This window comes from Xyrauchen texanus, chromosome 28 (genome assembly GCF_025860055.1).
Source record: "Xyrauchen texanus isolate HMW12.3.18 chromosome 28, RBS_HiC_50CHRs, whole genome shotgun sequence".
NCBI lineage: Eukaryota > Metazoa > Chordata > Actinopteri > Cypriniformes > Catostomidae > Xyrauchen > Xyrauchen texanus.
This window is the reverse complement of record NC_068303.1, coordinates 19,817,472-20,054,843: the sequence shown is the minus strand read 5'-3', so window position 1 is coordinate 20,054,843 and position 237,372 is coordinate 19,817,472. Positions and strand designations below refer to the sequence as shown.

At 38.4% G+C, this 237,372-nt stretch overlaps 4 protein-coding genes across 6 annotated transcripts; 2 read left to right on the top strand and 2 right to left on the bottom strand.

The window, feature by feature from the left end:
• Window positions 1-18,660: 18,660 nt before the first annotated feature.
• LOC127622487 (nesprin-1-like) lies at window positions 18,661-192,188 on the top strand. The gene is given in 147 exon segments (XM_052096589.1): window positions 18,661-18,763; window positions 21,295-21,356; window positions 32,245-32,340; window positions 32,847-32,930; window positions 35,332-35,352; window positions 35,522-35,614; window positions 37,783-37,961; window positions 38,087-38,283; window positions 40,037-40,146; window positions 40,388-40,426; window positions 41,757-41,835; window positions 41,838-41,863; window positions 43,770-43,907; window positions 44,051-44,215; window positions 44,358-44,470; window positions 44,611-44,779; window positions 44,997-45,093; window positions 46,584-46,780; window positions 46,874-47,038; window positions 47,284-47,433; window positions 47,595-47,738; window positions 48,928-49,077; window positions 49,218-49,376; window positions 50,078-50,242; window positions 50,329-50,463; window positions 50,738-50,896; window positions 51,047-51,255; window positions 54,635-54,707; window positions 54,836-55,000; window positions 57,547-57,726; window positions 57,951-58,046; window positions 58,794-58,934; window positions 59,022-59,182; window positions 60,443-60,593; window positions 60,709-60,936; window positions 61,056-61,154; window positions 61,334-61,521; window positions 62,637-62,760; window positions 62,940-63,106; window positions 63,255-63,408; window positions 63,500-64,125; window positions 65,975-66,154; window positions 66,611-66,761; window positions 66,861-67,025; window positions 68,484-68,666; window positions 68,818-68,919; window positions 69,026-69,229; window positions 69,498-69,705; window positions 70,429-70,541; window positions 70,963-71,165; window positions 72,464-72,625; window positions 72,819-73,095; window positions 74,922-75,094; window positions 75,894-76,203; window positions 76,309-76,473; window positions 80,407-80,766; window positions 81,991-82,127; window positions 87,919-88,096; window positions 89,829-90,011; window positions 90,354-90,497; window positions 92,397-92,552; window positions 93,200-93,364; window positions 93,591-93,763; window positions 93,897-94,050; window positions 94,318-94,461; window positions 94,633-94,797; window positions 94,964-95,281; window positions 95,440-95,595; window positions 98,761-98,931; window positions 102,351-102,677; window positions 102,877-103,029; window positions 103,289-103,453; window positions 105,684-105,860; window positions 108,028-108,174; window positions 109,980-110,105; window positions 110,392-110,568; window positions 111,136-111,401; window positions 111,537-113,694; window positions 113,787-114,112; window positions 114,312-114,456; window positions 115,547-115,756; window positions 117,055-117,326; window positions 117,509-117,674; window positions 117,820-117,975; window positions 118,088-118,240; window positions 118,395-118,577; window positions 118,680-118,817; window positions 118,946-119,131; window positions 121,033-121,155; window positions 122,244-122,426; window positions 122,670-122,813; window positions 124,702-124,902; window positions 127,087-127,221; window positions 128,542-128,664; window positions 129,005-129,166; window positions 132,219-132,419; window positions 136,889-137,062; window positions 138,271-138,462; window positions 139,433-139,564; window positions 139,961-140,061; window positions 140,215-140,362; window positions 141,535-141,654; window positions 141,773-141,931; window positions 142,284-142,499; window positions 142,617-142,718; window positions 142,897-143,016; window positions 143,157-143,357; window positions 145,716-145,889; window positions 146,027-146,158; window positions 146,499-146,695; window positions 151,738-151,870; window positions 152,022-152,204; window positions 152,382-152,531; window positions 153,076-153,252; window positions 153,355-153,510; window positions 153,670-153,825; window positions 155,317-155,487; window positions 155,662-155,795; window positions 155,913-156,096; window positions 156,292-156,474; window positions 156,628-156,774; window positions 156,876-157,030; window positions 157,139-157,286; window positions 157,411-157,505; window positions 157,609-157,843; window positions 161,779-161,973; window positions 163,732-163,857; window positions 164,709-164,864; window positions 165,316-165,474; window positions 165,679-165,845; window positions 167,329-167,491; window positions 169,900-170,087; window positions 170,410-170,560; window positions 171,044-171,226; window positions 171,370-171,507; window positions 175,612-175,803; window positions 175,991-176,294; window positions 176,467-176,535; window positions 177,890-177,993; window positions 178,123-178,249; window positions 178,787-178,998; window positions 183,699-183,899; window positions 183,993-184,121; window positions 184,852-185,064; window positions 185,429-185,521; window positions 186,083-186,141; window positions 191,275-192,188. Coding segments are annotated over 147 exon segments (26,226 nt in total). The 3' UTR covers window positions 191,537-192,188.
• A 1,791-nt stretch (window positions 192,189-193,979) lies between these two features.
• Window positions 193,980-215,051, bottom strand: LOC127621903 (estrogen receptor-like). The gene is made up of 8 exons (XM_052095693.1): window positions 214,585-215,051; window positions 211,089-211,297; window positions 207,957-208,073; window positions 206,950-207,285; window positions 204,961-205,099; window positions 202,135-202,268; window positions 197,335-197,518; window positions 193,980-194,462 (listed from the first exon to the last, which is right to left on the bottom strand). The coding sequence occupies exons 1-8, from the start codon at window positions 215,043-215,045 to the stop codon at window positions 194,228-194,230; spliced, it is 1,815 nt and encodes a 604-aa protein (XP_051951653.1). The 5' UTR covers window positions 215,046-215,051; the 3' UTR covers window positions 193,980-194,227.
• A 3,591-nt stretch (window positions 215,052-218,642) lies between these two features.
• On the bottom strand, window positions 218,643-223,783 carry LOC127622145 (damage-control phosphatase ARMT1). 2 transcript variants are annotated; one of them, XM_052096103.1, is made up of 5 exons: window positions 223,663-223,783; window positions 222,619-222,724; window positions 222,178-222,419; window positions 221,449-221,614; window positions 218,643-220,348 (listed from the first exon to the last, which is right to left on the bottom strand). In XM_052096103.1, the coding sequence occupies exons 3-5, from the start codon at window positions 222,291-222,293 to the stop codon at window positions 219,569-219,571; spliced, it is 1,062 nt and encodes a 353-aa protein (XP_051952063.1). In that variant the 5' UTR covers window positions 222,294-222,419; window positions 222,619-222,724; window positions 223,663-223,783; the 3' UTR covers window positions 218,643-219,568. The 2 variants fall into 2 exon arrangements, with proteins under 2 accessions (XP_051952063.1, XP_051952062.1); XM_052096102.1 differs by lacking the exon at window positions 223,663-223,783 and adding an exon at window positions 223,111-223,348.
• Window positions 223,784-226,921: 3,138 nt separating this feature from the next.
• LOC127621691 (zinc finger and BTB domain-containing protein 2-like) lies at window positions 226,922-236,538 on the top strand. 2 transcript variants are annotated; one of them, XM_052095407.1, is made up of 4 exons: window positions 226,922-227,311; window positions 230,658-230,838; window positions 231,356-231,385; window positions 232,929-236,538. In XM_052095407.1, exons 2-4 carry the CDS (start codon window positions 230,666-230,668, stop codon window positions 234,367-234,369), a joined length of 1,644 nt encoding a protein of 547 aa, XP_051951367.1. In that variant the 5' UTR covers window positions 226,922-227,311; window positions 230,658-230,665; the 3' UTR covers window positions 234,370-236,538. The 2 variants fall into 2 exon arrangements, with proteins under 2 accessions (XP_051951367.1, XP_051951368.1); XM_052095408.1 differs by lacking the exon at window positions 231,356-231,385 and having other exon boundaries at window positions 226,926-227,311; window positions 232,929-236,536.
• Window positions 236,539-237,372: the final 834 nt, after the last annotated feature.

Here is a 237,372-nt window from a genome sequence, read left to right as displayed (position 1 = left end):
TGCGTAAATCGTAAATATAAATCGTGAACAAATATAAATGTTCTTTTTTTGGACCGGGAAGGAAGTTTTGAGTTCTGAAATGGACAGTATGTTTTTATAGTACAATTACCTCTTATATGTCTAAATATCAAGGAAAATTTGATTCTCCATTTCATGACCCATTTAGTGTGAATTTTCATAAAATTTCATAATTTTCGTTCATACATTTTAGTTATTATTATTAAAGTTCTATCATAAGGGGGGCCTGAGTAGCTCTGCAACACTGACTACCACCCCACGAGTCGGTCTCCCGCGAGTTGTGCATGGATGCCACGAGAATAGCGTGAAGCCTCCACACGTGCTAGTTCTCCACAGTAATGTGCTCAACAAGATTCGTCCTCCACCACCCGGATTGAGGTGAGTCACTACACCACCAGGAGGACTTTGGGAATTGGGCATTCCAAATTGGGGAGAAAAAAAAAAGTTCTATCATAAATAAATGCTGATGTTTCTTAAAAGTTCAGTTAATATGCTTTCTTTCAAATTATATAACATATTCTTAAAAACAAAATATTCTAAAAAAAAATATTTATAATTCTTTAAAACCGTTTTGTTGTGAAGAGAGGCTTATTTAGAATGTTCCTACGCCCCTGCCTAAATCTAACCCTCACAGAAACCTTTTTGCATTTAAGATGTATGTTAAAACATTATTTAGTATGTTTATTAAACTGTTTGCCTTGTAATTGTCTGGTCCCCATAATGCAGGTGATATCAAGTATTATTATTCTTGTGGGGATATTTGGTCTCCACAATGAATGCAAATCCTGATCCGAACGCACTCACATAGCTGTGACAGATTTGATCCAGGCCTCACCATTGGTCAAGAGGCCGCACTTAAGATCTGCACTCTGATTGGACACCAGGTGGCAGTGAAAAGTAATGCTGATACCTACTGTAGTGTCTATGAAGCAGAGAGAGGGAAAGAGAGAGAGAGAGAGAGAGAGAGAGAGAGAGAGAGAGTGAGAGGCTGTTTCCTGCAGAAGGCACAGAACTTCAAGTGGGGAAAGAAAGCATTTGTTTGCATGGCATGCAGTGATCTGAAGCTTTCACCCTCCTTAAATGTAGACATCAGCTGATCCAAGATCATCTCTGGTGGAGCCAGAATCCACTGACCTGCATCAGCACCCAACTGACTTGAAATCAGTCGAATGGCATCTGCTCGGCACTATGGCCGTTCAGACAGGGAGATTGCCAATGAGATGCAGAGGCTGCAGGGTAAGTGCTTACGCATGCTTTCTCTTAAAGGTGACCTCGCTGCTGTGTAGGATGACACAGCATATATGTACAGAGATGTCACTAGAGCTATTTTAAGGATGAAATGACTTATGTATAACTTGAATGGATTTTAACATGAAAGAGATGATTTTGTGATGAATTTGCATGTTTTGTTTTAAGACTGCACCAATGAATTATGAAGTCCCTGCTGCTGTTATATAGCTGCACTGTGTGAATGCATCTCTTTGTAGCTGTACTGTATGTTCTGAGATAAGTGATGCAAATAACCAGAAGTGTACCATCTGCAAGCATGAAAAGTTTAAGGTTTGCTTGCAGATGATGCTTGACAGTTCTTATGACATCTGTTGCAAAATGTGTTTTTATGTGTTTCACACACACACACACACACACACACACACACACACACATACGGTCACATTCATTTGTTCATCACAACTCCAGGGTTTGTTCACAAACACAGTCGGAAATGGGTGTATTGGAGCATCTTTGGCCAGTGTCTTATTGACTGGCATTATTGTTCTGAAGTGTGCCCTTTGTGTGGACCACGGTTAAGATTGAATCAGAGAGGCAGAGGAGAGTGTGTGAATGAATGTAGAAATTAGATTAGGATGAAGGATTGCTTAGAGAGAGAGGGCTTACAGAAGAAGAGCTGACTCTGGAGGTCTGTATTTCCTTCTGCAATAAACAGAATTAAAGTGTGCCACCTCTAAATCTTGGTAAATGATATGGATACTATCACCCCAATGACTCTGTATCTTTTACACAGCAAAAAAACCCCAAAACAATATTATTAACTTGTTTTCCAGTATAGGAATCTAGACATCCTAGAAAGATACATTTTCTTGAGATATATTAAAATAAATAAAAATATTAGATAATATTAAAATAAATAAAATTAAAATTAAATGATAATAAATTAAGTTATTTTTCTTTCCCCATTGACATATGTTATAAATATAAATCTAACAAAACTTATCAATGTTCATTCCTAAAACTAGACTAAAAATGTTAACCCACCCGTACCTCAACCTCAGTAGCAGCAAATGTGAATCTTGTGAGAATTTTGCAGACAACATGTAGTTACCCTTTAAGTACATTGTATGCATTTTAATGTTAGTACATAGTAGTTAAAGACACCTACTATAAAGTGGGACCAATTATTCTCTGAAAACTAGTCCTTTTATCCTACAAATTATATGCTTCTCAAGTAAATGTATCTAGTTTAAAGGATGTTTAGATATTATTACTGGACCTTTTGAGCCTACTATAGTTTGGACTGTCACTGCTATTATGATATAGAGACCTGCTATTTAAACTGCATGGGCACAACACTTTGTTCTGTAGGTAACATGCTGAAGGACTGGGCTTTGGCCGCCCTAGAAACCAGAAGTAGAGCACTGTGAGTGTCACACCAGATTGATGGTGTGTAAATATGCTTGTGGGGAAATTAATCATGTGTTACTACTATGTATGTGATTCATTATGATATTGCTCTCTTATGCCTCATTGGTTGGAAAATTAAGGCAGAGCAGGAAATACAGCCATAATGGTGTAGTTATGTAAACATGTTCATGCTTAAATTGAAACAGCAGTGGATAAGCTGTCATATCTTGATACTACTTATAAAAGAATAATGTTAAGAAAAATAAACCTATCAACACTAAATGATTCAAAGCAATACTTTAGGTCACTGCAACAAAGGATACTGTCAAACATGCATTCAATGTATTTTAAAGGAATAGTTCCACACACACACACACACACACACACACAAAATAAATCTGTCGTCATTTACTCACCCTTATGTTGTTCCAAACCCTAATGACATTCTTTTTTCTGTGCAACACTAAAGGAGAAGTTTAGCAGAATGTCTGAGCTGCTGTTTATCATTTCATGAAAGTGGATGGGGACCATAGGCTGACAACCTCTAATAAGAATATAAAAGCTCCATAAAACATCATATAGGTAGCCCATACAACTTATTCTTATTGTAAGACTTTTGAAGCCATATAATAGTTTCTGTGAGAAACAGATTGAAATTTAAGTCATTATTCACTGAAAATTTTGTTTGACAACTGTGATTACATTCACTTTAATTTTATGGAACAGAGCAGCTTGGACATTTTGCTATAAACAATTCATTTTTGTTCAGGTGAAGACAGAAAGTCATACGATTATGAAATTTGGCTGATGATTAGTTGTCAAACAAATAATTACAAATTACTATTAATTGTCTTTTTTAGGGCTTTTACGATTATAAAGATTAATAGTCATAGAAATTATCATACTTCTTAGGTGTAAGTGTGCTTCATATGCCAAAAAATCTCATTTATTCATACTTAACTTGGAATCATATTATAAAATGCACCTCTCAGCTTTAAAATCAAATCTAATACATACATAATCAAACCTTTATTGTGTTCTGTGTTCTTTATTGTGTTCTATGTCATATGTCAGTACATCAATGTAACATTTAACACAAATTAGAATTCAGTCCACTCAGTGTTCCTTCTTCATTGAGCTGAGTTTTTACTGTCGCCTGAGTGAGCAGATTAGAGTTGCTAATCAGACCAATTTGATCCCCTGCTTTGATAAGATTAGATTACCATTTCTGTGTGTGACAGTGAGAGCTTCCCTTCCTGCCCTAATCAAAGTGCTCATCAGCAGCAATATTCATTGGGATCAAAATATTTAAACCATAATTTAAATGTCCTGTTTTATTGCTGGAAACAGAGAGGGAAGTCTTGCTAATGAGCAGCTGTCTCTTCTGTTTTCGAAATGGGAGAGCCTGCATACACTGAACAAGGCTCGCACTCACACATACACAAATGTCCTTCCTCAGCTGTCTAACAGATCCTGCTAATTCCTGTTAATCTGTATTCATTCTTATCAATGAACTATGGCATTGATGCATTTTGTTAGATCAGAATATACTGCCAATGCAGCACCTAATAAAACTGACACCTTTCAATAAGGTTGTATAGGTTAAGATTGGTTAATGCAATAATTAACATGAACTAACAAAGTACAATGTACAATACGTTTACAATATTTATAAATCTTGATTAATGTTCATTTCTACATATGCTAATCCATTTTTAACATTAAAAGCCATACTAACGATGAACAAGGGCTGCTGATTTAAATTACCGCAATTTATCGTGTCCCCGGACCATAACATGGAACATTCCTACCACCAGAGCAATTTAAGCTTGCAGTACCACCTGTTTTCAGCAGGGTGCAGTTAGCGAAACTCCAGCTGCATAGGCAACATGCAGCTGTACAGGGAACAAACCACAGTCATGCTGCTTCGTGATTCGGCTACAACATTAAAACCACCTGCTAATATTGTGTGGGTCCCCCTTGTGCTGCCAAAACAGCGCCAACACACATCTCAAAAAAGCATTCTGAGATGATATTCTTCTCATCACAAATGTACTGAGTGGTTTTCTAATTTACTGTAGACTTCAGTAAATTAGTGTTAGTTCGAACCAATCTGTCCATTCTCTGTTGTCCTCTCTCATCAACAAGGCATTTCCGTCCACAGAATTGCGCTCACTTAAAGTTATTTGTTTTGGGCACAATTCTGAGTTAATTCTAGAGACTGTTGTGTGAGAAAGTCCCAGGTGATCAGCTGTTATAGAAATACGCAAACCAGCCCGTCTGGCACCAACAATTATCCATGCGATTATCTAATCAGCCAATCATGTGGCAGCAGTTCTGTGCATAAATTCATGCAGATACAGGTCAGGAGTTTCAGTTATTGTTTACATCAACCATCAGAATGGGGAAAATTTTTGATCTCAATCATTTGGTCCGTGGCATAATTGTTGGTGCCAGATGGGCTGGTTTGAGTATTTCTGTAACTGCTGATCTGCTGGGATTTTCATACACAACAGTCTCTAGAATTGACTCAGAATGGTGCCACAAACATCCAGTGAGAGACAGTTCTGAGGATGGAAATGCCTTGTTAATTATAGAGGTCAACTGAGATTGGCCAGATTGGTTTGAACTGGCAAAGTCTATGGTAACTCAGATAACCAATCTGTACAATTGTTGGCACTGTTTTAGCGGTGCGAGGGGACCTATGCAATATTAGGCAGGTGGTTTTAATGTTGTGGCAGATACTTAAAGTATCTACTTTTTTGGTTTTGGAAAAGGAAAACATTTTGAGTGTGTAGCAAAAGAGTGTGAGAGTATAGAGAAATGCTATCTTTTCATAAAATTGCTTCTTAAAACCACAGACCCCTTGGTCGCATGGTTAAGTGCACCCTGTCACCTTACACTGACCTGTCAATCATCCTTTTACTGTCATGGGTGTTTTGTGTGCAATCTACTATCGTTATCTTCATTGAATGTGTGAAATTCACAGTGCGTTGCAAGTGAAATATAACACATACTCTGTAACCGCAAATAAACATTTTTGATCATGTTAACAATATTATCTTATGAGTCAAGAAAAAAATATTATTAATCAATCAAACCCATTTATGTTCACTGTGTAAATGGAGCAGCATATAATTAGCAAATTAATAAATCAATAAAACATTAAGTTAATCACTGGAGTCTGTATGGATTACTTCTATGCTGATTGTCTGTGCTTTATGGAGCTTTAAAGTGCTGTCCACCATTCACTTGCATTGTGAGGACCTACAGAGTTGATATATTTTTATAAAAATCTTCATTTGTGTTCTGCAGAAGAAATAAAGTAATTTTAAGAACTGATGAAGCACCATTGTTCTCATTGCCATAATTGTAGTTTTCACGGTTCACAATTGTAGCTCTGAAGTGAACCTTTTTTTGAGCAAGGGATTGAGGGCAATATTAGCCGAAAAAGCATGCATGGATCAACACTTCGAAAATCTACTGAACTACTGAATCTACTGAATCCATCTGGGCAACTTTGGCATACCTTTTTAAACATACTGTGATCTGAGACACACTAATTCTCATCTCACATATTATTTAGAGTGGAAATTATGCACATTGAAACACAGGATCAGGCTTGCTTGACACAAGCGACAGCACAGTGTGAGAATGCATTCAAACAGTTGGACGGAGTGCATTTCCAAATTCAGGGATACCGAGATATGTTTCAAACTATGTATAACTTAACAGAGCGACCTAAAACACTATGTTTATGATGCAACGCAACCAAAGTGAGACACTGCAGAAAAGCCCTTATAATAAATGCTTTCACTGAGCACTTTATTAGGAACACCTGTACACCTACTTATTCATGCGATTACCTAATTTGCCAATCATCTGGCAGCAATGCAATGCATAAAATCATGCAGAATATTTGTATTTTTAATATTATATTCAACGTTCTCAGATAATAATAATTTCTTCTGCAGTATAGTTGCTAAAGAAAATCTACATGTTTGAAAGGTGTTTTACATATTTATTTAGTGAAACAAGCCAAAACAAAAAAAATATTTCGTTGCCGTGTATAATGGGGCGAAGACTTCCCTCTCTCACCTTTCTGTTCATGTCAATCCATCTTTATCTCACAAAAAATTCAAACTAATAAAGCTGCATATTGGCAATTTTCTTCACGATAAGAAATGCACAATGACATATATATTATGATTCAATATGTCGTGAGCCATCACGTTATAATCTAGCTGCAGCAAGCGTGCTTGCTCGAGGGACGAGCGTCCCCGTGACAGAGTGTGCATCAGCCAGGTGCAGTTTCAATCTCTCCCCCTTAGATCGGGACATTCACGCAACTCATAGAAGAGGCGCTGACCACACAGAGAAATGCCTGTTTCTGAGTTTGTAATTATTTACATGATTTGCTTCCATATTATTTGAAATTTAATAAAGCTATAACACATTAAATATAACTGCATTTAAGATGTGATTCCGGGGCACTTCCTTTAAAGGCACTCGACACGCAAGTTTTGCTTCAGCATAGCGTAGCGGCAGTTCATATTTTGCGATCTACATTACCTGAAGCTGTTTGGACTGTGAGCTGTGTAATTCTTCCTCTCTTAAGTCAGGTGCGAGCTGCAGTGCTGCTCTTATCATTAAAGTTTAAAGTGATCTCATGTTACTTTAAATTAGATCAAACGATTATTCGACAACTAAAATTTTTGTAGACAACTTTTTATTGTCGATAACGTCAGCTAATCATTTCAGCCCTACTCGGAAATGAACTAATATTTATATTAGCTGGCCATCAGTTACTCTCGGCAGTGTTAAATGTTGGTTAACTTCAAGCATTTCAAGATTTTCAGTGATAAATTGATAAGTTAAGCCTACTGATCTCTCTTTATGCACTTTGGCATTGTCAGAGGCAGATTTGAAAGCATCAGGGGCTGAGGCCAAAACTATCTACTATCCAACTATTCTATTTAATGCTATCCAAATTTCTATTTAAACACCTGCAATTCCAAACAAAAACATTCGGGCTGTACCAAAATAATTCAGGGCTCGAACCCTGAATGTTTTGACCTAGTGACGCGCCATTGTTATCTTCATTTTAATGCCCTGTTTTTAATATTCCATCTTCCTTTTTCTGTTCTGCGCCCCAGGCCGGAACACATTCCCCCTCTGACCATTTTTGTCATAGTAAGAGCAGCATCTGTAGACATAGGGTGAGCAGTGAAATAAAATAAAATGAAAAAATAAAAATGCATATTTGAACCCATTAAAAATGCTAAGACAATTTTAAGTTAAATAAAATAAAATAAAAGTTTATTTAAATAAAATACTTCCTTATATTGTTTATAATTTTTGCTTTTGGTTATTTGTAAGGTATTATAGTAGATTCAAACAATTTGATTTTATTCGATGCATGTGTTGCAAACCCCATTTTTGCACCCCTGGAATCCACAACACGGAGGCGGATGGGCTGCAACAGCAGAAGACCATGTCAGGCACTTTATTAGGACCATAGTGTTCTAAATAAAGTTCTCAGTGAATGAATATGTGTGTGTGTATATATATATATGTTAGTGTATATTGCCTTCTAAAGCCACTTTTTGTATTATCTTATCAATGATTTACTCGTCTACCACAATATTGTAATGCAGTGGTTCTCAGCCTTTTTGACTCCCAAGGCTCACCACTGTCCAAGACAGTATTTGAAGGCCCCCTTGCCCGAAACTAGAAGTGTCTGAAGAAAATAATTAATCATGGATAATTTTTTATTCTAGAAGGTTCAGAAAGAGTTTATAATTTGTAGGCTTCCATCTAAAAGTATTTTTTAGCATTTTAATTAAGTTGTATTATTTTAATATTTCTTATTTTAAATTAATTTTAAGTCATCTTGAGGCCCCCTTGGAAGAGTGCTGAGGCCCCCTAGTGGGTCCCACCACCTGGTTGAGAACAACTGATGTAATGCATTTTAACAGAATTAATATAAATTATTATTTTTATAATATATATTATATATTATATTTGGAATTGTTTAAATATTTTAGATTTGCAATTAATTTGATTAATAAATATCATGTTATTAATTTGAATAAAAAATGTAATCGATTGACAGCCCTAATTTCCCTAACTTCAACCAAGATTAAACGCTATATGAAAATATAGTTTATTGTCAATTCATGATACCTACTGTATTGCATTAACTAATACAAAAATATAAAAAAAATATTGTAAAGTGTTACGAAATTAATATTTATCAATCATCTCACATGTATCATAAAACATGAGACATTAGACATTTATATCTATTTCAATTAAAATATGCGCATATGTAACAGTAGCAGGCACACAAAATCTCAATGCCCTGTTTTCTCCTTTGTCCTCTTTTTGGGTACCTCACATCCAAACAGTGACAGGTTGTAAAAAAAAAACCACAGCAATTAGTGGCACCATATGGCAGAAAATGGCAAGTCTGCTTTGAAGCCCTCCCAGGCTAAAAAAAACTTAGGAATTTTGCTATTTATTTTCTATAATCATCTAGACAGAAATCCCACTCCTCTGCATGCTTTCTACATTTCACTGGTCGTTTGTGTAGGTGGCCATTATAAGACCACTTCTCTACCTACAGTCTGGTTGGCTGGGAAATGTGTATCATTCATGTTCTCATCTCTTTTTTCTCTACATTTGATATGTGTGAGTGTGTGCTTGTGTTACTTTGCTGCTCTTCTCTTGTGTCTTTGTTTGCTACTATTCAGTCTGATTTATGCAAAAGTCACACACAAAGGTCAAAGTCCAGTTCTGCTTTTGTATGCAAGTGGCACTGCAATTAATTCCTTTTTGTGTCACCCTGCACCTGTTTTATTTTAGGAGCACCTATGGTGGTCTTGGAGCACTTGGTGCCCTATATAGTAAAGATGAGACATGACAAAAGAAAAAAAAGAACAAAATACACCACATACCTACCAGTGCTAAAAATGTACATAGGAAATATAATAAACAAATAATAATTTAATGATTATATTAAAAGCTGGCCATAATTTGATAGTCTAGTGGTAAATTTGTTGTTTAGCATGTGAGGGGACTTGGGTTCAAACCCCAGCTTGTAAAATGTCAATAAACCAAGCAAAATTACAACTCAACGTGGAAGCCAGTGATCATCATAGACTTTTGTTATATTCAAAGAAGTAGGACATTTTGATAAGGTAAGATGTGCTTTTTATTTAAGAGATTATATTTTTGCATTCACAATATGCACAAAGAAACACAGAAAGAAACAGAGAGGCGCATAGAGGTCATGCCTTATGCTTAAGCACTTTCTCTTTAAGGCCACTCACAACAAAACTGGCACAATGCCACAGAGATGGCGGTAGAGCAGGAGAGAGAGAGAGAGAGAGAGAGAGAGAGAGAGAGAGAGAGAGAGAGAGAGAGAGAAATGGGTTAGTTCTGGCATTCTGCCGCAATGGCTGTGTAATGATGTGCCAGATATGGCAGAGATCAGCAGACCCATTCTCTACTGACCAGCTCAAGCACAGACGGTCACCTTGAACGCTGTGGAGTTGTGAACTCCCATGGTTGCGGTCCTCCTTCATCAGTGTGGTGTCTTAGATATTTCTCTCTCCATTACACAACACAGACTCGGCACTCTGTTTCAACTGCAAACTGCACAAAGAAGTAATACAATAGAGGTGCGCATGCAAAGCAACGTGCTGTAGGTCAGCAAAGACGAGAATGGGTGCTGTTTTCTATAAGATGAGGTGTGATTAATACTGTTATACAACAGTTCCAGTCTTCTAATCTGATTGGAGATGCAATGTTCCAAGAGTACTGATATTTAATATAACATCATTTTGACGCTTCATTTCTTTCTTCACGCTAATATAAAATATTACAGTTACAATACAAAAACATTACAATAAATGCCATTACTTTATCGACATACACGCCATAAATGGCTTAAGATCGACACTGGTAGATTTTTTCCCATTGTGCCAATTTCACTTGCCATGTAAACACGTTACCCGGTGATCTTACTGGCTCATCCAATGTGCACACATGTTGAGTGCATGCTAGGGATGTGCTGAACGACAAATTTCACTGAAGTTTATGCCTCCTACACACTATACGACTTTCAAAGACATCAGATTGCGGTACCGTTCATATTACACAACTGTCTGTCTTGTCATGGAAGTCGTAGCGTTTTAAAATTACATGAGGAATCGGCGATAGGGGTGAACACATTACAAAACATTTCACTATTGACGAATCCCCGACGGCCTTGCCTGGACTCCAAATTATGTTTCACAACAGAGTACACGTGAGAAGTGATACGAGATAGGAAAACAAATGCCTGATCATATGTTATGCATTTCAGAATATGATGTGTATGTTTTAAATAATATATTTGATTGGTTACAATATGAAAAAATACCTCCTACTGAAAAATTGACCTATTTGCTTTAAGAGAATTGGCAATTTCTCTCCTACTCTTCTCTTTCTCCACTCGGTTCTGGCACAGTTCAGAGGAAACATCACTGTTGCTCCAGCAAATGTTCCACTAAATGTTCCTCCATTTCTTCGGTCCAATGAGACTTTCTTGATACCGCAGCCGTGCAGTTGATGTTCTGTTGCAGGTAGCCTACCTCAGGACTCCTCCCACTGAAACTTCCTGTGTCCCGTTTCTTGCTCTCTCATTGGCTGTAGGTCAACGCTGCAATTGTATTCAGTCAAAACACATTTCACATTGTGCAATTTGGAGTCACAGACAGGTCCAGATATTTAACATCCTAGATATCTCGCTGACATCGGCAATGCATCGTCACTTCTCTCAGATCATGTCTTTGATAATTCATACATAGCGTTTGTTGCTTACAGGAGCGAGCTCAGATTTGCCTATGATTTCGGGCTTTTGACAGCGATCTCCACAAAACTATTGGCGAGTGAAAATCGGGCCTAAAATCATGTAGTAGGCCTATAAACTCGGCATTAAAGGGTAACTAAACCCTAAACCAACTTGTTTTAGTTAATGATCTGTAAGCATGGGGCTTTATTAGTACTGGTCATTGATTCAAGTAATTTTTTTGACATTTGTGTATAAAGTGTTTTAATTCTACAATATATGGTGTAAAAACGTCTGAGTGCTGCCCTCTGAAGGTTGAACGGTGGCTACTGCAGTTGAATTTTCCTATTGGCTGTTGCGGTACTTCGTGACGTAAGCGGTGACAGCTGACGTAAGCAGGTTCCAGCTCACCACGCCAGATTCATGTACATGTTGTCTTGTGACCGTGTGAGGAATAATAATAACATAGAGTCTGACAGCAGCTGTCAATTAATCCGTCACTACGAGTCTCAGGTACCCCAACCCCCCCCGCTCAGCCCCGCGCTCGGTTCGTTCCCTCTATCCCCGCCGGGGTCTGCCCACTTTTCCTGCATTTTCAAATATTTCTAGTGGGTGGAGTCAGACTCTGAGCAGGTGTTTAGTTACCCTTTAAACAGACATTTTGAAGTCGACTAGTCTAAAGGAAATCAACATTTATAAAACAGTAAAAAAAAAATTGTTTTTAATGTGACCCATTTAAAATACTTCATTTATTCCAAATCCAAAACTAAAATTCCACTAAAAAGGGGCCTTTATCTGCGACATGCTCACCTTGCATTATGATTGTTGTACATTAAATATAGAACATGACATGCATTCACTGAATCAATGTTAGAGAATATTTAACATATTTATATCAACATGTTCTAAACGGAATTCACCATGTTAAAGTTACTTAACATAGGCTATTAAAACAGTCAGGACATTGTTGAAAATAATTAACAGGTAGACAAAGCCATATCTACAAGAGCGAAAAAAATGCACTGAAAAGTTGCGCTTACTTCGCGACGTGCAGTCGTGCATTAGCTCTTGATATCGGATACCGCAAATCGGACCACTCTTCCATTCTGCTTCTGCCCATTTACAGACAGAAACTGAAACAGGAAGCACCAGCCCTCAGAACGATCCAGTGCTGGTTGGACCAATCAGATTCTATGCTACAAGACTGTTTTGATCACGCGGAGATGTTCCGGTTGTCATGTTGCGAATGTTCGTTGGAACAATGGTTTCGGGAAACATCAAATCGTTGAACTTTGTTGCTAACGATGGAACTTGCGACCGTAGTTGGTTAACAATGCTTTTGGGAAACGCACCGCAGATTGATGTGGTTTTGGCAAAAATGTCATAGAAGCACCACAAAATGAGGTGGTTGGTTCAACAGTTGCATTTTTCATCTCTTATTGCTTTCATGACACTAACAGTTTAGGTTTAAGGTTTAGGGTAGGGAGGTAGATTTTGTTGATTTAAAACTCAATACAGCATTAACCTTAAAAACCTCACCTGTTTTTCATCTCACATATGCTTTCATCACGTTATCGGTTAGGTTTAGGTGTAAGGTTTAGGGTTGATTGGTAGGTTTTGGTGATTTAATACTCGATAGGCATTAACTTTAAAGGTATAGTTCACCCAAAAAAGAAAATTCTCTCGTCACATACCCTCATGCCATTCCAGATATGCATGACTTTCTCTGTTCTGCACAACACAAAAAACGATTTTTAGACAAATATCTCAGCTCTGTAGGTCCATACAATTCAAGTGAATTGTGGCCAAAACTTTTATTGCCCAAAAAAGCATATTAAGGCAGCATAATAGTAATCCTTAAGACTCCGGTGGTTAAATCCATGTCTTTAGAAGAAGTTTGGGTGCGAAACAGATCAATATACAAGTAAATTTTATTTTAAATCTACTTTCACATTCTTCTTCTTTTGTTTTTGGAAATTTGCATTCATTTGCACCTACTTGGCGGGAAGGACAATTTATAGTAAAAAAGGACTTAAATATCTATATTTTCCTCACTCACTTATCATATAGTTTCTGAATATATGGATTTAACCTCTGGAGTCATATGGATTACTTTTATGCTGCCTTATTGTGCTTTTTGGATCTTCAAAGTTTTGGTTGCCATTCACTTGCTTTGTATAATCCTAATTTTCATGAGAGATATAGAGGTTTTCAAACTTTTGGTCTAACAACGTTCTCTCACAGTAAGCTGTTGTTATCAATGAGATACTAATCTTAACTCAGCTGCCAGTCAGAGTGCTATATCAAGATCACTGGGGCATCAACCACACAATACAGGGGGTGTTTCCTTTAGACATGAGCCCTTGATTATACACTTGTGCACTGCTAAATCAAAGAAACAGCCTTTCTGGAGCCAGACCCTTATTTTAAGGTGAAGTGTGAATTGAAATAAAGAGAATCGCAGATTAGCTAATTTTGATGTATTGTGCTGCCAGTGAGATGACCTGATGTAGTCGTTCCTTTTCAGCTTTTGTGCTTTCTAAATCACTGTGTGTTAATGCAGGTAATGTTTCTTTAGGAGGATGAACAAAATATTTTTTCCTCAGAGCTGTTTTTGAATCAAACTTCATGAAAACGTATATTTTCCTTTTAAGATACTATTCTTTGGGCTAATATGGAAAAAGAGCCACATCAGCATTCATATTTTATTTGAAAATCCAGTCCACAGCACCAAACCAAATAGGGTGTCTCTGAAGAAAATAACTATTGCATTGTATTGCATTTCCAGTTTGACCGACACACACATTAACTGATAAGATAGATAGCTGGATTGTGTTTAACTTCTCTTTTAGTCTTTAAAAACACCCATGACCTTTAGAGTGCCCTGCAGATAGAGTAAGACTCCTCATAATATAATTCTGTCTTATCTTTCAGAAGCAGGTTGACCTTTTTTTTTTTTTACTCGACCTACAACTGAACATTTTGGGGAACTGGTCAATAAGCTAAAAGCCAATGTTGCACCTTGCCTCTAGCAAACATTGCAAAACACTGAAGGTCAGTGGGGCATCTTTTCACCTTCTAATGTTTTGTGGTTGAGCCAGCATGTAATTCCACCTTTGATTGTTTTATCAAGACAGAATGTGGGGTCTTTCAATAAACTGAATATGCAAATTCTGAGCCAGTATGCTTAATAAATGGTCAGCGTTATGTTGTCATCGTCCAGTGAGACAGATACTACCTTTTTGTGTTAGAGTGACTGTATTCCACATGATGTGGGCAGTATTTGTGGGCTTGGTTCAAAAATTCTTAAAGTGGATGAAAAGCTTAGTTTGTCTGACCTACTTCTGCCCTGACCCTGACCACAACATCATTTCATTACTCAAACCAATGGGAGGTCTTTTAATACTCTTCAGATGCCATGATTGTCATCCGTTGTGAGCTAGTGGTCACATCTTTCTCTTTCTTTCTTTCTTTCTTTCTTTCTTTCTTTCTTTCTTTCTTTCTTGTCCTTTCTGTCTGTCTGTCTGTCTATCTATCTATCTATCTATCTTTTTTCTTTCAGTCATGTCCCTTTCTTTCTTTCTTGTTCAGTTCTATCTATCTATCTATCTATCTATCTATCTATCTATCTATCTATCTATCTATCTATCTATCTATCTATCTATCTATCTATATATCTATCTTTTTTCTTCCATTCATGTCCCTTTCTTTCTTTCCTTCTTGTCCTTTATTGTCTGTCTGTCTTTCTTTCTTTCTTTCTTTCTTTCTTGTCCTTTATTGTCTGTCTATCTATCTATCTATCTATCTATCTATCTATCTATCTATCTATCTATCTATCTATCTATCTATCTATCTATCAATCTATCTTCAGTCATGTCCCTTTCTTTCTTTCTTTCTTTCTTTCTTTCTTTCTTGTCCTGTTCTATCTAATCTATCTATCTATCTATCTATCTATCTATCTATCTATCTATCTATCTATCTATCTATCTATCTATCTATCTATCTATCTATCTATCTATCTTTCTTTCTTATTTCTTTCATGTCCTGTTATTTTTATCTTTCTTTTCCTTTTTTCTTTTTTATATTTTGTTTACATGTTAGACTGTTTTTTATATTTTCTTGAACATTCACATTTGACCAAACTCTTCACTTTCCTTGTTGATTTAAATTGCTCTGCCCAAATAAACTAAGCTAGCTAAGCTATGACTCAATTAAATGATTGACAGTGCTGTGCAGAATGACTCAAATTTTTTCTACCATTTTATATTTGCCCATTTATTTAGCAGAATATGTCTAGACACCCTCCAAATTTGAGATGTATTGTGAGAGCATCTGTTCCGATAAGCGCTTAAATAGTCTGAAACCACAGCAGGAAGTTCTCATTGTAGTAATCATCCTGAGTTATTCATAAAATCATTTGTGGCTTTGGACTGTAATTAGTAATGCTAATTTGGCAGCATAAGGGATTGGCGCCAGTGCAGAATTATTCGCATTTGAAAGGTTCACATGTTTGAGCGGAAAAGTGCAGGAGGGGAGACACTCTCAAGCTCTCTAAGACTTCCGTTATCTGCAAGGGTGAAGTGCTAAGAGCCGCACTCACTGGCCAGGGATATAAATAGTCTTCTATGTGTAGAAAGAGTTGTTGCTATAGTGATGGACGAAATTGAGCAATAATGGAAAAGTGTCTTGTTTCACTAGACTTATGATGGCCATTTTTCTGACGAGGTACAAAGAAAATGTAGTAAAGACGTGAGGATGGTGCTCACTTATAAAATCTACATAAAGGGACTAAATAAAGCTTTATTTCAAATCTAAATGCCAATGATTTTGGATTAGGAGGAGGTTAGTGTTAGTTTGTGGTAACTGTAAAAAGCTTAATTTAAGAACAATTAAAGTCAAAAGGAGGTCTGCACAGGCAGGCTGTATACTAAAATCCTGTATGTGTGTGGTAGAGAAGGAGTCTTCTCAACTTTTTCAAGCTCTTGTTTTTGGTTGTGATTGCTGGATCATTACAATTTTTGTGGATTGTCAAACAAAAATTATTCCCTTGGGAAATCACCAGGTACAGCAAGTGCATACATATCCCAGGAATATATGGCAGTGGGGCTGGACTTTTAACCCAGAAAGCTTTGTCTAGACTCTAAACACACACCTCCATGAATATCATTCCTTAAATCTAATGGCATTGTAGACCCACATTTCAGCTTAATGGCTTTGAGTACAATTTGATTTCCTAAGCATTCTGTACCACTAGGTGGTGTACTGTACTTGGTGCTGTAATTGTCTCTTTCTTTTTTTCTAACCTTTCTTTCTTTGTGCCTTGTAGACCTTTTGGTACTGGTGAACACTGGCTTAAATAGAGCATTACAAAGGGGAGTTGGATAGCCTCAGGTATCAGGCACAGTAACCCAGCATCTGTTTTTACTTTAACCACTACAGATCCCTAGTCTAGAATAGACCTTAGCCTCCACACAAGGTGCTTCTTTTAGTTACACAATACCCCCTGTTTAAAATCAAATTAAATGAGAATGAATGCTTTTCCAAAATGCTATCTCTTTTTTCAGTCTTTTTCTCATTGTTCTCTACACTAAAGTTGCTCCTATCTCCTGAATATATAAAAATAGACAAAGGCTTTATATAATATAAAAATAGCTAAATAGATTTTATATTCTCAGTTTTTCATTATTAAAAAAATTACTTTTTAGTTTAAATTATTTGCTCAATGCACTACGCAGCAAAATGACCTCAGTTCAGGACCATGGACAGAGACTAGATACTTTCATAGCAAAGCATTGATGGCTGATCACTTCTGCTGTCACTTATCTGACAATAGAGAACATTAGCCACCAGAAATGTAAAGTAGATATCATTGTTTGCTGTCTTTGCATGGCTGTTCAATCTAACAGTGATCAATCATCACAGTTTTTTGCCAGATTCACACAAAGACTTAAACTCAGATACTCATTTTTCTTTCACAAAAACACATACATGCATGCATACATACAGACAGACAGACAGACAAAGACATACATATATGCATGCACACACCTGTCAAAGAGTGATTTTCATTCAAGCTTGTGCAGAAGGAATTCCAGGCTTGAGAAGTTATTTGAAGATAACTGATAGCATATGACAGGAGCCATTTGATATTAATGACTTTCATGGTTAAAAACCATTTTGGGTGGAGATGAATAAAGGAGAAACTTATACCCATGATTAATGAAACTATCATAATTTTAGAGATAATTTTCATTCTCCCCAGGCTTTTAATTTTCTCATATCTTTATTTTTTAAATCTGCAATAATGATTTGTGGTTAAATCCCTCTATTCTTCTCCAGTGTAGAATATTAATGTAAAATTGTATATATAGTAAACCAGTGTTACAGCCTGTTTGTTTATAGCACTGGGACAAAAAGCCCTCATCTCATCTCAATTATGCATGTAGTTGTAAAGGGCTATTTGTTTTGCTAGACTGTTGAAGGAGGTTTATAAAGCCTTTGGGATCTGTAAATCAGTTTGAGCAATGTTTTCAGGCAAAGTTAATAAGCTCAGCCCAGTGGCTTTTCCTAAAACCATGGAATCCAATACATAATATAGGAGGGGAAAGCAATGAATTCAGCTGATCTTTGGGAATTTCAGTGCCTAATAAGTCCTGTCCGGTTTGGTCTTTAAAGAGTGGGTGTGCTGGCTATGTGACTCACAACACATACACGCACACCCACACACTCACACCAATCCCCCTCCAGTTTACAAGCTGAGATCTGTGAAGACATCACACATTCCCACACAAACCGATAGGCTGGAGGCACAAGGGGAATGGATTGTTCCTGCTGTTGTACTGCTTGAGATAGAGATGCTGAGACTGGCATTACACACATGCACATATTCCCTCATAATCTCTCAATTACAGCAGACAGTATAGGAAGAACATGGGCAACTGAACTCAGTTTTTACTGTGTGGTTACTTATGTTGGATGGTGAGAATGAAACAGGCACCCAAAAAAGAGAGCAACGAGCAACAGATCAGTCCTGGGAGGACTCTGAACATTTAGAGAGGAGAAAAAGATAGCAAATAAACTACCACGAGGAGAGAGCAAAGGTAGTTTACCCTGGCCAAGACCTCTCACCATCATAGGTGGATGTCCTCTCCATGGACTTTGCTGGAATGGAAGTCAAGGGCAAGGTGGCAAGACAGTGGGAGTATATAGCTGCCAAGAAGTCTGGCACATCCCTCAACTTAGTGCCAGGGGTTTCTCGGCACCTGCGTGGTAAGGGATTGGCATACTTGATTATAAATATGTTTACCATTGAATATCAGTCATCTCCTGCTATGATGAACATATGCTTTTAAGTAGATTCCACATGAGCAATACTTTGTGACAGATTTGCATTTTTTTATGCTTTACTTTGGTTCTATACTGATGTAAGATATTATGTGTGAGTAAACTGTTTGTGTGTGCGGTTTACGAATACATTTATTTAGGTTACAAACTGGTAATTACCAGGGTATTATGCTATAAATGTGGTTTATAAGGACATTTCTAGTGTCCCCATAATTTAAATATCTTGAAAAACATATTAAACGATGTTTTATTGAAAAAGTTAAAATGCAGAAAGTTTTTTGTGAGGGTTAGGTTTAGGGGTTGTGTTAGGTTTAGGGGACAGAATCTATAGTTTGTACAGTATAAAAATTATGTCTATGGAAAGTCCTCATAATGATAGGTATACCAACGTGTGTGTGTGTGTGTGTGTGTGTGTGTGTGTGTGTGTGTGTGTGTGTGTGTGTGTGTGTGCTTTCCGAAATTCTAACAACTTCCCCCAGTGGCCAAAACTGGAAGTGGTGTTGAACACATGAGCTCCAGTTTCGTGGTGAAATGTCCACAGAGGGGTGCCAAAAGGGAGTTGTTAAGCGAGTTGTTTTTGGTTTTAAGAGATGTTATACAGTCAGCAGAAATGCATATTTTATTAACCTAATGCCCTAACCCAAACCCCAACTATAAACCTTACAGTCAGTGGTGTAAAATGTATTCTTAGAGGGAAAATGCAACCTCTGAATATGTGAATGCGATTACCTCCTGGTTTCTGTGGGCCCACCAGAACCTTTGGTGAGTCGGTAGAAATGCAGGAAACACATTTGAATTGATGCAAAGATTGCCCTTGTCAGTATCTTGGCAGAACAGGGTTATTGTCAGGGTAGTGGTACATTCGGTATCAACATGACGAGTTTGTGTGTGATCGATATCGTTCTGGGAATAACGGGGTCATCTGTATGGCATCCTGCGCACATATGTACAAAATGTTGAGAAAGCATCGTAGGTTCTTGGATGGACTGAAGATACTTCACTGGTAGTATATGAGTGTGACAGTGTGCAACTAAGATAGAGACAGAAAATAAAGTGTTGATTAAACATGGTGGATATTTTAGAAAGGATTTAATTAGCAATTTAAAAAAGGGGCAGACTCCTGGATATAGCAGTGGAGATGCATTTGGGACATTTTGTGCATATATGACTCTATAGCTGAATAATATGTGAGAACTGTGTTTATTATGTGAGTTTGCATCTGTGTTTCCATTCAAAGTCACCCTGTCTTTATGATGATGGTCTGGGCACACACATACACACTGATACTCTAATACACACCAATGCAGCAGCAAATCATTTCTGTTGTAATCTATCATACTCCTCTTCTCATCAATATTTGAGTACTTAAGCTCTGATTCAGAATCAGTCAAACTATTAATTCATAAAATACTAAATTTTTAGCACATGTGATAAAGGTGCATGTCGTCTTCATTATGCATGAGCCAGTTCGTCCTCCTAACGCACACATGCACAAAGACGATGTGTGACACAGTTACTAGCTTCAATGTAATCCATCAGACATTAGTTTCATTAAAGATGCTGGGTCTGCGTCAGTTGTCATCTCTTGCTGATATAACAGTTAGGAAAAAGAATATTACTGTCTCACTGCAGTCAACTATTAAGATTCTAATAAGGCAGAATCTATTGTTTGGGGAACAACACATTTATCCTACAATCAACTACATGCTTTAGACTGTACAACTGGAAAATCACTATTTCTAGTGTAAATAATGAGCTTGTATCGAATAAAAGCTTTTCAATATTACCTCAAAGATAAAACAAAACTATTGTGTTCTGTTTAAAATATTTAAAGGAATAATTCACCCCAAATGTATAATTCATTTAATCAACCTATGTTGTCTCAAACTCGTATGACTTTCTTTCTTCTGCGTAACACAAACAAAGATATTTGAATGGAGATATGATATCTGTTTTTCCATACAATGCAAGTCAATGGTGATTGATTTTTCAAACTCCAAAAAGCACATAAAGGCAGCATAAAAGTAATATTCTGACATGAACAGACCAGAGTGTAACTACTTTTCGCTGCACGTCTTGCCATTGCAGTCTCTAGACACAATCATGATTTCAAGCTCAATTACACTTCCTAGCGATTGATGCATGTGTATGCGCATGTTATTGTTGGAGCTTGAAAATTTGGTCAACATTGACTTGCATTGTATTGACAAACAGACATCATATCTCTATTAAAATATCTTTATTTGTGTTCCATGGAAGCAAGAAAGTCATACATGATTGAGTTAATTTAAGGGTAAGTAAATTATGAGAGAATTATAATTTTTGGGTGAACTTTTACTTTAGAATAAAACTAATGCTTTATTAATGTCTTATATTCTGTTTTATTTAAGATATGGTCTTTATTGCATGCCCATTTCATGATTAATTAGGAATGTGTTTGTGTTTCTTTTCTATAGATGAGCAAGAAGCTGTGCAGAAGAGAACTTTTACCAAATGGATAAACGCTCATCTGGCTAAGGTAAGCGGAGTCATGTGTGTGATTTCTGAACAAACATACATCCATGCATGTGTACAAGCCACATCTCTTTTGCAGAATTAATCTGTCACAAGATTTGTGGCAGCAGTCCAGGTCCAGCATACACTGTGCATACACTCTAATCTGCTCTATAGATTACTGTGCCTTATTTTGCCAGAGTACAGATAACCTGCTAACAGGAATTACTTACAGACAGCTGTGTAACAGTTCAACATTTCTTCAAATAAATCTTTGTGAACTAAGATGGCTCTGTGGCACTGTCAAATCATTGCTCTGTTTGTTTGAGCATCCTGACCAGCCCAACACAGCAACATTGGCTCAACCAGTGGTGTGAATGTGGGGAAGGACTATCTGTTTGAATTAGAGGTCGACCGATATTGTTTTTTTCAGGCCGATGCCGATCTTTTGAAATCCGGGTCGGTCGATGGCCGATTAATGCTGCCGATTTATTTTGGCCGATATTTGGCCGATATGTGCTTGTTTTTAACCTCTTATTTGAACCTTTTATTTGAAAGATAAAATGTAACACAAATTATTACTTAAGATAGACAACATTTCTCAACAAATACATTTATTGACCAATCTGCACTTGTACACTTAAAATTAAAAATGTATAATGTAAAAACATATTGTATAAATAATGTATAACAAATATATTAAATAAACAAAGCAGGTGTTACTGAACTGCTCCGAGACACGAAGGTTGAGATCCAAATGCAGCTTTAATTAAGGGGCAGTCCAGACACGTAATCCAATATTCAGAGCATCCAAGAGAAGCACAGGCATAACTAGGGATGGGTATCGTTAAGGTTTTAATGGTATTACTACTCTTATCGATACTGCTTATCGATCCGGTACTTCAACTGTATTCTTAACGGTTCTTTTTGTTTTATATATATATATATATATATATATATATATATATATATATATTACACAAATATAAATGTTATATAGGCACAGTGATTTAATTTCAGGAAGGTCTACTAACATTACTGTTCAGGTGTGGTCTAAAAAGAAATCTAATAAAGTAATCAATTGTAAAATAACACTGCATAGTTTATCATAGATAGATTAATGCTTATTAATGCAGAAGTTATTCATTCAAGAGCTGTATGTGATTTTCTCTTTGCCTTTTGTTGTTTGATTCGCAGTAATGGCTCAATCGTCAGCATGTTTATTAGGATGCTTCCCCTTTAAGACCTGATGCAGCATATTTTCTCCCAACTATTTCCATAACTACGTCCATTTAAGACATAAACTGTGTTTAAGTGAATCTCCAAGCCGGTCGTTTTGACATATTTTTGTGTATAGTTGATCGTTTAGACGCATGAAACCCAAAGTAGCCTATACGTTGCTTGTCTCTTTGCGGTGTGTTTCGGAGCGCGCGCCGCCTTGGGAACGGTATCTCTTGCGCTCTTTTTGGCCCAGTAGTGCACAACACAACGAAATTCAAAAAGCAAACATAAGTTCACAACACAACGGAAACAAGCCACAACACAACGCAAAAAAGCCGCAACACAACGGAAACAAGCCACAACACAACGGAATAGCCACAACACAACGGAATAGCCACAACACAACGGAAATGCTCCCGACCACTAGGGGGACAGGTGGTCTCCGTTTGACTCAGCTCACTGAAAAGAGCCGGCTCTTTTGGCTCACAATCGGCTCTTTAAAAAAAAAAATTTTTCTCTATGATAGGTGTGAAAACAATTCTAATTCAATTATTAAATGTAATCATACTCGCAATGTCTCACAATTTCTTTAAAAATGCATTGATTTGTTATGAAAAAATAATACTATTAAGCATTTGCATTAGAACTTTTTAATGTATAGAAACAACATTCAAAACAAATACAATCTGAACATAATAGAACCCATATTAAAGAAAAAGCTGTTTCTCAAAGCTCCGCTAGCTTCACAGTTGGGTGCACAGTTCGCATATGCCGGTGTAGGTTGTGCGTAGAACCGGCTTTATGCGATATTTTTTTTTGGCAAATTCTACACTGTGCTTTAACATTGTCCACATCATTAAAGTGGTTCCAATGCTGCTGTGCTTCCGACTCATTTTCCTGCTTTTGCTTTGTTTTCACGTGTTTTTCCTCTCCTCTCCTCCGAGTTTGACGCTGTGTGTGTGTGTGTGTGTGTGTGTGTGTGTGTGTGTGTGTGTGTGTGTGAAATATCGGCTTTTTAGTGCCGACGCTGTCCCCTAGTGGTCGGGATCATTTCCGTTGTGTTGTGGCTATTCCGTTGTGTTGTGGCTATTTTGTTGTGTTGTGGCTATTTCGTTGTGTTGTGGCTTGTTTCCGTTGTGTTGCGGCTTTTTTGCGTTGTGTTGTGGCTTGTTTCCGTTGTGTTGTGAACTTATGTTTGCTTTTTGAATTTCGTTGTGTTGTGCACTACTGGGCCACCGTACGCGTCCCGCAATTTAGCAACAGTAGCTAGACTGCATTTTACAACAATCACCGATCGTGCTGATTCTGACGTTAAGTTTGAGTTTTAGGGAGAAATGTCAGTGCACCGCTGTGAAGGGAAGGAAGTTGTGCTAGACAGAATGTGGCTTATGTATAAATATTCTTTTTATAATCTTTGGAAGGCGAAATCTAAAATAAAATCAGACTAATAATCACATATCTAAACCAGGCTATGTTTGAATGTTTAGTTCTGTCACTCATTGAGCAGGGCTCGTTTTGTGCTCGCTGTGGCACCGCGTGAGCGAGTCTCTCTCTCTCTCTCTCTCTCTCTCTCTCTCTGACTGCGAATAGCTAAATTGCATCACAGACAAATGGTTTCATATTATTATACATAGAAATGGCTGGCGAGATGAAATAACTTTCTCTTTATAGCAATAAAGAATGTATTTTCTTAATTTCTCCAGTACCGACAGCAGAACCGATAACGTCCGAGCTTACCAAAGCCAGTCCTTCAATAGCCTATACTGTGTTGGTATATTTTTATTACTTATTTATCTGCATTGAGTGACAACCCTCTCAAATATAAGACACACAAACAGAACAAATAAAAGTCTCAGATTCACTGTCTGTAATTGCAAAATTCTTGCTTCCTTATTGTGACATGATAGCAACCCTTCTGCTGTGATAATGCAAATTCAACTACGCTATCAATATCCAAAGTAGCCGAACGTCATGTCAGCTATCGCGTTTGTCACGTTTTTTCTTGAAGTTGGCAGTAACATATCAAAAGTTTTTAATTAAATCTAAAGAAGTTATACAAATGTAATCCTTACTGTTTTCTCCAAGGAACTTAACTCCTTCCTTAGGCACTGGATGAGGTCTGCTCACTCTGCTGGAAAATGACTCTAGGGGCAGCGTGCGTCGAACACGTGTTCCACAACAACACTAGGCTGCCCACAGATGCGCCTGCCTAATATTCGGCTTGATATGCGTGGATATTGGCCGATGCCGATTATGTAAAAAATGCAAAAAATCGGCCGATTAATCGGTCGACCTCTAGTTTGAATGACCAATGAAAGACAAAGGGTGTGTTTAGGAAAGGGTGTGTTTATTTTTGCATCTTTTTTATTGCCACTAGAGGCATGGAAATTACATACTTCACCCTTTAAGCACAGTCTTTTTAAAATCTTTGATTTACCTACCATAATGAGATAGATAACAGCTGACAGCTTTAGCTTGAAGAATTTAAATACAATACAATAATTAATGTATTAATACAATCTATTAAAGGTGCACTCAGTAACTTTTGACTTTGTGTCATTTTGAACTTACACTGACACTTAGTGGCTTTGAGGTAGCATAATTTAAATTATATTTCAGAACTCAAAACTTAATCCCCAATGCAATAAAATAATTTATTGAAGCCAAGCTGCAAAAATGCTTCGTTTTCTACTTCCGCAACTTCCCTTCATCATTTGGGGGCTTATTAATTCATAACTAATTATGTTTCGTTCATGAACGATTCTGTCTTTTTGAACAAATTATTCTTGTTCACCTCCATACACTGTGTTATATTTCTCGTTCACTGACGTCTCTCCCTTTCGAAGCCAGTGAGCTCTACTGCTTTTCATTCCTGTAAAGACTGACTTTATATATGTTTTTGTTGTCATCTGGGGGGAAATCTTATTATGCTTAAACACTCTGCAATGAAGTCTCTTAGTAGAATTGTAGACACTTCAATTTGAATTAAGGATAGTTAGACGTGTTCTGCCGTGAATGAATGCTTTTGGTTCAATGCAATTTATAAAAAAATGGTAATTTGGCTCCATCTACAGGTGCAAAGGCATAACTTACAGAAATTGTCAATGAATGAATCAGTTGAGGAATCTGAATGGATATTTTTGGTGAACATAATCAAATAAATCGAGTCATTGAAATTAATCAAAATCACTACCACTATTCATAACTGCCTTTACAGTGAAAAAACTGTTCATAAACTGAAAGAGAGAAAGACAGACAGGCCTAGTTTGGCTAACTATTCCTGAACACCCAAGGGGACACATCTGGAATATTTTGAATAATTTTTGTATATAAACATGTACTATGTCTTTGACTGCTGTTATGTATCTGGCATTGCTTTTAAAAGACATAGTGTCAAGTTACAACTATGAAAAGATGTCATTCTCTTTCATGCAGCTGCTCTGTCTTTTGCTGTTTTGAGTACAAACATGTCATGGACTCCTTCTTTCACTCATCTGCGCTATTTTTAATTGTTGTTGTGCGTAAACATCCACTAAATAGAAGTCTTTGACCTTTTTGATGCATTTCTGGCAATGCTACAGTATGTGTGTGTGTCTTGTTTCCTCGTACTTTGGACTAGGTACGTGCGTTTTTTTTCTCATATCAGTGTGAATTGTTTGTGAACCAATCTTAATGAAATTAAAACTTTGCAAAGGAACTGTTATTGAAGGATGGTGCAGTTAAAAACACTTAGAAAACTTAAGTAAACTATTTAATTCATGAATATTTTAAATGTCATGACTGTTCAATATTTTATGGTGCCGCTGTGCTTGAGAGAACAGTTTAATATATTCAAATGCAATGTGATGTATGTGCATTATGTGTAAACCCTGAAATGTAGTTTTATATTGTTGTGGAACTTGTTCATTCTCTTCCAACTGAGTTCCAAATATGGCTGTATTTTATGGGCTGCACAATGTTAGACAATCAGAACAGTGGCAGTTTTAAGGAGGTGCTGAGGCTAAAACCAAGCATTTCAGACAGAGGGTCAGAGTGGGAAATTATCATATATTACAAAATTATGAAAGTTTTGGTGCAAAAAAAAAAAAGACTTACATCATCAGTGGACTCAGGGAAGATAATAAAACTATTTTTAAAAAAAAAAGACAATTTCAAGACCCCTTTAAATCCTTTCCACATAATTCTCCTAAATAGGTGCAGAAAATTCCTTTGGGCCTAAAAGGATTTTAGCTGTGTGTAGTTTCTGTTTACATTGTTTAGCCCTCCATCAGCTTTTACTATTCAAATAAGCCTGCATATCTTGCAAAAATTATAATTATTTGTTCTGTGTCATGAGTTAGAGTTAATTAAAGGGATACAGATAGAGCTCAGATCAGTCTTAGGAAGTAAGTCTTCATTATTTAATTCAATAAACTGTACTGGGAATATATTATTTTGGACTTCAAATTATATTGTGTGACAGAGATATTGCATGATCCGATTGCTTCAAAACACACAAAACAAGACACATTATTCGTTAAATGTGTGTGCAGAAAGAGAACTATTTCAGCGTACTCTACAAGCGTCAGTCTCAATTATCTTCACTATATCTTATAAATCCAAATTATTTGTTCAGTATCTAAAAACCAACATACAATCCCAGACACCCGCTGTTCCCACTTCTTTGCTGGTGTCCTTTAACCTCATTCCACTGCTGAATGACGTTGCCTTGGTGACAGCACTCTGAAGTATTTGCAGGAGAACTTTGAGAATGCATGTGGCAAATAGCATGAAATGTGACTATTCTGATTGTTCACTGAACACTTTTATTCATGCATCTGTTTCTGAAGGGATTCCTACTGATTTAACTAATAAACTGGAGAGAAACATTGTGTGCTATTTTAGTGAGCTCTGTTTCAAGAATGTTTCGTTTTCAAGTTTTATTTCTGATCATATTGTCTGTCTCTAGCCTCCACTGAACTTCTAATGCAAATCATCTCCTGTGATTTTCCAGTTACCTAATTCATAGCCTAAAGACACATGATTCATTCTTAACATTGGTGAAAAGAGAAAGATCTTGGTTCAACCCAATAATCAGTTGCAACAGTATTGATCAGTATTGCATAAAGAGATTTAACAGAATCCTCATACTCCAAACCATTCATTAAATGATACCAGCACAGGATGCACAGTGCCTCAGGCTTCTTTGCTTATGCATGTGCTTGCAAATTTGAAAGACATCAGAGAGGCAGGACTGAAGGACTAATCTGCCTAAGAGCTTCAACTTGATTACCCACTAGAGAGAGTAGGGGAAGAGAGAGGGAGATGAGGAGTGCGTTCTAATGAAAGAGAGGCCACCCTCCATTTCAATTTTGACAAATCCTCTCAGACAGGGTTAGGGCTTAATTATGGCTTGCCCAGTATTGAGGATGAGCTAATTTCTCATGTATTTGATAGATAGCATGGGCGAGCAGCACACAGCAGTCACCCGGACACTCTGATGCTTCTTACCTGATTTGTTACTAGACATGTATCAACAACTCAACAGATTTCACTGAATTGTGAGTCTAATGACAGACATCATGTCAACAGCAATGGGAAGACTAGAGGTTAAAACCTTCATAATGTAATTTGTAAACTGTATCCTCAATTTAGCAATCAGTCGGCCTACTCGCTCATTTGTAATTTTTGAAATTGAAATTTTTACCCATGAATTCATACACTGCACTGCAATTTGTAGACCGTTCCTTCAATTAATAGTTCACCCAAAAATGAAAATTCTCTCATCTCATTACTCACCCTTATTGTTATTTCAAACTTGTATGACTTTCTTTATTCCATGGAACACAAACAAAGATATTTTGATGAAGATATGGATTAAACAACTGGAGTCTTATGGATTACCTTTATGCAGGCTTTATGTGCTTTTTGGACCTTAAAATATGTGGTCACCATTCACTTGTATTGTATGGACACACTGACATCATATCTCCATTCAAATATTTTCGTCTGTGTTCCACAGAAGAAAGAAAGTTATACGAATTTTAGATGACATAAAGGTGAGTAAATAATAAAGAGAATGATAATTTTGGGTGAACTATTCCTTAAATGAATCGGTTCCATTTTTGTTTGTTTTTTTTATGGAAATTCTCCTTAGTGGACATGTATCACATGGCAGGCTACTGAACGTAACTTCATAAATAAAGTAAAATGTATTTCTGCAAATACTACAGTGATTAACAATACATTATAAAATGAAAAGCAGATTTTTATAGTTCCAGAATGTAAAGTGTGTCAAGTTTATATAATTTAATAATATAAATGATAATGAACCATAAAATATACAGGTATCAGAATTACATCCTGTAAAGCCTGAAACATGGTCACTGTATTTTTTACGGTAAAGGTTTGGGAGCCAGAGCTGCCTGTAATTTTCTGTAAATTGTACTGGTTTTATTTTTTACAGTGTAGTTAAGGTGTGTTTGATTAGGGTTGGATCTAAACTCTGTGGGAAGATAGGTCTCCAGGAACAAGGTTGCTACCTCTGATATACAGTAGGTAATAGGTAAAATTAATATTGCGATATTCATTTAGTTCAGTTATATAGCATATAGATGTGGATGGTAAATTTAATGCAGGACATTAAATACAACATCTGTTAGGACGTTGGAAATATATAATAAATATATTGCACAGAGATTTGGTGCACAAACTGCAGTTGCTCTATGTAAGAATATTCAGTATTTAGCCATGTCCTTCTCTCTACCTTAACTGAACTCGTTCCTGGCCTATAACAGTTTCTCTCTTGTTCACATGAACTTTGATTGGGTTACCCAAATAACACACCAACCAGTGATGAATGCTGACAGTCAGTTGAATACATCACCAGCACCTGCCATGACAATCTATTACCATCAGTAATAAACAGACACAGATAATTCGTTTGTTAAGCCCTGCTGCTTGTGCCTTTGTGATTTTTTTCTCTTATTTTTCATTAGTCGCATAATTGCCTCGTTTTAATGTAATATCCTATAAAGTGATTTTATCCAATTAGCTTTTGATTTATTTAGAGCTAATTGGAATGTCTTAGTGATTCATCCCTCTACTCTCTAAAAAATGCTTTAAGAATTTATCTTTTAAAACATCTCTCACATTCTCTGTCTAACCCATCCTCACTGTTGTTTCCTCTTGACATTGTTCGCTTTCACTTTTCCAAATGTTTTTTTTTTACTCCCTATATCGTACCATTCTTTGTAATTTAAGTTCACACCCCCTCTACATTTCTCTCTCTCTTTATCTCTTTCTCTCACTTTCACTGTTTCATATTAATCTCCTCATGAATGACTTTGCCACCCGGCTGCTTTCCACTCCAAATCCCAGTCATGTGACTGCTGTCTTAAGAGAAATCCTGGATGTCTCATCTGGGTAAAGAGAGGCTGTTTGGATGGATTAGTGGAGGGACTTCATCAGGTCAGACAGTCTGTGTTGTCGCTAGAATCAGCACTTTTTACTCAGGCTTTTTGAATACGTCTTAAGCTCAGGACTGTCACAGCGTGCCAAATCCAAACTGGCTTTTGCTTCAAGCTCTCTTATCTGTCAAAGCTTTGATCAATCAATTCATACACCCCAAATTTGATTTGATCTTCAACTAAATCACAACAACAGATTTACACAGTCTGCTTAAGCAAATACAAAATAAAAATGACAAGTTTTCATGATTATATTAAACACGTCATTTAATTATTCATAGCACTGGGTGGAAAAGGATGTGCAGAATGGCTTCAACAGAGGAAAATATGCCTTCTGGGGTGGCTTAACCCGATTGAGAGGGCGATTCACACCAGAGTGCCCGAGAATATTGCTGAACTGAAAGAGTTTTGTAAAGAGGAATGCTGCAGAATTCACATAGTGAAAGGGTTCACAAAGTTTTTCCATCCAGCATCATTGTTTGAGTTACTTAAGCAGACTGTATTGATCTATTGTTGTGACTTAGTTGAAGATCAGGTCAAATTTTATGAGGAATTTGTACAGAAATCCAATGTAAATCACGTACTTTTCCCTGAACCTGTAAATAGCTTTACAGTGGCAAGTAAAAGTATGTGAACCCTTTGAAATTACCTGCATTTAAGTATAAATTTGTCTTAAAATCTTGTTTGATCTACATCTAAATTACAATAATGAACAAACACAATCTGTTTTAACTAATAACACACATCATTGTATTGTTCTTGTACATATTAAACACATCATGCAAACATTTACAGTGCAGGTTGGATAAAGTATGTGAACCCCTAGGCTAATCAACAAAATCAAATTAGTCAGGAGAGTCAGGAGTTGGCAAACATGGCATGCAATTCATGTAATGAGTTTGCAGGTTTTGTTTAGAACTACTTTGACTTATAAGAAGAACTTAAACATTTTGACATTGCTATACACAAAAAGCATCTGCTGATGTGGACCATGCCTCACAACAAAGAGATCTCAGAAGTCCTACAATCAAGAATTGTTGTTTAGCATGAAGCTGGAAAGGGAAAGTGTTACAAAGTTATCTCGAACAGCTTAGATATTCATCTGTTCATAGTTAGCCAAATTGTCAATAACATAGACGATTTAGTGCTGTGGCTACTCTCCCTAGAAGTGGCCGTCCAGCCAAGATAGCTCAAAAAAGGGCACACTGCAAAATGCTCAATGAGGTAAAAAAACAAGCCTAGAGTAACAGCTAAAGACTTGAAGGAATCCTTGGAAATGGTTAAAATATATGTTTTTCAGTCTAGTTTATGGAAAACATACAGGCATGATGTCCATGGCCCGGATACCCATGAAGGAAGCCACTGCTTTCTGACAAAAACATTGCAGCACACCTGATGCTTGCCAAAGACTACCTTGACACTCCAGAATGCTACTGAGAAAAGGTTTTGTGTGAAACTAATGATGAATTGTTTGGGAAGAACAGCCAACAATACATATGGCGTAAAAAGGGCACTGCATACCAACATGAAAACGTCATCTTAACGGTGAAGTGCGGTGGAGGGAGCATCATGGTTTTTGGCTTCTTTGCTGTTTCAGGGCCTGGTCCTCTTGCCATCATTGAGGTAATAATTAATTCCCAAGTTAATCAAGATATCCTACGGATTAATATCAGGGTGACTGTGTGCCAGCTGAAGCTCAGTTGAAATTGGGTGATGCAGCAGGAAAATGATCATAAACATCGAAGTGAATCCACAGATTGAGTGGCCCAGTCAGAGCCCTGACCTTAATCCAATAGTGATGCTGTGGAAAGACCTCAAGAGAGCCGTTCACACCAGACATCCTTAGAATATGGCTGAGCTGAAGCAGCTCTGTAAGGATTAATGGTCCAAAATTCACTTCTGAACGTTGTGCAGGTCTAATCCGCAGCTAGGTTGTAACAATGCTTGGTTGAGGTTATTGCTGCCAAAGGAGGATCGAAAAGTTATTAAATCCAAGGGTTAACTTACTTTTTCCAAAGTACTGTGAATATTTTATGGAATGTGTTCAATAATGGCATGAAATATTATAATTGTTTGTGTGTTTTAAGCTTAATCACATTGAGTTTGTCTATACTTGTGACTTTGATGAAGATGAGATCACATTTCATAATGAATAATGCAGAAAACCAGCTAGTTCCAAAGGATTCACATATTTGTTCTTGCCACTGTAAGTAAATTAAATATCATTTGTTTTTCCCTCCCTAGCGTAATCCTCCCTTGGTGGTCTCAGATCTTTTTGAAGACATTAAAGATGGGGTGAAGTTGTTAGCTCTTCTTGAAATCCTGTCTGGACACAAACTGGTAAGCACCATGTAGTTTGGGAAATTAGTCCCTCTGTACATTCAATATATTTTTTCTGTTTTGTATTTATACATATATTTAACAGCTGTACAAATTACTGTTTATATATTCATCACACATTATTTGCACTTGCACGCTCACACACATGAATACCCATACTCAGAAAGAACAGTCCCATAAGGCTAGTGATGCCTCAGGTCTTTACAGTGCTGTTACAATCAATATACTGAGGAGCAAATGGTACTTTGATAAGTGTATTTGTTTTTTTCTTTACTTTTCTCTCTTGCTATCTTTTTGATGTGTCATCATGTATTTTTTATTATTTACTTTTGCCTTTCTCTCTATACTGAATATAACCATCATTCTCATTTACTTTCTTGCTTTCTCTTTCTGCATTTCTGTTTGCTTTATCCCTTCTCCCCTTCTTCGCCGGCAATTTGCATTTTCCTCTGTCTATCATCACCTTTTTCCTTTTGTCTGCTGTACTATCCTCTCCCATCTGACAGCCATGTGAGCAAGGCCGCAAGCTGAGGAAGATCCATTGGGTTGCTAACGTGGGAAGAGCGCTCAAGTTTCTGGAGGGCAGGAGGGTAAGCAGCCCATTCCCTGTGCTTTGCTCAGGTGTATAGCTCCAGGTCTTAACCATTCAGTCTGACCTACATGACCTCTTCCCTTCTGCATCCCCTAGTCTCTGCTCTGTTATTGCTCCCTAACTTTACAATGCTGTCTCATGAGGGACAGAAAAAGTAGGAAAACCGAGTTATATTTACTAAATTCTGTTTACAGTGCTCCTGAATATATTTAGCTTCACAGTGCCTCACACTAATAGACAAAAAATAAATTAAATAATGAATTGTGCCCACTTAGGGTGTTGTTTTAGCACCCTATTTACTAAAGAAGTTATGCAAATCAGGTAACATCACAAACATGCTGAAAAATGTAGTGCTAGGTTGGTTCTGAGTGCTAGGTTTTGGAGAATGCAGCAGAATAACATGATCTGCCACACGTTACTGAGACTGTACAGTATCTCTTAACCACCGAAATCCTGGCACTTGAATCAGATTTTTGAAATGCTGAAAGGGTGCTTGACTAAAGTAAACCATGCATCTGGATATATTCCCGGATGTAATGGTCTTCTCCATCATTTGATGAATTACTGCTGCCTTCATCACTAGAAAATGTACACAAATATCTCTTAGTGTCTCTTACAAAATAAATGTAATTTCACAAGGCAAAAAGGCGCAATCTGTAACTAGCCTAATTTATATAGAAAGGAGGGGTGTTCGACCTGAAAAGAATGACAGTGATTTAGTTTAACTACGCCACAGCACTATTTCGGTGGATTTAGTGGCTGGTTACACTGGAATGTGGGTGATTAGTGAATAAGATGCAGGTTTTTGCTTTTTGCTCAGAAATACCACACACAAAAGTGCCAATGTTTAGTGAATTCGCCCCTGACTGTTTCAGACATGTCACCAACAAATGAAAGACTTATGGATTAATGATAACTTACGAGATAGAATATGACAGGCTCTAGAGCTTATAAGGATAAATCAGCATAGATTTATGAGGTAATGTTGACACCTAAGGCTGAAATCATTGTCATTATTAAGGTGGGGATGATGGGTTTACATGGGATGATGAGCAGTTGTGGTTCTAGCTTGTATGCCCCCCCAACTCCCCCCTCCACAAGATGCCGCCCTGGGAAGCTGCCCATGTGCCCATGCCTAAATCCGGCAATGATGATGAGCCTTCGTTATGGGGTCTTTCTCTCTGTCTGTGGCTGCCAAGTCCATTTTTATGTAATTTTGTTAAAAGTAGATTAAAGGAAGACATTTTTATTGTCTTTCCAGGTCTATCATTACTTAATACACAAATGAGTTTTGAAATGTGCCTATTTTTTTATTGTATAAACAGGATATTTTTATATTATCTCCCTGGGGAGAAGGGAATAAATATTTCATTTTGACATGCAGTGTAGTAGAGCCTCAGACTGTAACTATACGCCCTGTCAGTGAATAAAGCTAAGTTAAGCTTCCCACTCCTGAGGTGGTCTGTCTGCCTACACATCTGATCTCTTGAGGAGCTGAAGCTACAATCTCTCAGATTTTTTTCACCATCTTATCTCTCTCTGTCATCCCTGTCTCATCTTGCTCCTTTCCCCATGGAGCACAGTGGGGGAAACCAGAGTAGAGAACCGTTTTGAATTATGTATTTGTATTAAACTGCGCTTTTCATCAATTGTCTGTCTGCTCAGAGTGTTTTAGGTAAATAGCTGTTTTGATTGAGCATGTTTTATTGTGCATGAGCAAAAATAAGATGTGAATTTAAGTATGTAAGCTTGTCATTTATGTATCCCCTTGTGTGTTGTCTTGCAGTGTTGGGGAGTAGCTACAAGCTACTCATTATTTAAAGCAACTCTTACAAAAGCTTGAAGCTAGTGTGTGTGTGTGTGTGTGTGTGTTGGGGGAGGTTCACAAAATAATTCACGAGATCGCATTGGATAATTACTTCTGTCCGTTTAGCTATAAAGCTGCTTGTGGAATAAAAATATTTCAGGAAGCTAAACTGATACTGAAAATGAAGTTGGTAGTGTCTCTGCAGGTACTTTAGTTACTCCCAAAAACTTGTGTCTTGTACATTATGTGTGACTGGCTGTTAATGTGTGTGCCTTGGTGTGTTTTAGAGTATGGCACTCATGAAAATGTTTTATTTAGTAGCTTAACTTTTTATTTAGTTACTCTCAACACTGTTGTCTTGTACTGGATGTGTTTGGTTCTTAATGTATATGCCTTAGTATGTGTGTGTGTGTGCAATGCACACTATCACTGGTTTTGTGTTGTCTCAAAAGGTGGGGGTCCTTATCAACTGTCCTTCCGTTGGTGGGAAACACACACATTCAGTCATAGCCTGCTTTTGTTAACAGCATGTATTCACCTCTGTTCTTCTCCTCTCTTTCTATCTCTCTCTTTTGTTTTGTCAAAATTTCAGTCAGCCTACAGAGGATCTCCAGTGAGTTTGACCTTTTATGTGACCGTCTATAATGTCTGTGATTGACACTATCACTGTTTCAATCAGGATCACTCTAAATGTAGCTGTGAATTTGATAAAATAATAATAATACAGTGCTAGCAATATCAGTGTTCTAAAAGTTACATACAGTATGCTGACTGCTTGACAGATCAAACTAGTTAACATCAACACAACAGATGTGGTAGATGGAAGACCATCTATTGTGCTGGGGTTGATATGGACCATCATCTTATATTTCCAGGTATATTTTCATTATGAATTCAACCAGTCTTCCAAAATAATTTCTTTAGGGTCTCTTTCTAACAATAATTTGGGATCTCACTATGGAAATCATTACAGATCTTTAGCCTTGGCCATAAGGGCCCTTAACTTGACCTCGCTCCTCAAAGCATATTATGCTGACCTGATGGAGGAGATTGGGAGGCAAATTGATGCGGGGGGTGCCGGACACGGCTTTGTGGGAAGAGATCTGCTTCATTGCGGATATCAACCTGTGCACATCGAGAGGGGCAGTCCAGTGCGGTGAGTGAATGGGCTCTTAGGCTGGGTCTATCTGGCCTGTCTGAGAGGGAGAAAACAGACTTCCTAGATGCCCCAGTGGAAAGCCCTTTTCAGGGCTACAGGGTCCACAATTCGGCAGCAGTGTGACTTCAGAATAAAAGGATGGGGACGTTTTTAAAACCTGCCTTCCCCGAAAGTTTACTGCTCGAGCCCCTCAGCCAGCACATTCTGTTCTCATTGGTGGACAGTCTGTGTTTAGAATCCTCTCCACCCCTGGAGTCAGAACAACATTTCTGTGTCCATCCAAGCAGTGGGATGAGGGCACAGTAATGTGTGAAAATAAACGCAAAAACCCACAAAAACCCGTCCAATCCCCAGCTCATGCAGAGGGCTGGCGCACATGTGCAGTTCATCCCTGGTTTCTAATCATTATAGAATGGGTTTATCGGCTGCAATTCACTGTCAAACCACCTCATTTCAACTGTATGTTAATGTTAGCTTGAATTCTGGAGGAAGAAATAGCCTTTTTGCTGGGCAAAATAGCAATACTGGTCGTGCCACTGGAGGACAGCAATCAAGGTTTTTACTCCAGGAAATTCGTCATCCCCAAGAGATGGAGAGGTCTCAGATTTGTGGAACCTCAACAAACACCTAAGAAAATACCATTTAAATATGCTTGGTATCCGAACACTTTTTGAATGTATCCATCTCGGAACAGGTTTAAGTCAGTCGATCTGAAGGACACATATTTCCACAAAGGCATTTATCCATCACACATAAATCTTCTGAGGTACATCCTCTGGGTGTAGTCTACGAATGTTTGACAGTTCCTAAACCTGGTATCACACTTGGAGAGCCTGGGTTTAAAAATAAACAAGGTAAAGATCTTTCTGTTGCTCTGACAGGAAATAATATATCCAATCTCTATCATACATTTCTGTCAGTGGGGTGTATCGGATCAATTCTCGTTTTTTTGTCCCTTTTTCAGAGAGGTGCACAAGTCCCCTTCAGGCTGTATCTATGCCTACTGGGATTGATGAACTCGACGGTTTGAATGAGATAGTTTCAGCACTGGAAAGCTGCGCAGTACTTCTCGAACCTCGAACGCACAGTCTGAGTCTAATAATTCCAACTCTAAGAAGATTAGTGAATACGGAAAACGTGGCTGACAGAGATAATGCAACTCTTGTACAGCCAGTCCTGGCTCATACCACAAGCACCCCCTCCCACTTGGACCGTGAGAGACTAAATTTGACACAGGCACATTTTTGCATTTTTAAGGACGCTTGCAGATGTCTTGTGTTTTCTTCAGGAACGTTTTGATGATGGCAGAGCCTTTTCTTCCATCAAGGATCTCGCAGCCATATTGATATGTCATGTGCGAATTGACTTGAACAGGATGTGTCAACACCCTCTTGTTTTCACAAAAACACAGTGAAAGCACAAATGTGTTCTTTGTTTATCCCATCCATTCTTTGAGAATTTGATTGGGTTTCTGGTATATTGAACAGCATATCTGCAATATGGAAGTTGAATATCCTAATCCTTTAGTGAGATACCGAATTAATGGTAGAAAGAGAACTTTAGGCTCTCATGTAACCCTGGTTCTCTAATGACATGAGTGAGGTATCTCAACACATTTCCCTCCTGCAGTTGCACTGAGAATAGATATGCGCAGAATGAGGAAGGAACCTATGGCAGTGACTTATTTGCGGGAGGTGGGACTCCCTTGCCACTGCTGTGATTGGTAAATGACAGATGTGTTGACACCCAAATCGATTTCCATAGTGAGATACCTCACTCTTGTAATCAGAGAACCAAGTTTACGAGAGTAACCTAAAGTTTATATAATTTTTTTAAAACGTAGCTATACAGCTAAATACTAAAATGTTCAAATGTCCAAATCAGATAGAGGAGTTAACTAGTCATCTACCAGCCCTGCAGCCTCAGTCTAGCAGCAACTCTTCAGTGGACAGCTCCAACAGCACCGAGACCAGCAGCCCACCTGTCAAGCGCAAGCCCCGCCTTTCTTTCCAGAGTGGGGCTAAAAGAGCCCTGCTCAAGTGGGTGCAGACCACAGCAACAAAGTAAGAATTGTAATGGGAATGCATATTCATTCATGAATTAATATATGGTTAATTTGTCTTGTAATCCTGTTTCCCTAAGAGTATATCTCTATTCTGTTTGTACACATTAACACATGGATTAACAGGAGATTGGGTCTGGATGTGAAGGACTTCGGCCCAAGCTGGCGAACAGGGGTGGCATTTCATGCTGTCATCTTTGCTTTGCGACCCCACCTGGTTAATATGGAGTGTGTTTGGAGGAGACCCAACCTGGATAATCTAGAGGAGGCTTTCTCCTTGGCAGAGAGAGAACTGGGTATTCCAAGGCTTATTGACCCTGAAGGTGATGCCAATCATACAGAAATTATTTTAACTAGGGTGTATATAGTACTTACCGTTGGTTTTACAATTTTTGCTTTCTTGATAAATATTCATTCCAATTAATGACTTAGAATGTTATGCATACAGAGGCTCCCTTTACACCTTACATTAATGTGTTTTATGTCCGGATAGTATCTGAATATGCATTAGCTAAATGCATTTACACCTTGCATTCCAACACATCCCCAGTGTGATCGGAATGCGATAGAGATTGGATAGAGAGAAAGTAATTTAAAAGTCTAATGGAATAATTCAGGGAATATTTTACATTAAATATGGTGACAAGATCGCAAGACAACAGTATCTGTTGTGTTCTTCACATTGCAATAGCAGAATAAATAGAAAAAGCCAAGAGCCTGCAACACCACACTTTAACAATGGATGACCGTAGCACATCCTAATTACATAATTACATGCATAGTTATATACGGATAATGAAACCACCACCGGGACTGACAACAAAACGATCGACGTTGCCCCCCCAAACATACAAGTGCCCCACAAAAGATTGCATCCTTGGACCGGCCTAGTTAAATGGTCCTGTTGTGTGACAAATGAATTAAATTTTGTCTCTAATATTCTCTACTCATAATGAGCTCATAATATGAGCTCGTAAAAGCTGCATACATTATAACTAGAAGAATTAGCACACCGTTGTTTAAAATAGTTTAAGATGGAGTATAAAATGTCACAATACAAGACATGTCAACCCAAAGTATTTCATGTTAGCTACACATGTATTGTATATATTTTAAAAGAAAAGTCTGTAAAAGGACACATTCAGAGAGATCATTAATTTTTTGGCTGTGTACATTTTGACTGGGTAGTTGTGTTGTATGAGGCTCTAAGTGCTAAATTCTTAAATTGTAATTAGCACCATGCCACTCACAGAGGGTGTGATTGATGAACGTTTAATAGAGGGGTTCAGTCTCAGACCTCCTAGACACCATCTGAGCTTCCTCATGCTTTCAACCAGGAGGCTGACAAATGAAATTTGACATTTAAACAATTAGTGGCTTATTAGCCATGGTAAATCTGACTGAACAAATAGTAATCAAATGGTAAATCAAGGGACATATTTTGTGTAGGGAACCATCAGTTGAGCCTATGCCACACGTCTAGAATTTATATCTCTGATAGCTATTGTACTGTTAATGCATTTTCTCTTAGGGCCATTAAGGTTGATTTATAACATCATGTATGTGTATGGAAAGTGTAAACATGTATATGATTACTGCTGAAGTATTAAGGTATTGCTTGTTACTCCATTGATAATGACAGTGTACCTCCATTATCTAAAGTTGCAATTACAGGCAGGGAAAATATCACACAAAACATATTGTGATTTATGAATTCTGAGTTGGTAATTTCATGGTGTGTTAAAGCTAAACGACAATGCATAGATATAAAGAAACCAGGAGACATGAGGTGCAGCAAAAAGGAAATGACAGATGCATGCCAAAAATTTTAGAGCAGGATATAAACCTTTCAATAGAGTTCAGTTTACTAAGCATATACTGTAAGCGCCAGTCTTGATTAGTTTTGGGCCTCATATGAAACAGATGGTTGGAGAAGAGAACCAACTTCTTTCTTTCTTCTGGCACCATACAAGTCATGGCTAAACCTACCAGTGAACAGAAAGAAAATAGAAGAGATTTTATTTTAGTTGAACATTTTAAATGTATTGTAAATGTTGATCTTCTGACGTGATTTAGATGTGGATGTGGATAACCCAGATGAGAAGTCCATCATGACATATGTTGCACAGTTCCTGAAACATCAGCCAGACTCCCACGAGACAGAAACTGGTCAGCAACAAGAGGAGGTAGAGCTCTCTCATCCTACAACCACACTTTTACCAGCTCTCCATTCATTGTATATATCATGGTGTGATGGCTTGACTCTTGACTCTGTTTTATAAATGACCTCTGTCTTGTTTGTGGAGTGCAGTCGACATTTTCTGCTCATCATTTTCTTGCACTATATTACTTTCTGTATTCTCTTCCTTTTCTTGTATCCACTAATGTCTTGTTGTTTAAGTGCATCCCTTTTGTCTTTGTCTCAAGTTTTATCTTGCTCCTCAAGCCATTGAAGAAATGTTAGAGGTATGTTGGCTTGTACAAAAACACTTTATGCCTGCTTTGACAGCTCCATCAGATGATAATTCCACCAGCTGCTACTGCATTGTGTAGTTTGAAACCCTTTCAAAGGTATTTTGCTTTTAGAGGCTAATATAATCGACTATGTTCCCTTTTCATCATGTGCAGAGCATATACTTTGTGGATTAGGTTTAATATTCAAGAACATCTTCTGTATAATTTCACTCCCTTTACTATTACATTTGCATTAGACCTGGGGCTTTGGGTGACATTTACATGACAATAACGGCCTTTGGCTTTTTTCAGTTTTTCATTGATAATAATAGCCTGATGATTAGTATTAGCAATGGTGTTTAGATAATGGTTCAAAAACAGTTTGTGGTGAATTGATTCTGACACAACCTGGTGCTTTTGTAGAAACTCTTTTTTTCTGTCATGCGACCTTTTGGTGCTCCTTTTGTGTAACTGTAACTGTTTTCACCTCTTTGTTATACATTTAAAGAGATAGTTCACCCAAAAATTTTTATTATGTCATAATTTACTCACAATTATGTTATTCCAAACCCGTATGACTTTCTTGTATTACATGGAAAACTAAAGGAGATATTAGGCAAAATGTAATCCTCAGTCACCATTCACTTTTATTGCATTTTTTTTTTCTATACAAGAATGGTTTTCAGTCTCAATCATTCTTCCTATGGATGAAAGAATTCATACAGGTTTTAAAAACACAAATTTTTTGGGTGAACTATTCCTTTTAAACTAGTTAGGTTTTAATATTTCAGGGCATTGTATGCCTGTGACAGTTTTTGTTACTGGGAGGCAGAGAGGAGAACACTCAGTAGAATTTGGCAAGGTCAGGATATCATCATGTTGATGACCCAAAGGCATTGCCTCATTGAGGTTGCTAACATGTAAAATGGGTTCCGGAAGAATAGGCTTAATTTTGTTAGAATTAGCTGAACACTGCTCTCACTTTCTCGCTCTTATTCCTAATTCATAATAGGGAGGGTAAAAGTGTATAACATGATTAGTTTCTTTCCCACAAAGCTGATTTCTGGCTCCCCTACAGAGAGGTTTTGGGGCAGATTAATACAATAGAGAAGAGGAACTCAGCAAACAGCAGGGGCACATAGTCTATGTTGGCTTTATAAATGTGCCATTAGTGATGCATGTTTGAACTGCAAAATTGTATTAAGTCACGGGTTTAAAGTGCATTAAATTGGTTTTAAGTGAGGAAATTACGAGGTTTGAGTGGCCCAAGGGCTTTAAATCTGTGCAAATGTTTGCATTTTTCTTATTTCTATAATCCTCGCTCTCTCTCTTTTTCTCTTAGCAAGAGCAGCGTAAGTCACTGAGGGAGCTGAAAGCGTGGGCTGATCAATTAAAGAGAGACTGTACTCAAGCACAGAGGGATGGGGAAGTCTTGGTGTGCAGTACCAGGTGAGCTGAGGGTGCCTACATTAATAACCCTTTAAAGGGATAGTTCACCCAAAAATGAAAATTTACTCACAAATTACTCACAAATTTATTCATAATTTACTCACCTTATGCCACACCGGATTTGTATGACTTTCTTTGCATTCCAAAAAAATTCTCCCCAATTTGGAATGCCTAATACCCAATATGCCCTAAGTCCTCGTGGTGGCGTAGTGACTCGCCTCAATCAAGGTGGCAGAGGACGAATCTCAGTTGCGTCTGAGACCGCCAATCTATGGATCTTATCACGTGGCTTGTTGAGCATGTTACCACGGAGACCTAGCACGTGTGGAGGCTTCACGCCATCCACCGCAGCATCCACGCCCTGCTTAGAACAAACCATTTTATAGCAACCATGAGGACTCTACCCTCCCTAGCAACTGGGCCAATTTGGTTGCTTAGGAGACTTGGCTGGAGTCACTGAGCACATCCTGGGATTCAAATTTGCGACTCCAGGGGTGGTAGTGCATATGCGTCTTTTCTTATTTTTTTATTTGAAAATATATAGCTCAGGGTGCAAGTAAGGTAGCTCTGAAAAACAGTTTTTTTTTTTCGTTTTGTTGCCAATCACATGTAACTGAGTCAAATTTTGTGTTGATACAACAAATCAATCAAAAGTTATAGCATTACAAAAAATGTATGCTAGTATCCAAAAACATCTCCAAGTGTCAATCAAACTGGAACACTTCTAATTTGTCTGCAAATTTCAAAGTACTTGTTCAGTTTTGGTCATTATGCCTACATGCCATCTAAAGTACAGTTATAATTGTTTTGTGTTGGTCAAGACTGTCCAATCTGTCTTAAAGGGTTAAAACGCACTAATCCCAGTTGAAGATTCAACACAAATAACAATTTAATTCTGTAAAATTTAAAAACAAAAGAAATGTTTAGGATTTTTAAAACTGTTCAGTAATTTGAATAAGAAACATTTAAGATACAGCACTGTTTCTAAATCACTAATGTAATAAGCAAATTTATGACATTGACCATGCTCAGTCCTCTGTACAAAATGTCAGATTTCCTTGCTTCCTTTAAAGCAAATACAATTCTCATTGAAAAAATGTCAAATCCTGTTGGGATTACATGAATCATCAAGTTTTACACAAACTTGCGGACTACAGAGTCCATGCCATCTTGAGAGCATGCTGTCAATAAATAGAAGCACGGAACAATAGAATGCAAATAAGAAACATTTTCACTATTGATCTCACACTTTTGGTCCCCGTTATATATATACTGATACAAGGGGAATCTATAATTTCTGTAAATCAGCCAAGTGGGCTCAGTGACCAATTATGAGTCAATGCATCAGCCTGAATGTTGTATCTGTCAATAAGCATACGGAATGTGTACAAATCTATGCAAACAAAATGGAAAAACTGAGTAAAAGCATTTGCTCAAAGTATTTGCTACAAAAACTTTGCAACACACACACACACGGCGTTCACATGCACACAAAAAAAATATGCATTAGAGTTGACAGCACTCATTGCTGTCATAATCATGGGCACTACACATCAGTGAACTGATGTCTGTTGCTGTCTGTAGCATCCACGGATGTGTTACATATGCACAAGAGTCAGCAGGGAACGCATGGGTAAAGAGAAAGTGGTAAATTGCAGTCCATTATTGCATAAATACATGAATGTGAGATTTGACTTTGTATGTATAGTATGTTTTGCTATTTTATTTGTGTCTCTCTTTGTCTCTTGTTCTGTTAATCTTTGGACAGACAGTGTTATCTTGCTGTCACTCTCCTATTAACATTACATTGAGCATTATTTGAATATTCAAAACACATTTTAAACATATCAGTCTCTTTTAATTTCCTGTAGTTCTCTCTTTCACTTACTGTCTCTGGTGTTCTCAGATCTTCAAGCGTTATCGTGTACAGTATGAGGTGCAGAGAAGACAAGTGGAGACTTGCATTCAATCTACTCAGAAGGATGGCAAGTTGACTGCAGATCAGGCTCTAGTCAAACAGGCCTGGGAGAGACTGTCTGCAAGTGTAAGATACACACACAAGTTTACCTATTGGGAATTTATCTTATTCCAGTTTAATGTTCAGATACAACTATGACACATGCTTCGACATGCTGTGATACATAATGAGAAGTGTGAAAATCCATACAATGAATTTTCTTGCTGCAGCTTTTGGATTGGCATTTAAAGCTGGATAGTGGCTTACCAGATCCTCTTGGTGAGTTTGGTGTGTGGCTGCATCAGGCAGAGAAGATCCTACGAGACGAGCTGGTCCTTCAGCAAACACATGATGAGACGGCCAAAGCCATTCATGAAAAACGCCTACATGACCAGGTAGAACAGAATGACAATTTGTGTGTTTGTCTTGATGAATGTGTGCTAGCAGAGTTGGAGTATAGATGAAGGAGTCTTAGCAAGAATAGCAAAACTGTGACTTTCTCCTGGATCTTACACTTTTTTACTTCTGGTTATGCAGGAGATCTTAAGGCTTCTTGAAGGGCACAAGCAGACTGTGCAGTTATTACACAGAGAAAGATGTGTCAATAATGTCCCAATTCCCATGGAACAACTGCAAGATATGTCAGAGAGGTAAACATCATAACAGATAATCTCATAGATAAATAAATGGATTCAATTTTAAATTTACTTTTACAAAAATAAAAAAATAAACTATAATACTACCAGATTTTAAATAGGTAGTAACTCTTTTTTTATTTAACTGCTCTGAGGTTGAACTACATATCTGCCTTCTCACACGTTCACCTGAGTAAAGTTGAATTCTGGGAGAAGAAATATCGAATGCTGGCATTTTTGACACTTGCCGAGTCCAAGCTCAAATCCTGGATCATTAAATATGGCCGACAGGAGTCAATGGAGCTTCTGCTACAAAGCTACGGTGTAAGATTACAAGCGAACAGCACTTTGTGAATAATAAAAAAATAAATCATTTTCTCGGCTCTTCTGTTGTCATTCTTGAGCCCATTGCCATCAAATTCAGCATAGCCTAACATATCCTAACATCTGTAACATAAATGAAACTTATTACTTTGATATTTGATGTTTGGATTGCACAATTAAACTTACTAATTTACCTCATTGTCACTCTCTGCTCTAGACATTTGTGGAGGGACAACAATTCTTTGAGAAATATGAATCCAGCCACCAAGCTCTCATACAAGCTGCTGAGCTTTACATCAAAGCAGATAGTTCAGGTATGCTCCATATATCTATAAGACTGCTACAGGGAAGTGATAATAGCACAGTCACTTTATAGTGAATTGATGGTCTGTTTTCATCTGATGCTGGTATGCTGGTGTCACTACCAGGCTTCTTAGCTTTCTTAAAGAACGTGAAACCATATTTTGGGTGAACTATCCCTTTAACCAATAACTAGACCAGCACAACACCAGAAATAACCAGAATAAACCAGTTTGGACAAGCAGGGAAATTAATTCTGGTCTAAGATAGTCTTTTTTTCTCTGATCTGATCTCTTTAATTGTTAGGTGAGGCTATGCGTTTTAAAAATCTGAGATATATTTGTAATGTAGAAACAACATCATGGCAGGACAGATAAAAGCACTGACTTTTTTATTGAGCAGATCCTTCACATTTCACCATCTCAGTGTCCAGAGGGCAGTTTGATAGTCTCTACTTCACCTCATTTCTCCCTCTGTGAGTTTAATCCTTGTGGGCGCAGTAGTCTATCAGTCTGTGCCTGTAGCGTCTGCCTGTTGTCTATGTTTTTTCTCTCTCTGTTTCACTCTTGCTCTATTTCTTCAGCTTTTTTCCCTCTGCCTCTACGCTCATTGCTCTCTCCCCGGGCTACTGGTAAATTAGGTTTTCCCAGGCACAGAATTCAAAAGGGAATTCCAGTCCATTAGTGCTTATACTATATTCTAATTGGGTTTCTCTGGCCAATAGACTGTCAACACGTTGCTTTCTCCATGCCAAAGGCAACCTCAACACAGAGGTGGGCTTTGTGTTTATCTCAAATGTTATTGGAAGATCACAAAATAGATCTCCAGCAAGCCAATGACATCTTATCATGGTGGTTTAATGCATTAATGCATTTTTCAACTGGTTGGTTGCACGTCTGTTCTGATTTTTCTTTTTATTTATTTATTTGTCATAGACAATACACATTAATCAATCATCTTATTTATATAAATGTGTCAGATTTAGCCAATGGCTAATTTTCATCTACTGTCTCTGGACAGTGGACAGTAGGGAAAAATAGTACTAAATGCAAATAAAATGCAACTAACCATAAAGATTTACATACAAAGGTTAGGATAGCAAAATAAATAGGCTTATCAACTTTTAAAAAGGGAGGAGGCAATGCTAACCATGTCTTTTGTCATTTGGTAGAAGTCAGCCAAATTAGGCAGATTCCAATATGGACAACATGCCCTCGTCCTCAAAATCCAAGAACAATATTATATAGAGTAAAATAAATTAAACCCAGGCCTTATAAAAAACATATTACGTTTGGTATCATGTTGGGTTTCCACTTGATGTTTCAATGAAATATCTGGGTCCTAAAGTAACACCAGTTGAGAAACACTAAGTTCTCAGTTTTTCATTAAGTGATATTTAAAAACTGTTTTAAGCTTTAATTTAGTGCATATTGTACACGTGTATTTATTACTACATTTCTGGTAATTCTCTTCTCTGCCTTTTGTGTGTGTTTTGCCTTTGTAGTTGAGGAAGGGATAAAGCTCTTCCTGCGAGAGGTGTCTGATCAGTGGAGGAGTCTGTCAGTGGAGGTGCGGAGTGTAAGGTCCATGCTGGAGGAAGTGCAGTGTAACTGGCTGAGATACAACAGCAGCGTGCCCTCATTGCAGGCCTGGCTAGAAGATGCCCAGGGAGCTCTCAGACAACCTGAGAACACCAAACGAGTGAGATCCAGACAGACATTACTCTGAAAATAACTGGAGCAGACATTTATACTAACAGGCATTCGGGTTCACTGTCCTCCTCTCTCTCCCCAGGAGTTTTTTCATAATCTTCAACACTGGATAGACCATCATGCTGCTATGAACGATGCAGGAAACTTTCTCATCGAGACCTGTGATGAAACGGTGACACGGGATATAAAACATCAGCTTTTGCTTCTCAATGGACGATGGAGGGAACTGTTTCTAAAGGTCAAACAGGTAAACAAATGAAAATTAATGATGGAGCTGTACTGACCCACATTAAACGTCGAAGATTATGCTAAATTTGTACATTTGGCTAATTATTGTCAAGAATGACTTAAAACATTGAGCATGGTTGGATAGTTTCCATGTGAATTCCCAACAGGCGCTGTTGATCAGTGACACTGTGTGTAATTTTCTTGATGTTAAAATACCTTCACCTGCAGTGCATACATTGTACACTCTCGTGTCTCTCTTCACAGTATGCCCGTCTTCCTGATACTCATAATGTGAGGGAGCACCAAGACTTCAGCTCAGCCTTACAAGAGTTTCTGGACACCTCTATGAGTAAACTCACCTCACCACTGCAAGTGTCATTGCTGGATGTCAAAGACTTTATGCAGGATGTTGAGGTAAAAAGGTCAAAAATATTTAATGGATTTAAAGTGTGTTGTTAACTTTTGGGGGGAGGTAATGCTGGTTATTCAGAAATTATAAATGGAAGATGTTGGTGCCAGTTCCCCTAGTTATGTCTAAGCCTTTTTTTTTTATTATAATTTCACATGAACCTTAGGATATCAAGCACAGGCTGCCCTCTCTGGAAGCACAATATAAGGTGGCTGCTCACTCTGTCCGGCTTCTGGCCAAAGACTCTGTTCATGGTGGTGGAACTAAAGCACTCTCTACTATAACGACAATCGAAACACAGCTCCATCAGGTTTGGGCAATGTTTGCTCAATTATTAAATATATTATTTGCATATCTGGATTTGCAGATATCCAGATTTTTTTATTATTTTAATATGTTCCTTGAGGTTCAGTTATTATATAAATAGTTTTTGCACAAAAAACAAGCATACAGTATATTTTTAAAACATGAACATTTTCCACCCTCATTCTGACCCTCTGTCAGAAATGCTCAGTTTTGGTGCTGTTTCTCCTTTAAGACTTGACAGTACGCACCCACTGTTATGATTGGCTCTCTGCTCTTGACTGACATGCTGTCTCCTCGTCATCTCACTGCTCGCCACTGCTGGGTGGGCTGTGAAAGTGATTAGGTAAAGTAGCCGTTAATGTGTTGTTTTGGAGGTGTTCAGATGCAGTTGTCTACCATAGTGTGACATCACAATGTGTAGTTAGAAAAGAGTCATTTTAGCAGCTTGGTTTCAACAAATGCTCTTTTTGCAGTGAGGAGGAAGTTTTGAGTTCTGAAACTTAGTAATTTGACATATAAAAGGTCCTTGTACTACAGTATAAAAGCATACTGTAAGTTTCAGAACTCAAAACTTCTTTCTCACTGCAAAATGGGCATGCTGCCAATCCAAGCTGCCAAAACGACTCGTTCACTACTTTCTCAATATTTTGACGTCACTCGGTTGTAGACATTTGCGTTTGACTGCCTCCACAACAACATATCAATGCCTAATTTACCTTATCACTTCCGTAGCCTACCCAGTAGTAGGTGAGCAGTGAGATGGCTAGAAGTGGGCAGGTCAGTCAAGAGCAGAGTCAATCATTACAGTGGGCATTTACTGTCAAGTCTTAAAGGAGAATCAGCACCAAAACCATGTGTTTTTTACAGAGGGTGAAACATTATAGTGTTTTACATATATATGACTGTTTTTTGTGCAAACAAAGTTACATTATACAGTAAGTGAACCTTAAGAAATATATTAAAATAATAAAAAGGCATGTCATGACCCCTTTGAATCAACAATGCGAAATTCCAAATACTAAGGAATTTATAAATTCATGTTATTATTTTTTAAATTCAGCTCTTCTCTCAAATGTTTTTATTCTTACAATATTATTTGTAATGAACACTAGAAGCATTATCATTTGTGGTCTGTCTGGACACCTAATGTCTAGGAAGACATTATTTGTGTGTTTATGTTTGTATCTTCACAGCTGAAAGAGAAGTGCCCTTTAATCCTGAGGGAGTGCCAGGCTCTGTTTCCTTTGTTAGAGGAGCTAGAGAAGCAAATCTCAGCTTTCTATCAGACAGCAGAGCACGCTGGACACATCATCACACAGCAACACAACCACGAAATGTGCAAGGTCAGAAAGACAACTGGGAGTAAAAGAGTATTAGACCATTTAGGATACTGTGGATTAAAACACTAGCTTTCTGTATCTGTGTTAACTAGTTTTTTTAATCTTACTCTGTTTATTTTTGTGGTTTTATAATTTTATGGCAGGAGCTACAGACCCAGCAGCAGAAGTGTAAGCATTGTGTGTGCGCTTTGGAGCGCAGTTACCTGTCCCTTCAGAGGGCGTTGTGCTGTTCGAAATCATTACACAATTTTGATGCATCTCTTCTGCAGAACAGAGTAACAGAGATTCAGACCACAGCACAGGTCAGACTGTACTAAAGTTTCTAGAGAAATAGAGGAAATGCCAAATTACAATGCTGGTTTGAGATATGCAGATGTTCTTATGATTGATGCGATTAGAAGTTTCTTGTAGTTTTTAGATTTTTAGCACTTTTACATTTTTATTTTTGCACTTTAACACTTAAATAGTTTTTGTGCAGTATTTGATAGCAGGGATAAATCTTGACTTGAGAAATAAGAGAAAAAAATCTCATCAGTGTTGCATCAGTGTTTCTTGTTTATTTAATTGATTTCCTAGAGGTCCAATTATAATATTAGTAAAATGTTTCTAACTGTCAGATTTCAGTTTCGCTCTCTGGTCTTTAATTAAACTGTCCATCTATCCAGATTTCTCCTTATAACTGTTACTGGGCGAGCCAATTTTCTAATAAAACTATAGGCATCACTGACATGCAAACGTGGACTTGTTCTTCTATGTGATGCCACCAATTTGTGAAAAATATAGGAGTGTTTTTTTCAGCCTATTTTCATAAATCCTCTTTTTGATCTCAAGAGGATGTTTTGAGTTCTAAAAGATACAATATGTTGTTATAGTACATCAAGCACTTTTATCTCAAAAGATTATGAAAATGTATAGCTTCTGATATGACCGCTTTAAGAGATCTGGTTAGAAATTGTCCCTCACCAAAACAGGGGAAGACTAAGTGAATGTGCTCTAAATGCAGGCTCTGATGCAGGAGGCTTTAGAATGGAGGCAGGTGGCAGAGATTAACTGCAATCTCATGCGGCGGTTTGAGGAGTCTCGCACTGATCTGGAGAAGGCTCTGCGGGTGGGCCAGGCCTGTCTAATGGAAAGTGGAGACCCCGATGAGCTGTTCCTCAAACATAAAGTATGTCAATAATGTTTTATAATCAAAAGTTCAACTTCAAACATATTAAACTTGTCTTCTAATTGAATGAGTCATTATTTTCTCAGGAGTTCTTTGGGCGACTGGATCAACACATTTTGAGTGCTTATTTAAAGGCGTGTGATGATCTCACTGACATCATCTCTGAGGAAGACCAGCAGGGTCTGCAAGAGACAGTCAGAAGACTGCACAAACAGTGGAAGGTCAGTTTTAATTTCTTAGCAGAATCTTGAGCACATAAATGTCATCTAAAAAAACAGTTATTACTCCTACATAACAACATTGCCTCAACCAGTGGTGATATTTGGGATAGGACCATCTGTACTATCTGATTGGACTGTTTGTCCAATCAATGGCAGTGAGGAAGATCATTTGGAAAATCAGTTTGAAAGCAGTCATTATTTTTGCAGTTTTATTATGCATAAATGACACGCTTCATCTTAGGGTTCATTGCTATAATGTATTTTTCCTTACAAGGACATCCAAGCTGAGGCCCCCTCCCACCTGCTCAGACTCCGAGTGGAAATAGAGAGGCGTTTAGTGATGACTACATTACAGGACTGCAGGGCAGAACTGAAAAGAGAGGACAAGGCCTTGCTCACAGCTGGCACTGAAAGAGTGATCAAAGAACACAGGGTGAGACAGAAAGACAAGGAATAGATAAATATAAGAAAAAACATACAGTAAATGAAAGTATAAAAAGATTATAAAGGGTCACATGTAATAACTTTGCAGTATACAGATTGCTATTGAATAAGTATGTTACATTTATTTATGTTCATCTAGACCTTTTTCAGACAGAGAAATCCCCTCTCTGCATGTGAGAAGAGACTAAAGACAATGCGGCAGCTCTGTCAAGATCTTCCAGAAAATGACCCAGGCCATCAAACTCTAGAGGAGACCAGAGATCATCATTCAGAAGTCAGCAGTTTAGTGGCAAGAACACATGTGAGATTACAACAGCACCCTGACAAATGGAAAGAGTGGTATGACAGGTGAGGTGGAATTATTGAATGCCATAGTGAGATACATTAGTGAGAGGACATTTACTCTCAATGCAGCTCTGAAATACACTCACTGAGCACTTTATTAGTATATAGTGTTCCTAATATAATGCCCGGCATGGTTTCTGCTGTTGTAGCTCATCTGCCTCAAGTCTCGACATGCATTCTGAGATAATATTCTGCTCACTCCAATTTTATAGATTGGTTATTTGAGTTACCATAACTTTTCTGTCAGCACGAATCAGTCTGACAATTCTTTTGTCTCATCAACAAAATTTTTTTTGTTTTTAGCACCATTCTGAGTAAACTCTAGAGACTATTGTGCCTGAAAATTGTTAGGTTACTTTCTTAACCCCGGTTCTTTGATAACAGAAGTGAGGTATCTCACTATGGGAATGCCTCAGATCTGATCGATTGAGGAAGCACCATTTGACGTCTGTCTCGCTGCTGTGCCATTCTCAGCATTTCTCTTCACCGTGCCTGTCTGCAAGGAGGGTGGTGAGGTGAGATACCTCGCTTCTGTTATCAGAAAACTGAAGTTATGGAAGTAACCTAATGTTCTCTTTCTCGGTATCTCACTAAGGGATATAGACAACTCCCATATTGCAGATATGCAGTACAAGACTGAATAATAAAAAGTAAATAAAAAAATAAGAGTTGCTATCTACCGTTGTTGTACACATAAAATGTATTCCCATTATTTCAGTGAGATCTTATTCCCTTATTCAGTCCCCTGTGTGTAAATGCTCACAGCGAATCACACACTGCTCCTACACCAAGAACTGTATTGGCCAGTGATGGCTCAGTCACTTCCAGCCTGTAGTATCTCATAAATATGTGCAGAGATGCCCAGCTCTCTGCAGCGTATGTGCCTTGAACCGAAATACCTTAAAACAAAGCCCAGGAAGTGGTCATACCCCTAGTGGAGTGGGCTTGTAGTCCTGGCGTGAGTTGAAAATTCACAGTAAAGTCTTCTTAAGAAAAAGAAGCTTTAAGTCGACACACTCTAATGGTTCAAAAGGAGGCTGTGAAAGTATGTCTAAAACCACTGATAAATCCCAAGATGGGACCAGTCATTTAGAAACCTGGCGTAACTGTCACGCACCTCTCATAAACCGTCATATAAGTGGGTGCTGACCCATTGTTCCCGAGTTTAGCCCCACATGACATGCCGAAATAGCTGTCAAGTAAACTTTTACAGTGGAAATTTCTCTGCCCTTATCTAACAAATTATGAAGAAAACAGAACGTAATTCACTGAACACAGAAATGGAATGACTTGTCTGTGTGCACACCATCGTTCAAACACTCCCCATTTGTGATCATACAAAGAGCACGTTGAGGCCAACGTCGTGCTTTGAATCGTCTCGATAGGAGGTAACCCGGTGGCATTTAGATTCAACCTCTCAAGGGCCAGGCCCAGAGAGACATCCTGTGTGGGGAGGGGTGAAATATTTCCCCATGTGCTTGAGTATTCCCTCACCCTCTGTAATGTTGTCCCATTGAGGCTCAGCGGGGGAGCGCATCCAGTAACACTTCTGGCCATGGATGCCACAGAGCATCCACACCCAATGGTACATTTTCGTCCTGCAGGGAAATGAACAGGGGACATTGTTTTTGCGTGAAGAGAAGAGATCTATGGCAGCCTGACTGTATTTCCACCACACTTGATTCACCACCTGAGGGTGAAGTGTCAATTTCCTGTACATGAGATTTCCCTTGGACAACAGATCCGCAACTGTGTTAATTATCCCTGGGACATGGGTCGCGCGTAATGCTCCACACAATCAGCCTCTTCGCCAGACTGTTATGTTTTCGTGAACAAACACCTCCTTGCCGGTTTATATATGCTACTACCATAGTGTTGTCTTTTCTGACTAACACATGGTGGTCCTGGAATGACCGTGCAAAATGTCTCAGAGCTAAAAGCACTGTTAATAGCTCAAGATAATTTATGTGTTTTTCCATGAAGAACGGAGACTGCACACCTCGCACTGTTTTGCCCCATCCCGTGAGTGACGCATCCATCCTCACAACCTTTCTTAGAATAACTGGACTAGACAGGGTCCCTTTTCTGAGAAAATTCTTAAATCCCTATTCTGTGACTGAGCCAGTGTCCAAAGCGTGTTGTGTCGCTATCCAGTACTGAAATTCCCACATTTGCAAACATCTCCAGGGGAATCACCACTACTGTTGATGCCATTAAACCCAGTAACCCCAGACACATCCTGAGAGCAACAGATCTCTCTCTGAAAAAAGTGTGTGAAATTGTGAAATGATTCGATGTGTTCCTGACAGGAATGCACAAAACACAACTGAGTTCAACCTGAGACCCAGAGTTTATTTCTTGGACAGGAACCAGACAGCTCTTCATTTGGTTTATTCTTAAACCCAAATTCATCAGATGTAAAACCAGTGGCCCTTGGTCCACCTGCTGGGGGATGGCCAGTCTACAGAGAGTAGCTCTACGGCAAACTTCCATAATATCCAAATCGAATGGGGTGGGGGAGGGTGGTTCCCCGCTCTGCTGGTTTGTGTCCAAGATGACTTCAGAGTGGAGAATGGCATCATCCTCCTCCTCCTCGTCATCTTTGAGGAGATGGGGGGGGGCAACTCTTCATCATCCTCATCCTCTCCAGCATCGCGATGGGGGAAGTTTGGGGGACATCCTGTCCATCATGTCACTCCAGCTGCAGGACTCTTGTGGTTCGTTTGCCATATCCTCATTGGACTGAGAGGAGAGGCATGGGTCTTTGTTACCCACAACCGCAACATGAAGCCTCATTTCCTTGGTTTTGTAAACTGTTGAGCAATAATTCTAATAATGCATCTGATGTTTGCAGTTTCCACAAATGAATGGGGAAGAAAGCGAGAATGGCACAGCAGCGAGCTGCAGTGGTCTATATACAAGGGAGGCGTGACTCCCTCATCGCTACAGTGATTGGTCTATCACTCTGACAGACGCTGTCAGTTGGTGCTTCCTCAATCGGTCACACCTGAGGCATTCCCTTAGTGAGATACCGAACGAATGAACACAGGAGTTTAGCAGTTACAGAAACACTTAAACCAGCCTATTTGGCACCAACAATCATGCCACAGACTAAATCACTGAGATCAAATTTTTTCGCATTCTGATGGATGTTGCAAAAATTAACTGAAGCTCCTGAACCCTGTTTGCATGATTTTATGCAATGCACTGCTGCTACACGACTGGCTGATTCGATAATCACATGCTTAAGTAGGCGTACAGGTCTTCTTAAAAAAAAATGGTCAGTGAGTATAAATAAGGAACAAATAATTATAACTGTTTTTTAAAGAATTTTGAACTTCTCATTTCTTTTTTCTTTTTTTTGTTTGTTGCTGTACTACAGATTCAGAGAGCTGTCTGGATGGCTTCTCTCCCAGCAGACAAGTCAGAGCGGTGCTGAAATCTCCACTGTCCATGTGAGCAGACTGCTAGCTGAATGATATCTGCTTCAGTACAATTTTCTATATGATATCTACTATTCAAAAAGGCAGAAGTCTGGCTCCACTCACAATTTTACCTACTCTCTCTCTCCCTCTCTCTGCAGACGCAGCATCGGGCGGTAAAGGCTCAGGGTGAGACTCTGGGCTGGCTTAGAGCTCGTCTCAGTGTTCTGGAGGAGATAAGTCTTGATAGTGAAGTTCACGCACAGAGAGCTGCTCTTGATAAACTCTCACAACAGTTTTCGGAACTGCTGCTCTCTCTATCTGAGGTAAAGTGTGCTTTTCATGCAATCTGCTAGTCCTTGTTTTTAATGTGGGGTCAGGGCTAGACTGGGAAGAGAAATCGGCCCGGGATTTTACATGGCAACTGGCCCAAAACTTGTTGGGGGGTGGGGGTGTTCGCTGTCTTTTTCTGCATATCGCGGTGCCGTTTTGTGGTCCGTTCTGCATAACGCAGCGGCTTATCACGGCCCATTCGGTGCGTTTCATGGCCGACACAGGGGCACGATCAGTTCTCTAGATGGCCAGACCGCCCCTGATCAGCCCCAAAGTGTGTCGGCCCACCGGGAAAATGCCCGGTATGCCAGATTACCATTCCAGCACTGTGTGGGGTGGTGTATTTTAACAGTGTGTCTTATACAGTATATGCTTGGATCACCTTTCTTCTACATTACCAAGAAGAAGCATTTATGAACTCTACATTCTGTATTATGTTTTTGTTGCTTCGTTTAGACTTTGTCCGAGTCAATGCTTAAAATGGGAAGTGTAAGTTATGCGCCACAAGCGGAATCGACTGGAATTACAAAATGATTACTGTTGCAAACAAGCGTCAGGTATTTGGTTTAAACCAAATACAGGTAGTTTTACCCCAACCTCATGCTAATGTTGCTGTGTTTGGCTGCTTAAATTACAAAGGATGGTAATGGCCTGGAGATAGCTGTGATTTAGCATTTCCATTCATCTCAAAAGGAGTTACTCGGCTGGCGCATGATCCCCTAAAATTTGCCATTTTTTCTCATGGCCACTCGGATAGATATTTGTGAGAAAAAAAAATATATTTCTTCAGAATATAAGAACCAAACTAGTATTGTAGAATGAATGTTACTATAACTAAATTTTTGCAAAAATTTTTTAGCTGCTGCTTTCTACATTTTGCTGCAGTTAATTGGTGAAATGAACACTAGAGGCGCTAAAACAACTGTGCGTATATTAAATAATCAAGTATGTTATGGCTGTTTAGGACTTTAAAGCTCTATCACTCACACCCTGCTATGTTATTATATCAAAATACATCATTTGAAAAATGTTTCATTTTAATGCTTTTATTACCCCCACAGATTCCCAGAGTCACTGTGTTTACACTCTTCGGAAAGTCAATTTGCGAATGTCTTACTTATAGTTGTTTTTGCACATTAAGCTGGGATAGGAGAAATCAATTTAATATGGAAAACTGTGTACACATTACCTTTAAATTCAGTTATACAGCCTTCTGAGGTGCTTCAGTTTGCAAAGAAAATTTCTCTGAAGAAAAATCATGCAGATCTTAATGAATGCCCATGTGCATATTTGCTATTCATTTGCAGGAACTTTTTATTGTACAGATATCTATGGGCTGGTTGTAGGGTTTATGACATTTGGTTTAATGATATGTTGAAGGACATCACTGGACCCTTTCTAGATCCCCTTCAATTTGCTAATCGAACAAACAGGTCTGTGGATGATGCAGTCAACATGGATTGCATCATATCCTGCAACATATGGACAGACCAGGGACGACATATGCAAGGATCCTTTTTGTGGACTTCAGTTCGGCTTTCAACACCATCATCCCATCTATACTCCGGACTAAATTACACCAACTCTCTGTTCCCATGTCTATCTGTCAGTGGATTACCAGCTTTCTGATGGAGAGAAAGCAGTTAGTGAGACTGGAGAAATTCACTTCCAGCATATGAACAATCAGCACTCCAGGGATGTTTGCTCTCCCCACTAGGAGGAACATTATGACTTTAGGAGAAACATCCTAACATTGACCCTACTCACCATTCTAAACAGCACTGTGGCAGCAGTGGAGTCATTCAGGTTCCTGGGCACTACCATCTCACAGGACCTGAAGTGGGAGATCCACTTTGACTCTATTGTGAAAAAGGCCCATCAGAGGTTGTACTTCCTTCGCCAGCTGAGGAAGTTCAATCTGCCACAGGCACTGCTAATACAGTTCTACTCAGCAGTCATTGAGTCTGTCCTCTGCACTTCAGTAATTGTCTGGTTTGGTGCAGCTATGAAATCTGACATCAGAAGAATACAAAGGACAGTTCGAACTGCTGAGAGGATTATCGATTGCCCCTTGCCCTCCCTTCAAGAACTGTACAAATCCAGAGTTTTGAAAAAGGCTGTAAAAATCACTTTGGATCCCAATCACCCTGCCCACTACCTTTTTGAACTGTTACCTTCTTGATGGCGCTTCAGAGCTCTGAGCACCAGAACTGTCAGGCACAGGAACAGTTTTTTCCCTCAGGCTATCCATCTCATGAACAATTTAAACTGCCCCACTGAGCAATAATTATGTGCAATATACATCTTAGTCTAGATATATTTATCCAACATACCATACCTCTTCTGCCATACATTCCCTTGCATCTGTATATAACAGATTTGTATATTGTACATACAGATATACAATATATATATATATATTATCTCTGTCTTGTTGCTGTATTGTTTGTGCACTGGAAGCTTCTGTCACCAAGACAAATTCCTTGTATGTGTAAGCATACTTGGCAATAAAACTCATTCTCATTCTGATATTGCATAGTTAAAGTCTGCTCTCACACTGTATTCTCATGTTGCCCCTGTTGCACTGAATCAGGAGAGGAGTGGAGAGGAAGAGCAAGAGAAGGCTTATGAGGAGGAGATGATCGAGACAGAGAAGCACAGGAGAATACTGAATGTGGAGACTGTAACAGAGGCCAAACAACTGCTCTTTATTTACCAGGTTAGAAGTGTGAATGTCATTGTGGTGGCATGTAATTCAATAAAAATGATGCATCTCTGTATTCATCAGTTGTGTTTGCTAATCTGATTTGTACGATTAAGTGATTATCAAATGGTTTTCCAGAAAGAAGTGTGCCTCCTGGGTCATTTGGATTTTTTTCTTTTCTTTTCCCTTATATGTCTTCTTTCTCTCTTTGTCTTTTTCACCCTTTCATTTACTCACAGCAAAATCTAAAGACCCAACAAGCAAATGAGACTGATGAGAGATCTGAGAGCCAGTTCTGGAAAGAAGACTGGGCAGTTCAGGAGAAACACCTGCAGGTGACCTTGAAACCAAATATATATACTTGTACACATGCCTTATTGTACTCTGGTACTGTATATTACACCTAACGTTTCTGTAAGAATTGTACAGAAAGCGATCTGCTTCTTTATACACATATTGGCAGGATTCAGGACTTAAAGGGTAACTAAACACCTGCTCAGAGTCTGACTCCACCCACTAGAAATATTTGAAATGAGACTCGTAGTGACGGATTAATTGACAGCTGCTGTCAGACTCTATGTTATTATTATTCCTCACACGGTCGCAAGACAACATGAATCTGGCGTGGTGAGCTGGAACCTGCTTACGTCAGCTGTCACCGCTTACGTCACGAAGTACCGCAACAGCCAATAGGAAAATTCAACTGCAGTAGCCACCGTTCAACCTTCAGAGGGCAGCACTCAGACGTTTTTACACCATATATTGTAGAATTAAAACACTTTATACACAAATGTCAAAAAAATTACTTGAATCAATGACCGGTACTAATAAAGCCCCATGCTTACAGATCATTAACTAAAAAAAGTTGGTTTAGGGTTTAGTTACCCTTTAAAGGATAAAAAAACAAATTTGAATTCCATACTCAAGTTTGTGTCCAACTGTCAATCATTTTTCAAACTTGAATACATTATACAAATAGAAATGTAATTTCTCCAGTGACACTTGCAGTTCAGGCTTTGACCTTCTAAGTTGTTACATTTTATAGTAAAACCCAATCCAAATTTTTCCTCAATGCTCATTAGGTCACTGTGAGTGCATGGCAGGAAATTGAACTGGAGAGAGAGGCCATCTGGCAGTTTGTGTGTCATATCAGTCCAGTCCTGCAGAGGGTGTACATCTTTAACAGCCTGGAGAGCCTTACTGCAGAACTGAAGAATTTTATAGTGAGCGCGAAGTCATAAAATACATTATTTATATATTGGATAACCTTTGGAATGAGTATAATATTCATATCTGTGTTTGTTTTTTAGGGGCTTTATGAGCAGAGTAATGCATTTGCTGCGCGGTGTGAGTCCTTGGTAAAGAAGACAGCAGAAATTAAACTTGGCACTGAGAATCAGTCCATTCTGCAGGATCAGGCCCAGTCCATAAGAGAGAGAGTACAGGAGATACAAGGCAGCCTCATGAAAATGTAAGATGGGTTTAAAGGTTAAGTGTGCATTTTCTGTTCCACTAGTGGCACAAAAAGTAATTGCAAAAATAATTACTGTTTTCAATAAGGTTTCCTGAACACTCCCCTGTCTTTCAGTAGTTGGCGAACAGATAGTCCTGCCCTAATCATTATTCATGCAATTGGTTGATCAAAGTTTTATATGTCGGCCTGGTCTGGATCCTCAAACAAATAGAGCAGGGTTTTTATAGTGCCACAGTAACAGTGTTGCATTTAACAGTGTTAACTGTTACTTTTCGGGAGAAGAAACCCTACTTATGTCTTACTTATAGTAATCTCTGCTTGCTAAGCTAGGATATAGGAACTTTTTCAAACATAGAACAAATAACACACTTCACAATCAATATGCCTGAATCTTCCACTGATATTTTGTACAGTACTCTTTACATGACCCAAATTATTTCTTGTACTACTATATTTGCAGGCATAGAGATATATCCAGACAATTAATTCAAGATCATTTTCAATTACATTTTAGCTGATTTGTATTTTAAAGGAATATTCTGGGTTCAATACAAGTTAAGCTCAATCTACAGCATTTGTGGCATAATGTTGATTACCACAAAAATTATTTCGAATCGTCCCATTGTTTCTTTAAAAAAAAAGCACAAATCTGGGTTACAGTGAGCCACTTATAATAAAAGAGAATGGGACCAATCTGTAAACATTAAAATACTCACTGTTTCATAAGTATTTGCACAAAATGTAAACAATAGGAATGTTAACATGATTTTTGCACGATAATATAGCTTACTAGACTTTCTTTTTTGTTGGCATGACGACGTAACGTTGTAAACACCAAAACCCTAAAATAACTGTAAAAACGATGATTTAAACAATTTAACAGCTAAAAAAAAAAATGTAAGAGAAGAATTAATGAAAGTGCTTTTATAAAATTATAAGCTTCAAATTTATGCCTTTTAAACCTTCCAAAAATATGCCCCATTCACTTCCATTGTAAGTGCCTCACTGTAACCTCAAGTTTTGCTTCTTTCTTTTTTAAACAAAAAAGAGATACATGTTGAAATACATTTGTGTTGTTATCAACATTATGCCACAAATCCTGTTGACTAAGCTTAACTTGTATTGTACCCGACATATTCCTTCAATATCTTTAAGTAGATCCAGTAGATGTAAATGTAAAGTAGATGTAATGTAGATGTTTTAGGTTGTAAGAGCCATCACTCTGACTTTCTCTCCTTTTTCTCTCTGTTCCAATAGCGTGTCAGATCTGGAGATGATGCACAGATGGTGGCAAAGTTTCAGCCATGAGTCTGAGGCTTTTTTTAGCTGGGTCTGTGAAAGTAAGAGGGAGCTTGAAGCCGTCAGCAGATCCTCTGCCAACCTGGATGAGCAGATCCGCACTGTGGAGGTGACCCGAATCAGAAGACTTTAACTTCATTAACATAATCAAATTAACCAGACAACATGAGTGGTTTAATTTGGTGCTCAGTAAATTAAGTCTGTATTTTTTTGCTCCTTCTTAGTTGTTGAAAGAGGGCTTAGTGGAGAAGATGGAGGTCTTTAGACGACTGGAGACAGAGTTTCAGACTTTAATCCATTTCATCACGCCGATTGAGGCAGGGCGAATTAAAGCACGTCTGATGCAGATTTTGAGGTACCGGGACGAGTTTAAGAACAGTGTGGAGCAACGAGTGGCTGAGCTTCAGTCTAGCTTGAGAAATACAAAACAATTTACCCAAGATCTCAATCAGGTAACACTGCAAACAAGGCCTGTCCACTCCTCTGTCCTAAGATCTCTCTCTTTTTTTAATAAAAATATTATTTAAATTATTTAATTTGGGCATGTGTTTAATGTTTTCATGTATGTTAGGTGGTCGGTATGCTGAAAGGACTACAGGAAAAACTGAACATGCCAATTAATTCCTGCACATCAGCATCAAGAACATATAAAACTCTACATGAACATATGGTTAGTATTACGTGTCTCTAGGAATGGCCAACTTTGATAAAGCCAAAATAATCTAATATACAGTACATATATAATATCTAGACCATATACTAGACTTTGTTGATTTAAATAATTTTTAATATCTAAAGGTCTTTGAATCCATTAGAATACCATGATTGCTATGTTTCCTCCATTCTCAGGATTTAGTGCAGCGTTTACAGCAGCTGGGGCCAAGACTAATGTCTTTAAGTCTGGGTTTGAAGAGGCTGTCTGGTAGAGGCCAGCTGGAGAAAGATGTAGCTGAACTTCAGCAAGCTCACACAGTACATACCCAGCAAGCCACTGACAAACAATCAAAACTCGAAAACCTGTTGACTCTGTGGCAGAGGCATGTGTTTCCATGTTAAATTTGTTATTTAATGTGTGTTAAAGATATAGTTCACCCAAAAATGAAAATTCTCTCATAATTTACTCACACTTAATGCCACCTCAGATGTGTATTACTTTTTTTCTTCTACTGAAGACAAATATTTTTGGAGGAACATTTCAGCTCTGTAGGTCCTAACAATGCAAGTGAATGGTACCAAAATTTTGAAGCTTCAAAATGCACTTAAATGCAGTAAACAGAGTCTCCTAGCCACATATAAGTAATCCCTAACAATCAAGTGGTTAAATCTATAACTTCAGAACCGTTATGATAGGTGTAGTTGAGAAACAGATCAATATTTAAGTCCGTTTTTACCATAAGTTCTCCTCCCTGCCCAGTTGGTGGCAATATACACAAAGAATGTGATTCACCAAAAACAAAAGAAGAAGAATGTGAAAGCAAAAGTGGAAATTTGATAGTAAAAAAGGACATAAATATTGATTGGTTTCTCACCCAAACCTATCATATAATTTCTATCAGGAAGATTCGCTGATTTGAGTGAAATTTAAGATGACATTTATTTGATGAATATAAAACAGAAATGTAATGTCTCTCTTTGGCTTTGGATTCTTCTGGCGGTCCGAAGAATTTGTATTCGAAGCTGTCATATCCTGTCGGAGATAGAGGGCAGCGGAGAGGAGCCCACCGCCATGCTGGACGGGACTCAACTGGTGATGGTGGGGTAGTGGAGGTTGCCGTGTTAGCACACTGAAACAGCAGTGTGATATTGTGAGAAGACTTATAAAGCATTGGCTTACATGTGATTGGCTAGGTGTTACCTAGCTAATGGTTCGATGATGTACAGCTGCTACTGTTCCAACTAGAAGTACGCTGCGCATACATATCTAAAGATATGGATTTAACAACTAAAGTCATATGGATTACTTTTATGCTGCCTTTATGTCATTTTGTAGCTTTGAAATGTTGGTACCCATTCGGTATAGCATAAGGGTGAGTAAATGATGATAGAATTTTGGTGTACGTTCCTTTTACCTACAGTGAAAATGTCTCTGTTACCTAAATTAAAAACAAATGGAATCATAAAAACATCAATGTTTTTGCCCTCTTATCTTTAGATATGAGAGAGATCTCTCACTTCTGCAGTCCTGGTTGAACAGGTGTGAAACTCTATGCAGTTTAGATTCTCCGTACCTAACTACAGACATAGCAAAGCTACACAGCCAGCTTCAGACACTGCAGGTGAGTCAAAATTGTGAAAACAAATATTTTTTTTAGAGAGTGAGGATTTAATACTTCATATTTGAAAAGCTATTAGCTAAATGTCATTTTTATTCATTCAAAACTCATAAGATTTAGGCCATAGCCAATACTGTATCTTGCATGTCTAATCAATCCATGCGTTTCTTATGATTTACCAGGACATGCAGTCAGAAGTTCCCTCTCAGGAATCTTTGTTGGAAAGTATGGAGACCAGGGCAGAGTCTCTGTACTCTACAGCTTCAGAAGAAAGAGCTGCAGAGCTTAGAGATCATCACTGCAACCTGGAGGAGAGGTGGTGTTCTCTAAGTACTATCATACCACACAGGTGAACACTACTGTCATGTCATAAATGAAAAAGACTATGAAAATACACACCAAGTCGGCACATGGTTTATCCCAAATCAATGTAATAAACCCATTAAGAGACAAAAACGTGACATTTCGAGTTACATGCTCTTCTTTTTTTTTTTCAGGATTCAAGAACTTCAGTCCCATCTTGCTAAGTTGGAGCAGTTCAGTCAGGCCTTGCTTGCTCTGACTCAATGGAGTGAGGACTTCCTCAGGCACATTCAAAGCACCTGCAAAGTCAGCATCACTGATCTAAAGTCTGCTGATGCTAAAATCAAGGTACATTATGTCTTTACTTTTTATCATCCAATCATCAGCCTTTCATTAATGTTAATATCAATTAATATCCATTTTCTCTGATCATCTAAAGGAGGACATGGCCTCCTTAAAGACCCAGGAGAGGTTACTGGAGGCCTTACAGCCACAAATAGATGCTCTTTGCCCATTTTCAGCTCCAAAAGACCTGAATCATCTCCAGACAAGGAAGGAGGGCTGCCTTCATAACTTCAGTAAAGCTCAGAGCTTAGTACAGCATCGAGAAGAAGCCCTACTCAAACTCAGAGTCTTCTATGAGACCTATAATAATGGCAAAACCTCTCTACAGACATTCCAGGAAGTGGCTGAAAGAAAAGGTATCTGGGATCACTCTGAAGTCATGGGCATAAATCAGGAACTGGGAGACCTAGCCAAGGAGGTGGCGTCTTTGGAGATGCAAGCCATTAGCTTGGATATCATCCTCAACAAGGCACACTTGCATCTACAGAGGGCGGAAGGGGAAAGAACATCATGCAGAGGACTGGTGGATGATGTTGCATTGAGTGTGCAGGCACTACAGAGGAGTATTGGAACAAAGCAGAGTGAGGCAGAGGCACTAGCAACAATGTGGAGTTCCTTTAGGGGACAAAAGGAGCTGTTGCTTAGGAGTCTGGCTGAGCTGGAGGACAGAGCCAATATACCATGGCCTACAGAAACCTGCACACAGGAATTTCAGCAGAGGTACACTGGCTCTGTACCTGTACTTTAACAGTATTTAAGGCCTACAAAAATATTTTTTCAGTATATTTGTCTTGTCCTGTAAAATATCTTACACCCTTAAAACAAGATACATTTACCTGAGAATAAAAAGGACTTGTTTCCATGAGAATATATATTGAAAAAGGTTTATTTTCCATACTCCATTAGCATGTCTTTCTTGTTTTAAGCATAAACATTGTTAACAATTTGCCAATGGGGTCGCAAGTAAAATAAACTTCAAAAGATATGTCAAAATAAGTCCTGGACCCACTTTATATTAGGTGCCTTAAACTACTACCAAATTGTGTACCATAGCTATGCAGACGACACCCAGATTTATGTAGCCCTATTGCCAAATGACTATAGCCCTATAGACACTCTGTACACATCCATTGATGAAATTAACAGTTGGATGTGCCAAAACTTCCTTAAGTTAAACAACGACAAGACAGAGGTCATTCTATTTGGCAACAAAGGCGAAATTCCTAATGTATACTTGGGAATTTGACTCCAGGGGTCTTAAGACAAAATCAATTAAGGAATCTTGGTGTCATTTTGGATACCTAAATCAGCCTACTATCATCAAAAAAATATAGCGAGAATTAGGTGGTTTGTATCCATTCAAGACTTGTTCATGCATTCATCACCAGTAGGATGGACTACTGCAATGGACTTCTTACCAACCTTCCTAAAAAGGCCATTAGTCAGCAGCGGCTCATTCAGAATGCTGCTTCCAGGATTCTTACCTGAACCAAACGAATCTGAGCATATTACTCCAGTCCTCATGTCTTTACACTGGCTTTCAGTTACATTAAAATTTATTTTAAAATACTGTTACTCGTTTATAAATCACTCAATAGCCTAGGACCTAAATACATTTCAGATATGCTTGTTGAATATGAACCTAACAGACCCCTTTTATCATTAGGTTCAAGTAAGTTAGAAATACCAAGGTGAGACAGCGTTTAGCTATTATGCCACCCACAGCTGGAACCAGCTTACAGGAGAGATCAGGTTTGCTCCAGCAGTAGCCACATTCAAATCCAGACTGAAAACACATCTGTTCAGCTGTGCATTTATTCACTGAGCACTGTGCTGCACTTATTGATTGCACTGCATGATTATTTCTGTATTATTTTTCTTTTTTATTCATTTTAATAACTTTTTCTTTTTTGTATTTATATTATTCTTATTTGTTGTTCTTATTTAATTTAAAAATTATTTTTATGTATCTTTTATTTTCTTTATATGCACTTTGTATTGCCATTGTGCATGAAGTGTGCTATATAAATAAACTTGCCTTGCCTACTATGTACTTAAGCATTTGATTCAATGTACTTGTAATGTACATATGTGTTGTTGGATTGCACTTGAATTTAAAGTACCTGCATTTAATTACATCTGTAGTTACATTGTCAACCTTACCCTTAATTCTAAATTGAACTCTACCCCAATCCTAAACCCCTATCATAATCCCTAACCCTAAACCTACAACTAAAATAGTAGCAGCAAATGTGAATCTTGTGAGAATTTTGCAGAACAACAAGTAGTTACACAACAAGTACACTGTATTGTATGTATTTTAATGTTAGTACATATTAGTTAAAGACACCTAATATAAAGTGTGAACTAAGTCTTAATGTCTAATGCTATTTTGCTTCTCAAGTAAATTGAACTTGTTTAAATAATGTTTAGATAATTTTACGGTTAAATTGACAGCCCTTGTAAAAATGTATGATTTCTGTAATATTGCTACTATTATAATGCCATACCTACTGTATACAGGTAGGTTGTGCTACACTGTTCTGATAGTACTCTTTGTGATTGTCAGGTTATGGATGCTCAATCAGCTGGAGGAAGAGCTACAGGCCCTACAGCACAGTCAGCTATGGTTGGGAGAAAGAGGAGAACAACTGGCCCATAGAGACTCAGAGCTGGCTGGGGAAGCTCAAGAGGATGTAGCCTTGGTCCAATCCACCTGGGAGAGAATTATGGGGATTATTGTGGAGAAGTGAGTATATTAGGATCCAGGTCTTAATACACCAAGTTCTCACTGAAACTCTCTGTGTTTGGATGGATGAATGGCTTATAAAATTGAACTTGATATGGTTGACTAATGGGAGGGGAGGCAGAATTGGGCCAGCGGCTTAATGGATGGATTTTTTGACAGGTTGCGGCTGTTGCTGTTTTTAAATGTTTTAAATGTGTGTGTGTGTGTGTGTGTGTGTGTGTGTGTGTGTGTGTGTGTGTGTGTGTGTGTTTCTTATGGATATGTGGGTGAATCTCTGAATGGATTATGCATTGGTTTTAAGAAACTGGTGGAAAATGCTTCTTATACTTTTAAAGTTTTCTTTACTCAATATATTGTACGTAGTGTATTTAATTTAAAAGTATTCAATTAATTCACTTTGGATTGCACTTGGATTGCACTTCGATCTACTAAAAACCTGTCTGTGTTGATCTCCAGCCATGAACTGTGTGCAATACTGCTGGAACTCTGTAGGGAATACCAGACCCTAAGAACCAAAATCAGCTCTGTCATAGAGAGAGCTCATGCGATCATTGTGGCTCAGTCAGACCCACACAACCCAGAGGACATCCGTAGATCTCTGTCACGGGTTAGTGTCTTTTTGGATCTCAGTGGTGCTGTTCATTTATTGAATGACAGGTTATGATTATAAGTACACTGGTCATACTGATATCTCTTGTTTGCTCAGCTGGAGGTGGTGAGGCCAGACTTGGCGTCCACTCAGGAGGACCTGAATAAGCTCATTGGTACAGGCAAACGCTTTACCAGTGTGTTGAGGAAGCTGCCAGAGGAAAGCTCCCAAAGTGAAAATGTCACCACAGAAATGAATGCCATTGTTGATCAGTGGCTGGATGTGAGTGCATACACTGTATTTGATTACCAGGAAACACACAAAATGGTAACATTTATACCTTGAATGCAATCCATTTGGATAAAAGCATCTGCCAAATATATAAATGTAAATGAGATGTCATTCTGACCTAAACTGTATAAATTCTGATGCTAAAATGAATGTATCAACTCTCTCAACAGGGGTCTTAATATTTACACCATAATATGTATAGTCGGGCCTGAAAGTCCACATTGAAAATCTGGGATTCAGAATCAAATTGAACCTTTGCTAAGCTCCGCCCCCAATGGTTACCATTGCTAGCTCTGTTAAGCTTTCCAGAACTTCCCATAGGAATGAATGGTGGATTGCTGTGAACATGGTTTTTGGCAAAATATGTCATTGAAATTAACAATACTCTTACGTGGGCTGGAAGGAAGAGCATATTTAAAGCATATTTATCTGACATTTTTTGTCAAAGAAATTGTTAAATTACACAGTAATTTTATTGAAAACTGGAGACTATGAATCAGAATCGAGGCAAACGATTATTACAGTCACTTTAAAAGAGAAAACATAATTTGATGGTGATTACACACCTGATAACATTAGTGGAAGTGAACAGAACTGCTTATAACGTCTCATAACACACTCACTATGATGCTGTGAACTCTCTATTTAATATAGCATTTACTAAGATCTTAATAACTTAATGTTAAGTTAATAGCTTTAATTGACTTTGGAGCAAATTAAGTGTCCTTTTTGATGTTATACATGTTCATTTGGGAATGGGGAATGACACATTTTAATCCATAGTATGTTCTTCTCGAGATTTATTTAAAAATGTAAAAAAAGAAACAGAAAACACAGCACGTTTCCTCTCTAGGTACCTTGTGACACTTACAAATGGTCCAGCAACAAGTTTTTTTTTTTGTTTTTTTTTATATATATATATATTATTATTTCTAACTGCTCAAACACACATTGCTCCTGTAGACTCTCATTGGATAAAAGCAAGCGCTTATCAGAGAAATGGCTCACGGCAAAATTGCTAAAATAGGATTGGTCAGAAACGCTTTTAGGGTGGGTCTTATGGTAAATTTACACCTGGAAATAAACAGATGTTTAAGGATTTTGAATAAATTTGTCATTAAAGCAAATGGGAGACAATCTAAATACTAAGACATTTTCAAATTCATGTAAATTGTTCAGTTCAACTTGTATTTAGCTGATAATTAATGAAATAAACATTTTATTAAATTTGACAAAGACCAGTTTAACCAACATGCAATTCCCATGCTAGTCTAGGCTTGTTTATGCTGGTTAGTGCTTGTTTGGTGCTGGTCTAGCTGGTGGACCAGGAAAGCCATGCTTTTAACTCAAAAAACCTTGCTGGTGTTCAGCAGTGCTAGTGGCCTCAGACTTTTGTACCACACTGTGCAGTATATGATGCATTTATGACCAATGTTTGTCATTGTCCAGATCTCTGAGAGGATGGAGGCAGACATCAGTCTACTGACTCGTTCCCTTGAGCTGTGGAATGAGATTAATAAAATGGCTAATGACATAGTGTGTTGGAGTGCCATCTCTGTTAGTGAGCTTAGTGAGGGAACCACCAGTCTCCTATCCACTTATAACATGGAGGAGTGCCTTGCTAAGATTAAGGTGAGGTCCATTTAGTCAACCAAAACTAAATGCATTGTTTGGTTAACTTAAGGTTAAATTTAAGTTCTAACATTTCAAAGGAAACATAAGATAGCATAACCCAGAAAAGTGTTCATTAAGAAAGACCACTATCATTTTTGTCTGTGTACAGCTGGAGTTGGACAGTAAGAATGAGGAGCTAAAGACCTTGCAGGAGAAGATGACTGAGCTACAGGAAATTATTAATACCCAACACATGCACAATGAATTGGAGGTAATCTTCTTACAATTACAGCATAAAGACTTAATATCTACCATACAGTATAAAGGCAATGGTTAAACCCAACATATGTCTTGGATGTTTTTGTTTTTGTTTTGAGGTGATGGCTGCAGATCTGCGAAAGCAGATTTCCCATGCTGCAGAAGTGTATGAACAGACCAGAGCCATGTATGAAGACTTCAACTCCCAGAGGCAGCAGCTCCAAGACTTAATTTCCCAGATTTCAGAGCAGCTGAAGACCTTAGAGGACTCACTGTCAGAGTTTTCAACATCATCTAATCCAGAGAATTTTGTTAAGATTAAAGTAAGTGAATTTCATATAATATTATTTAAATGTTGATGCTGGATTCTGCATTTACCTCCCATTCTCAGCATCAGATAAACTTAACCAATACTAGCTGTCTATCTCATTCCCCAGTAGGCTAAGCAAGTGTAAATATTGTGTAATGGTGTGCATTCTGATACAGCCACGTATCATGAAATTCCCTTTGAGTTATCCAACCCACTTAGTAAATCAGTTCATTTAAGCAAGGGTCTTGATGTATACTGTATATCACTCCCTGTTCTTGTAGGAGATTGAGAGGGTGCAGAAAGAATTGGAGGTCAGTCTTGACATTGCAGGTGAGTCTCTCAGGGCATTGTGTAGAACGTACCCATCTCAGCACCTGACCCTGTTGGGTGATGCCATCTCTCACATGGTCAAGAGGAATGAGGATGTGACGCAACGCCGCAGTCAGATCCTGGGGTCACTTCAGGACACTGTAATGCAGGACTTTAATGGTGAGCGATCTTTAGTTATACACAGTATATCTACTGCATATGGGTGTTTCTTTAACTGTGGGCACTTTTGGCCCTGTAGACTTTTAGAAAATAAACTCCTTTAAAACATACTCTTTGGCTACTTTTTACATGGCTACTAATAATGTCTAAAAAATACAATAGCTTTAATAGAAGAATTAATGTTAGTGCTTCCATAACATTATAAGCTTCCCATTTCTGCCGTTAAACCCTCCAAAAATGGGCCCTATTCACTTCTATTGAAAGTGCATCACTGTAACCTTGATTTTTGCTTCTTTTTTTTTTTAAAGGAGGGATGAGTCAAAATTCATTTTGCGGCAATCAACATTATGCCACAAATGCAGTCGAATTGAGCTTAACTTGTATTGAACCCAGAATATTTCATTAAAGCCACTTACCGTTAAAGTGGTTCATGAATAGTTGATAATAGGTTTTGTATTATTTATGTTTGTTTGAAATGATTCCGCACAGCACTCCCTAAAAGCATGACTGCCACACACCTGTGCCTCAGATGCTACTTCTCCCACTGACATTATGATAAATCCCAGTGGAATTGGATGAGGCTGGTTACTAAGAGAACAGAGTCGTTCCATCCGTACACACCTACACGGTCCATCTGGCCACATAATGTACAACAACAGCTCACATATTCTATGTCTTCTTATGGACTGTCATTCTCCCTATGTTTTCTTTTTACTTTTGCAGAGAAAGCACAAGCCTTTCATTGCTTGCTTTCTGAGCTGAAGGCAGGAATTAAGGACTGCTTTGAGCAAACAGGAGATGTTCTTGCCATTTCATCCAAGCAACAGCAGCTCAAGGTAGCATTAAACTAAATATGACAAAGCCATGTAATTAAATATTGAACCAGAGAAAAGCAATAAGGCAACTTGTTCAAATCAGTAGTTTAAAGGAGAATTTCACCCAAAAATGAAATTTTTTTATTTACCCACCTTCGTGTGTTTCAAATCCTGTGGAACACAAGACACGATGAAAGTGAGTGGTGACCGCAGTTGTCAAGCAAAATTTTCAAGGCACGATTTTCAGTGAATGACGACTAAAAATTTTTAGTGAACTAACTTTTTAACAATAAAGCGCTTGGTCAGTTATGTATATACTGTATGTCAATATACAAACTCCATTCAATGGGGTTTTATTCTGGATTTGAAATTTGGGATTAACAATGGTTCATTGCTGTATTTCCCAAATGAAATGTGATTACTTTATCCCTTCTTTCTTTAGATTGCACTAGAGGAAGTGGTGGAGGTCGAGGATCGCTTGGCCAGGGTGTGTGAGGACGGAGAAATAATCTTGTTGCATTTGAATAAATGTGACATTGGCATACAGGAGAAAATGGACTCTTGTCAACATGCCTTGGATATATTTGTTGGGGACTGTAGACAGCGGCTACTGTCTCTGGAAGAAAGTGCCAACCTATTAAATGGGTAAGAAACCACTGATGGGAAAAATGAGTGTTATCTATGTGTTTGCTGAACATTAAATCTCAAAACTAAACATTGATTTGGTCTTTGCTGATAGTTTTCACTAAAATAATATACAAAAATATTTCAGGGATTATCTCCCTATAAGACACAAAAGGATCAGTGTTAAGTGGGGTTCTGGCATTAGCTCTGAGAATAATTGTAATCTGTACATAATTTTTTATGGTGTAAGGTTTGTGCACAGGGGCATTGTCATGCTAAAACAGAAACAGGCACTCCCCAAACATTTGCCACAAAGCTGGAAGCACACAAACTGTAGAATGTCTCTGGATGTCGCAGCATTACATTGATATTTGTCTTCACTGGAATTAGAATATGGTGTCCACATACTTTTACGTGTTGTGTATATTTTAGGGATGTGCTGAATGACAAATTTTTACTGACGTTTAAACTGAAATTTTGAAGCCGACTAATCTAGAAGAAACCAACCTTCAGAAAACAATAAAAAAAAAATGTTTATGCAACCCATTTAAAATACTTAATCTATTCCAAATCCGAAGTTAAATTCCACTGAAAAGGGGCATTTATCTGTGACGTGCTGGCTTGCATTATGATCATTGTGCATTAATTATAGAACATGGCACACATTCACTGAGTCAATGTTAGCGATTATTGAATCAATTGAATGAGTAGTGCAGGACCAATAGAGCAACCATCTCTGCTCAACGGAATTCACCTTGTTAAAGTTACTTAACATAGGCTATTAATACAGTCAGAACATTGTTGAAAATAATTAAAAGGTAGACTAAGCCAAATCTACAAGAGCGAAAGAAATGCATTGAAAAGTTGTGCGTATTTCACGACGTGCAGTCGTGCATTAGCCAGTGATCTAATATGACAGCTGTTTGGTAAAGAATGTTAACCAATAACAGTTATGATGTAAAAAAAAAAACATGCCTGTGATGTAGCCCACAATAAACCGAATATATTCTAAACATGACATATAATTAATTAGAACATTAAAAAAATATACTTTCAAAAAACAAGACATATTTGTATTTTTAATTCTATTTAAAGTATGTAACATTATTATGACAGTAATTTAATCACAGCCTCTGTAAAAATATAAAGCCAAACTTAAATGTGTAAATAGGGGAAATATTAGCTGACTAGTAATTCCAGTGTCGACAAGCCACATCAGAACCATTTAGTCAACCAGTCTTGCACATCCCTATTATATTTGAATGAAATTGAAATACATTTAATTGAACTTAAATATGTGTTCCCTCTCTCTTCTTGAGGTATGAAACATGTGTGGTAGAGCTGAGAGACTGGCTGCAGCAGCTGGAGGCAAGACTGAAGACAGATGCTCCTCTGTGGGGTGAGAGTGAGTCAGAAGCCCCTCACTGTTCTGAAGAGCTGAAAAGAGTAGAGGAAATCCACAGAGAGCTGCTGATGAGGAGGTACATATGGACAATCTGCCTGCATGTTAATATGACAACATATGTAACAGTATGTGAGAATGTTCAGAATATAAGGTGATTATGAGTTGGCACATGTATGTACTTTGTCAGCATGTGTTTGTATCACTTTACATCGAACAATCACCAGCCTTTATAAACTGAATATCGGCCTGTTGTATCTTCTCTTTCAAAGAGCGTCTCTTGAACGTCTGTGTCAGTCCTCTCTCACCCTGAAAAAAGGAAGATCTGGATCGGATCAGAACAGTGTGGCATCAGAGTTGCTCTCAAACTATGAGGCTGTACTTCAGAGTGCCAGAGGTCAGCTCCGTAGCCTGCAGGAGTACCAGATGTTTGAAGAGGCGCTAAAGGCAGTGGAAGCCTGGCTAGAAGATGTTGAGGGAAAGTTGGAGAAACTGGAGAACACAGAGGGGAATAAAAAGGAGGTGGAAAAGAAACTGGAACAAGCACAGGTACATGCAGAAAGATGAAACCTCTTAGGAAAATCTGAAAACTGGTGGAATGTTGTGTTTTGATGTCATTAGGGTGCCAGAGATTAAGATATTTTGATGCAGTAATGTGGACTAACAATATTACTTTTGTAGTATCTTAGAATTGATACTCTACATAAAAAAGATACAGTACTGTGCAAAAGTTTTAGGCACTTGTGAAAAATGTTGCATGGTGAGGATTTCTTCAAAAAATAGTGCCATAATTAGTTTTCATTTTTCAATTAACATCATCCAAAGTCTAGTAAACTTAAAAAAGCTAAATCAATATTTGGTGTGACCAACTTTGCTTTCAAAACAACACCAATTCTCCTAGGTACACCTGGACACAGTTTTTTTTGGTTGTTGGCAGATAGGATGCCACCGATCTTCTATCTATTTAGGCAGTCTCAATTGCTTCTGTCTCTTCAGTTAATCTCAGACTGAATCAGTGGGGGTCTGTGTGGGGCCATGCCATCTCTTGCAGGGCTTCATGATCTATCTATCTATCTATCTATCTATCTATCTATCTATCTATCTATCTGTCTGTCTGTCTGTCTGTCTGTCTGTCTGTCTGTCTGTCTGTCTGTCTGTCTGTCTGTCTGTCTGTCTGTCTGTCTGTCTGTCTGTCATAATATCTATCATAACATTTAAATAAAGCAATACGATTTTTGACTGATGGCTTCTACAAAATGGCTGCAACAACAATATGATAAAAGTCACTAATATTCAATAAATTATTAAAGCGATAGATCTCCCAAAAATAAAACCACCCTCATGTGTATGACAACACCCTAGATGTGTATGACTTTCTTTTTTCTGCAGAACACAAACAATGATTTTTAGAAGAATACCTCTGTTGGGCCTTACAATGCAAGTGAATGGTGACTAGACATTTGAAGCTCCAAAAATCATATAAAGGCAGCATAAAAGTAATACATATGACTCCAGTGGTTTAATCCATGTCTTCAGAAGTGATATATTAGGTGTGAGTGAGAAACAGATCAATATTTAAGTCCTTTTTTATCATAAATCTCCACTTTCACTTTCAGAATGTGAAAGTGAAAATGGAGATTCAAACCAGTCTGGCCATTCTCTGTTGACCTCTCTCATCAGCAAGGCATTTCAGTCCACAGAACTGCCGCTCACTGGATGTTTTATTGTTTTTGGCACCATTCTCTACACTCTAGAGACTGTTGTGCATGGAGATCAGCAGTTACAGGATTATCTAACCAGACCATCTGGCTCCAGATCACTGAGATCACATTTTTCCCCCATTCTGATGGTTTATGTGAACATTAACTTAAGCTCCTGACCTGTATTTGCATGATTTTATGCATTGCACTACTGCCACAGAATTGGCTGATTAGATAATTGCATGGATGTTGGTGCCAGATGGGCAGGTTTGAGTATTTCTGTAGCTATCCTTTTAATATTTATAATCATAACTAACAATTTTTAAGCCAAGATTCAATTAATAATCTTAACTTTAAACTGTTTACAATTGCCAAGCGCTGTTGTACCTGTAGCTACTTTGCACATAAATATAGAATTTGTGGTCAGTTTTGCATTTATCAGCATTTTACAATGGCTTCAAATGCACCTTAACCAATCAGAACTTAGAAACATAACTATCTGTTTTATAAACTGAATTTAATATTTTTGGCCAATAGACAACACTAAGCCAATGAATGTGGTTTATATGTAACATTCCACTTACATTCCTCCAGTACTGTTAAAGTGATATTTTTAGAATGGTTCGTCAGTATTTATGCAGTAGCTGTCACTTGTCTTTGCTTCCTCTTATCCAGGACATCCTGCTTATGAAGGGAGAGGGCGAGGTGAAGCTCAACATGGCGGCTGGGAAGGCAGAGCTGGTCATCAGGAGCAATGGAGAGGTGGAACGAGGAGTGATCTGCTCTAAGCTCCAGGAAGCTGAAGATGCATGGGCGGCACTGCTTTTGAGGGCCATGAGTTGCCACAGGTGCTGTGACTATGTGACATGTTGACCTCAATTAACTCAGTGACTTGATTATAAGAACTTGGCATACTAAATGACAATCGGTGTAGAATTGACGGTGTAATTTTTCAGTCGAATTAGAATGGAAATGAACATGTCCATGGGAAACAGCAATAGTAATATAATTACTAGGGCCATTTGAGGTATTTTGGGTCAAGAGAGATAGGAAAGCGAGCATGGTGGTATGTTTTTAAATTGGCAAGTGTGCTTGACTGCAGGTGCCAGCCAGCTGGGCTTTTATTTAGTTAAACCCATCATCACTATGGCAACCATTTTAATATCCGGCACTATCAGTTTCAATTAACACCAAGGGTGTAATGATGGAGCTGTTTTTTTCTAATTATCTGCCAAATAATTTGGTCATGGTTTGATGGTGAGGTTCATATTATTTCGTTAAAAAAGTGTGTTCAAGGGTACATAGAGGTCATTGATATATACCATGACATGTAAAATCTGGGATCAAACCTGGTAATAAACAGAACATTTTAGGATTTTGAAATGTTAATTTTTTTTTATAGTGTATTTTTATTCTAGGCCCCTAATCAAATAACTAATTTGTTTCATTGACCATGTCTACTCCTTTGTATGAAAGTTCAGATGCATAGAAGCATTTTCACAAGTGGTCTCTGACTTTTGGACCCCACCCTATATACTGTACATAAAACATATGACATATAAAGGATATGTAGGATTCTAGGTATATGATGCTATAATCCTATAAACACATTTAAATAACAATATATGTGTCTGTCTCTGTATTTAGTCGATTGGAGTGGACCGTTAATCAGTGGGATTTGTTTGTGGAGTCTCGAGCACAGCTGCAGAGATGGCTGGAGGGTGTCGGGCTGGAGGTTAAAGGTCCTCTTGAGCCCCAACTTGGACTCAGGGAGAAACGAAAGCAACTGGAGAGATTGCACTTGCTGTCATCAGATGTGGAGGACCACCAAGGAGCGCTCTGCTATCTGGAGGAGAGTGCGGCTGAACTTTATAAACGGACTGAAGACCCCGTCTTTAAGGAGGAAGAAATGGTTCTCCTTAGGGCACAATTTGAGGATGTCAAAGCTGCAGCAGAGGTGTATTGTAAATGCCTATTAGATGGTTAAGGTGTAATAGTGAGTTAATGACTTAGTTGTTATATTAAAATTTAAATGAGTTAATTAATATTTTGTCCTATTTAGGAGAGAGTCAGACTCTCAGAGGATGTTGTCCTTGAGCATAAGAAGTACATGGAAACAATAAGGGAGCTCACTGATTGGCTCATGGTGGTGGGGGAGGAGCTTCAGCAATGCTCTGACCCATCTGGTGACTCTCCCACCTTAAGTCAGAAGTTGACTGAAATCTGGGTAAGAAAATTCAATTATCGACTTATGTTTATATATAAAAAAATGTTTGTTTTTTATGGTAATTAGATTAAATTAATTTTTTTATATTGTGTTTAATGAAGTCCACATCTGCCTAAAATAGTCTTCCAAATCTTTATGAACTTGAAAAATGAGGGCTGTAATTATAATATATTTTATTGAATTTCATAACTTGCAAACAAAGTTATTGCACATTAATTAAATGTACTATTTATTGTGAACAAGCTTGTCTTCTCTCAAAGGGCTTCTTGACAACCTATGTGGAAAATAATTGAGAGCAACTGTGTATTCTTTTTTTTTTCCACATTCATAAAAAGAAAATATATATCTTTCAATATAGGAGGGAAATGAATAAGAACAAATTTTTCTTTGTGACACTCTGTGTGTGAGTGTGTGCATTTATGTATGCATGCATGTGTGTGTGCATGCATGCATGTATGTGTGTATGTGTGTGTGTTGTGTGTGTGTGTGTGTGTGTGTGTGTGTGTGTGTGTGTGTGGGTGGGTGGGTGGGTGGGTGTGTGAATGTATGAAGTCTTATGTGGGTGGGGGAAGAGTATGGTGTACATTTAATTCCAAGGTCATACTTTTTGCATTGTTTGCTCTCACTGGACTATAGATCAATGGATGGATGCAGGTTCTTAGTTTTTACTCGTTTTATGAAAGTGCAGTATTTCTGTGCTGATTGGCTTGTTACACCTTTTGCTTATCCACTTAACACTTTGTTGGGATAAGAGGAGTGTTTTAGATGAGAACGAAAATGAGAGTGAGAAAGAAGGGAATGGAGGCACTGAGTGAGCAATAAGAGGCATTAAGAAAAGGGGAGAAAGGATAAATGCTGGATTTTCTATGAAATTTCTATGCTTTTTGCACCTTTCTCCCAGGATAATCAATGACAGCCAGAGAGAATGGGATAATGGTAGACAGTAGAATAACACTGAAGGAGCACTTATTCAAATAAATGCTTTTAATCGCTCTTCAATATTTTAATCAGCTTAACCCTTAAATGCATGGGTGTTTCACCAAACATTATTGCATCCTCAGGTCTTTAGAGACCCGGACACATATATTGTATATCTTAGATGGATCTACAAAATACCCAGATAGTGTCAAATTTTCAAAAAAATTTAAAAACAATTAGAAAATAAAAGAATAGAATATATTCTGAAATATTTTGATGTTTTATTTTTCATATAGATATATAAATATAGAACAGGATTCAAACTTTTTGAGTCTAAATAGATGCACAACTTACATAATTTCAATAGTACACAAAATTACAATAGTCATATCTTTTCATGTGTTACACTTGCTATAGTTTACTTCCACGTTGCCTCTTCATCAAATAGCAATGTCAAATGTTAATTAAGTCAATCACCAAGTCATTAGCACCACCATGAGTAAGAAATAACATGTATAATACTGTATGTATGTGTACAAAATAGAATACTGATAGTTCACCATTGTCACGTACAATCAATCTGATATAGCCATTTGTATGAACATATTACTAATTTGTCTAATAGTCAAAGAAATATATATCCTGTGATAGTAAACTTATATAGATATGAAATAATCATAAAAATATGATTTATTGAAGCACAAAAAAAGAAACAAGAAAAAAGACACTATTACATACAGGTGAAACTCGAAAAATTAGAATATCGTGCAAAAGTTCATTAATTTCAGTAATTCAACTTAAAAGGTGAAACTAATATATTATATAGACTCATTACAAGCAAAGTAAGATATTTCAAGCCTTTATTTGATATAATTTTGATGATTATGGCTTACAGCTTATGAAAACCCCAAATTCAGAATCTCAGAAAATTAGAATATTACATGAAATCAATAAAAAAAAAGGATTTTAAATACAGAAATGTCGGTCCTCTGAAAAGTATAATCATGCATATGTACTCAGTACTTGGTTTGGGCCCCTTTTGCATTAATTACTGCCTCAATGCATCGTGGCAGGGATGCTATCAGCCTGTGGCACTGCTGAGGTGTTATGGAAGACCAAGATGCTTCAATAGCGGCCTTCAGCTCTTCTGCATTGTTTGGTCTCATGTCTCTCATCTTTCTCTTGGCAATGCCCCATAGATTCTCTATGGGGTTCAGGTCAGGCGAGTTTGCTGGCCAATCAAGCACAGTAATACCATGGTCATTGAACCAGGTTTTGGTACTTTTGGCAGTGTGGGCAGGTGCCAAGTCCTGCTGGAAAATGAAGTCAGCATCTCCATAAAGCTTGTCTGCTGAAGGAAGCATGAAGTGCTCTAAAATGTCCCGGTAGACGGCTGCGTTTACTCTGGACTTAATAAAGCACAGTGGACCAACACCAGCCGATGACATGGCTCCCCAAACCAACACAGACTGTGGAAACTTCACACTGGACTTCAAGCATCTTGGATTGTGTGCCTCTCCATTCTTCCTCCAGACTCTGGGACCTTGGTTTCCAAATGAGATGCAAAATTTGCTCTCATCAGAAAAGAGGACTTTGGACCACTGAGCAACAGACCAGTTCTTTTTTTCTTTAGCCCAGGTAAGACGTTTGACATTTGAAGCCCATGTCCAGGACCCGTCTGTGTGTGGTGGCTCTTGATGCAGTAACTCCAGCCTCAGTCCACTCCATGTGAAGCTCCCCACACATTTGAATGGCCTTTTCCTGACAATCCTCTCCAGGCTACGGTCATCCCTGCTGCTTGTGCACCTTTTTCTTCCACACTTTTCCCTTCCACTTAACTTTCTATTAATGTGCTTTGATACAGCACTTTCAGAACATCCAACTTCTTTTGCAATTACCTTTTGAGGCTTTCCCTCCTTGTGGAGGGTGTCAATGATGGTTTTCTGCACAACTGTCAGGTCAGCAGTCTTCCCCATGATTGTGAATTCAACTGAACCAGACTGAGAGACCATTTAAAGGCTCAGGAACCCTTTGCAGGTGTTTAGCTGATTAGAGTGTGACACTTTGAGCCTACAATACTGAACCTTTTCACAATATTCTAATTTTCTGAGATTCTGAATTTGGGGTTTTCATAAGCTGTAAGCCATAATCATCAAAATTATATCAAATAAAGGCTTGAAATATCTTACTTTGCTTGTAATGAGTCTATATAATATATTAGTTTCACCTTTTAAGTTGAATTACTGAAATTAATGAACTTTTGCACGATATTCGAATTTTTCGAGTTTCACCTGTACACTTTTGGTAATTATGCTGTTATATATATTATTTTTTTCTTTGTTTTACACTATTCAGAAGAGAAGGGTTGAGGAAAACTAAAGAGGTGTGGGCATAATTCCAAAAAATGGATTAGGTATAGGGTATGGAATGATGTCCCGGGTCACTAAAGTCCCAAGGTATGCATTGATTAAAGGGTGTAAATGGCATCTGTTTAATATAGAAAAGAGCTACTGCACATAGTTATTATTAAAATATTCAGGACTTTGTATAGAGAACTATTTACTTTTACTGTTTTTTTTTTTTTGTTTGTTTGTTTTTTTGCGTTTTATTATCATATTTTTGTATGCTTGGTGACCAATTTGTATGATTGGTGAAATAAATAATAATACAACATTATTATTAATAATAATAATGAATGAATGATAAATAAATTAATAAATTAATTCTTAAAATTGGGATGTGAAAAAATTACACTGAGGTGGAGAAAGTAGAGAGTCATGTATGACAACTTTAAGAGATATTTAAATGAGAGAGAGAGACAGGTGAAGAGGAGCGTTAATTCTCTTAAGAGTGAGAAACCTGGAGCCGATGTGAGGAAGGACGGAGTTTTGCCGCTTAACAGACCGCCGTGAGAATCACGAGCGGCGACAGGCAGCGACTGATGCCGCAGTTTCCGTAGCAACTTACCCTCCCTCTCTCCTTCTCACTCACGCGTTCCCTCCCTTCCTCCTTCAGGAGCTATTGGAGCGCGGCGCGTGCGAGGGGCGCGAGCGGCTGCGGCGCGTGCGGCTGAGCGCGGAGAGAGCTGGAAGGCACACGGCGGCGGCGGGCTGCGAGCTGATGGATGGAGAGGTGGCGGCTCTGGCTCGAGCCCTGCACCAGTGGGAGGGAGCATCGCTACGAGCTCGCGACGCGCTGGAGACGGCTGTGGCCGCGGCGACAGGGGTCGAGCGTGAGCGCACGCGACTGACAGCGCAGCTAGAGGGAGAAATGGAGAAGCTGGAGGTACAACTGAAGGAGTGCAGCGAAGGACTGAGCAGCGCGGAGCGGAGGAATAGCGGAGCTGCGGCGGTTGAGGGATGGACGCTCGCCAAGGTAATGAGAGATAAGAGCACGGGAAGGAGGGGGTGTATAAGGTAAAAGGTATTTAATTAGAGTATATGACGAATTATGTTTATGTAAGCTCTAACTCAAACACATGCATCTGTAAATTCAACAGCACAAACATTTACCTATTCTTACTCATGTAGGCCTAACACAGTTCATCCGTTTCTCATTCCTAACGCACGCTCATTTACAAGGTTATATCCATTAAAGGGCACAGAATGGCCTATAAACGTGTGTACAATGTAGAAAGGACAGTTACAGCTCTATTTCTGGTTTCCTTGTTTTCTCTCTATCTGGCTCTCCCACTTTCTCATAAACTGCTGTATAAGTGAGTCGTGAAACAATATGCTTTCCTGCTGCTGAGATTGTTTTTACTCCCATTTTCCTTTTGCTGCTTAGATAATTGAAAGAGGAGTGCAATTTTTTTCCCCTTTTTCTTTCTTTTTAATGGTGGTCATTCTCAAGCCCCTCACAGTTTCCCTCGTTTTTACTTTCTCTCATCCCTTGTTTCCGGTGTCCGGACTTGTTTGTGTTATACGCTCGTTTGCGCGGCTCAGGCTCCTCAACATCTGACAGCTGACTCACACCGGGAGGGAGAGGAGGAGGAGAAAGTGAGAGGACGAGGGAGGGAGGGACAGAGAGAGAGAGAGAGTGAGAACGCAAGTGAGAGAACATGTCAAAGGCGGGAGGAGTGAAAGAAAGCTGCAGAAGAGTGTGAAAGAGAGGGTGAACTGCTGTATGTGAAGTGGGAGACAGGGAGGAGAGAGAGAAGGAAGAGGAGGAGAGAAATTGGAGGAGGAAGTGTTCTATAGCGGGAAGTCAGGGAAGTATTTCCCTCTGTTTTTTTTAAAGATAGGGTCAGAGGAAGGCTGGAAGTAAATAGAGAGAGAGGCACAGCTTTGGCTCTGTGTAATCTCAGTCATGTTCGAAGAAGTGGGAAGGCTTCCTGGACTCACTGAATAACAGAAATGCTTTTGTAAGAGGTTCTGTCTCTGCCTTTGAGTTGAATGGAGCTATGTGTTAGTGCTTGTGTGTGTGTGTGTGTGTGTGTGTGTGTGTGTGTGTGTGTGTGTGTGTGTGTGTGTGTGTGTGCAAGCAAGAAGGAGCCTCAAGCCTATTAATGAGATTTCGGGCGTCAAGCGTGGTCTCTGCATTGACACTCACCCCAGCTGTGTGTGTGTGTGTGTGTGTGTGTGTGTGTGTGTGTGTCAGGGTGTTCTGGAGGGGCTTCAGACAGCTGAAGTTATGGAGGAGAAGCTGAAGGCGCAGCTCAATGAGCTATGTGGCTTTTCCAGTGATCTGGGTTCTCAGTCGGACAGAGTCAGCGCTCTTATCAAGCTACACAACAGGTGAGTGCGGACATCCACACATTACGCACAGGGTTGAAAGTTTTCAGATCAAATGGTCACAACCCGTTTTATTTTAACATTTAATTCCATGAAAAATGTGTTTATACTTTGCAGACAATCTATCTCACATAGCTGCTTACTCCATAAATGTCTCCACTGCTTGCTGTACGTGTCTGTTTATTTTTTTAATTTTTTTTTACATTCATGCACACTTTTTAAAATGTAGAATTTTGTTCAACATCTTTATTGATTTTGTAGAACATTTTAAAGGACATACAGTATGTTGCAATGCCATGACCGTTATTTCACCAAGTGTTCACATGTTCATGGAGCGACATAATTGTTGGTCCTGAAACAACATTTCTATTAACCAGTTTTTAGGGTTAGATTAAGGGTTAATATTGGGTTAGGCTTAGGGTTAGGGTTTGTACATTATTCCTATCAAGGTATAATTTCCCAATTTTTATAGTTTAGGTGTAGGGATAGGGTTAGGACTGTTTCTTTGTCCAAATGTTTTTTTTTCCAGGACCAACAAAAGATGTTGATCCAAGAACACATCCTAGTTGGCACTATCATGGACCATTGCAGTACAATAAAAAGTGTTACAAAATATTAAGCAAATAATTTATGAATAATGTTACAACAATTATTAATAACAACTACAATAACAAAAAATAAAAAAATATCATTGGTACCCTTTTAGTTCTGTAAAAACTAGGGATGTCCCGATACCAATACTGGTATCAGAATCCGGTCCGATACTGTGCTTATGTACTTGTACTTGTGTTCGTAAAAATGCTCCGATAGCAGAAAACTGATACCATCTGACGTATGAATGTCATTCCGCAAAATATTCAGAGAACAAATTAAACTCGCGTTTTGTCCTAGTGAGCTTATTTAACTGCAAAAGCTGTGATTTAATGAGATAAATATTTAGTTTGCATGTGCTGCTCGCTTCAAATGTGAGTGTTTGTGGATGTGTGGAACCGGTGTTGTGACAACTTAGACACACAGTGCTCATACCTTTTAGAGGCAGCTTGACTCATACACAGAAAACACCATCATGAGCATTGGGCACCTTGTTTTTAGCAGACAACAATGAGCAGAGCACTAATTCAGTTTGTAGTGCGAGGCACGTACAGGCTACATATAGTATTTATTTAATTAAATATCAGCCTTTTGTGGTTTAATAATCACTTTGAGTCAAGTAGCAACCAGCTTTTCCAGATTGAAAAGCTATCGTCATAACACAGAAACATTTCAAAATAAAAGTTCAGCCAAAATAAAAGCTCAATTTAAAGGAAAAAACGTACGATAGAAATAGATCACTACTGTATAGTTATGTAATATTCACTGTAGTACTACTACTACTACTACTAATAATAATAATAATAAATCTAAAGTAATAGTATTATATATAAGCAATATCTCACATCTGTGATGTACTGTTATGCAGCCCTTTATTTGACATTAGTAACTCCAATGTTGTATTTTGGATTTTGCTGTGAGGTTCTGTAAAAAAGCACTTCATTTGATAAAAATAATACAATATTATGTTGAAAAATAATGTTTTTTCATTTTTTTTATAGTTTTAATGAATGCATTATTTAAGTACCATTTGATGATAAAATTGAAATAAACTGTTGATATGGAATTTAGAAAAAAAAAAGTATTGGACTCAACCATTTTATCCAAAACATCGAAAACATGGGGTAACTGTGAAAAAAACCCGACCGATTCTCTATTTTTATGTTATCACTTATGTTTATGTTTTTTAAAATAAAATTTTTATAGAATATCAATCGTTATGAATTTTTATGCATATACATACAGTATGTCATTCGGCCATCATATCCATACACAGAGAAAATATGATCCAGCTACTGTAGCGCACATGTAGGAGTAGCTGAAGCTGAAAGTTTGACCATGTATCATTCAAAATGGCAAACCTCCAGGGAATCAATTTGTAAAATCAAAGAAACCCAGAACAGAGCAGAGCAAAAAGGGAAAGCGACAGATTTCGTAATAAAACACGAATCAACATCGGCTTGGCATTTCAGAGGTGCTGACATCTCAGAGATCTGAAAGTATTTAAAACGACCCAGAGATGGCTTTTTTCTTACTCATCTGGTAAGATATTTTATTGATATGGTTTATATATTGTTGTGTAATCACATACACACACGTCTGTGTGTGTGTAAATCACGTCTGTGTGTGTATAGTGAAATACTACAATTATACTGTAATCGGTACAGTAATTCACTTGCTAGCACACGTGTGTATTTTTCTTGGTAACGGCAATAATTTATATAATTACTAAAAAAAATCCTTTAGTCTTAGGCTTGCCAAGGACATGTTAGTCTTGAAATGATGCTGACCACTGGTTGGTAACAACGACAATCCATAAATTAAATACAATCTTAGTCTATATGGCCGGAATATCCTGCAGTTATAAAAACTTTACAACGTTTGTCCTTATCAGACTAACAATCATTGTGTCTAATGTTAACATATGTTGCCTAACTTTTGTAATATAATTTATTTCAAAACATCAACCTTTCCAATTAGTCAAAACAACACCATACGATATGGCTCTTATCTGCTCAGATGACATGTTTTTGGATATCCGTCTATTCCTTTTTTTCATTATTTATTTGTCCATTCGCGCTGATGAGATGTCCTGGATCCATGTGTACGCCAATGCCTCGAACACATACATCCACGCAGAGCCGAAGCACTTACGTCTTTACTAAAACAATGTCCTTCAGCTAAACGCATGCAGTTTTATTTTTACATAATGTAGCTTTAAATGAAAATAAAAACATAGTATACAGTATGTTCTATGTGGTAAAATTGCCCAAATATTGGTCGGGACAATTACGATCTTCTGAAATTAGGTAGGGACATGTTGTATCCATGGTACATGGTACAACAGTAGACAGTAAAACTTGCTCTCTGTAGTAAATCCTTTAACGGTTTCCCTTAGCTAATAGAAGTGGAAAATCACACATTAAGTGAAAAATGTAATTTTTTTTATGGTGTTTTATGCAACCGTGCATTAGAACTTACTTATTCTTATCAAATTTTGTCACTTCGCATGTGGTTGGAGAGGTGTTTCTAACATTAGTTTTGTTTAGATCCCAAATTTTATATCTTTCTCTCCCACCTTTATTGCATTTTATGAAAAAAAAAAACTTGGAGCTTGGCTGTCCTCTATTGGACATTTATGGTACTGCGTCTCAGCACACTGCCACTCGACCTAAAATTTGGAACAGAAAGGGCTTTGATTTTCTAGTATTTAAAAATTTCTGTTGATAATTTTATTATATTTTATTTATATAAAAAAAAACTTTTGTGCAGTTAAACTTCATTACAACAAACTTAACCTTCTATAGATTTTTTTATTTAAAAAAACATTGTGGTGGTGTAGTGGGCTAAAGCACATAAATGTTAAGGAGAAGGTTGTCGGTTCGATCCCCACAGCCACCACCATTGTGTCCTTGAGCAAGGTACTTAACTCCAGGTTGCTCCAGGGTGATTGTCCCTGTAATAAGGGCTCTGTATGTCGCTTTGGATAAAAGCGTCTGCCAAATGCAGAAATGTAAATGTAAATTTCACCTTTAAAAACTGCTCCAAGTGAGGACAGTAAACTGCAACAGTATGTAATGGAGCTTTTCCACTGCACGGTGCAACTCGACTCTGCTAGCTTTTTGGGAGTTTTCCACTGTAGTACCTGGTACCTGATACATTTGTAGTACCACCTCGGTCGAGTTTCCAAGCGTGCCGAGCCGATACTAAATGTGATGTCAAAATCTTGCAGATCACTGATTGTTCAGGGAGAATCGTCACTACTAGCATCACTGGATGCGACATCAACCCGCTAGTTTTAAAGTTAGCAACAGCGATAACAGTATCATTTGTTCACGTGACTTTCGAATTGTGAAAAAAGAAATGGCTGTGCGCAAGTTGGTGACAGTCACATGAATCTCCTAGGAAGAATTTGTAAAAGTTTAGGGCCTGCAATTTCCTGATGGGTTGGAGCTAATGACTATAGTTTTGAAAGTTGTCCAGCTTGATGAGAACAATATATGTAGCAAGTTTGGTGACCGTAGAAGAAACTGAGCCCACTTTTGTCAAAAGGTGGCACTACAGAGCTCCCCAGCCATGCTCATGTTTTACGTTGTGTCCAGGCCTAGTGGCCAACAACTCTGATGTGTGTGCATAATATCATGAAAATTCAAGCATGCCAAGAACCTCAAAAACTTGTGAATATACATAAAAAGGAAAAATTATATTTAGTGCATTGCCATGGCAACACTATTTATCATGTGTTATCATGAATCCCTTCAGAATTTTAAATCTGCACCGTCTTGACATTATTGTTAAAAAATATTAAGCAATTCAGGTACACATAAGTCTTCCTGTTGGGCGGAGCTTATGGCTGTCAGTGCAAAAGTTGTCCGACTTGATGAGATCAATATACTTTCAAAGTTTGGTGACTGTAGCTCAAATGGGATGTGCTACAAAGCCCCCCGAACATGTCCATCTTCTAGGTGGCACTTCAGAGCCCTTTCTACACTTAGGGCCTCTGCACTTTCAGTGTTTGGGCCCTAATAATCATCCTTAGAAGAACAATAGGGCCTCTGTACTTTCAGTGCTTGGACCCTAATAATCCTTAGAAGAATAAAAGGGCCTCCTTAATTCCAGTGCTTGGGCCCTAAAAATAGGGCCTCCGCACTTTCGGTGCTTGGGCCCTAATTATAATAATAATCCTTAGAAGAACAATAGGGTCTCCACACTTTCAGTGCTTGGGCCCTAAGTAAAGACTGATATAAAATTATAAAACATGGTCATAAGAGTCCAGCTGACTTTAAAAGAGGAAAACTTCCGTAGACAGTAGAGGCACTGTTGGCCTTTTTTACACACTGCCTCTGCATGTTTGTCAAATTTCAACTAATTGTCAATAATAGTTCCCAAATACTTATAACTACTTGCCCATTCTACTGCCTGACCTTTTCTATATGTTGGTTGTGGGGCAATAGGGCCTGATCTAAAAATCAATTACAATATCTTTTGTCTTTAATACATTTATCCTCAGAAAGGCAGTCACACCATCTAACAAAATCATCCATTACTGGGCCATGACAAGTTTCCTCCTTGTTCAACAAACTAACTATAACTGTAACTCCTAAAGGAATGAGTAATAATAATAATCAAGAATAAATTATAAATATAATCAGGACAAGATTTTGTGGAATTTGAAATGCAATCATTCGTTTTGTAGTTTGTTTATTTTGTAGGCTTGTTTAGTTTGTAGGTTTTATTTAATTGAATAAAGTTATACATTCTTACAAATACAATTCTGTGCAATTAAAGGTTGAAATATATAGTGCACCTCATATTGCTGCATCTCAAGTGAGCATTTCAGCTGAGAGCACCTGTCATGACAGCAGGCTTTGCCTCGTTAAAAAAGGTATGCCTTTTGTATTGCAGCAAAAAACATGGGCAAAAAACATGCTTATCTTGCCTCCACTGTCCATTTTGGCCTAATACATTTTCATGTGTGTCTATTTGTGTGCACACACATGCTAGCGTTTTATGTACAGATTCTGCTACGCTTTCACTTTTGAAACCCAAACTCTCTCTCTGAGAGAGCCTGTCATTGAAACAGATGTCTGCTCACCTTGCGCTATCAACCCCCTCCACGCACACATTTTAACCCCCATCCCCCCTTTTTTCACTCTTCCCTTTTTTAATACCCCTATGTGTATCTTTATCTCTATCTCTCTAGTCTGAGCCTGCGTGCCTCTCGGGAGTGTCAGAACAAGGAGAAACTGCTAGAACAGCGCTTCCGTTCTGCTCTATATGACTTCCGTCAGTGGATGGTCAACACCAACATCTCCACTGCCAAATGCTTTGATTCTCCTCACAGCATCCAGGATGCCTCCACAGCTCTACAGAGGATCCAGGTGAGCGGAATGTACAGTTCCCTGTCCAGGAGGGCACATCCTGGCTGGGCGAGATTAAAAATTCTTGGATTATAGCCAGTTTGGCCACAGAAGGTTGTTGCTTTACCTGTCATGCCAAAATTTGACAAAGTGACAGCCCATTCTCAGGTCCCATGAGCCAGTTTATGAGGCTACCATTGAGCCAAGGATGTGCCAGAGTGGCTATTTATGTCTCCAATTAGCACAGCAGAAAACCTGTGAGAGCACAGGGAACTGCACAGTAATGATATATAGCTGTGATGAAAGAGACATAACTGCTCTAGGCCTTATTGGAATCTGCGGCTGCAGAAATCTACACCGATTTCTGCAGAATTTAAATAACCGTCATTCATAAATATCTACAGATCTCCCTCCATTTGATGTTGGTTTATTAAATATTTGGGCTAATTAAATAGTTTTCAGCTACTAATAAGAGTGTAATAGTACTCTCTGCTCTGTTTAACATATTTTACCATATTTAAAGTAATTCCTTAGAATTCTGCAGATTTTTCTCTAAATCAGAAGAGAAATGCCACAGATCAGCACAGATTCTGTGTAGGCCTAGACAACTTATAGTTACTAGTGATGAGCACGAGTTCTTGAGGACACAAATGGTGACTTTGATTAGTCGTTTACATTTTTCAAACATTTAAACGTTTTGAAATTAAGGGGCAACTGTACACACACAGGCCAAAAGGCAGTATCTTGCATTCTGATAGACAGCAATTTGCATCAACACTGATAATGGTGGCTTTTTATTTAGGGCAACAACAGCGCTCAGAACCCAGGAAAGATTAGAGGGTATTCGCATAGAACAGCTTTCAAACAGCTAGATGGAACACAACTAATTGCTGAGATCTTGAGTCATGTTTTTAAAAGTTTAACTAATAAAATTGTACACACTGTCTTAAACATGCTAAAGAAAGTGAGATGTGTACTTGAAAGTGATGATTGCTTTAAGACTAGATGGGAAGCATGACTTCCCCTAAAATTTCATTAGAAATATTGCAATGACAAGTTAAATATGTATGTACAAATAATCTATAAAATATCACTCATGGTGAATTTTTATATTTTAGTGAATAAAAAGTGTAAAATATCCCACATCCCTATCATCAATTTTGGAATTAATAATTTTTGTTAAGAAATTTCACCGTTTGTGTAGTAGTTTAACCAGTTTTTGGGAGAAACTTTGCAGACACCTAAATAAAAATAGTCTGTGCTTCCCCACACTTGAAAAGCACCAGCGGACGAAGATTTAACAGTCAAGTCCTTGACTCGACAAAATTATTAAAATGCCCATCCTTAATCGGCACCTACAATAAGAAGTTTGAGATACGAAAATAGAGGACTAACAGGGTTACTGAGAATAGAAAAATCACAGAAGCAGGAAATAAGATGGGTTTAAGAGAAATGCAGGCTGCTCATTTACTATCGCAGACATCTAAAATGTGGAACAATGTTTCCGCATGGCTTACTGCCCTGAACCAGCAACAAGGCAGCAGACATGCTTTGGTTCATACATAATTGCATCTGTACCGTTTGAGTGGAGAAAGGGAAAAAAGGAGGCAACGCGTTCGCTTCACAGATGGTAGGAGATCCCTGCTGGGTGCCTGACAATCTCTGGACATGACTCATCGCACTTGCTACCCTGTGATCTGTGATAGTCTACTCTTGTCTGTGTTGGTGATGTCTTGCTCATTCTGCTCCACAGGAGTTCATGAGTGACAAAGAGCAGGGCCAGGCCAGATTAAACACCATCCTATCATATGGAGAGCAGCTTAGTAGTGTGTTGTCTGCCGACAGAGTGGAGGCGATCAGTGCCAAATCAAACACAGCCAAAGATGACTGGAAGAGCCTGATGGACAACTTACAGAGAAGAGAGATGGCCTTACAGGTAGGGCTGAACTGTGTGCTTGTATATGTGTGTAGGTAAATGTGTTTGTTTTCTAAGAAATGTCTGCATATCTCATTGTCTTTTGAACAGCTTTTTATTCATCCCTAGTCACACTGCAGAATACTACATAGCTAATCCTTAATGCAGCATAAGGCCAGGAGAAGCTGTGTGGTACAGTAATTATTATTTTTTTAAGGGTTGTGTATATCAGCTATTTTACAACAGCTTCGAACAAGGCTCATCCAGTCGGATTTTAGATTTGGAACTATATACTTTATAATCAGTATTTAGTCATCTAGAAGCCATCCAATTACAAATAAGAATAATAATGTGTGTGCTCAGGTTTTGCAGTGTCAGATGCAGGACTTTGAGGCGAGTGTGGAACCCCTACAAGACTGGCTGAAAAGAACTGAGATCAGTGTACAGGAGAGCAGTGCTCGCCTACACGATCTGCCTGCCAAGAGACTACAGCTCTCCAAACTTCAGGTACTCCGAGATTACCATTTACATCTGGTATTAAGATGCGTTTCAGGTGATCCGATCTCATGTGGTCAGTGCTAAATACATGTTTATGGGTTCTAAAACGTTTTGTGATTGGATCACAAAAACCACATACGAATGTGGTCAAAAACTCATGTGACCACATTGCATTTAAGGTATAAACGCTTATGCGTCCTGATTCATCCCGGACAGAAGTGAAGCACCACCCCTCACCTGTCAATCAAAAGCTGGGCTGCAGTGTTTAAACTTCACTGATTATGAGCAGCTTTAAAAGGAAATAACTGTACGAGATAGAATCCCCCAAAATTTTAAAAAGCGGATACATACAACAGCACGAGAACTTCACAGATCTCCTTCAGTGTGTCTGATATCAACATGCAGCGAGACAGATGAAAACCGCACACATCTGATACTCGGGGTAATACAGGAAATCCACTAAAATTCTGATAATTCTGCTCCAAATGTTGTATTTGTGCTTAGATGTAATTTCAGCTGCATCTGGGAGAGACTTTATGCTTTAATATTATGCAGTAACACAGTAATTATTGAATGATGTCTGTCGTTATGAAATCTGAGTCCCTCCGCAAATCTGATCACAAGTGGTCACAGGAGACACATATAAGTCGAACAGGTGTAAACAGTGATGGGTCTCACCTGACCCACGATCGAAACACCTGAGATGCATCTTAATGCCAGGTGTAAACATGGTCATATTTACTGAAAGAGCTTTGATCTCACTGAATGAAATCCATATCTGCTGTATTTCTGTCCTCTCTGGCCTTATATTCATTAGTAGGAGGACAACAAACATTTAATGGATTACTTATATCTATTACTTGTATCACTATATTATCCATTAAACGTATGGAGACTTGTATTAACAGCAACATTTTCCTGTTGTACAGTACCATGTCTTTTTAACGTAATCCAACTGCTTAAATAGGGCTACTCCATCTGTATCCAACATTTAATTAAATGATCAGATGAAATCAACTATGGCTGTGGATTTTGCTGTACTAAAGCTCAATTAAATCAGTTAGTATCTGCTAGAGATAATGAAACAAACCGTCAGTCAGTTTTGATTCTGCAGAATCAGGCTTTTTGCCACTATAGAGGATTAAGCTGAGATGTAAATAATTATTTTCAGAGCAGCGTCCCTCTCCAAATGCATTCAAAGAACACTAACACCTCCTAAATACAAGCTCAAAATAATATGAAAGTAGAATAGAGGTTTGAAAGATAAAGATTAATATTTCTATTTTTGCCTTGTCACTTTCATCTCTACTATTGTACAGCTTTATCGCCTGATGGGCCCTTTTGTCTGCTCTGTTGGCAATTACATTTCCAACACTGTATCTATACAGTGTATAGAGGTCCTCTGAGTGATTATATATACCCTCCCCTCTCCACTTCCCCTGCTTTTACCCACTTTCCCTCTTAATCCCTTTATCCCCAGAGTGCACCCAACATGATAGACTCTATTATCATGAACTGTGTCTGCCTAACTGACAGTTTCACAGTGTGCTCTTTTTTTCTGTCTAATGAAAAGAAGCAAGAAATTTGTTTTGGGTGGTCTTTTGGGCCCTAATGTATTGAAGGGATTGTTCACCAAAAAAAATTTAAGTTTCATAATTTACTTGTCATTTATTTTTCCAAACCTGTATGATTTTCTTTATTTTCCATGAAACACAAAAAGGGATATTAGGCACAATGACAGCCTCAGTTACCATTCACTTTCATTATATGGAAATAAGATGCAATAAAAATGAATGGTAACAGACTAAAATACTACCTAACATCATCAGGAGTTTGCCAAAAGCTCTTTCCTCCTCTTTTTTCCCTGTGATCCCTGCTTGCATTTTGACCTTGACTGCACATGCTCAGGTGTTGCTGGAGGAAATGTGCTCTAGAGAGTCTGAACTGGCAGGGCTGAGAGGAAGAGCACATGGGCTCTGGGATGGTCAGGGTGCTGGGAAGAGCTTTGTGCATCGGGTCTGTCAGCTGGCTGCATGCTACTTGGCCCTGAGCAACCTGATTAAGGTAACCTCCTTGTCTGCATAGCTCATCATCATTCCTGTGCTTACTATGTCCATTACTACCACTGATTGTGATGGGAGATGAGATGATGGCCTGTTTAGTGAGTTACTATACAGTATAGGCCTATTTAAAATGTGCTGTTGTTTATATGATGTTCAGCAACAGGTTGGTTTTTAATCTGGATGGTCTGGAGGAATATGATTTTCCACTTTCGTTTGTCCACTTTCTCTTAAACAGAATAAGTGTGAAAATGTCTGGTTTACATTTATTTATGAAATGTGAATTGATACTAGTCTGATTCTATTGTATGCTATGAATACTGGAGAATTAATTATCTCTTACATTTGTAAATTTCATGATCTGTTCTCAATCATTTTAATTGAATTCAGTTCAGTTCAGTTTAATTTAATATTGTCTTGTTTCTCCGAGTTTTGTTTGATTGCCTACTCCATAAAAGAGCAAATTGAATGCTAGATTACATATCATGTGTATTTTAGTATTTTTAAAGTTCTTTAGTGCAGAAAGCTGATGGAATAATGCTTTGCATTTGTGTTTTTGGTCATTTTCTTACATAAAGAGGGAAAAAAACATGGACCTAATTTTTCCAGTCTTCCGTTCTAGTCTTGACTTCTATTCGCTGACTTCTGCAGGAGAAGGTGTCCAGGGTAGAACGAGTGGTGGGGGAGCATCAGCTTTTCACGCAGGGCTTACAAGAACTTCAGAACTGGATTTCAGAGTCCCAACAGGTACTCAAGACCTGCAGATCCCCAACATCTGACAAGAGTGTGCTTATCACCAGAATGAGCCAGCTTGAGGTAAATTGTCATTTGTTTTACACAGTGTACAACACAGTTTTACTTATCTTTCTAATAACTATGGTCAGCATTAACTAGGCCATAACACTCTTGATAATTAATGTTTTTTGTTCTCATATGTTCAGTAAACTACCAGACCTTTTTAACTAACAGTGTATTTTTGGCATCATATGTTATATTAATTTGTAGCTGTTGAAGGTGTAACATGATTTCTGATTGATTCCAGGCTCTTCTGACAGCCTGTCAGGGCAGAGAAATTCAGCTGAAGATGCTTCTTACCCGAGGGGAGTCTGTCCAGAGGAACACCTCAGCTGAAGGTGTACCAGTGGTACGCAAGCAGATTCAAGACCTCAAAGATTCCTGGGATTCACTCTTGTCAGCATCCATACAGTGCAAAAGGTCAGAGAGCTTACATTTAACCATTCTGTGTTTATTTAGCTGTATATCTTAATTAGGTCAAGTATTTCCTGAGATGTATGCTCTGGTTTATAATCGTGCCATAGGATGACTTGTATATGTGTTGCATTTACAGCCAGCTTGAAGGTGCTTTATCACACTGGACCAGTTACCAGGAGGATGTTAGTCAGTTTGAGTGCTGGATGGAGCGAGTGGAAGAGAGTCTTGAAAACTCAGACAAACACTATGCTGAAATGAGAGACAAGACAGCCAACCTGGGACGTGCCAAGGCAACTGATACTTTTCATAAGATTTATTTAGCCTAGAGAAACATAGAATCTCATCTACTGTTAGGGCCACTCTAGGGGATAATACCTCTATTTTTTTAAGCATAATCCAGTGCAACTGAAATGGGTTAGGTCAATGTATGCTTTTTGTAATGTGGGGGTTTGTAAATGTGAGTCTCTGAAATTCTTGCGTTTGAGTCACATTTCAATGTTCTCTTGAAGGAAAACTGAAAGCATTCATTGCTTTAATTGCTTTGTTTCTCTGAACAGCTACTTTATGAGGAAGTTCTTAGCCATTCCAGCCCCTTGGAAACCATTGCTACCAAGGGTTCCAACATTGCTGAACACACAGCCACCCAACAGGAGATCCAGAAACTCAATGAGAGATATACAGCCATCAAAGATAAAGCCAAGGTATGCACATCTGGGGTTGTAGACCATTACTTGATCTTGATTTGTCAGGAGCATACAGTATAATTAACAATTAATATTAAGCATTCAACCAAATGTCCCACAATGATCTGTAGAAGTCCTTGTGATTGCAGTAAGATGTATGTGAAGTAAAATATTCTACTGGTGTTTCAGGCTGCTGTCAGTAAAGCAGAAAAATTGGTTCTGCTCCACCAAGAGTACCAGCGAGGACTGCACATGTTTGAAGACTGGCTGGAGCATGAGCAGAGCAGTTTGTCCCTCCTCTCACCCCTGAATGAAGATGTAAATGCTCTGGAGAACACTTTAAAAGAATTGCAGGTTATTATTCATATTTTATCCTTATTATGTTCTAGGCAAAATTATATATTTCTGAATTACCTAATCTTTACAAAATTGAAGAGAAATGGGCAAGAACTTTCTCAAGCAATCTGTGTCTGTAGTCTGATTCTTTTGACTCTTTTTCTCTGTTTAATAACATCTTCAGATGCTCCAGTCTCATTGCCCAAAGGGACATAACTTGCTCAGCTCAGTTTTTGCCAGTCGAGACAAAGTCATTCCATGGGGTGCCCCTCAAATTGAGGCTCGGGCCCTGGAAACTGCACAGACAGAATGGCAGGGGTACCATGCCCGGCTTGAGGAGACCAAAGTCCAGGTAGAGCAGGCCTTCTCAAGAGTTCAGCAGCTAGAGGGTCTATTCCAAACATTGGACCAGTGGCTGGTTGACATGGAGCTCAAAGTTAAGGTGGGAACTCATCAGCGCACTGACGTCACTGCAAAGGAGGCCCAGCTACTGCACCTGAAGGTAAGCTGTGTTATAATTATGTGTTATTTTATTTTTATAATTATGCATTATTTTAAGTCAGTGTTATTGTTGCAAAAATTCTAGAAATTGATTTATCTCTTTTTTAGCACTGATTTCAGAAATGTTGATTACATTTTACTGTCATTTTCTTTTCGCAGCATTGGCAAATGGAGGCTGCTCAGCGTCAGGGTGATGTGGAAGGCCTCAGTGCTTTTGCTCAGCAGGTTGTAGAGGATGCTCGTGTCAGTGGTCGGGTCAGTACCAGGGTTACCGAGCTCACTGCCCGCTACCATGCCTTACTTCTACAGATACAGGTTAGTCAGCCTTTGACAACCTTTAAAAGCCTTTAACACTTTTTTCTTACTAATAATTTCAAGGAATTATATAGCATCATTCAATAAGATTCAAGTGAGTTCTGTTTCATACCTACTGACCGCCAGAGGCAGTTGTGGAGCGGAGGGGGGCAGGGCCGGGCTGGAATGTCGCACGCCCGGTCCCCAATCGGCCTGATGGGGCGCGCGAGGGATAAAGGCGGCCGGTGACGACGGTTTGAGAGAGAGAGAATTACGGGCATGTCCGTCATGTGTGTGTTTATGTTTGTGTGTTTTCACTCTCCTTCTCTGGGTACTCTGCGTTCTTTTTATGTCTCTCTCCGCATCACTATAACAAGGCACAGGTGTTATTGTTGATTATAAACCAGGTGACAAGACTTACCGCTCTCTCTCTCTCCCGTAGACCGACACACGACCATGCCACATGCCCCCACCGCTGACTCAGGCCGGGGCAACATCCGGCCTGCCCACTCCCCCACCATTTCTGGAGAGCAAGTCAGCCACAGCCATCTGCGCCACCGGCCTGTGGACCATCTTGAATTTAAAGTGCTGGAGAGCCAGATACCAACGGGTGATCCGCGCGTTAGTATCCTTCATGCGGTGGAGCCACTGCAGAGGGGCATGATCGGAGCAGAGGGTGAAGGCCCGCCTCAGCAGGTCGATTGGGGACCGGGCGTGCGACATTCCAGCCCGGCCCCGCCCCCTCCGCTCCACAGCAGTGTTATGAACTAGTGTATTATCACCACGCCAACCAGATATGAGAGAAGATACCAACAAATCTCATGGTGACATGGGCAGAGCTCAGAAGGCATATACACCACAGTAGCTCAGCACTCTGCCTCGCTACACCTTTCTCGCACATTCCGAGTGACCAAGAACTTTGGTGGCCATCCAGAATTCACAGAACAGCAGTTACAAATGTAACTACCATTCTGCTTCATTCCTATTGACTGCCAGAGGCTGTGTTTAGCACTAGTGGATGGCCCATACCAACACTAAGGGAACATGTGCCACCAGCATCAGGGTGATGTGGAAGGCCTCAGTGCTTTTGCTCAGCAGGTTGTAGAGGATGTAGAGGATTTAAACATGGGGATGCAGAACTTTTCACTGTCCAAACATCTTTTTCGAACATTTCCTTCTTCATTTCCCCGCAGGAGGGAGAGAGGTGTCTGACTCGTGAGTGTCTGGGACAGAAAAGCCCTGGGTGCTGTATCCAGACTCCTCCTGGTGAATTTGGGAAGCCTCTGGTCGGCCGCCTCTCCTTACTACCCTGAGGGTTGGCGGGCTTTGCCGCAGTGACTACAAAGGACTTTTTGGGTTTAGAATGGCCCAGTTTCAGCTGCAGGGCCATATTGCCAAGGCAGGGCAGGAGAAGAGGGAAGGTAGTCAAACCGTCCTCTTTTCTCAGTCTGCCTGAAACCCCCTCGGTTTGACGGGTAAGGTTTGACTGGCAAGGTTTACCCGGCAGTAAAGCCCCGGCAGACAAAAAGTCGCGTGGTGGCTTGGGTGTAAATGGTTTGCCAAACTCAATTCCTCCATATCCAGTTTTGATAAACTAATAACAGCACCAGCTGTGAAAAAGGTTTGGCCCAGGATCTCTTCATTTTGTCCACATTGTCCTAGACAGTTTGGCCGCGGCCCTGCCAAAGACTTCGATGAGGTCCATGTTCGCCTTTGGCAATCAGAATCCTTGTCCTTCTTGAGAAAATCGGATGACGCTTCATCCTCACCATCATATCCCTCTTCGCTTACTGGTCTTCAAATACCAGAAGAGCCCAGGAGACATCATCCATCATCTCCCCTCATGTGCAAAGGCAGACATGTGATATAGAGAAATCATGCACTGCAAGAACATGGGTGAGAAGGATGGCCTTTTTCCTCAGGGCTCTCAGGTCCTTTGGCTAAGGTCATGCTAGAAAATTCACCCTCTTCTTCTGTAAGTCCACCACAAAATGAAAACTTCGTAGTACGGAGCAGTGTAGAGAGTGGATTCACTTTTTTCTTTCCTTTGGTGAGTGCCTTAAAAAGTAGGGGAAAAAACACAGAGAAGAGCTAAGTGTTTCCACAGAAGAAGGAGAGTAAAAACTCTTTTTAAAGCTTTAGTTCACTCTCTCTCTCGCAAACAGAAAATAATTGCCACTCAACAAATCCTGAAGAGTTATTGCGTCCGGACGTTACCTTGCAGCTCTGTCTATGAGCTGTTTATCAATAATCCACAAATGTGCCTGCTGAAAACCACTTCCAAAATCTTCCATGGGGAAGAGAGTGAGGAGGAGGCAGCTTCAGGTAGTTGCGTTTTAACTCAGCGAGGTGGGACTCCCCGAACACTGCAGATATTGGTCTGTCAATTTTTGACAGACATGGTGTCATTGGTGCTTCCGTAATCTGCCATGACCGAGGCGTTCCTGCAGTGAGATACTGAACGAGCGTTAGAAAGAGAACCAGTTATACAGTATATTCTTCTGTAATGATGGGATTAGAACCTAGTGTCATTGACTTACCTCTTAATTTACTGCCAAAACACACTGATGGGTCTAATTTCTTAGCAGTATAAATTTTGGAAGCTGTCCAGTCTGTTTAACCAGCTCCTATTTATTCTGTGTCATTGTGGAAAGACAGAAAATAAATTGCTACATGTTGAAAAATCAATGTCTCTCCCACATTGAGACCTCAGTTTTTATATTTCACAATATAGGAGCCCATCTTGCCCATCAATTGGTGCTGCTGCTTCCGTGGCAACAGCTGAATTGTTTTTAACACTTGCTGTAACACGTCGTCTTCTTGCCTAATTTTCTCCAACATGCACACACACCCTGGCTGTGTCACAAAAGAGAGCATGTCATTATTTTGCGAGAAACAACTGGCCGACACAGGCGCTGCTGTCAAGAGCGATTATGTTTCAGATAGGTGTGTGCACCGCACAAAACTTTAATTGGAGCCATGTGCATGAGCGATTTGAATGTCAAGTGAAGAATGCGGCAAAATAGCTTAGTCTCAAGCACCCAGCAGTGAATGGCTGCAAATATACAGCATTGGATCAATCAAAACACTACATGCTGATATGGAGAACAAAATGAGGCAGAATAGCACAAACACAAACAAGTGTTCTTGACATTGAGCCTTTTGATTTATCCCTCTGTTATTCAGGAGACCCTCAAACAGTTCCAGGAGGAGATGCAGAGCATCACAGAGGCTCAGAATGCTCTCAGGACCTTCTCTGATTGGCTGAGAGAAGCAAGGATGAGTTTCAAAATCATTACGGAAAGGGCCGAGGCTCTTGACTGCATTACCATGGAAAAGAAGATGAAGAGGGTGGAGGTATGGTACAGTGAAAACACTGACATTACTTGTACATAACATGTGAACATCATTCTTGTAACTGACATTCATAGGACTTAATTCTTGGGACTTCTAAATAAAGACCCTTACAATTAACAATTTGCTTAAATGTGTTGGTTGCTGAGAAATGGATATGAATGCAGAGAATATGGATACTATGAATGCAGACTAAAAATAATATTGCAGTGCAATAGAGGGTAAATAAATTTTACTGAGGACAAATGTAATCACATTTTGTTCTTTGTCTATCAACAGATTATGGCTACATTTGATCATAAAATTAATTAAACCTAAACAAATGTATCTAGGCATATATTTTATATCTGCAAATATAGATAAACATGTGTGGAGTGATTTCTTCTTTTTAATCAATGAAAGGAAGTGATTAACATATGAAAATGTTACCCATTTCTATCTTGTGGCTCAAGAGCTATTGATGTGGCCTGATAAAATTACACACATTACAGTCTATAACTCTCAGAGGGCCTGGCACAGTTTTACGCCCATATTTGAGGTGGTAAGAGCCAGTGTATTTGTGAGTGTGCATACTGTATGTGCGAGTCTCTTTTTGTAATAGACATATTGATCATATCCTGAAGAAGACAAAGCAACAAAAGCTTTAGTACAATATCACCACACACACACACACACACACACAGATCCACGTCGCATACTCCCCCACTGTGAGAGCTCAGATGAAGGAGTGGTCTGTCTGTGGAACCTGCTGGCACAGACTGTGTAATTGATGCGATGTACTTGCAGCTTCAGAATCACATGCCCACACTGCTTTTTCACACACACGTATACAAACAAATACACAAACACATTCATACATATCAAATACATGCTATTTTACTCTGCCTTCTATTGTTATCCATGTCGTTGGATCAATGGCGCTGCACAGATGCAGCCGACCGAAGTAACATGGTGACTGTCCAAACACACACACACCTACATTCACACACACACACACACAATTACATACTCACACAAACACTTTTAAAGTTCTAGCATGGTGTTTTGTTTTTGACAGAGCTAATTATATTTTGTATCCCCTAAACCTAACACCCACACATACCGTTATGCGTTTAAAAAAAAAAAATAAAACATTTATTAAAACATTGTATATTTTTATTTTTGATGAGAGTTGGCTGTGTAGGACAGTGTAGGTGATTTCAGGTTTTGTTATCATACACCACACACACACACACACCCCGATATGCAAACATGGAGAATATGTACATCCATTATTTTAAATGGCAGCAGTATAGGCGTATTAAATTTGTGAATTAATAAGCATGCAATTAGTTGTGTATTTTTATGCCACCCACATTCATTTTAATTCATATAAAATGTCCTGGCCCAATTATCCTTGTTCCTAAATCTTTCTGCATCAGTAACTTCTCATTTGAGTGTAAAGATGATCATTAAAACACTGGACCTCCTTTCCCAGTCAGTGACCCAGCAGAAGCCCCACATCCAGCTGTACAGCCAGGGGCCTCTCGTGCACTGCTCTATGTAGAGACAACAGGCTGATATCATATAGAGAAGCTTCCTGCTTAAAGGTAAAGGACAGAAGAGAGTAGGAAGGGCTGAGGATGCTTGTTGCTGGGGAAACCCTGCTGCGGCAGCCCTATTTAAGGCCTGGGTAATTGGGTCTTCCTCTCATATCTCTGTCCGGGGCCTCGCTAGTTCTTCGCACACAGGTGTCAGAAGCCTGGCAGGCTTCAAAGAGCCCATCAGAAAAGTCCACTTCAGAGGAGCACTCTTACAACATGAAGCCTCACATGAATAGAAGGGATCAGAAACGGTTAGAAACAGGATATACATGTCTTGTTTGCACACTGGGGAAGGCATAAAATTGTTTTTTTATATTTGTTTTGTTATTGTGGTTCTTTTTGTACCCTTTTATGTTGTTTTGTTTGAAAAGAAATATAGTAGTGTTTTCCAACCAGGTGAATGTTTACCTTATGGGGCAGGGCTGTGGCTACTGGAATGAAAGCTTGGATTCTTGGAGCCCATAGGTCCAAACACAACAGTCACACAATTTGATTAGTATTGATGGAAGGATTCCAGAATTCCTGGCTATGGCCCTGCTATGGGTACTTTTTATTATATATAAATTTTTTTATTGATTCAAATATTTGACAAAGAAAAACAAAGCAAATATAAATTGAATCAACATTTAACTCCCTCTATAACCCCTCCCCAATCATCATTCCACCCCGACCCTCAAAGAACATCCCCGTGGTCACACATAAGTACACATACACACACAAAAAAATGGAATGTAATATAATAAACATACACATCTAAAACTACACCTCTTCTCTCCACAGCCCCTCCCAGAGAGTCCCCCAAAAACTCTTAAGTAACTGCCCCTTTTCCCATCAAATGACTCCCAGATTCCTATCCTTCTATATGACACCTCCTCAAAAGCAGCCACCTTCCCAATATCCTCGCACCACTCCCGAAATGAGGGCGCTCCAGCTGACTTCCATCCCCTTAAAACAATCTGTCTGCATGTCATCACACTGGTCAGAACCCAATGTTTTATGTGTTTAACCCCTATTTTGATGACCGCCCCCATCGCCTAAAATATCTGGGACAAAAAGAAACCAGAGTGCCCAAACGTCACACACAGAACTCTGAACTTTCAACCAAAATTCTTGGATCTTAACACCCCCCAAAAACATGGGTTGTGTCTTTATCTACTGATTGGCATCGCCAGCACATGGCTGTTTCTTTAAGACCAAGCCTATACAATCTAGAAGGAGGGTCTAATAGAATTTATGTAAAATCTTGAATTGCATCTCTAGATACAGATTTGATTCCCTCCTACAATACCAAGTTTAAATCTTTCTCCCATAATCTCTTGAGAGAAGTTAAAGCTCTGTCCCACAGACTGAATTAGCAGGAAGTAATACACTGTTGCCTAATGACCTTTTCCAAAAGCAGTAATCACCACTCCCAGAGTATCTGCCGCTTTAGGGGGGTGCATGCTACTCCCAAAAATTGTACAGAGCAGATGGCGCAGTTACAAATACCTAAAGAACTGAGATCTGGGGATCCCAAAATGTTGAACCATATTTTCAAACAATCTCAACACTCCACTTTCATATAGGTCACAGAGTGTAGTAACCCCCTCACAATCCACTCTGACCAGCAGAAAGGGGACTTGTTAATATATAATTTTGGGTTCATCCATATGCTCAAAGCAAATATGCAAATAAATACATGTTCGAATTAAACACTCTGGACACTTTTGTCCATACCGAGTGCAAATGCGAGATAACGGGGTGTAACTTAACTTCTCCGATTAGTTTGATAGAAAGGCTTTGCAATGGCAAGACTGTGGATACATTTTAAAAAGAATGTAATATTCTCTCACTCTGCAGTCTCTACAGGGGGAGATGGATCATGGTCACAGCCTATTTAAAACACTTCGAGAGCGTGCTGATCAGGCCGTTTCTTTCCTGGATGACCCTGGAGCATCCAGGCTAGAGAGGGAAGTACAAAAAGGACGATCACAGCTTGAAGAGCTTATACTGGGGCTACGGGAAGAGCATGCAACCATAGAAAGGAGTATTATGCTTTATAAAGATTTCCAAGAACGATTCAAGGGCCAAATGCAGTGGCTTAGAGAGATTCGCGCTCTGCTCAGCTCTACCGTAGAATCCAAAGCAGAACTCTACTGGAGAAAATCCCAGCTGGCCAAGTACAAGGTAGGATACATTTTTTTTTCACAGTATTCATCCTAATTGAAAGCTATATTTATACAGGTACATATAATAATATTTTGGCCAATTAATTGCCCGGTATTTAGATACTGTTCATATACAGACAGACAGATAGATAGAGTTGCAGTACTGATGTTTAGAACTTTTAAAGAAGCTTCAGTGCTGGTTTTTCTGTTGTGTCCAGGCTGTGGAGCAGACACTGCTGTCCCGTGATTCTGCTGTGAGCTTTGTTCTAGAGAAAGGAAAAACTCTGCTGACACTCCTCAACTCTCCTTCCATCACAGACAACATGACCAGACTACAGGCAGACTACCAGGAGCTGTGTGGCTCAGCAAGGGTGAGCTTTCACATTCAATACTTTACATAAAGCCAAAACTCTTTTTTTATGCTTTTTGAGTTTGACTCACTATGTAGACATACTCTACATGGCAAAGCTACCTTCCCAATACACTCAGAACATTTATATAAAAAAAGCTGCAAAAATGTATTATTCAGCATAGATATAATATCCAAACAATCAACACAGTTACCGTTTGACCTTTTGCACTGCTTGGAAATATCTTAATAATTTCTATGATTTAAATCTATTACCTTAGACTCATGTTCTAAGATTGGAGGGCCAGGTGAAGAAACAGGAAGCTTACCACAAAGATCTACAGGAAATAGAGCGTTGGCTACTGCAGATGTCCAGCAGGATAATGACTCCTGACCCATCAAGTGGTTGTCTAGAAGCTGCCACTCAGCAGCTAGCGAGACATAAGGTGACATATCATAAGGCTCAACAGAAGAAAAGTACCTCTCAAATAACCAATTTTACACTTTGTTTACCTTAATATAAAAATGTGAAGTACTGCCATGTTCAGTGCTTGTATGTAAGAATGTTATACAAAAGCATAATATCAAGAGTTTGGGCTCTATTTTTGTGAGTGCGCAAACCGCAGCACTACGACTGTGCGCAACGTCTTATCCAATTTTCGTGATATCACTAATTCTAAGCACAATTTTCGTGCCAGCGCAAATGGACATGGGTTGGAGTGTTTGCGCGACTGTGGGTGTAACCGTGCAAACTGTGGATGTATTGTATGTAAATTAAGTGCCTCAAAGGGCATTTTGCTATTTTCCGAAGAATTTGGATGTTGCACTAAGACATTTCAATACCACCTCTTAACTCAGTGCAAAGTCCAAATTCGGGTTCTGCATTTGCAGTTTGAAGATTTCACCAGCAGATGTCCAAATTCTGAAAGTACAGAACATCAAATAATGTCCTTGGCTGCGTTCCATTTAAAAAATGTAGCCCCTTCCCTCGCTAACTTCAATCCGTCTCATGGTCTCGGATGTATGTCACTGCTTACATTGCGCGAGTGTCCACTACTGGCAGAAGACGTGCAGTGGGTTTAACTAGAACACCCTTAACCCTTGATCATTTGAATCATGTTGAAGGCTGGTGTCAATTTGTGGAATTATTTTGTGATTTTTGTACATGAGAAAACAATGTTTTCGAAGATTGATTTCAGAGGCTTATGTATAAATCTCGTATGTAAATTTTTTTTTTCATTAATCAAGATTTACACAAACAAAAATGTTAATAACAATGAACACATAAGCAATTACTGTGTGATAAACAGTTTAAGGTCGTTATATGTATTATGCTGTTAAATCTCAATATAACTTTTCTAAACTGCTTAATTGAACAAACTTCACTTCCATCACGCATTAGAGTTGTGTGGGGGAGGGGTTTATGAAGTGCAATCTGCTGTCATGTCACAATTGAGTTGCATTGAGGGATATGGAGTTGTCTGAAGCATACATCAGAGTAGACTCGCTCCCTCTGTCAAAATCGAGGGGTTGAGGGTCTGTCAACAGAAACTTCACTCTGTCTGAGTATCTTCCCTAGTTCGAGTAGTTTGAGGAGTTTGCTATTTCGAATCCCATGGCGTGCTGAGTGACTCCTGCCAGGTCTCCTAAGCAACCAAATTGGCCCGGTTGCTAGGGAGGGTAGAGTCACATTGGGTAACCTCCTCGTGATCGCTATAACATAGTTTATTTTTGGTGGGGCGCATGGTTGAGTTGTGCGGGGATGCCGTAGTGGATGGCATGAAGCCTTCACATGTGCTATATCTCTGCGGTAACGCACTCAACAAGCCACGTGATAAGATGCACTGGTCTTCCGCCACCCGGATTGAAGCGAGTCACTACGCCACCACAAGGATTTAGAGCACATTGGGAATTTGGCATTCCAAATTGTGAGAAAAAGGGGTGAAAATCACAAACAAAAAAAGTCACTGCAAAAGCGGAGAGTATGAAGGAGAGAGAAAAATGTTTGGATTTGGCATAATTTTTTTGACCACTTTTTTTATTTTATTTTTATTATTTTTTCATTTTGTTTGAAGTCTAATTTGTATTAAAAAATATTTGTGGTTATATTTGTACATGTTTCATTAAATTAATTTCGAAATCAATGCCGACCGGTAGAAGTGAAGTGTGTGCCAATACCATCACTGGTAATACTAGCTATGATTTGTGTGTCAGTAGATGAAAATATTTATAATAATAATAATATATAATACATACACTCTCTGTAGTTCACTGCATAGAGCCCATTTACACTACCAACTTCTTATGAATGTACTGTCTTTGTTTATATCGCTGGTGCTTGACAGGGAATGAACTGTATAATAGGACGGAGATGTTGCCGGAGAAGAACCTTCATTGACCAAATTCACTAAACCTACTTGCGCCTGAACATAGTGCATGCTTGCTCAAAAAGACCAATACCTCATAGTCATGCCCATTGACTTTGTACTTATGAGTTAAGGCGTTGCGCTGCGCTAAGTGCTTGCTCACTTAAAATGGGGCCCTTCTTGTTAAAATCAGGATTGTCAGGAATATTATATTCTACTTCTATTAGAACACTAATTCCTTCTGAAGTAGACTTCTGTAGATTCTGCCATCCATAAATGTGTGTTTGGGGATATTGTCGGATCATCTCAGGCCATTATGGAGGAGATAGCGGGCTTTGAAGAGCGTCTGGCTACACTGAAGGAGATGGGGGAGGAGCTTTTGTCCGGCTGCAGTGAGCGCCTCCAGGCTCGACTTCGCCAGCAAATTCAGAACCACCAGCAGGGTGCAAGAGACAGCTACTCTGCCATCTGCAGCACTGCACAGCGTGTGAGTGTATTTGCCAACACACCTGTACTAGAGCAGTATTGTACCTATGAGTACTGTGCTAAGACAGTTTCTGTAGACAGGACTGTGATTGTATTTCTTTTTTAATTCATAAATAGTCATGGTGAAACCGTGATCACTAACAACAATAAAATCCTTTTAAAGTGACACTTTTAAGTAGTATAACTTGATGATGTCACTGTATAGTATGATTCTGGATGGTAATATTATGCGTTAGCTATCATGAACGTCATGAACTAACAATGAACTAAATTTGTTTACAGAATTAATTCATGTTGGTTAAAGATCATTTATAAATAGGCTATTGTTCATTATTAATTTATGTTATTTCATAATGCATTAACTAATGTTAACATATAGAACTTCTAATGTTAACAATGTATACTCACTGAACACTTTATAAGGAACACTATGGTCCTAATAAAGTGCCTGACGTGATCTTCTGCTGTTATAGCCCATCCGACTCATGGTTCGATGTGTTGTGCATTCTGAGATGCTATTCTGCTCACTACAATTGTACAGAGTGATTATCTGAGTTACCGTAGCATTTCTATCACCTTGAACCAGTCTGGCCATTCTCTGTTGACCTCTCTCATTAACCAGATGTGTCTATCAGCAGAACTGCTGCTCACTGGATGTTTATTTGTTTTGGGACCATTCTATGTAATCTCGAGTCTATTGTGTGTGAAAATCCTAGTAGATCAGCAGTTACAGAAATACTCAAACCAGCCCAACTGGTACCAACCATCATGCCATGGTTGAAATTTTTCCCCCATTCTGATGGGTGATGTGAACATTAACTGAAGCTTCTGACCCATATCTGCATGATTAATTCTAGTGTATGTGCAAACTGAGGAATTTAGAATTTTTAGTGCTTATTAATTGTATGATTTCTAGACGTTGTGTCAGTGTCAATGTGTATTTTGCTCCTGCTCAACTCGAAGATTGTTCCAGCAAGCTCAAGAGCTTATTGCCAGTCTGCCTGATTGTCCTGATTATTTTAATCCACCTTTCCTGGCTTCCTAGTTGCACTAAAGTGTTAACAAAATACTTCTCTCAGTCTATTAGTCTTTTAAATTAGATAAAATATACCGTTACCAGGCAATCAATAAACCTGCTAGTTTGGCAGTGTCTGGCAATGAAATCCACCATACTTGACATTTTGGCATGCATGTCAGTGTCAATACAAGAAGACCCAATCAGGAGGCAAAGAAATAATTTCTCCATGAAAGCATGTCATTAATGTCTATGGTAATGAAAATGAGCACACACACCCCATAGCAAATCTCCATATCCCCCTTCTTAAGATCTTGCAGGATCCCACTAAAAGCTGCCACCTGCTTTCCTCTAAGAACCGTAATCACAGGCACCCCAAATATGGCAACTGCAAACTACTCTATGCCATATGACTCATGCCTGCTCTGCCACTCTCTGAGCAAACCGCCCAGTCTATTAATACCTCACCCCTTCCCCATGCCAGTTTTATTTTGCCCATCAAGTCCAAATCAGTCAACACAGCCTCAGACATTGCTAAAACCCCTCCCTCTTTGTTTGCTAGTTTATACCCCTAACAAACATCTTGTGCTAGCCTTGCCAGAACAATGCCATCCGGTAAATCCCGCCACCTGGCAATCTGGTCAATGAGTTCCACAGTCTGCATGTGCTCTGCCAACTCTTGCCGTCTGCCAAAGTAAGCCTGTCATTGCCTGCTCCCTGTGAGTGTTTTTGAATTAAGAACGTCAGTCAGCGTCAGCTTTTCTGCTCATGAGATTAGGGATGCCAGAGCATTCAACACCTGTCAAATGGGCTTTGCTTTATTTTGACCCAATTTAGCATGGCTAACATGTGCCCCACTCTTGTCATTTTCCCTTTTGCCCCGCAAATATGTCTGAGTCATGCTGTTCATATGTTTTATACAGCTTAGTATTACTTGCAACATCCTGTGAGGTTTATTTCCAGAAAATGGTAAACAAAGTTTGAATTGTATTTTATGGACTGGATTAGTTTTGACCTCTATGAATTGTATATTTTTTATTTTAGTTTAGGCATTCATTGTGGTAATTTTTAGTCTAAAGCCAAACACATCTCTCTCTCTCTCTCTCTCTCTCTCTCTCTCTCTCTCTCTCTCTCTCTCTCTCTCTTTGTGCAGGTGTATCAGAGTCTTAATCGGGAATTGCAGAAGCATGTAAGTGAGCGGGATACTTTGCAACAGTGTCAGACATGGCTTACCAACGTTCAAGAGGAGATACAGCTTCCTGTGAAGGCACCACATTGCCTTCAGGAGGCACTAAAACAGGTATACGTTATACATTTTTTGTTACTTTATGTATGTACATTGAATTTACAGCACAGTGAGAAAATTGGTAAGAGACTATGTAATGTCAATGTCAGTTTATTTATAGGGCACAATTGAAAACGGCAACAGCTGACCAATGTGCTGTACAACAAACATAGATGTTCAAAAACAATGTAAAATACAAAAATACAAAATATATTAAAACATCACAGTATATCAGGGTTGATTATAAGCTAAAGAGATGACTTTTTAACTGATCTTAATTTGTGTAGTGTTTAGGCATTTCTAATAGAAATAAGTAGGCTATTCCAGAGCTTGGGTGCTGCTACAGGAAAATCACGGTCACCTCTCAGTTTCAATTAGTTGAAAGTCTTGGTTGGAAGACCTAAGATATCTCACAGGATGGTGTTCAGACAATAGATCAGAGAAGTAAGATGGTGCTATTTCGTTTATGGATTTAAAAACAAAGAGTAATAAATTCAATTCTAAAATGATTCGGCAACCAGTGCAGAGAAATTAAAATAGGTGCAATGTGTTCATGTTTTCGTACACCAGTCAAAAGATTGGCAGCAGCATTCTGAACCATTTGGAGCAGAGCAAGAGATGACTAGTTCATTCCAATATAGAGAGAATTACTGTAGTCAAGTCTTGATGAAATGAAGGCGTGGATCACCCTTTCAAAGTTCTTGAAAGAAAGAAAAGAATTAACTTAGCCAAAACACATAGGTGGAAAAACTAGATTTGACAACAGAATGAATCTGTTTGTCATACTTAGGCGCACTATCGAATAAAACACACAGATTTTTCACAAACAGATTAACATAAGTGGATAAGTCACCAAAATGTATGTTTAAAACAGTTTGAGACATCCAAGACTTTACATAAGATAGACAGGCCAGTTGGGATACTAAACCACTCTTATTTACTGTTTCAAAGGCAGAGTGTCATCTGCATAAAAATGAAAAGTCATTCTGTGTTTCTTAAAAATTGAACCTAAAGGAAGCATATACAAGGAAAACAAAATGGGAGCAGGAATAGAGCCTTGAGGCACCCAATGTGAAAGAGGATCTGCAGAAGATGAGAAACCACCTATACTGACTGAAAAACGTATATTTTTTAAATAAGATTGAAACATGCTAAGAGAATTTTCTCGGATTCCCACACATTGCTCTAGACGGGAGATGAGAACATCATGGTCAACTGTATCAAATGCAGCTTAGATCTAAAAGCACAAGTATTGCAGAATCCCCGGAATTAACAGTTAATAGTATATCATTAAAAACTGTCAGAAGTGCAGATTCAGTTCTATGATGTGTTCTAAATGTAGAACTAAATGTATTTCCATCCAAAAAAAACTGTGAAGTTGTTGAAGGACTATTTTTTCAAACATTTTAGAAATAAAAGGGAGGTTAGAAATAGGTCTAAAATGAGATATGACTGTAGGGTCTAAGCTATGCTTTTTAAGAAGGGTTTATAGAGTAGCATGTTTGAAATAATGTGGTACAGTACCCGTTACAAGGCACTTATTAATAGTTAGTAGAATACTAGGTCCAACAGCCTCAAAACATTTTTAAGAAGATGTGGGGGAATGACATCAATGTGAGAACCAGTGGGCATTAGCTGACCAACAATTTCTTGTAACAATGAAAAAGAAACAGAACTGGCTTAATGCACAGTAAGTAGAAGGAACAGAGGGATCATATGCAGATGAAACAATATTTGATCTAATATTGTTTATCTTGTCAACAATTCTTAACTATCAAATATATCTGATTCGGTTTCTGGGGGTTTCCTTTCATTTTCAGATTAAGCAGGATCGAACTCTACAGGAGCAGGCTGGCACCTATTTGCAGCTGGTGTGCTCTACCTGTGATCTGTCTGATAAGAAGGTGCGAGAAACAGCCACTGAGATACAGCAGGTCAAACTTCAGGTCAGTGACCTGTTCCATGAACTTCTATTGCCTTTTTAGAAATGCATTAAAATAAACCTATATTTTTTAACTCATTTCAAATGGTGGAATATGTAAATTAATCTTACTGGGTGCATATGTAAATTAACAAATACATTTGAAAAATAAATAAATAAATGTAAATAGTAATAATAAGTCTTTATTAGTCTAATAAACTGATCAATATTTCACAACCTCTTGTGTCATGACAAATACTGATTAAATGATTTGGTCAGAATATATACTGAGACTTTTGCCCGGAATACAGATCGAGGAGAGGATGATGGACTCTCAGGATATAGCGGAGAACTGGAGAGAGATCAAGGACTTCCGATCTAATCTTGAGTGTCATCTCCTCGAGGCTGAACAACTACTCCAGAGTATGTTGAGGAGGCCAGCTGAACTTGAGCCAAAGGTTGCTCAGAACCAGCTGGACCAGGCTCAGGTAAGCTATTTGACCAAATGACAGCCATTTGAAGACAGCTTAATGAATAGCCATTTTTTATGAAACATTAGTTACAGTAAATGAGATTTGTTTCAGAAACACTACAGAAAGTTTAAGACCATGTACATATATTTGCATGGATGTGCATTATTTGTATATTGGTTTATAAGATGCTGTCTTGCTGTATTGCTGAAAGCTCTTGTGATCTTTGCCCTCTGTTACATTTCCTGGCAGGAAGCTTCATTCACTAATAAAGATTTCTCCCCAGATTACTTGTATGGGTGTAATTATAGATGGGAGAATTCATTTGTCATTTCATTTGTGCCTGTAATAACTGCATTCAGGCAGACCCCTTCATTGTGTGTGAAAACAAAAAACCAAAAAACTATATTACCATCTCGGGATGTGTTCATATTTATCAACAATAGAATTAATGAAAACCCCAATTACCTCAAAGCTCACTTACTGCCAGTAACAGAGGATGTCATACATAGCTGTCCATTTGGGTGGATATCAAATAAAGGATTTATAAAAATTAAAAAAACCTGCATATTTTATGCCACAAAGGTCTTTATCCAGGAGATGCGAGCCAGGCAGGTTGATCTGACTCAGTTGAGAGAAAGCATTAATAGGCTAACGGCTGGTCAGGAGTCCCCCGAGCTTGTGGAAGTTGGGCGTCTGCGCTATGCCTGGCTGGATCTGGGCAGACAGGCTGCACAGCTGCTGGAGCAGAAAGAGGAGGATCTACAGAGGAGTGGAGACTATCATGACTGCATTTGTATGGTGGAGGAGTTGTTTGACCAGCTGTCCAAAAAATGGGATCAACTGGCCAGGCATGCAAAATAGGCTTTCAAATTGTTTACATCATATTAATGTTTGATAGTTGCCAGATGTTGCCATTCTTCATATATTTTTGTCAGTCATTATTCTCTTCGGTCATAAAGTAACAAGTAGATCTTATATTCCAGGGGAGACATTGAGAGCACAGCTGAGTGCCTGGATGCCTTGAAAAGGTTATCCACAGACCTTGTGGACCAGAGATGTGTTTTGGATGACCTGAGAAATAATAGGCATGGGATCCTGCCTCGTCTGAGTTTGGAGGACAGAGACCTGGTTAAGGAACAAGTGGGTTACCTGGAGCAACGCTGGACCCAGGTGGAATCACTTGTCCAACAGAAAATCCAAGATTCAGCCAAAACACTGAAAGAATTAAGTCAAATCGAGGACCATTTGCGGGAGGCACAAGAGTGGGCAGAATTGCAGCAGCCATCCCTCTCTAAGGTGCTTAAGACCGGTCCCCCACCAGATTTGGCCCAAAGCTTTCTGTTTGATCACTTGAGCTTTTGTGCAGAACTGGAGGCCAAGCAGAAGCTCCTGGTTGAGGCTATGACAGATGCCAACAGCCTTTCCTTTCGTCTAGGTCTTAATGAGAGGAGGAAACTGCAGACCTTGGTCCAGGAAGCACAAGCAAATGTAGAATCACTTGGAACAAAGGCAGTCCAGTATCGTAAAAGCCTCAGTAAAGTATTTACAGAACGGTCACAATTCCTTCAAGCCCTCGACAGGGCAGCGGTATGGATTCAAAAGCAAGAGCAGAGGGCTCTTGCAGATGATCATGTAGCACTTTTACCAAACGTACTGCACAAACAAGTGTCTAATTGTAAGAATTTTACTAGCAGCCTGAGAGCATATCAGGTGGAGCTGACATCACTTTGGATACAGGGACGAGAATTAGTGAAGGATGCAACAGAGGAGGAGAAGAAGGAGACCCTTCAAAAGCTGGAGGAGTTACAAGCAACCTTTGAGGCCTCTTTGCAGAACAGCACAGAGCATCTGCAGCATCTGGAGAAAGCGCTAGTCATTCGAAAGTACTTTAAAGTGGACCTGGACAGGATCTGTGATTGGCTGAAAATGGCAGAGTTGGCCACATTTCCAATTACTGACTTAAGCGGCAATGATGAGGACTTTCAGAACCAGTTGATGAAGTACCAGAAGCTTCTGGATCATGCTTCTGAGTATGAGAATCTTTTGCTCATTGTCCAAAGAGCAGGACAGGAGATACTTCCCACCTTAAATGAGGTTGACCACTGCTACCTAGATGAGAAACTCAATGGCCTGCCACAACAGTACAATGACATGCTGTTGTTAATCAGAGAGAAACGTGATGGGATTCAACAAGTGCTTTTGGAGCGCAGGGAATTTGAGTCACTTATTGATGTTACACAAAAAGCTTTGGAGGAACTTCAGGAGAAGTGTGATGCTTTAGAGAATCAATCAGCCAACCAAAGTCTTGAGGAGGGTAAAAGATTGCATAGCAATTATGAAGATCTTCTCAAATGTCTTACAAATCTCTTTCAGGGAATAAAAGATCTTAGGGGTAAGACTCAGGATTTCCTAGTCTGTGGCAAGCAATATGCACCTGAAGTCATTGACCAGCTAGTTGATCTCCATAGCAGGCTCAATCAGCAGATAGTGTATAAGATAAAAGAATTGCATAAAGTGTTGAAAATATTAAATGACCACAAAGTAATTGTTGAAAAAATGGACTATAGAATGACCACATCTATGGAGCAGCTCGACAAACTTGACTCAAAGGAGGCATCAGATACCATGGAGAGAATATCTACACTATATGATCTATTAAAAAGTCTTGAAGAAGTTAGTTCTTATCCAGAGGGTCTCATAGCACAAATAGAGGACTTCAACCAGCACTTTGACTCAGAGACCCTCAAAACTCAGGTTATCTTCAGGGAGGAACAACTTCTTACCTTAAAGCAAAGGGTTAATGCATCCTTAGAAGAGTGTGAGAGAGGTTGTATGGGAAAGATGGATTTTCAAATGGATATCAAAGTGACAGTAGAGTGGCTCAAGAATCTTAGGGATCGATTAAGATGTCCATTAATGTTTGAAGAGACAAAAATTGAGATTGTGCAGGAGGAGGTCAGGTCACTGTTGGTACTTCAAGAAGAAATTAAATCTAGGATTAGGGTATTAGATACTATAACTTATGAAGAAAAACAGAAGTACATAAACAACCAACAGCCATTACCCAAGCACTTTGAAACCACTTTGATGGACATTCCTAAGCTAAAGACTGATGTTCAACAAGCTTTCAACACCAAACAGGTAGGACTCTTACTGTTAAATGCTTTTCAATAATTAGTAGTGAAATATTGAAAACTAACCCTGTTTCTTTAAATTGTTATCTGTATCCTCAGGTGGCCTTGCAATCAATTCTTTCTTCGCTTCAGAGATACCATCATTCCTTACAGTTTATCCAGCAGTGGTTTGAGGATGCTGGTGCTCTTCTTGAGCCAGCCCTCCATGAAAAACTTTCAGAGTGTCTAGAAGACTTGGATAAAGTGACAGCCCGGGAACAAAGTGTTAAGTGTATGATGCAGGAAATACAGGCTCTAATCCCTCAAATGGAATACTTTTTGAGCCCCACTGCAATGAAGCAAATCAAGCAAAATTCTGAGGAGTCTTTTCTTAAGGGAACAGAGGTCCTTGAGCAGCTAAAACAGCATCAGTACAGCTTGAAACGGTAATGCTAATGAGGTTTTGGTTTGGCACTTTTATATGAATGAAAGAGTCACACAAGGCCCCTAATTGCATTATTCATATTAACAGTAATATGATTTGCTATTCTTATTATAATTTCCAAAAATGATTAACAGACAATTATGTTTATACTCTGTATGCAACTGGATTTTAAGTCACAAACACTTACTTTGCTTTTTTAGATGCCTAGCTCAGTGGAGATCCTTCCAAGATGAAATAGATGAAGTTATCATGAAGATGAGTGAAGTTGAGAAGAAGATGACAGAGTTCAAATCTGCCAAAGCAAACTCTGTACAAGAAGCTGAAGACAAGCTCTGTTTATACCAGGTCTATTGGCTATTTCTTTCCTTACCTTGGAAAATATTGCACTGTTTTCCCAAAAATGAAAATTATGTCATAATTTACTCTCCCTCAATTAGTATCAAATCCTCCTGACTTTCTTTCACGGAACATGAGAGCAGATTGTTAGTCTCAGTCATCAATCAGGTTCATTGCATCATTTTCAATGAAAGTGAATGGTGACTGAGGCTAACATTCTGCCTAACATCATCATTTGTGATCCATGGGAGAAATTAATACGGGTTGGAATGACAATTATTAACTCTTTCTGTAAGCATTTAATACAGTGACATTAGAAATGGATGTTAGAGTTTATCTTAATATGAATTTCCTAAATCAGTGATTCCCAACTAGGAGTATACCTACCCCAGGTGGTACTTAAGCAGGTTTCAGGGGGTATGCAAAAATAATTAGATTTTGCTATGTTGAACCTAACCAAATACATTATATGGCTGAAAATAAAAGATAACAAAAATATAGTTTTTCCAATTAATCATGATCTTCATTTGAGCAATCCTGATATCTATCTTTTACTCAGTGTGAACTTTGGCACCAAGAACGTTTCACTGCGTGTTGAAAGTAAAAGTTTGTTCAACATTACAATGTAAATACAAATTAGCAATTGTGCACGTAAACAAAACACATGTAATAAAACATATGTATGCAATATATGCAATTCCAAGACATCATATTTATTGATGGAATGCATGGAATTTGTAAATTAAAAAAAAGCTAATATATGAACAAAATTATGAAACACTAATGCTAAAATAATAATTAAAAAAATACATATTTCATAATGTGCAAAGTTAGAAGATCCACTGTATAATGAACAGCATTAGCTAAAAGACTTCTTTCTGATGTAAGCATAATGAACATTATAACTAAAATATACCTGCAATATAATTGATTATTATCATTAAATAATAATCAATATTAATGATAATGTTAAATGATATATTCTTTGTTGCATATCTTTGGTACACAGCACATTCAGCCTTATTGAAAATGCTGTGGGGGGTATTATGGAAAAAAGGTTGGGAAACACTTATCTAAATGTCTGTTTTTTTTTCAACAGGGAATTGAGTCACAGGTTCAGGGTTTTGAAAACACACTGAATAGACTGAAAGAACAAGCTGCACATTTTGATAAGCTTGTCTTAAATGACACTATTTCTCAGTCAGTCCATTCACTGGGCCACCGGTGGACTCGGCTGTGTAATGTTACAAGAGCTCAGGTGAAAGCCCTCAAAGACTCTGCACAAAACTGGAGATGTGCCTGGGGGAAGGTATGGGGCTTTCATGAGTTGATACTTTTTGTATTCTCCATTTCAGAAAATGTAATCAAACAAATGCAATTTGGCAAATCAGATACAAGACCTGCTTGAAGAAGCAGACAAATTGCCATAAAATTACTGTTAAATGCCCAAATAAATATAAAGTAGCATATTTTCTATGGAATTCAGTACATTTAATAAACTGATATTGTTTCCTATTAAACCAATTCTCAGATGTATTCAGTTTACTTTAATGAACTATAATGCTACAATTACTCTTATGTAAAAATTCTAGTAGTGAATGCCATCACCAGGTATGAAGCTGTTCTGTAAGCATTGTGCTCCCTGTAGTACATCTGAATAAATATTTTCAGAATATATCTGGGTCTGAAATAAGATCAGACCAGGGCATTACCTACAGACAGTGGCCTGAGAATGATGTAATTGGCAATCACAGTCCAAAAAATGGCACAATATGGAAGGTGCCAACTAACCACACCTCCCATAAATCTGCTGCAATCACAGGAAATGACAAGTCTTTCTGTGAAATGTACATTCTATGTGTTGTGTAACTGAGACACATCTTTTTAATATACAGTATCAAACTATACAGCATTAATACTTGGATATACAAAAAAGATGTTTGGGAAACATTGATATCCATTTTATTGATACCAGTATTGATAATGTTAACAGTAACCTTTTAAGTTAATTAACTTATTTTTGGCAGTACAAACTTCCTCTGTGCTGTTTACTTGTTTAACTGAGGATATGAAATTATTCAGGAAGAATGAGTCATAGTTCTTGCAGGACTTGATATAGTACAGGAAGAGATGCACAAACAGAGAGTTTTTTCATCTATTCATTATTAAGAGCACTTTATCTCTTAATGTCCTGCGGTACACAAATGCTTTTATATTGATAGCTGCTATATCGTAACCTCAGTTGCTGACAGTTTAACCCTTGCTACTCATTTAATATTGGGGATAAATTATAATCACATTGCATTCATTCTTAATAACACCTTGACTATTTCAGTTGGTTGAAGCTGTAATTAAACTTGTTTGCATCATAGATATTACAAATCTACATCTACATGATACAATCTACAAAACCCAAAACTTTATTTCCAATATGGGTGACTGTACTTTTAAACAGTATTAATACATATTTCTGTTTCTATTTTTATTTTAAAATAATAAATAAAAAAACATTTTTACAATAAAATAAACAATATTTTATAGTAGTAGATAGTAAAAGAAATTAAAAACTGCTTCCCTGTAACCCATCCCACGTGTCTCTATGATTAGCTGGAGAAATTGCGAACTGTGTGTGAGGACCTGCACAGCCGTGTTCCTGACAGGATGGTGGAAAAAGCCTCCAGCATGGCAGCTTTACACAGTCTGCTGGAGTACCATGACTCCTTTAGTCGAGAGGTGGAGCGAGAGAGCAGCGCCCTGACCCTCCACAGACACCATGTGCTCAGCCTGTTCCTCCATCCTCACATTGCAACACCCATCAAGGACAATCAAGAGACACCCTGTCTGCTGGAGATTCATAGCATTCAGGAGAAATATGACAAGTATGTGTAATACTGTATATCTACACCATTTGAAGCAATGGTGCATCCATCCATCTGTCTGTTTGTCTGTCTAGACAGTGGTATCTGCATTTGGATTTGCAACTGTAGTTTTGTGTCATTTCCTGTGCCTTTTCAATGATTGATGTATAACATATATTCTCCACTCCCTTTCTCTCCCTCAGTCTGTTGCAGCAGGTGTTTGTCAGCAGGCAGCAGGTGCAGGTAGAGCTGCTAGACAGGGAGGAATTGGTGAAGGAGTTGGACCTACTGAAAGGCTGGATCCAGGATACTCAGGGACTGCTGCGGAGCCCCACTGCAGACCTGGACACTTTGCTCACTGAACTGGAGGTAGAGTAGAGCACATTACAGTGGAGGGAAAACGAGAATACTCACATTCTAACATCCCTACAACCTAGTTTACATTACCCCTAATGAAACAGATGTTGGAAATCAGTGTGGTCTGTTGAGGGCTTGTTTTTGTGGTCTCTGCTAGACAGCTCATGGAGGCATGCAGTCTCTTCGGCAGACCCTTGAGCAGATTGCAGACCGTCAGCAGATGAAATACCAGGACATCCACGCTAGCCTTCCTTCTGAGATCAGCACCCAGCTGGCAGAGGTCACACTGGCACTGGGTTCTGCAGAAGATCAGGTATCCTTCATTCATACAGTACATCTACATTCTCATCATATATTTTTCTCTGTTTTATCATTCTATCTTTTCGTCTCTTTATCACATCCTTTTTTATTTCTCATGTGCCTAGGTGCAGGCAAAGGAAAGAGAGGTCCTACACAGCAGAGACATTAAAGATGACTTTAACACCAGACTTCAGGATATCTCCAAGAAAGTCAAACTCATCTCTTTGAAGCTCAAAAATAAGGCTGTGGATGTTGAGGAGGCTAAAGAGGAGACAGAGGTATGAATACTTATAGCATAGTCTCTGACAGCTATGTTGCAAACTCTTTGTTGATTACTGAAGTGCAAAATTCCATCATTGCTCATTTACAGCTTTTGCCAATGTTCATTCTTTGATATTGTTTTGTATGTTGTCTCTTTCTCTCTTAACTCAGACTCTGTTTGTGGAGCTGGAGGAGTGTGGTCATGCTTTGTCTGAGCTGGATGTGGCAGTGCAGGAGTTTGGTGAGCAGAACCCTCTCCTGGCCAAGCAACTGGGCTCCAGCCTCAGCAAACTGACTGAGCTTTATGCCCAGACCAGCAGGCTGGCAGAAGGAAGACCTACGTGCCTTCAGAAGGTCAGAGCTTCAGCAAATGTACCATGCTTCCCAGACATCACTATTTGTATTTGGATGTTATTGTGTGTCTTTTGGTTTCTCAACATATGGTTCAACATCTAGGCAGAGAAGGACTTTGAAGAATTCAATGAAATGCTGACATTAACTCTCAACTGGACAGAAAAAGCAGAGAATGTTGTCTCCGCCAACATCATGTGGAGTCCAGCCTTTCAGATGCAGGAGCAAATCAGAACCCATCAGGTGTGTAAGAAAGGGTGACAACGCACAAACACCCTCCCTCTGACCAGCGTGACGAGAACACAATCGCTTGTTATTGTCTATAGCATTCAGAAATGTATTAGAATTGCATTTTGTGATATCTCAATCAGGCCTTACTGCAAGAATGGCAGGAACTCCAGGGAGAGTTTGAGGGTCTTGTGGAGAAGGTGGGACTTCTGGGTGAGATAGTCCAGACAGATGCTCTCCACCAGCAGGTGGCAGAACTGAGCAGACATGCTGAAGAACTGCAGCAGAAAGCCAAAACTAGACTATTGTGCCTACAGGACGCAGCCAAGGTAATACATGACAGCATACCCCAATACACCAAACTAATATAACGTTAACATGAGTATATAGTAGGTGACCTATACTTATGCTTGTGTCCTTTTTACTCCCTGTTTTTGTGAGATGTTGTACTGAATAGTGTTATAATAAATGCTCAGTGCTCAGTGTCTGCATTTTGAATGCAATTAACACCTTTATTAATAATTAATTCTGAAATGAATGTCATGTCTGGTCCAGGAAAGGGGTATATCTGCATTGTATATTTAAATTGTATATTTATGCATTTATACAAGATGTAAAATAATATACTGCATATATAAAAAATCAGATGTGTGTTTATGATTCTAATATCATCTTAACCAATTAAACATCCACTGCTAGACTACTGCTCAACGTTTTTTTAAGGCTGCTGTAAATTTAAGGAAGTTAGACAACGCCATCTAGTGGCCCATTGCATAGAAATATGATTTTCCATTCTGTATGTAGACATAATTGCTGACTCATTAAATTGGTGTTAGCACACTACACTGCTTTAACTTAACTTTATATTAAATTATATTAAAATGCCAAATCCATAATATACAGACAATTTATTGTGGGATTGGTAGAAGATATTTTGAAATGCATATACAAATGTCTCTGTGCCCATGAATTAGTCGTCATATTATCTCATAATTATATAATTATATAATTAGCATTGTTCATGAAGAAATTTGCATTTTTAGGCCTGGGTTTTTAATAATTATTTCAAAAAGAATGGCTGAATTTGAGGAAGGATTCAACAAGGGTTTAAATGAGTAAAGATATGTCCATTCTTTAGTTTTTTCTGTAAAATGTATTTATAATTTTGCAAGATAACTGCCCTAATTATATAAATAAATAAGGAGTTAATATGTCATTTTAAAGTTTCTTTTGATGAAAAGTGAGCTTTACACAAAAAACAAACAAACAAAACATGATTTATTTGTTTTGAAACACCAGCAGGGAAGAAAACTAATTTACTAAAATGTTTTGACATAAAGTGAATTCAAAGTTAAATAACCCTTTTTAGTTTATAGCAAAGCAAGACAACACTGAAAGATAGGCCCACCAGTAGTGCACAGATTGGTACTTTGCCAGATTGTGCCTGCACCATTTAATTTATTCTTAATTATAAATAAATTATCTGTATTATCTGTAGAGCTACATTAATTCAGCCATTTCAGACCTTTTAATCTTGAAGTTTTAAGCACCACTTTATTCAGATTTTAGGCCAGCTTGCTCTGATTGCACTCTGTGTGCTGATATCTTGTCATTTTTAGCAGACATTCTCAGGTCATATTACAGTGTACTGACTGTAGTAGCAGTTCCTCTGGGGTAACCTCAGATCCTGGCTTATTACTATGTTATACATGCCTACACTTATTATTTAAATAAGTGGTCAACCAATATGGGATTTTCAGGAGCCGAAGCCAGTCTCTCTAGAGAACAACAGGGCATAATGGCTAATATGATGACAAAGTATATTGTCAGTCACGCAATTCATACAATGAGGAGCTAACGTCTCTGTTCTAACAAGTTTTTGTTAACAGCCAATGCATATAAAATTTCCCAATTAAACAGCCTTGCCAATATATATCAATTGATCTCTAGTTAGCATAGAACTGCTCTTAGAAAACTCATTTACCATCCTTCATCATGGCATTATCCAGTTTATTTAAAGCAACTTCTGAATAGTTGTAAAAAATGCCTCAATTCTTGCAGTATACTTAATGGAAGTTTGAAAACTGCCTGTATAAAGATATTTGTCACTGTAGCTTAACAAACATTCACTTTCAAGCATTCTTTTAGTACATAACTTTTCAAATTCTACCTTAAAGGAAATATACATTGATATGGTCATAATGGTTTTACTGTGTGTCTCTCTGTGTAGGATTTAGGGAGACTGGAGAGTGATGTGAAGAGCCTCCATCAGTCTATAGAGAGAGTTCAGGATACTCTGGCCTCTCCTGATTTGGCTCGCCTCAGCCTCAGGGAACAGCTGACTCAGAGACAGGTACACTAATCGATTTCACATTTCCTTATTCTTCAGACTAATATAATTAATTTACTCTCCAATACATTGGTTTATCACATTTTCCAATGTTATAGTGTTTGCAAGTTCAATTCAAAATGCACTACATTTAAAATGTTTTTTTAATTATTATTCTCAAAAAATGAATTATGCCTAAACTGCTGAACATAACGACACCTTTCATACTTTGTTTTGAAAATCATTTCAGTCTGCCGCTGTTGTCTTTGCATATTAAGCTGGGATAGCGGAAAGAATTTAAACATCAAAAGGTTACACAATTCAGCTTTAAAATGTGAAAATCTCCCATTGACTTACATTGATAGAATGTTCAGCCAACAATGATGACATTGTAATATTTCCATGTGTGGATATGTGTTGTCTGGAGGGTTAAACACCTGTTTATTCTCACTGACTGACTTTATGCAGACTATTTACTGTCCTGCTAAAGAAACACAACTAAGATTGGTTTTCTTTTCTTGTAACTATAACTATATATAGCTGACTTCACATTGCAAATGCTGTCTTGTTATGATTTGATTCTCATGCACAGCCAACTAAAAACAAAACATGTGCTGAGTGTCATGACAGCAGCAAAGCAGTTCTGATGCAGCATTGCATTTACACAGAGCCACAGCCTAAAACCTAAGCTTATTAAATTTTTAACACTATTCTATTGCTCCCTTCCAAGCACTGGTATTTGCTAATTCTGTATGAATGCAACCATTATATTTTGTACTCCACATTGTGTTGTCACTTTATGCATGTGCTGATTGCAGGGGCGGACTGGGAAGAGAAATCGGCCTGGGATTTAAATAGAAACTGGCCCAAAAGTTGTCCTTTTCTGCATATTGCTGCCCCCTCTGGCATATCGCGGTACAAATTTGTGGCCCGTTCTGCTTAACGCAGTGGCCTATTTGAGCTTATCGCGGCTCATTCTGCCCCGTTTTGCGACTGGCGCTTCGGGAAAAGTCCCGGTTCTCCCGATGGCCAGTCCGCCCCTGGCTGATTGTATTACTGGTACAATTGTGCCAATGCTGAATAAAAACCAATGCTGTATATTTGTTCCTCAGCTCCTGTTGTCAGAGATGGAGGGTCTCAAGCAGCAGGTGCAAGTGATGCAGATGTGTCAGAGTGCCCTACGGCTGCCAGAGGAGGTCATGGCAACGTTGCCACTCTGTGTTACTGCACATAGTTTGCAGCAAGAAAGCAGGCAACTCCAACATAACACTATTCAACAGTGCAATATACTACAGGTATCTACACACAGACAGTAGGTAGTGGCATATTCTGCCATGCTGATGAACTTCACATACAGTATATTGTAAGAGGACATGAAAAACAGTAAATAAATAAAATAATGCTACATTTTTGTGCAAAATGGCTGATTCAATGTATCTGCTACAAATGGCGGTCAGGATCATGCTCAGAGGGTTCATCTGATCTAAGCACTTGTGGTTGTAAAGGCTCATTTCGCATATCTCTTTACATTCTCCCAGGAGGCCTTGGTGCAGTATGAGCAATATAAACAGGAAGTGAAGAACCTACAGAGACTTATTGAAGAGGCACACCGTGTAATTCAGGACCGCCCTGTTGCCACAGGAAACATACAGGAGCTTCAAACACAGATTCAACATCATGAGGTGAGGAAGGTGTCTTTCACACACTTATGCTAACAAATATGGTTATAAACACAATAAAGCTTAGATCATCGTTGTTATTTTTTTAAATGTGGTTTGTTGTGATCATTCCCATTTTGTGCATTAGTCAGTCATGCAAATAATTCACTGCAGACATGCTGTGGAGAACATGCTGATTCTCAGCTGATGGGTTGTGACACAGAAATGGGTCACAGGTCTGTTCTGATAGGGTGGCAGACAGCAGGTGAATACAATGCAAAATTCAAGTAAAGAAATGGAACTAATCATTTAATTGTGCATAGTAAGGATAGCAAAATAAATTGGCCTATGAACTTTTAAAAGGGAGGAGAAAATGCTTCCCATATCTTTTGTTGTTGATGCCAAAAACTGTCCAATCAAACTAAATATTAGGTTGATGCCAATTTGGACAGGTTGCATGAATTGAATGAACTAGAGCAAATGAAAAGCGGCCTACACTACATTCAGTATGGGTTCACTTGCATTGAGGATAAACATTGTTTTCTGCAGTGCATTATTGGCTGCTGAGAGCATGAAACTTTCGAAAATTCAAGAGGCATTAAGAAACCAATATTGTCAATTTTCCTATTCAGTCTTGTCATGTTTATAATTTTAAATATTGTTGGGACAAGTGCAGTTCATGGTATTAATAATACATTTCATTTTTTGATTTTAAGGACAGTTTTTTTAAATATTGTACAATAAACAACCGTATTGGGCCACCACATGATATCTAATGTCAAATCTAGATTGGTAAGAAAAGTCAGCTGAGAACCACTGCTGGTTTACTAATGCATAGTTTTACTAATCAGCCTGCATTGAGTTGAGAATGAGTCAGGCTATAAATTCCTAACATGTTCTCAGTGGGTGTAAAGGTAGTTCTCAGACATTTGACCTCTGTCTGTTGTCCTGAGGACACAATTGACTTATTTTCTCTCTCGAAGACGCTTGTTTATTTACATTTACACACACAAAAACATTCACTCTCAGAAATGCAAAGGGTGGTTTAAACACGGAAAATAAAAATGAACCTAAAAACGATACTGAATCTGTCCCTGTTCAGTTGGAGCCGCAGCTGTGGCTTTATTACCCAGAGTTATTTTCCTCTGCATTCAGCTTGAATGCTGCAGCTTCAGTGCTCTCCCAAATGACCTCATTATCACAGACTGGCCTGTCTGTGTATGTTTGTGAGAATGAGCGACAGTTAGAGAGATGGAGACAGGAGGGGGGAGAGGGGCTACTCCACAGGCCATAAAAATCTGTAATGTGAAACCCCTTTCTCCCCTCGCCTCCCTCTTGCCCTCTCATTCTCTTGCTCATGCCCTGTCATTTTGTTTTCAGAAAAACAACTTTGGGATTGGTGGAAAGGGAGGAAGTGAGGGGAAGGAAGGAAAATAACTGAGACCCTCTAACTGAGCTCATTTCCTCTTCCCGGGGTCTTTGTGTATGTGTGTGAGCTGGCCGGTTGGGAGGGAGGGATTTTGTTCCACCATGTCTTTCTTCCTCTCTCTATGTCCCTCCCATTCACTCCAGTTGGCCGAGCTCTCTGCCAATCAAGTTAACTGTTGCCTGAAGGCTTGGTTAGTTAGCCCTCTCCCACTGTGCTCTGATTGGCTGAGAGCTCAATATGCCTCTGACTGAGCGATTGCTCGCCTGTGTCTTTTTCTATACTGCAAACAGACTGTGAGAGAGTAAGAAATTCTCAACCCAGCTTGCCAGTGCCGCTCTTTGCATTAACCGTTGATGTATTAACCCCCTTTTCCTCTGTATCTAAGAGACTTAATCCAGGACGCATATGTTTGTTTGCTTCATGGACTTAAATCAGCAGCGTGGGGCCTCAGTGAAATAATAATGTAATGTGTCATTGGGACAGGAACTGGCCCTGAAGATAAAAGGCTACCAGGAGCAGATCTCGGCCCTGAACTCTAAGTGTAAGATGTTGACTTTGAAGGCAAAGCATGCTACGATGCTACTGACGGTCAGCGAGGTTGACGGCCTCTCCGATGGACTGGAGGAACTGGAAGATGAAGAAGAGATGCCCAAACACCCACCAACACACCCCTCTGTTGTCATGGTGAGGGATTTACTCAAATACACATGCCTGAGCTGTGGCATGTATAGGGGCAGAGGAGTGAGGGGTTATTTGTGATTTGTGTGATTTTTGTCCTGTCGCCATAATTGTTCTCTATTACTCTCTGTGAAAAGTCAACCGATGGGTTTCTTGTTTCTACCCCAGGGTGTATAAATTTGCCTCTCTGCATTGTCTATCCTTGCTGTTGCAGTGTAAGAGGAAACAGGATGTGGGTGTTTGTTAGCCATGTTTTGTCAACATTGTTGTTTAGTTGCCTTCACTGTTTCACTGTTGTACGTCGGGCCAGATTGCCCTGTTTTGCATCAGTGAGGGCTGGGAGTCATGATCAAAGCCTTATTCCGCATTAACCACCAACAAGGAGCTGAACAGTTTGGCTTGTGCTCCAGCTGTTTGGAATTCACGCATTCAGTCCTTACAGACTTACAGAGGGGGAGGTGGGATTCCTTTGCTGTAGATCAGCAGTCATTGTTGTTTGATCTAAATTTAGCCTAATGCTAAAGAGCTCTAATGGTTTAGATAACTTAAATTCATGCTGGCAAGTGTGTGTGTGTGTTTGTGTGTGTGTGCGTGTGCGTGTGCGTGCGTGCCCGCCCTATTTCCTGACCTGGTCCATTCCTTTATCATGACGAGAGTTCTGTAAAAGGCGTCATGGCTACTCTAGACAAATGTGGTCTGTCTATAATTCTGTGGTGCTGCAGTGCAGTCCTCTAAGCAGACTTTATTGGGTCTTATTCAGCTTTTCTTCCTGATTCATGGCTTCCTGTGAAATTCATTTGGAGGAAAATATTTTCAGACCATTTAAAGTGGCGTATAGGCTATACCATGAAAGGTGTATTTACACAGACTGTTTAATGTCACAGAAAGGCAGCATACATACATTTTCACCCCAAAATGAAATCATTCACACACGTTGATGTTGTTTAAAACCTGTAAGGCTGTATTGCAGGGAAAATCAGATTTTAAATTTTTTCAAATCATTTTTTTTTTTTTAGACTAACTGTTCGTATTGCAAGTTATTTGTGGCCAGATTAAATTTTTTTTCTGTTTAGACTGCAGTCACTTTTCAGAGCATGTCCACATTAGTTGTCATGGTAATGGTACAAATTGTGTATATTCACCATTTGTGAGAGTTTAGCAATTTATTTTCTTGCCATTGATCATGTTTCGTAAGGGCAGTATCCAGATATGAACACATTCATCACAGACTACGTCTTTAAAAAAAAGGTGGCATATGTACTGTTTGTTGCTGCTAGGGTTGACAACTGTCCCATTAAAATACTTCCACTTTGACAGTTTTGGACGGCTGAAATGTGTTATAAACAAGTCATTTTTATTGATAATTCTGTTTGTAACGATCCAACGAGCATGGCCATCATTATTGTTTTCCCTTCAAAGTGCCATGTGAAGACACAACCCATCACGCACAACAAATGACAAAAAAAAATAAAACACTTGAAATCGAATCTGACTGTTCAGCCTCAGACATATTAACGAAAATCTGATTTAAATCAGATTTCAAACCACCTATGGTTGCGGTTTGGATCAGGCTTGTAAAAAGTTTTTGTCCTGTAAGATTACAAAAACCTTAATAGATTTGAGTCAGACAGGCCAAAAAAATCTGATTATAGTGAACATAACCAAAGACTTTTCACTTTTTTTGCATTTTTTTTCCCCATATAATGAAAGTGAATGGGGACTGAGACTGTCAGTCTCTTGTGTTCCATGGAAAAAAGAAAGTCAGATTAGTTTGGAACAGCTTGTGGGTAAGTAGAAGATGACAGAATTTTCATTTTTGGGGTAAATGTTCCTTTAACATTCTTTTTATGCATTTGGCAGACGCTTTTATCCAAAGCGACTTACAGAGACCTTATTACAGGGACAATCCCCCCAGAGCAACCTGGAGTTAAGTGTCTTACTCAAGGACACAATGGTGGTGACTGTTGGGCTCGAACTAGCGTCCTTCTAATTACCAGATTACCAGTTATGTGCTTAGACCACTACACCACCACCACCATTCTTCCAGTCTTTATTCTGAATATGTTCTCTCTCTTTATTCTGCTGATGTGTCTTTTCTCTCATCTTATCTTGGTGCTGGTCTCTCTTCCCTGTTTCATTGTAAATGTCTCTCTTTCTCCCTCTGCCTCTTTGACTGTGTTAAATGGTCAGATGACAGCCGGTCGTTGTCATACTCTCCTCTCCCCAGTCACAGAGGAGTCTGGTGAGGAGGGCACCAACAGTGAGGTCTCTTCTCCCCCCGCCTGCAGATCCCCCTCACCCTGGCCTAATGCTGACACCTCTCAGGTACCCGCAGCTTTAACCCTGAATTGGTCAAAAGTTGTGGAAACACTTTAGTCTTCTGTTGAATTTTACATGAGGAGAAAGAGAGTGAAAGACTGAAAGAGCAGGAAAAGTAGTTAGTATTTAGTTATAGAGTTTTTTTTAGATCAAGTAGTTTTAAGAGGGCTTTTGCCCTGCACTCTAATATGTTGACAATACAGTAAAGCTCATACAGGGCAAACAGTTACTTATCGCTTGTTTATTCTTAACTGATATTTCGTTTTGTCTCATTTGCTGCCCTTCTTTCATACAATTTGTATAAAGATACATCAGCCATCTGTTGAAGTTTAGTTGAATGCTTAAAGATATAGTTCACCCAAAAATTGTAATTCTCTCATCATTTACTCACCCTCATGTCATCCCAGATATGTATGACTTTATTTCTGCTGAACACAATCAAAGATTTTAAGAATAACTCGGCTTTGTACATCATACAATGCAAGTGAAAGGCTGCCAGAGCACTGAAGTTCCAAAAAGCATAACAAGGCAACAGTCATTCATACGACTCCAGTTATTAAATCTATATGTTCAGAAGCGATAAGATAGGTATGGGTGAGAAACAGATCAATATTTGAGTCCTTTTTTGACTATAAATTCTCCTCCATGCCTAGTTGGTGGGGATATGCATGAAGAATCTGATTTTCCAAAAACAAAAGAAGAAGAATATGAAAGTGGATATTTATAGTAAAAAAGGACTTTAATATCAATCTGTTTCTCACCCACAACTATCATATAGTTTGTGAAGACATGGATTTAACCACTGGAGTTATATGGATTACTTTTATGCTGCCTTTATATGCTTTTTGGACCTCCACATTTCTGGTCACGATTCACTTCCATTGTATGAACCTACAGAGCTTAAATATTTTTCTGAAAATCTTTGTTTGTGTTCAGAAGAAAAAAAGAATGTCATACATCTGCTTTGGCATGGGGTGAGTAAATGATGAGAGAATTGTCATGGGTTAACTATCCATTTAACACTGAGTGGGTCAGGGAGTGACAAACATATTTTGGGTAGGATACACAGATCTTTTATGTCTTTAAGTATCTGGCAAACACATGGTTAACCACATCAGCATTCTTCAGTGTGGACCAACATTTGGTCCAATCAACATACTGGGTACAAGTACACACTGATTTTAGCCAACAATTTAAAAAATGTACATTGACACAAAACACAGAAGTATCACTCCTGCTTTTTTATATTTTTTAAAAGGACTACCAGGGTTTGGTTTATTATTCATATGCGCAAGCACACACACTCACACTCTGTGTCTCTCGTAGGGTTCTGGACGAGCTCCTCTGTGTAGAGCTCCACTACAGGAGCTGTATGACCCATCCATGGAGTCAGCTGCCTCATCAAACCTGGATGACCTACAGCACTCTTGGGAGACTTTAAAGAATGTGGTAAATATTTTATACATGCATCTAATATTAAAAAAGCTAAATCATTTTCTTGACATAATATAAGGTAAAAGCTCATTTCTGTGCCACTGGAGTTCCCAAATGCAATTGCAAAAATATTGATTGTTTTCAAATACTTTTTCTATTTGCTGTGCTTGTTGGGATGCTCAAACTAACAGAGCAATGTTTTGTTGACATAGAGCCACAGTTTTGATATTTTATGGGAAATTAACCTACAAATGGCGGACTTAGAGTTGTCTCTGCATTTGGTAGAATAAAGTGTTTTGTACATTGAAAATATTACACACTTCACATTTAACACATACTGTACATTTCTATGCAGATCAGTGAGAAGCAGAAGAGTCTTTATGAAGCTCTAGAGAGACAGCAGCACTATCAGGAGACCCTGCAATCTGTTTCCACAAAGATGGAGTCCATTGAGACGGCACTAAATGAGGGCTTAGAGCCAGGCAAGAGCCCTGAGAGCCAGATGGCTGCCCACCAGGTAAGAGCGACAGAGGATCAGATGAAGCAATATGACTGCACTAAAGCTAGATTACATTAAAACTTAAGCCTACTACTAGACTACCGATATCAGCAAGAGGACAGGGTTACACTTTAGATAACTAGCTTCTCCTATGTCTACAACTAAGCTCTTACCAAGAAGTGTTTCCCTGCTCATGGCGCTCAATCAAACCCACCATTCATTTCATGTCTAGCCTCTTGTGTCTAAATGGGGGCAAATCCACATCACCATTTTCCAGCATCTAGTGGAAAGCCGTCCCAGAAGAGTGGAATCTACTATAGCAGCAAATGGTGGACCAACTCTATATAAATGCCCATAATTAAAAATATATATATTTTCAACAAGCACTTATGGTATAGTGTTTAAAGGGGTCATGACATGGTTTTTTTTATTGTATTATTATGTTCCCTTAGGTGCAATTATAGTATTAATATATTTTTTTTTAAGAAAAACGTTTAAAATCTAGTGATTTATGACCTTTTCCCAACCTGTTTCTCATCCTCTGATTCAAACAGTCTGTTTTGGGGGCGTTTTCCATTTAAGACTTCAGTGTTAACGCCCACTGTTATGATTGGCTAACGTCAGTGCCTATGTATCAATTATTGACGCCCCAGCCAGAACAATATGCAAGTAAACTAAGTAAAAACACTGTGATTATTCATAATGAATGAAATTGCGCTTTAAAAAGTAGTTTAAAGTTTAAAATAGATTACTTACAGTTTGCGTCGTCGTTGTTCCCAGAATAGTCGGCACGGACTTATCTTTGAGCAACAGTTTTCTGGCAAAGCCAGCATCATATTGAGATTTGTTCTCAAAACAGTCATCCTTAAAATGTACAGAACAAACGCTTAAGTTAACACTGCCGTGACTGGGTCGATCCGCAAAAAATAAACTGCATCCATTTTTCCCTGACGTCTGGATCTTTCGGCAGCTTATTCAGAGGTTTTGTTTGACCACAGCCAGGAACAGCACATCTGTGTGGCATCGTAATTTTCCTGTGCACAAGTAGTCTCTGTCAGAGCTCGCTGTCCATCGACTGAACACTTGTGAGGCGCACGGCGATACTGAAATGAGCGTAGTTGTCTTGCGCTTATAAGCGTAGTTATGTTGTGCTGGAGGCGGTCATATGCAAACGCTGTTACGTCACTTCTAACCGACACGTCACTTCTAACCATGAATCCAGAACGAGCTGTATTTTGAGCTTGATTAAATAAATGATTCGTTTAGAATGGGGAGGACGTCTTAAAATATTAAACTTGCAGGACGTTTTAATGATACAAAGACCTCTTATATACCAAAAGATCAAGGCAAATTTGGTTTCTCATGTCATGACCCCTTTAAGCATTCACATTATCTTTGCCACGCAGGGCTCCAGACTGCACCTAAATTGTTCTTTTTGCAACAATTTTTCCTTGCCAGTGCAACTACATTTTTTTACAGGTCGCACTGGTGTGTCTACAGAGTTGGCCTACTCTCTCGCTTTATCCATTTTATGTTAAGCAACATCGAATGGCAAATACATTAAAAAGGAAAAAATAGTACTCTTCGCTACCCAGATGAGAATAGACAGAGCAGCATGAGCGCAGAGCAGGTGCGTTTACTCGAGGCAGGTGCGTTTACTCGAGCACCGCAGATCATTACAGCATTGAGACCCAGTGAAAAGCATGGCGTGAGTCGCAAATCCCATATGAATTTGTCAAACCTCTATGAAAACCCTTGATGTGTAAACTAAAACCACATTAAAATGCCCAACATTCTAAACAGCGGTTAACAGGAGAAAACACATTATTAGAAGAATTTTCATACATCACCACCCCTAAAAAATTACCATGAATTTACCATGGTAACATTAAGTGTATTAACTACAGTACTTTAGGCAGAAATATATTCATAATAAATATTATCATATTACTACTTTAGCTATATTAGATTTATAATAGGCTACATTAGGGGAGTAAGGGAATATAATTTACAATGTTGGCAGTTTCTAAATGTTTACAGTATGTTTTATATTTATACTTTAGTTTTTATATGTGTTAAGGCTACTGTTTTTCATTACAAAAATGCCATAGTTTGTTTTATAGAAGTGTTGTTACTTTTAACTAGTGAAGATGCTTGGATTTACCTGTGGTTAACATGGTCTTGTGACAAATACCTCTTAAAACTACACTCACTGAGCACTTTATTTGGATCACCTGTACACCTTATTCATGTGATTATCTAATCAGCCAATCGCGTAGCAGCTGTGCAATGCATAAAATCACGCAAATACAGGTCTGGAGCTTCAGTTAATGTTCACATCAACCACTGTGGCATGATTGTTGGTGCCAGATGGGCTGGCTTGATTATTTCTGTAACTGCTGATCTCCTGGGATTTTCACTCACAACAGTCTCTAGAGTTTACTCAGAATGGTGCCAAAAACAAAAAACATCCATTGAGTGGCAGTTTTGCGGACAGCAACACCTTGTTGATGAGAGAGGTCAACGAAGAATGGCCAGACTGGTTCTAGCTGACAGAAAATCTATGGTAACTCAGATAACCCCTCTGTGCAATTCTAGTGAGCAGAATAGCATCTCAGAATGCTCAACAGGTCGAACCTTGAGGCGAATGGGCTACAATAGCAGAAGACCATGTCGGAACTTTCGTGAATTAGAACCATCGTGTTCATAATAAAGTGTTAAGGGGAATTGCAAAATAGAATCAATAGCTTTAAAACCTTGCTTTTACATTTGTCAAAGCAAGCTTTTCTTTTGTGGAAATATTGTTCTCTTGTAATAATCTCTGATTATAGGAAAATATAACAATAATAATATCATGTTCTTAATTTGTGTCTTTAAATTTTTCATTTAATAGGCCCCAAAACCCCACCCTCCATCGGAAACTAACAAATGAGATGGTGGTGCCAGTGCCATCGCTCTTAAATATTAGTCTGGAGCCCTGCCATGTACTGTAACTTTACTGCAACTAGAGGAAATCAATTTTTTTTTTATTTTAAATAAGTTGATTTGGTGATTGCTGGTGTTTCTAAAGGCTCTGATGGATGAGATCCTAATGCTCCAGGATGAAATCAGTGCACTACAGGCCTGCTTTTCCCGGGAGCTGCAGTTGGATGAGGACAGTTTGGAGGCAGATGCTGGTGACCAGCTGGCCCTGCAGTCAACCCTCACTGTACTGGGAGAGCGCATGGCCACCATCCACATGAAGGCCTCTGGCAAGCGCCAACTTCTGGAGGTGAGAATCATTACATGCAGAGAAATTTGTAACTTTTGTTTATTGAGCCTGATTTCTACCTGATGATTGTACATTTGTAAATAAGATATATTCCAGGATATATTCCATTAGATCTCAGAATATATTTTTGTATGTTTTGTATTTACTGGCAGACTGCATCTTTTTGGTGGTTGATGGTGACTGATATGTGTTTTTCAATGGTGGAATGCTGATGCTGATATTTAGAGAGCAGGGTGATTGTCCATTGACACAGATTTTGAAACAGATGCCTTTGTTCAGCTAAGCAAGCTCATTGCCAGTAATTTCAAACTAACCAAATATCAGATGATTAATTGGCCTAGCTGATGGCAGGCTTGGGTTAATTAGGTGCCAATGAAATTAACATACAAAGAATATATTACATTTTCTAGCATTTCTAAGAGACAGCTGGTTCTCATTCACTAATAATTGCGTGGATTTTTCTTCTGCCTGATTCACAACAGGTTTGTACGCTCATGAATTTGTTCATGCCCTTTTTCTAATGTGAATGAATACAGAATATTCTAAATGAAGGAGTGCGTGCCTAAAGTTAGTTTGCGTAAAACACAGCCAAACCATTTCCATAAATGGCTTTCAGCACCACTGCACATGTACAGTTTTAAATGTGATGAGAAAGATGCCAAAAAACATACAGTTAACATTCACACTGTAAAACAGCACTGTACAACTTTACAATTCAGAATGATTTTATAGTATCTACCGCATACCTACTGTAGATGTCGTGAAGCACTGTTTGAGCAGGAGGATTTATCTGTGCTTCATCGTCCACTAATTCAGGCTGTATGTGTGGTCAATACGGCAGTACTCGACATAGGAAGAATTCCGTGGCAGCTCTCCCACTTCGCCTAAACATTTCACAATCAATTCACGATTTCACATTGGTGTGTGTGTGTGTGTGTGTATATATATATATATATATATATATATGTATATATATACTATTTTATATATCTACACTCACCTGCCATTTTATTAGGTACACCTTTACACCTACGTATTCATGTGATTTCTAATCAGACAATTGTGTGGCAGCAGTGTAATGTATAAAGTCATGCAGATATGGATCAGAAGCTTCAGTCAAGGTTCACATCAACCATCAGAATGGGGGGAAAAAATTTATATCAGTGTTTTTGACCGTGGCATGATTGTTGGTATGGAATACCAGGAGTGCCATTTACTAAATAATTAAGGAATATATTGTCAATCTATTAATTTGAAAATAAAAATATGAATACATTATTGTCCAATGGACAAATAAATAGACACATTTAGATGTGAATAAATAGACAGATTTAAATGTACAAGCAGTTTTCGTTATATTATTGGATCTGCGAATCCGCACATAAGCAAAGGATGCGAAGCATATCAGAAGTTAATGGTGGCTTGTTCACTGTTGCTGTGAAATGTTGAATGTGGCCCTACCTGATTGTGCACAGTGATAAGTGTCCAGGGTGGGAGCTGGTAATCATGACCCGACCTGCGGCCCGAACTGAAACACACAGAGCAACCACCATTTGCCTCACCCTACTTCACTGCTTGAGGTGCCGAGCCGATACCGCCAGATCCTGTACTAAAGCGGCTGTGGCTCAGTTGGTAGAGCGGGCCACTAATCGCAGGGTTGGCGGTTCGAATCCCAGCCCACACGACTCCACATGCCGAAGTGTCCTTGGGCAAGACACTGAACCCCAAGTTGCTCCCAATGGCATGGCAGCTCTGCAGCCATTGGTGTATGAATGTGTGTATGAATGAGTCACAGTGTAAAGCGCTTTGAATACCGTTCAGGTTAAAAAGGTGCTATATAAGTGCAGACCATTTACTTTCCACCCCATGAGATCCAAATTGGTGCCGTTTGTTTGTGCTGATTTGTGCCATTAAAAGAAACACTGTAACTATTTCCCTTCCTTACATATAGCAAGAAACTTTTCGGAAGCAGTGACGTCATTCCAAACTGCACCGAACCAGTGTTGCTCGATTGTGCTCGATTTGTGCTGTTAAAAGAAAATTCATAAGGTTTTCCTTTCTTTGTATTAAACTAAATACTGTACCTTCTGTGCATGGTGAGATCATCCACCATAAGCACTGGGACATGATGAAACTTTGCTAAACTGTTTCTGTTTATAAAGTTATCTTTCATTTACACATCCAGAAAGTCTTTTTGTTTTCTTCCAGTATAAATTGTTTCCTTTCACACAATTCTGGCAGTGAAGGGGTAAAACACTTGTTGGTTATTGCTTTTTTTCTCTCTGAAAATGTCTGGCCTAAATCTTGGCAAACATCTTTGACAAGTTAATTGCCATTATCTGTGTCAATTAAATTTTGCCTATAACAATCGATTCAGGTACAATTAAAATGTAAATTCATTCAAAATTCAAAATTTTGAATCCGTAAGACCCAGACTACAATTGTAAAAGAGGGATGTGTTAAAAGAAGGTGTACATTGTATATTTACTGTGTGTATTGCTCCTGTCAGTCAATAAACATCTTTATGAAGATGAGCACAACAAAAACCCAAACTTTATTTGCGGCATTATTAAACAAGGGCTTAAATACACAAGGGAAAACAAAGGAATGAGGAACACCTGGGGAAAAAATCAGGGTCATGACATGGACCCCGCATGTGGAGGCTCATGCTACTCTCTGTGATCCACGCACAACTAACCACGTGCCCCATTGAGAGCGAGAACCACTGATCGCAACCAAAAGGTTGTTACCCCATGTGACTCTGCCATCCCTAGCAACCGGGCCAATTTGGTTGCTTAGGGGACCTGGCTGGAGTCACCCAGCACACCCTGGATTTGAATTCGTGACTCCAGGGGTGGTAGTCAGTGTCAATACTCGGTGAGCTACCCAGGCCCTAATTTGTCATGTTTTTAATGTCCTGACTATACACTGTGATCAGTTGAATTTCACTTTGGTGAACATTTTGTGAAATTATGGAATTTATATCCATAAGAGCAAAATCTGTACATTATTCCAAACTTTTGGCTGCCAGTATATATATATATATATATATATATATTAATATATGTATATACAGTATACCGTATAGTGTGTATCATTTAATTCATGTTTATAAGGACACCAGGAATATGTGATTTTTGCTGACATGTGGTTTTAGTTGTTACTAAATTGTATTTAGTAAATTAAATTATAGAAGTATCATGATTTGTTTGTGAAAACATATGTACACACATTTAGTGAATGAGGCCCATGCTTTTTTTTTATTTGCTCTCATACCACAAATGACATACATGCCCAAACACATCCCCAGGAAGCACAATTAAAGAGAGTGAGAACAGGGGCGTCGGACTGGGGGGGTAAAGGGTACCGAGTACCCAGGGCCCGAGGCAGGGGGGGCCCCTTAGAAGTCAGTTTTCTATACATACATATTTGGTACGGGGCCCAGCAAGATGGTTTGTACCCAGGGCCCAAAATTTGGTGCTACGCCCCTGAGTGAGATTAGGGGAACACCACAGGTAGCTGGTAGCATGCTTTTTTCCCACAATTATTATTTAAGGGATAGTTCCCCCCAAAACGTTTAAATTCTCTCATTATTTTCTCCCTCATGCCATCCCAGATGTGTATGATTTTCTTTCTTCACTTTCTTTGCAAACACAAATGAAGAATAGAAGAATATCTCAGCTCTGTAGGTCCATAAATGCAAGTGAATAGTGATCAGGCCTTTGAGGCTCCAAAAAAGGAGATAAAAATGATCTATATGACTCCAGTAGTTTTATCAATGTCTTCTGAAGCGATCCAGTTGGTTTTCGGTGAGAACAGACCAAAATATTACTCCTTTTACACTGTACATCTTGCTAATGCAGTGTCTAGGCACTGTCATGATTTCAAGCTTGATTACTAGTGCTTGATGCATACGCAGAGTGCTAGATGGCGCTATAGGAAATACAATCAAGCTGGAAATCATGAGCACCAAGGAGACTGCTGTTAAGTTGTACAGGGAAAAAGATTTACATTTTGGTCTGTTCTCACCCAAAACCAACTGAATCGCTTCAGAAGACATTGATTAATCCACTGGATTCTTATGGATTATGTTTACGCTGCCTTTATATGTTTTTTGAAGCTTCAAATGCCTGATCACCATTCATTTGCATTGCATGGACCTGCAGAGCTGAGATATTCTTCTAAAAGTCATACATATCTGGGATGGCTTGAGGGTGAGTAAATGTTAAGAGAATAAAATTATTTTTGGATGAACTAACACTTCAGCCTGGGCAGTACTGTGTCGGTACTGTTTAAATAATTAAAAATGCCTCACCAACTATACAATGAATTATTTAAAATAAATGCTGACATACCTTACTCTATATCTTTATAACAAATTATCTGTTGTCAAAAGTGAAAAGTAAAAGTTAAATTTAGGATAAAGCTTGACTGGATGCAGCCATAATTTAGTCTTCTCTGTCATGTAGGAGCGATTGAATGAGCAGTTGGAGGAACAGAGGCAGGAGCAAGCGCTACAGCGTTACCATAGTGAAGCAGAAGAGCTTGACAACTGGCTGCTGAGCACACGTGCCACACTGAGCTCCTCTCTACAGCCACACCCACAGGACATGGACATGGAGGAACAGCTCATTGACTGCCAAGTAAGAGCCAGTGCTTTCACATCATAGGCTTTATTCAGAGTAGCTGCACAAATACAACATTTTGGTGTTTGGTTATTTGTAGAAAAACCTGAAAAGTGAAATGTGATTTTTATGAACCTAATCTAAACAACATCCATTTGTGGTTTGAAATCCGATTAAAATCTGAGTTCTGTTACATTTGTACATTTAACACATTTGTACATTTATTTTAAATAGTCAGATGGCATGACTTTAACGGCTGTCTGAATTACAGTAAACTATGACCTCAAATTCTGTGTTTTTGGTTTTGGCCATGTTTCAAGCAAATTAAATAAAGATTTCACTGAACAAATCTGTCCATGAGAAAGTCATATACACATTCCTATGTCTGCCAATCATCCTGGTAGATGATCATGTCTGGAGTCACTAGAGCGGGCCATAGTAAATCTGATTAGCTGTGTGGTTTTGTCCCATTCTGTTGGTCGATAGGATTTGGGGTTTATTCCCATGTCGTCATGGTCCCACAATGCATGTCTGTATTCTTTCAGGAGACACAAACATGTATATTTTGTGTTTTGATTAGAGGGCTAAAAGAATCAGGTTGACCTATAACCTGAGAGTTAGACTCTTTGTGAGAATCGTGGGTGGCCCTGACCCAGAGTGGATTGCTGTTAATGATTTTCCATTCCTTACTCAAGAGTGCTGCAGGCTCTCTCCACTATTAACTGGTATTTAGTACTGATCAGCCCAGATCTATTCAAAGTTCTGTTTTTTCACATTACCTACTCTGAAAAAGTGTACCCTTTGTCTGCTGTAGAATAGCAAAGATCTAGATGTCTCATATAATTAGCTTAAGAAGATTATCATTCACTGCAAAACACAATTCTCCAGTCTGCACCTTGTTGAGTGTTGGACAGTTACTTTTAAAGAAAAAAACGCAACCACAATATAAACTAAAATATTAAATATATTAAAATATCAAACATAAAAATATATTTTATAATGAAGACTGTATATAAGATTGTATTTTCATTGCACAAAAACATACTTTTTCTTTAGATGAGAAGAAAAGAGAACTGTGACTTAAACTGACAGCCCTAAATAAAGGCTATACTGTCAAAGTCATACAGTATATTGCCAGATACAGATATATTACATGCAGATATACAAATATATTCCAAATCAACAGAAGCTGTTTTGAAGTGTTGTAAGCTCTTTTCCTGGTGTAGAACATGTTACTGGAAATCGAGCAGAAGGTGCTGTGTCTATCTGAGCTGTCAGTGCACAGTGAGAGTTTACTGATGGAGGGGAAGGCAGGTACACGGGGTGACGCTGAGCAGCTCTCCGTCAAACTACACAGCCTCAAATCCAGCCTGCAGGAGCTACAGCGCATCCTCCAAGACAAACAGACCCACATCCAGGTGAAAGACACTCAAACCAACTCAAACATTCAAAGAGGGAAGGGTCATCTAAGACCTGTAGAATTGAGTACATTTATAGTTCATTAAGGGTCAAAATACTTTTAGTATAAGTATCAGTATAAGAACAACTGGAGGTAATTTAAGTATATGGGAATCAGAAGATAGGGTAAATACTCTACATGTAGACACACTCCAATACAAACACTAAAATACACATACATCAATAGATGCTTTGTTAACAGCAGTACAATAAAATGTCAAGCACTGTTTATTGTTTTGAATGATGCAACATCAACACCTTTTACAAATGTGTGCCACAAGTCTATTATTTCAATCTGCTTTAAATGTAACTGCCTGATGCAAGCTGAAATCCAAATGCTTTTGTCAGTCATGCTTGAACCTCTACCTATATGTTTAGGGGATTTTTTTAGCAGTGGTTTTATCTTGGTTAAAAAATAAACAAATTCAAAAGTTTTACAGTATATATTAACATTAGTTAATGCACTATGAACTAGCATGAACTAACAATGAACAATTTTATTTAACTAACATTACCAAAGATTAATAAATGCGGTAAAAAATATATACCTAATACATTAACTAATGCTAACAAAGAGTACCTTATTGTAATGGTTCATTGTTCATTGTAAAATAATTTTCCGAAACAACATAAATTTATAACAGGAAGACCATGCTGGTTGATTAGCATTTTTGCTTGTGAACAGCAGGCATATGCTAGTCAATCAAATGGCTAAATCAACTTGGAAATACATGCTGGTCTAAGCTGGTCTTTTTAGCAGTGACCTACAGCACTCAACAAATTTATGCTGACTCACGTTTGAATGGGCTTGCTTTTAGAAAAAATTAAATAATATTTTGTATCAAAACAATACAATACTTCAAATAGGCATATTTTTTCAGCTTTTTCATACATTTATGTCTATAACAGACCTCCGTCTCTTGTTTTAAGGGCTCCCTTCAGGAACAGGAGGACATTGAATCAGACTTGTCTCCATCTCAGAGCCCCAATATGATGGATTGGCTGAGTCAAGTGAGATCCACACGTAGCCAACAGCATCAAGACACAGTGCAAAGACAGAGGGTATTGAACTAGAATCAAACTACTGTAAAGCAATAACATATAAAAACATTATATATATCACTATATAGTATGTGTAATTTACAAGTTGTTGAAATAGTCTTTAGGTAAAAATCCTAACATTTTGTTCAAACCAGATGCAACTTATTCACTTTATGACACAATCAAAGCCAATCACGAGATATTATTGTTTAATGTACAGCTATGTGAAGCAGGATTTTGTACTAATTCAATTTCACTGTGGGAAGGGTGTTGCAGAATTAGAATGGGGAATGGAAGGCTTTGTATCTCTTGTCACCCTGTCATGCCTATTTATTACACAGTGTAAGACTGTGGATACTTGCATTTAAATGTGTCTATGTGCCTGTTTGAATTTTTGGCATCTTATATGTGATGTAGGAATTAGAGGAGAAGCTTGGTGAACAGAAGAAGTTACTACAGTCTGTAGCATGTAGAGGAGAGGAGATTCTCTTACAGAGAACAACATCTAATGGAGAGAGGTTTGTCCCGCCCACTAGTCTACTATCTCTCTGTCAACATGTGCACATCTTTCTCTCACACAATAGAGCTGCTCTTCTATAAACATTCTTGAATGACAGCATGTACACTGTACAGAGCTACAAATATAATGAACATATTTCTTCGCTCTGTAGTTCTCCTGCAGAACAGGATGATGGTCATTGGCCTGAGAGCATGAGCGCAAATGATCAGATGAGAGTCAGATGGGAAAACCTGAACAAAGACCTTACAAACAAACTGCAGCTGTCACTAAACACAATTGAGCAGATGCCATGTAACACGGTACATAATCAACCTCAACACTACACTTTAGTTTTGTCTGCAACATGTTAGAACTACATTGCTTGCAAAGGTGACTCTTACTTCCTAATAACATCTTGCTCCCTCTTCACTATCATTAACCTTCTGAGACATGAGCATGACTGCTGTGTGCCTCTTTGATTTGTAACTAGTAGCCCCTAGGAAAAATGCCACAAAATATATATATATATTTTTAGACCAAATAGTTCTCCTAAAAATGTATGTCCACCTATGTGGACAGTTGTGAAATTTTAAATAATGCCAAGCTATAGAAAATCTTTTATTAAATTGTTTATTTATGTTTCCAGGAGCGTTGGTTATTCATGTTTTTGAGACGTTACAAACATTACATCAGAAATTAGCATAAATAATTCTGTTTTAAAGTAATGGCCAGCATCACCAATCACTGCCAACCATGTTCTAATAAAATTATACATTATAAATTCTGAATCTATGTACTGATTACCATTGTCCCATGTCTGCCAAACATGCTGAGTGGTCCAAACATCATCTGCAGCCCGAAACTGTACTTATGACAGGATGTTAGGAGTGAATGGACTTGGCTGCATAGAAAAGCTATATGATGCTCCCTAATTAGGGAATTACTTAACCTCCAGTGTGCTGTCTGTCTGCACTGGACTCAGAACAGTTTGAAATGCACCTTATTTTCATCCTAACTCCATATACAGTCTCTGAAAGCAACATTTACAAGCCTTTAAATGAACCAATTGATTCTCAATGTCATAATGCACTGTGAATATAGGATATTTTAAGAACAAATTGCCTAAAGTCCACATGTGTGGTCATTTTGTTTAACAGCATGCCACTTCACGATAAATCTATGAAATTGTTCAAATGGCATATCGGATGAAACTAGAGACTCAAATCTTTCGGCTTAATGAAAAGTTTAATGAGGTGTTTTACCAAATGTAGTTTTGTTTAACCCTTTAATGGCAGCCTAGAATCTCCTGAACTAAGATCAGTTGGTTTAAATTAATTTAAATTGCGCATAGCCTATAGCGAAGCCAAAACGTAATGTCCACACATGAGGATGAGGGTCTTCACGGTTAAAAAGTTTAAAAAGTCATTCCAAGTCCAAAAACATTAAAGTTGTTCATGTGCTCTAAATAAATGAGAACAATCCACTCTCTTAGGTATACCAGCCAGCATCCAGCCCATGTGGACTTTTCAGAGGGGAGCAACTGACTCAGGAAATCCTGTCACCCAGAGCTCTGTTTGAAGGCTTCAGCCAAGATCTAGAGGATTTGTCTGAGGTATGTTAAACTGGTCTTTCACCAGTCACAATGACAGTGTGAATGGTACAGATGAACACATGAAAATTGTATTATCGCACATAGCTATTGTTGCCGTTGATTTATGTCCTCCCCACAGACAGGGGGTGCTGACAATAAGCGTGCTCATGCTCTTGAAAGGACACTCTATGAGGCTGTGTCTTCAGCTTCCTCTTGGCTCGACAATGCTGAGAATGAGCTTGTATGTGGCCCAGTGCTACTATCGGATGACTCAGAGACTCACTTGGGCCACCTAGAGGTAAGACATCACTTAACGTTATTTATATTAGTGTCTCACAACATATTTTAATCAGACACAATGCTATAACATTCCATTTGTCTCTCCTCAGTTAATTTGAAAATACTGTGCAACTTGACACAATCACAGCCAATTAGAAGATATTTAATTTTTAATGTACATTTATGTGGAGCCGGATGTGGAATTTTGGACTAATGAGATTTCCCTGTGGGCGGGGCAAGACAAAAGCTTTCACATGGAAGAGATGTTTTTTATTGCTGGACACTTTATCTCGGCACACCTAGTTAGAATAGTGTTAAACTGTTTATATATTACTTAAACACTGAATTATTCTCTTGTCTGTTGTCTTCAGGGTTTGAGTAAAGAGGTAAAGAATGTCAGTGAGGAGGTATGTAGGTGTCGGGAGGCGTTTGGAGGAACAGAGTGGTTTTGGGATGAAGGTGGAGGGAGTGTTTTGGTTGAGGAGGTGTTAGATGGTTTGGAGGGGAGACTGAAGCTGCTTGATTCAGTGCTGGAGCAGCAATGTAATGGCATGAAAAACAAGCTGCAGGAACTCTCTCTTTTCCAGGTATGTGTGCTGGGATATGTATGCTTACAGATGGAATGTGGTCAGCATGGTGTTTAAAATAAGTTTTCTCTCACACACATTATGACCGGTATTCCTCTCTTTCTTGTGTTTCCTCAGACTGAGTTGAGGCTGTTGCTTACTGCTCTCAGTGACTCAAAGTACCAGCTGTTGCAGAAAATGAATGCAGCTTTGGATTGCCCTGCCTCTAAACAGATTGAGGTCAGACACAGCGTTTTTAGCACAAATGTACATATTGCTATTTTTATATATTTCATTCCATAACTTGTTTGATAGGGAGTTTTAAACCACTTTTTAGTATTGGTTGTTTGACCTCAAACAATTTATATATTTAACCAAGGATATCATCAATAAAATCTCTGTTGTTTAATATAAACAGATTCTAGCAGAAGCGGAAGACAGCCTAAAGGAATTTGAACTGAAAGTTTCTGAGATAAGGAGCAGAGGAGATACACTACAGCCCAACCAGCTGTGCACTCAAGAGCTACTGAAACTACAGGTACAATGTCTGTCTCTCCACCACAGTTTGCTTTAGAGCAGAAACAATATTTACAATTCGATTTCATGTCTTCTGTTTTTAATTGACCATACAACTACTCTGTAGGTTTCTGCTCTGAATTGTTCTGTCCTGTCATGTAGGATGCATATGAAGAACTGGTGGAGATGGTAGGATCCAAAAGAAGTGGGCTGAACCAGACATTGGTTGTGAAGGTTCAATTCGAGAGAGCTCTGCAGGACCTGATAGATGTGGTAGACACAGCCCAGGACAAAATGGCTGCTGATCAGAAGATGAAAGTGGGCTCTGTGATTAAGGTTCAGATCCTCCTAGACAAACACAAGGTAAAACAGCCTATTTTGAATTTGGTGGTCCCACTTTATATTAGGTGTTCAAATCTGCAAGAGTCTTGCAAGAGCTGCTACTGAGGTCAAGGCACTGTACGGGTATGTTTAGGAGTAGGGATAGGGTTAGGGTTAGGAGTACATTATATCAAATGCTTAAGTACACAGAAGTTAAAGACACCTGCTATAAAGTGAGTCCTTTTTTTTTAGCTGAATTGCTGTCTAGCATCTGCATCTAAGGCAAAAATCTCACCTGAAGGTCACCATATGCAACTTTTTTTTATTCAGAGAAATACATCTAAATTGCTTTTCTTAATCAGTATTTAGGTTTTTTTCCACCATGAAAATATCCAAACATTAAAATATCTAAACATTAGAAGAAACCTTACAATACAATTAATTTTCTTCTTGAGAAGCAAAATTGAATAAGATTTAAGAGAATGTATTTTTTATTATTATCTTACCTGAATGAGCATATAGTCTTTTCTTGTTTTAAGCATAATTCTAACTAAATTTAGTAAGGTTTATGCTTTGTTATCTAATTTAGTTATGTTATCTATTTTTATCATATTTACTTGCAGTTGAAGTCAGAAGTTCACATACACTTACGTTGAAGTCATTAAAACTCATTTTTTAACCACTCCGCGGATTTCATATTAGCAAACTATAGTTTTGGCAAGTCGTTTATGACATCTACTTTGTGCATGACACAAGTAATCTTTCTTACAATTTTTACAGACAGATTGTTTCAATTTTAATTTACTATATCACAATTCCAGTGGTTCAGAACTTTACATACACTAAGTTAACTGTGCCTTTAAGCAGCTTGGAAAATTCCAGAAAATTATGTCAAGCTTTATACAATTAGCCAATTAGCTTCTGAGAGGAAGTGTACTGAACTAGAGGTGTACCTGTGGGTGTATTTTAAGGCCTACCTTCAAACTCAGTGCCTCTTTGCTTGACATTATGGGAAAATCAAAAGAAATCAGCAAAGACATCAGAAAAAAATTGTGGACCCCCACAAGTCTGGTTCATCCTTGGGAGCAATTTCCAAATGCCTGAAGGTACCACGTTTATCTGTACAAATAATAGCACACAAGTATAAAAAACATGGGACCACGCAGCCATTCTGTCTCCTAGAGATGAACTTAGTTTGGTGAGAAAAGTGCAAATCAATCCCAGAACAACAGCAAAGGACCTTATGAAGATGCTGGACAAGTATCTATATCCACAGTAAAATGAGACCTATATCAACATAACCTGAAGGGCTGCTCAGCAAGGAAGAAGACACTGCTCTAAAAACCTCCATAAAAAAAGCCAGACTACAGTTTGCAAGTGGACATGGGGACAAAGATATAACTTTTTGGAGAAATGTCCTCTGGTCTGATGAAACAATAATTTAACTGTTTGGCCATAATAAACATCATTATGTTTGGAGGAAAAAGGGTGAGGATTGCAAGCCAAAGAACACCATCCCAACCGTGAAGTATGGAGTGGCAGCATCATGTTGTTGGTGTGCTTTGCTGCAGGAGGGACTGGTGCATTTCAATATTCAAAAAAGATGGCATCATGAGGAAGGAAAATTATGTGGATATATTGAAGTAATATCGCAAGACATCAGCCAGGAAGTTAAAGCTTGGTCGCAAATGGGTCTTCCAAATGGACAGTGACCCCAAGCATACCTCCAAAGTTGTGGCAAAATGGCTTAAGGACAACAAAGTCAAGGTATTGAAGTGGCCATCACAAAGCCCTGACTTCAATCTGATAGGAAATTTGTGGGCAGAACTGAAAAGCATGTGCGAGCAAGGAGCCTTACAAACCTGACTCAGTTACGCCAGTTCTGTGTGGAGAAATCGGCCAAAATTCCAGCAACTTATGGTGAGAAGCTTGTGGAAGGCTACCCAAAATATTTGACCCAAGTTAAACAATTTAAAGGTAATGCAACCAAATACTAACAAAGTGTATGTAAACTTCTGAACCACTGGGAATGTGATGAAAGGTATTAAAGCTGAAATAAATAATTCTCTCTACTATTATTCTGACATTTCACATTCTTAAAATAAAATAGTGATCCTAACTGACCCTAAGACAGGGAATGTTTTCTATGATTGAATGTCAGGAATTGTGAAAAATATATTTGGCTAAGGTGTATGTAAACTTCTGACTTCAGCTGTATGCTGTAAGCAATTCATTAAGTTAGGTTTATGCTAAGTTATATTAAAAAGGATGTTTTAATATTTTTACTGAAAAACAGTAAAAATATTTAAGAGAATGACTTTTAGCAGTGTATATCAAATTCACCATCTGTTAGTTCTGTAACCGCTTGCCCTCATGTTGTCCGTCCGTCTTCTACTGCAGGAGTTTTTCCAGGGGCTAGAAACTCATGTCATGATGACACAGGCCTTATTTAGACAAGTCAGTGGGTTGGTGGTGCAGAGGGAGCTCCAGAATCTGGAAGAAACTGTGGCCCAGGCCCAGGCTGTACTTAAACAGGCCCACAAACGAGGAGTGGAGCTGGAGGGAATCCTGGAGGTGTGTGCTTCTATTTAATTAATTATACAAGGGGTAAAATAGCTTTTAAGTGTCTTTCCTATCTAAATATATTAGATATTGAGAGATCGTAATCATAAAGTGCAGTGTTGAATTAATTCTTTGTTTCTGAGCACCAGTGGTGGAGCAGGTTGGTTGGTGATTATCAGGCCCTGTATAGGCAGCTAGAGGCAGTGGAAAATAGCATCCCAAGTGTGGGCCTGGTGGAGGAGACAGAAGATAGACTGAGTGAGAGAATCACTCTCTATCAGGTACCGTATTTTACTATACACTACAAGCTCCTTCACACATATTCACATTATGAGTGGGAATGTAAATAAAGTAAAAGAACATTATTCCAAAATATTTTTTAAATCTCTTGGATATTCAGGCATTCATAATTGTTCAGTCTTGACCAGTTCTGTGTGGCTTGAATTGGTATTTGTTTACAACTAATAAATTATATGCATTGAGGCAGACAGGGTTGTAAGCAAGCTGGCTATTCGAAAAAGAGCAATTGCTTTTTGCGTTGTCACTATGCAACATATCACTATGTTGTATGAAATTGGTGACTATATTTCTCTCTCTCTCGCTCTCTCTCTCTTTCTGTAGCATCTGAAGATCAGTCTCTCTGAGCGGCAGCAGCAGTTGTATAAATTTTTGGAGGATGGGAAGAGACTGCTTTTACATGTGTCCTGCTCAGAGCTGGAGACTCAGCTCACTCAGCTTGGAGACCACTGGCTCAGCACCACCACCAAAATCAATAAAGAGCTATACCGTCTGGACTCCACCCTCAAACACTGGATCAGGTCAGAGCACCTGATTACTTTCTCCTTGTGATCTAGACTACCCTTGCAAAGAAACAACTTTACTTGTTTAAAGTTCTTTAAAAGAAAGGAAAGCACTTTTCTCTAGAGGTCGACCAAAAATGAATTTTGCCAATACGTTAACTAAAGTGATATATAACTGTTTAATTTGGTCAATTGTTTATAATATTAATTTATTGAATAAAATAAAAAAAAATATTTGTCTTTTATTATTGTGACGGACACACACATACAGTGAGGAAAATAAGTATTTGAACACCCTGCTATTTTGCAAGTTCTCCCACTTAGAAATCATGGAGGGGTCTGAAATTGTCATCGTAGGTGCATGTCCACTGTGAGAGACATAATCTAAAAAAAAATCCAGAAATCACAATGTATGATTTTTTAACTATTTATTTGTATGATACAGCTGCAAATAAGTATTTGAACACCTGAGAAAATCAATGTTAATATTTGGTACAGTAGCCTTTGTTTGCAATTACAGAGGTCAAACGCTTCCTGTAGTTTTTCACCAGGTTTGCACACACTGCAGGAGGGATTTTGGCCCACTCCTCCACACAGATCTTCTCTAGATCAGTCAGGTTTCTGGGCTGTCGCTGAGAAACACGGAGTTTGAGCTCCCTCCAAAGATTCTCTATTGGGTATAGGTCTGGAGACTGGCTAGGCCATGCCAGAACCTTGATATGCTTCTTACAGAGCCACTCCTTGGTTATCCTGGCTGTGTGCTTCGGGTCATTGTCATGTTGGAAGACCCAGCCTCGACCCATCTTCAATGCTCTAACTGAGGGAAGGAGGTTGTTCCCCAAAATCTCGCAATACATGGCCCCGGTCATCCTCTCCTTAATACAGTGCAGTCAGCCCTGTCCCATGTGCAGAAAAACACCCCCAAAGCATGATGCTACCACCCCCATGCTTCACAGTAGGGATGGTGTTCTTGGGATGGTACTCATCATTCTTCTTCCTCCAAACACGGTTAGTGGAATTATGACCAAAAGTTCTATTTTGGTCTCATCTGACCACATGACTTTCTCCCATGACTCCTCTGGATCATCCAAATGGTCATTGGCAAACTTAAGACGGGCCTTGACATGTGCTGGTTTAAGCAGGGGAACCTTCCGTGCCATGCATGATTTCAAACCATGACGCCTTAGTGTATTACCAACAGTAACCTTGGAAACGGTGGTCCCAGCTCTTTTCAGGTCATTGACCAGCTCCTCCCTGTAGTTCTGGGCTGATTTCTCACCTTTCTTAGGATCATTGAGACCACACGAGGTGAGATCTTGCATGGAGCCCCAGTCCGAGGGAGATTGACAGTCATGTTTAGCTTCTTCCATTTTCTAATGATTGCTCCAACAGTGGACCTTTTTTCACCAAGCTGCTTGGCAATTTCCCCGTAGCCCTTTCCAGCCTTGTGGAGGTGTACAATTTTGTCTCTAGTGTCTTTGGACAGCTCTTTGGTCTTGGTCATGTTAGTAGTTGGATTCTTACTGATTGTATGGGGTGGACAGGTGTCTTTATGCACCTAATGACCTCAAATAGGTGCATCTAATTTAGGATAATAAATGGAGTGGAGGTGGACATTTTAAAGGCAGACTAACAGGTCTTTGAGGGTCAGAATTCTAGCTGATAGACAGGTGTTCAAATACTTATTTGCAGCTGTATCATACAAATAAATAGTTAAAAAATCATACATTGTGATTTCTGGATTTTTTTTTTTAGATTATGTCTCTCACAGTGGACATGCACCTACGATGACAATTTTAGACCCCTCCATGTTTTCTAAGTGGGAGAACTTGCAAAATAGCAGGGTGTTCAAATACTTATTTTCCTCACTGTAAAGGCTACTAGATTCCAAAATGAATGAAGTCCCAGATGCCGTTTATTGTGCAAACTAAATTCTAATAATAATCAGAAAAAGTTTTATTCAGATTTGGTGCATAACGTGGGATATTTAACTATAAATAAACCCAAAATACACCGGGGACTCTTATTTTGAATTGTTTGTGGTTTTAGCGTAACAAATGCATCTGGAAAGTATTCACAGCCATGCCTCGACAGGTCAGAGCTTTTTGGTGGCATGAGGGGGACCTACATGTTGTGGCTGATATATATATATATATATATATATATATATATATACATATATACACACACACAGTGCATCCGGAAAGTATTCCCAACGCTTCACTTTTTCCACATTTTGTTATGTTACAGCCTTATTCTAAAATGTATTAAATTAGTTATTTTCCTCAATTCTACAAACAATACTCCACAATGTCAATATAAAAGAAGTTTGTTTGAAATATTTGCAAATGTATTAAAAAACAAAAACAAAACAAAAAAAACCACATTTACATAAATATTCACAGCCTTTGCTCGCTGGAGCTCTGTCAGAGTGACCATCAGGTTCTTGGTCACCTCCCTGACTAAGGCCCTTCTCACCCAATCGCTCTGTTTGGCTGGGCGGCCAGCTCTAGGAAGAGTCCTAGTGGTTCAAAACTTCAGAAATCTGTCTGTACCCTTCCCCAGATCTGTGCCTCGATACAATCCTGTCTCAGAGGTCTACAGATAATTCCTTGGACTTCATGGCTTGGTTTGTGCTCTGACATGCACTGTTAACTGTGGGACCTTATATAGACAGGTGTGTGCCTTTCCAAATCATGTCCAATCAGCTGAATTTACCAAAGGTGGACTCCAATCAAGTTGTAGAAACATCTCAAGGATGATCAGTGGAAACAGGATGCACCTGAGCTCAATTTTGAGTGTCATGGCAAAGGCTGTGAATACTTATGTACATGTGATATTTTTATATATATTTTTTTTTATAAATTCAGAAAGATTTCAAACAAACTACATTCCCGTTGTCATCATGGGGTATTGTTTGTAGAATTTTGAGGAAAATAATTAATTTAATCCATTTTGGAATTAGGCTGTAACATAACAAAATGTGGTTATGAAAAGTGCTGGGAATACTTTCCGGATGCACTGTGTATATATATAAATCAGCCACAACATAAAAACACCTGCCTAATATCATGTAGGTCCCCCCTCGTGCCACCAAAACAGCTCTGACCCATCAAGGCATGGCCTCCAAAAGACCTCTGAATGTGTCCTGTGGTATCTGGCATCAAGAGGTTAGCAGCAGATCCTTTAAGTCCTGTAAGTTGTGGATCCATGGATCGGGCCTGTTGGTCCAGCACATCCCACAGATGCTCAATTGGATTGAGATCTGGGGAATATGGAGGCCAAGTCAACACCTTGAACACTTTCATGTTCCTCAAACCATTCCTGAACAATTATTGCTGTGTGGCAAGGCACATTATCCTGATGAAACAGGCCACTGTCATCAGGGAATATTGTTGCCATGAAGGGGTGTATGTGGTCTGCAATAATCTTTAGGTTAGTTGGTATGTGTCAAAGTAACATCCACATGAATGCCAGGCCCCAAGGTTTCCCAGAAGAACATTGCCCAGAGCATCACACTGCCTCTGCCGGCCAGCCTTCTTCCCATAGTGCATCCTGCTGCCATCTCTTCCCCAGGTAAACAATGCACACTCACCCTGCCATCCACATGATCTAAAAGAAAACGTGATTTATTAGATCAGACCACCTTCCATTTCTCCATGGTCAATTGCGGGCGCTTCCGGAGATGCTCTGACCCAGTCGTCTAGCCATTACAAATTGGCTCTTGTCAAAGTCGCGCAGATCCTTACACTTACGCTGCCTAATATATCCCACCCCTTATTCACTTGCTGCTTAATATATCCCACCCCTTGACAGGTGCTATTGAAACAAGATAATAAATGTTATTCAATTCACCTGTCTGTGGCTGATTAGTGTGTGTGTGTGTATGTGTATATAAACACACACACACACTGGTGCCATCACTTCCCCAGGTAAACAGCGCACAAGTACACCTCCGTCCACGTGATGTAAAAGATAACGGGACTCATCGGACCAGGCAACCTTCTTCCACTGCTCCAAGGTCCAGTTATGATGCTCACATGCCCCATTGTAGGCACTTTCAATGGTGGACAGGGGTCATCATGGGCACTCTGACTGGTCTACGGCTACGCATCCCCATACGCAGCAGGGTGCGATGCACGGTGTGTTGTGACACATTCCTCCCATAGCCATCATTAAACGTTTCTGTGACTTGTGCCACTGTAGAAACTTATTTCGGTTCAGACCAGACAGGATAGCCTTTTTTGCTTTCGTGCATCGATGAGCCTTGGGCACCCAACACACTGTCTCCAGTTTATGGTTTGTGCCTCCTCGGACCCCCGTTTCAGAGATGCTCTGCTCCAGTCATCTGGAGATAACAACTTGGCCCTTGTCAAAGTCACTGAGGTCTTTACTCCTGCTCATTTCTCCAGTATTCAACACATTGACTATTCAATTAAATTTTATTTGTATTTCACAACACACATCATTTCAAAGCAGCTTTACAGAAGATCAACTATGAGAATTGATTGTTCGCTTACCATCTAATCTACCTAGACCTTCACATATGGCCTTGTTAAGAGCTGATCAACGTTATTTGCCTTAACTGTGATTGGTCATAATGTTTTGGCTCATCTCATCATATGATATTATAAATATTCTATTTTTATTCACAAGATGTAAAGTAAAAAAATATATAATTGAAATATCAAAATATGCATCGCAGTGAGGTTAAAAATATGGATGAATATAGTCAATGATGACAGATTTAGATACAGCAAATCACTTAGGTTTCCGTTGTTATACTGTAGAACCAAGCCGTTCTAACTATAGAATACTCCAGCGCCGACTACGGAGGAATATGAATGAATAACAATACTTTTTTAAAAACTATCGGCTACTAAAATTGTTGATTTTTGATATTTTTGTTGATAACCGATAGTTCCAAAAAGCAACTATCGGCACAGATTATTTGATAAAAGCGGTATATTGGTCGACCTCTACTTTTTACTCTATTGTGTATTTTTGTCTGTTTTCGTATGTTTACTGACATCATGTGGTGTCCTCATATTTTATTGTAGGTACCAGAGCGAGTCAGCTGAACTTAGCCAATGGCTGGGTTCTGCTCTTGACCGCCTGGAGTTCTGGAGCACTCAGTCTGTTACTGTCCCTCAAGAACTAGAGACTGTCAGAGACCATCTTCATGCCTTCTTGGTGAGAAACTCGATCAAATATCTTGCTTAAAGAGCCTCATGCTTCCCAAAGTTTTCACAATTAGCTGGACTGTATAATACTATCTTGACTAGCACTGACTTTCAGAGGGCTTTTAGACATAATCTACTTGACCTCATCTCTGTATCTGTAGGAATTCTATAAAGAGGTGGATGCCAAGTCGTCTTTGCGCTCTTCAGTTCAGAGCCAAGGAAACCAGCTACTTCGGTTGAAGAAAGTGGACACCGCAGCACTCAGGGCAAACTTGGCCCAGGTGGACACAAAATGGGCTGATCTTCTAACACGTATTCCTGTGGTCCAGGAGAAACTCCACCAGGTGTGGTAACTTGACTGATTGATAATTAATGGGTTGTAAATGGCTGTCGGTTTTACACCGTGATGGTGCTGGCTTCTGATACTATGGTATCAAGTTTGCACTTTGTAGTAATCATAATTGGAAATTCCAAGGCTTGCATAGCTATGCTAATAGTAGTATTCATGTTGTAACTTACAGCTGCAGATGGAGAAGCTTCCATCCCGTCATGCAATAACTGAGCTAATGAGCTGGATATCTCTGATGGAGAATATCATCCAGGAAGACAAGCAGAAAATCATGGGGGCAGTGAGATCAGAGGTTGTGCAAATGTATCTTCAGAAATATAAGGTAAGAGAAAGTTAAAATAAGAAAGGCTTCAAGAACATTCAAAAGAAAAATAAGAAAGGCTTCAAGAACATTCAAAAGAATAAAACAGGATTAGTCATTTTGGACAGGGCTTTAACCACAGTTGCCATTTGAGAAGCACACATTAATGCATTATGAACTAACATTAACAAACAATGTTTTCAATTAACAAACAAATATTATGAATAAATATTAATAATTTCTGTAAAACAAATTAATGTAACCAATACATTAAAATGTTAACATATACAGTAGAACCATATTGTGAAGTGTTATTAAAATTAGTTTTTCAATGATCGATTCTTAAATTCATAAAACTAATGATCACATTACTACATTACTTAAATGTTTATGTGTACTTAAATGTTATCTTGTATATTTCGTTACATCCCTGATTTTGAATTTTAATTGTTTTCCACAGATTAAAATTTGCTAGTTCATTATGTTGTGTCATACCTAAAGGCTTTCACGAAAAATGCCAATATTTATCTTTTTTTATTTAGCCCTCTCATTTTCCTCTAAACAGGGTTTTCAGATTGACCTGTCCTGTAAGCAGCTGACAGTGGACTTTGTAAATCAGTCGGTTCTGCAGATTAGTAGTCAGGATGTGGAAGGGAAACGCAGTGACAAAACAGACTTTGCTGAACGTCTTGGGACCATGAACCGACGCTGGCAAATACTGCAGGGTCTAATTACAGAGAAGGTTGGCTAGAGTGTGGAAAAACATTGGCTTCTTTTTAACCTCATCTATGTCATCTACCTTTTATTTGCATCATCCATTTAACTTTTATTCTCTGTGTTACAGATTCAGGTTTTAGAGGGTCTGCTTGAAAACTGGTTGGAGTATGAGAATCTGGTCCAGACCTTGAAGACCTGGTTCAGCGTACAGGAGGAGAAACTGAAAAAGAAGCACAGGATTGAGGACGTTTCCTCAGCCCAGAATGCACTTAAAGACTGTCAGGTAAAAAAATTATTTAAGAGAGCATGAAGAAAACCAAAAGTTGTTAGGTTCTACACAATACAGTACATGGTTCAGTATATGGATTAATTAGTATAGGAAATATTCCTTGTGATTTGTTGTTTGGAAGATTTAACTGACTTGAATGTCTGTGTGTACTAGGAAATGGAAGTGTTGATAAAGGAGAAAGAGAAGGATCTTGAGAGAGCTGAGGAGAAAGGATGCTTACTTATCAAGGACAAGAAAGGAGAAGCTGGCTCTGTCATTGTGGAGACTTTTAAAGGCCTCAACCAGTCTTGGGCAAATCTGGATCACATGGTTGGTTCCAAGTAATGCTTTTCAGTTACAAAAAGAACAAACAATAGGCCTCATTCATGAAACACAAGCAGAACGAATGTTTGTGTACATAGTTAATAAAGCCGTTCTGATGTAAATTTTTCGTATTTTTGAATCGTTAGTTGGTATGAACAAAATTTACACCTGCTTCTAACATGTGTAAATCGTGCATAGAGTATCTGAACGTGTTGTGTTCTTTCAGGCAAACTGCCGTGACTACATTTTAATAGGATTGGAATTAAATAAGTAATGAAAAAATTAACTAATAATTACATTTGTGAAATTAACCATAAAAAAATAATATAACTTAAAGTTTATTTTTAAACCTTTGCCTATACTTATTTAGAAACATTTCTTTGCTGTTTGCATTTATTTTCAAGTATAGTGCTTGACATGGGGTGAAAAGTTAATGGAAAGAGGCAGCTTGCATTTGTTTTTCTCAAAATAAATTAATGCCTTCTATCGTGACAGGTTGGGCATTTTATATTTTATTTGATATGAGCTCTATAATTTAGGTTTCATAATTTAGAATAAGCGTCGGTAAATCATTCAGTTCAGTTTATAATGGATGGACAATGCTAATGCTGTTAACCCATAAATAAACACATCGCAGTCAGGTGTGTACACAATACAATGGCCCGCACATTGTTGTATAGCTGGCAATTGTGTAATTTCATATAGCTTTTCGGTCAAAGATTTTCTTCAGGCATTCTATTAATTTCTCTGAAGATTCTTCCAGTTGCAAGTATATAATTGTCACCATCATGATTTACCCCCAAAAATGATGCTGGCGATGCGCTGCGAACTGAACCAGAGAAGGTTAATAGTGGTGTACATCCTCCTGTCAGCGTGAACTGAAAAATTCTTTACACTCATGTCAAACCAGTTTTATTGTCTTCTTGAACTATTTGATTCACAAAAGAGCATCTGATGACAGCAATTTCCTCACTTTCTTTGAGACCCTATTGTGTTTGCTAAATATAATTTTTACTATGTTAATGCACTTCATTTATAAAACGATTTCATTGCTGTTCCACATAGATGTTAACAGCATTTACTAGAGAGTCTGGTGCCTTCCTTGTATGGGGTTGTCATGTGCGTGTATTATGACAATTGTTAATGAACGTGCACACACCCCTTATTTACAAATGTGGGAGTTTTCGGGAAGGTCTATTTTATGTACAAATTACTCCAAATGTACTCATATATTCACAAAAGTTTCATGAATGAGGCCCATCGCTTTTACTCAAAGTGCCAGATTATTATTTTGCACTCACATAGTCATAGACACACATATTTTAAGCATATGCCATATTTGCTTTCATTCAGTATTCATAACCAGATTTTCACTAAAACTTGTAGCAAACTGTACAATTGTAGTTTAAACTGATGGTCAATTTAAAATATCCCCACAAGGGATATATGAAGGCTTTGTCAGGTGGTCAGCTATAAGAGGATTTTGTGGCATTTCAGATCAGGCAGCAGACAGTAAGTCTTCAGGCAGTACTGGAGCAGTGGAGTCTGTATAAACAAGCGTATGAGGAGATTCAGGGCTATCTGATGGAGGGACATTACACCATATCTCGCCTGCGCCTCCCCACCGGCTCCCCAGAGGCTGTCCAGGTTCAAGTGGAGAATCTTGAGGTTCTAGTCCTTCTCTATCTCTTGGCTTTTAAATGAACACATTAGATCACGGTAGCCATGGTGAAAGTTCCTTTGTTATAGAACTGTGAAAAACAGAGGCATTTAGTTGCCTTCTTCAGCATTATATGGAACAAGGAACTAAAATAACCTTGGGTGTCTTTATGTTTGTCTCAGAGTTTACAAGATGAGCTAGAGAAACAGGAGAGCAGTATATGGAAATTTGGCTCCATAACTCAAGAGCTGCTGAAAGACTGCCATCCCTCAGTGACCGATTCACTCAAAACAGCACTTGCCGATGTCAATCTCAGGTAAGCTTTTTTTAACTACTAGTAACTGTCAGTTGCATTTGCTGGTGCATACATACAACAGACATTTAGAATTCAAGATTATCAGAAATCATTGATGATTTACTGTTCTGCTCTCAGGTGGAGCACACTGTTGGAGCAGATCTCAGATCAGATGAGGAGCAGTAAAGGCCTGCTGCAGCTGTGGCAGCATTATAAAGCACTTCATTATCAGAGCAGCACAGACATCCAGAAACTAGAGGAACGAGTGGAACATCTACTCAAGAGCGCTACCCACAGGGACATCACAGAACAGGAGTTAAAGGTCTGGATTCAGGAATGCATGGTGGGTTTGGCAAGCCTCTTCAAAACATAAAAAGTGTGTGACAATGAGTGGTACTTAATATTCAATTGCTTGTATTCTTGGATACTGTTAAAATGCAAAAGTTATAGTTGAAAAACCTTTGTAGTTAGGGCCACCATGTGAAAGTGTACAAATGTCTCACTGGAATTACTATAGGACCTTATGAAGGCTGAGGGATCCGTAAAGTCTGTCCTGCAGCAGCTGTATGAGTTTACAGAGCAGCTGAGGCAGCAAGTGGACCCCTCTGCCATGACAACCTTTCATACAGACCACCTGTCACTCGCTCAGCGCTTAGCAACATTTGGGCATGCCCTTCAAAGACAGCAGTCTCTGCTAGAGGTGAGAGAGAGAAGTAAATATAGTAAAAAGTTTATCTATTGATAAAAACCTACTAGTCTTTGCGCATGTGCAACCCTCAAACACTTTCAATCTCACAAATGAATGACTACAAAGCCTGTGTCTAGTGTAAATGTGTTTTCCCCATTCCTCAAGGTGGGTTTGAGGGACTACGAGAGGTTTAGTAAGGAGTTACGTTCTCTGAGCCACTGGTCAGACGAAGCGGAGAAGGTTCTGAAAGAACCAGACCCAATTGGATCCCCAGAAATGTCATCTGTGCAGGAGCACATGGAAAAACTTGAGGTGAAAATGTTTTGCCATTTTCCTGTGATTTTTTAAAAAATGTTTTTAGTATTGTAAAATCTGTTTATTGTGATCATTGTCATATGCTTGTGTGTCTGTAGACACAAATGTTGAAGCTGAGCAGTCTTTCTCCTGATTTGAAACGTTTGAATGAGTTGGGTTATCAGCTTCCCCTCAATGACAATGAAATCAAGAGTCTGCAGAACCTAAACAGGAGTTGGTCTTCTAATTCTGCTCGCACAATAGAGAGATTCAGGTGGTTACATTTGATCTACAGTATATGTAAAATTTCATCTACTGTCTGCTACTCCATTGATGTTTACAATATTGAGTTGTGTGTGCCTGTGTGTATGTGTCTGTGCAGTAAACTGCAAGCCCTGGAACTGCAAAGACAGACCTTCTTGGAGAAGTGTATTGCATGGTTAACCTTTCTTAATCAAACGGAGGAAAAGCTGGCTGCTGAGATCTCTGGAAACTACCAGAACTTGTTAGAGCAGCAAAGAGAGCAAGAAGTAATGATAACAAGATGATGATTTAAGGGCAAATCTTTGAAAAAGACCCAAATATACTGCATAAGAGACACCAGGTCCTAGTTTTAGTTTCATGCTCTACTAAACATTCTTTTTATGTGGATAGTTGTTCCAGGCAGAGATGTTTAGTCGACAACAGATTCTGTACTCTATCATCAACGATGGACATCAGCTTCTAAACCAGGGACAAGTAGAAGACAGGTAACACACCAGCACATACCGTGATATTTTTATTGTTTTTTCTTTCAATTGATAGTACTGGTAGTGACTGTTTTTGTTTTGTCACTTCTCCCACACCCAAAAGGGATGACTTTGGCCTAAAACTGGCATTGCTTAGTAACCAGTGGCAAGGTGTGGTGAGGCGGGCCCAACAGAGACGGGGAATTATTGACAGTCTTGTTCGTCAATGGCAGCGTTACACAGAGTTGATAGAGAAGTTGCGACATTGGCTGCAAGAAGTTTCACTAGAACCAGAGGACCAACAGCAGGGGACAACTGTAGCACTACAGCAGATCCGTGGAATGTTAGACCACATACAGGTAAAGATGCGAGGAGTCAGTAAAAGTATTCCACTTGAAAGCTGTTGTCTAATTTAATTCAAGCAATATGTATAACAGTTATGTAGCCTAGTAGTTAAAGATCTAGGCTGGTTACTGAAAGGTTGCAGGTTTGAACCAGGGTTATAACTTTTAATTTAGTTGTTATTTCTATTTTATACTGAATTTTTATTTTCAGTTTAGTTCGTTTTCATTTTGTAGTATTAGTATTACTTAGTTTTACATTTTCTGTGTTTTGTAGTTTCAGTTCAGTGTTTGTGTTTCAGAATTTTTAATTTTTATTTTGGTTCTAGTATATTAGGGCTGTTTATGCTGTAGCTCAACATCTTGTTCCTGTTTAGGATTTACAGTGGCAAGAAAAAGTATGTGAACCCTTTGGAATTAACGGTTTTTCTGCATTAAGTGGTCAAAAAATTTGATCTCATCTTCGTCAGTCACAAGTATAGACAAACACAATGTGCTTAAATTAACAAAACACAATCAATAATAATCTTTCATGTCTTTATTGAACATCCCATTAAACATTCACAGTGTTGAGGAAAAAGTAAGTGAACCCTTGGATTTAATACCTGGTTGATCCTCCTTTGGCAGCAATAACCTCAACCATGTGTTTTTGGTAGTTGCGGATGTAGACCATTCTTCCTTACAGAACTGCTTCAGCTCAGCCATATTCTTAGGATGTCTGGTCTGAATGGCTTTCTTGAGGTCATTCCACAGCATCTCTATTGGGTTATGGTCTGGGCTCTGACTGGGCCACTCAAAAAGTTGGATTATTATTTTTTAATTTTTTTATCTGCAGTAGATTTACTTCTTTGTTTAGGGTCATTGTCCTGCTGCATCACCCAACTTCTACTGAGCTTCAGCTGGGGCACAGCCACCCTGAGATTATCCTGTGGGATATCTTGATAAACTTGGGAATTCATTTATCCCTCGGTGATGGCAAGAGGTGTAGGCTCTGAAGCAGCAAAGTAGCCCCAAATCATGATGCTCCCTCCACCATACTTCACCGTTGGGATGATGTTTTCATGTTGGTATGCGTGTCCTTTTTACGTCCTAAGTAGAGCTGCATTTTCTTCACAAACAATTCAAACTTAGATTCATCAGTCCACAAAACATTGACCCTGTTTGAAAGCAGCAGCCTCCTCCGTGGTGTGCTGACAAACTCAATAAACTCAAAATGTTTGAGTAGCTCTACCCCACACCTCAAATTTAATTTAATTTACTGGATGCTAGGTTTGTCTACTCCTGACTCTCATTAGCATTGGTAATGAAAACTTTTTCCATCCTACACTGTGGCCACATTTACACAGCTGCTGAAAACGATTGTCAGACCTGTTTTGATCGCTTAATATGGGAGCGGTTATTTATGAGTGTGACAAACGCATTCTATAACTGAACTGACACCCAAACATTTTCAGGTCTCGCAATCACTTTCTCAGCAAACCTGTACTTTTGAATGGAACCTCACTGGACAATAAGTTTTCTCTCACATCATATAATGTGAATGCCATGCTGCTCTGTAAACGAAGGTCTCGTGTTAATCATGAATGGTTTCGTTAACTCACAGTGATGGAGATATGAGCTGCATGTCATCTGAAGATCCAACCGCTGTCTTTTACCAAAGCTGCTCGCGATTGCAAGCTGTGCGTCAAATGCTGCACCTGGTTAAAAAGCTGTTGGCTAATTATGATCTGCCTAATTTGAACTTGTTTCATTTAATTATTTAATTAATAAAGGACATTTCAAGACTAACACCTGTTAGAAAATCTGGTTGTCAATCCCAAACACTGACTGTGTGAACGTAGCTTGTGAATGTTTGAATGATATATTCAATATGTAATGTTGTACAATATGTACAAGAACAATACAATAATTTGTGTGTTATTAATTAAAACAGATTGCTTTTTTCATTGACCCTTTTCACACTTCCACGTTCGCGAAGCGGAAGCTGTCATAGTTGGCTAAACCAGCCTTTCTCAAACTTTTTTCAGTCAGGGCACCTTTCAAAAGTGCATAAAATCTCAAGGCACCCCAGTGTAAAATATAATTTAAAAACACTGCATAACCCAAATGTAAATGCAAATGTCCTGTTTATTTAGACAGAACAGTAATGAACAGAGCATAATATGAACTGTAAATAACAATAACAATAATAATAACAACTTTATAGCACCTTTAAAAACACAGGTTTGCAAAGTAATTCACAAAATAATTAATCAGAGACACAAATGCCATAAAACCATAAGAGGTGGACCGCCCAATACAAGAACCCAACAACAAATCCAGACCAGGAGAACTAAAATGAAGTGCAGGATGCAGTTAAAATAAAATAAAAAGGGGCAGACATGAAAAAAAATATATATACAAAACGATAAGAAAAAGATGCATGTTAAAAAATGCACCAGAGATAAGCAGGAATGTTTTTCCATATAGTGCTTGTTTTCATCCGTGCCATGCGCATGCACACACACCCACATACACATACACATACACCCACACACACAAACAATAATCCACAACGAGAGAGGGAGAAAGATCTACATGCGCGCTGATACGCGCTCACACAAGCCGGGGGTGGGGGTGACCACAATCAATGAGAGACTTGAGCCTGGTGCGACGCACACAGCCGCCCTGTGAGGTGTTGTTGCTATAACGCGTTGCTATGGGTTGAGTCACTTGCGTCAAGTTGTGTGTGTGTCTTGCTTCGGTCTTGTGAGACGGATTTTTATGGTTAATTTTATATATACATATATATATATATATAAATATATATATATTTATCTAAAATTAATTTACAATTTTATTAATACGTTCATATGTTTAAAAAGAAGAAGAATGTATTTATGTAAATTCAAGTATATTTATATATGAAATGTCAGATTTTTTTTTTTTTTTAGCCTACGTAATTTTTTGGCGGCACCCCTGACACAGTCAGGGGGCACCCCAGTGTGCCGCGGCACCCACTTTGAGAAAGGCTGGGCTAAACTATGGTGGCATTTGGGAAGCACAGTAATAACCAGTGTCACTACAGTGTATTTCTATTTGCACAAATTCTAAAAAGAAAAAATGTCTGGATGTGTCTTTCTATGAATTTTCAAAGATTTTTGAACATTGTATGAGCTCGGTGGGGTCAGGCAATTAAATGAGAAAGAGATAACTTAGCTATTAAATGAGGAAGCACTTTTGTCTGTGGACAAGATTTTCAAGACAAGGACTCACATGTGGAATTCTGAAATGCTTTGAAATCTGAGCTGTATGTCACGGTTTCAGTGGAATGATTACACATCACAAACAACATGAGAGTGTATGGGTCGCCCCCATCAAGTAATTGTTTCCCCAAATACTACTCAAAGATTTGTTAACTGTTCCGTCTTTTTTGCATTTTTTGCCATTTATGGCAACATTTGTAGATAATTTATTTAATAAATAATTATATTCCTACTGATTTAACTCAAAACCTCTCGATTTTTATCGACTTACCTTCTTATTCGTGGAGATTACCCTTGAAAAACAACTTGTAGCCTTTGTTGTGTTTTGATTTAACCGTTGATGAATTAATTTGGACGATGCAGTTTACATTGCCAAACGTTAATGCTGGCAATCTTTAAGGACTATGAAAACACACACCTCAGCAGCGGCCATAGTTGCGTTTTCCAAACCATGACGACTTCTGCTTCGCGAATGCAGAAGTGTGAAAAGGCTCCATTATAAGATCAAACCAGATTTGAAGACATTTATACATAAATGCAGGGAATTCCAAAGGCTTCACATATTTTTCTTGCCTCTGTATGTTGCATCAGCCAAAAACGTTTGTTTTAAATTAGCAATAAACAATATATTAATACCCACATGCAAATAGTCAAAAGCGCACTTGGCTTCATTCTGCTAGTTAACCAAATATGCTTGTGTCCACACAGCTGAAGGAGCGTGTGCTTCAGCGGCAACAGGGCAGCTACATCCTCACAGTGGAGGCCGGGAGACAGCTACTCCTGTGGGCAGATGCCAGGGCAGAGGCCTCACTTCATACTGAGCTCACTGATGTGCAGGAATGCTGGAGGACTGCTAGCATCCGTCTTGATGAGAGGAAGAAAGAACTGCTTTCTTTGTTAAGGGTGAGTTATGTGAAGTTTGTTATTGAATTGTTATAAACTGTTTGTAGATGTGTAATTGCACGTAATTTTGCTAATTATTTGTTTGCAGCATTTCCTAAAAGGTTAACACACTTCTTATTCATCATAACTTTAAAGCTTAAAATTGCTTAATTCAGTAGTTCATGTCATTGATAATTTGAGAAATCATTTCAAAATGTTAATACAGCTCATCTTATGGTGTTTGGTTGGTTAGTGCCATTTTTCCATGCAGTTCTGTTTTCCTGTTTAAGTTGGTTTGACCACTATGTGTGAGTGTATAAATAGATCTCTGTTGGGACATACTTTTATTTGCCTCTTTTATTAAGATCTTTAAGGTCTGTGTCCATATTTCAACTTTTGAGTTCAGGTTGTTTTGGTGTTTTTTTATGTTCTGTGAAATAAGGGTATTTTGTTTAGTAACAGTCTGAGCTACTTTTTGTTTTTCCAGCTGTGTGCCACAATTTTATTTCTTGAATTAATAAAAAAATTTATAAAAATTTTGTGAAAATATATCCACATTGTTTATTTGAAGAAAAAAAAATCTGATGTTTATATATTAAAAACAAATATATATATGTGTGTGTGTGTGTGTGTGTGTGTGTGTGTGTGTGTGTGTGTGTGTGTGTGTGTGTGTGTGTGTGTGTGTGTGTATACAGTATCTCACAAAAGTGAGTACACCCCTCACATTTTTGTAAATATTTGATTATATCTTTTCATGTGACAACACTGAAGAAATGACACTTTGCTACAATGTAAAGTAGTGAGTGTACAGCTTGTATACCAGTGTAAATTTGCTGTCCCCTCAAAATTACTCAGCACACAGCCATTAATGTCTAAACCACTGGAAACAAAAGTGAGTACACCCCTAAGTGAAAATGTCCAAATTGGAGACATATATCGGATGTATATATATATATATATATATATATATTTAAATACAAAAACAGAAAGTATATTTTATGGAAACTGGTGCCAAAATACTTCAAAGCTATAAAAAAAATATGGTTGATAGTGCTTTGTATAAATTAAGACTATAGCAGACTTTATGAGGCAAGGGAGGCAAGGCGACAGAAATGTCTTCAGTACTGTTGGAAATTCAGAGTTGTGCTACAAACACAGGGGAGCAGCCAGTCATCTGCTCCATTTTGGCACAGCACAATGAGGCACAGATGCAAACAGAACAACAATTTTGGATTGTAAAAACAAAATGCTCCCTTTTCCTTCGTCCTCTCTCTCTTTCTCTCTCTCTCTCTCTCTCTCTCTCTCTCTCTCTCTCTCTCTCTCTCTCTCGCGCTCTCTCCCTCTCCGTCTGCCCTCTGTTTTCTCGGATAACATGATAGAAGGTACAAAACTGCCTAACTCTGGATGATAATAATAATAATCTCTGTCTGTGATGTCTTGGGACAATAACCCTTTGGTCTGACAATGTTTAAATTAAGACTTGGCTAAATATGACTTTCTCAATCGTAAGATTTTAGAACTGCCATGCTATCACATCTAGATGTTTTCATCATTTAATATTTTTTCAAAAAAAATTCTCAAATGTTATAAATGGACATGTTGCAGAGCATAATAATTGCTTAGCTAAGAGTTACTAAGAAAACAGTAAGATCAGTTTTTATGTGTGTGATGTGTGTTTATTATGAAACCCTATGCTGCTGCATCTGCAGAATGGCATAGAAGCTTGTGCAGTCCTGATTTCACTATATATTTTCCTCTGCCTGGTGCGTGTGGGTGTAGAACTGGGACCAGTGTGAGAAAGGAATTGCTGCATCTCATGAGAAGCTGAGGGACTTTAAGCAAAAGGTCTCTGTGCCTTTACCCGACCATCATGAGGAGCTGCATACGGAACAGATCCGATGCAAGGTAAACACACACACATACACAAAATCTGTATATATTTTAACAGCAAATTGTTGCCAGCTTTTTCCATCCTCGTAATTTATAGATAAAGAAATTGCTTGTGCATTTATGTGTTTGAGGTGTTCTGTTGCCTGTGAATCACACACCATCACAATATTAGCACTTAAAGTGTGATACTCATTTAACAACAACTATAAATACAAATGCAATCAAGGTCCCTCAGTTTGTGTATGTGTGAGAGAGGGAAGATATATGTAGACAACATTCCTTTGCATTACATAAATGGAATCAGCAGTGGCCCACTAGCATTTGAAAAAGAAAGATATGCTTAGCAGGGTTGGGCAAAATGTAGAATTTAAGATTTGGATCTTTTTCAGTTAATTTTAATTTAATTGGCCATGTTCCACAGGATGTTGAATTGGAATGACAGGGAAATTAATCAACTTTATTGCAACTTCACAAAACATTATTCATTAGTCCAACGCATTTTTTTTGTGACAAGACAAATTTTGACTAATTATTTCCTGATATTTGCTGATTTGACAAATTTCTCTAAACCAAGTTCAGTACTGCCAAAACAATTAACATAGCCTCTATTGTATTGTTTTGCCATAATGTTCATCACCACAAAAGGTTACTACCTCAGTTTTAAATTTGGTAATTGAAAAGGAATTTAAAAGGCATTTTCAATTAAATTACTAATAGTACCTAATCCAATTTTTAGTCAATATTTATTGGGAAATTTATTTTTTTGCAAATGTATCTGTTTTGGGGCAATTTTAGAGGTTTTTTATTTTTTATTTTTTGGAGACTTATTTATGACTTCTCTGTATGTGTGTGTCTATGTGTGATAGGAATTAGAGGGCAGTATTGAAGGCTGGGCTGGTGATGTTGTCAGGCTGTGTATACTGAGAGAGTCTCTCTGTAGTGACCTCACTGCTGATGACCTTACAGTCCTACAGGAGAGACTTGCATTACTACAGAGACAGTGGGAGGAAACCTGTCACCAGGTACACACACACACATGCACGCACGCACGCGCACAAACACATCAGTCAAGCTGGTAACACACAGTCTGTGTTCAAGCTTGGACTATCCCTTCAGATTTGTTCATTTCACAAGACAGTACATTTTAAGGTGTTCATTTGAATCATAACAAACTAAGTTTTTTGATGGGTCCATGTTTATCTGGTCTTGGCATCCTAGTAAAGAATTCTAGCAATGTTATTGTGCCCATGACCCTGATGTGTCTAACAATGGAAGTAGCATGGATAGAAAGGAAGATTTCTGATACTTTAGAGATATTACCTGTCCACCTTTCACATATCTTCTTTTTATCATTCTGCTCACCAACCTTTTTGTGTTGTTTAATTGCACACCATGTCCTTCCTTTAATCTTACTCTGGGTTATTGCTTACTGAACACATGGTGTTGATTGATCATTTTATGTCATCTCTGTAGCTGTCCCTGCGCAGACAGCAGGTGAGTGAGAGGCTTAATGAGTGGGCTGTGTTCAATGAGAAGAACAAAGAGCTGTGTGAGTGGCTCACCCACATGGAGAGCAAGGTCTCACAGAACGGATACATCAGCATTGAGGAGATGATCGAGAAACTCAGGAAGGTGATGCAATAGATGCAATGTCACATGACGAGTAATTATATTATGCATCCCAATTAAAATAAAAACATCATTCAATCTAGGTATTTTGCTTAGTAAGTCAAACATACAGTTTTTTTTTTAAATATGGGAAAAATCTGTCATTGAAGTCAGCAATGTAACTAACTTTGAAATTTTCAACAACAAACTTGCAATCTTTTTTACCAGGACTATCAGGAAGAGATCTTGGTGGCTAAGGAGAACAAGGATCAGCTGGAACAAATGGGGGAGAGACTGGCTCAGGCCAGCCATGAAACCAAGGCTGCAGAAATTCAGTACAAACTCTGCAAAGTCAATGAGCGCTGGCAGCATCTGCTCGACCTTATAGCAGCTAGGTGAGCCTCCCACCTAAATTACATACCATAAAAATGTACTAGTTGTGTTGCTCCAATGTATGTCCATGGTACCTACTGTGTTGTGCTGTATGGGCTTTAAAAAATTGTTTTACATTACCTTTTATGTGTCTTTTATATTTAGATAAAATGTAAGATTTAAAATGAAAGGTGCTGTTTAGCCATTCAAGAATTTCCACAAACTGAGCCACTGGACTTTGCACATCAAATATACCAAATGAGCTTTATTGAGACCAACACAAGCCGAAACAGTTGTCAAAAACAACAGCAGCAAAATAGTGCTCAAATGTTATAAAAATAAAAAATGTCAAGATGATATTTGGCTCATTTTCCCATTAATGTATTAAATTATTATTATTATTATTATTAGGCTATTATTATAAAATAAATTTTACAAATAATTTTCCGGTAGAGACAGACATTCGCTTGAAGAAATACACTTTATTATATTAAGAACAGATGACAGAAAAGCTGTCTATTCGCATATATGACACACTGATACGGAGGTGTGCAGTCTCGTGGAACACGCGCATCTAAAAGGTTCTCACTCTGTTTCTGTCTTCAGAATTTTTTTTTTGTTTGTTTGCAAGAACAGTACCATCTATGAGTGCTGCAAATTACCACAGACATCTCAGCTCAGGTGGTGCTTTGAGTTGAGTTGAGTTCGCTTTATTTCCACAGAGCAGTAGATTTAGGTTTAAATTTAGATTTAGGAATGTAGCTTAAAGCCTAGAGCCATAATGAAACATGTACATACCAAGGTTGCACATGGGCTTCATCTAACCAGGTCAAAGTCCTATCTGTGTTGTTGCTAAATGTCTAAACAGAGTTTGATAATGTTGAAATATGTCCACTCTGCAATAGCGCTCATTGGTTTATATCTAATCTGAGATAAGGAACTACTTTGAGATATATATATATGAAATGGTGGCACAGTTGAAACATGCAATGCTGGTATGCGTGAGTGTATGTGCTAGTGCATTGAGCATGTGATTCAATATTTGTATGCACATTCAGGGATTTCTAGGAAGCAGTGATGCCAGTGGTTCATTCTGTGTCTGGTTGTGTTTTTATATTTGCTATAAACATTCTACATGATATTGCATTTAATAATATGTATCAGTTAACTATTTAATAACAAGGGACAAATTAAGTTGTAATATTGCAATTGTACAGTGTATATGCTGTACTTAAGGGTATATACTGGTAAATAATATGTTTACATTTAGCATGTAGTAGATTTAGTACTTTCACAAAAAAAAAGGATTGGTGGTATACCCCATATGCATTTTGACACTAAACTCTGTTTCATGTCAATGATGTTCCTCACACAAAGCTATTGTATGCCATCATGATGTAGTAAATAATGACTTTTCATTTTTGGGTGAGATATTCCTTTAATACAGTCTCTTCACTCTTCCCCTGTCTTTCCATCTGTCTGCGTCTCTGTTTATGTGATCTATAGGGTAAAGAAGCTGCGGGAGACACTGGTGGCTGTGCAGCAGCTGGAAAAGAACCTGAGCAGTCTGCGCTCCTGGCTGGCTCAAATTGAGACTGAACTCTCACGACCCATTGTCTATGAGACCTCTGACTCGCACGAGATCCAAAGAAAAATAAACCAGCAGCAGGTAACACACATACCATACAGAAAAGTTAGAAGCATTCCCATATGATAACATATGGTATGTTAACATAAAGTAGTATTTCTTATGAAAGTTCAATACATGTGTCACCTATTTGGTCATTTTGCCTGAGACACACACACACATTCTCTGGTAGATATTATAAACTGGATAAATCTCACCAAGAAAAATGAGAGTTTAAAAAACCCAGCCAAAGACTCTTTAGACAAACTGTGGACAAAATAAGAACTGGAATTCACCTGGCTCACTCACTGACCTACTGACCCACTTGCTGTTTCATCACAAGCACTTATCCTCACTTTACCCTGCTATCGCCTGCTCACTTCATATTCTCTCTGCATCAGAGGCCAATTGTCATTACAATCAAATTAATTTAAAAGGCAATATAATTGTTTGGATCCCACCAAAACAATTGTGGTGGGTATTGTATAGAGATGCACCGATACCACTTACGATTCCGATATCGGAAATCTCAGAATCAGCTGATCCCAATCCGATACCAGTGTTGTTTTTTTGTATTATCAGTTTAGAATATCTTTACATTATTGTGTGGAACTAATTGGGAATACACTTTAATATGTTAATAAACACAAACCTCTAACTACACATTATTTCAATATAAATGTATAGCTTATTAAGAACAATTTTATTGTTAACTAGTATACTGGATAATGTATCAGCAAAATTAACAATAATTACAGTAGAAGTCATCAGTAGAAAATAAGTGTTTTTTTTACAAAATGTTTTCAACTTACATTTACATTTACATTAATGCATTTGGCAGACGCTTTTATCAAAGCGACTTACAGTGCACTTATTACAGGGACAATCCCCCTGGAGCAACCTGGAGTTAAGTGCCTTGCTCAAGGACACAATGGTGGTGGCCAGCGTCCTTCTGATTATCAGATTACCAGTTATGTGCTTAGACCACTACACCACCACCACTCCACACTTGTATCTCTTTTTTTTTTTCAATTTAGTTGTATGATATCAGCTCACTTTTCATTCACAGTTATTTTTTTGGAACCCAATTAACTTATTTGTAAACAAATGATAATAATAATAATATATTATAATAGTAGTAATATACAGTAATAAATCTCAATCGTGCACCTTTTGTCAGGGATCCACCAGTCTCTCTCTTCCACACTGCCGTCAGCGCTCACTCTCTCCTGAGTTCTGATTACACGCACCTGCATATCATTAGTGGCTAATCAAGGACTGCATATATACAACGCTTTCACACACTCTTTGTTTGTTCTCATCGATAGTATCTCTGAGACTCTACACCTTTCTACTATGTCAAACATACCATTATTGCCTACAAGTATCATAAGACTGTTGTGAGTTATCTGTTCGTGTCTATACCCTGTCTGGATATGACTCACCTTCTACCGATCCATTTAAAAACATCAGTATCTGAGACGATGCCGATCCAGGTATCGGATTGGTGCATCCCTAGTATAGTAGGTTTAAATAGAGGTGGAACGATATGTTGGTTTTACCAAATAATCAGTGCCGATAGTTGCTTTTTAGAACTGTTGGTATGCACATAGTTGCTGATAGTTTTTCTTATCATTTCATCATTTTAAAATAATAGTCTCTGGTGTGTTACAAGCTTTTTTATACTTAAAATTTTTTTTTTTGTTACATGTTATGAATTGATTTTTAAAACTATCATCTGATTAATCAATTATCAACTTTTCCCACCACCTTATCAGCTCTAGTTAAATGTAACAAAATGGCAAGAATTTCTCAATGAAATGTTTCAGTATCTTATTTTCAAAATGTCAGATATCCTGTAGTTTACAGAAGATTGTTACAGATGTATGGGTGACACAGTGTCCATCCAGCATTGTGCTGGGTAGCCCTGCCTACTGTGAAATGTAATTGTGTGCCATCATGCTGCAGTTTCACATTTAGTGTGGACAGACAAATTGCTTGTTGCTGGAAATTGAAGTCTAAGCTATAGTTATTCAGATAGCATTACATCATTCATTCAGTTCAGGCATCTCATCCAATCATAATCCAGCCTATGCTTTATACGCACCGCACAGCTGTCCTTCATTGCTTCTTTATGCCGCAGTTTGTTTTCACCCCCACCACCCCTTTACAACCAGTTAAGGTCCTGTCGTGCTGTAAGGGGTAAGGTCCTCTCCTCTGCCATCATTTTATTCCAGCGGATCTGACGGTTTGAACGAGAATCTGAGCATTGAACAGTCAGGGCTTGCGCCAAAGAAAACTTATAAACTAACACTCTTTCTGTTTATTTGCATTAATTCTTATATCCTGAGAATTTCTGACTTGTCAGTTTCTACCAGAATGAGATCATACCTAGTTAGGACACGATGAGGCAGATTTTTTAAAGCAAAGTAATATTTGTTTGTGTGCAGGAATTGCAGAGGGACATCGAGAAACACAGCACAGGTGTTGCATCAGTGCTGAACCTTTGTGAGGTGTTGCTACATGACTGTGATGCCTGTGCCACTGAGACAGAGTGTGAATCCATCCAACAGGCCACACGTGGCCTGGACCGCCGCTGGAGAAACATCTGTGCTGTCGCCATGGAGAGGAGGCTTAAGTGAGTGAAGTAAACTAGTATTCAATGGAGAATGTACACATTTGTTTCTGTGTAAAAATATGATCAAACATATTTAAGGAATCAATAATGAACGAAAGCATTCTGTGAACATGAGAACATTCATGGGCTGGAGGAATGTAAATAAGTGTGTTAGGATTGTTGATATTATGTTGGGCCACCAGTGAAACTGAAGTTGTTGGAGCACATATCATGCCTGTTTTCTCGTCATAATGCATTTAGTTCAACACATGATGAACTCTTAAGCAGCTGTCATTTTTAGTATTTCTTGGTAAATCCATTTTGTAAACTTGTGTCTTTGCAGAATTGAGGAGACTTGGAGACTCTGGCAGAAGTTTCTAGATGATTACTCTCATTTTGAGGAGTGGCTCAAAGTCTCAGAGAGGACAGCAGCTCTGCCCAACTCCTCTGGAGTGCTGTACACCATTGCTAAAGAGGAACTTAAGAAGTTTGAGGTAATCAGAGATCCACAGAGAGAGAGAGGGAGAGAGAGTCAGTGGGGTTGAGAAGAGATAGGGTTTCTGTCACTAGCCTGTCCCATGAGTCAGATATTTGCACATTCACATTCCTGAGACTGGGTTAGTGGGGTAGCTCCCACACGTGCCTTACCATTGTAATCCAATGGCGACAGTTTAGGAAACATAACAGCACTCTTCAATCTAACTCTCAAAGTGTACTAGTATTTTACGGTATCCAAAACTCTCATTGATTATTTAAACAAATGCTGAAATAGTAAAATTGTCTTGCAATTGACTTGCAAAGAGGAGCAATAATTCCAGTTTTACTAATTTGTTTGTAAATCTTTGTTAACACAGTATAGTCCCCTGTGAAATTTAGGACATATCCTGTAGCTAATAGTCGCTAGAGGATTCACAAACAAAAATTACCATATGATGTACAGATTGTATTGAAATACTACATATATTTCTGTATTGCAGGCATTTCAAAGACAGGTGCAGGAGTGTCTGACCCAGCTGGAGCTGATCAATAAGCAGTATCGACGGCTAGCTCGTGAGAACCGCACAGACTCATCCTGCCGCCTACGCCAAATGGTGCATGATGGAAATCGACGGTGGGACATACTACAGAGGAGAGTTGCTGCCATCTTGCGTAGGCTTAAGGTAATGTTTTGAGAGTTTCATGTTATACTTTGTCAGCACTTTTTAATTATATTCAAAACCTCTCTAACAATCACTACTGACATTGAACCTAAGCCTCAAAGAAGGACAGTGTGATGAATCAGCCTGTTCCTCTGCTACTGCAGCATTTCATTGGTCAGCGAGAAGAGTTTGAGACAGCCAGAGATGGTATTCTGGTGTGGCTGACTGAGATGGACCTGCAGCTCACCAACATCGAGCATTTCTCAGTGTGTGACGTTCAGGCTAAGATCAAACAACTAAAGGTAAGGACCATTTGGGTGTGTGTCTGTCTGTTGGGAATTGTAATAACAGGGATAGTCATACAGTAATGCAAGGAGCCTGCCAAATATTGTTTTATTGAAAATTTATTTTTGTGAAAAATTAATATAATGTACGTGTTCATTAAAAATACAATATTAACTTGACTTCAACCAAATCTAAAAGAACTTAATATATTTTAATGTGGGCAATTAAATATTTTAAAGTAATATAAATGTAATTTAAAGCAGTATTTCTCAACTAGTGGGTATTTTGGACAGGGAAAGAACAATGCCATGGTCTCACCATCATTGAAAACTGTTCGGCAGCTGCTCAAATTAAATGTCAATCTAGCATTCTGCACATTAAACGCATTAAATATGCTTCTCATCTGCAACCCAATATTTTTGTATCTGCTGTAACCTGCTGAATGTCTGTAGCATGCACGTGTCAACTGGGTTTCCCTCGACATCTGTTAGTTGGATCTATTAGACCTAATTTGTATTGCAACAAAGTTTGTTTTGTTTTGACTTTATTGTCTGTTCAGATTTCCTGGACAGAAATTCATCTTTGACACTGGCATAAAAAATACATCTTATCAGACAATACTGTACATCCACATACATAACACATAATAAAACACATGGAACACACATTTGTCCCAATTAAAAACATACATAAATCTAGAGAATAGAAGTTATGTATATATATGCATATGTACAGTGAATACAATACATATGCATATATATACACAAATATACACACCTACCCATATAAATATATAGTATCTCAATTAATAATTTGGTTTAAAACAGTTACCACCAATGGAACACATTATATTTTATATATGTTCTTATTAGCCAGTGATATACACAGCATACGCACCGACGGGAGGGCTTCAAAGCAGGAATGGAGGGGATGGGTCTGATCTGAATATACTGCAATTGCCTTTTTTCCATAAAATGTGAATATAGCTCTTGCAGTGTGCTCTGTTTCTGGCCTGTGATCTTATTTGCTTCGTTAATTACTCGTATTAATTTATTTTTCTGTCTCATTGTTAAATTACCATACCACAAAACAATGTTATATGTTAAAATACTTTCGATCATCGATCTGTAAACATTGTTTAGGACCATCCTATCAATATTAAAATGTCTCAATTTCCTAAGTAGGCCTAAACACTGTCTTGTTTTCTTATGTATATGATCCACATTTTCCTGGAATGAGAATTTGTCATCAATGATTGTACCTAGATATTTAAAATTTGAAACTTGCTCTACCTTTACACCTTTTATAATAATTTGTTCATATGACATGCCAGCCGTACCGGTCCTATTTTGATTCCCACAGCACAATTCCTTTGTTTTCTCAATGTTCAATTGAAGATGACTGTTATCAAACCACTGTACAAGACTTTTAACATACTCAAAATAAGTTCAACTATTCGTATCCGTTTGGCAAGAAATTAAAACCAAGTCATCAGCATATTTGATTAAAGTGAGATCATCCCTGTTACATTGAAGTTCATTAATATAAACAGAAAAAAGCAGAGGTGATAACACACATCCCTGTGGTAACCCTGAATTTAAGACTATACAATCAGATGAGATTCCATTGACACGGACGCGTTGGGGCCTATTTCTTAAATTTCTCAATCCATAAAATTAACCAACTACTTACACCTTAATCTTGCAATCTTTCTTTTAAAATTTGCGGTTGTACAGTATTAAATGCTGATATGAAATCCATAAAAATAATTCTAACATGAGCATTAGTTTTATCTAAATGGTGCTGGGCCTTATGTAACAGGGTCAGGGAGGCATCCACCGTGCTCTGATTGGGCATATAAGCAAATTGTAATGGATCTACAGAGCCATTAATTTGTACTAACAGTTCTTTATGTAATATATGCTCCATGCACTTGCACAGAACAGATGTAAGGGCAATTATTCGAAGGTCTTTAAGAGCTCTGGCATGAGGTGTTTTAGGTACTGGAATAACAGTAGTGTTTGGCAGCTGTAGTTAAAGTTTCTAAATGTGTTTAGGCTAATATTTTTAATGACAAATACTATTATTAGGGGGCCAAGCACCAAAGGTGCTTGAACCCTATTGTATCCGTTAGGATTTTCTTATTAGGGGCCAAGCACCTGAAAGTGCTGGAACCATACTGTATCCATTAGGATTAGGGGGCCAAGCAGGAACCCTATTGTATTTGCACTGATACTCTTCTTCTTCTTTTTTTGTGCCTTAAAATGTCTGTGGTAACATGCTGAGTTTCATTCATTTATGATGCTAGGGGCACTGTAATGTTTAATGTGTTGGTTCATATATTCCATGTCTTTTATTTTGAAAAGTTTAGTTCCTGTTTCCCTAGTCATGTGATTCCTGTTTCCCTCCATGTTCATGTGTCTTGTTTTTATTGGTTTATTGTCTTGTTACTCAATATCAGTTCTAGTTTGACATTGGTTTAAGTTTATTAGTCTTGTATTCTGTAATGTTGTACTGGCGCTGGCAAATGATGATGACGATGACGTAAAGAGAACCCAAGTGCAATTTATTTACCAAGTGCAGTAATCCAAACGTGACGACTTGACTTGACATAAAGGTGGTTTGACATAAATGTGGAACAGACTTGGTATGAAGCAGGCTGAGGCATGCCACAGACTTGGCATGAAGCAGGCTGAGGCGTGGCTGTGACATGGGATGGAGCATGCTGAGGCGTGGCTGTGCCACGTTTATGTCACGTCAAGTGTAGCGCAATTTGAGATTCGATAAATCAACTAATATGGCCACCAGCAGCCAATCAAATTCCAGTACCTAATAACTCATATTAAGAATGGCCGATGGTTATGAAACTTACTATCCACAGTAATGAAACAGTATATAAACTTTTGTGACAATCGGCTACACCATGGTGCTAAATTCGCATTTTTGCTAATATTTACAGAACTGTATAGGCTAGAATAAAATTCTAAAGCTTTTCTGAATCCATCAGTGCCCCCAAATAATATGGTCATGTGAATTTTCATTTCCATATCAAAAGTTTTCTACAACTTAGATTTATTTGAAAAACCTACTTTTATACACTCGTCCCAGGCAGTTTGTCTAATTCACACATTACTTGGTATACATCATCTACAGACCCTCCTGACAAAAATGTGTTAAAAGAATTTTGATGTCAAAACATTCCAAAGATATAAGCAAATATGTTTTGTGGTGTGGCCTATAAAGACTAATTAGTCTTTATCTTGTGAGTGTAATTTTCTAACTTAAATCTTTGTTCACATAGACAAGAGAACACTCTGAGGTAACGTGCCGTGTTTTGTTCATTTTTGATGCTCTGACTTGAGAAAATCCTGTTTTTGCAACTGTGTTCAAAGCAGTTGAAATGTCACACCAAAATAGCTGTATCCACAGCATCCACAGAATATTTTCTGTCAAATTTGATTATTTTGGTCACTTCACCATATGTGCTTGGCCCTCGTCAATCGCTGTGGCTATATTTTATTATTATTTTTCGAAAGACTTCCTACATTGTCCTAATATATTGCATTGTTCTGTAAATATAAGGGCAAGTAAATTAAAGGCATTAACGTATGGACCTCCAAGACTTATGGACAAATTATGGACAAAGTTTGAAATATGTTTGATATTAGAAATTAAATTGGATAGTAAATATAATAGGCTCATTACCTTGTAAAAGGCAGGAGAGAAAGCTTCCTATATCATGTGGTGTTGACATTAATAACAAAAATAATGTTATTTGATGCATGCCCTTAGACTTGAAAACCATGAACAAAACTATGAAAAAAAGGATACATGAAAATGCAACCAGGCTACATTTAAGACAGATTACTTTTTTAATGTGTTATGTCACCACTTGATGTCCCATGTCAAATCTGGGTCAAAAAGCAAAACAAGTCGAGAACCACTTTAATGTATATGTCTCTATACATCAGTAATGATAATTTAAATGGCTTTGCAATGTACGCATCATAAAAAAGTTTGGTACAGCATGCAAGTATTATATGCAACAAGTATCGTACAATATGTAGCAGGGGGTCATATTGTGTATATGCCTCTCACTCTGAACTTGATGTGTGTTCAAGGCGTTCCAGCAGGAGATCAGTCTGAACATGGGGAAGATGGAGAGTGTGTTTGGGCAGGGGGAGGTGCTGATGGAGAAGAGTGAACCTCTGGATGCTGCTATCATAGAGGAGGAGCTGGATGAGCTGCAGACATACTATAGAGAGGTGTTTGGCCGGGTGGAGCGCTTTTACAGGAAACTCACACGCTTGCCGGTGAGATAAACATAAATACAGCTAATTCATAAAATTATATTTTTGACTCACTTTTTACTTTACAGTTTTGTTATACTGAACTTTTATTTAAAAACAACCCATGAAATCCTTTTTATTATGTCTTTTTTTTATGAAAGTGAGTAGTTTCTTAGACTATCAGTCCCTAACATTTCTTTTTGTGTCCCAGCTGGCCGATGATGAGTATGAAGGCTCAGATCGTGAATTGGAGACTGGTGACCTCTCAGACCTTCAGTGGGGTGAGGATGTTTCCATGCCCCGGTCATCGAGCAGACCACCCTCAGGTACCACAGCTCCTGCTCGTACAAACGGCTCTGGTCGCGACACCCCTGCAAGCGTTGACTCCATCCCTCTGGAATGGGACCATGACTATGATCTTGACCCCATGGGCCATACCATGTCTGTGGAGCGGGGAGAACAAAACAAAGATGAGGATGAAGAGTTACTGTGCATCACTACGGCAGCACTTACAGGTGGGTTTGCTTGTCTTGAAGGATGCCATAGAGGGATGTTCATGAGATGGCGCATTTTAAGTACAATAAATAATGCCCCAGCTGAGTGTCAACCACTTTTAACAGATCTTCTCTACAAACTGTTGGTATATCTAAGTTGTGTATCTCTTTTTTTTTTTTTTTTTTTTCACAGACGTAGTGATTCCTGAGAGCCCTGAGGCTTATATAAAACTAACAGAAAACATATTGAGGTCCTCCTCTGGTAGGCAATAAGATTTGGCATGCTAAATTAATGCTAAACCACACTGCATGCTGAAGTTTCCTTTTCAAATTTCATTCCATGAACTCATGAGCATTTCAGTATTCCAAGCTTGCCACAATACCCAAACTAAACAATTGCATACATGTTTTTGGACACTGTTTGCCAAAGGAATGCCAGGGTTCTCTCATTGCAGCATCATAATAGGGGGATGTCACGGCTGAAAAAAATTATCTTTGTTAGGTTATGTTGCTCTGAAGTTGGAACCACATGTATGGATAGGGCCACTGCATGGAACAGTTTTACATACACCCATTCAAGCATGTAAAAATCAACATTGTCATCCATTATTCACTTATTTTGATTTTTTCTTTCATTTTTCATTTTGTTGTAACTGAAGATACACTACCAGTCAAAAATAGTCTCAGGATTTTATTCTGTAGGCTGTAATTAAAGGGCAAATGGTGTCTGCTTTGAAGAAGCTAAAATATGAGATAATTTGGTTTGACATTTTTTTGGAGACTACATCAATTCCATTCTACCATTTCTCATTCTAAATAGAAAAATAAAAGTGAAAATAGAAATAAAGAATGAGTAGGTATTTTTAACCTTTTGACTGGTAGTTAGTTTCTGTGTATAAAATTAATATTCCATATTCAGCTGATAACATGAATAAAACATCTTATTAAACCTCATAATATGCTCACAATATGAAGATATTATTAACTGCATTTCAAAATAATCCTTAGCACACAAATATAAAGGAATTTAAAGGAATATTCCGGGTTCAATACCAGTTAAGTTTAATCGACAGCATTTGTGGCATAATATTGATAGCCACAAAATTTTATTTTGACTCGTCCCTCGTTATCTTTAAAAAAAAATAAAAAATCAAGGTTACAGTGATGCACTTACAATGGAAAAGCACTTGCAATAATTCTTCTGTTAAAACATTATTTGAGCTGTGAAGTTGTTTATATCATAATTTTTTACAGTCTTTTTAAGGATTGTTGACAAGTTGTAAAATGTACTATAACTTAACACAGAAAAGGTTAGTAAGTGATTTTATCACACTAAAACCGTGTTTACTCACATATTGTTTATGTCTTGTGACAATATTTTTAAACAGTGAGTATTTTAACATTGGCACCATTTACTGCCATGTTAAGTGTCTCACAGGAACCCTGATTTTTGCTTTTTTTAAAGAAAAGGAGGGGCAAGTCAAAATATTTTTTTTTGGTAATCAATATTGTGCCACAAATGCTGTCAATTATGCTTAACTTGTGTTGAACCTGGAATATTCCTTTAAAGATGCTCCTTTGACACCTAACATTAATCAATGCATCATTTCCCACAGATGAAGCAGTTCGGTTATTAGATAATATGATGGACACTGGCCGTTACAGTCTACAGCAGACAGATGGTGCTCTGAGTTGCCATGATACCTCTTACATGGGCTATGTAAGTACACATCTGGACATTTTAGTCTGAGGTGACAGTACAGTATGTGGCTATGGAATGAGAAGTTTATGGACAGTTGATTTGCTTGTGGATTTTCATGTAATAAAATCACGTTTGCTCTCTGCATAGATGCGGTTAATGGATGATTGTCATGGCAGCTTGAAAGCAGTGAAGAAGGCTGAGGGAGAGCTGAAGGAGGAAGAGGACGACCTGTCAGGACTCAGCAACCCTGACAACACAGAGACACAGAGCACAGGTTAGACACAGAGATACACAGGCCACAGAGTATAGGTCAAGCCTATTCAACTGGGGGCCCACAGGTGTAAACGGCAAGTTATACATTTTTAGTAGTTCAGGTGAGGTTTCAAGTTAACTGTAACAACCTAAAAATAATGTCAAATAGATCACAATAATTTTAGATCAAATATGAGCTGTTGCCAACACTGTAACCTATTTCTTACAGATACCTTCCTTACTGTGGGAAAAGGAGTTTTTAACCTACTCTGTGTTGTGTAGAAAGTGCATCTAATTGTCAATTATCTTTATACAAAATATCTATTTATTTTATTATTTTAGGGGGGAAAATGATCCAGACATTTCATGGCATTTTTTGTGTAGAAATGTATATAGCACAGTAGACTTTCATTGACTAAATATTTTAGTCCACCCTGCATGTCTGAAAGATTTTTTTCGTTAGGTCCAATTGTTTGTAAAGTTTAATATCTCTGGTATATTTCTGATTTATTTGATTCCAGATGAATCATGGTATTGTGCAATACATTGTGTCTTTCAGGTGTGATTGAGCGCTGGGAGCTGATCCAGGCCCAATCTGCTGATGCCCATCATAGACAGAGAGAAGACCTGGCACTGTGGCAACAGCTGACCTCTGACCTGGATGTCATGGAGGCATGGCTCAGCCAGGCTGAGGCAGATTTAGCAGAATTCAGAGGGAGAGATCTCAGTACAGATATAAATACTATAAAACAGAGAATCAGAAAACTGAAGGTTTGTTTTGCCTACTTGATTTGCAATCACATAAATGTACTGTATATATGAAGATATTTGTTTGCTTTTAAATGTAACTGTGTTTATCGGGCAGAATGTCAGTATTACAGAAATAAACCTGAGGAAACCCACAGCATCCTGCTGACCCACATACACTGCTTGTTCACTTCTTAGAACATCTGATATCACCAGTTATTTTTACTCTCACTCACATATACATCCAAATGCTGAAAAGTGAACATCTCCTGTAGACCTAACAAATCAAAGGTTTGACACTGCCTTATTTACACGTAAATAGAAATAATGGTGACACTTTACTTAAAGGTTCTGCACATTAGCATCAGTTAAAGGGATAGTTCACCCTAAAATGAAAATTCTCTCATCATTTACTCACCCTCACCATCCGGGTATAAAGGCGGGGAAATACGGCTGTTTCATTCAGGAGTTTTCTGAGGAGCCGACAATGGTCCGGCCACAACAGTGGCTCAGCTCAGCGACGTGGCCGGGAGGACACAACATCTCATTCCCTCCATCGGGGAACGGAGGTTACATCTGTAACCTAGACGTTCCCCGTCTGTCGCTCACTTCGACGTTGTGTCGAAGAAGCGACACTAGGGGTCCAATTTAAATCACTCCATGCCCTGAGCCATGTCTACTGACACAGGAGTCACCACATTGAGGTTGCCGGGGATGTGAGTGGCGTGCAGCGACTTGAGTCTGGCTCCAAAGGAGGAGACGACGGGCGAGTTGTGACATGTGGCGGGAGTGTACGCCGCCTTGGTGATTTATGTACACTACCGTGGTGGTGCTGTCTGATCTGATCAAGACGTGTTTGCCCTTAACTAGCGGGAGAAACCTCCGCAAGGCAAAGAATACAGTCAACAACTCTAGTCAGTTGATGTGCAACCGCACATGGCCTTTCCAATGGCCCACGGCTGCGTGCTTGTTGCACACGGCGCCCCAACCCAATTTGGAGGAGTCGTTCATGACCAGGACGCATCAGGACACTTGCTGCAAGGGGACTCCTGCCCGCAGAAAGCAGAGGTCTGTCCAGGGATTGAATGTTTGGCAGCAGGCTGGGGTGACCATCACACGGTGCGTGCCGCGGTGCCATGCTCGTCTCGGGACTCAAGATTTTCCCCAGGAGCCTCTGGAAACGTTTTAAAGGGGCCGCAGTGCCTGGCCTGATGGCGGCGAGGCATTCCAGCACTGACTGCGCACGCTCATTGGTGAGGCGCGCTGACATTGAGACTGAGTCTAACTCCATGCCGCGAAAAGAGATTCTCTGAACCGCGGCGAGCTTGCTCTTTTTCCCAGTTGACCTGAAGCCCTAAACGGCTGAGGTGCCTGAGCACCTGGTCCCTGTGGGCACATAGTAACTCTCAGGAGTGGGCCAGGATGAGCCAGTCGTCGAGGTAGTTGAGTATGCGGATGCCGGCTTCTCGGAGCGGGGCAAGGGCTGCCTCTGCGACCTTCGTAAAGACGCGAGTGGACAGGGGACATGCCGAAGTGGAGGACCTTGTACTGATACGCCTGCCCGTCGAACGTGAACCGTAGAAAGGGTCAATGTCGAGGTAATATTGCGACGTGGAAGTACACGTCCTTCAGGTCTACCGCTGCGAACCAATCTAGATGCCGGACACAAGTTAAGATGTGTTTTTGCGTGAGTATTTTGAACGGGAGTTTGTGCAAAGCCCGGTTGAAAACTCGCAAGTCCAAGATCAGTCGTATGCCACCGCCTTTCTTGGGTACGATGAAGTAAGGGCTTTAGAAACCCTTCTTCATCTCAATTTGAGGGACAGGCTCCATCACATTTTTGAGTAAGATGCGATTTCCGCGCACAGGGAATTGGCATGCATAACCGAGTTGGATGGTCCTGGCTAGCCAGCGTGACGGGGCACTAACCCCGTCACTTCGAGAGAAGACTCAAAGCACTTACCTTGCTCCGCACACCCAGCAGGGAGCGAGTTAGTGACTGAGGAGGAGGTCCGGTGGAGGCGTCCTCTAGACTCGTCAGAACCGGCCGGCCAGGGAACAGTCGTGGGGCTGAAGACGGGGGGTCCGTGTCCAGCATTCCGGGACTGTTGAGGTGAGGCGGCAGAGTGCTGTGAAAACGGCATTTGCGGGCCAGATGACCCAGAGACAACGGAAATAGCTCTTTTATTGAGAATGTGGGTACCGCAGCCCCGATGGGGTGTGGCAAATTAAATAAATTCAAACAAGGATTCTCCTCACGGCCCTCCACCGGGGGACGGAGTGGTCTGCTTACCAGCTCCGGAGCGAATGTCTTGGTCTCTGGGTCGATCGTCTCAGGGGCTGAGAGCTGGGCCCGGATTGAGGCAGAGCTGCGCATTTCTTAGCCGCAGGAGGACGCCCTCGGCGAGCAGATGGGGCATGTCCCGTGGCGTCAGGTTTGCGGCGGGGCAGGATGTCTGAGATGGCCTCCATCTGCTTTTTCACCGCGGAGAACTGCTGGGCGAAGTCCTCAACGGTGTCGCCGAAGAGGCCGAACTGGGAGACAGGGGCGGCGAGGAAGCGTGTCTTGTGCGTCTCGCACATCTCGACCAAGTTCAGCCACAGATGATATTCCTGAACCACAAGTGTGGCCATGGCCTGCCCGAGTGACTGCAATGTGGCCTTCGTGGCCCTGAGGGATGATGCAGCACGTCGGGATCAGGATTACCCACGTGCAGATCTTTGAGTGCCTTGGCCTGGTGGACTTGCAGGAGGGCCATGGCATGCAGGGTGGAAGCGGTCTGTCTGGTGGTGCTGTAGGCTTTGGCGGCCAGTGACAACGTCGTCCTACAGGCCTTGGAGGGGAGCACAGGGTGACCCCGCCAGGTTGTGGCATTCTCGGGGCTTAGGTGGATCGCAACCGCCCTATCCACCTGAGGAATCGCTGTGTACCCGTGGGCTGCTCCGCCGTCAAGGGTAGTGAGAGCGGATGAGCGAGGGGCTTTGTGGCGAGTGGAGAGGGGTGCTCTCCATGCAGTTGTCAGCTCATCATGCACCTCCGGGAAGAAACGGACCGGGGGGGGGGCGTGGCTGTGAGCGGCGCGCAGACCCAAGGAACCAATCATCCAGCCGCGACGGCTGTAGGGAGGACGGAGGGTTCCAGTCCAACCCCACGCTGGCGGTGGCCCGGGCAAGCATGTCGGACATCTGGGTGTCAGCCTCAGCCTGAGCGTGCTGGCCCGAAGATGGCAGCGCAGACGATTCATCCGCGTCAGATGCCGGACACCTCTCCGATGCAGCGGCGAGCTCATCCAGCTCGGGTGTCTCCAGAGGATAGGCAGGCTTGCTGTGAGGCGAGCCGCTGTTGCCTCGAGCCCGGACGGAAGTCAACAGGCATGCCGGGGTGCGGGTGGTTTGCAGGGGTGTACCCGGTGAAACCGAGCCCGCTGCCATCCCCAGATTGCCTCCATCGCCAGCCGCGTCGTCCTCAATCCCGTGGGAAGAAGGAGCGACGAGGGGGGCGGCTGGAGTGGCGTTCCTTCGATTGAAAGTAAGCCGTGACCGCAACATTGTCATGGTCATGTTCTCGCGGTGAGAACATGAACCATCCACAAACGCTGCCTCTGTGTGATCGCAGCCCAGACACACGAGACAGCGCCTGTGGCCGTTTGAAGCGGGGAGCACACTACCGCATCCAGGAACTACACAGGGGCATAAAGTCATCTTTATAAAGATGCGTCCTGAAAAGGACGTTCAACGCCGCTGTGTATTGCTCTTTTAGAAGAAAATACTCTTTTAGAGAAAATCACTCTTTTAACAAACAAGGGGCCAGGGGCAAACTGCACTGCTGTGCAGAGAAGGAGAAAGCCCCTGAAGTGTGCCGTAGATCCAACAGCAGATCGCTCAGAGGTAAGAGGAACAGGTGTGTGACTCGCAGCTCGTTGCATACATGACCATCGGCTCCGAAGAAAATATACTTCCTAGAGCTTGATGCGCTACATGTCGTAATAGGAAGTGTAATTGAACTTGAAAACATTATCGCCTTAGAGACTGCTGCCAAGATGTACAGTGAAAAAGGAGAAATATTTTGGTCTGTTCTCACCCAAAACTAACTGGATCACTTCAGAAGACATTGATTAAACCACTGGAGGTCGTATTGATTACATGTATGCTGCCATTATGTGCTTTTTGGGGCGTTTGAATTTCTGGTCCCCATTCACTTGCATTGTATGGACCTTCAGAGCTGAGATGTTCTTCTAAAAATCTTCATTTGAAAGAAAAGTCATACACATCTGAGATGGCATGAGGGTAAGTAAATTATGAGAGAATATTCATTTTTGTGTGAACTATCCCTTTAATGAACAACATTCTTAAAAAAAATTTAATATATTAATGTATGTAGAAATTAACATTACTCAAGATTAATGAATTCTGTAAAAGTATTGTTCATTGTTTATGCATTAACGAATCTTCCCTAATTTAAAACACTGATACTGAGAAAATAGTTAAGTAATTTGGTTTTAGTGTGGATTTTGTAGTTACTGCTATTTTGACTCTGTTTTCCCTGAATCTGAGCATAGTTGAGCCAAACCCATCTGTCATAGGATAGATTAAATTCTAAGAGACTGATTTTGGTCTGAACTCAATTGTAGCAAAATGTGTAGTTACTGCATTTTGACTTTGCATAGGAATGATGTATGTGACCTAATGGACAATAACAAATGCTGAACTTTTTACACAAACAGGAGCTACAGAAGGCCATGGATTTCCACAAGTCCAAAGTACTGTCCATCAACTTAAGTAGCGTTGCACTGCTCCAATCAGATTCAGAGGAGAGCCAAGTGCTGAAAGCAAGACTCAAAGAGATGAACTCATGCTGGGATCGACTGGGAAAGTCACTTAAGGACTGGAGAACAGTTTTCCAGGATGCTCTTTTGCAGTGCCAGGTACAGACAACACACAGCTAGCCTTATACATTTCTTTAAGAGAAATACAAATAGGCAGATACTTGCATGTACTCACACTGTGTTTTTCTGCAGGATTTCCATGAGCTGAGTCATGGTCTTCTGCTCTGGCTGGAGAACATTGACCGCAGGAGGAATGAGATTGTCCCCATAGCATCAGGGCTAGATCGACATACACTACGAGCTCATTATAGAGCACTAAAGGTATCTCTTTCATTATTCTGTATGAGTGGGTGACTGCTTTCTGGATTGGATGAACATTGTCTGAATTCAAATTTCCAATACTACCCGCCCTAAATAGTATGCATGGTTATCAATAGTGCTGTGAAACTCATAATATGTTGACAAGAGTATGTCACAGGTACCTGGATTCTGTATTATTTATATTGGATTTTCGAAGTATGCATCCTTGCATGATTTCTGTGTCTCTATAGAAGAGAATTGGTTTGTATCAATTCTCTGTTGTACTACACTCACTGAGCACTTTATTTGGAACACCTGTACACCTACATATTCATGCTATTATCTAATCAGCCATTTGTGTGGCAGCAGTGCAGTGCATAAAATCATACAGATACGGGTCAGGTTCTTCAGTTAATGTTCACATCGACCATCAGAATGGGGAAAAATATGATCTCAGTGATTTCAAACTGCTGGTTTAAATATTTATGTAACTGCTGGTCTCCTTTCATGATTTTCATGTAAACCTAGAGTTTACGCAGAATGGTGCCAAAAAAATAAAAATAATAATCCAGTGAGCTGCAGTTCTGCAGACGGTAATGCCTTGTTGAAGAGAGAAGCTGACAGAAAGGCAAATTGGAATTCAGCCATGGTCGCAAAGATATTTCAAATTCTCAAACACAGAACAATGTACAATAATACAAATGTTACACTTTTAACAACGTAAATTACATTGCCAAGTGCTTCTCCACAGCAAATCCATCAGGAACTGGTAGAGACTGAGCAGAGGGTAGACTGTCTGCAGGAGCTCTCATTTCAGCTGCTTGTGCAGGCACATGGAAGCGAGTGTCTGGAGGCCCAGGAGAGGGTGCATGTCATTGGGAACCGCCTCCGTCTGCTCCTGAAGGCTGTCAGCGCGGACTTGGAGTTGCTTGAAAAAAAGCTTCTGGCTTCTGGGGACACACAGGTCAGTCTAAAAGCACATTTGTCTGTTATTCAGCTCTTTCTAGTCTTCCATCTACAATCCAGTTTTAAAGAAACAAATGGTGTTGATAATATGGGAAGTAAGCCCATATTATATGGGAGTATTTGATTGGTGTGAAGCAACAGCAGTCCTTCTTGTGATGGAGCAGAATCAGAGCTATCTTGGAGTGAAAGAAAACGACAACGCTCTGACTTAAAAAAATAAATAAATAAACGCTCCTCGCTCTAGGCAAAATCGTGCAAATCTGCTTCCACCAAACCAGACCCTCTAGGTATCTATGTCAAAGATAAACATCTGAAGTGTTTCATTGTTTATGTTCTCACTTGTCTTTTCACCAAACTCATAGGATGCATCCCTCTGGTCTGTTATGGACAACACAGATACTTCTGGATCAGTCAGTACTGTTTCAGGGGTCAGCATTTGCACTAAGCAACAATCGGTAATCAATCTCTTCTCTCGTTTCTTTTTTTATTTTTTTTATTTTTTTGCATGCCATGAAGGACACAGCTGAGCTTATATCAAAGGAACTGCAAAAGATTTTCAATACATTTGTTCCAGTGTAATCCCTTTGGTATTTGCTCACTACCTCAGCCCCCTGTAAATATGTTGGCTTGCCTAAAACATTTATTTGTGACCCCAGAAGTCATATACCTACAAGAAATACTGGCTTAACCTTTCAGACATGCTTTAAATCAAATCAAACAACAGTAAATTTGATCTCCAGTCAAATGGATTTGTTTTAAGGAATCTGTTCTGAAAAGTCTGGTTTCTTGAAGATTGCGAGATATGTAAATATTTTTTTGTTGGTTGGCTTGTTTGTTTGTTTGTTTGTTTGTCATTGCCACTGAATTACTTTGCTGCTGCCTTTTGTTTTGTTGTTACTGATTTGTTACTACATTGATGGCCTGGCTTGTCACCACAAGCTTTGTCCTTTTTTGCTGGGACTGAAACATTCTTTCTTTCTTTTACCCCTCCCTCCCTTTTGCTCATTGCACAACAGCTACGAGGCAAATGTAGTGTGTCAGAACCAGGATCATCAGCCAGACTTCCACGTCGCAGGTACCTGTCTTTTGGACTTTAGAATGCAGGGGGATGATGGATCCAGATCCATACCATCAGAACCATTCAAATCAGAGAAGAGATCCCTCTGTGATATTGTGATGGGATTGATTTCTAAGAAATTAATTTGTTTTGGTTCCAATTCAAGGATTCTTAGTAATCTTTCTTCCACATTGTTATTTGTTCTTTTCCCCATGAATATAATATTGAGTCTGACATTTTAACTGATTCTCGCTGAATGTCCTTTGAACATAACAATTTAAAAGATAATTGTTCAGAGTCCTTTAAGATCCATCATTTTTCTCCATTCTTAGCGCCATGTGAAAATATTCAAATGCATCAGTCATTTTCTAGACCATGTGAATTTTTTTGTTGCTTTCATCTCATTCATTTGTTTGTTTTTTGTGCAGTTTTTTTTTTGGTGCAAACAATGATCTCAAATCCATCTCTGCCTTAAAACTGAGGAACATTTGTCAGACAAAATGTTTAGCACTTTGCGTACAAATTTAATTAATAACAAACAAACATGATATTATATAATGCTTAAAGGGATAGTTCACCCAAATATTACAATTCTCTCAACATTTTCTCACTTTATGCCATCCCAGATGTGTATGACTTTCTGTCTTCTAAACACAAACGAAGATTTTTAGACCAATATCTCAGCTCTGTATGTCTTTTCAGTGCAAGTGAATGGTGACCAGACCTTGGAACTTCCAGAAATCACAAAGGCAGCATAAAAGTAATCCATCAGACTCCAGTGGTGTAATATATGTTTTCTAAAGAGGTTCAATCACTTTGGGTGAGAAACAGATCAATATTTAAATAATTATTTACTATAAATCTTCACTTTCAGAATGTGAAAATGGAGATTTATAATAAAAAAGGACTTCAATATTGATAAGCCACAACATTAAAACCACCTGCCTGTGTGTAGGTCCCCCTCTTGCCGCCAAAAATACACCAACACGCATCTCAGAATATAATTCTGAGATGTTATTCTTCTCACTACAATTGTACAATGCGGTTATCTGATTTACCGTAAACTTTGTCATTTCGAACCAGTCTGGCCATTCTCTGTTGACCTCTCTCATCAACAAGGCTTTTCTGCCGCTCACTGGATGTTTTTGGTTTTTGGCATCATTCAGAGTAAACTCTAGAGTCTGTTGTGTGTGAAAATCCCAGCAGATCAGCAGTTACAAAAATACTCAAACCAGCCGGTCTGGCACCAACAATCATGCCATGCTCCAAATCACTGAGATCACATTTTTCCACATTATGATGCATGATGTGAACATTAACTGAAGCTCCTGACCTGTATCTGCATTATTTTATGCACCGTTGCGACATGATTGTCTGATTAGATAATTGCATGGATAATTGTTGGTGCCAGATGGGCTGGTTTGAGTATTTCTGTAACAGCTGATCTGCTGGGATTTTCACACACAACAGACTCTAAAATTTACTCAGAATGGTGCCAAAAACAAACAAAAAAACATCCAGTGAGCGGCAGTTCTGCAGATAGAAACTCCTTGTTGATGAGATAGATCAACAGAGAATGGCCAGACTGGTTTGAACTGACAAAGTCTATGGTAACTCAGATAACCGCAATTGTGGTGAGAAGAATATAATCTCAGAGATGCGGGTTGGCGCTGTTTTGGCGGCACAAGGGGGACCTACACAATATTAGGCAGGTGGTTTTAATGTTGTGGCTGATCGGTGTATTAAACTACTTGAGTCTTATGGATACATTTTATGCTGTATTTATGTGCTTTTTGGAGCTTGAAAGGTCTGGTCACCATTCACTTGCATTGTATGGACCTACAGAGGTAAGATTTTCATCTAAAAATCTTTGTTTGTGTTCTGCAGAAGGAAAGTCATACACATCTGTGATGGCATGAGGGTGAGTAAATGTAGAGGGAATTTAAATTTTTTTGGTGAACTATCCCTTTAACACAGTGTTTACATTCAAATAGTTGAAATGTCTCAATACGTTAATTTACATATAATCATATTTGAATGCATTACAGATTTTTTAAGCATTGTATAAATAATGTTTGTTTTGACTAGGGGTGGAAAGAGTTCTGAAAAATCATACTCAAGTAGAAGTACTGTTACTTCCCAAAAAATGTAGTGTGAGTGGATTAAAAGTAGCTGTCCTAAAAACTACTCAAGTAAGAGTAAAAGAGTAGCTCATTTAAAAGTACTCATGAGTAGTGAGTATTGAGTACCGAGTTGCAAAACCTATGCCCCATTATAATGAACTGTTTGCCAAATTTTAAAATACATCACTTATCTATGATAAACACTACATTAATCTGATTCCAAAAGATAAAAGGGAGACATGATAAAATAAATGAAAAGTTTAAAAAGTTATTTTCAATACACTGATCACCATTTTAAATAGTAATGAATGAAACAATTACATTAAAACCAGGGTCTAAATTTCCCTTAATGCCGACAGAGCATTATTGTTGTGCATAAAACATGTTCAAAACAATGCAAGGATTGCAAAAACAATCCTAAATAAGCAGGATCACATGGTACGTCATGTCCTGCACAATAGTGGAGGTAAAGCGTTCACCCAAAAATGAAAACTATCTCATCATTTACTCATCCTCATGCCATCCCAGATGTGTATGACTTTCTTTCTTCTGCAGAACACAAATTACGATTTTTAGAAGAATATCTCAGCTCTGTAGGTCCATACAATGCAAGTGAATCAGTGCTAAAATAACGATGCTCATAAAATCACATAAATCAGCATAAAATGTGTCTAATCCATGTGCCTCCAGTGATTTAATCCATGTCTTCAGAATCGATATTATAGATGTGGTGAGAAACAGATCAATATTTAATTCCTTTTTTACTAATTCTCCTCTGCTGTCAATCTTCACTTTAACTTTCACTTACTTCTTGTGGTTTTGGTGATTCAACTTCTTTATGCATATCGCCACCTACTGGGCAGAGAGAAGAATTTATAGCAAAACATTTCTTAAATATTGATCTGTTTCTCACCCACACTTAACATGTCACTTCTGAAGTCACGGATTAAACTACGGGAGTTGTATGTATTACATTTATGATGCTGGTTTTATGTGCTTTTTGGAGCATACAATTTTTGGCAGCCCTTCACTTGGATGGTCCTACAGAGCTGAAATATTCTTCTAAAAATCTTAATTTGTATTCTAAAGAAAGAAAGTCATAGACAGGTGGCATGAGGGTGAGTAAACGATAAGAGAATTTTTATTTTTGTGTGAATTATTACTTTAAGTAGCAAATGGGGGCCACATTGTCCTCCTTTTGAGATACAAAGTTCAACATTGATTTAGTTCTTGTATCTTTTAAGCTAAGAAATAGTTCTGCATCATTCTGATGCATGATGCAGAATTTTCTTAAGTTTGTGACAGGTGGAATATTTTGCCGAAGTTTTGCTCTTCAAATGTTGATACTTTTCTATATTTATAAAGGCAAAGCGTAATTATAAATTATTTTATCATCTCTACTTTCCTGGTCATTTATTATACCAATTAACACTCTCTACATCTGGGGTCAGTATTATTCCATCCATCCATCCATCGTCAACCGCTTATCCTGTGTACAGGGTCGCGGGGGGCTGGAGCCTATCCCAGCTAACATTGGGCGAAAGGCGGGGGACACCCTGGACAGGTCGCCAGTGTCAGTATTATTATAAAACAATATTTAAAAAAATACATTATTATTAATAATTTCACTGTTTTATTCTATTACATTAATACTTTTAAAGCTACTCAAGTTATTCAGCCAAAAGTAGTGAGTGGTTTTCTCGTTTCCTTGTTAATGTTGTTTGATTAATAGCCTTTATATATGACCTAGCTTACTAACTAGACAGTGCTCAATTCAGTTACAAGTATAATATTTTGATGCAAATACGCTTTTTGTCCCGTTTATTTACTTTAGACATAAACGACTGCGTTTACATTAAACCCTCATCAAGAAAGCATTAGCAGAATTATAAAGTGTATTTGATCACCTAGGTGCGCAATAGCACTCAAACATTAGCCGCCTGTCAATCAAACAACACGCAGCTACAGACGTCAGGAAATAAAAAGTCAATCTTTTTATATTTTATCTAGATCAACCAACCAGTGGTGCTCTTGCTCACAATTGATGTAATGAACACCCCTCTTCTAGATTGAAAACATAGGCTAAATATAGAAAACTACTCAAAATTAGTCTCTCTTCTCTCTTTTCTCCGATAAACATGTAGATCATTTATTGACCAGCCCTATTGATAACATTAATCTCTCACAGCAGCCAGATAATCTCAGTGATAGATAGTTAAATTACAGGCTATGTTATAGAGACACAGAATCTAGTAAGCAGACATATGAAATTTACCTTGACATGTTTCTTCAAATTTGAGGCAGGTTTAATGCTGATATCTGGCTTGAGCAAGTTAAACTCACATGACACGATCAAGCAATTGGCCTTTTTCACTGTGAAAAGCCCTTCCAGGTGCAGCCGAGATGTTCAGCTGTAAACTGTGCTTGAGGCATTCATAACCGGTGGTGCCAAATATGCTGCTGCCATTCATGTTTTTTATGGTGATTTGATTTGATGGGAGTCACGAGACTCCCTAGCCAACTACGTTGATAGATAAAAATAAAATCAGGACAGAGAAGTAGTGAACACAGATGGTGGGAAAATAGTGCATTAAAAGTACAGTTAAAGCACTTAAAATATACTGAATTAAAAGAAAACAATTTTTAAACTACTTAATGTTAATTACAGTAACGTGAGTATTTGTAATTCGTTACTTTACACCCCTGGTTTTGACTAATGAAAAATATCATAAGGTATTACTGAATCTGGAAGAAAAGTTTTCATGGTAAGTAACCAAGAACAAAATATGCATGGAAATGTGAAAATGCCTACAATACGTCCATAAAATATGACTGTTTGGTATTTGCATATACTCCTTTTCTGATAGATGTGTATTTATATGCAGTGACAGAAAGTCGTTTATTTGAATGGTTGACTACTAAAAACTATTCACCTTTTTTTTTTTCTGTATTGTTTGTTTAATCAAAACATTTGGTTTGTATTAATATGTCAGAATGATAAATAACCTATTGGCACAATACGTCCTAGGTTGCCCAGCGGTTCTGGCTGCGCTCTGTCTCACTCTGGTTCCTCCGGGTCACAAGGTGGCACTGCTGTGGCTCGCTGCCAGCCCTTTCTGCTGCGAGTGCTCCGGGCAGCTCTGCCACTGCAGCTCCTACTGCTGCTCATAGTGGGCCTAACCTGTCTGGTGCCCATGACTGAAGAAGATTACAGTTGTGCTCATGCAAACAATTTTGCCCGATCCTTCCATCCCATGCTCCGCTACACCAATGGCCCACCACCTGTATGAGCAGGATGAGACTTTACCAATGCCTTTTTATTTTTAATATTATATTTAAAGTTACTGCGGGGCATAGCAGGACACAGAATGGACTTGTGTGACAGCCACAAGCTCCTGTTCCTGTACAGAGCAAGACTGCTGCTAATTTCATATCAACTATTGATAACACTGCAATGTAGACTAGTGTTGGACTTCTGTACTATGGGACAAATGTACAGCAAAATTGGTGAACAAAGGAAAGATTAAGAAAAACTAAAGTGTGAATTATGTACTTAATAGCACTGACATAACAATAAGGTACTGCACTTATACCGTCCAAGAAAATGGCCAAAATGATTTGCTTAAGCAAAGTATTTTAATTTATTTATTTTTATTATTTAAGATTAAAACTGTAATTAAAAGTTATTTTCAGTATTATTTAAATACGATTTTGCATGGCAATTAAAAATTTTATTTTTTCGCATGGAGTTCATAATATTTTTTTCCTGAAATGCAACACAATCACTGATAGGTGTAGCGCTATGAGATATGTGTGCTTTTTACTGATTATATACATAATTAGATACTTTGTGTTATGACAATGTGACAAAAAAAATTATGATGAATATGTCTAATGCCTATTTATTTATGTACAGTTTGCTAATGCTGACAATAAAAATATACATCTTTTCATTGAATATATATATATATATATATATACATTTCTGATCTTTATATTTAGTTGAAAATATTGTAATAATGTTAAAATATTTTTTTATTTCTAATCTTTATAATTTAAGTTCTTTTAATTAATTGTGCCAAATTAACATTTCAACATTTAGGTCTTTCAAAATAAATCTATCTAATCTATATAATTTCTCCCCATGTCAAGTATCAAATATAGGTAATTTAATTGCTGATAAATGCAATGTACAAGTTAATGTCTGCTGGACTCGGGACCAAATAAATTCACACATATAATGAAAAGTCTGACAGACACCACCCCACAATCATAAACAAAAGCAAAAGAAACATCCAATGTGGTATAAGGCAGTCAGTGTCAGTTACAGCAATGCTGTCGGTTCCCTTCATCGTGTGCATACCAGTGATTATGCCACAAGCAACCGATGATGATTTCAAGCATTAAAGATATTTGATTGAGATTGACTTTTCAAGCTTTTAAGTCTGCTAACATGGCCATAAAACTAATGGCAGGACAGCAATAATTGCATTTTTAAATATATTTTGACAATAACTGTCCAATAAGAAAATGTCTTTGCACAAACAAGATGCCACTAATGTCACCCCTGACCACTGAGCTATGCCTTTTTACTTTTTTAAATTTCAGAATTTAAGCATATTAAAATATAGCAATATTTGCATCCTTAAACAGATATGATTATGTGAATAAATCACACTTACATGCATTCACTTATGAAAAAAGTTTTAAACAAGAGACACTATTGTTCTCAGAAATACTAAAAGGCAATTCTCCTGTGCTGGTTTTTATTTTAAGTTTGGTCATACTTTTGATCATTGTGTTCATGTTACTGTATATTCAGAAATTAGTAATACTAATGAACTACAAGTGTTTTATTATTATGTAGATTTGAATATAATCACATACCACTATTATAACTGTAATGTAATTGGAGTAGCATGAAGAATGTGTAACACAGACACTGTAAAATGAAGTGTGATCTTACACTTTTAAATGAACATACTTATGATAATGTTTTAAAGTAGCACACCTGTTTCTAAATACAGTTACTAAATATACATTGTTAAGGAACTAATTAGTTTGCAATTCAAGAGATTTGTAAACCTTTGCTGCAGAAATTCCAAGTTTCTGCTGCACCATATATTCAGAAGTAATATGATAGGTGTGAGTGAAAACAGATCAATCTTTAAGTCCTTTTTTACCATACATTCTCCTCCCTGTCCAGTGGTTGGCAATATGCACAAAAAATGTGAAGCACCAAAATCAAAAGAAGAATGTGAAAGTAGAGTTTTATAGTAAAAAAAAAAAAGGGCTTAAATATTGATCTGTTTCTCACCAACAATTATCATATTGCTTCTGAAGGTATGGATTACTTTTATGCTGCCTTTATATTATTTTTGGACCTTCAAAGTTCTCGCCACCATTCACTTGCATTGTATGGACCTACAGATCTGAGATATTCTTCTAAAAATCTGTGTTCAGCGGAAGAGAGAAAGTCATACACATCTGGGATGGCATGGGGGTGAGTAAGCGATGAGATAATTTATATTTTTGGGTGAACTATGCCTTTAATGGCAAGGCTGGAGAAAATACCATCACCTAATAGATCTAAAGACAGAGAATTACCATCTTCTACATAAATGCCTAAGAGCACATTTTTCACAAGTTCTCACAAGAGTGAATCCTAGTAATCAGCTTCAACTTTCAAAAACACATGAACAACATGACCATTGATGTATAGTGTTTGGGAGATTGGTTTTTATTTGGCCAAGTCAGCCCATTGTGCCAACTATGGAATTTTGAAATGTGTTAATCTGGTTTGTGTCTAAAGTGGAATCTGATAAGGCACAAAGAGAGACTCCATTTTAGCCCTAAAACAATTTAATTAGTGCTATGATTGGGCAGCAACATTGTTTTCAACCATAGTCCTTATTACTGATAGTCCATTCTTCAACTGTTTAATTGTATTATCAGTACATGCATCAGACGCTAGAAGTCCTTCAGTGGTCAGGACTGAGACCAGCTGGGATGGGCTGCATGACTCCGGGGCCTCTGGAGAGACTACTGCTGCTGGCTGTAGGTGTAGAGGGTAAATTTTTCTCACTTGATGCCCAGGGTCGCTGCACCTTGCCTGTGGAGTGGAATCGTTGTGCATCCAGCATCTCCAGCAATAGATCGTACAGTGGTACTCGATTCTTGCATTTCATTCTGTACAAGTGCTCCATTCCTTTGTTGCTTTTGAAAGGAAGGAATACAAATACAACATATGCATGACTGTAATTTTTAATTCAAAGTTAAGTCTTATAAAGAAATTAATATCAATATAAATAATAAATTAAAACAAATCTTATTTCAAGAAGTTAAGTGTAAGCCTTTAGTTCAAAAGTTTTTAAAGATCACAAGAAACGTATTCAGTCAAGTGTACTCAAACTCATAACTGATAGTGTAACTCTCCTGTTGGTAAATACAGTCAATATTTCTGCCTTTTTACAGGTAAATTTGCTGGATTTTCTAGTGGATTATGGGAACCAGAGGCATCATACCTATTCAGCTTGAGGGGGCACGTGTCCCTTAGATCTTTGAGCCAAGAGGATTTTGTATGGATTATTTGAAATTCCAAAAAATGTGTACGTTTAATAATTAAATTATATGGATTATTGCATGTAAAAAAATAATGTCTGCGGCATAAATCTTTTGCCATGTGTATCTTTATTCTTTGCTGTCATAGGTCATGAAGAGCTAACAAAACTGATAAAAAAATTAAAAGTCACAGCATGTATGTTAGATCCAATACCAACTAAGCACTTAAAAGAGGTATTTCCAGTAATCTAAGAACCTCCTTCTTAATATTATTAACTCCTTGCTATCCTTAGGACATGTCCCGAGAAACTTTAAAATGGCAGTTATCAAACTCTTTATTAAAAAGCCACAGCTTGATCATAGAGAATTGGCTAATTACAGACCGATTTGAAATCTACCATTTATGTTGAAAATACTAGAAAAGTAGCTCCCTCCCAACTATGTTAATTTCTACAGAGAAATGGAATATATGAACAATTTCAGTCAGGATTTAGGCTCCATCACAGTACAGAGACTGCACTTATCAGAGTTACAAATGACTTGCTCTTATCATCTGATCACAGTTGCATTTCACTTCTAGTGCTTTAAGATCTTAGTGCTGCCTGATCTTAGAGCCAGACATCACTTCAGTTTTTTTACTTCAGAGGATGAACTGATGCCAACTCCAACTGTAAAACATCGGAGGCTTCAAATGCCACTGCCTTAACCTTGGATTTAGGATGGGCCCCACCGAACCTCACCAAAATGACTTGCCGGTGGAACTGCGATGCACCTCATTGTTTATCTCTGACTGCATCACCTTCGTCTATTGATGGACTACACTTTTGAAATGGAATACATAGACTATCATTGAATTGCTAACAAAAGCATTCATCAGCCAACTAACAAAGAACAATGCATCTATGTGAAGTTCTGCAGTTAATCCAGGATGGACTTCAAAGACATTAGTCATATTAAAGTAAAAAATTAAATAAATAAAAATACTAATATATATATATTAGTCCTTTTTAAACACTGGACCTTAATGCTTTCTTAAAACCATGACTTGCACTGCACACAAATAACTAATATTTGCATTATATTCATGATGTTAGCCAGAGGGGAACTGGCCCCCACAGTGAGTCTGGTTTCTCCCAAGTTTATTTTCCTCCGTTAACTAAAATCTTATGGAGTTTTGTGTTCTTTGCCACAGTCGCCTTCAGCTTGCTGAGGGTTCTAAATGCAATTTTTATTTAATAGTTAATTTCTATACACATTTTTCAGTCATATTTAATCAGACTACTGATTTAATCACTTTAAGACATTATAGATATTAAAGTTTATTTATTTTTTCTTTTAATGCATCATTTCCTGTAAAGCCTCTTTGAAAATATGTGTGTTGTGAAAAGTGCTTTACAAATAAAAATGACGACTTGACGTTTTGTCAGTCCAATCGAGTTCCATGTTCCGCTTAAAGCTGCATTCACACTGCCAGCTACTTTGGCAGTTAGGTCGCTAGTGGTGTGTATGGAGAGTCTAAAAAGCACAGTTTCTTTTCAATTAATATGATTATTAACATATTAGAATTACATGAGCTCTACCCTCTTCTCTCGTATTGGCTGTCGCTCCCGAAAGTCGCTCTTCATTTGCATAAAGTTAAACATTTCTCTTTGTCGCATCGCTGGACACACCCACATCATGGGGAAGATCAAGCACAGGAGGAAAGCGTAGTGTTATGGTAATACAAACAAATTAATTGCATCAACGTCAGTGTAGTTAACGTTTGCCAACTCTTTCTGATCTCTGTGGAACAATCAATCCCTTTTTATTTCTGGTGTCTTAACACTCTTTTATACATGTTTAAATAAAGCAGCGGCCTATCTTATATCAGTGTGAATTCTCTCCTTTCCTGTCATCATAAAATCTAAGTAATGAAAGGCGGTTTTACATGGTTCTCAGTAGCCGTGAGTTCCATATGTTCAATGGGGGAAAAAGGGCTGAACGGATCGAGGCGGCAACGTTTGTCAAGCTCGTTCACGATACATCAGCTGCTTTGTCTTGCATAACTACTTACAGCACACACACAGGATACGCATCAGATGTCATTTAGCTTTTATTTATTTATTTTCTTTAATCACAGTCTGATCTGATCCTATATAATTCCCAATATAGCATTGTGTGGCAATCACTATAAAGGGAATAGTGAACGTGTGCGATTTCACATTTAGTAAAATTAGATCTATTTGTGGTTAAATAATTTTATGGTAATATAACTCACGGAGAAATACAAACTTTAATATTATTATTATTTTAGTTTATTAGCTATCACTTAACACGGAATACAATATTTACAGTAGGTAATTTCTGCATTCAGAGACAGGCTACATGTTTTCACTCTCTATTGAGCTGAAGCAGAAGGCATCATTGCGATTGTGCTGGTGCCTTTTGCCCCACCTCTCGTGTTGTATGGAAAATGCCTGCATAAAAGAGGTGGCAAGATCTATTACACTTAGAATTAATTTTGTTCTGTTTCCCCATTGGTGTTTACCTCATGTGTCTGATGTGGGAGAGCAGCAGCAGAAGTTGCGCCTGGCGACGGGACTGCAGCTGCACCGAGGCACCTGATTTACTGATGCAGTGAATGAGGACATCAGTGATGTTGTCCAGCATGCACTGCACCATGAAGCTGTCCGACTGGGGCGCCACAGGACTGGAGCAGAATGAAAATGCACCTGACCAGATAAGACAGATGCAGCAATAAGCTTTAAAGCAAGGCTCGGCAATCTCTGGCACGTGTGACAGCATTGGCACATGGAGGGGTAATCACTGGAACGCCAGCAACAGCGAGAGTGGAGAACACTATTTTATTCATATGAAATACAGCACATGCATTCCAGTTTGCATCTTGTTTAAGTCCTTCCTCAAGCTCACGCAGCATGTTTTCATCAGCTGAATGAGATGTTAAACAAAACGTTTGCACAAAAAGTGTGAATCCAACAGACTCGTGCAGCATGTGCAAGCCATTCACATGTCATGTTCGGTTAATCGTGCAAGTTAAAACGCACCAGCGTTGATTCATTCAGGCTGCACGGATGACAGCCTACATTCCGTGTTTCATTTGTGTCTTTTTAGAAAAAACAGTTTTGCTTTCAGAAAAAATATGATGTGGTGGGGTTAAAAATTAAATATATATAAAGAGTCTATTAAATATATATATATATATATATATATATATATATATATATATATATATATATATATATATACATATATATTTATATATCATGGATATAAAGCTTTTAGGATTTTGCACCGAAAACGGCTAAATTTTTGATCAGCTTCTGATGTGCGAATGGCTTGCACGCGCAGTGTGAGTCTTGTCACATTTTAACTTTTTGGTTTAGCCTCCCATTCAGTTGATGAAAACTTTAGTTACACATGTAACTGTGGTTCTGTGAATTCCGGATGACCGCTAGAGGCAGTGTAAACACTACTGGATTAACGCAGCACCAGCCAGATAGGTCGAGAGAATATACCAACAGTCACATAGTGACGTATGCTGAGCCCTGGTGGTTATAAACCACAGTCGCTCAGCACTCTGCCTCGGTACGCCTTTCTCGCGCATTCCGAGTGACCAAGAACTCTGGCGGTCATCCGGAATTCACAGAACCACAATTGCATGTGTAACTAATGTTCTGTTTCATTCCTACTGACCGCCAGAGGCAGTATTAAACACTACTGGATGACCCATACCAACATAGTCATGAGGAATGCCACTGACCTGTTGAAAAATTAAGGCAGCTCCTGAAGAACTGCAGAACTCACGGCATGATGAGCAGCAACGTTGACCTTATAAAACCTGGCAAACGTGCATGGAGAAGCCCAGGTAGCGGCAGTGCAGATGTCCACCAACGTAACTCCTCTAAAAACAGCCCATGAAGATGAGATGGCCCAAGTGGAATGGCAAATTAGCCCCCAGGGCAATGGTTGCTTTGCTGCCTAGTAAGCCAGTGTAATAGTTTCCACTATCCAGTTTTACAGCCTCTGCTTCGACATTGGAGTACCTTTCTTCACACCAACATAGCAGACAAATAACTGGTCTGACTGTCTAAATTGAGCAGTAGTGTTCACATAACACTTCAAGGCATGAACTGGACACAAAAGTTGAGCACTTGAATCAGACCCTGAAGAAGTCTGAAAAGAGGCCAGTTCAATGTGCTGGTTAATGAACTGAAGAAGAAGGACTTTTGGAAGAAAAGAAGGATTGGGTCGTAGGACCACCCCGGAGTCATCCGGTAACCAACGCAAGCACAATTCGCTAACAGACAGTGCGTGGTCACTGACTCGTTTCGCACAAGCAATAGCCAACAAAAAGGCAGTCTTCAAGGTTAAACATTTCAAGTCAATGCTTTGCAAGGGCTCAAACTGGGATGAGCAAAGGAATGCAAGCACGAGTGGCAAATCCCACATGGGAAAGTGAGGATTCCAAGCTTCAAACGGCATGCACCCTTCAGAAAATACTGTGAGATACAAGAGAAGATCCTCCAATTGGAACATGATATGCAGAAATCGCAGCGACATACACTTTCAACGTGGAAGCCGCTTTGCCCTCCTCCAGTAAATGTTGAAGAAAGCTTAAGATGCTTGGAATGTCACACGTTGCAGGATCGAGCCCCTGCTTCTCACACCATGTAGAAAAAAAGCCTCCAACGGGCAGCATAAATCTGTCATGTGGAAGAAGCCCCTAGCATTGGTGATTGTGTGAATAACCGCAGGATTACAATGTTCCAGAGAAGGATTTAACCCAATTGCCAGACCCAAAGCTGCAGACGAGCTGGATCCTTTACATGGTGGCATGGTAAAAGAAGTCGCAGCTGTGGCCTGCCTAAAAAGACATTGGTTTGGGCTGTGAGCCATAGTTACTCGCTAATAACACCTTCGGATAGCACCGTAAGGTTTAAGTCAAGCAGAGTGATGGTAATGAAGCACAGGACAGGCAAGAAAAATAATAATTATATAATTCCTCCGGATATCAGACAGGTAATGTCAAGAAATATCTCACGAAAAGAGAAATAAATATCTAAAATGGCCGATGGATTGAACCGAGGGGTGCAGAGTATCACATAAGTTCGAGGAAAAAAGTTCAGAACAACTGAGTGGATGATGATGATAATGTCAACGGGAGACCGTTAACTTATAGCGTGGAAAACACCAGTCACTAGATAGCACCGAGAGGCACAGAGTGTTACCGGCGAAAAGGAATGAAACTCACCAAAACGCGGCTAAATACTTCAAATCCGTTGAAGTGGCATAGATGCGCGCTGACACAGCTTGTGAGGATGATATCTCGCTGCTCTTGTAATCACTTAACCAAAACAACATATCTCAACCAGGCGAGAAAGCGAAAGAGGCAGAGTGCTGAGCGGCTGTGGTTTATAACCCCCAGGGCTCAGCATACGTCACTATGTGACTTTGTTGGTATATTCTCTCGACCTATCTGGCTAGTGCTGCAATAATCTAATACTGTTTACACTGCCTCTGGTGGTCAGTAGGAATGAAACAGAACACTCAGCATGATCATGAGGAAGAATTACATCAAGATGTAGGTGTGAAAAACCTCATATAAATAAAATAACCTGCCCCTCTCTCTCCTCTCTCGCTATTGCTTACGTACTAGTGATTACCCCCCAGTGTGGTTTTGAAAAATATACATAATTTAAGAAATATTTAGGATTCCACACAATTTCTTGATCAGTAGTCAAATAAGCAAATTTGTGACATTAACTGTGTTTCACATACACATGTAGAATCATGATTATATCATAATCATCGGGTTTTCCCCAAAATTTTCACTCAATCTGTTATGCAGATAATATTATTTGTAATGAAAAATAAATGATTAAATTAGAAAAATGCAAAATAGAAACATTTTGGGGTGGACGTTGTCACAGCCATTAACCAGGAAAAAAATAAATTGGCACTCCATGTCAAAAAGGTTACGACCCCTGCTAGAGTCGATAAACTATACAGACAAACTGCTGACCTGGGACAAAATAGTAACCATGGACACGTTTGGGGTTGTGATATAATTTAGAATGTTAGACAAGACATGATTATTTTTATGCAAAGATGATGCAGATAATATTTTGGCAAGTTACTCAAAAAAAGTAATTTACTAAAAAATTACTACATACTTATTTAAAATTGTAATCAGATTACTGTCTTTACTAATTACTTCCTTGGAAAAGTAATCACATTACGATTTACTTTTACATCCCTGTCTAAAACACTTCACAGAAAAGCATTTTTTTCACACACAATGAATTTTAAAGTGTCTATACTTCCTCCTTATTCACTGACTCATTAGGGGATGTAGACAAATGTTATTAATGTTTTAAATGTTTTAATGTAATGCACTTCACTATAATGTACTAATAAAATAATAAATTAGATATTTCACCCAAAATGTAAAATTCTCTCATCCTTTACTTACTCTTATGCCATACCAGATGTGAATGACTTTCTCTCTTCTGCAGAACAAAAATGAAGATCTTTAGAAGAATATATCAGCTATGTAGGTCTGTGTATATATATATATATATATATATATATATATATATATATATATATATATATATATATATGTAATGTGAATGGTGACCAGCACTTTGAAGCTCCAAAAAAGCACATAAATGCTTCATAAAAGTAATCCATATGACTCCAGTGGTTAAATCTATATATTCAGAAGTGATATGATAGGTGTGGGTGAAAAACACATCCTTATTTATGTCATTTTTACTCAAGATCTCCACTTTAACATTCTTTTGTTTTTGGCTATTTGCATTCTTTGTCCCTGTCACCATCTACTGGGCAGGGAGGAGAATTTATAGTAAAATAGGACTTAAATATTGATCTGTTTCTCATCCACACCTATCATATCACTTTTAAAAACACTGGACTCTCATGGATAACTATTATGCTGCCTTTATCTGCTTTTTAGAACCTTCAAAGTTCTGGTCACCATTCATTTGCATTGTTTGGACCTATAGAGCTGAGATATTTTTTCTAAAAATCTTTGTTTGTGCTCTGCAGAAGAAAGTAAGTCATGCACATCTGGGCTGGCATGAGGGTGAGTAAATGATGAGAGAATTTTCATTGTTGGGTGAACTATTCATTTAATTACTTAACAGGATACAGAGGGTCCAAACAACTGGTCTCAGACTTTTGGACCCCACTGTATCTCTGGAAGCTCCAAAGTCTGTCCTTGTCCTATACAAGTGGTAAGTACTCAAATTGTACATATTAAACCAAAAGATGTGACTGAAGTTTATCTTTTACTCTGACTCACCAGAATTGAGAAGTATGATGGCTTTGAGACACACAAATTCCTCTGACTTGAGTTTAAGACTGTGGAATCGAGCCACAGTTGCCAAGAGCATGTCAAAAATCTCAGCCATCCCCTCAACGCATTCACCTTCATTCCTGTAAAGAGAAACAGCACTTTATTAATTTAAACCCTGCCAGATGGAACGCCCCGCCGCATTCTCGTGGAACAGAAGGGGTCTCCCCCGCCCCTGGCAGCGGGTCTCCTGCTCCAGACGGTCGGCAGTGAGACCCTCCCCATTCGCTGTCGGCGGTCTCAGACCCCGCCATTTTTCAGCGGCTAGTAGGGGTTTCCTCCGCCTCTGGCTGCGGCCCTGACCGCTCCAGGCGGTCGGCTAGGAGCCCCTTCTCCACTCGCGGACGGTGACCAATTCCTCCGCTTCCAGGCGGCCGAGCTACTCCGTCCCCCGGAAGATGGCTGCGGCTGCTCCGTTGGGGTGGATGGTAGCGGCGAGAACTCCACTACGGCATATCCCTCCTCCTTCCTGGGTTTCGGCACCAGTGTAAAGGGATTAAGGGAAAGGAGGAGGCGAGAACCGGCTTGACAGTATAAATAATGTAACCCTTATTTTATGCGTTGGTGAACACTCAGTCTCCGTAGGCGTGAATGACATAAAATAAACACGGGTTACAACAGTGTAATTCAACTTATCTTCTTTATTAGAAGTACCGGCCAAACAGCAGTAACAGCAGCACCTGTGCACTCGGTGTCCCACACCCAACCTTTTTTCTTCCACAGGGGAAATGCACCCCAAATTAAAGGGACACTGAACAAATAACTTTTATAAACAAATACTCACTGTAAGGCAAATACAACATCGGAAAACGTATCGTAAAACAATTTAAAACAATTTAACTGTTTATGTATTGCTACTACTCTGTGTGAAATAAAACACTACAGTACAAATTAATTACTAAATTTAGAAATGACATTTATAATGACTTAGCCAATTTTAGATTACAATAATATTTGATTGAAAAACTTAAACAAGACAAACACACACATGACGGACAGCTGCCCGTAAACGTTCTCTCTCTCTCTCTCTCTCTCTCTCTCTCTCTCTCTCTCTCTCTCTCTCTCTCTCTCTCTTGCCCCGCCCCGCCCTCCTCCCTATCTTTTTTTGCATAGTAGTATTGTATACAGAATGTTGCAGTGATGTTGCAGTGATGTTGTCCAGCATGCACTGCACCATGAACCTGGCCAACAGGGGCTCCACTTGACTGGGGAAGAATGAAAATGCACCTGACCAAATATACAGATGAAGCAATAGGCTTTAAAGCAGGGCTCGGCAACCTATGGTACGTGTGGGGAATAACTTGCTAGGAATAAAGCACTGAATGCACCTGTAACTGAACTCTCTCTAAGAAGTATTGGTCTTAAAGTGATAGTTAATCCAAAAATGAAAAATTCTGTCATCAGTTACTTACCCTCATATTGTTCCAAACCTGTGTGACTATTTTGCTTCTGTGGAACCCAAATGGAAATGCAGTGAAAATGTTAAATGGTCTGCACTTATATAGCACCTTTTTTAACCTTAGAGGTTACCAAAGCACTTTACACTGTGTCCCAATCACCCATTCACACACACATTCACACACCAATGGCGGCAGAGCTGCCATGCAAGGCACTAGCCTGCCATTGGGAGCAACTTGGGGTTCAGTGTCTTGCCCAAGGACACTTCGGCATGTGGAGTTATGTGGGCTGGGAATCGAACCACCAACCCTGCAATTAGCGGCTGACCCACTCTACCAACTGAGCCACAGCCGCCAAAACGTTAACGGTGACCAAGGCTAACATTCTGCCTAATATCTCCTTTTGTGTTCCATTGAGGCAAAAAAAAAATAATCATACGGGTTTGGAAAACATGAGGATGAGAAAATTGAATTTTTTTGTTTCCTCTCTTTCAACACTTTCATCTCGAATTACTTTTCCACCTCATCACTTTCCTAAATTTTACTCATTCATTATTCTTCATCCTCCCAAATGTAAACCTCCATGCTGTACAAATCCTCATATGCTGCTGCATCAATTTTATGGATGCTGGTTTCTGATTAGATTCCTCTTCCCTTAGTCATAGATGACGATGTTCTTCAGCTGCACTTTAAAGACCCTGTTCCCTATCGGCCCCTCTTTAATTACATGCTACTTGTAACATGGTCTTCTGAAGAGAAGCACTGTGCTCTCATAGTTCACATCCTCTAGTTTTTGGTTTACAATCATTCAATCTTCCAATCTGTGCCACTCTCCTCTGCGTGGGGAAAAAAACTCAGGCAACTCCATGTTCTTTGACAAATTGATGCACAAAATAAGCACACACAGAGGAAGTGCAACAGGTCAATGTGACATTGCTGAAAGTACACAATCACACAGCTCATAGCATCAATATCATGTAAAATGTTCTAAACATTGCATGGGACAAAACTATAATGCAGATCTGTTGGTGTAGAGCTTTATTAGAGCATAACAGGTGTCCCCTCCAGATTCTATCAGAGCATGTTGCCACTTTTTCATTATCTTAAACAGTCAAGCGATGCTAAATTAAATCAAAAGAAATGAATGCATGTTCCAGGCTTATCAAAGCGTGATTTGCACACTTTTCCATGCTCTATGGAAAAAAAGTATTTCTGTGAGTGAGAAAGTCAGAGGATTATATTAAGGATAAATTCAAGGTTAACTTTTATTTCAGCCATTAAATCCTCACTAAATGAGTTCAGAATGTTTGTGCTAAGCATTCTATAATAAGTCTATATTAATTGTGGCCTTGAAGAGAAGGTACAGAACATGCAGTACCTATCAAGAATAAGATCCTGAGCAAAGATTAGTTTTCCAGGTGAATGAATGGACCTCCATATCAGCCCGAACATTAAAACCTCTAGCCAAGAGCTCTCCAGCAGCTGAACCTGGCCATGGAGGGAGAGGTCCTGGAACCCTGGAGAGAACAATGACATCATGCTTCATATGTCAAAAAAAAAGATTTTATTATAAACTTATAAAATTGTATTAATTCAAATTAGAAATCGAATGACTAAGAGCGTGTTGTCTACGAGTGATTAATTACTTCTCATTACATAAATATGAAATGTATCTTTCCAGAAATTCTCATCCACAAACAGTGATATAAAAATCTCGGTAGCTGTGTCTGTCTCTTAACATAAATTGAATAAATCTGAACAGCACATGTAATGGCTCACAAAAAAATCCTCAGCTCAGTTGGAGGCCAAGTCAAACTGAGCTGCAGAATAGATAACTGTAATCGCCCCTATGTTCTTTAGCTTTGCGTCTGTGACCTTGTCCTATGAATCACTGCCACCTGTACTGTCTAAACCTGCTGCCACGGTTACAACGACTGGCAAGGCTGTTACCGGTGATACTTTTCTTAGAATTGACTCCAGATTAAAAACCATTCCTGTGATTTTGCACTCGGAGTTAAAGCAATTGAACTTTAAATGTTAATTGTAGGACAGTTAGTTCTGGTCCTTTGATTTGCCAAGTGGTGTTCCAGGAGTGGTGGTGGCGTAGTGGATTAAAGCACATAACTGGTAATCAGAAGATCGCTGGTTCGATCCCCACAGCCACCACCATTGTGTCCTTGAGCCAGACACTTAATCCAAGTTGCTCCGGGGGGATTGTCCCTGTAATAAGTGCACTGTAAGTTGCTTTGGATAAAAGCGTCTGCCAAATTCATAAATGTAAATGTCCAAGAGTGCATATATTAAGTATAACAGCACTGGGATGTGTCACTGTTTGTTCACGGACTTCCAGACTAGAGTATGAGAGCGGTGCGGAATGGAATTAGAGCTTAGGCTGTGTGATTTGGCCTGGAGTGGGTTTTTGAAAGTCGAGGCTTCACTAATTTCTCTCAATCTAGGATCGCAAGATGGAAACCCAGAGTGGAGCTGCAAGGGAACATTTCATTTGCAGAGAAAAACTAAGTGGGAAATTTGGTCTGAAATGTAAGTCACTTGATATTAATTTTGCTTATACACAGTTTTCCTGAGCAACCACTGGGCAGTGCCATGATGACTCTAATAAAATACTCTCATAATTGTTTGTTTTCTGTTTCTGCTCTCATAAAAATGGCCAAAACGAGCAATCCAGACTGAGAACAACAACCATTTAAGTTATTTTGAGTAAAAATGTGTTCAACTTGTGCAGTTATTGGCTGTCGTAACGACTCAAAGTAGTTAATGATATCATCATAATGAACATCGGACCTCTGAATCAATTAATGAATTAATTAGCATTTTTTCATTAGCTTAAGCTTTGGACTTTGGACCAAATTTAGGAGTCTTGCTGATGTTCCAACGAGACTGGTTCATTTGGGAATAAGGGAAGATAGTTTAATCCATAGCATGCTCGTCCTGAGATTTCTTTAAAGATTTTTTTAAAAAGAAAGAAAAAACACTGTATATATCCTCTCTGGCTATCTCGTGTCAGTATTGCAAGCGACCCAGCAACAATGTTTTCAATTTTATTGGGATAATTTCTATAAAAACTCAAACACACATTACTCCCATAGAGTCTCGTTGGAAAAAAGCAAGTGGTTGTCAGATAAATGGCGGACGGTGTCATGCTGAAATTTCACTCCTTAGTATCTTTCTGTTTAGGGGTGGGTGTCGGTAGGCTTTAGGGATAAGGACTAATCAGTCAGAATCAGGCAGGTAGTCAAATTTCAGCACAACAATGGCATCAATTGAGATAGGATCAATTGATTTTTTAAGTAAGAACCAAATAGAAGTATAAGAAAAATAAGAATATATTTTTCTCTTTTTTATATACCTGGCACTTTCTTAGCCCAGGCTATCATGTGGACAAGTTCTTTGTCAGCCAAATTCGTGAGCAGGGACATCATGGTGATCTCTGTGTACGGGCCGCTGTGTTTCTGTCGTGAGCAGAGGGCTGGTGGCTCTGCCCCCAAAAGCAACACCAGCACCTGCTCTGGAGGCATGCATATAGCGCTGACCACGCCATCACTGCTCTTCTTCTTGTCCTGTGGGGGAGCTGTGTTCACACCAGCACGACTCAACTGCTCACTGCCGATCTTGTCACGATCCTCATTACTACTCCTCCTTCTATCACGCCTGATAACACGGCCGCCGCGGTCCTTACGAACACCTGCAATGAACATGCTAAACACTTGTCATGTAAACAAGCATGTCATGTACATGCAAGGGACAAAACTATAATGCAGATCTGTTGGTGTAGAGCTTTATTAGAGCATAACAGGCCCCCCCCCCCCAGATTCTATCAGAGCATGTTGCCACTTTTTCATTATCTTAAACAGTCAAGCGATGCTAAATTAAATAAAAAGAAATACTTTTACTGGGTATATATATATATATATATATATATATATATATCCAGCAAAAAATAACTTCCTTAAAACAAGACATTTTGATATTTCATAAGATATTTAGACTTGTTATTAGAGAACATAATACAAGATATTTTATATTACATTATTTATACATATATATTGTAAGTTATTTTACTTACACCACTGGCAAATTATAAAAAAAAAAAATACAAATAATGAAATTGACAATAGGGTTACAAAAATAAACTGGATTCAAAATATGTTCTCTAAAAACAAGTCCTATGTAATCTTATATAATTTTGCTAAAATTGTTGTTCTACAGATGTTTAGATATTTGCACTGGAAAGCAATATACAACAAAAAGTTCATTATGTGTGATAGATGATGCCTATGTGTTTACATGGTTAATGTTTGTATGAGAGAAGGGTGGAAGGGAGAGAAAAGGAAAGAATATCTTTTATGTGCACACCTCCTTTCATCATGCCTACTTCATAGCACTTGCGCAGTCTGCATGCTTGGCAGCTCTTCCTGCGGTTTCTGTCAATAGTGCACTGGTTGGTCGCTGGACAAACATAGTCATTGTGACCTAGAGGCAGAAATGAGGTAGAATTTGGTGTTGATAATATTTTTTGGTCACACTTTATTTTACAGTGTTCATGTTACAAAGTATTTACATAAGGAACTTTATTTACATAATAATAATGAACTACATGTGCTTATGGTGTAATTATTTTGAAGAGATGCCTGTACTTACAAATTGTTGTTAATAGTAATTAATTGTAGTATTACAGAAACTCTTATATAAACTGTTACCCATTTTTTACCTTCCAATTATTTGCTAAATCATCAAGCATAAGCTCATCAAAACTTCTTTGATTTTTCTGTTGTTTTAACATGAGTTTTTAAGAGTTGTTTTTCTCATTTAACTCCATATTAGTGATATTTAAATACTGTTCTGTCACAAACAACAAAGAGTGCAGTGCAATGCATCAGTGGCCTTGGTTCTGATTAAGTGCTGAGAGCAGGTACGTGCTGTTCCAGTGCACCATATGAAATTTGAAATTAGATGATTGTGTCTCTGCCAAAAATGTCACATACACACACACACACACACATATCCAATCACTTGTATAAAACCATGCGCATAAACCTAATTAAGGTTTGTAACAAGATATTCCATGTACGAGAATCAAAAACATTCATGCGAAAATTGGGATGTCAACAATATAATAGCAGAATACACATTTTAGGACCGTATGTTTTGCCAGAATATACAGTACTGTATTTTGGGTAGCTACCAAAGGAGCCAGATTCCAGGCAAAGTAACAATGACTTGGGAACTAGAGAAAGCAATCCTACACAATAACTGCTGTGAACGGAATATTTCACCCAAAAATAAAAATTCTCTCATCATTTACTCACATTCATGCCTTCCCAGATGTTTATGACTTTCTTTTTTCTGCAGAACACAAACTAAGATTTTTAGAAGAATAACTCAGCTCTGTAGATCCATACAATGCAAGTGAGTGACCACATTTTTGAAGCTCCAAAAGCACATAAAGGCAGCATAAAAGTAATCTTTAAGTGGTTTAAACCAAATCTTCTAACTGATTTTGGGTGAGAATACACCAAAATTGAACTCCCTTTTCAGACATCTTGACATCTGAAGTCTCCTTGGTGATCATGATTTCAAGTTCGATTTCACTTCATAGTGCTATCTAGCGTGCTGCGTATGCATCTAGCAATAGGAAGTGTAATTGAGCTTGACATCATGATCATGCCTAGAAACTGCAATGGCAAGATGCACAATTAACAGATTGGATTGCTTCAGAAGAAGGATTTAACCACTGGAGTCGTATGGATTACTTTTATGCTGCATTTATATGCTTTTTCGGAGCTTAAATTTTTTGGTCACAATTTATTTGTATTGTATGGACCAACAGATCTGAATAATGTTTCTAAAAATCTTTATTTGTGTTCAGCAGAAGAGAGAAAGTCACACATCTGGAATGGCATTATGGTGAGGAAGTTTATTGATGAGAGTTTAGATTTTTTATTAATTGAAAAAATACTCAAACCAGCCAGTCTGGCACCAACAATCATGCCAACGTCCAAATCACTGAGATTATAAATTTGTTCTTTCTGATGGTTGATATGAACATTAACCGAAGCTCCTGACCCATATCTGCATGATTTTATACATTACACTGCTGCCACACGATTGGCTGATTAGATAATTGCATGAATATGTAGGAATACAGGTGATCCTAATAAATTACTCAGTGAGTGTATATAGACAGTGCACAAAATGCCATCAGAGTAACACAAATAACATTGAAATAATGCATTAAACATGAACTAAATAAAATGTAACAGCTTACAACCAACTATTTAAATAATATAATCAAATGTGATGCACCAAATAGGGACTTCTAGAAACATCCTTTTACTGCTTTTCAGTATAAAGGTGAAAGGTGTAAGGTGACTAACAAAAATAACATTATTCAGTATTTTACAGTAATTATGTGTATTGTAAAAAAATAAAAAAATCATATTGTTTAAGGTTACTTACAGATTTGTTACCAGTTAAGAAGCATATTTATATTTCCTTTTCCATAAAAAGGTATATGGTATTATTGAGATTCCCTTTGTTCTCTTAGTCTGTCTTTTCCTTCTTCTTGGCATATTCAATCATTCTGCCCTCTCTTATTTTTATTGTAATTCTCCTCCCTGAAACCCATTTGGCAAGCACGCACTTACAGTCATTTTCTCCAGTTTCCTGCTCTCCTCACTAGAATTGCAGTTAAAGTCGGCAGCAGTTATCTGGCGAAAGAGCTCATCTCATCAGGAGCTTCTGTGTCAGGGTCAGGCTCAAAACATCAAGCCAGCCTGTCATCTCACCAAATTCTCAAAGTTCTGCACCCCCTTCCAATGTAATACAGAACTGCAAATGAGGTGCGACCAGAGATGTCCGCATGCTGCCATTGTGACTGTCAGGAGGACTTTTGTCAGACCCACTATGTGTGAGACTTTGATTTCCACCTTTTCTATAAGTTTTAGAAGGGAGAACAGTACAGAACATGCAAGGATGATTACATGCTCTGAACAAATTCATGCAATTCAAGTTAATATCTGTGACTTTTCAAGCCCAATGGCTTGGCTTGAAAATTATTATTTAAAAAAGAACAGGACAAATGTAATTGTTTTTTACTCTTTCATGACTATTTTCTGGACATATACCTTGGGGTGGCTGAGAAAACTACATATGCATGCACAATGATCATTCTCTTTTCAGGGTCAAATTTGTTTGGATTATTTTAGACATGCTCTGGCTTTTGTTATGTGCTTGTTTAGGCCAAATAATGGTATATAATCAAGAAAAGAAGTTGGCCTCTGTTTTTAAAACTACTTAACTTAGCAAGAGGGTTTTTTAAAATCTCATGTACTTTGTTCATGAATTCAAAAAAACATGAATGCATGCTTAGACTTACAAAAGAAATACAAAACACACAAAACTGAGCTCTTAAGGAGAGCAAGATGCTGGAAGTTTTAAGGTGACAACATAATAAATCTCATTCATGTTTCTCAACAACCTGGTTACCTTGAATGCTTCTCTTGAAGAAAGCTTTGCATCCCTCACAGGACCAGACTCCATAATGGTAGCCAGAGGCATAGTCACTGCACACCGCACAGAAACGGGTCTCCTTTGCTGTATCAAACCCTCCTGCGGCTTCTGATCCGGTGTCTGTAGCACTGCACAGCTCCTCACACAAGCCAACACCTGCCTGCTGAGAAGATGCCACACTGGACCTACAGACAGGATGAGGTTACAGGTTCAAATGAGTTAACACATTGACATTTTTCTTGTAGTAGTCAGAGGATGATGAATTGCCATACAGTAAGTAAAATATCAGAGTGATTCAATTCTTCTTTAAACTTTCACCAGTATGTTAATATATTCACACGCATCCAAAAATAATGTCTGTAACACCTGATCATGATTGCCAAGTAGACTTCTGTCAAGATTATAGTATAAAATTGAATAATAATTTGGTCTATTTTCACCCAAAACCAACTGGACTGTTTCAAAAGACGATGTGATTAAACATCTGGAGTCTGATGGACTACATTTATGTGGCCTTTATCTTCTTTTTGGAGTTCTGATCATCATTCAATTGCATTGTATGGACATACAGTGCTGAAATATTTTTTTATTTTTTTTTTTTTTTCAGCAGAAGAAATAAAGTCACACACATCTGGGATGGCATGGTGGTGAATGATTAGATAATTTTTTGGGTGATCTTATACCCTTTAACAATGAACAATATATTTTGTACAGCATTTATTCATCTTTGTTAATTTTAGTTAATACAAATTCAATTGTTCATTGTTAGTTCATGATAGTTCATAGTGAATTAACTATTGTTAACATATACAGCTTTTGATTTAAAAAAATTTGTTACTACACGTTGAAATTAGCATGAACCAAGATTGATAAATGCTGTAATAGTATTGTTCATTGTTAGTAAATTATGTTAACGTATGGAACCTTATTGTAAAGTGTTAATGGTGTGGATTTGTTGTATTGTGTCTGTGACACAACATCTTTCACTGATTTGGAAAAAGTTGGGGATGCCTTGTACTTGCCTACAAGTTACCTAGCAGTCAGTTAACTTATAAAAATGAAAAGAAATGGATCTTTTATGATTTAAAATTTGCAAAACAATAACCAATTTAGTAATGACACATAATTAATCTGCTCTCTTGATGTAAAATCATGATATACCATTTTTAAGATAGATAGATAGATAGATAGATAGATAGATAGATAGATAGATAGATAGATAGATAGATAGATAGATAGATAGATAGATAGATAGATAGCAAGACAGACAGACAGACAGACAGACAGGTTATAAATGTACGAGATGCTTAATTACAATGCCGTAATGTCCAAGGACACTTATAAAATAATGTACTTGACTGCAAACAGGGGACAAAAGTGAATGGTGACCAGACCTATCAAGCTCCAAAAATCACATGAAGACAGCATAAAATGAATCTATATGTCTCCAGTGGTTTAATCCATGTCTTCAGAAGTGATATGTTAGGTGTGGGTGAGAAGAAGATCAATATTTAAGTCCCTTTTTACCATAAATCTCCACTTTCACTGAGTGGAAAAATGTGATTGCATCCCTTCAGAAGACATATATTAAACCACTGGAGTACTTATTACTTATGCTACCCGTATGTGATTTTTGGAGCTTGAAAGGTCTGGTTACCATTTACTTCCATTGTATGGACCTACAGAGTTTAGATATTCTTCTAAAAATGTGTGTTCTGCAGAAGAAAGAAAGTCATACACATCTGGGATGGCATGAGGGTTCGTAAATGATGAGAGCATTTATATTTTTAATTCTCTTTAAAGCAAAGGAAATGACATGTTTCCATGTTTTATACAGCACAAATGGAATGTTTAATAAACTGAATTCACCAGCATTATTTTTAGCTTAATAGCGTGCTCAATAGCAGTCTTTTTGCCATGTGCTGTGATTTTTTTAAACAATAAAGTGCCCCAAAATATCTTCTCACTTCTCTTTAAAAGAAAAAAGAAGAAAAAAAAACTCTCTGTTTGCTTTCAGACAGGATGTGATAATTCCAACACCTCTGTTGTTTTCACTAATTGTTCTTTTCTCAAGGTCCAGACACAGAATTTGATGAGAGGTTTAACCAATCTACCCTTGCATAATAACTGTGAAGTGTGTAGGCTTATTCAGTAGTGCCCATGGATGGCAGATTGTGGTGTTTACAATACAGAGGATCTTCTTTCCAAGAAATCAAGAATGAGACAGAAAGTAAATATTTAACACACACACACACACACAAAACAAAATGGAAGTTCAAAGTTCAAACTGAGTATCACTAATAAATCAAAGGTTTCTTAGAGAGAGCAACATGAAACTAGATTGGTCAAAGTTTTTTCTATCTAACTGCGAGTCCTTTAAATACAACTTGATTTCCAGAACACAAAACATACATTAGCAGAATACTGGCTATCATTAAGAGTGTCGCTATCTTCAAACAACATGGTCAGTATGTATTTTTCAGCCAACAATTTCACATGAACATTTAGTCTATAGAGACAGAAAATGTATACATGTCCTGCAGGGAAGAACGGAATGAAAAACAGTAATACAAAGACAGAGATATTATGAAATGGAAACAGACATCAAAGGCCATCTATGTATCATTCATTCCTAACCCACAAACCTATATCCATGAGTAATTAGGGATCTAAAAGAAGACATGTTTAGACAACCACATTCTACAGCTTGTGCATGAACTACATGCAGAATGGAACTGTGGCAATAAAAAGTTAATCACTTTTACCATAAATGTTACTTTTGGAATCCCATAAAACTGTAATTGCTAAAAAATTCAGTCGATCTCGTTGATTACACAGTTAATGGTTTGTAAAGCATATTAAACACATGAACAAAATGAACAAGCGTACACTGTGCCAGCATGGTTCAGTTTCAATCATCAGTCTTAATGTGTCTGAGATGTTGCTTGTCAAAATTAACCTTTGGAAACAGGTACCCGAGCAGAATTATGAAAGTGACCTAAACAAACATTATGCCTCAGTGAATCGTAAATCAGGTGTAAATGACCTCCTCCCTGTTCCACCTTATCTGATTAATTGGATACATTATTTTCCATTTTACACCAAATTCTACAAAGGTTTTTACCTAAACTTTAAAAACTTGTCAGCTATGCAATGCTCCCTGACTTTATTCTTTCACCTCAACCTAAAATCCTGAACACAGTTCACCCAGAAAATTTAAATCCTCTCATCTTTAACTCACCCTTATGTTGTTCCAAACATGTTGGACTTTCTTTCTTATAAAAGATGTTAGGCAGAATGCATTTAAACTTTTTTCCCTACCCAAAGTGAATGGGGACTGAGGCTAACATTCTGCTGTACACCTCTGTCATTGCTCCATACAGGTTTTGACCAACATGAGGGTGAGTAAATGATGACATTTACCTTTAACACAACACAAGATCATTATTAAACATGTCTAAGCTCCACTGACCTGTAGATTGTGCTAAATGAGGTGTCCAGGTAGTAGGACACCTGCTGAGTAGAGTGGTGTGCTCCATGATGATTGAGGTACGGGGACAATTGAGGGCTGGAGGGTGCAAATATGAGAGGATTGTGAGAACCGGTGCCTAAGGACTGCAGATGTTTTTCAGCTGGGGGCACATGAGGGTCTGGGGGAGCTGGATAGTATCCTACAGAGGGAGGCTCATCAGGCGATGAGTTGCTGTAGGTCTGTGATGGGTTTGGGTACTCATAAGCTCCATCCAGGTAGTTGACAGACGAGGTGATGTCCCCCACACTCTGCTCCTCCTTGGGGTACATTGGCGAGAGTTTGTGGTGAGCAGGTGGTGAGGAAAGTCCCTTCAGCTCTTCTCTCCCTGGGCTCGGGCTGATTCTGCATCGCTGCCTGGCACCAGCAGCCTCTCCACCAGTCTTCCCTCCAGACATCACCATGGAAACACATGCACAGCCAGCATGCCTTTGGGTACTATCTGTTCATAAGCAACAGCCGTAAGACATCTGTAACTGTCTTTTTTTTTTTTAAGCTCTTTTTTTCACCCTCCCACTGTCTCTCTCACCCTTGCTCGGCTTTGCTTCCACCCAACTGCTCTGCCTACTCTTAAAAAAAACCTTCTTCTCTTTGGACAGAGAGGTGAATCTTTTTATATATATATATATATATATATATATATGTGTGTGTGTGTGTGTGTGTGTGTGTGTGTGTGTGTGTGTGTGTGTGTGTGTGTGTGTGTGTGTGTGTGTGTGTAAGAGGCTGCTTTCTTCTTTCCTTCTCTCTCAAACTACTATTTCATTAACTAATACTGTCCATCAGATGTCCATAATGCCTTTTGCTAGCCTTAAATATTAATCCTAAGGAAGTTAAACACTAAGAGCAACACTGCAACTGACAGAAGTATAGACTGTCCTTGCCTTTTCTTTTTTTTCCCTCAAATCTACATAAAGTGCTTTCTATGAAACGGTGACAGTTAACTGACACCATAACTAATACATATAACCATTTGATCTCAAACCGACAAAGAATGTACACGATTAATCAATTAATTGAGTACTCATTCAGCTTTAAATATCACTTGAATATTGCAATTTGATTTTCCTTTGTGCCTTTGTCTGCCGTGGTCAACAATGAAACTGCTTCTCTCACCTACATCTTGCCGTTACAACTCAATGCAATGGTTGGTGCAGTTGATGCATGTTAAAGGAATAGTTCACCCCCCCAAAAAAACATTCTGGCATTATTTAAAGTGATTGTTTCTCTTCAGAAGACTTGCAAATGTTATTTGTTTTTGATGTTGTTGTTTATGCAAGATGCAATTTTTTTCATAAGAAGAATAAGTTCAAATGTTTAAGGTTGAACTTAAATTCTAAATTGCAATAACCTATTAATCGTTTTGTTTTTTTTAACATTAGAGTACTCAACTACCCAATTACTTGAAATGCCATCCCTAAAACTGACAGAAACTTCTTATTCAAAGTGGCTTAGTGAATTTAAGCAATACATTTATGCCAGAGTGCGCCATGTTCTACCAGTTGTGCAACAGAAAACCATCTTTTAGATTGTAAAAAAAATCAACAACAAAACATGTTGAATCTTTGACACTGTCCTTAACAAAATTAACCAAAAGTTTAACCTTGCTGCATTACCCGTGTTCACAAACAGCTGATGTATCTCTGTCTTCCTTCTGCGTCTTTCTTTCTCTCTCTCTGTCCAATGCTCTGACTAAAAAGAGTGGTAAACAAATTAAATACAGCCAGCTCAATATTGACGGTCGCTCTTCAGAGCAGGTCACGGTAACCAGGTAAACGAGATAGAAGGTCACAGTCTGAGTCACTTGCCAAAACCTTTGGATTTTAAAGGTGATGGGTTCAAAACCACTTGCTATACACTGCCATCCTGGGTTGTTACAGTTGGGAAGATTAAATCAGCATAAAGTTTTTTTGCGAGATGCTAGAAGAGAAACAAAAAATGCATTCATCAGCTCACAAGTGATGTGATCAAATGTGTGTAGAAATAAAACAAATATGTTTGCTAATTCTTTATTTCTCTTTAGCAATGTAAAGGTGAAATGGAAAATATTTAGGTGTCAAATGTCCGTTAGATAGGAGGGAATATCTGTGTTGGAGGCCTTGCCTAAAGAAGCCTGTTTAGTTTTAGCACCTCTTTTAATGGTATATAAGGGGGTCTGTGGGTCTATGCCATCTGTTGTAGGGCTCCCGGCTCTTCTATTCAGTTCTATTTGCAAAAGGAATGTTTGGGAGTCTAAAATGTATATTTCCTATTGACACTAACGCTGAAGGTATAAATAACCAATGTAAGATAAATGTTTTTGTGAAAGACTTTTGCACAGTACTGTATACTGTGTACTGCAATGCTCTCTGCTATCCATTTTAAAATATACAACAAAGAATTCCTGACAAGTGGGAGTCTTTTACTTCTTTATTCCTTTTAATAAGGATATTTGTTGCTTAATTCAATTCAATTATGCAGCTCTGTGCTAAAAAAATAATTAATCATAATGCATAAAATTAAAACATTAAATTATTTCATATCATGCCTATTTATAATGTCTCACAGCTTTGCAAATTAAAATGGCAATTTTCTTTAAAAAAAAATAAAGAAAAGTAAAGCTTACATTAAAATACATTATTTTGGTTATGTGATTAATGCATGCAGAGCCTTGCACAAAGTGACAGATGCACAAAGTGTCATTCTGGCTCAATAAAGTCTCCATCTCCTGCTCATGTGTTAATGGTAAAAACATGCTAGGAAAACAAAAAAACAATTATTTTTTAAATCAATGATTAGACACAATCAAACTAAATCTTGAAGTCTAGTTCAGTGTAGCTCTCGCCATTAACAAGCACAGTCCAGGGATCAAAACTGTGACCTTGATTTTCAGGGGGAAAAACAGCATGTACAAAACCCCTTCTGACCTAAAAACACAAAAAGACAGCATTCAAACATTTATTACATAACACCAATGCTTTGATGGTTCTGGGCCCTTTTCTCTGTACCAGAAAACAGAGGAAAGACACTTTGGAAAACCCATGAAGCATCCACACCAAATAAATAAATAAAAAAATGCTCTGTGAAAGTAAGCAAGTTGCACTCACAGAAAATAGGTCAACAAGGAGCAAGTGTCTGTAACGGGGATCTCAGGGAAACAAATACAAGTTCACCTAAATAGGAGAGGTCCTACAGCACCAGCTACAGTTATCTGGGCATTGAGACCAGTGCATCTGGGGGTTTCAGTCTGGCTGTAAAAACACTGAATGAAAAGGCTTGGAGGGCATTTTACGCCATTAAAATCATGATTCTGTCATATGAAAATAACAGTTTAAACATGGATTAAATTATACACCTTAATCATTAAAGAAATTCTATTATATGGATGTGAAATTTGGGGACCAGTCTTAAATTTTCAAAATTGGAATAAAACTGCAGTAGAAACAAATCAGTCAGAATCAGTGATCATGATATAGAAATAGAGAGAGGAAAATGTAAGAAAGCCTGCAACCTAAAGAAAATAGAGGATGAGAAATACTTCCTTCTCATCTGTCCCAAGTACCACACTGTGAGAAATATTTTCCCCCAAATTTGAAACAATGAAGCCATCATTCCTTATACAGAGTGATAGAGAAAATCCCCTTTATACTTGGAGAGGACAAGACTAATTCAATGCATACATTTAATTCTTATTGTATATATTCTCCTATTTTGTATATATAAAATGTCTTTTTATTCCATTTAATCATTCTTAATATTTAAATGTTCCTTTTTTCACCAGTACTACTAATTGTTGTATATATTATAGTTTTATTATCTTATTTAAAACAGTTTATATTTACATAACCTTAAATTGCTGGCAATACGATACTCCAATTGTCATGCCAATAAAGCTGAATTCAATTGAGAAAATTTGATCATGAGGAGTTTTGCAAATTAATTAAATAAATCTCTTGAACTCACCAAAATTCATTGTTCAATATAATTACTCTAAATATAAATCAAGATTTATAAAAACAAGAAAAAAAAACACAAGAGTCATGTCTTTTGGCTCATTTATTGTTATTCAGTTTCTTTCTAAAATTGTAATTGCATTCAACATTCAAAACAAAGAGTTGGCATTTTATTATTACACGCGTACAGGATTGGACACAATGCCCACCTGGCCCACACTGTTTGCAACATGCTCATAAATAAGCTTAAATAGAAACAGTCATGTTACAATTTTAAACACAATAGACACTGGTACATCAGGTAAACTTGTTTTGTAACAAAGTTCTAGACAATCCAAAGTGTAAACAAGTAACCCTTCAACGTCAAAAGATGCATACTCCCAAAGATTTTCACCAGCCAAAAAGCAAAAGTGTCTCACAAGATATTCAAGTTAGTACATTATTATGATTTAGTTCTTGGCTAAAACAAATCCTTGGAAGGGTTTATGCATTTCATCAACTTGCTTCTGTGTTTTCATTATTGCACTACTAGCAGTATTTTGTTTAAAAAAAAAAACAGAGGATACACTGAAGAACAAAATGTGTTGCACATACAGCCTGAAATGCACAAGGCATATAATTAGAAATTAAAATTCAATGTCAATACCTTTTTTGTTTTTAATGTGCACTATACCCAAACAACACATCTATGGAAACGTATGCATGCGGAGCACAGGCAATTTTCACATCTGTACTTTCTTGTAGTAACCGTACTTGTACAAAATAAAAAGTAGCAGTGCAAACAGATAAATCTTTTAATTAACTAGAAGTGAAAAACAATGTCATGTTTATCTTCAAAAATACATCATTCTAACAAGAAAATAACATCAGTGTTAGATCTTTGTTTGCCATTTGGCAACTGAAGCAGCAGAAAGCAATATCTTTAGCTTGGTCTTCATTTCTTCAGTCACTGAAGAATCTGTATGATTGCAGGGAAAGCTTTTCTTTGAAAAATTACACTACTGTTCTCTGTGTGGACTGGAAAACTGAACCACAGCATATTTGCCATTGGTCATCCAGTTGGGATCCTGACAACTGAGCTTCTCAGCCTGGCCTGGCTGTAAGCCTACCTGAACATTAGCCTTCAATGTTCTGAGACTACAGAGTGGGGCTGGTTGGAACCCTCTCAATGCTTTATCAAACAGAACTGTGTGCTCCCAACTTCTATCACCAGTCAGCTTGCGGTAGTTCAGATCTCCTTTGAACAGAATGAGGTCAGAGCTCTGTAGCATAGTATAAAGATCAGTTGCATCAGCTGCCATATCGCAGAACTCATGCGGCAAGGTCCAAAAAGGGTGGTCGTGGTAGGACCAAGTGCCCTCCTTTATGAAATGCTTCCATTGGACACCGCTTGCTGACATCCAATTATGATTGGCCACCATTGTCTGCATGATGGTCCAATCAAAGTCCTGTTTGGTGACGTCTGAAACGAACCATGGGAAGGACTTGCCATGAAATCTGATTTGCTTGGCAAGTCCGGCAGAAACAAGGAAATCGGCAAGGACCAGATCTGTAATAAGCTCAAAACCAGCATTGTCTAAAACAATGTCAACTCTTGCATGTTTCATCCCTGAGGCTTTACACTCTTGAGCAGCAACCAGTGTAGACCAAACTTTGTTAGAGTCATCTACTAGGATGAAGCGTTGGCGATCAGGAAGAGAATCAAGGGAACTAGATCTTTGAGAGTTGTCCTGACCAGCAGAGATGGACAGATCACACTTGTTTCCCCACAAGGACACCTACAAAAACCCCACAAATAAAACCAAATTACTTAAAGGTGAAGAGTGTATTTTTATTGGAAAATATTCTTGCAATTCCATTTGGTGATGCTAGTGCTGCAGAAAACATAGATTTTAACTTTAACATTCTGATATCACCAATAGTGTAATGGCAATAAAGTACACAAAAACTAGAAGATTCAACTTTACAGAGGTTTAATAATAGTAGTATATTATTATTATATTATTATAAAATGTATAATAATGCTACAGGGAAATATTTGTTGGTCAAAATTTCACCAAATGTAATGTCTGATTTTATCCTAAAATTTGTATATGGCCTACTACTTTATTTTACTGGGTAAGCATGTACTGCCATTAACTTACTTTAAAAAGACTATTAAGACTATTTTAGATGTAATCAGTGACCATACTATTTTTAATATTGCAACTTTTAAAATATTTTACATTTATGCAATCAGTCACAGTGTGCAAGCATAATGTGTGCATCTAACAAATACACTAACCAACATTATTTATATTTATATTCTGGTGTCATCATTGCCCTGTGCTGGGCTGGGCTGATTTTTAGTCCCATCCATCCCTGATGAATCATTTTGCATTTTAATGAACAGTATTTTTTTTTAAGTTTTACTACAAAGGAAAGGAATTGTTTTGCACATGTCTTCAAAACAATAATAAAAAACATTAAATCTTGACATTTCTTGATTCAGGCTTTGTTTAAAGTTTCGAGAGAGTATCGAATTGTCAATTCAGTATCGTGACCCAAACCGAATCTTGAGATGAGTGAATCATCACACCCCAATTGAGACTCCCTTTCCAAAACCAATGATTTCAGGAGTCTAACTTTCTAAAACATTTAAAAGCAGGTGGGAGATTCAATCCCATATATAGAACTCATACAAAACCTTAAGGAAATAAATATCTGATTTACAGTTCTACCCATTTTTGAGGAACAAAACAAAATATGCAAGACCTTGCTTCAAATATAAATTATCCGAGGCATTATTGACTGAAATGCTGACTTTCCATTAACTGGATGTCCCAATAAAGTTTGTATGGAAGTGATCATTCAGTTTTGGCTTCAGCTGGACACCAACCTGGAACAACTTGAGAAAGTGCTCTCGCAGCTGCATCTCCGTCATATTCTCCATGTTGGTGATGAGTTCTTGAAGGTATGTACAGAGGGATTTAATCGCCTCTTGAGATTCAAAGAAGCTTTGCGTCTTTCCCTCCTTAAATACGTCAAATGTACTCATCGGTGGACTTGAGAAACAAAACAAAAAAGTAAATTAAACCATTCAAAACATACAAATACCACAAGGGAGTACAATTAAAAAAATATTTCACCATTTAATCACCCTAATGCAATCACAGATGTGTGTGATTTACATTCTTCTGCAGAAGTGCATAGTGACCAACATTTTTAAGCTCTAAAAAGGCACTATAAAAGGACTCCAGTGATTTAACACGTCTTCTGAAATACAAGTTACATTTTTATTTGTTTTTTTTTTTCAAAACCAACTGGCTGGCTTCAGAGGACATTTTCAACATGCTTTTTGGAGCTTCAAAGTTCTGGTAACCATTCACTTGCATTGTATAGACCTATAAATATTAAATAATCTCCTAAAAATCGTTGTGTTCTGCAGACAAAAGTCATAAGCATCTGGGATGGCATGAGGGTGAGTAAATGATGAGGGAATTTTCAATTTTGAGTGAACTATCCCTTTAACAAAGAAATACTTGTTAAAGGGAAGCCATGGAGCTTTAAGTACATTTAAGATAACACTTTACAAATATCTATAAGAATCGCCTCTGGGTTGTTTTACTTCATATACAGAGCCTCCTGGATCCTCCGGTACATATAGCACTCCATATAGAGCCATGGAGACTTGAACCAGCTGGCAGGTTGCCTGTCCTCCATCAGGTCCTGTTGTCTTTGCATGTACTGGTTCCAGGCCTCTGTGTCCTTAACATTATCAGTCAAAGCCAGCACAGGCTTGTCTGTCTGCAGTTCATTCCTCAGCTTGGACAGGAAGGAAATGGCTCTCTTCTCTGCCTGGACTCCTGTCTGAGGAAACAGATTACTTACAAGTTAAACCTGGGGAAACTGTCAGATCCAAAGACCTCTGGCCCCAAATGATTGATAAACATAGGGGGTAAATAATTGAAGTAAAATAACCTTAGGTGCAAATACACAAAAAATGTAGATGTAATTTTATAGTAAATACAAAATTAAAAAGACATCAACGGTGAAAAGTCCTTTATACCCCTCCATACTCTTTGAAGAAATTGTCCTTATTGCGGTGTAACGTGTCAATCACTTTTGTCAGTATGGTTGGTAGTCTGTCTCTCACAGTCAGATAGGCAAATGACCTAGAATATAAGTGAATAATGGAACAAATTGTGAGCAAATATTATTTAGTTATGCCAATGTCATTACATCCGACAGCAGCATTGCCACTAAAATGAGACACTGGCTGTGTCGCCAAGTTAGCTACCTGGAGTCCTGGACAGCATTTTAGGAATTATAGGCCTATAACGCCAAAAATGCTGTCTAGATAGGCAGCTAGCTAACTAACTAACTAAGTTTAAAGACAGTCATTGACAGGTTTCATCAGACTGCCTAATGAAATAAATGCAGCATAGGCTACATTCAATGTTATTAAACAACACAAACACACACAGAGAGACGATGAATTTCCTAATTATATTCAGATGATGTAAACAGTGGGCATGAAAGCAGTTGTGCAAACACATACCCCTCAAATTTAGCAGAAAGCGACTGCGGAGGAAACATTCCCTGTACCTCCATCTTTGCAAACAGGAAGTGAAGATTTTCAACAGAAACTTTATTTAAGTGTGTTCGGTGACCGATTCACAATGTTATGTGGTACAATAAAAAATTATTTAATTTATAAACTCTCTCCTTCAGTCTGTCGCCTAATGTGTGGATACACACGCAACCTTACGCGCAAAGTGTTTACTTGTCGTTAAAGATTATCAGTCAACTTCAACCATCCAGATCCGTTGACACTAATGTCCTCTTGTGGCCGTGAAAAGAAATGATGGGCGAAAAGCCGTGATGGCTACACAAACATCTCATAACCAGTGTTGGGTGTAATCCTACTACAAAGAAATTGTAATATTTTTAGTCAAAACATAGTGTAATGACTTTTTTAATGGCTGTAAACATCAAACAGTTACTGACTTTCAATTAATGTTTACTTTTAAGTACATTATAGGGTTATGTTTATTTCTAATGATGTTGATTCAACAGAATCAGAATGAGCTTTATTTCCAAATGTACTCACTTTTGAACATGTTTCCACCAGTAATCCTCTTAGCAGTTCTGACTGTCTGTTGTAGTTTCCTTCTATCTGATTTGGAGGCTGAACCATACCAGACAGTTATAGATGTACACAGGATAGACTCAATGACGGCCGAGTAGAACTGTGCCAGCAGCTCCTGTGGCAGGTTGATGTTCCTCAGCTGGCGAAGGAAGTCCAACCTCTGCTGAGCCTTCTTCACAATATGTGGTTGTCCCACTTCAGGTCCTGGGAGATGGTAGAGCACATGAATTATGGCCCTGAAAGGAGTCAATGTGAAGGAGTAATGTGAGGTGCTGAGTGTATAACAATGAACAAAAGAAATATAGACATTATTTTGAGTTTGTTGAGCAGAAAAGTGTTTTAGAAACTTAAAAGTAAAGTAATTAGTAATGTGATTACTTTTTCAATGAAATAATTAGTAAAGTAATCTGATAACAATTTTAGAGGAAATAATTAATTTGTAGTGGATTACTATGTTCAAGTAATTTACCCCAAACTGATCTAAACATGATTCAAACTGTAGGGCCAACATGTCATTTACATCTAAATTTGAATGGCTCAGGATATGCCTTGCTATGACTATGAGATCTTCAATAAGTATCTAAGGGGTTGTTACTGATTTACTGTCAATAATCTGAATCTAGGGTTGCCAACTTGGCCCTGTTAAATTCCTGGACACCTGATCAATGACCGAAAAACGTATTGCTGAAATAAAACATATTATTTATGATTGTTTACTTCTTGTTTGATATGGAAATTACAGCATGCATAGCATATAATTCAATCAAATAACATAAATAAACTCAAAAAATATTTTAGCCTATTTTTAAGATCGATAAGCATTTCAATTTAATTACAAAATTCCCTTCAAATTAACAGAATTAAATAAAACTTAAAATATATATATATATTTTTTATTATTGTTTTATTTTGTTCAAGATCCGATAAATCGATTCAATATGATGGAATTTTTTTATGAAATTGAAATGTGAAAACAAAGTGTCTTTTTTTTACCGATTGTTGTTTTTTACCATAAATTTAACAATAATTTACTGTAAAAAGTACATGTACTCTCTTGTTAAACATAATTGTTTACCATTAATTATATAGTAAAATCATAATTTTTACATAGAAAAAAGGTCATTTTTACAACATTTTACCGTGAATTTTCATGTATTGTCTTTTAAAATATATTATAATTTTTTATTTTAAGGTAACTGCCTGGTAACCATTTCACTTTTTTATGTTTTTCACTGTAGCATTTTTACAGACTTTTACCGTTAAAATTACGGATTTTTTGCAGTGCACCAAGGGTGCTTTGTTGGTATCGGTCATTTACTGTATACTAACTTCTAGACTTCTCTTACATTTTTGTAGTCTGTCAGCAATTTTTCTTAGACTACAACATTTTGTTATTTAAGAATGCTAATATGATTTTCAGAAACTGGTAACCATTCTCCCAAATGTCTTTGTCACCAGACAACATGGCCCTAACAGACAGCTTGTTTACTCTGTATGGAGACACCACTCCCCAACTTCCCTTTCCTTGTTCTTTTTTGCAAAACCCACAACTTTATCTGAAACTGACATCCTCATTTTACACACTAAAATGCCCAGGTTTTTTTAGACTATTATATTTTGCTAATATTTTCTCACATTTTTTGTGAATAACACACACAATTCTGTATTTGTGCATGTCATTCCCCCATGCTTCCTGACATCTCTGGCAGGCCTGGTCATGCCAGTTCACATCCTGTCCACTAAAGTATAATGAAAACTCAGTACCTCTGGACACAAGTAAGGTGAATCTTTTTTACTATATCCATTTGCACTGCTCAAAATAAAATGGAACCAATTATATACTCAGGGTCATTCACAAAAAGTACCTGTTGTTAGGGAAAATGATCTCTCTTACAACAAAATGTAGCTGTTGTAAGACTAAACAGTATCATTATAAGAAAATATAACAAATAAAATAAAGTTTGGCTGAAAACTAGAGGGTTACATTCATTTGTTAATATGAAATTCCTTGATTAATTAGAACAAAAACACAAGAGCCTTACAAAGGATACAATGAGGCTTTTAAAAGGAAATAAAGTCAAATGTTTCCATTTGTTCAGCAACCTTACAGTAGCCATGCAGCACATCAAATGTTTTATCCCCTTTTTCCTGAAACACCTTAGTAAATAAAAGAGGTTTTCAATTGAATGTTTTTTGGAGTAAAATGTTGATTGACATTGATCCCAATATTTAATGACTGCAAGGAAATCAAAAACAACAACTTGTGCAATATAATAACATACTGCTGCAAATACATAAACACACAGGTAAAATCTAAGTTTAAAAAGCAGTTTGTCTTAATATTGCAATAATAGCTCTCCAATATATAGTAACTTCCATCACATGATATTTTTGTATGATTAGGGTACAACAGGGTTTGATTCAAGTTTGACTTTGAGGTAATCCGATCAAATATTTAATCATTTTTAAATGTTGTACATTTATGTAGCTTATATAAATCCCTAAAATTATCCCATTTATTTACTTTTTAGGCAAAATAATTATAATTTTCAGTTTTTTTAAATGTGAATAAATCAAAAGTTTTTTTAAAATAACCATTCAGTAAGTAATGGTTATTTAATGGGGTAAGTGTTAGGGTTCAAAATAAATACATAAAACAACCATCCGTTATGTTTTATTTTCACACGAATTATGTTGCTCCATCAAATATATATATATATATATATATATATATATATATATATATATATATATATATATATATATATATATATATATATTAAACCTTGATACAATTTGTGACCAAGGTTGTGACCAGTAAAAAAAATAAAAAATAAAAATCTTTAAGGTGTGCCTTTACTCCCATTCTACACTATTCCATTCACAAATAAATGTATTTTAAAGCACGGAATTTAATTAATTATTTAATAAATGTAATAAAACGTTTTTTGTAATTATATAACATTTTCAGACAAATGAAACCAGCCAGTATTAAAAACACATAGTTGGAAAAAAATATTGTTAAAATATAATAAACTTAATTGCGTTTATTGTTGCCTGTGAGATCATCGGGCTTTACATTATAAGCTTATTTCTTATGTGTTCATTTATCCGGAGTAAATGTAGAGTCTGTCAACTGAAATGCAAACACTCCTGCCTCATGCATCTGTCTCGATACGTTATCTTCATGTGGGGGTGGGTAGGGTGACCTACGGCTATCTAGCTCCACCAAAATCCGGTTATGTGTAACGTTCACCAACGAGACATTTCATTTCTCATGAATGAACGATTGCCCAAAATTCATATCGTATCGTAAACACGAGAGAGAGGGGAATGACAACATAACGTTCACTACTTCTATTTGGCGGCTATTACCGCCAAAGACCGTTTGTTTTGGCACCCCAGGGAAGTGGGTTTTACAACCACTGTTTCTAAGCCCTTTTAGACAGTCATGTGATTGTAACGTAACCCGACCGGAAAACACCGACGACGACGACCATCGCCGCAAATGCAGCGTTTGAGAGGAACAGAGCAGCTGCGAGTCCAACGGACGAGTCTCCCGGTAAAAGACAACAACTCGCCAAACTCCACACGCTCGAGCGGAGGAAAGGTACGTGTGTGCTTACACATATCAGTGTTTATCGTTGACTGATTGTTTTCTGTATTTGTTTCTTCTTAGTTTAGGAAATGTATTCGATGACCACCCCTTCCCCCCCGTGCGCGTGCGTGTGTGTGTCCGTTTCACGAAGCTCCGTTTATCTTTGCTTCTCGTTGAGCAGATGCTCGCTAACCTCCGATCTCGGGTTTTATAGCTGTAAAGGTTGTTAATTATTCTACTATGCTCGCCATATGGTCGCTGGATCATGTGCTGGGTGAGCATTGAACGTCTTCGCGTTTCAGTTTTTGACGGTTTATTTTCTACAGATTGCGGAAGTGGTCGGTCTCTGCGGGAGATCTGTCCCTTCCACGTGTCTCCGTAGTGGGCGGAGACAGTTTACAACACCACAATGAGAGCAAGCTATACTGTTTGAATTGTAAAAATACAGATCTAAAGAAACATATTTAAACTGTTTATAAAACTACTTGGGGAAACTGTCACTATTTGTTTATTGTGACAATATCAGTTGATCTCTAAACACTGGGTGACTGAAGTAGACAACAAGTTAGTTAATTGACTGTTTGCATGGTGAAGAAATGCCTTATTTATTGTAATCCTTATCCATGGCTTTGCAACAGTACAGCCTGTGCTGTCAGAGGCATTTGTGATTGTGTCTGTAGGCTATGTGGACACATTCTCCTCTCAAGTGAGGTTGAGTGTGGTGGAAGCCTCAGAAATGCTGTCTAAAGAGCCAATCATGTGACACAAAGCCTGAGGTTGACATTTAGGGTAATGGACATAACTGAGTGGCCGTTCAAGGTGCAGAGGTTGTTAAGGTGATCCTGGTAGATGAGGGTTAATAACCTCACAAGTCAAGCTTGGTGATCAGGGTTCAGAGGTTTGGCCCTATGCCATTATTGAGCACTCCTTTGGGGCTGTGTTGTCAGGGTTACAACATAAATTGATCACATGGTTGTAGTCCAGTGTCTTGATAACTGGTTAGTTGCCTTAAATATTATGTCTAATAAAGCTATTAGCAAGCTCTTAAAACTCAAGTGGCATGATGATTTAAAAATGTTCACTTAATCTGGTTGTATTCTCAGTCATATTGATTTTTACTGAGTATACAATTTTCTCCTATTATTTTATGTTTTCTTTTTTTGGTTAAGTCCGTAACCTTATTAATGAGCAAAGGTAATGTGTGTGTGTGTGTGTGTGTGTGTGTGTGTGTGTGTGTGTGTGTGTGTGTGTGTGTGTGTGTGTGTAATTGTAAGTAAACTGATTTGTTTTATTGTTCTAAGTTTAATTAACTTTTTCAGTTTAACTGAAATTGGGCAGGGGATTTCTATTTCTCAACATGATTTGCATGGCACGAGTAAATGTTAATGTGACTTTGTGCAAGATGAATGTAAAGGGTGTTTAATGTTTTGTTGTGTTATTAAAGGAATAGTTCACCCAAAAATTACAATTCAGTCATTGTTTACTCACCCCTGTGTTGTTATAACCCTATATGTCTTTCTTTCTTTTTTAACACAAAGGGAGAAATTGTGAAAAAATGTTGTGCTCAGTGATGTCATACAATGGCAGTTTATGGTGACCACATCTTCAAGCTTCAAAAGAACAAAAAAATCATTCTCATGATTGTTATGAAAGCATACGATAAGGTTTGGTGAGAAACAATCTGAAATTGAATAAGTTATTTAGTGAAAATTTTCACTGACCATTGATCTTCTGTGCACATTCTTGATCGGGAACGAGAGCAACAGTTCATGAAGCCCCCTGCGGCATTGGGGCATTCAAGCAAAAACATTGTTTTATTTAAAAGCAGGTCCGCCACAGCGATAGTGACAGAAGAACACAACACAGCTGCACACAAAACAGAGAACAGAACTTTCTAAACCTGTCTGAAGAGTTTGTAGTCGAAGAATTGATGCATTTCTATGCCTAGCCTTATTTTTTTAGTAGTTGGACCAGTGCCAGTTTACAGTGGACGAAGTTACCGTGCGATGTTAAAAATAGAAAACAAGCAATTGATAGAATGTATCGTGGCTCGTCACTGCTGGTTAGGACAAAAATACATTTTATTGCGTATTTTTTGCCATCAAGTTAAGACTGTGGCTGCCTGTTGCCTCTATGTTTCTGTTTGATTTCCAAGGACTCCAAAAAATAAGGCTGGGCATAGAAATGCATAAATTCTTCAACTACAAACTCTTCAGACATGTTTAGTAAGTTCTATTCTCTGTTTTGTGTGCAGCTTTGTTGTGCTCTGTTGTCACTATCACTGTGGCAGAACTTGTTTTAAAAGTTTTCGCTTGAACGCCCGTTAAGATGGGGGCTTCATGAACAGTTGCTCTCATGCCCTATCATGAAGGAAAATAATGGTCAGTGAACATTTTCACTAAATAATACATTCGATTTCAGTTTGTTTCAAGGCAAACCTTATCGTATGCTTTCATGACAATCATGATTCTCATGGAATAATTTATTACACTTCTGAATTATACTTTTTTGTTCTTTTGAAGCTTGAAGATGTAGTCACCATAAACAGTATTACATCACTTAGCACATAGTTTTTTCACAATTTCTTCATTTGTGTTAAGAAAAAGAAAGTCTTATAGGGTTATAACACAGGGGTGGGGTGAGTAAACAATGACTGAATTTTAATGTTTGGGTGAACTAATCCTTCAAGAAGAGTTTCTGTTATGTTGGAGTTTTGGGTTTACCATTATGGTGAATTGTAGAGCTTGAGCTTTGTTTGAGGACAGGTACAAGATAATATTTTTCTATATTGCTTTCCTCACTGAGCAATCGTTATGCTAATCAAAGCACAGTGTTAGCAATAGCATGCATTCAGCATTGTAACATTCATTATATTAGTGTACTATTTTGAGCTATGTTTTCTCTCCTTGAAGTATTTAAGTTGAGATTACTTGTTAATTTTAAGCTCAGCCAAAGAGTTAAATTTAAGTGTTAGCTTACTCAATATTTCATTCATGTTTAGTAAAGAAAATCTAAATCTGACTTTTTTTTTGGACCAAATATTGAATTGATTGGTCTTATATAATGTTCATTGTGTATATTACTGTTTTATATACTATATTGTGTATATTACCTTTTAAAACTACCTTGATCTTGCCATGAAAATAGCCAGTGATGCTGATATGGCAATACAAATAAATAAATAAATGTTTTTTGGTGATAGTTGTATTAAAGTATTTTTTTCACTGATGAATTCCATGGCAAAAGACATACAAACTTAAAGGTCGTCTTTTGCTTTTTTTTTCTTTCTTTTCTTGTGGTGCATTGTGGTCTGTAGTAGACAGGAAGTTGACTCTCATCTCTGGCCCTTTTTGTGTAGGTGGAAATATGGAGCTGGCCAATCATGGTCTTATCCTTCTGCAGCAGCTCAATGCGCAGAGGGAGTTTGGCTTCCTGTGTGACTGCACGGTGGCCATCGGTGACGTCTTTTTCAAAGCACACAAGGCCGTACTGGCCGCATTCTCGAACTACTTTAGAATGCTATTTATACACCAGGACAGGTAACATGGTCCACACCTAGTTTTTACACACCAAACAAACATTTATCCTTTGTTTTTAAACAACCATTTTGTGTCTAAACTTTTTTTATTTTATTTTTTTATTAAAAAAATAGGTAACATGGTCCACACCTTGTTTTTACACACCAAACATACATTTTTCCTTTGTTTTTAAACATCTAGTTTGTCTAAATTTTATTTTATTTTTTTACTAAAAACAATTCACTCAGTAATATTTGCATTTATGTTGCGCAGACACCTAGCGGTTTAGATGTACATTTACAGACTGAAAACAATTAGACATTGTAAAAATGCGCTATTTGCAGTCAGCCATAATTGTTTTATTATTGAGATAAAGCGAGTAATATTTGGCTGGTAATATGATCTCAACATGCGCTCATGAATAAATTAAACAAAATTACAATTTCTTTCCGTTTAAAAAATTAGCAATGTGCAAAAAATTCACTTGGTGCCCCTTTAAATTGCAATCAAATGTGTTTTGTTTTTCTCAATGGATTAGGCACAACTCATCGCTCAGGTATATAATAAGGTTTGTACTAAAAGAAATGGTTCATCCAGAAATGATAATTCTCTCATCATCTATTCACCCTTATGTCATCTCAGACTCTTATGACTTTCTTCTATTGGACTAGTGATGGGAATCACAAAGAATTTAATGGTTCTGGTTTTGATTCCTCTTAACGGTTCCAGTAACAATTCTTGTAGTACTTTTTCTAAATAATTATTTGGAAATGAGAAATGCAATTCTTATTGTATTTACTACCCTCTGCTACAGAGCAGAAATAACAAATCAGAAGGCAATGCATACTTGTAAAAGATTTGTTTTTAGAGACATAAATACAATCCAATAATAGATATTTTGAATAAACAAATCTTAACAAACAAGGAATGTGATGGCATATTTTATTTATTAATTTATATCTTTATAAAATTCTTATTACAACAAAACTCATGTATCTTTTATTACACATTGACATATGAACAATCAGTCAGTAACTGCACTGCTTTATTAAAGTCTCACAGGTCTAAATTAACATGACATTATAGTAACAGTTCCAGTGACTTCAGGCTTGTGAGATTTCAACAGTTCTCATTCATTATGAGATGGACATTCATAACTTGTGCGTAAGTAAAGGATTACTTCTATACTGGGCAATAACAGAAGCGCTGTATGTTTTGTGCTGTAGATTCAAATGAGCTTTCTCATAAGACACAAATCAAAATACACTGGAATAGAAAATTCAGTGTTTTATACTGAGTCAGCAGATGGCAGCGTTGCTGCAGAAAAGAAACTCTGTCTGAGTATTTTAGTAAGGTGTTTATGCTGCATCGGTGGAAAATTGCAACAGAACCGAAAGTCATGAAGATCATATGATTCCGATATTTTTTTAAAGAATGGAACCAGTATTGGAAAAGAACCGGTTCTTGGTTCCTAACCGTATATAGAATACAAACAAAGATTTTTTGGAGGATATATGATATCAGTTTGTCCATACAATACAAGTTAATGGGGTCCAAAAATGTCAAGCTCCAAAAAGGACATAAAGGAAATGCATATGACTCAAGTGGTTTAATCCATGTCTTCTGAAGCGATGTCTACATTCAGTTTCGACTGAGAAACCGACCAAAACTCCTTTTTCCTATAAAGCTTGACATCTCAAGTCTCCTTGGTACGATCATGATTTGAAGCTTGATTACACTTCCTCATGCTTGATGCATGCGCAAGACTTATAGTGAAAAAGGAGTTGCATCTTGGTCTGTTTCTCACCCAAAATTGATTGTATCGATATTACCTTTATGCTGCCTTAATGTCCTTTTTGGAGCTTGAAGGTTTTGGACCCCATTGACTTGTATTGTATGGATAAACACACACATCACATATCCTTCAAAAATCTTTGGATTTCACAGAAGAAAGTAAGTCATACAAGTTTGAGACTGCATAAGGGTGAATAAATGAGAGAATAATAATTTTTTGAGGGTGAACTATCACTTTAATTAATGCTAAAAACAAGCATTAAAGCACAAAGTTTTCTCCAATGTTTGAATATTTTTTTCTTTGTCCTTTCCTCCAGTGACTGTGTTCGCTTGAAGCCTGGAGACATTCAGCCAGACATCTTCAGCTACCTCCTCAATCTAATGTATACTGGCAAACTAGCAACACAGCTTATAGATCCGGCTCGTCTGGAGCAGGGTGTGAAGTTTCTCCACGCCTACCCTCTCATTCAGGAGGCCAGTCTAACCAGCCATTCAGCTTTCTCTCACCCTGAGGTCAGCCTTCCCCTCTCCTCCTCTCTTTATGGCATTCAGATATCAGACCAACAGGCCTCGATCGCAAACCCAGCAAGAACGCATTTGTTTTCCCCATTTGACTTGGAAGGTAGCGGTTTGCTCGATGGGAAGTCAGTCAACACAAATAAAGCTGCTACCTCACTGACAAGGCCTGGGTCTAGGTACAGACACACCCTGTCAGAAACGGAGGTAGAGGCATCTGCAAGCACAAGTCAGTTTCTGAAAGAAAGCACTGAGATGGAAACATCTGCAGGTGAGGCCCCAACTTGCTCCTTGAACACCAACACAATTCTACATGTGAAGCCCAGTATAATGAGAAGAAGTTTTTCTATGAGAAAGCATTACACGTGCCATGTTTGCAGCGTCCGCTTTCCCCAGCGAGGAGCCTTACGAGAACACCTGCTCTTACACACTCAGGCGATGCTCCCTCTGGTGTTAGAGCCAGGCGGTGCAGCTTCCCCCATGGCTACTGGAGGTGCTGCAACACCAGAGGTGGAGGAAGTTTTTAGAGGCGGTGAAGCCGCTGCAGCCACCCCTGTCATCGTGGACATTGCTGGCGATAGCGAGCAGCCTCTATACTCTAAAGACTCGCAACATGCTGAAACTGCAATGCCCGTCCCTACAACAATGGCAGTCAGCCTGTATACAATGCAGTCACAGGCGGACACGCCTCCTCCGTCCGATATTGCTGACATCGACAACTTGGAGGGTGCAGCAGACATGGAGAGGGAAGTGAAGCGAAGGAAATATGAGTGCTCCACTTGTGGGCGCAAGTTCATTCAGAAGAGCCACTGGAGAGAGCACATGTATATCCACACAGGCAAGCCCTACCGCTGTAGCGCCTGTGGCAAAAGCTTCTGTCGTGCCAACCAGGCGGCGCGACACGTTTGCATGAATCAGGGCTCAGAGCCAGCGTACACCATGGTGGACCGACAGAGCATGGAGCTGTGTGCAGCTGATGACTCCAGCCAGATGGAGGCACTGTTTCTTGGATCATCAGGGAGACCTTACAAATGCAATGTGTGCGAAATGACCTTCTCCAGCCCCAGTGAGGTAATCAAACACCTGTGCTTCAACCAGGCGGCACTCACAGGTGGGGCAGCGATAGGAATGGGAGTCATTGGGCTGAACAGTGACAACCTGGCCAAAGATGAAGGTTCGGATTCATCCAGTGGTGGGGCGTTGATAACACCCATCAAAACCGAGGAGTGTTTTGTGGAATAGTTCCATATGCATCCACTTCAAAGTATTGTTTTTTAATGTATTGCATTTGAATTGTTTGGGGGTAAATTATAATCAGAAGTTAAGCTAACAGTACATATGGGAATTCCACATCTACTGAAAAGTACTTCTACTTTCTGTGTTATGCATTTTAACACTTATAAATTTGGTTACTATATTTATAACAGATTTAAAATATGATTATTCCACTGAGATGCAGAATTTAACGCTTCACTTCATTTTAGATTTCTTTCAAGGTTTTTATTGGTTTACTCATTTGCACAGTTTGTATTGCGGTTCAAGCTCTTCCTTTGTCTACAGGAAAATGATGTAGTGAACTGTTGGAATCCTACATGTTCATTACGTAGTGCAGATCGGATGCAGATTAGATATTAGGTTGCATTTGGTAATTCAATAAAATGTTTAATCAAGAAAATCCTTAGTTTGTGACTGTCCAGGTGGAATCACCAGTCATTTTAATATAAAGAAAATCATAATATCTCTGAATGTAATTTTCTGGGCAGCTATGTTCTGAGCTTGATTTATGGAACAAGTATCCTTTACGTTACACCAGTTTTGGACATGCAATATCAGCATCAAAGAGTTATTCTAGGGTAGAGGATCAGTCAACTTTATCTGTCAGTGTCTCCAAGGAGTAACATTGATCTCACAGAATTTTTGCTCGAGATATTTTTCTTTCTGACGGTGTTTCGTATTGCTTTGTGTTAGCAAGAGAAAGACATGTTTAACATAATGTTGATTATTTTATATTTGAGATAACGTGACCCACAATATACAGGTATTTACCCAATTATTATTTTCTTGCAGTTTGTCAGTTTTTTACATTGTTGTTTTTGTGCCAATACCACATAAATGAAAAACATCGATGCCATAAAACATCTTTTTTTTTTGCTTTCATTTTGGTTAAACATGTTTAGAGTTGGGCTGTTGCTGTGCATGAATTTAGATAATACTGTGGATGATTTTACAAGTGTGTACATAACATTGCTTAAAGGGAGATATTTCTGTCATGTTCGCCAATTACATTTTAATTATTTTTTTGCCATCAAATGAGTTGCTTGAATATGCTCTTAAATTCCTTATTTTTTTAGTTTTATATAACTGCAGCGCTGCATTTACAAAGAATTTTATAATCTCAAAAGTTGCATATTGCTAATTGCATTTATTGTAGGCAATTATCCATTTTAGTGTAGCACAAGTTTATGTGTACTTGTTTATATGTAATGGCTGTCTTTTGTTGAAGACATTCGTTCATTTTAATAAAACTGATAGTGAGGTTACGCTGTTAAAGCACTGAAATCTACTAAAGAACCCTCACTTTGATTAATATATTTGTTTTTTATCAGGAACCTTCAATCATTTTAAACCAGAGCTATTTACATTCAGTGCTAAATATTTCTCATTGTTTCTAATTGTAAAGATATTGTAGGAATATATTTTACAGGGCACTGTGAGTTAAGTTACTACTGAATAACGAATTAATGCCAGGAAATATTCATTTGTTTTTTTACAACCAGGTTTTATTTTTTTAACTGTGCCTAAAATTAATCTGGCCAAGGCCTCCTATGTTTGATCAAATGTGTAATTTAATGCCTTTTTCTATTATATTGTTACAGTTCTTTATTTTTTGTACATTTGCAAATTGTAATTCTTTGAGTCAGTTATAGGGAGGGGAGAGGGCAGCCCCTCAATCGCACAAACCCCATTGCCAAGACAAACATACTGTGATCTCTCGCTCCTCAGGAACATGAACAGTTGTCTCTGGAAAAAAATACTTTCTTTTCATTTTCATTGTGAATAATAAATCCTTATGTTTTTTGAAGAGTGCACTTTTCTTCTTAAATATCGTTATTATGCAAGTATGCATTATTCTCTGCTAGAAACAAAGTTGTACAGTCATAAGTTAGTAGAAATGATGCTCACAAACACCAACCTTACCTTCTACCTAACATGAGGTCAAGAATTTTGCCTTTGAAACCTCTCCCCATATTAATAGTTATGGAAATAAACACTATTACTGTGATGTAAAATGGGCTATCACTGCTACTTTTATTTAAAAGTATGTGTACACTTACATACACCGGCTATGCACCAATTATGCTTAATAAACCTACTATGTGTATCGTCATGTTAACACCTTAAAAGGCTTTTTCAGATTTTTTTGATGTGCAGGGTTGGGGAGTAACAGAATACATGTAATAGGATTATGTATTTAGAATACAAAATTTAAGTAACTATTCAACTACAATTACAATTTTAATTTTTGGTAATTAGAATAGTTACATTAAAAACATATTTTGATAACAAAAGAGATTTCTTTGCATTTTATTTTCATTTGTTACATTTTAATATTTAGTCCTTTCAGATGGAAAACATTTATCCATATAAATTATATGATCTAAAGTGCATTTGAACAGCGGTGAAACATTTTCTTATGATGTGTTACATTCATACGAGCAGACAGATAAGTAAGTTTAGAGCAGCAGAAACAAATAAACCTTGTGCAAATTATCATATGAACATTTAGGTTTATGCTAGGCTAAAATGCTATTTCTAGCCATTTTGCATGCACATTTTAACAGGCATAAAAATTATTTTAATCAAGAAAATCTGTTAAATAAAAAAAATATTCTCTAGCAATATTAGTACAAACTAGGGCAAACATCTTATTCTTGATCAGAAATGTTGTATTGTGTTTCTGTAAAAAACAAATGTAATCCTTAAAACAAGATACATTTTCTTGATCTTGTTTTAGAAGCAACACTGCTGTAAGATATTTAGTATTTTTTCAGAGAATGTATTTTTAACGTGTATTTTGTCTAACTGTACTGGCAGATTTTTTTCTTTGAGTAATCTAACAGAATATGTTACAAATTATATTTTACAGCATGTGTTCTGAATTGAAATTTTAAAAGTAACCCTCCCAGACCTGTTGGTGTGCCTGTGTAAAGAGAGCAAGTTTATTTTGTGTGGAAAATTAGTTTT

Excerpts from the sequence above, each read along its gene's own strand:
- LOC127621903 (XM_052095693.1), bottom strand. The coding sequence starts at position 215,045 with ATGGTGATGTCTGGAGGGAAGACTGGTGGAGAGGCTGCTGGTGCCAGG. Across the intron at positions 211,298-214,584 it reads TCATTTAGCACAATCTACAG|GTCCAGTGTGGCATCTTCTC; the intron begins GTCAGTGGAGCT and ends TCCTGTCTGTAG. Across the intron at positions 205,100-206,949 it reads CTGGGCTAAGAAAGTGCCAG|GGTTCCAGGACCTCTCCCTC; the intron begins GTATATAAAAAA and ends TGTTCTCTCCAG.
- LOC127621691 (XM_052095407.1), top strand. The coding sequence starts at position 230,666 with ATGGAGCTGGCCAATCATGGTCTTATCCTTCTGCAGCAGCTCAATGCG. Across the intron at positions 230,839-231,355 it reads CTATTTATACACCAGGACAG|GCACAACTCATCGCTCAGGT; the intron begins GTAACATGGTCC and ends TCAATGGATTAG. Across the intron at positions 231,386-232,928 it reads TCGCTCAGGTATATAATAAG|TGACTGTGTTCGCTTGAAGC; the intron begins GTTTGTACTAAA and ends CCTTTCCTCCAG.
- LOC127622145 (XM_052096102.1), bottom strand. The coding sequence starts at position 223,163 with ATGGAGGTACAGGGAATGTTTCCTCCGCAGTCGCTTTCTGCTAAATTT. Across the intron at positions 221,615-222,177 it reads CAGGAGGCTCTGTATATGAA|TCCACCGATGAGTACATTTG; the intron begins GTAAAACAACCC and ends TTGTTTCTCAAG. Across the intron at positions 220,349-221,448 it reads ACTTTCTCAAGTTGTTCCAG|GTGTCCTTGTGGGGAAACAA; the intron begins GTTGGTGTCCAG and ends GGGTTTTTGTAG.